Source organism: Felis catus, chromosome C2 (assembly GCF_018350175.1).
Source record: "Felis catus isolate Fca126 chromosome C2, F.catus_Fca126_mat1.0, whole genome shotgun sequence".
Lineage (NCBI taxonomy): Eukaryota > Metazoa > Chordata > Mammalia > Carnivora > Felidae > Felis > Felis catus.
This window is the reverse complement of record NC_058376.1, coordinates 87,779,934-88,068,291: the sequence shown is the minus strand read 5'-3', so window position 1 is coordinate 88,068,291 and position 288,358 is coordinate 87,779,934. Positions and strand designations below refer to the sequence as shown.

The window sequence follows — 288,358 nt, the reverse complement described above, 5'->3', positions numbered from 1 at the left end:
AATACTAATTAAAAATGCATTAGGAGATGGTTTGTATTCAACAGTTCCGCTAATATTCTTGTTGTTTTTGAAACCCATTGAGTCAGAAAATCAATGCCATGGAGTCTACTTCTCTGCCATTGCCTCATACACCGTATAGACCCACTGGTGCAGATGGGAACCACACTGGTAGGAGAGAGGTGAGCCAGGAGAAGGAGAGAAGTCATTATCTAAAGGCCAAATGCCACTATTAGCATTGCAAGCAAATTCAAGATGCATACAAGCATGGCAATATCCCATCCCTTATTATTCACTTTGACTTTTGTGAATTGAGAGCAGGCAGTGGAACTGGAGTAAGACTGATAACCCTGCCAAGTGAGAATCCCCTGCTTTCTACCATCCTGCAGACACTGCTCATTCCCAACCTCTCTCTTGCTGTGAAACCCTTTCTCTTTCTGAGAGCCAGTTCCAATCACAACTGTCCCTAAGGTAGGATTTCTTACTCTGAAACTCACAAAGAAGCTTCCGGAAATCTGTGAACTTCCTGAACCGAAAATATATGTGCATGTTTCTGGAGAGAGGACACAGAGTTTGCAACAGATCTTTAAAGACGTCCATGATCCCAAAAAACATCAACAATAATAAATGTTTGCTTCAGTATCACTCAAGGTACCCACTCCTCCAGACTATTCCCCCTAATCATTTTCTTTCAAGGCACCTATCACACTTTATAATTAATATCTGCACAATTATGTGACTTTTATCTTGCGTTAGACTGTAAGCTCCAGAAGAATACGAAACATGTCTGCCTTCATCATTTTATCAGAACCTGGAACATTGTATACAACTTACAATATTTGCTGTGTGAATGGAAAATGAATGGATAATACGTGAATTAATGAGTATCCCAAACACTACTTTCCATAAAGCCTCCTACAACTAAACTTACATATTCCTCTTAATTTTCTGAAATTCCTAATTCTCAAGCACTTACAGAGCAACGCCAGTCATTTGGGCACTAGTTTTTGTTACCTGGTTATTTCACCTAAATAATTCTCGTGTACTCAACTGGCCAAAGAGCTCTTGGGGGCAGGGATGGCTCCCATTTCACTGGACTCATCACTGAGCAAATATTATGAAAGAATCAGTGCCATCTAATACCCCATAGCAAATCAGCCACCTTTAGTTCAATCTGTTCCACACTAACTTACAAAAATTAATAAAGTGTTAAATATGTGATCTGCTTCCCAGATTAATCATCACCTCCCTGACAGCCTGGAGTTTTCCTTCCACCCCAGAACAAAAAGGGTGGTGCTGGATCCTTGGCAGATTCAATCAGCTTTATGGCTGACCATGACATGGAGCCCAGGGTTAGGCAGGCAGAGCCTGAAAAAAAATATGTAAATGGGAAAAATGTTAAGACTAGTCTGAGTTTTCTTATCTCTTTTGCTTTCCAACAACTTGCAAATCCCCCACTATAGAGAGGGATCATCAAACTAATCACCCCTGGGCAACCTGAACTGGCATCCATTAGGGCTCCTTTCCCTACTCTTATAGCTGTACTTTGACGAGTTACTTTATATCACTTCATCCCAACAATGTTTTCTTCTCAGAAACATTCAATATTAACTACATTAACATTCAATATGGGTTGGTCCATATCTTTTTCATTTACTTCCCAACTGCTGTTCACCTTTAGGACAAGCCCATACACTCAATCAGGCATTTGGTCTGGCTGACAGGTAAATTTTGGACAAGTTAGGAAGAGGAGGACCAAGATGGATGGCTGTATCTGGATGCCCAGAAGCTCAGGCAATGGGCATATTTCATAACTCAATCAACAAAGACCTGAAGGCAGCATTTGTCCTGTATCATTATTTACGACCAAGAATGCAGGAGAAAAATGCATTAGCTTATGAACCAGAAGAGATCCTGTTTAATATCCTGGAAAGAAGCAGTATTATAGCAACTATAAAATTTGTATTGTTCTTGTGCCTTTGGATGCACCATGCTTTCAGAGTTAGAACATGGCAATGGTACAATTCCTTTGGGGAGGTCATGAAATTAAGCTGCATGTCTTTATATATATATAACCACAACTGTATCTAGAAAAGCAAATAACAGCACACATCTCCAGGTAGAACAGTGTGCTTTGCCACAAAACTGCCCTAGTGTTAACTTGTTGTGTCAGCTTGCTAGGGCTACCATAACAAAATACCACAGACCAGGTGACTCAAACAAAGGAAATTTATTTTCTCACAGGTCTGGAGATCTGTAACTAGGAGACCAAGATCAAGGGGCCAGCAGATTTGGTTTGGTGAGGCCTCTCTTCCAGGGCTGCAGATGGCCACCTTCCTCACAGGGTCACCCCTTAGTCTGTATGTTGTTAGTGTTCTAATCTCCTCTTCTTTAAGGACACCATTCTATTGGATTAGGGCCATGTTACTTTAATTACCTTCTTAAAGGTCTTATATCCAAATAGTCACATTCTAAGGCACTGGGGTTCAAACTTCAACATATGAGTTTGGGGGACTCATAGTTCAAAACACTCCAGTTCTCTGGACTAACACTATCTCCTTTTAATCAGTCTCTCCACATTTCCAGTATGTTTTCCATCTAAATCATACCATGGTCATAAATCTTTCTTAAACACAGTTCTGATCCTGGAATCCTCCTGCTTAAAAACTAATTCCCAATTGCCTGTGGATTATAAAATGAAGTCCACATTCTAGCTAGCCACACAAAGCTCTTTCTGGTTCCAGGATTATGTGTGTCTCTTCTATTCCCAAACTAATTGAACCCCTCCTTCTTCCCTGTATAGGTCTCTCACTTTACAGACTATAAGCACAAGCTTCCTTCTGCCCACCTCCACTCCCGTTCCAGACACATCTACTTCAACCTTCCCACACCTGCCACCACCCTCCAACACCACTACCATCATTTCAATCTTTCTAAATCCAATTCCTATGCATTTTTAAGAGAATTCTCAAATCATTCTTCCTCTAGTGAATATATCCAATATCTCCAACAGAAAGCAACCTCTTCTTATTCTAAACTCCTCACCAAACTTAAGGAACAATATAATGTAGAAAGAAATATGTTCTCTTTAGAGAAATGATCTAGATTAGTTTCCTGAGGCTACTGTAACAAATTACTACAAATTTGATGACATAAGAAACATAAATTCATTCTGTCACAGTTCTGGAGATCTTAAGTTTAAAAGCAAGGTGTTGGCAGGACCACACGCCCTCTTGAGGCTCCAGGGTATAATTAACTTCCTTCCTCTTCCAACTTCTGGTGGCCACCAACATCCCTTGACTCACAGCCACATCACTCCAATCTCTGCCTCCTCTGTGGCCACGTTACTTCCTCTTCCATCTGTGTCAAGTGCCCCTCTGCCTTTCTCACATAAAGACACATATTGGATTTAGGGCCCACCTGAATAACTGGGGATTATTTCCTCATTTCAAGATTCTTAATTGTATTTGCAAAGACCTTTTTTCCAAATAAAGTAACACCACAGGTTTGGGGAGTTAGGGCATAGACATTTCTTTTGCTGGGAGCATCATTCAAACTACTATGAATTCTCAAGTCTAAGCTATCTTTATATCCCCACAGTGTCTTACATAGTGGGTGTGCAACAAAATTGTGGAATGGATGAATAACAAGTAATGCTAATTCAAGCCTAACCATTCACAAATTATTCACTGAATGAACAGACTGTTAGTCTGAAATAACACAATCAGTGGATGCTTTGGTGTTGCCAAGATAAAGCTTTTAAGCATTCCTGATGTAAAAAAAAAAAAAAAAAGAAAAAGAAAAAGAAAAAAAAAAGCAAAGAAAATAATTGGTGGATTTCGGGTATAAACCTCTCAGCCAGCTAAATTAAGAATTGATACTTTTCACATCCCTTTAAATTCTTTATTTAGAGACTTTTTGCTTTTCAATCAAAGGGAATTTTTCCTATGTTTCCATTAATATTTTTTCTCTTAGTTTCAGTGTTTTAACTCCTGCAGTGTCAGGAGTGCTACAGTGCCTGATGGCATTATTCTTATACTAAATAAAACGAAATGGACTCTTATTAAGTTTTAGTTCCATAGGTGTGTGAAAATCTCTTGCAAAGCATCAGATTTGTATATTTCTGGTAGTAAAGTGTAGATTGCTAGTAAAGTGGTATAAGTGGGAAATGGGCAAAATGACTGAAGAGGAGTGGAAGGTACAGGCTTGCAGTTATGGAATGACTAAGTCATGGGGATGAAAGGTATAGTATAGGGAATATAGTCAGTGGTATTGTAACAGGGTTACATGGTGATAGACGGTAGCTATACTTGTGATGAGTATGACCAGAGTTGTCCAATCGCTATGTTGTTCACCTGACACATTGTGTGTCAACTATGCTTCAGTAAGAATAAAATATCAAATTTAAAAATAAAAAATAAAATATGGTATCCTTTTCCATGAAATAATCATTTATTTTATAGGCAGAGATTGTAAGCATCACATATCGCAGCTTGTGGTAGATGGTTTTTAAAAATACTTTTTTAAATGCCTATTTTTATGCTAACATAGCTACACAGCAAATAGGAAAGGCCTGTTTAAAACAGTACCTTTAGAGTGGTCAGCACTTCATACTCCAAACTGTATTCCTGTGCTGCATTATCTTATTAAACCACATAATAACCCTGAAAGGAAGGTAAAACCCACTTTATTCAAATATCTAATCACTGACAAGATTCTTTTCAGAATGCATTCTTGTAATGATCAATAAAATCCCTTTCACAGAAAACAAATATTCATCAGGACCAATAAGGATAAAGAGCTTTCTCTCTCTCTCTCTCTCTCTCTCTCTCTCTCTCTCTCTCTCTCTCTCTCTCTCTCTTTTTTTCTACGGAGATTGTTAAAATCCAAGGTCTCTCCATTCTGCCTCAAGATAAAAAGACTCACAACCTAGAAAAAAACAATGGAAAGGATGTATCTTTGAAATAATTGAATAATGACTTTTAGAGTTGGAAAGAGTCTTAGAAACTCTGCAGAAACTTAGAAACTCTGCAGACTTAGTTGAGGCTCAAAGGAGTTAAGTGGGACTTGCCCAAAGTCACAGGTTTTCCTGGACAGCCAGAACTGGAACCCAGGTCTCCTGATTCCCAGTCCTGTAAGGATGTGGCAACACTCAGATGTGTTGAGGTACATCACCAGAATGTACGGAACAGATAGTGTGATCCTATAGCCCTTGTGTAGTATGAGAGCTCAGGAAGAGGGAAACCCCAGGGGTGTGCTGGAGGCAACAATAACAATAGCAAGCAAAGCCACTGATTACCACCTCTTCCCAGCTCTGTGCTTGCTGCTGTCACTTTAGTAGTGGGGATGGCCAGGCTGGGAGAATCTACACCATGGATACCAGCAAATGCTACAAATTAGGTCTTTTTTGGAGAGGTAGACGGGTAAGGATAGCCAGTGGTTAAACATTCACCAGTATACCACTGGTGAAGCCCTCTCGCCTTCCTCAGAACAATGTTCCCCTTTGATTTCCCAGACATACCAGAAAGCAGTAAGCCAAAATACTATTTTTAATTCTTTTAAAATTTTTTTTAATGTTTATTTTTGAGAGAGAAAGAGATAGAGTGCAAGCGGGGAAAGGGCAGAGAGAGAAGGAGACACAGAATCTGAAGCAGGCTCCACACTCTGAGCCATCAGCACAGAGCCCAACATGGGGCTTGAACCCATGAACTGTGAGATCGTGATCTGAGCCAAAGTTGGACATTTAACCAACTGAGCCACCAGGCACCCCTATTTTTAATTCTTTAAGATTTGGATATGAAAATAACAAGGGCAGCAACTATTTATGATATACTTACTGCGTGCCAGGCATTATCCTCAGGGGTTTACTTTTTACATGCCTTACCACTCTTTAAACCTGCAAAATGGCTCTTGAAGGTAGCTATGCTTATTATTCCATTTTAAAAATGAGGAATTTAAAGCCCAGAGTAGCTATGTAATATACCCACTTTGGTTGATGATAAATGGAAGAGCCAGAATTGAGAACCAGATCTTCCTCCAAAGCCTCTGTTCTGTCCCCAATATCATGCCACCTCTGAACCTGTCCCTGTAAGCCATATTCTTTGAAATAGTAATGATTAGCTCCTGACTGTCAACTACTACCAGAAGTTGTGCTAGGCCATGCAGAAATACACATAATCATTTTGCAGAGTGTGTGTTATTCCCATCTTGCATGGTGCAGATACCTAAACTGACGATCAGAAAGATGAAATGATTTGCTCTCAGTCAGAAAGCTAGGAAGTGGTGGGGTGGGGTGCACCAGGCCTGCACATCCCAGATTCTTCTCTTCCCAAGCTGCCTTGAGCATCCCTGTAAACAGCCACAAAAGGTGATGACATTTGGGGAATGTGGCTAAGATGCCAGCGCTGTCACCTCTCCCCAAGTGTCACCTTTTGGCTATTGTTTTCCACATCACAGGCAGTTCTGATGCATTTTGGACTCCTACAAGACTGAGGAAGTTAATAACACATGTAATCCAGAGCTGTTGAAATAAAAGAGCTCAACAGATTGACCACTGACCATGACATTTACAACCCAAGGCTCCTAAAAGCCATCACTGTCATTCATAGACCTTTATTTTCACTTGGAATTATCATAAAAGAAACCTTTTTCTCTTACTTATTAGAGAAAGCCTCAGCTCTCAGACCAAGAGTGAGGATGCTTTTTAAATTCTTGGGCCCCCAAATGGCTTTTTAGGTTTGAATTGCATAACCCAGTGGAGTAAAGGCTTCAAACTAGAATAGCAAAATAAACTTTATACTTGTTATCTGTCATTGTTTCCTGCTTTACTCCAAACCTTCTGTTGTTGAAAATATTTTTAAAGTAAAATGAAAGTCACAAACCCACACAAACTATACAAAGTGAAGCCAAAAATGATTGTGATTAGTTTAAAAAAATCCTTCACAATAAACTATGAAAACTGATAGGACCAGTTAGAATGCAAACAAGGCTCTACCAATTTCAAAACCCAATATAAGGCATTAGGTGTCCAATGAAACTCAAATCCACCTCTCTAAACTACTTCAAGCACCTGGATAATTTGCTTGTGTGTATTTAGCTCCACATGGTGCCCCGGTATTGTACTGGTACTAAAAAATTTGCCGTAGTAACTCATCATCTATCTAAGAAGATAAAGCTAACATCTGCAAAACCATCACAGGACAGGCACACATTAAATGGTATAGTCCTGACTGCAAATGCTTCAGTACAGAAAACCAGTGTGTGTGTGTGTGTGGTCGATTTGGCTCGAGTAGACAGGAAATGTTTAGGGGGAAAAAACATGGGCAAGAAAAGGACCTGGGTCTTTCATGGTGAATGTCATTACCCAAATAATGGGGAAGCCATTCCAAGTGGAAGAAAAGGAAAAACCAAAATTCTAGAGATAGGATTGGGCCTACTGTAATCTGGGAACATTTTTCAGATGTTTTTTTCAAGGTGATAAATAAGAGTAAAAAGGGAACGTGAGGCCAATTGGAAGGTCATGCACAGGAGTTTGAGCTTCAAGTGGGAGGCATCTCTGACTTACTCTAAGACTTTATGAAGGAATCATATGATGGAAGTGGTAATATAAGAAAACTCCCCTCTGCCTCTGCCACCCCAGGCTCCACTTGGGGGTCTCTCATTGCTTCACTACCATGAGCCGATCCCAGCTGAGCCAGTTTACAGGTGCTTCAGCAGATAGAACAGCTGTACCCTTGGCCCAATCTATGGAAATTCCATCACATTCTCAGCACTCTGACACTGAATTTTCCAATTTTTCTCTAACCTGCCAAAAGAGGTGGGTATCTGCTGATGACAGTGGGTTCCCATGGGGCCTTCCATCCTTGGGTACCCCCTAGATGTGATGCCTAAAGGCTTCAGTCTGCCTTGACAGCTCCCCTCGGCAGATGTAAGATGATGTTTACCTTACAGATATTTTAGTGTTCAAGGTGCTACAGCTTAATGTGCTTCCCCTTGGGTGAAGACTGCCTGGATTCACCACCTCTGTTCTCCAACCACCCACTGAATCCCTGCCATTGGACTGTTAGTGCCTGTCATATACCTGTACCATGACTATAAGTGTTGTGTCCTTGGAATTGTCCTACCCCATTCAGCTGCATCTCAACTATCATAGATCACTTGAGCTATCAGATCAAGAATTCTAGATCCATCCCACCTGGAATGCCATTTTGTCACCTGGTTAGCCTGGTAAACGTCTATTCATCTCCCCAGTCTCAGTTCAAAAAGCCTTCTCCCACCCCTCCCTTGCTCTGCATGTTCTCTGTCTCTCTCTCAAAATAAATAAATACTAAAAAAAAAAAAAAAGGAGGTAAACTGGGTGACTCAGTTGGTTAAGCATCTGACTTTTGATTTCATCTCAGGTCATGATCTCACTGCTATTAAGATCAGTCCAGTGTAGGACTCTGCACTGACAGTGTGGAGCCTGCCTGGGATTCTCTCTTTCCTTCTCTCTCTGGCCCTGCCCCACTCATTCTCTCCCTCCCTTTCTCTCTCAAAATAAATAAACATTTAAAAAAAATCCTTCTCCTTCTCATTCTCTCCATCTCCTCCTCCCTTTCACTCATGTGCCCTCCAGTATAGACTTCTCCTGTCCTCACTATGCCCCATAATTATTTCCACCATGTCAAGAAAGGTTGGACTGCAAACATGTTATATATCTATCTCCCCCAGACGACTGTGAGCCCCTAGAGGGCAAGGCCATAAGAATCTCTTCCCTGTGGCATTGACACCTCACACACGTAGAGGACAGATGCCTCAGTAGTGGTTCCAGAGTCAAGTCACAGCTCTGTTTTTCTCTCTACCTGCTCTGGGTTAACTGCAACCAGTCACAAGATAGAATAGTTTGGTCCCAGCCTTGTGAAGGAACAAATGAAAAGAGGCATTCTAGGGCAGCAGGGGACCACATTCTACACACTGCACTCTGCTCTACTCTGGTGTCAAGGAGATAACAAATGGCATGAAAGAGTATGTGCTTACTCCTGTATTGTATTTTAATTGTATTATAATTTAATTATCTGCTTCCCTATTAGATTGTAATCTTCATGGGGTTCAGAACCATGTCCTATTCATTTCTGTGTCCCCAGGCCCTCTCAATACCTAAACCTCTGGATGGGTCCTGAGTCATCAATGGCTCCATGCTGAGCACCAGTCTCCACCTCCTGCCATCATTATACACTTACTCCCACATCCCCAGAGAATTAGAGGGAGAAGGATGCAGAGGTTTTGAGGCAGAAAGGGGTAATATAGATTGACTAAAGTGTCAAACCTCCAGAACTGAGACCTCTGTACCCCCCTGAGGCATAAACTCCAGAAATGGCTGACCTCTTAACTATAGTCAGCATCTGGAAACTTACATTTGATTTTAAGAAGAAAACAGCATCTTGGAGAAGAGATCTGCTAACTTCAGAAATCCCAGGTTTCTACTGAGCACTGAGACAGGAGGGTGGCACAAGAGGAGGGGGCAATCTAAGACATTGCCTAACAAAAAAGAATATTTGGCTCATCTCCCAACTTTAAGAACTACGAAACTCTATCAGCCTAAAGAAACATTAGAAGTTTATGATGCAGAAACAAGTAGCTTGTGCGTGATGCATTTCCAACTTCTGGCAAGGCAGCTATTAGAATGGAATGCTCTCCAATGGATGGGACCAGATTAGACTCCATTGCTACCAGCCAAACACGACTCGGAAAATTGGCAATTGCATGCAAATGGGAAGTGATTAGTATTACCTCTGCTGTTAGACTCTTCCCAATGGGAAGGTGACAGAGCATTCATTTGCAATCGACTATTAGAAAAAGCAGACATGTGTCTGGGTTGTCTTTTAAAGATGTTGCTTTGTCTCTGCATCTTTCCCTGAATAGTGTTAAATTATTTATTCATTCATTGATTCAGCAACATTAACTGAGTATCTCCTTGTGCCAAGCAAAGTGCCCAACCTTGCAATTCAAAAATAAATAAGACAACACTTACCCTCAAGGAGTTTATAGACTAGTAGGGGAGAAGGGTGAATAAACAATTAAAATTACAATAATGGAGATATGCTCAGATGCTAGAAAGTTAAAAAAGTGGGGGGTCAGCTAAATAAGACTTTTTGTTTTCTTTGGAAGTGGGAAATAAGGTGTCTGGAAGGGCAGGTTTCTTGGCAGAATCTGTTGTTATGGTGAGTCCTAGGGTTTAAGAGTCAGCCAGGCACAGGGAGGTCAGGGGCACCTGGTACCAAGATGAGGTAGAAGGCCATGCTGTGGGAACTACAGCTCTTCAGACAGGATTGGGGAGCAAAAAAGGCACAGGGCAGCGGGGAGACAGGGATGAGCTGGCTCAATAGTGCAGTTCAGGGCACATCTTAAGAGATCCTGTTAAGATTTCTTTTTTACCTAAAGACAAATAGAGTGTTTGAAGTATTTGCTAATAACTCATTAACAATCTAACCATCTGAGTATGGAATATCTATCAGGGTTATAGTCTATTTTTGTTTGTTTTTGTTGGGGAGAAGGGAAATGGATAGAGAACATTTTAATCCCTTTAATATCAGTGATTTTAATCTCCTAGATATCAGCACTGCAAGAGACCTTAAAGATTGTTTAATTCAATCTTTTTATTTTACAGATGAAGAAACTGATCTCTACAAAGGTTAAATGACTTGCTCAAGGTCACATAAATAATGAAAGCAATAGAAACCACTTCTCTTTAATTTTAAGTCCTTTGAGTATGTGAGAGAAATTTAGGAATGAGCTTGGCTCTCTATGTGCATCACTTCCCAGAAACCTAACCTTTCCCATTAAATCTCAATTTACGAGCTTTCCCTTCCAGTGCTGCCCTTCCTAACGTCTTCTCAGTATTCCAGGATTATAGCCCCTGTTGGGCTGTGAAACACCTTCCTACCTTCCTACCCCCACTCCACCCTGCCAGACCCTTTTGGGTCAAATCCTTGACCACCCAGGCATGGCTCAAAGCTATCAAGATGTGGGGATATCATGGCTTTGTGTACTTCAGTCCTCATTAAATCATTTTGCTGGGTGGGTTTTGTTTTGTTTTGTTCTTTTAGTATTTAGGCAATTGTCTCTGATTTAAACATTCCCTGATTTAAACATTCAGAGACCTCAGAAGATTTCTGAACCATTCCCAGCACTAGCCAGGGATCTTACCCTTTTCCTTAGCCCTCACCTCTTTCAAACTAGAAATTCAGTCTAGCAAAAATGCCAACATCTCTTGATCTGGCGTTCATTTCACAACTTTGGGGACATCCTTACTATTCCTTGTAAAATTTGGTACTATACCATGGTCATCACTAAAAGGGAATTTAGTTTTAGTTTTATAAACTATATTTTAAGGAAGTGAGTCAGATAATGGAAAAATTAGGCCAGGCTGGCTTCCTTTGACAAATCTCATGTCAGAACCATGTTCAATAATAGTCTAGCAGAAACCCTCCTAGAATGATATGAAACTGTCCTTGTTTCCCTCAAGAAAAATCACCAGAACTGTAGCATATACTCACACTCTTAAGACAGCAGCTGTGAAATTGACCATCAAAACCTGACCATTGCCTTCACATTATCCCAGTGAGTGAGGGCTGGAGCAGGCTTAAGAGTTATTCAAGTTTGTACAGCAACTTGGGTTGTTTCTTCAAGTGTTACCTAACACATAGTAATAATCAAAGACTGTTTGTAAAATAAATGAAGAGTAAAAAGGAGACTTGCCAGACTTGAATTCCCCTGACACAGAAGTACACTTATAAGCCTAGCATTGCAAATGTGTTCCTCTGAGACTGTATTTCTGCAAAACCTGTCTCTTGAGATCAGGGCGTAAAGTTGTTGCCCTGAACTTCTTTGCCATATTCACATCAGATGTGGGAGTCAAACACCTGACATGGAAACTTGCCTCCAGTTGCCCTCCAGGAGAAAATGTTTTGCAGAGAGCCCATGGGCTCGTGTTCCTCACCACTGAGACCTCACTCCCTGCTTTCAAAAAATCCTCCAGGGAAAACATTTGCCAGGGATTTGGATTGGTTAATAAAATGGAGTTCCTTAGCTTTTCCCTCAGGCACTATGCTCAAGAAATCAGGTACTGATGAGGCAGTTTCTTTAGAAATGTGACTCCCCAGAATTTTCAGTGAGGAAGTCCTCTCTTGCCTGGAAGATGCTAACCGTTTTTTCCCCACTGGTTTAAGGCTCAGCCAAGATCTAGGCTTCCTACCAAGTTAGAGACAGTCCCAGGTCATCCTAAAATTCAAATAATGCAACTGTGAAGGAGCAACCAGAAAAATATAAGTTAATACAGGGTGGCAATGGATACAGTTTAATACACCATGGAGTACAGATGTGTATGTATGGAGGCTGGCAGTGGGGTGGGGAAAATGTGGAAGGATGAGGCTGAAGCATTAGGCTGTTGCAAGATCACAAAGTGCCTTGAATACCACATAAAAAATTGGGGATTAACTACCTCTGTCTTCAAACCTTCTGTCTACAGTGCCACCAGAGAATCCATAACACTTTATTACTCTCATTGGTCTTTCCCTACTAGACAATAAGCAACACAAAGGCAGAGCCTGTACCCAAGTTGTGTTTTGCTCTCCTGTGCTAACAAAGTAAGCAAGGTAACCATTTCACAAATACTAGCTGATAATCATTACTATTGCCAAAACTCAAAACAATGGTTGTTTTTGAATAAAATCAAGAGTGAATGAATGAAAAACCTGTCCCACCCCATGAGATACTCAGGTTTAAGTGTTTCTCATAGCACTGTACATACTCTATGTAAGTAAACCAGAAAAGGAAGTTTCACTGACCTCAGGATACCTTTGTCACCATAAGTAGTTCACTTCAGTCGTGTAGGACAGACAGCAAAATTTCAGTCAACACCATTTGTTCATTGACTTTTCCAGTACAATTAGATTAAAATGGGAGTTCATGGATTTTGCTGTGCAGCTTGTACTAACCAGCTCCTGGGAGAGTATTAATGAGGCCTATTAATCCTATGGGTCAGTATAAATCTAATGCATACAATATTTTAAATCAAATTTCACTCCATATACTGGTACAGGATTCTCTTCTACCTTGGAAAATAAGAACAGACCTTATAGACTCTCTCCATGCAGGAAATGTTTAATTTCTAACCCAGCCAAAACAGAAATAGCCATGTTCTATGATTTTCCCATATTTGGGATTTTAACTAATAACAAATAATCATAACAATAACATAATAATCACAATCACTTTTGCACATATGTTATGTATTAGAAACTGCTAGGTGCTGTTGAATGAGAATATTATTCCCATTTTCCAGACAGAAAAGCTGAGTCTCAAAAAAGTTCAAGTATTTGTAGAAGACAAGCTAGGAAATGATAGAGCCAGAAGTAAATCCCTTAATCTGTCCAGTCCCACAGCTTGAACTGTTTTTGTTATAGCACTTCCTTTTTTGCACACTTTTATGTTCTTTGTAACAATGGGCTGCATTCAAGTCAACAAATGTGGCCAGTATCTACTATGGGTCAAATTGCAGTGAGAATACAAGGAAATTCACAGGCTCCTGATAGCAAGGATTTGGGTATGACTGAGGAGTGAGTTTGTTTGCGATGATATCAGTATAACATTACATGAGTCATTTGGCTAAATTAAGTTTAAAGGAGAGTTGTAGTTTGACAGAAACAAAGAAACACATGGAATCAGAAAGCAGGTGCTTTCTTCTGTCCTATTTACAATTTACAAAAGATTACGATCTCATCAAAAAGAAAAGTAAACAGGTCTGCCATTAGGTATACAATAAATGGCAACCTGAGAATACGTGTTTCTTGTGACCAGCTCTGATATACTTCCCCTGACAGAGAGACAATAGGAACTGGTTACAGGACTGGGGGAAAGGGGTGAACCTGCGTGCATGCGTGTGACAGAGAATGTATATATGAATGAGGTTGGGGGGCTTCTGTGTGTCTCCAGTATGTCTACATGGTTAACAATAAATAAAAGAGCATGTCATCTATGAAAACCCTATCAGTTGAGGGTTTGAGGAGGTTTTTGTAAGTTAAGAAACCCAACCACAATAAAAATATTTTACATTTGTCCAAAATTTTGCAGTTTTTTAGTATTCCTTCAATTTCCTTACCATTAGAACCCATTACTTCTTACTCATATTTAAATTGTTTTAAGTAATTTAACCCAAAAATATAATTTTTGGAAAGAAATGTAAAATGTGGGCTAAAGAGCTTAGAACAGAAGGTCAAGAAACTTAGATTCAAATTCTTCCCCAGGGTATTGTAGAGTTGGGACCTTGGGCAGTTAGCCTAACCACTCTACCCATAATTGTCCTCCTTTCCAAAATAAGGTTATTGTAAAGTGTAATAGACTCCTGGTTGATTAAATGAAAAGGTAATCAAATAAAACAAACCTATTAGACAACATTTTTCTATCATAAAATACTAAATGACATTAGGGGACTAGGGTTTTTTTTATTTATTATTTAATATGGAAGATTTTAATCATGCCCAGGTTAGAAATAGCTCTCATTCAATAAAAGGATTTAAATGATGCTATAAATCATTCATGAGGATTTCAGCTCGGTTTTCCATATCATTAGAACATTAGCCAAAAAGGCAAAATTAAAATATAAAAATATATCTATTTTACTGGCACTATATATTTCAGAAATTCTTCTCATCTACTACCCGAAAAGAGTAGGGTGGGCTGTAGTTATTTCTAATGAGACTCTTAATGTATTTATTAAATAGTGGTCAGAATTTTGATTTAAATTAAAAAAACATTTTAAATTTTAATTCAATTTCTTTAAAGCAATAGGAAAACTTTTAACTGTATGTTAGCAACTGGATTCCTTAGTTTTTTAAATTCCTTAGTTTTCTAAATGGAAGCTTTGAAAGGGAGATGGTACAGGGTGATATTTAAGGCATATGATTGGAAGGTTATCAATAAAGTCTCAACCATACATCTATCCTCACCCAAATTTTCTCTTCTGTTCTGCTATCTCTTTATTGTCAGGAATTCATTATTTTTCACTAAATATTGTACCCTGCCATAGTCTTTTGCATATTTAAAAATATCTAGGAGGGCCTCACATTAGAGCTCAAGAAGGGGAGTTGGAAAGAACCAACCAGTCGTTCCACGGGGGTGAAAACCTGCATTTAATTAATCACTTGGAAATACTGTCTAAAGTCCCATATTAAGAGGAATGAGGGAGCCAGACTTCGGTCCTGTGGGCACTACAGCCATGCCTGACCCACACTGTCTAGCGCAGATGGTGGACAAGGGAGTGGTGAGGGACAGGTAAAACTGCTTTGCTTAGACTAACAGTGGTTGCCCAATGTCGCTCAACCAATCTAGAAGACAAAGAAATGATAAGCAAAGAATATCCATCTTTCTAAGCTGCAGGTGCACTGTTCTTCTCCCCCTAATGTTTTTATCCACATCACATTTTCATTTCATTTCATCAGACCACTTTTTACTGTGACCATGGGAAAAGGGACACTAAGTAGCAGAAAGAAACGAGGGGGAAACGTACACCTCTGAAAGTTTGGCCAAAATAGTTTTGTCTTGAGTTGGTTGAACCAATCCATTATATTTTATTTCAAAAAAAGACGGCAATGAAACTCTAAGGCAGACATATAAACTACAGATTCCTATAGAATTTCATATCCTGAAACAATGGAGCAGTCTCAGTAAATACAGAGAAGCGTCCTTATGGCATTTCCCATGCAATTGATCTATGTGATTAAGCCAGAGAATAAGTGAGAACTACTGCATACCTCCAATTTGTTGTCAGAGGTGGAACATATGGGAGGGACATGTTATGAGCAAAAGAAGAGGAAGCCCTGTATCTGCGTCTCATAAAAATGGCTTATTATTGATCTACACATAAAGGTTTCCTATCTCACTTCTGTGCGTGATTAGGTGCATTAGCTGATTTTGCAAGATAGACTCCTGTATCTCATTGAGGAGAATCAATTCGCTTGTCCTATTTATTTAACAATAGCAATCCACTTAATCATTTACAGGCCTGACTCAGAGCTTTTATAAGTGGCTCACATTTATTCTGCCTAAGAAAATCAAAAGTCCCCAGTTTCAAACAGTGTTTTATTTGCCTCCCAGAACCATTCCTTAAGACTTGCTAGAAAGAAAAACTGTCCCCTGTGGAGATGTTTGATTCGGATATTATACCAACCCTGAGTAATAAGTGACACAGGAAGAAGACTCCTTTGAAAGCCCTTTAGGGGAGGTGCCCTGTGCTCGGCATGCCCAAGTCACCCCCGGGGAAGTACCTCACTTAACTACATGAAGAAGCCTTTCAAAAGGACACATAGTGGATTGACTGGAAGAAAATAAGTTCTCATATACAATGTCACATACAATCTTTTAGCATTTAAGCATAAGCATAGCAAACGTCGCAACAGCCCCAAATAAAGATCTGTTAACTTGAAATGTTAGGTGAAGAACAAATTACAGATAACATCATATCATAGTTTGGTAAGCTCTGATAGTAAAATATGGACTTGAATCCAGGTTCAGTCACTAATTAGCTGTGTGGGTATAGAGATATGGCTCAACTTCCAGGACACTATTTTTGCCTAGTATCTACCATGTGAAATAGTTATCAGCATAGAAGTAGTCTGTATGTAATGTGTAGCTCACGTAGGTAATGAATGAATGAATGAATGAATGAATGAATGAATGGGCAGTATTGTCATTATGATCGCAGTAGGATTGCCAGTGCTTGTGTCCATTCCTAGAAGATAAGGGAGGGTCTGTATTGGTCTTGATGGGGCAGGACCCCTTTATTCTTTTCTTTTCCAGCTCTGTGCCTCCTTGAGTTGAATGGACGCTGTCTCAGCTTCAATCTGATACTGTTTGTAGTTCAGCCTTTACAGTTAAGCAATGTTTGACTTCAGCTATACAAGTGCATTTCTATTTTCAAAACCTTTATTTATAGGAATCTTCTCAAACAAAATCTAAGTAATGTAAAACAGGTTGAAGTAGAGCTGTTCTGTGGACATCTCCACAACCCCAACTTGCTTTCCTCGGTGTTCTCTAAAACACATGCTAAACCTTTAGCGATATTTGAAGTACGTATTGTGGTTCTCAGCCAAGATGGTAGTAACCTTCAAGGGACATTTGGAACTATGTGTGGGCTATTATGGCTGAAATAGTGGTAGGCAAGGGCACTATTAGAAGTGGGAGGGGAGGGGCACCTGGGTGGCTCAGTCAGTTAAGCGGCTGACTTCTGCTCAGGTCATGATCTCGCGGTTCATGGGTTTGAGCCCCTCATAGGCTCTGTGCTGACAGCTCAGACCTGGACCCTGCTTCAGATTCTGTGTCTCCATCTCTCTCTGCCCCTCCCCTGCTCATGCTCTATCTGTATCTTTCTCAAAAATAAATTTAAAAAATAACGTTAAAAAAAAAAGAAGGGGGAGGGAAACAGAAAAGCCAAACATCTTACAAAGAGAGGGATACTCCCTCACCTCAAAGGACTATCACTTCCCAAATGTCACTAACGCCCCAGTGAAAAGCACAAAGCTCTATCTGTTCCTCTTTCTTCTTGCTGGAGGTAGATGAATCACCCCCGTGATACCTTCCACACAATGTCCTCTGCTGAGCTCTCCTTTAGTGTGAGAACTGTTGCTTTAGCCTGGAACAAAAGTCTACTTCCTAGGTCAAGTTTTACCTGTAGACACTTGCAGCCTCAAAATTGTGACTGCCATAGCAGGGCTGAGCAAAAATCTGAGGCTGAGAGAGATTAGGTCTTTCTCAAGGTTATACATTTAAGACAGAGGACCTACATCTATTGGACTCCAAAGATCACTTTTCGACATTCCAACCAACTGCCTCTCAAGCAAGTGACACAGATCTCCAGGTCATCAACAGATACTTCATGCTAAACACTGTGGAAAATCCAAAATAAAATGAAGGCACAGTCTGTGCTCACAAGCTCACAATCTTGTTAGGGCTATGAGACTACAATTCTGACACCAGTTCTGATGTGTGGGTTTTTTCCCCTCCCACCGAACAATTCTCTGACACTAGGTGGAGGTGTCCTACAATTCAACTCAATTCTGACACTACCTGGACATAGCATCAAATTCTGCAGGTTAAGGGAGTCAGTCTCAGGAGAGGGCCCCCAACACTGACTTCAGACACCCCTTGCAAATCCAGATTGTCACCTGCACTTCTGAATGATGGGCTATAAATTGGAGGTTCCATCTTCTGCCCCAACTCCCTGAGTTTGATTAACTTGTTAGAGTGGCTCACAGAACTCAGACAAACATTTACTTACTACATTACCAGTTTGTTATAAAAGGATAGGACTCAGGCACTGCCAGATGGAAGAGATGCATAGGGCAAGGTGTGGGGAAAGGGGACAGAGCTTCTGTATTCTTTGAGACACCACACTCCCCAAATCTCCACATGTTCACCATCCCAGAAGCTGTCCAATCCTGATCTTTGGAGTTTTTATGGAGGCTTCTTCACACAGACATAACTGATTAAATCATTGGCCATTGGCAATTGAACTCAGTCTTCACACCCCTTTCCATGGGGGTGGGGGAGAGCTGAAATTCCAACCTTCTACTCACGTGATTGGTTTCCCTGGCAACCAGCCCTTAGGGAACCTAGGAGCTTTCCGAAAGTCAAAACAAAAGACCTTGATTCTTTCATCACTTGGAAATTCCAAAGATTTTAGAAGCTCTGTGCCAGAAACAGATAAAAACCAAATATATATGTTTCTTATTATAAATCACAAATTCACAGGGACACAGACCTTGGAAGCACAAATCCCAACCCTGGAAAACTGCTATATGCCTTATGAGTTTAAAGGTTGTAAAGATCAGTCTGAGCAGGAACCATCCTGAAAAAAGATTATACTTTTTCCACTACAAGAGAAGGCTTGGATTAAAGGGCCAGCAAACTTTTTCTGTAAATACCAGACAGTAAATATTTTAGGCTTTTGTTGGCTACACAGTATCTGTGATAACTACTCAGTTCTGTAGAATTAAAGGAATAACCACCATTGCTACATGTAAGAAAAAGGGCATGGCTGTGTTCCAATAAAACTTTATTTACGATAACAGATGGCAGACTGGATTTGATCTGCAGGCTATACTTTGTCAATTCTTGGATTAGACTATAGATTTAATTACCACTTTTTTAGTCTTGGCTTCAAGACCCTTCCAATTGGACTGAAATCTACCTTTTCAATATCTCTGTACTCCTCAATAGGTAAAAGATATTAAGGAAGAAGTTCTACTTGGGTTCCATGCCCTACATAGAGAAAAAGCAGCTTGGCTAGGACAGAGGAGCCTGTTGAAGAGTAAAGAGACTGAAACATAAATTTGAGTCCAATGGCAGAGTGCCTTGAGAGTTAGATTAGGGGATTTATACCTTAACCTATAGGCCATAGGGAACATTCTAGGCATTTAAGCAGGAAAAAGAGATATTTTATAAGATTAGTATTTTTTTGAGATCAAGGTTTTGCTTTAACCTCATAGAGGTCAGTAATACTTACTACATTTGTGACAGACATGGAGCTGCACTACCCAGGTACCCGTCTATAGAAGCACTTGGTGTCCATTTGAGGAGAGTATTCTGCAGCCAGGCATCAACTGTCAGTCCCTCAGGGCCTGCCTTTACTCAGAGAGATGACTTACCGGAAGGAAGTCCTTCCCGGGAAATCCACACCGGATGACTGAGAGAGGCAGCATATCAAGTCCTCTCAGAGAGACATGCTGAAGGGCATTATTTGTTCCACAGCTTGCTGTCTGGTTGTCGGAGGCTTTGTGGGGCCTGCCCAGCGCTGCTTCTTGTACCATTCCCTTGAAGGTATACATTTTGTACCCTTTATGGGTCAAATCGAATACCCTCTAAATTCATGTGTTGAAGCCCTAACCCCTAGTACCTCCAAATGTGACTTTATCTGAAAATAGAATCATTGCTGACATAACTAGATCTGATGGGGTCATACTGAAGGAAGATGGGCTTTAAAGCCCACATGACAGGAGGACGTATACAAGGGAAAAGTTGGACACAGAGACACACACAGGGAGAATGCTACATGAACCTGAAGGCAGAAATTGGGATAATCCTGTCACAAGCCAAGGAATGCCAACATTGCCAGAAAACTGCCAGAAGCTGAGAGAGCAGCCTGGAACAGGTGTTTCCCTCAGCCTCACAGGAACCAGCCCTGCCACACCTGGATCTCAGACTTAGAGTCTCCAGAACTGTGAGACAATACATTTGTATTATTTGAGCCACCCAGTTTGGGGTACTTTGTCATGGCAGGCCTAGGAAACGGATACACACCCCAAACTCCATCTCAGTGTTTACTGCCAGAGAGGCCAACTTGTGACAATATTATTTTAATACAAAAACAACCTGGAAATATTAAACAGAAATGTAGCATGCCCTGAAATAAAGAGTAAAAAAAAAAATCTTAACGAAGGTTTCACATAAACTTTTACATTCATACATCAAGTATAAAAGTTTCCAATTATTTTCATTTATATTATGGAAAGGGTGTGTGTGTGTTAAAACAAATAAAACCAGAGGCCAGAGCAAAAGATGCAGAGTCAAGAATGTGGGAGTATAATTAGCAGCATAGTAACAGTATTTTCCTAAAATGTCAAAAGTATGAGTTAAGCAACATGAAATTGTTGATCATACTGAGTATCTATAGAGAGAAAATAAATGTTCCAGGTAAGAAATTCTGCATTTGTCTACTTATAGATAGAAACCACTGTGTTCCAAATTGTTTAATATATTTAAATTAAAACTTCCTACTAAGTTCATTCTGCTAGAGGCAATAGTGGAAAATACTTTGTTTGTTCGAATACATATTTAGAGAAAACCCAGTGCAACAAACTTTTTTCCCTATAACAAGATGATGTCTTCAAAAGTTTTGTATGTGACCTGTACTTGCACTTCTATTACCTGGCAGGGACAAGATCCTATTACCATGGCTCCAAAGGCCTAAGTTTACCCTATGGTCGCTCAGATCAAGGGCTAACATGGATGAAAAAAGTAAGTAATAGAATGCAGCAAATTAAATATAGCTGTCTGGATTCTATCTCAAGTCCACTTTAGACGAGCATGTGGCCTTGAGTATGTTACTTCCTTTCTGAGTGTCCTTGAAAATTGAAGCTTGAATCAGATAAGCTCCAAATTTAGGTGGTTCTCAGATTCTGAAACAGTGGACAATGGGCAAAAGAAAACCTTGAAAAACGTGTGTACAGGATTGAGGAGAAATGCTTATACTTCTGGAAGCCACACCCCTCCACAGTCCGTCACAAGCACCCACACGCTGGCTTGAGGAGCTCCACCGCCAACATGCACAGAAGGAACTAGACAGCTAATCTTACATCTTGACCTCCCATGATCATGTTCTCTCCTTTGAAGGGAACATAATGGAAAACATTGCTTGTAACAAAATAGATTTGGGCTCCTGTAGTATTTTTTATCATAAACAAGAGGTTCTTTTGAGCAGATAACAAATTCTGTAAGATTTTTTTTTATCCTGGCCGATAAAAGGAAGAGGACAATGTGAATTACAGCTCAATAAAGCTGATTAGAAAAAATAGATGGTAATGCCTACCTAAAAAGGTCACTGTGGCAAGTGACCATGACAGATGTGAAGAATCTGGGCTTCAGAGGTACTCAACAAACCAGCAGCTACTACTATTTCTTCATGATAACATATGTTGATGTGAGCATTTTAGAGTTTTCATTTCTTTCACAAGCATTTGCTTCTTTAATTTTCTCAACAGAATTAATGAGTCTAGGAAGCAAATAATGAAGCTAGGGAGATTTCTAAGAATATCCACAGAGCACATAAAACCATGAAAGTATCTTCTCTTTCCCCCCTCATGCCTCAGCTGATTGGGGAAATAAATGCATCTTCAGTAAACACTTCTGGCAACAGATGATATTGCCAAGCATTGTATTATGCCTCCAAATGTCTGAGTAAGTTAATTATCTTCATGAATATTGGTAATTATTTGAAAAGTGTGCTTCTGAATCTACTTGTAGCATCACCGAAGACTCAATCAGGAGGGCAACAGTCTATCTGCACTCAAAGAGGACCTGAAATGGGTTATCTGCTATATGTGTACCCTAACCTTTCACATGAAAATAAAGTGGTTGGTAGGGAGTGCAAGTTCATGTTAGTGAAGGATTTTGAGGTCTTTTAAAAATCATTGAGTAGTAGACCTGAAAAAAAATTCAGACATATAGTCACTTAGTCCACTCCTCATTGTATTGAAGTAACTAGGGTCAGAGGGATTAAATGATTTACCCAAGGCCACAGCTTTATCGCGATGCAGCTCAGATTAAAATCTACATGGCCTCACTTCCAAAATAGTGTCCTTTCCACATACCACCTTGCTTCCATGTGGCAAAAAAGGAGGAAAAGATATTAATACATACTTCATGTTTTGGCACCACATTAAAATATGGATATAAAATCTTATCATATAACTATGTGTATTTCTTTTCATCCTCACCTTGATGCTAAAGAAAGTGAGCACAAGCCAGAAGCCATACATATGCCCTAAAGAACCCCATGATATCATGTGAAGAATACAGGCTTTGGCTCCAAAAAGATATGGGCTTAATGACAGCTCAGTGTAACTTTGAGCTGGTTCCTCAGCCACTGTGATCCTGTGGTTCAAATGCAGTGGAGATAATACCTATCTTGAAGGCTTAACAAGGGAGCAGAGATTGCACGGATCCTGATCCGTAGCTATCAGGTATAGTAGGTATTCAATAAGTCTCAGTTATTATCATGTTTGAGGCCCAGTCACGGTTCAGCCATTTGGTTCCCTGGTGCCTCCAGAGAGCAACGTAGAGAACACTTAGAGTGTAAGACTGAGAAAAAGTTTGGGCTCAGGTCTAACTCCCACCAGCTGCCATAGTTAAAAGACCTTGGCCTTGCTCTCACCTTGGCTCCTGTCTCCACCAGGCTGTGAGCTACCCTGGGGATACTTTTGTTTCCCCAATGACTTTCCTAGGGGCTTAAAGGAGTTCAAATCAGTCTGTAAGTGATAAAAGGAGAACATACCACAGATGAGTCTAGAGCAAGGGCCACCTGTCTGTCCTGTTACTCTGTTCTGTCCCTGCAAGTCTCCTCAGGGAGGCATTCTCCTAACTACCCTAAAGACCCCTGCTCTGAGGTGTCAGGAATCTTGTCTTCATGTTGCTCTATTTCTGGCATATGCACCCCACACAGAATTCCACAGCCCTCATGTGTCCAATTTCACCTGAAAAAGTCACAATTTCTCAAGAAAACAAAGAAGTTCATGTGCTTAAGCAATAAAAATACCTGGCTTGCTCTCTCATTTCCTCCCCATTTCCAAATCCCAGATTGCATGCTTTGGTGTGATTTGAAAAAGCTGTTCTTAACAACTCCTCCCCCTGCCATCTCTTCATTCAAAATACAGCATAACATTACTAACCAAAAAGACATCTGCCATCTGGTGAAGTCCTATTTTTACTGTCAAGAAAACCAAAATATTAATTACCTTAAAATAGTAACACCTTTCCTTTCCCCACTGATTCTTTTGATCCTCTTTTGTAAACTTCTCCCAAATATTACTGTTTGTCAGAATCTGTGTCTTCACGGTATTAGAAAGTGACGGTCACCCAAATACAAATGGCCATGGATACTCCTGCAATTTAATTGTCACCCATGTGTTTAAATAAAGGCCCAAGACATGTATTGAGAGATTCAGAAAATAAATGGGAAATGCAGTGTCTAGATTCACATAGAATTGGCTTTCAATCTTCAGGGCTGCTATTACCAAGTCAAAACAGTGAAGCTTTCGGCTGTTTTGGGCTCTTCAAGAAATTTGACAATTGACACAGTGAAAACCTTTAAATGTTTCCCATCCTAAGAGGTGAAATGTGTTTTTAAGGATAAGGATTTAAATTCTCCAAAACAGGATGAACCCCACCTGCTAGAAAATGCCATCTTTGAGCTTCTCCATCATCACCATTGCTCATCACCATTTAACATTTACTGCGTATCTCAAATTGTACTAAGAGATTTACGTGTAGTAACTCCTTTAACAGTAACTCTACAAAGGAGATAAAGTCAATCTTACTTCAGAAATGAGGAAACTGAAGCACAGAGCGGCTCATTCCCCGGTTATGAAGCTAGGACGTGGCAGAGCCATAATTCAGATTCAAGTGAGCCTGGTTCCCAAGCTTGAGCTCTAATCCCTACCACAGGCCTCATGAAGGTCTTGATGTCTCTGACTAACAAACTGTAGCTTCTAGACTCTTAAAAATTAAGCTATAAGTTAAAATATCCATAACTCATTTGTTAATAAAAGAAACTAATAAAATCATGAGGCACTGTGGAAATCCTAACATTTTAAAGCAGACATTTAAAACATTTTAAAGCATTTTAAATCCTAACAATTAAATCAGAACATTAATAAACTTGTTGAGATATCTAAGAGTCTAAGGTTTAAAAAAATTAACTAATCTGTGCTTTTGAAACTCACCGCTCGAAGGGGAGTCTTCTCTAACTGTCAGGGGCTGGAGGTTTCCTGCTGCTGATGTTTGCTAACACCCCAGTCAGTCTGCTTAGGAACATGTTGACAACACCGAAGACAGCTGAATGCACTCATGAAAAGATAAATATTAAAAACAGGTGGGAGGAAAGCAGGACGGTTTTTGTTTGTGTGTGTGTGTGTGTGTTTTAACACATACCATGAGGCAAACAAACGATGCGGTCTGTTGTTGCTCTATTTCCGAACCTAAAATGCTGGTGGATGGAGGGGATCGTGTCTTAGAGACCAATATCTTTCAGAGACAGGAACAGATCATTAAAATCCTCAACAGGCATCAAACGCTTCATTCAAATGACAGCAGCAGATCACCTGGAGACAATGCTATAGTAAAGATTTTTTGTTTCCCTCTGATCAAACTTACTATGAGAAAAGAGACTTACAGAATCAAAAAGACACATTTATGTATTACAGCCTTGAAAACCACAAGTGCTGGTGTCACATCGCTCTCCGTTATTAAATAAATATGTGACAGTATGAAAATTTCTTCACTCATTAAACTTTTGGATCATTTCAGCAGAGGAAGCCTCTAGCAGGGTACTGAAGGTGGAATCGTCTCCTTCATGCTGATTCTGTCTCCATCATGGACCCTCAGGAAACTGGTCCGAGCCAAAGAATAGTAAGGCCTAGAGTTGAGCATGAAGTAATCAAGTATCTTAGAGTTGAAAGGGACTCCGTGTAGCTCTTCCTCTGTAGGTAAAGACAGGAAAGCCTCAGCCTAGGTGATACTGGCTAAGACTTCCTCCTTATAGCTCACTGGAAACTCTAAAAAATTCAACTTCAAATATAACTCCCTGTGAATCTGTAGGGTATACACGATAGGGCACGCAAAGTTGGAGAGGCTCCTTCTTCAGGCTAAATATCAGACTTTTTTTTTAAACCTATTTACATAGATTTTGTGCCAATATACTTATCTTCCTTCCTTCGTTTAATCATCCAATAAATATTTATTGAGCAGTCACCATGAGTCGGGGCCCCTTCTAGGTAATGAAAATACGAAGATGAAGAAGATTTTATCCGTAACTTCAAGAAGCTCACATTTTAATTCTATCTGGTGTGATTAATGAGCCTTTAACAAAAAAAGGTACAAGACACAGAAGACGCAAGCACAGAAGACGTAACTCTACCTGGAGGGTCAAAAAGGGCTTAACACAACAGTGAGGACTCAACTGAGGCCTGAAGGGTGAGGAGCAGTTCGGCAGGCAGGCAGACAAAAGGGAATGGAACTGTCCAGGAAGAGAGTGAGCTTGCACAAGTGGCACAATGCACAGCACCCTTACGTGTGGGAAACTTACAGATGCACGAATGCAAGAGATCACACAGGGGCTGAAAACCAGATGTCCTTAAAATATTTTAAGTATTTCTAAACAACTCACAAATGCTTTTTTTAATAAAGTAGATTAAGATGGTTGGGTCTATAGAATTCACCTTTTAGATAACTGCACTGTCTCATATATAAATCATCTCCATGGCTCCCATCAGAAAGAGTAAAGGATTGGGGCGCCTGGGTGGCGCAGTCGGTTAAGCATCCGACTTCAGCCAGGTCACGATCTCGCGGTCCGTGAGTTCGAGCCTGACGCGCTCTGGGCTGATGGCTCGGAGCCTGGAGCCTGTTTCTGATTCTGTGTCTCCCTCTCTCTCTGCCCCTCCCCCATTCATGCTCTGTCTCTCTCTGTCCCAAAAATAAATAAAAATGTTGAAAAAAAAATTTTAAAAGAAAGAGTAAAGGATCTTAATTAACCCATTGCAAACGTAATGAGGGTAAAGTGTCTTAAATATTTACAGGTATTTAATCAGGCACAAACTCCTGAGCCAAGCTGTCCACAGGGCTCCCCAGCCTAGTCACCCAAATGTGGCCTGTCCAGGTGTTTCTGTAAAAGGAGCCACACCTTGGGGTTTCACTCCATGCCACCTTCCTGCCCTGCAGCGCTTGGCTTGCTCTGTAACTGCAGCACTGCATTGCTGACTCACAGGCAATCTGATAACTACCCAGGACCTCTCACTCTCTTCCGGCGTCTTCACACATAGCCCGGTCTTTCCCCGCCATAAACATGGGCACATTTGGGCCCTCCCTCTTCCCGTGTCTATCTCTGCTCCCAGTTAGATACAACTCTATTGTGTCTAAGTTCGTTTGTAAATCACCAAGGTCACTTTGGATTCTGAACCTATCTTTTGTCACAGAAGTAAAACCCAGTTTATACAATCTTGTCATCAGTATATTTAAGTAACTTAATAGTCACTGGAGTATTTACTGAGTCATTGACTGAAATGTGACTTACTCTGGTCCCCATACTTCTTATTGAACATCACTTGTTCTGTCCCTGGACTACCATTTATTTTCAAGAATCATTCTCAGATTGTGCTTCTAGTCAGATGTTAGAAACATACTCAGGAGCTGTACCTCTGTTCTTAGCCATAATTCCATAGAGGTTAACATTATGTTACAAAGGTCAATTTAAAAACATTACTAAGATCAAGGGAAATGACATCTACAGGAAGCAAAACTATCCTCTTGCCTTCAATGAGATTAGGTTTTTCAGATAGCGCTTGATATTACTAAGCAATAACCATAATACTAACTATCATTTGTACAGTGCTTTAGAGTATTAAAACGACTTTCACATAACTGAACTTAAATGGTAACTCTGTGAGGTCCCATTTAATAGAGGAGAGACCAGAAGTTGACAGGCTGTTGTAATTCACAAGAAAGTAAGTGGCAAAACTCAGATTTGAAGGCAGGTATTCCTAGGCTAAATTCTATATCAGCTCTAGGGTTCTGGAGAAATACATTTTATAATAGTTTCCTCTGTTAAAAAGGTTAAAGGTTAGGGCTATAATTTGCCATTTTATCTCACTCATGTTCCCATACTTCTTTTAATTTTCACTAATTGGGCTAATATCCCATCCACAACAGGTACCTATCCTAGTGTCCTAGGATATAAGTCAGCACAATTTTTTAGACAAGAAACATAACCAGAGAACAATCTTTGAAAATAATGCTAGGGTAGGGATATATTAAAGTGATGTTCAGTAGAATGAAATCTTATGATCAGAGTAACATTTGAATCAATGACATGCCAAAGAGTTCAGGGAAAAAATATGTAACATTTTTACAAATCTTTCTTTGGGTCCATCTTTACTCCATTTTTGTTTCTGCCCTTCAGTTGGCTCTGTCTATTCTTTTCCAAAGAACTGGTCTGTATTTTTTTTTATCATGTTCAGTTTTTAGTACATTGGTTATAAAACACCAAAGAATTGTAATTGAAAAATGACAATACGAGAATGAGATGTAAAAAAGATTTTTAAATTTTAAACGAAAAAATTTTAGAAAAGAATTAAGAAATGCTAATATTATAAATCTAGATTTTGATAACTTTGAAATGAATTCTTGGTTTCTCATATTTCTCCCAAAATCAGTTATGATTTGGGGTACAGTCATATAGCAAACCTAATTCAGTTGCCTGATGAAGGTCTTTTTCAAATTTTTAACTTTCCACCTTTTTTTCTGAAGCCAGTTTCTTGTTGGTTCCATCAATATCAAGGGTTCCTGTATGAAAGTTGCTGAGCAATTTTTGCCTAATGGTTCAACTTCCACTTGTCCTACTTTGTTTAGCTCTACAAGGACATTGGCAAATGCCAGACTCTTCTGGATGCTGTAACTCTAGCTTCCAGACATGATGTTCCCAACCATCTTGCCATCACTATTCAAGACCTTGACTCTTCTTCTCAGATTAAAAAAAACAAATTAGCCTCTATTACTTTGATAAGTTATAACTAGTTGGCATAAAAGTTTTTAATATCATAGGCAAAAAAAATGCCTGTCCTAGATGATGAAGAAAGTAGTATAGGGTCCCAATAAAGGTACCAGGTTTTCCAGAAGAGAGGTGAATAATTCAGTCTCTAAGCTGCTTTTGATTACCCCCAAAAAGGAACAGCAGCAATTGCTATGTGAAGGCTTTGGAGAAATTACCAAAACAGGTAGTGATTGTGGGACTCTCAAATAGAAGTAAAATTTGAAGTTTTCTAACTCATTCTAGGCCCTGTCAGAGAGATAGTGTTTAATCGGTAATCCATCCCTCAACAAATGGAAGGTCAGCAGGTCATTTGGAGCTCAGGAAAATGCACAACAGGTGGAGAAGGTGAGGTACCTTCCCAGTAGCCACATGAGTCTCTTTGAAGCCAAGTGAATTTTATGACCTCACATCAAGGAGAGCAAGAGAGTGACATTCCTTTGGAATTATTCTATAAAATTCTTTATAGACAGCCTGATTTGGTCAGATGCCTCCTGCATATATGAATGCAAGGACTCCCATTTAGTCAGAACAAAAAGAGAGTCAGCAACCAATTTTGCAAAGGAATGCTCCAATTATTTATTTGTTCTTAATTTTTTTGTAAACTGCCATATTTCCATCTTTGAAGGATTACTAAAGCCTTGGTTAGGCACAGAAGGCAAATCACTTTGATCATCTCTTTGGGAGTGCTGAATATAGCTTGTGTGACCAATAATTTTTGCTCATGATATTTAAATGTAAAAAATTAATATCATGTGACCTAAATGGGTACATTGAATATGTCAAAATGAGCAGAGGCCACAGCTTTCTTCTTCATATTGCTTCACACTTTATCAAATCCCCTCTTATTTGGTTCTCACAACACTTTATGAGGTGGCCACACTATGTTAGTACCTCCATATTACAGATAGGAAGGCTGAATGTACATGACTCTCCCAAGGAGCTGTAGCTCAAAAACGGGATCCATGACAATGAAACTCAGATTTTCCAACTACAAATCCAGTGCTCTTATATTGAACTAACCTTCTAAAGAAGGACTACTGAAAATTTATTATTAGAATATTCCCTGCCACTGCTTTCCTGCATTCTTTGAGGACTCACCATAGTGGATATAAGGAGTTCAAACTATGGTAGCTGGTCAGTCAGGCTGAGTGTCTTTACTGAGATATATAAACAACTACAATGAAAGGTGGCACATAATAAAATAAGAATATGAGAAGAGGAAACCCTAACTCATTCTGGATGGAGTCAGATGAGACTTCCCTGAGAAAATGGTCCTTGAAATGAATTTTGAAGACAGAGGAGTATGATATTGATTACCATATAATACATTTTACATACTCATAAATTGTATAACTGAGTCTGAATTACATAGATTAAAAATCATGCATAGGGGTGCCTGGGTGGCGCAGTCGGTTAAGCGTCCGACTTCAGCCAGGTCACGATCTCGCGGTCCGGGAGTTCGAGCCCCGTGTCAGGCTCTGGGCTGATGGCTCAGAGCCTGGAGCCTGTTTCCGATTCTGTGTCTCCCTCTCTCTCTGCCCCTCCCCCGTTCATGCTCTGTCTCTCTCTGACCCAAAAATAAATAAACGTTGAAAAAAAAATTTAGAAAAAAAAAATCACGCAAGTTGACTGAAACTAGACAAAAGCAACTAAACCTAAGCTACTAATTGCAAAGCATATTAGCTATTCTTCATTCCCTTTGGAGAAGTAGTATCTGGAGCAGATGCTTTGAGGAGTGGTCAGTCAAACCGTCAACAATCTGATAACTTATGGCCAGACAAATAAAGGGGACGGCAAAGTCATGTTTACAGGAGAACAAGAAAATCCTGCACACCTGGGCCGTGCTAACAGATGGCAGAAGCTAGAACTAAAATAAATAAATAAATAAATAAATAAATAAATAAATAAATAAACAAACAAACAAATAAATAAATAAATAAAACCTACAAGAAGCAGCACTTCTAGCAGCTGTAGAGTCAAGCTCACCAACTGAACTTCCCTGAATCCATTCAGGATTAATTTCCCCTTAGACTGTTTAAGAAATTGAAGTTAAGTACTAAGGTGTATAGGCTACAAAGCAATGGTTGTCCAAATGTTCAAGAAGTCATCAGCCAAGGAAGGCATCTCAGCAGGACACCAGAAAATTTGTATGAAACACCATCTGCAAGGTAAAGACATCTTCTGGGTCACTGAACAGAGCTTCTGTAACATTTCTTCTGCCTCCACACACACCACCCCCCCCCCCCCACAGTCAGCACAAAATGGCCAGAACAAAGGAACAAATAATTTTGCAGATATGGACACAACTGGCAGTTCAGGAAGCAGAACCTAAATAAAATGCATTCACAGCATCATTCACCAACTAGGCATGTGGGTCATAAGACAAAAGAGAAGCCATCTATATACAGAGACACAGGTTATGTCATCATCATGAGTGAGCCTCTCAGCAGGAAGTCACACCCATCACTGTTACCAGGAAGAATAAAAGCAAAAGAAGCTAAGCAACAGAATCCATCATATTCATGGATGAGTTCATCTCTTCATACATGAGTTCAGTTCACTTTTATTGTGTATTTTCTAGGTGTCAAGCACAGTGCTATACACTGGATGCACAAAAGAAAACAGGGCCCCATTTCTTTGCCCACACATTATTTCTCAAGAGCAGTATTAGAGAAATGCATGGGCATTTATGGGATGGTAGGAGCTGGATCTTAAGCATGAGGACTTGCTCAGGTGAAAAATGAGACAAGGATGAGCTGGCACAGAACGCCAAAGAGGACAGCATGGGTGTACTTAATTTTGTATATGCAATCTGTCCAATTCTAAATTTTTTTAATGCTTTTTTTTTTGAGAGACAGAGCATCAACAGGGGATGGTCAGAGAGAGAGAGAGAGAGAGAGAGAGAGAGAGAGAGAGAGAATCCAAAGCAGGCTCCAGGCTCTGAGCTGTCAGCACAGAGCGCAACACAGGGCTGGAACTCACAGAACTCACAAACTGTGAGATCATGACCTGAGCTGAAGTTAGATGCTTAACTGACTGAGCCACCCAGGTGCCCCAACCTGTCCAATTCTTAGAGGGTACTGTCATTCACTTAAAATAAGGTCTCCTAGGCATCACAATCCCAGACTTTAGCCTCTATTACAAAGCTGTAATCATCAAGACAGCATGGTATTGGCACAAAAACAGATGCATAGATCATTGGAATAGAACAGAGACTCCAGAATTGGACCCACAAAAGTATGGCCAATTAATCTTTGACAAAGCAGGAGAGAATATCCAATGGAAAAAAGACAGTCTAACAAATGGTGCTGGGAGAACTGGACAGCAACGTGCAGAAGAATGAAACTAGACCACTTTCTTACACCATTCACAAAAATAAACTCAAAATGGATAAAGGACCTGAATGTGAGACAGGAAACCATCAAAACCCTGGAGGAGAAAGCAGGAAAAAACCTCTCTGATCTCAGCCGCAGCAATTTCTTACTTGACACATCCCTAAAAGCAAAGGAATTAAAAGCAAAAATTAACTATTGGGACCTCATGAATATGAAAAGCTTCTGCACTGCAAAGAAAACAATCAACAAAACTAAAAGGCAACTGATGGAATGGGAAAAGATATTTGCAAATGACATATCGGACAAAGGGCTAGTATCCAAAATATATAAAGAACTCACCAAACTCCACACTCAAAAAACAAATAATCCAGTGAAGAAATGGGCAGAAAACATGAATAGACGCTTCTCTAAAGAAAACATCCAGATGGCCAACAGGCACATGAAAAGATGCTCAACGTCACTTCTCATCAGGGAAATACAAATCAAAACCACACTCAGATATCACCTCACGCCAGTCAGAGTGGCTAAAATCAACAAATCAGGAGACTATAGATGCTGGAGAGGATGTGGAGAAATGGCAACCCTCTTGCACTGTTGGTGGGAATGCAAACTGGTGCAGCCACTCTGGAAAACAGTGTGGAGGTTCCTCAAAAAATTAAAAATAGATCTACCCTATGACCCAACAATAGCACTGCTAGGAATTTACCCAAGGGATATAGGAGTGCGGATGCATACGGGCACTTGTACCCCAATGTTTACAGCAGCACTTTCAACAATAGCCAAAGTATGGAAAGAGCCTAAATGTCCATCAACTGATGAATGGATAAAGAAATTGTGGTTTATATACACAATGGAATACTACTTGGCAATGAGGAAGAATGAAATACGGCCTTTTGTAGCAACGTGGATGGAACTGGAGAGTGTTATGCTAAGTGAAATAAGTCATACAAAGAAAGACAGATATCGGGGCGCCTGGGTGGCGCAGTCGGTTAAGCGTCCGACTTCAGCCAGGTCACAATCTCGCGGTCCGTGAGTTCGAGCCCCGCGTGGGGCTCTGGGCTGATGGCTCAGAGCCTGGAGCCTGTTTCCGATTCTGTGTCTCCCTCTCTCTCTGCCCCTCCCCCGTTCATGCTCTGTCTCTCTCTGTCCCAAAAATAAATAAACGTTGAAAAAAAAAAAAAGAAAGAAAGAAAGACAGATACCATATGCTTTCACTCTTACATGGATCCTGAGAAACTTAACAGAAGACCATGGGTGAGGGGAAGGAAAAAAAAAGTTAGAGAGGGATGGAGCCAAACCATAAAAGACTCTTTTAAAAACTGAGAATAAACTGAGGGTTGATGGGGGGTGGGAGGGAGGGGAAAGTGGGTGATGGGCGTTGAGGAGGGCACCTGTTGGGATGAGCACTGGGTGTTGTATGGAAACAAATTTGATAATAAATATTTTAAAAAAATAATAAGGCTTCCTATTAAAACATTTAAAAGCTCACCTCTAGATTTCCAGTAATTTTTGCTTTATGAATTTACTGATTTACATTTTTTACTTGGTAGGAGAATAAATATAGGTTTATGACAATTATTCCTTCTTTAGAAATTATCATTATAGAATTTTATCATTATCTAATGTTTCCTCTTATCCTGTGTACTGTTTCTAAGTTTAAATATATTGATTTTCATTAATATTGCACCCCCTACTTTCTTTTAGCTTGTATTTGCTTGGTATCTCTTTTTTCAACCCTTTAATTTTCAAGCTTTATCACTTTAATTTTATTTTCCTATACATAAGATATATAGGGGGCACTTGAGTGGCTCAGGCAGATGAACGTCTGACTTTGGCCGAGGTCATGATCTCACAGTTTGTGGGTCAAACCCCTCATTGGACTCTCGGCTGATAGCTCAGAGCCTGGAACCTGCTTCGGATTCTGCGTCTCCCTCTCTTTCTGCCCCTCCCTGCTCTCACTCTGTCTCTTTCTCTCTCAAAATAAATAAAGGTTAAAAAAAAGTAAAAAATAATAGGATAGGATATACAGAATTTGAATTTGTCTTTAATCCGATCTGAAAATTTCAGTCTTTTAAAGGAAAACTTCTATTTACAAATAATAAAATAACCAGTATACTTAAAATTTATGTCTTCCTTTCCACTTTATCTTATTTTATACTGGTGTTTCTCCCTTTGTCCTTTGCCATTTTTTGTTCGTTTAATCAAGCTGTCATGTAGTGTGATGGGTTTTTGTTGTTAATTTGGGAGTTTTACCGCACCATTCCATTCCATCAATGATTATTCTCTCCTCTCCACACTATTTTTAAATACTAAATATTTTTCTCACCAGGACATTCTGTTTCCACAACCAAGATGCTAGGTTACTCATCAACATGGCTCCTTCTCTGTCCCCTGTAATAGGAGATTTAAAATACTTGACTGTCTCCTCTTTTCCTCAAGAAGGAGTCCTTTGGAATGCTTTTTACTTATCCTCTCGCTCTCAATTCCAGGCTTTTATCAGAATTCCTTTTTCAGCATGACCATTCTGCTTCAAGTGTGCTCACAGAGCACTTTCACAGTGCATTGCTGGCCAGCCTTTCCCTAGCCAACTGTGCGGGTATGTTTGTGCAAGTGTGAATGTGTGTATCAGGTGTCACCGCTTACCAGGTCTTCTGCCTCCATTGGTCGTTTGGATCTTTCAGTGAATATTCATTTACGAAACAAAGATCCACAAGAGTACTACAACTTTAGGATGATCATGAGAAAATACTGTCAAGTCCAGCCTGCAACAGATTTCAAATCTTTCTTCTACTCAGGGAAAACACTTTCTTGGTACTTTAAAAAAAAAAATCCCTCTTTTTCAACTTTTCCTTCTTCTGCCCCCGTAACATCTGTTGTTAACTGTTTGATTTGCTCGATTCAAGCCCCCAGGTCTCATATCTTTTTCTGCCTCTGTATTTTTTTTTTCTGTGCCTCGAATATATCTTGCACTTACTTGATCTTCCATCATAATGGTGACCAGCCAAGCGTCTCTAATATCCAGAAAAATAGTTTAGATAGAAAATCATGTATTTAGTGTGCTCTTGCTTGCCTGCCTTCTCTCGCACACTGTATAAATATATTATCATTTATCTCCTCTGGAAGATGTATTTGACTTGGCATTATTCAGTTTGTTTGAAACTATCTTTTTCTAACTACTACATTCTCTTAGGGATTTGTTATTTTCTTTGTTGGCTGATTGGGGCTTACATATGATCCTTGGAGAACCCAAGTAGCGGCACTCCTGGGCATGTGGTCTCTACTCCCATAGGTCTTTGGTATAGAAGTGGGCAGTGAGTGCCTCCTTGGGTACCTGAAAAAAACCTCCTTGCTTTCAGATACCTTGTACTCTCCCAGGCTCAGGGCCAGAATGGAGTCAATATGCATGTTTTGCTGTTTCTTTACTTGGAATATAAAAAAGAAAACATTCCAACAAGGACCTTCCCTAGGAATTCATAGATCCCCTGGGTCATGCCTTCCAGGATATGCTGTTTTCTTGCCCCCACCCCATGACTTCTAGAAGTCAGTTTTCAGTCATTTAAGCATTCCATGGAGTTTTCTCCACAGGACATCCAGCAGAGCTTAAGGCCATACCTGCACAGAACCATTAGCTGATTGGAGAAAGGAATGGAAAAGTGAGCTACATTCACTTACTGGAGTCTTAGAATCTCCTCTTCACCTATACATTTTTGTACTTGGTATTGCTTTTGCTAAGCACATTGCTTACTAAATATGTGCTCACCATATATTTCACCATTAAGTAACTTTCAAATCAACATCACAGAAATTAATATCACTAATAATGAACTATCAAATAAAAATGAATAAGTATTAACATCCAAGTTACTATGAAAATAAAGAGAGTAGAGTTCACCACACACAAAAATAAACTCAAAATGGATTAAAGACTTGAATGTAAAACCTGAAACCATAAGACAACTAGAAAAAAAACATAGATTTAAGCTCCTTGACATTGGTCTTGGCAACCATTTTTTGGATTTGACACCAAAAACAAAAGCAACAAATACAAAAATAAACAAGTGAGACCACATTAAACTAAAAAGCTTTTGCACAGGAAACAAAATTGTCAACAGAATTAAAAGGCAACCTACTTAGTGAGTGAAGATACTTGCAAATCATATATCTGATAAGGGGTTAATATCCAAAATATATAAAGAACTTCTACAACTCAATAACAAAAACAATCCGATTAAAAAAATGGGCAGAGGGTTTGAATAGATATTTTTTTCCAAAAAATACATACAGTTGGCCAACAGGCATGTGAAAAGATGCTGAACATCACTAATCATAAGGGAAATGCAAATCAAAACCACAAGGAAATATCACCTCGTAACTATTAGAATAGCTATTATCAAAAAGATAAGAAGGGGCACCTGGGTGGCTCGGTCAATTAGACATCCAACTTCAGCTCAGGTCATGATCTCATGGTTTGTGGGTTAGAGCCCTGTGTTGGGCTCTGTGCTGATAGCTCAGAGCCTGGAGCCTGCTTTGAATTCTGTGTTTCCTTCTCTCTCTGTCCCTCCCCAGCTCATGCTCTGTCTGTCTGTCTCTCTCTCTCTCAAAAATAAACATTAACAAAAAAAATTTTTTAAGATGATAAGAAATATTAGTGACTATGCAGAAAAAAGGGAACCCTTGTACACTGTTGGTGGGAATGTAAATTGGGACAACCACTATAGAGGTTCCTCAAATGATTAAAAATTGAACCAGCATACAATCTAGCAATTCCACTTCTGGGTATTTTTCAGAAGAAAATCAAAAAAGATACACACACCCCCATGTTCATTGTAGCAGTATTTACAAGAGCCAAGACATGGAAACAACCTAAGTGTCCATCAATGGATGAATAAAGAAGATGTGGTGTATATACACAATGGACTACTACTCAGCTATAAAAAAAAAGGAATGAAATTTTGCCATTTGTGATAACACGGATGGACCTTAAGGGCATTATGTGCTAAGTGAATAAGTCAGACACAGAAAGACAGAAACCATACAATATCACTTATATGTGGAAGCTTTAGGTTCTCACACACATAAGTTAGAATAGCAAATCTGACAGAAACAGATTGACGGTTGCTGGAGGTGGGGGAGTGGGGAGTGTAAAAATGGGTAAACAAGTCAAAAGGTATAAACTCCCAGCTATAAAATAAATAAGTCATAGGTGTGTAATGTACAGCATGGCAACTATAGTTATTAATATTGTATTGTATATTTGAAAGTTGCTAAGAAAGTAGATCTTAAATGTTCTCATCACAAGAAAAAAGTCCATAACTATGTATGAGGGCAGCCATTAACTAGACTTACTGTGATAATCAGTTTGCAATATATACATATATTGAATCACGTTATACACTTAAAACTAATGTAATGACATATATCAATTACAGCTTGATTTTTTTAAGTTAAAAAACAGCAGGGTTAATCTCAGTCTTTTGAAAACATAACTTAGCAGCATTATATTTCCTTTGCTATCTCTTCTTGGTTCAGATATACAAAGCCACCACTTGTGGTCATACAGTTTTCCTACTTTACCATTCTGGGGCTACCATTCATTTCATAAAATCCTAGGTTGTTTCCCTTTTCTTTCTATATATTGGTACAATTTTCTAGTAGGTGATTCACAAATGCCCTGATGAAGGGGTAGTTTTTTTTTTTTTTCTAATTTTAACAAGCAACCATCTGGCCATGTTCATAGTTAACATTTTACCAAATTATCTTCTATCCCATGAGCTTCATCCTCCAAAGGAATGGAAAAGGTAATGTTTTGAACTTAAAGACAACGTCAAGCACTTTGGAATGGCTCGCTTGATTTTTACGATGCAATGCATTTTAGTAAATCTAACCAAAACTTTCTTTTTAGTTGGTGGAATTCTGGAGATTTTTTCCTTTAAAAATTGTATCATTGGTATTTAAATTTCCCTGAAGTGATGACTTCATGGAATGCTTATCCAGTGTTTTCTTGCACAAGAAAAAAAGTCATTTTCCATCTCTGTAATAATAAACCCATATTTTAAACAAATTTTGGGTACAGTCTACACTTTGATTTTGACCGACTGCAGCTTTTCATTACACATTTACTAGACATAGTCGGGTAATGTTATCAGCCTTGTTGCTATCAAGTGCTTTGTGATGCACTTTAGGGATGTCAGTTCTGACACATGTCTCAGTGATTTCAGGTTATTCTGAATTTCCTTCATTATCTTGCATATTTTCTGATATTTCAGGCTCACTTAAAAAGAATATACTGTTTTTAACTATCAGTCAGTGATCCCGGTTGAAAACATAATTTTAGAATTGGTATACTTTTAAAAGATAAATTAGGAATAGCATTAAAACCTCTCTCTTTCGGGGTGCCTGGGTGGCTCAGTCAGTTAAACGTCTGACTTCAGCTCAGTTCATGATCTCTCAGTCCATGAGTTCAAAACCTGTGTTGGGTTCTGTGCTGACCGCTCAGAGACTGGAGCTTGCTTTGGATTCTGTGTCTCCCTCTCTCTCTGCCCCTCCCCTGCTCATGCTCTGTCTCTCTCTGTCTCAAAAATAAATAAAAACAGGGGCGCCTGGGTGGTTCAGTCGGTTAAGCGTCCGACTTCGGCTCAGGTCATGATCTCACGGTCCGTGAGTTCGAGCCCCACGTCGGGCTCTGTGCTGACAGTGCAGAGCCTGGAGCCTGTTTCAGATTCTGTGTCTCCCTCTCTCTCTCTCTCTCTGACCCTCCCCGACTCATGCTCTGTCTCTCTCTGTCTCAAAAATAAGTAAACATTAAAAAAATTTTTTTTAAATAAATAAATAAATAAAAACATTAAAAAAATTTTTTTTAAAAACCTCTCTCTTTCTGTCTACACACACACACACACACACACACACACAATCTGAGTTACTTCACTGGCAGAAATTAAAACATGAACTATGTAAATTTAAATTGAGATTTGGTTGAATGAAATTTTGGCAGGATGTTGATCTGATTTGTGTGGGGGTTATTTTTGTATGTGTGACATCCAAAAACTACCAATTCTTAGAAAGGTGACAAACTCCATTTTCATACAAGCCACAGAGATAGGCCTCTTCTTACTTACCAAGAAGTCATATGCTCACACCCTTCTGCATCAGCATCATCAGTTCTAAGGATATGTTCTCTGTTCATTCTGACGAATGCCTCCAAGAGGACTTTCTTAAACAAAGAAAATTCCAGATTTCCACTGATTTCCATTTCATAAAAATATTCCGTTTGCTAAGCTTATCTAAAACATTCCAGGTTTGATGATGTTGTGAAAGCAATTCTACTTACTCATACATGTGCTAAAAACTTGACAGAACACAAAAATTCGGGACTCCTGCCACCAAAATCTTTAAGAAAATTGATTTTCAGAAAGACACACCAGATTTAAATTGTGGATTTGTGAATACGACAGAATCGCCCGGGCGTAGCAATACCCCCAGGTTTCAAGGGCCACAGTTGGGGAGATTTTGCTCTGAGCAGTAAGAGCAACATGAGCGTAAGCCTTAGAATTTGCAAAATTCATTTTCCCTCTCATATCCCACGATGGGAATACAAACATGTCCATGTCAGGAAACTGAAACCAAAATTCTAACATTAGGAACTCTCGTCCTCCCCTCCTTTCTTTCCCGTCTTTTTATACGGCTCCTGGCTTCCAACCCAGTCCCAAAAGCAAAATGAAAGTGAAATAAACTTCTCTGTGTGAAAGAGAAGAACAAAGCCTCCTCGTCTCACCAGGAGGACTACCCTGCCATGGGGAGGGTATGACGTGGTAGAACCATGAAAACAGTACAACCTTTTAAGAGAACAGCTTAGCAATGCACACCAAGAGCATTTTAAATGTTCACATATCTCAGACAAATGATACAAATATGGAAATCTATCGTAAATACATATAACCAGAGATGTTACAGCAAAATTTATGTGAAAAGGCCTTCAGTAAAGCATTATGCTAAAGAAAAATATTCCAAATAATCTGTGTGTTCAATGACAGGCTTTTTTTTTTTTAAATAAGGGAAGATCCACATGACAAAATACATGCATCCATTAAAAAAGATTTGAAGATTTCAAAGTAACATGGAAAATGTTATAATGTTAAAGAGAAAATTAACATAAAAGTACATATGTAATATAATCTTAGTTTTTAACTACTAATAATGGAAATTGGCAGGGTGTTCAGTGGGTGCATGGACTAAATGAGTGATGGGCATTAAGGAGGGCACTTGTTGGGATGAGCACTGGGTATTAGATGTAAGTGATGAATCACTAAGTTCTATTCTTAAAATCATTGTTACACTATGTTAACTAACTTGGATTTAAGTTAGAAAAAATAATAGAAATTTTCTGTGGATTATAGGATCACAGGAGAATTTGATTTATATTATCTATATGCGTAATTTGCAACCAGGAGCAAATGAGCATATGTCACTTTTTAAATCAGAGTTAAAACTGTATTTTGCATATAAGGAGAAAAAAACGCAACATGCAGTGAAACCACTGTCATAGCCAACCTTGATAAGATACCCTTGCTAAAAGCAACCTCACAAATACATTTCAGTATACAAATGTATTTGTTGACATCCATTTTGCTCATTCTTTGTCTAAGTAAATTATGAAATACTGAAATAGTTAAAACTTTCCTAGAGGTCTAGCATGGAGTAAACACTTAGAAATTCTCCAGTCAACAAAGACGTAATAGATTTATTAAGATTTTCCTATAGTTCTGTACTGCAGGACCTTTTACAATCCATGTTTACACACTAGCTAAAAAGCAAGCATTTTTTTTTTGTCAAGGGTTTCTTCCCCCACCCTAAGAATCTAGCAACATAAAGTGAATTAAAATATACAAATGAATATAAACACTAACATACATGTAAATCTTTGTCCTTTGTACCTAATCTCAGAGTCTTCTTCATATAAAGGATTTTTTTGTTTTGTTTTTGAGGAAGAGGTCTTTTTTTAATGTTTATTTATTTTGAGAGAGAGAGAGAGACCGAGCAAGCAACCACAACTGGGGGAGGAACAGAGAGAGGGTGAGCGAGAGAATCTCATACAGAGCCTGACGTGGGCCTCAAACTCACAAATTGTGAGATCATAACCTGAGCTGAAGTCAAGAGTCAGTCAGACACTTAACCAATTGAGCCACCCAAGCACCCCAAAGACAGAGGTCTTTTAATTAACTTACACTGAAAGCAGCAGGTATTTTATCTAATGCTATGTTACATAGAGAGTACATATTACTGTAGCACATAAGTCGTCATCGTCATCATCATCATCATCATCATCATCACAGCGACTAGCAATCAGCTTCTCATTGACTGCACATAGATCCACCGTGCCCTGAGTGCTACAATGCCATATAGAATACGTTTCCGGTAAGCAGGAAGACTGCAGCTAGGCCCTGGGAAGTTGGAGAATCCAAATGAAATAAAACTCCAACAATTGTCAATGCTCTATTTTATGTTTTATTTTTAAGCTGATTTATGTCCACTACTCTGACAGGTTTCAGAAGGATGGAGACGCGGCCCCAATAAACTGTCTGCCAAATGCAATGGCTCAGCCAAAGAATGATAGCCTCAAAAAGTTGGGTTAAACTAGCTGCTGCCAGTGGTCTTTCATGGGCATCCAAGCAAGGCTCCGGCATCTCTATCTGTGCTTGCTGGTGGGAGGGGGCATGCTAGACAGGAGTTTTCTACTCTTCTGGAAATTCAGATAAATTAATTGATGTGTGTATTATATAATTATCTACCTCCTTTTCCCGTTTCAACTGTAAGCATACAGAATGGTAATTCACTAGAGCCTGCAGAAAGTTCTAACTGCGGACAGGAAGGGGGAGGAGTTTCTGCAGGACCTTCCCTAATGTTTAAGTAGACAGAAACGCAATCAAAGAATCCAAGAAGATGATCCAACTCATTGCCTTACTAGGTGGGTTTGTGCTTCCAGGCCCATAGATCAAAGAGTCCTGTTCAGCTGCTGCCAAGAACATGAAATGATATTCAGTGTCAATTCCGTAATTAGCAGAATTGTGACAATCTATAGTTTACCTTTTAAAAAGGTTTACCCACTGTATCTGAAAAATGGAAAGAGCTGTGATACAAAAAGCAAAAATCCAGGCATGAACATATGCCAGATGAAAAGAAAAAAAAAATACAGCAGGAAACTCTTAGGATTTTAATAGTTAAAAAAATTCTCCTAGTGCTCATATTTCTGAATATTTCTAGGAGAAATATCAGGAACTAGGTATAAATTTTCGTGTAGTAAAAATTACACTGGATTATGAGTGAGAAGACATACATACAGGTTATGTGATCTTGGAAAAACATTTCACCTCCCTCACCTTCAGGCGCTCCAAAAGGAAATGGGACTATTAAAATTGGCCCTGCCTCCCGATAACTTTGTTCTGACGATCGAATATGATGTATGGGAATATATATAAATGTGAAGTTTTCAAAACTTCATTTTACTACTAAATTTTTTTAACCTCTAATCGGAAGGAAAATCTTTATGAAAAGTGATGTAGACCAATGAAAGGCACCTCATTGTGTCCTGGAAATCAGACACTGTGCTTTAAATGTCACATTGTCTTCCACTGTTTTAATTTTTTTCTAGGGCTAAAATTTCACATTTATACTGGAGAATGCCTCTTGCATGGATCTAAACTTGGACTTCAGAGTGAGTCAGCTTCAGCATTCACAGGAATATAACAGGAAGGAAGTGGTTTCTAAAGTAACTTTCCTGTTGTTCCTAGAAAAAATAGTCACAACAGAGGAAAAGCAGTTACTCTATTATTCAGAGCATAAATTATATACTCCGAAATATAATTAGCACTTGTATCTGCAACAGATAGCTACACTTTCTGGTTATGTATCTATCAATTTTTTTTATTTTAATAGTGATGACTCATAATGAAATTATGCATTCATCGTTCCATTCATTAAACTGTTTAACTTACAGGCTGTGCATGTAAACTGCAAATTCTCTGCATATGTGATCACATCACTCTCACCCAGGCTCTGGTTCTCAACCTAATATTTGTTAACATACACAAATTCTTTCCAGAACAAGTTTTTTTTTTTAATGTGCGTTCAGAAAGCAGATGCTGTTGAAAATGTTATCAAGTTACAGATGCACAAGGTACTCTTGCTGAATGTGTTTGGCAATATAGCTCTGAAATATCACTTCAGTTCCTGCTTTCTGCTGCCCCAAACTTCATTCTCCAGGGAACCATCCAAAACAGCAATGCTAAGAATTACTAAATTCAATCCTCAGATCAGCTGTTTCTGAAATGGTAGTACATGCTTTTCAACAAATTCAGCGTAAGTTTTTCTCTTGTTGGAAAAGGTGTGAATTCCAAACACTTTATTATCTGAAACTTCATTAAAGGGGGAGAACGATAAAGCAACAGTTATTGGAGTGGGATCCAGAAAACAAGCAGCAAGAAAGAAATTCTGTCTTACATGATTCAACAGGAGAAAGTCTCTTCCACTTACCCCTCTGTCTTCCCCAGCCCCACCTCCTTCTCTTCCTGCCCTTCCTTTACTCCTCTTCTGTCCCACTCTACCCCCTCCTTCCTGGTCGCCCTCTTTCTTCCTGCTCATGTATAACTAGCACTTATTTTAGCATTCAGTTTACAAAGAGCTTCACTCCTCCCTTGTCACGTCCCATGCCATTGTCACTTCAGTCTTACAACAGACATGTTAGCATCCCATTTTACACAAGACCCCAACCAGGCTAACAGAACCGAGGGTCAAAAATCAGGGCTCCTTATTTCAAAGGCTGGGTCCTCTTCTGAGACTATGCCACCTCTCAAGAAATTCCTTCCTTCCTCCCTCCCTCATAGATCGCTCTCCCTCTTCTTTCCCTCCATTCAGCTCCCTTTCCACATTCCCTGCTCCTCGTCCATTACCTCCACCAAACTGCCTTCCACCCCACCCCACCCCACCCCATACCCTTCTGAGGAGTCCTTTCAGTAACCCCCCTCATCTTCAGAGAGATCAAGTGACCTTTTCTCTGACAGGGACAGAGTCTTCCCAAAGCACCACAAACTATCTCTGTCCCAGACCCGCCCTCTCCTTTCATCCCAGGAACCAAATCTTGTCTATTTGTCTCATGTAGGAGTATCAGCTATTTCCTGAATTAACCACACGTAGGATTTGGAGGGAAATATCCAACGGAGGGAGTTTTGTGACTCTCTCCCCACCGCTGCAAATCATACATGGTGTGGTTAATGGTGTTTAGATTGTCATATACAGTCATTAAATACTTTCCTACATTTGAAAAAGATATTTGGGATATTCAATTTATAATATTACTCTCTCATCATTTTTAAAGAGTATATCATAAATCCTTTCTCCCTGATATAATCCTTCTTCCATTGCAAATTTTTGGATGATATGCTTGCCTATATAAAAATGGGATTTTCATAAAATCCTGAAGAATTGCCTCCCAACAATTTTATTTTGGAAGTTTTGAGCTCTCCCTTCAAAGGTGTCAGTTACTCCAATTACGAACTATGAAGCTGAGGCACTCTAGATGATAATTTTGTATTCCCAGACTCCTTACAACTGTGAAATTTTAATTACTCTGGTAAGAAATAGTTTCTTGTGTATGATCATGAGGCTGGTGAAAGATGTTGGACATGGAATACAAAAAATATATATTTTTTTTCTCTATTTGAAGAACTGCAAATGTGGAAATGAAAAAATAAAATCTTCTCTGCCCCCCCAACATTATGGAAACAGTTATTTACTGAAATTCAACTTAGATTTTGGTTTTGCCTCAGAGAAATCACTACAAGGATGCTCATTCAGAATGAAACATGGCTATGGTTTGTGATACAAGGAGATTTTCCCACTAAATCACGCTTTATTCCTGAGAAGAAATTGTGACCAGTCAGGTAATAACTAAAATTCACATACAATCAAGGCATATTCAAACTGACAACCAGGAATTTGAAAAAAAAAAAAAAGGCAGAAAAAACAAAAAAGTATCTTTTTTTTTTTTTTTTTTTTTTTTATCAGGCATCTAAGCAATTCAGGTATTCGGTTCTTACATATAATCAAATAATGGAAGCTGTGATCATAATAGCATTTCCAGATAACAGAACGACAAGTAATTAAATAATGGTGATTTACAATCACTCCCTTTGTGATTTTGTTTGTTAGTAGTTTTGTGTGTTCATTAATCACTCCTTATTTTCAATTCTATAGACCGACATAGTACATTTCCGTCAGTCCGTATTCCATCTGCCGCCCTTCCTCAGCCCCTCTGCTGGAGCGACCACTCGGTTTCCATAGCAACTACTACATAACTATTGCTCCTGGGATAGCAGGAGGGGAGAAAGAACACCATAAAAAAAGGACAAAATCTGGGTAGTTGAAGCATAACGCATTCTCTGTGTTACTGTGAACTACCAAGAACTTTTTTCTGTTTCCTTATTTGGAAAAGTACTTAGCAACTTTTCCGAGTAGCATTTCCAGCCTCGTCTCTGACCAATGGTAGGAAATCCTCCTTCCATCTTCCATGATCATGACTGCCCAATGTGGATTCCCCCTCCCCCCCACCTTTCCTTCTTTGCACTTTGACAGGAGTGCACACATGTGATTGCTTCAAACTGTAACACAAAGCTCTGCAAATCCGCATGAAATAATGAATGTGCTCATTGATCCATTCAGTCCATTTGATACATCATTTGAGATTTTGCATATATGCATACCCTGACTCCTACCTCAGTAATAATGAGAGCATTTCCCATGGGGACTGATTCTTTCATCTGACTCCAGAGAACATTTATTTTTGTAACTGGGAAGAGCAGGAGTCCCTTGCTGGGAGTGAGGGAATTGTTTGGGGAATCCTAGAGTGTTTTTATCTCAACTTCACTTTCCATGTAAAAATATCATTTGCACAAGGAATTCTTCCTCCTGCGGTTATAGAGGATCTGGAAATCTGATCCAGTAGGCAGGGTGGTGTCCCTCTCGGTCTCCCAAGGAAGTCTGAGTCCTCTCTCCCTTTTTAATATGAGAATTCGAAAGCAGTGGGAAGTGATGTTGGACCTATCACAGCATTGCTAACAGACAGCCTATTACAGTATTTAATAAAAACAGAAACAGCATGCCTATCATAGGCTAATAAATCCTACCTCCTGCACGCTTTAAAAACAGTATGAAGCAGCTTTAACGGAGCTTCTGATAACTAATTTCAAGCATGGCTGTCTAGCGTGCCTGTCACTATTGTCCTCCCAAACTCTTTCAGACATTTTGAGCAGAGAGTATTAAAGCTATGAGTTAGCAAGGGTTGTGACATTAATGGTCCAGAAAAGCTTTAGGCACGAGAGGCAATGATGATTACCCGTGGCTATTTGGAGGACTGCACTGGATCGCTGTCATTAAAAATTAAGCGTGGCTTTTGAGGAAGATGTGACAACTACCGGAGGTAGGATTTGCATGTAAAACAAAGGAATCTGTTGCTGTTTTGGGCTTTTGTTTGCATTGTGCGGTGCGGGTCGTGAATTGCAGCCAGGTGCGGAGTGAGAGCAGGAAGGGGAGAGAGGGGAGTGGGGAACGGATGGGCTTAGAGCAAAACACAGTGGATAGTATTATATTTTATGGCAGAAATGCCTCGAGGACAAACTGGCTCCAGGCTCGTAGCCTGCTGAGTGTGCATTCCACGTTGCTTTTCCCTTGGAGTAGAATGCTTAGAGGTCACGGAAAAAACAGTTTGTTTCTTATCTGTGGTGCCAGCTGGGCTGTTGGTAGGGTTGAGTGAAGACTTTGGTAGGTGGGAGGCATAAAGGTCTAAGAAAAATAAAGAATAGGAAGTGGTCGTTAAGACTGGAAACCTGTTAGATAAATATTTTATTCCCATGGCCAACATGCTTTGATAGCCAGAGTCTAATTTTTAAAAGGGGAAATTGAAAGATTACAACGGATTTCCCTGATAAAGAACTACTTCGGATTTATTATAAAAGAAAATTGGGTACCTTCGTCCATTTTGCATAGGGAAAGGCTGATCCACACTGTTTGTGTTAATGGTTTTTGCTAAAGCAGAGCAAGAGTTTTAGATTAAAAGAAGGGGCTTTTCTCTCTCTCTGTTCCTGCTCCTGCTTTTAGACTACTGCCGGGCTGCAGATGGAAACAGTGATTCGTTAGAGGTTATGGACTTGGCGTTTTACCTTTTTCCTTTCTTCTTCTTCTTCTTTTAATGAATAGCATAAAAGCATAATTCTCCTTGAAAGATGAGAGGGCAGTTGGGTTCCAAAGTCCCGCAGATAACGAGTGGATTTGCAGAGGAACTTACACTGCTTTGTACTTTATTATAGGACTGGTATAGATAGCTCGATCAGAAAAGGACTTGTCAGGAAATCATAGGTTGAGATTTTTAAAGCAAAAATATAATGGTCAGAAAATAATGTTTCACCAACTTGATCTCTGGTGCAAGTTTCAGTATTTGTCATTGCATATGACCCTCAACGTGAAGTGGCAGAAACGTAGTGAGTGAATTTCTCAGTGCTCTTGCGTTATTTCCCTGATGGACTTCACAAACTCCGAAATGTAAAGATGCTGCTTTAGATCTTGAAAAAGCCTATGTTCTGATGCATTGATTTGATTATAATGAATAACAGAGATACATAGAATAGTACATTCATAAAAGAATGTGATATTCTTCTAAAACTTTGCTATTGATGCAGTATTAACTAGGAAAAAAGTGAAAGACAATTATAGTATGCTTGTTTTCAGCTAAATATTGGAGTTAGGACTAAGTAGGGCTTTTCTCTTTTCTAATGCAATTGAGTTTGTACATTTGGGAGCTTCTGTGTATATACTGCCATTCACAAAGTTGAAATCATCGCCCTATAGTGTATGACAATACACTATAGCCTAAAGCATATAGCTTGAAGTTGTGTCTCTTTTTCCTGATGAATATGATTGAACCAGCCAAACTCTCTTGTCTAGTTATGTGACCAAGAGCATCAGTCCATGAAATGACTATATAGAATTTCTGATGCAGTTGATGATTGTGACATAGTTTTCTGCCTCTACGTGGCCAGTGGAATGTGTGACCTTGACCTTGTAAAGTCCCATTCTCTAGCCAATTGTGCTCCCCAGTCAAGAACCCATACATGAAAAGAGAGCTCGCAATACACAAACAGAAACACACACACACACACACACACACACACACACACACATTTTACATACTGCTGTCAGAAGTTTACAACTGAATATTATTTCTATTGTTTTCATTATTTATTTGAAAGAGATTTTCACTGGCTCTGGTCTTAACCAATATCTTCTGAATCTAATCTCATCAAGTATTTATTTTAGTGGTAATCCATGCCATAAAACTTGTCAATAAGAGAAATTATTTTGCTATCATCATGCTCATAACACTTCACTGATTAACTAAAATATCCTTTCAAAATGTTCACAGATATATGGGAAAAGTTCCTATATTAAATCTTGATGGTATATGTATCTAGAACTTCAAAAATATAGGGGAGATATGGAATTTATTTTCTTTGTAAGCTGTAGGGAAAGGCAAACCAAGTAATTTAGTCAAAACAACCTACTTTGTGTCACAAATTCATTTCATTACCTCTTTACATCGATAGATATCAGCCAAAGCATTTATACATATTTTCCCCTTTCAGTTTCTGCTACATCTAGCAATGAAAAAACCACCAATTCTCCAGCTGTCCAGGAAAACAAGTCCGAAATCCACCTTGACGTAAAAAATAGGCAAAGCTTTAGTCAGCCTTGTCTTCTCAGCCCCCATGCATAGCACAACCAATGTATCCGTCACCAAGACACAACTCACCAAGTCCACAATCACCCTTACTGTGTGTCTCTCTCATATACACATACAGCCATCATTTGATTTTATTGGTTGATATTGGACCAGACATTTCTCAACCTAGCACTGTCTTCTCTTTGATCATCTCTCTCCTCTCACCAAAACAGAATGACAAATGAACCTTCCAAGAATAGTTTTACTATTATATCCAATTCAAAGACAGACTATAATAATGTATCTACAATATAGTCCTAATTTATATATATATATATATGTGTGTGTGTGTGTGTGTGTGTGTGTGTGTGTGTGTACGAAAAAACTAGGAAAAAGTATACCAAAATGTTAGAAGTTATCTTGGTGTGTATTATTGGTGCATTATATTCTCTTTATTCATTCGTTTAGAGTTCCTAATTTTTTTTCAAAAAGCAGGTATATTCATAGTCACAAGGAGACTTGTATCATACAGGTTTCTTTATCTCCTTTTATAACCATGTTGCTCATTTTCCCCATTATCATACTTCATGTCATCTACTTTATCTTCACCCCAAATTCTAAAATCGTTTGTCAGTCCAACCAAAACCGAAGAGAAGTGCTATTCCCCTATCAGAGCCCTTTTCTCCTTCAGTTTCTTGGCATGTCATGAAAAACTCAGCATTATCCTTCCCAGTAGACTGACATCTTAGCTCAGATTTACCAGAAAAAGAGTGTGTGTACGTGTGTGTGTGTGTGTGTGTGTGTGTGTGTGCGTGTCTGTGTGTTTGATTTTCCCTACTTTACAGGCAGAGAATTTTCCAATCTCTTTTGCTGGCTCCTAATTATCTTCTAAATCTTTAAAGGTTGGAACACTCCATGGCTCAACTATACATCTCTTCTTTATCTCTACTTACTCCCGAAATGAGTCCAACCTCATGTCAGGACCTTAGAAACTATCCATACACAGGCACGTCACAGATTCTGATCCCTAACCTGGACTTACATATTCAACTATCTATATAACACTTCCACATACATGCCTTATAGGCACCTCACACTCAACATGTTCAAAATCAAATTCTGAATTTCCACACAAAATGCCATCCTCCCATATTTTTTCCCATGTATGTAAATGGAAACTCCATTTTGCCACTTGCTCAGAAGAAACATTTTGGAATCCTCTTCGAATCTTTTCTTCCCTTCACACGTAGCAGAAAATCCCATTGCTTCTACTTTCAAACTGTACCTGGAATGTAATTATTATCCCCACTGCTACTACTCTGGGCAGGTTACCACCAACTCTCAGATTATTGCAATACGTTCACCATTCTTGGCCTTTTGCTTCTGTCTCCCCAGCTCCTATCCACACATTCCATTCTGTATCCAAGACCCGGTTTGTTTCCACATTGAACTTAAACCATAGTATCTTCTGCTCGAAAGTGTCCAACATCTTCCCATCTGACCACAGATAAAAGGCAGATCCTTACAGTGGTTCACAAGCTACGTGTGATCAGCCCTGGGTTCTTCCCTCACTCCCTCTGCTTCCATCCTCCCTTCAGCACTCTTTAGCCACACTGGCCTCCTGACTTTTCCTCAAACCTGCCACATCCTCTCAAACCTCAGAGCCTATGCCCACTGCCTGGAAAACTTTTTCCCTACACAGCTACATGACTCAGACCCTCACTTTCTTCAGGTTTCTGCCAAATGTCTCTTTATCAGAGAAGACTTTCCTGTAGGTCTTTTAAATCATACCCTCTCACAAGCTTCCTATTCCAAGTCCCAGGTTTTTCTCTGCAGCATACCAGATTATCCCCCAACATATTGTATGTTGAGTTTTTATTGTCCGTCTCTCTCCTGCTAGAATGTAAACTCTAGAACAGTGACTTTGTTGTGTTCCCAGATGTATCTATAGCATCGATTGTCATATGAACGAACAAGCTGCTGAATACAGGAACTGAATGTTTGTCCCCATCAAAATCTATCAGTAGCATTAGGCCCCAGGCATAAGCTTGTCAACCTCAGGGTCAAAGCTGTGTCATAACACCCTGTTGCTTTTTCCAAAGAGAAAGATACTGAACACCTTGAGGAAAGTCAAGGAGATTTATCAAGATGCTTTTCTTTCTTCTCTCTACACAGGAGGGAAAAAAAATATCACTGATTCCAATCTATGTCAAAGCAAATAAAAATTCAATTTGCCTGAATTTGATCTTACCTGAAGATGACCTCTTTTTTGAAAAGACATCTTCACAGATCTGTACCTATAACTATGGACATAAACAGGGGTGCCTGGGTAGCTCAGTCGGTTAAGCATCCGACTTCGGCTCAGGTCATGATCTTATGGTCTGTGAGTTCGAGCCCCGTGTTGGGCTCTGTGCTGACAGCTCAGAGCCTGGAGCCTACTTCGGATTCTGTGTCTCCCCACCTCTCAGCCCCTCCCCTGCTCATGCTCTGTCTCTCTCTGTCTCTCAGTAATAAATAATGTTTAAAAAAAGATTTTAACTATGGACATAAACATTATCTATATTTTCTCTGCCCTCTGTTGGTGATAAGAGAGAAGATGAAAAAACCAGGTTAGAAGATACAGGTGGGCTCAATACCCCTCTTTAAGCATACAAGCCCCAGTAGTTTATTTGGCACCAGGAATCAACTAACAATAACTAATGCTGGTACTAGTAACTTACATTCATTTATTGCTCTCAAAACAGCATGGTCAACCTCATGGTATCGTTAACAGTGACTTCCCTAGTATTCATAAAGTACATGTCTTCAAATAATTAAAGTATAATGAAATAATGTTATTGTCCAAATTGGGTGGAAATAATAATGCCCAATATTTCTAGAATGCCTGTAGTCTATAGAGGTAGAGTAATGTGAAAAGGGCACAGCATCTAAGACAAGCATAGGCTGTAGGAACAGATAGGCTTGATCTGGATCTAACCTCCTCCACGTCATGGCTATGTGACTACAGGCAGTTTTTAAAAATTGTACTGAGCCTCAGTTACATCACTGGTACCTCTATGGGTTAGAGATTAAACTTGACCATGTAAGTCAGTGCCTCATGAGAGTACTCTGGTGCAGAGGAGACACTTAAAAAGTAATAGTGTTCTCATTGCTGTTGTCATTTTATCTTCACAGTATGCTTTAATAGTACATATTATCCTTTCCATTGAACAGACAGCAAAACTAAGCTGTAAAGTTAGTCAAATGGCTCAAGGTCAAAGAACTAGTAAGCTATCAAAATTTACTCTTCCTTTAGCCACAGAGATTCTTCATAAACAGAATGTCAGATTAACCTTCTTTAATGTATTTAGTGCCCAAAGACTGCCAGTGATTAGGAGTTTTTTTTAAAGATAGAACCTGAAAAAAAGCTTATTTTCTTTCCTCTGTGAACAATGTGAGTGGCTTCATGTATTCCTTCCCTAAACAAAAAGTAGACTTAAACTCCTGAGAAACAAGTTAAATGAACCCTAATGTGCTCATTAAGAAAACCTTAATCTTTAGACATGCTGCATAATGGAGTGTTGGAACACCAGCTTCACTGTCCTGAATACCTAGGTTTGAATCCCACTTCTGCCCACTGCCAGTTGTCCAAACCTTGCTGAGTCTCCTTTTCTGCAGCAGAAACATAGGTTGAAATAACATGTCATTCCTGGGGTTGTGAAGATTATATGAGGTAATCTATGCATAGCTGTTAGCCCCATGCACGTGCATAGTACAGATTACCTATATTCACTTCAACTATTATCTTAGATGAAACTTTAAACATTATATGTGTGTGTGTATACACACACACACACACACACACACACACACACACACACACACACACACTGACCCTGACCCTGAGAGATTTGGTCTGAAGTATCTCCTTTAAGTCTTATTTCTTAGAATTGCAATGCCTCCGAAGTCATCCCGTAGCTATCATTTGAAAGACACTTGAGCACTAAGGCATCATGTAAAAGCTCAGGGTGTTTGAGCACCTGGCCAGCACCAGAAGCAGAGTTTCCTGAAATGTTTGACATTTGCTCATTTCTGATTAGACCCAAAATGAAAGAGGAAATTCTGGACAAATCAAGAAAATATCTGCTTTTCTGAGATACCAAACCCAATTTTACAGATTCATGTTAAAAGAACTTTATCCAAGTGCCTTCCCTCAGCTTTGTCAGGCTCCATTTTCAATATCTCTCTTCTCCACTCTGTCTGTGACTACATGGGCTTTATTGTTGCTAAACTAACCTGATAAACACAACATTGTATAATAGGACTTCAGTGCAAGACGTGCATGAAATTGGCAATTAGCATCATCAGTTATTCTAGATTTAACATTATTAATTTCTTAATGCAAAGGAATTCGATTTTTTTAATTGCTTAATAAAAATTAGCACCTCCAATTAAACTATTGGAAGGAAGTCTTGAATACCAATCTACTACACAGGCTAAATTTTTCTTTAATCGGTTTTGAACTTCATCTGACATGAAACAACTTCTCCAATTTTAGATTCTTGAAGGTTGGTTTGTAACACTAATGATCAGATTTGTGTATTTGTGTTTCCTTTAATATTCTGTCGTTTCTCAAATTCACCTCTTTAAATGTGACTAGTCCCAACAGTACTCTCTCTCTCCAACAGTGTGGATGTGCCGTTGTCATAAAAATGTCATAGATTTTCAAGCTTTGATTTTTTTGTTTTAACTCTTCACAGGTTATTGTTCCCTTTTGCTCCAAGAATACTCTGTGTATGGTTCTGCCACAACCCTTAGCACACTGTGCTGTGATCTTTCGTTCACTAATCTTCCCCCCTCTTCTCCAATTAGATTGTAAGTCCCTAGAGGTTAAGGACTGGGCTATAGTCACTGCACTATTTCCAGGGCCTGGTAGAGTTCTTGGCAGTAATTAATGCTCTATAAGTAATTTTTTTTAAGTTTATTTATCTATTTATTTATTTTAAGAGAGACAGAGACAGCACAAGTGGGGGAAGGGCAGAGAGAGAGGGAGAGAGAATCCCAAGCAGGCTCCACACTGCCGCTGCCAGTGCAGATCCCAATGTGGGGCTTGAACCCACAAAGCCAGATCATGACCTGAGCTGAAACCAAGAGTTGGACACTCAACCAACTGAGCCACCCAGGCGCCCTGCCCTGTAAATAATTCTTGAATGAATGAATGAATGAATGAATGAATGAATGAATGATGTCTATAGCGTCCAGTTTGACCTAAGATGGGTTAATGACCAAAGGAACAAATAAACAATGCGCCTCAGAAAGAGGGCTGCATGGAACTATTTTATAATAAGAAAGCCCTGGAACCACCTGTGCTTGCTAACGTCTCATTCACTTGCCCTCTCAACTCTTCTCTTCATATTCTCCAGTTTATATCAGATGTTTCTTTGACTGTTTCCCCATCCCTCCTCCTCTCTTATGTCTGCCCACAGCCACTACCCTATCTTTCTAAAGAGTATGGCGGAGCCTTTCATTTGAAGCCAACTTCAAGTCTGACAACCTCAGACAGCAAACACCTAAACCCTCTCCTCCTCAAAGCCAGGGTGACAGATGAGCCTGGGTGAGAATTTCAGCTCAGGGGGAGGGAAAAAAATAAATCAGCTGTCAAAATGTCAAGCGTGCTGACTTCCTAGGAAAGAAAGAGAAGATGCTTATGTGACCAGACAGCAGGGCTTTGGTTTACATTTGCCAGAATTTGTACTAAATAGGGAAAATGTCAAATGAATCCCACATGCAGGTTCCTTGTCACTTTGGTGTTTTCCTGAGTGTTAAATTAAAACTCCAGAATATTCTGGATATGGAAGTTCATTTTCAGTTTTCAACAAATCCACTCAATGAGTAAATCAGAACATTTAGGCAAGTAGTAAAATATGGAACTAATTTTTAAAGTATAATTTTTAGCCCAGATAATTAGGCTACAAACTCCTTGAGAGCAGGTACTACATTTTTATAATTCTTAGGTGAATAGAACTGTATGAAATATATAAGATTTTTTTAAATAACTTTTTGATTGATATACACTCTCCTCTTCACCCTATTCCCTGAGGTAAAGCTGCACTAGAGAAATCAGGTAAATGTCTTATCATTATTTACCAGGCTGCATGACTGGAGATGTAGAGTTCTAGAAACCACACAAATCTTAATTGCACTGAATCCCCTTTGTGCACTGTGGTGCAGACAGGGCTCTTCTGGAAGAGCAAGGAAAAGGGGGCTTGTGAGTTCTGATGTTGCCTGTTTATCCATAGAATCCTATTATTCACAGACATCTGTCATTGGAAATAATTTATAAAACCAATCCACGTAGGATCCTACCAAAGGAGGATTCAATTTGGAATTTTGTCAAAATAAAGCCCTGACTATACTACATGTGTCTGGGGAAATTCCACTGTACATGTGACATAGCTCAGGACATTATAAATAGTGAGTTTGGCTGGACTTTTTAAGTCTTTTTTTAATTATTAATTTTTTCACTGGAAAGCTAATAAAAGTCAAGCATTAGACTCCATCACTGTTATCCACAAAAGTAAAATATCTTTCAAAGTGAAATTCTCAGGAAGTTAAAAAAAAAACAACAACAACAGGTCATTCAAATGCAAATCTAGAATCTTTGTTGCTTCACAAAGATGCAGAGGGTCATTCTGGCTACACAGCACCCAGTACTTTATGAGGTAGAGAGAAGAAGCACATGGTAAATATTGCCCATGAGATAATTCCTGAATGTCTTGAGTTTGGCTTTGTACAAGCATTTGAAAATTTCTGACCATATGAAGTATTTGTAGCCTCATCAAACTGAACTGCAGTTTCCTCAGAGGGATTGTATTCTGTAGTAAATCTGGAGCCACTGATTGTCTCTGGATTTGTTTTTTCATTTCCTGGTATATTCCAAATGAAGAAATTCAGGGAGAAAAACAACAACCTGATACCCAGAAGAAAATAATACCTAACTTTAGAGGCAAAACTCTACCAGGATTGATCCAGTTTCTTTCTCTCTGTGGGGATAACCAATGACTGCTTTAACCTCACTTCCTAGTGGTTCTATTTGATCCTGTGTGGTGCTTGGCAACAGTCATGTGGGGCTTCTGTGTAGACAACTCAAGGTAACTATTTGCTTTAAAAACATAAAAATAGAACAGTACAGGACTCGATTCTCTGTTGGAATGAATAAAAAAAATGTTGAGAGAGAGAGAATGTTCATATCCAAAGTAGAAGGAAGGCTTGGATAATAGGTTACCAAATTTGAAAAAAATCTCTTTGGGTATATAAAAGGTAACAATAGCCTTGGTACAAAGAAAACTGGCCAAAGAATACCTATTACAACCTGCTTCTCAATCTTCTCGGCCTATTTCTCCCCTGACAAGTGGATCTGGTGTCTGCTGAACAGAAACTGAGGAAAACATGGTATAAAAAAAGAAGAGATACGCTCTGTTTTATATGCCTTTACGAAAAGTTGCCTTGCATGTAACTTTGATATCATATGGTGTTTAGTTTATCGAGAAGAAGATTCTTACCCTAGACCAACATACTCAGGTGTCCACATTTAAAAATATATATATCTACTCTCCATTCTGCTAGCCTTTAATTGATCAGTCCTCATTTCATGTCGGCATTGACTCAACAACTCAATTTATTCAACAAGTATTTACTCAATATTCACTATGGACTAGGCACTACGATGGGTATTGGGGTTACAATGTTGAGCCAAATCAGAAATGACCCCATCCCCAACCATGGAGGTTACAGTCCTGAATGAGAAAGATAGTTTTCTAATAGTCACTCAAATAAATGTAAAATTACAAATGTAGTAAGTGCTAAGAGATTGTTTAATTAGAGAGATTAATGTAGTCAAGAATGTCAGGGAAAGCTTCTCTGAAGAAGAAAGGACTAAGATGCTAAATGAGGAAGCAAGGGAGTGAAAACAAGAAAAAGCAAGTGTGAAAACAGCAGGGATTAGAGCAAAAGCTTTCTAAGCAGAGCAAAGAATGTGCAAGGCAGAAGCACGACCCTTTCACTTAGTCAACATTTATCAGGTGCCACGCCTGTGTGCAGGAGAGGGAGGGAATTTCCTGCCCTAATGGAGCTTATGCACCAGTGAAAGGCAATGAATTTTTAAAAATTAATGAAACAAAAAAGGAAGCCTGTTACAGAGAGTAAATGGGGACTGTGCTCCAAGGAAGGGCCAGTGTGGCTGGAGGCAGGAATCAAGCAGCAGGTGGTTAAGATGCGGCAGAAGAGGCAAAAAAAAGAGTCTGGCTAGGTAAGCCCTCACAGGCCACGTGGAGAAGTTTGCTCATTAATGTTAAGAGCAATGGAAAGCCACTCAAAGCATTAAGCGGGAGGCTGAGAAGATATTTGTGCTTTGCAAACATTATCTCTGCCATTGATCTGCTGCAATGTGCTGATCAAAATGGAGATGACCAAGTAGATACAGAGAAGCTAATTTAAAGGCCATTGTAATAATCCAGGTGAGGGTAGTTTAGACCAGGTAGCAGCAAAATGACAGACAAGTGGCCAGAAGGATTCATCCATGTTCAAGAAGTCAGATCAGAGAGTTGGCGATGGGCTAAATCTGAGATGATATGAGTAAAGGAGTAAAGGAGTAAAGGAGGAGGTGTCAAGGACAATTTTAGATTCCTAGTTTGAGTAACCCAATAGATGGGGAGGTTATAAAACCCTGGAACATAACTAGAACTCTCTTGGATCAAAGAACATTCTGAAATTATAGTCTATACTTACTGCCTCCATTTCTTTGCTCCCCATTTTTTTTAAACCACTGGTGTATGAATTCTGACCACACAGCTTTCCTGTGACTGCCCTCTTTACCCTTTATCATCCAATTTGGCTTTTTCACAGACCTCCTGACCCTCAATTATTCTATAGTATTCTAATATATATTTATATATATTACATATATATTTATATACATTACATATATATATAATATATATGTGTAATATATATAAAATCTCTCTCCCTCCCTCCTTAAATAGATAGAGATAGAGATAGAGATATGAGGGAAGGAGAGAGGGAGAGAGAGATTGATTTTCTCTTAAAATCCTCTTTCCTTGATTTTTTAAAAATTTTTTTAATGTTTATTTATTTTTGAAACAGAGAGAGAGCATGAACAGGGGAGGGTCAGAGAGAGAGGGAGACACAGAATCTGAAACAGGCTCCAGGCTCTGAGCTATCAGCACAGAGCCCGACGCGGGGCTCGAACTCACGCACCGTGAGATCATAACCTGAGCCGAAGACGCTTAGCCGACCAAGCCACCCAAGCGCCCCTCTTTCCTTGATTTTAATTATGTTTTCACTTCCTAGGTCCCCTCCCACTTTATAGCTCTTTCCTAGGTTTCCTCTTTGCTGGATCCTCTTTTTCCTTTTCTTATTTTTTGTTATACTTTTTCAGTAATTGAAAATACTGTCTTTACTTTCATCCCAAACTATCTCTCTGGCTGTGACCCTGCTCCCCAACCCAGGTCCTACATTGCCTCTCGCCTGGTAGACCTTTCCCTGTGATGGCTGTCTACACTTCAAAACTCACTTCGCAGAGCTTAACTCACAGTAAGACCTAATGAATCTACTCTGCCTCATATATCTATTCATTGTGCTACTGATGGTCCAGGTTCTAAAGCCAACTATTCTTTGAATCCTTCTCCAACTATAGACTCAGTTGGCCTGAGTCCTATTGATTCTTCCTTCAAAATTCTCTTGTGTATCTTTTTTCCTCCCTATACAAATAAAGCCCCTTTGTTCTCACACCTTGGTTATTATGATAGTTTGGCTAACCAACCTCCTAGCCTTTAGTTTGATTTATTTTTTCAAAGTGCTGTCCTTAAATCACTTCCATAAGAATTACCTGGGGAGCTTTTTAAAAATATCAATTCATGTGGCTACCTGTATTTAATCAGAATATTTCTGGGGAAGGCCTGCAACTTGAACAAACACCCTAAATAGATCTATCATATATAAATTTGGAAGAAAAAAAAATGCTCTAATCTCTTCCCACTTTGTTTTCTTCCTCACAGCCTTTCCTAATGAGTAGTTCCAAAGCCTGACCTTGATCATGGAACTTCCCTAATCACAGCTCTTCAGTGGCTCTCACTCAACCAAGCAAATCAAGTCTCCTAGGACAGGACATCACAGTCTTCCAGTTTTTGATGTCCACATAAAACACCAGCCTAATCTTTACCTCCCCTCTCTCACCCTGTGATAAAAGTGAATTGTACTATTTACCACCCCTCAAACATACCAATCATAACACCCTCATGCCTCTGTCCCTTGGTCCACTGCACTTTGAACACCCAGGAAATGTCTCTCTTCCTTTCCATTTCCACCTGTCAGACTTCTACCTACTCCCCAATGACCCTTTCTTTCAACCCTTTCCATTTTCCTTTCTCTCTTTCCATTCCTTGTCCTCCAAGCTAGAAAGGACCTCTCCAGGCTTTGAGGTCTTCCAGCAGGTTTTACATTTTGCTACTTACTCGTTACACAGTTTTACATCATTTTTCTTTTAATTCTACTTACAAATTTCATGAAGAGAAGAATTAGATTTTATAAAAAGACACACTTCTGGAATAGGAAGAAAGTTGACCTGGGTTCAAGATCCATCTAGTGCACATACTTGGGAAAAATCATTTAACTTCTCTGAGCTTCGTCTCTGTTAAGTGGGATAGTGTGACTTATATTATAGGACTTGGGTCAGTGTAAGTTGAGGTGTCTTGTAAAAAGCTGAGCCATAGGAAATTGCTTATATTCAATTATTTTCACTTGCAAAAATGGAAATTTCATTGTATCTAGAAGTCCTCCTATGTTTTAGTACACTTTCCTTTAAAATATCATTGTAGGTGTACTTAGGTGGCTCAGGCGACTAAACGTCCTACTTCAGGTCACCATCTCAAGGTTTATGAGTTCAAGCCCTGCATCGGGCTCTGTGCTGACAGCTCAGAGTCTGGAGTCTGTTTTGGATTCTGTGTCTCCCTCTTTCTCTGCTCCTCCCCTGCTTGCTCACTCTCTCCCTTTCTCTCTCTCCCTCAAAAATAAATAAACATTAAACATTTTTTTTAATTTTTTTTCAACGTTTTTATATTTATTTTTGGGACAGAGAGAGACAGAGCATGAACGGGCGAGGGGCAGACAGAGAGGGAGACACAGAATCGGAAACAGGCTCCAGGCTCTGAGCCATCAGCCCAGATCCTGACGCGGGGCTCGAACTCACGGACCGTGAGATCGTGACCTGGCTGAAGTCGGACGCTTAACCGACTGCGCCACGCAGGCACCCCTAAACATTTTTTTAATAAAATAACATTGTGTACCACATTGTGCTTTGCATCCACTTAATACATTAGCCCTTTTGCCCAACATATATGTGTATATTTCTATAATATTATATACATATTATATTTTCATTATATTCATATAATTACAATATTAAAGGAAAAAGAGCCCAAAAGGGCACTGCCCCAACACGGAGTTGGCAAACTCTTAACCTACCTCCAGGCTTACTCTTGCCCATTTCTTTTTCAAACCAGGTGAACAAACAGCAATTTTAACAATAAGCTAAAGTAAGCTCTTTCCTAATAAGAGAGTGCTGTTAAATAAAGGTCAGCAGGAAATGTAACAACACTCATTGTCTCTTGTTTATGGTCCTTCTGGGCATCACACAAACTTGCTCAAATTCCTCTCCTGAGCATGACCTTACCTAGAGTTGATTGGACTCACATTATGCTCCCCCTGACTGGGATCTTTTGTCATCAATCAGAACAGCAATGAGATTTTCAAATGCAACTTTTTTTTTAATGTTTATTTTTGAGAGAAAGAGAGTGAGCAGGGGAGGGGCAGAGAGAGAGACACACACACAGAATCTAAAGCAGGCTCCAGGCTCTGTGCTGGCAACACAGAGCCTGACTTGGGGCTCAAACTCACAAGCCATGAGATCATGACCTGAGCTGAAGTCAGAAGCTCAAGTGACTGAGCCACCCAGGTGCTGCTCAAATGCAACTTCTAAACAAAGTATGCACTTTTGGTGTCTTTAGCTATCTTTCTCTACCCTTGCAAGAGTATGGAGAAACCTCTTGACCAATTAACCCTAAGGGAACTCTGAGCTTGAGAAGGTCAGTGTTATATTGGTTATAAATGAACCAGGAAGATGTTGATGTTTTCACATTCCAACTTAGTGTTAACTCTTCAGATTTATCAGCCCAAGGAAAGATTCTTTGTCTAATGCTCCCTTTGTTAAAAAGTAATTTGTCCCACAAGTCATTATGCTAAAGGATGTTCTCAAGGAGATTATAGATTACCCAGGTACTATATCAGGTTCCAGGGGCTAGGAGGAGACAAATGCCATCAGAAAGGTACGCAGTGCTTTGGGTATTTTCATACAGAAAGATTACAAATCAAAGCTGAGAAAAGGACCAAGCTCCAAAAAGAAGCGTCAGTATTAACTGGGTTCCAATCTACCTCTCTCTCTTTTTTTTCTTTTTGACACTTATATGCCAGTTATGTCCCATTGAGCAAGTTAATTAACATCTCTGTGCCTCAGTTTCCTCCTTCATAAAATGAGGCCTTCATACCTGCCATGCAGGGGCAGGTGGCTAGCGCGGTGGAGCAGGAAATAGCCTTTCAAGAAATGGTGCCTGTTGTTATTATTAAGGTGGGGGCCAGGTAATCATGTCAAATGCTACAGAGAATTCAAATAGGCAGAGCTTTGGATTTGTGATTTGCATTTGACTAATTCATTGGTGAAAGGAGAGATCACTTTCCAAAACAAGGTTAAGCATCAAAATTAGGTTCAATATCATTAAAAGACTGAGCAGATGGTGAGGAAACAGGCCATTCTTTAAAAGAATTTTTCCCCAAAAAACAAAGCAAGAGTGAGGGCAGTTGACAAAGAGCCAGTAGGATGTAAGAGTGGTATAGACTCCTTTCTTTTGAGGAGGGCCATGAGGGCCTCTTGATAGCTGGTGAACTAGCATCTTACCTCATTTTGTGCATTACACATGGAATTCACACTCAATTAAGCTGAGTCCCATAACTGTGTGGTGGGCATCCTCATGAAATGGGAGTTTTAAGACAGGGAAACGGAAGCTCAAAGACACTAGATGTCCTGTCCCAAGTCCCACAGCAAGTAATGGCACAGCTAGCCTCTCAGCCAGTGCCTCTGACTCTAGATCCAAGGCCACACTGCCTCACCTAACTACGAGTACATCACCTTTCCTTCTGGAGATTGTTTCACCGAGACATGTACATTTCCAGAGAGGATCTGGGGGCAACAACCATGGAGAAGTAGCTGTTCATTTTTCATATGGTTCCTGTTAACAAGACCTTTACATGATAGGCACTTGACATAATATCTTCTGTAGCTTGTGAACCCCTAGCAAGTTCAAGGTATTATGCTAGGCATTTGATATGCGTTTTCTCATTTTCAGCTCAGAACAGACCCCAGAAATGAGTGTTCCTCTTATTTCCATTTTATACTTGAGAAAACTGAGGCAACACGACTTGCAGTGGCAAAGCTGTGGTTCAAGAGAAAGCCAGACTGACTCCTCAATTTTCAAGCACTGAAGTTGACACCTGCTGGCCATTTGACACATTTTCTGCTCAGGCACCAATCTGCACAGGCCCCAGTTGTACAGGCCCAGACTGTGAGGTCCCAAAAGGGTCATGCCTAGAACCCCAGGAAACAGAGGGAAGCACATGACTCGCACACAAAGGTCTTGCCAGCAGCTGACCAAGGCAATCTGCTTTCCTGTGGATTAACATCTATCTCTGCTCTCTCTCCTTACCCATTAAGTAAACGCCTAACGCACGGTGCTGGCCCTCATCCAGATGCTGAGCAAGGTTTGCAGATAGGATTCTAAATGGTAACTATGGAAGACTGATTTGACAGTGTCCCCCCACATGCTTCCACACTGAGAAGTAGTAAAAGGAAAAGGAGAGCCACGCAAATGAGCACAGTTTGGTAACAGACCTCACATATATTCCTTAACGTAACCTCAAATTGTTTCTCTATTTTTTCTGCAGTCTTATCCTTTGAATAACAAAACCAAAATATGATTCCATTCTTCTGCCGCCGATTTCTAAGATAATTTGCGTTGACACCACATTTCAGATAAAATATAAATTATGTCCCAATTCTCTCTGCATAATACTCTCCACAACCCACTATAGATCAGTGGCATTATAAGCTCTATTTCCTTGCCATCCCATTTTCCCCAAATCGGCCTTGACCTCGTCAATGTAGTACATGGGCTACTTTCCTATATTATCACCTTTCCTCAGTCGAGGTAGAATTTGGATGACAGGTCCTTCCATTTCTAGAAGCTGTTGTTGCTGCTGCTGCTGTTTTGTTGTTGTTTGTAACTATTTTAACTCAAGCAAATATAGTAATTTTCCTGGGGTTTGCTCTCCTTAAATTGTAGATATTCAAAACGCTCTATTACCGGGAAATTATTATAATTTGTATTCGAAAGCAATGACCTAATAAGTTACACGTTTTATGCCTCAGTAGTCTGCTAGATTTGTGAATAAATACCACAGTCAATTCTGACAGCACCTTTAATGGTGTGCAGATTTCTTTCTTCTTTGCTAGGTAGTGCAGTTTGATGTGATCCATATTTCAAAGGCATAATAGGAGCTAAGGGGTTTCTTACTGGTAGTTCTTCAATAAAGATAAGCAGAAAAAAAACTCTCCTATGCCCAAGTGTTCTCTTGGCTGGATCTTTATCACTGTTTGTCAACAAGCTTCCACTAACGTGACATTGAATTAATTCATATTTGCAAAAGCAAATCAATTTTAATAAAAATTTAAAGTGGAATTCAAACTGAAACTTCCACCTGAAACTTGAACTTCTAAATTTCAATTCAGCCAAAGTCAGTTAAGATTTATGACAGATATAGAAAATAGGAGGAAGAAAACAGATTTCCTTTATTATCCTAACCTAAGTGCCATCTGGCACCATGCTAGGAAAAACAAAACAAAAACAAGAAATCTAGTTTGGGGCTACTCTTGGTCCGGATGTGCTTATAGGATTTGATGAAAAAATTCTTCAAGATGAACTAGATACTGGCCAATGCTGACTTTTAGGAATACCTGTCAAAAGCAGAATAAGGAAGCAGAAGCATGGGCAGGCCACTCAGAGACAGAAAGGACAGAGCTCTTGGCTGCCAATAGGAATGTCACCCAGCACTGAGCATTTTCTGATCAGCTTCAGAGATTCTTTTGGTACCAAGAGATTGTTCAAATCAGTTTACCCAAGAGTAAATACTTGAGAGGGAGTAAGGGTAGGTGGAGAAGAAAGAGTAGATAATTGGAAGAAATCGTTGAAAAGGAATATGCCAGAGCCAAACTGTTTTATCAGAAATTATTAAAATTAATAGTGGCTAACAAATTTTGATTACTTATTCATGAGTCAAGCACTGTTCTATGTTATCCCATTGACAAACTTACAAATAGGTTTTATTATCTCTATTTTTCAGATAAAGAAACTGAGGCACAAAGGGGTCAGCAATTTGTCCAAAGTCACACAGTTAGTGTTAAGGCCTTCATTCAACCTCAGATGATCCAGTCCTGATTCCGGAGTCTATACTCTTAATCACCATTGCCAAGAAATTCCAAAGCAATGTGCATTTAAAATAGTAACTTTCAAACCATTAAGGTTGCAGGTAAATTTAAATGAACATCTTTTTAAATTTCTTTTAAATGTTTATTTATTTCTGAGACAGAGAGAGACACAGCATGAGTGGGGGAGGGTCAGAGAGAGGGAGAGACACAGAATCCGAAGCTGGCTCCAGGCTCCAAGCTGTCAGCACAGAGCCCAACGCCGGGCTTGAACCCACAAACCGTGAGATCGTGACCTGGGCCGAAGTCGGTTGCTCAACCAACTGAGCCACCCAGGCGCGCCTAAATGAACTTCTAATAAGAATTCAAACCTGAAATATTTATCAGAACCAGATCTTGAAACTACAATTGGTAACAAAACACCATGCCTTTTCCTCATCTGTTGTTACAGTTACGAAATAGAACTTGAAATCATAATATGATTTGGAGAATATATAAAAATTTATGTTTAAAGAAAAATTTTTTTTCTTATCAAGGTCGCATAGAATTTGTTAGAAAAAAACAATTCCTCAGGGCTCCTGGGTGACTCAGTTGGTTGAACATCCATCCGACTTCAGCTCAGGTCATGATCACATGGATTGAGGGTTTGAACCCTGGGTCGGGCTCTGTACTGACAGCTCGGAGCCTGGAGCCTGCTTCATATTCTGTGTCTCCTTCTCTCTCTACCCCTACCCTACCCTCCCCTCTCTCCCTCTCTCCCTTTCTCTCAAGAATAAACATTAAAAAATTTTTTTAAAAGAAAAGGAAAAAACAATTCCTTCCTTTTCCTCTGATTAAGAAGCGACCCAAATGCAAATCAGTTTAATTCAGTTCTTTTAAACAATCAATTATTGGGCCCCTTTTGAGAGAAGGCACTTAAGCTTTTGCTTCTCCTTAAAAATAAATAACTCAAATTCACACTATTTCCATGAAATAGGTATAATTTACATTCAGAGTCAGTAGCCTAGTAAGATAAAAAGATTAATAAAAAGACTAGAAGACATGTTCATTTGCCCTCAAATTGCTTGCAAACTAATACTGATTACCCCTTAAAAGAAAGTACTGCTCAGTTACCAACAGCATCTGGGGGTTGTATAAAGGACACACATCCCTGCCCTCTGCACGTGACTTTAACATGGATGGGAGTTAGCTAGAGGGGACCTCACAAGGCCATCCAACAAATTCTTTCTCAGCACTTAGCTGATCAGAATATACAACCAAGTCCAAGGTTCTTGTCATTTTAATGGGTGTTTCTTGGATACAGTGCCTTCAGGGAGGAAAGAGAGGAAACGAGTGGTGGACTGACAGACCAGAGGAGCTGGCAGAGCATGGGAGTAACTTCCCACATGCCCACTGAAAGCCCTCCACACTGCCCGCTACTCAGGCTCACTCTACACCTGGGAAATTACAACAACAACGAGAGTCCAAACAAAGAACAAACAGAATGTTTTGCTCTTTTTCAGCAATAAAATAGCTCTTTGCTATCTCTGAGCCTTTCTCTAGCCAAGGCTCTTCTTCTCTGGCCCACCATCTCCCAGCATGTGAACACAGGGTGGGACTTAATCTGAGGGACTCACGTAGTGTGAGGATTCTGAGGTTCTCTATCTAGATTTGACCCCTGTTCTTCCATTACTAGCTGTGTTTCTTTGGCCAAGTCACTTAAGGTTTTCAGTATGTTTCTGCATGTGTCAAATGAATTCCCATAACATTGACCTTGCTTGTTTGTCAGGATTTTGAATGAAATGACATTTATAAAGTATGTGTTGGTATGATGAGTGATCAATCCAAACTAGTCATGGTGATAAAGGATCACCTGCATTCACAAAGCCTCATGCCACATTAAACTTTATGGTGTATAACCATTTCCACTGTATTGTACGTGTGTGTGTGTGTATGTGTTCTTTACTCAGATAAATTGTAAGTCTGTTGTTTTAATATTAACTCCATCCAAAATGATATGGTCTCTGACAATGAGAGGTTATAATTAACTAATGAAAACTTCACACACAGTGATGTATTAAAGAGAATTATGTGCTAAATCTCATACTAGACCCACAAAGTGCTTTGGGACCACCAAGAAAGGAAAGGCTAATTTTGACTAGGAATTTGGGACAGCAAATAGAAGACTGGATATTTGATCTGTGGCTTTAGACAAGAGCTTGGATAAGAATTAGAAGTGATGGGGCGCCTGGGTGGCGCAGTCGGTTAAGCGTCCGACTTCAGCCAGGTCACGATCTCGCGGTCCATGAGTTCGAGCCCCGCGTCGGGCTCTGGGCTGATGGCTCAGAGCCTGGAGCCTGTTTCCGATTCTGTGTCTCCCTCTCTCTCTGCCCCTCCCCCATTCATGCTCTGTCTCTCTCTGTCCCAAAAATAAATAAATGTTGAAAAAAAAAATTAAAAAAAAAAAAAGAATTAGAAGTGAAAAGGAGGAAACAGATGTCTTAAAAATTACAAAGGTAAGAAAGACTCAATTTGGGGATTCATGGGATATGAGGAGTGAATAAGAGAGAAAATTGACAGATAACCAGACTTTTTAAGCCCAGAAAAGTGGGAAGAGAGTGTTGGTTGGAGTTCAGTGGGGGATCACAGAGAAGGAAGGGAATTGGTAGAAGAGAAGGTCAGTTGGAACACATGAGTTCAAAATGGAGGAAAAACATCCAGATAAGAATGTCTCCTTGTGAAATATAAATTGCAACTCAGGAGAGGGATGCAGATTTTAGAGCCATTTTCACAAATGTGATCATTTAAACTTAGGCAATCACTTTGGGGGAAAGAACAAATCAAGAATTTAAAAGCAACTAGGATACAACTGTGAGAAGCAGCTACACTTCAGGGCCACTTTAGAGGTATAATTTTAAAGGAAACTTTGGGGACCTGGGAAAGAAACCAAGAGAATTCAGAATCACAGGAGCCAAGGGAAGACAGAATGTCACAGAGGCAATGATGATCAGGAATGTCAGGCCCTGCAGAGAGCCTGGGGACGGTGAAGACAGAGGGACTATTTTGGCCATTGTGGTGACCTCAAAGAAAGCTATTTCAGGACTGACCCGGAGCAGAACAATTGAGAGGGTGAAGTGGAAGGAAAGAGGATGCAAGGAATCATAGCTTGAGGGACAAGAGAAGGTGTTTTATTAAGATAACAGAAGGCTGAGCACATTTGCAGATTGACCAGAAGGAGCCAGTAAAATGGACTAAAGCTGAAGAATAAACAAAGGCTAATAAGTGTTTCAAAACCTGGGAGCACTGGGTTATCAACCCCTGTTGAATGTTAAACTCAGCTAGGACCCTTGCAATAATACTTAGGCCTAATTCTGATATGCAGAGATTCTGGTTAAATTGTTTTGGGCTAGAAAAGGTATCTGTATTATTTATTAGTTCTTCCAGGTGATTCTAATATGTATCCAGATAGAAAAACCACTGACTCCGAAGAACTGGACATTGGATTAAAGCCACAATAAACGTTGCTTTTGGTTGACAAAAGGCTCTTCTTCCTCTAAAATGGGTTATGGTACTATTGGGGTGGAGGAGTAAGGATTAATTAAGAGCAGTAAGGAAGGATTAATTAAGAGCAGAAACATTTTGAAGAAAGAACTTGGAAGAAATAATGAATGCTTTCAGTCTGAAAAAGTAGAATGTGAGACTTAGAGGAAAGGGTGGGAGTGACATTGCCATGAAAGAAACTTCAAACCCCAAAGAACAATAGGCTTCTACCAGGGATAAATGAGGTAATTGTCCATTTACTGCCTCCTCCTTTCTATCCCTATCGGTGGGCCACTTCCTGACACAAAAAAGGAATTACTCTTTCCTGTTCCTCTTAGGAAAAGGAGAAGAAAAAGAATTTGTAAACAGGAAAGATCTAGAAAAACAGTAAAGTTACAGAGCCTTAAGGAAAACTTGTTTAACCAGGGGTATCAAAAGTGAGAAAAGCTAAGCTGTGGACTCCAATCCCTGTGAAATCTCAGACTTTGCCATGAAGGCATCTTGGAAATCACCTTGCCCAACTCCTCCCATTTAAATGAGTGAATTACAGGGCACCTGGATGGCTCAGGGAGCTAAGAGGCCGACTCTTGACTTTGGCTCAGGTCATCAGGTCATGATCTCACAGTTTGTGAGATCAAGCCCTGTGTAGGGCTCTGCACTAGCAGCACAGGGCCTGCTAAGGATTCACTCTCTCCCTCTCTCTCTGTCCCTCCCCCTCGCTCCCTCCCTCTCTCTCTCAAAATAAATACATTAAAAAAAAAAATGATGAAGGGGTTCCTGGGTGGCTCAGTTGGTTGAGTGTCCAACTTCTGATCAGGTCATGATCTCACAGCTTGTGGGTTCGAGCCCCGCGAAGGTTCTGTGCTGACAGCTCGGAGCCTTGAGCCCACTTAGGATTCTGTGGCTCCCTCTCTCTCTGCCCCTAACTCATTCGCATTCTGTCTCTCTCAAAAATAAATAAACATTAAAAAAATTTTTTTTAAATGATGAATGAATGGAAATTCAGAGGGACCAGACCAAACAGCATATTAGTACCACCAAGGGACCCTGAAACAAAATCCTTTATTCCCACACCAGAGCCTGCTGTTCCTGCGCATTCTGCCTCATGACCTCTGTGGTTGAGGTCTCCAGTGAGGAAAATGGTCACAGCTCTTCTGTGAGGATTAATAAGAAAATCTGTAAATTGTTTTTAGCTTGTTGGGAGAGAAAAAAAAATGTTCAATTTCTACTTTATTGCTATTATTACGTGAACCAGATTGAATTGCTGTGTCTCTTAAGAGTTTCTTACGACTAGTGTGAAGTTTCCCATTTTAACCTAAGCCAATTTTAAACGGCCCATAGAATACAGAGAGAACTGTAATAATTCAATCGCCACACTCAGTACATTGTTTGAAATACAACCGAAGAGGAGGATGGAAACTTGCAAGCCTGAAGCAGGAAGATGGAGCCTGTGAATGTGTAAAAAGACATATCCTAGGTAATGAAGAAGGGGCGGTGTGTGGTGAGAAGGTTAGTGTTCACCTGCACTGCAGGGCCTCAGTACGTGGACCGTGGCCATAACATGTAAGGGCCAGTGTTGTTCATTTATAAAGTGAGAAGACTAAACTCAGTTACCTCTCAAGTCCTTTCCATTTCGGACTGTATTTTAATTGTTGCCATCATCCTCCACAAAAATATCCTGAAATAGTTTAAGACAAATTACATAGAATATCTCATGGATCATAGTTCCAGGGTTGTTGTTGTTTTTTTTTAATTTTTTTAAATTAATTTAATTAAATAAATGTATGTCTCAGCTTCAGAGTTCTTTTGTAAGGCAGAGGAGCACTGGAGTAAATATTCTTCCCTCTCAGCTCTGTGCTTCAGGGGCCTCGTCACCACCTTTGGTTAGTTGCACCAGGCACTAGTCTAGTTGCTATTTACCCTGCACGGCTGAATGCTCTGTTCCCACGTCCCGCACAACCAGGGAGGGCACTGACCAATGAGCACTGTGTCCTGGTACAAACATCCCTGAGCACCTAACTCTTTTCCTCCTTTTCTTGGATCCTACCCCAGTGTGCGGTGTGCTCTTGGGTCATCTCAGGAGCCATCTGGGCCATGTTGGGGAGAACTGAGGGAGCAGAATGCTGACTGAGTGGCATGCACTGTAGGTAAGCTAGAATCTCTCAGAGAACCGTATTTATTTTGCATTCACCCTTTTGCATTAGCAGAGGAATTGGTGATAGTTACTATGTAGAAAGAAGCATTAAAGAGAATGGTATCGGACCGGTTGTGTCAGAAAATAGCTAGAGATGGAAAACTAGACAAGGCAATGCTTCCTGACTCTGGAAAGATTTGTAGGACCAAAAACTCCAGAGTACAGGGAGCTGATAACTTGTGGGAATGCTTCCTTTCATAGGGAAGTAATTTTTCTTCTCTCTTGGACTCAGGATGTTTCTAGATTCTAGTGTATATTTTCTCATATTTTTTACAATGGTGTGGGGTTCATTCACAGTTGCAACTCTAATATAATGGAGTTGTGTGATTTTTCTCAGCCTTTTAAATTTTCAATTATTTTATTACCAGAATTCTCTTCTGTTTGATCAATTTTCTGAAAGAAGCTCCATCTAAACATGCAAACAGAATTGGGGAATAGTTGCAAACATCTGGACAACTCTAGAAAAGTATCTTAACTGATTATTTTAGACAAGTCTTTGATCTTTACTAGTATTAATTATCCAAGAATGTGTTGAGATCTCTAATTTTGCATATGTGCAAATGGTCTCACACAAATATATTTGACAATAGTGTTACTTTACAGGAGATTTTCTTCCTCTGCAAACTAAATCAGAGTAATTTTAGTTATGAGAAAATATATACAAATTCAAACTGACAGCAATTCACGGATCCCTAATATTCCAGTGTGCTCTGGTATTTGTCACCAGCTTTGTAAAATGATTATTAATAGTCTGACTGCAAAGTTGTTTAAGAAACATTTCATTTCAAATTAGGCATAATCTTTTTCTTTCAGATTATACAGATGCATTGTTAAAGCCCTTTCCTCCTTCCCTATATTTGGTTTATTTTCTCTGTTTAAAAAAAAAGGAGAAAAAAATATATAACGAGGAACAAAAGAACTTGGAAAGAAGCAAACAAAAGTTGGCAAGTAATTAGGAAGTTCATTTGACTATCTTAGATCAACAAACAATGCTTTAGGTCTTTCCAAAGCACTTTGTACCATTTGGTTCAAATGCATTCCTCTGAGTGGCTAATTTTTTAGCAACAACAGAGGGTGTTCAAGATAAGGCAGGGTGGCAACACCAGTAACTGACAACCAATTGGGAGGCCTTTGTCTAAGAACCTGCCGTGAACAGGAAACACTGACAGTCAAAGGAAGGGAGACTTCTATCTGGAGGACACTTCTCACAAGAACAAATAATTCAAAATTACATTGAAGATAATGCTCCAGGGAAGTGATTACTATTCCCAACTTTACTCTTAGGATTCTTCCTCAAAAATTTAGATTGCTGTTGTGGGCAAATGGACTACACTGAGCCACACAAACAGAACTCAACCAATCAGTCAACCAGTAGTCAATCAACCAATAAAATCTAAATATTTCAGATCCAAAGCCTAAGTTTCCTTCCCCTAAATGTGTTGAGATACTTGGTTTTTCTAACGTGCTTTGAGCAAAGAGACTTCATTGGCATAAAATAATAAAGATTTTAAACATCAGCTCACTTTTTTTTTTTGTTTTGTTTTGCTTTGTTTTTCAATTTCCCAACCGTGGAGCACTGGTTTTAAGAGCTACCAAAACCCACTCGTAGACTGGTTTACTCCCACTGGAGAATTCTGAAAACCTTTGACTGCCTGAAAGGATACCACCACCTATGGTATCCCTAATAAAGGCCCCGCCACAGTTATCCACAATTCACCAAGGGCAAGGCTGTCCCATGAACTCCTCCATCTTGACTCCACCTGCGTGAGTGATGGCCTTAGCTAACATTTTTGAGCAATATATGTGAGGCATGTGCTAAGTGATTTCGGTCTTGACTCTTAACAGAATCTTGGCAATAACTCTATGAAATAAGTGCTATTGTTATCCCCAGATGAGGACACTGAGAGTTAACTAAGATACCACAGCTAGTAAATAAAAAACCAAGGTGCAAACCCAACACTGCCTGACCTCGAGTCCATGCCTTTATCCATTACACTGTTTCACCTCCTTAGAAAGAACATTATTCTCATGATGTTTCTGGATACCCAGACACCCACAACACAATATTAGTTCTCTGAGGCTAAAAGCCATGTGCAGTATATTGCCTCTGAATTACCACAAAGGCCAAAGATAATGCTAGGGACACAGTAGGTACTTGCAAAATACTTACTGAACTGAATTCACAAATGAAAACTCTTTGTTCTAAAAACTCTGTCTCATTGTGCTATGAAATGGAGTATGAATCCATAAAATTTTAGTTATAAGGATAATGTTATTTGAACAGAACAAGATGGCATTATGAATAATAGATTTCAATCTATTAAGCACAGAGCTACAACCAGTTTAACAGGATAATGTAAGGATTATTATAAGATCTTAAGAGATTACTGTAAGTGGCACATGATCCCCGTTGCTATCAATCAACACAAAACAATGCCGAGAAGCAGGCTTTGTTGTTTATTTGTTTTTACATGGAAGTTGTATGGAGTTGTATGACTGGACTAGTTAGGACAGCCTGGTTCTATTATTGGTTCTGAAACTAAATGATTCTATGCCTCTCGGAGAAGGCTGATCTCTTCAGGACCTAAATCTCCACATGGTTAAAAGCAGGGGAGGATCAGATTAGATGATAGATAAGGTCTCACAACTCTAAAATCCCATCATTCTGTAATATTGCTACATTAGATTCCACTGTTCGTGTAGCTGGAAATGCTCACATTGTAATTTTTACCTTTTGCAAAATGTTTTCAGGAAATCCAAAGACATTTTATGGCAAAACTCAGTATGGAAAGGAATACAGCAGCCTTTTAGCCACAAGCTGGGACGCAGCAACTCGTGTGTGTGTGTGTAAGGGGAGAGGAAATGCAGTGATCCGCTCTGGTGTAGACAAGGTCAAATCTAAAATAGCCCCAAGACTCACTGTACATAGAATTAGTGACTGCTCATGTATAAATACAGAGTTTCTAGTAACATCATATATAGCATATATAGCACAATTTTATATATATAGACGTGCTGGCTTCCATGATCTACCTCCCTGTTAATTAGCTGCATTATGGTAGTTAACTAATGTGACTTTCTGGATCTGGGTTTTTCCACCTGTAAGATGAGAGCACTGGATTGGACATGTTGCCTAGCTCTAAAACAAGTGGTCTTACTGCAGTAGGAAAAAATACATTTGGTTATGAGAGTCACTTGCTGCCTTCTTTGGAAAGTAGTTCCTGATAAGTAGAGGCTCTGATGTCGGCTGGGAAGACAATAGTTGTGAGCACCAAGTTTGGCACAGCTAGCCCAGGACTAAGTTGCTCTGTGTGATTAAGGAAAAAGATTGAGAAGCCCCAGAGAGGGGATTCTGGGAAAGGATGCAGGAAGCAGTCAAGTTAACCACTGGTGCTGAAAGAAGGGATAAGGAAATAGGAGACCCCAAGAGCTGTAAGGCTAAGAGAAGAGACCTGAAGGGGAAGGCTGGGTTTTTAAAACCATCTCTTTCCCCTCTATCTCTAAACTGCCAAGAAAGTATATACTCTTCAATAATGATTTGGTGCAAGTAAATTTTTTATCCTGAAAGTAAAAATGATTAAATCCAGCCTCGGAAGCGGTGTGGAGGAATGGCTGATATATGGGTTAAAAATGCATTTCAAGAAAATTTGTTGTAAGAGATATATCCAAGTTTACAATATTAATAGCACTGTAGGATGAAGGATCCCCTCTACTGTGCTGTGGCCAGATGGCATCTAAGTTCAGTTCTGGATATTGTATTTCAGCAGGGGTCTCAAACTCAGACAACTCTAGGGGCCAAGCTGAGTGAAGCCATAACTAAAACAATAGGTTCTACATAGAAACCTGGAGCTGGAGAACGCATATCCTGTGGAAAGGCGGTCCATTTTCTCTTGCTTTTTCTGTTTTATTGAAAAACAAAATAAATAAAAAAGTGTGCCAAGCAAAACACATCTGTGGGCCAGAACCAGACAGCTTGCAATCTCTGAGAGAGTCATTAACAAATCAGAGGACATTCAGAGGAGAGTGGTCAGGATATAAAATAATTCAAAATCGTGAATTTGGTATGTGAACAAGTGAGTGATCTGGAATTCCTTAATTTGAAAAAGAGTAGGCCCTGGGGAACCTGGTATGTGAAGGCTGGTTTACAGACAAGGGATTAGAAATGTTTTATCTTTCCTTAAGAGCTGGAACCAGAAAAACAGGGGCAGCCATTAAGGATCAAATAAGTTAATATTTATAAAGCGCCCACAACAGTGTCTGCACAGAGTAAGCAATGCAGAAGTGTCTATTATAAAATAAAATGCACTGGGTATTCAGAGCTGTCCAAAGCTTAACTGAGCTTAAATGAGGTGGGTGGCCGGAGGGTGGGCACCTTGTAGGGATGATTGAGGGCCAGAACACTGACAGACAGAAAATCCACTGAGACTTGAAGACTATCAGTATCCAGGTCTGGATGTTTCTCTAAGGTAAATTGTAAACTTGGATTCAGTTGTATGTGCATGAAATATGAAAGACATTTCTCCTCTACTGGATGGCCATGCATCACATCTCACTTCTCAGACAAATATACAAGCATCAACTGAAGTACAGGGGAGGTATATACAACCATATAAAGTGAAGGAGGTCTCAATGGAAGTGTGGGCGCTCTGGAAGGGAATTGCCAGAATGCCCCCAGAGACCTCCTACAAATATGTGAATGGCTTAGACACAATGAGAGCATCAAAATTTAGCATCTACCAATCTCTCACACCCTCCTTTATGACTTTTTGTCAAACCAAACAGATGTGAGCACTTTCATGTTTGATCACTCAAAATAGAATTCCAGGTCTCAAGACTCTAAATTACATGGAAACAAAGAGGCACAACAAAAGACCGAGGAGACATTTGCAAAATACTTTTAAAATACCGAAATTCTGATTACAATGGGCATCATGTGCGAAGAAGGATAATGACCAGTATAAAGACAATAGTGACCAGACCTCTTAAGTAAGAAGCTCAGCACTGATGTAGGTATGAATACTGGAGTGCTGAGAACACTGGGTATGACCCAGGTGGGAAAATTGGACTTCTTTAATAATTGCTTCATTGTTGCTTTGTGCAAAATGGAGCATTTGGAGAAAATAAAGATTTCTGGAGTATCCACTTTTGGTCAGGCACAGTGCTAGCTACTTTACCTGTGTTATTTTATCTAATTCTCAGGTTAACCTTAACAAAAAGGTAATTTAGTGCCATTTTATACAAAAGAAAAATAGAGTTCAATTTAATAAATTCATTCAGCTCTTATATATACTTTTGAGGGATTATAAATCAATAAAAACTTTTTGAAGAGTAATTCAGCAGAATCTATCAAAATTTTTAAGGAGCAAAATTACTACCTCAGTAATTCCATTTGCAGCCATTTATTCCTCAGAAATGCTTTCACAAGTGTGTAAGGATATTATGTGCAATTGTCTTCATTGTAGTATTATTAGTAATGTTGGACATCTGAGGACACCCAAGTATTTTCTAGTCAAATAACTTAGGATACAACTGTATTCTAGAACATTTTGAATGCAATAAGAACAATGAAAAAGATGACATTAAACTCATTCAGAAGGATATCTTAGAAATAATTTTGAGCGTAAAGATCAAGATACAAAACGTATGTAGCAAAGTCAACTTTTTATTAATAAAAAGTATATAAACCTGTATGTACATAGTGGAAGGTCTGGAATCATATAAACCGAGTGACTGGTAGTCATTACATCTAGAGAAGGAGAATGAGGAGCTAGGGTGGAAGGGACCACTTTCTACTTCCTGCTCTTCTGTATTGTTTCCACTATTTATTTTTTTTATAATCTTTTATGTTTATTTTTGAGAGAGAGAGAGTGTGTGTGAGGCAGGGAAGGGGCAGGGAGAGAGGGAGACAGAAGATCTGAAGCAGGCTCTGTGCCGACAGCAGAGAGCCCAGTGTGGGTCTCGAACTCACGAACTGAGAGATCATGACCTGAGCTGAAGTCAGACGCTTAACCGACTGAGCCACCCAGGCACCCATATTGTTTCAACTATTTTAGACAAATATGTGCTGTTCCATTTTAAAAAAGAGGGAAAGTCATAATGAGCCCAAAGTCACACAAGCAGCAGCTGGCAGTCAGAATTCAGCACAGTGCTTCCTCCAGAATCGACTTCTAAGTTTACAATTTGGGAATTCTCCCTTCTTGAAATGAGTTTACTCTATCTAGGGCGGAAAATGATGCAAAGTAGAATTACCTGGGAGAAAAAGTGAAAAATTTCTAGGGAAAATCAATTCAAGCATGGATGGAGGCCATGGCAGCAACTACAAATGCACTTCCCTGCCAAAGAATACACCCTTCCAGACATGGAGACCTATGCTAAACTGTATTGTGTCACATCAGCTTGTTCTCCCAAGAATGCAGCTCTTTATAGCAGCTCCAACTACTCTATTAAGTTACCCCACCAGACGTGGTCAGGGACACATAGCTCCCACTGATTACACCCCTTCCACATACTCTGTCAACACATTTATATCTCCAAATTTGAACCTTCAGCATCTCCTCTGGCTTTTCTCCGATAGCATCATGCTGAAAATCAGGGTTCTAGTAAATCGCATCTCTACAGCATAAATTCCAGTATTAGAAATACAGTATTTAGAAATACAGAAATTTTTAGAAATACAGTATTTCTATTCTAGAAATACAGTATTTAACCACACTGTTGATTATAGATACTAATAAGATACAGATTTCTGAAACAAGGCAACCAGGACTGAGTAGAACATGAATATAAACACCCAAAAATATTTCCAAAGTTCCAAGGATACCAAGAGTGGACAAATAAAGTGGTAGTGAATGATCTCTTTAGAGCAGGGTGGGCTCCTACTAACAGGAAAATATCATGAGAATCACTCCATCATGAGAGTCACTCTTAGCTACTTGTCGATGTAGGTTCAAATACAGATGTAAGTCACTTCTGGAAAGTTCAATGGTCACAGCATTCAAGCAGGCAGCATCTAGATACACCACACAAATACACACGCATGCTTGTACACACAAACCTACTTGGCAATTTTAGCTCAGAGAAAATCCATAGAGAATAACATATAAGTCACTTAAAAATATGTATCCAGGGGGACCTGAGTGGCTCAGTCGGTTAAGCACCCTACTTGGGCTCAGGTCCTGATCTCCCAGCTTGATGAGTCTGAGCCCCGCATCAGGTTCTGTGCTGACAGCTCAGAGCCTGGGGCCTACTTAGGATTCTGTGTCCCCATCTCTCTCTGCCCCTGCCCCTCTCACACTCTCTCTCTCTATGTCTCAAAAATAAACAAACATTTAAAATGTGTTTTTAAATGTATCCAAACCCAAATGAAAACAAACAGGTCGGCCCAGCTGGCTAATACATCCTGTCTCCTCCCAGAAAAACACTGTCTCTCTGTTTTCTATTTTGAACCCAATGTCAGAGAGGAACAAAGTGTTGAATAATTAAGAAAAAAAAATCAGACAAACATCAAAACCCATGCCCTTGCCTTATATTTAGATAAGAGTATACAAATTGAGAAAGCTTCATATGAATGTTCCTCAGGTGAGACGATTTCAGCAAAATCATTTTATTATAGATGCATTTACAATGCAAACTGCAGATGTCATCAAGCAGACTTGTACTTTAAGAGGTGTACTCATATTCTACAGATTAACCACCTAATGGCTCCACAGGAAAAATTATACCAAAACACATTGGTGTTTGCATAATTGAGAAGCATTCATTTAAAGATAAACTTCATGCCTCTTGTAGCTCTAGGTACTGAGGATGCATAATAACACATAATCACATGAATTAATAAGATTACTTCAAACCTTTCAGCACTTAACAGAAGTAGTTAAGTCATTTTCCAACCAACACATCATGACTATATTGAAAATCTCCTTGGCATGTCACCATTCTGGGTTTTCTCATTCCCATCTTTACCCTTGCCAATATTTGACCAGAGGTAGAAAGGTCAATGTAAATAATCAGAGCTTCTGAGTGTGCATTTTTGTGAATATATATGTCTAAGTAGCTCACTTAAGCAAGGTACCGTTTACCCATTAGTCAATATTATCTGTTTGAAATTTACCTAAGACCTAGAAAATAAGTGGGAAAAGTCCTGAGCAACCAAAAGAAATGTCTACAAGTGAGGATAAAGTAGACCATATATGTAATACATCTAGTGGCTTATAGAAGGTATTTGATAAATGATCACCCTATTATCACCATTATCATCATTATTGCCTCCACATGGATACAGAGGGCCTGGGATCAGTTATCCTAGAAAGTGATTTAAAGCAGCTAAGAAGCAATCATCTGAAATAGAGGACAGACACATTTTGCCTCTGCCAGGCCTACTTAAAATAGTAAAAGAGAGTTAGCATTCTGACAATAAGGGAGAAAATTATAAATGTCAGACATAAATCAAAAGAAAGAACAGCATGAGGCCATTTGCACCAGGACAGATAGTATAGAGTATCTGAAGCCAGGGAGATCATCATTACATCTTTGCAAAGCACACCTTTGATGTTCTTAATCATGACATTGTGAATAAGAATAGCAGCCATGGAGTCAGATCTGAGTTCAAATTCCAGCTTGGCCTCCTTGTGGTTTTGTGATCTTGGTCAAGTTACTTAACCATTCTGATCCTCAGTCTACTCCTCTCTTACATAAGGAGTGTATCTCTTCCATCATAGGAGTAGTTCTAAAGGAGATGTTAAATATAAATGGCTAACAAAGGGATTGCCACATGGAATCCCTTATTAAAAAAATAATAGCTATATTGTTATTATACTTTGATTTGAAAAAAACACGGAAATATATAGTTAACTTTTAAAGATCCCTTTCAAGCAGTTTAATGTTATAAATCAACTGTGTCACTTAAGGGAATAATTTTCAGTTATCTAAAAAGTGAACATATGGAAAGCCTATATGATGCTGCTATGAATATGAAAACTTGGTTTATAACATAATATATAATCAGACACAGATGAAGGAGAAGATATGTAATCAAAAGGCAGAAAGAATAATGTCTTTTTTTTCCCATTTTATCTGGGTCAAAGTAAGTTCACAAATGTCTCAGACTTAAAAAGCTGTTGAAAAATTATTGAAACTGGACCAATCACTACACTTCTGTAAGTGTAACTATGCTAGCTTGCAAGTATATTTCTGCTGTTTCTTCCATGACATTTCTCTGTTTATTCATTTGAAATCACAGACAAAATGTGAATCCCTCCAAATACACTCTTATAAATGCCAGTGAGACCTTGAGCATCCACAATGGCTGACAGAAAAGCTCCTCTTTGAAAGAGTACAAAACCTTCTGATGACATTCATGCTATGACCATGGGCATATTCAATCAGTTTAGTAGTCTTAAGAGACTTAAGAGAAATGGTAAAAAGGAGAAAAGTATGGAATAACCAGTACCTCTCCAGCTTGAAAGACACTCAAAAAATCCCTATTGAACTAGTAAATATGTGAATCCTAACTGGAATGCACAGAGAAATCTTTATGATAGATAAAATTAGGACCTGATTCAAAAGAATGGAGTCTGTTATTCAGAACTCACAGTTCAAACACATCCAAGCAAGTATAAAATGTATTGGCTCATATAAGTAAAAATGTCAGAGGTTGACTACTTTTGGCATAGCTAGATCTGCTCAAAAATGTCCTCTATTAATTTCTTGGCTTTTCTTTCAGATTGGCTGCATCTTCTAGAAATTTCTCTCCATGTGTTAAGAATAGATAGCCACCAGCAGCTTCTGATTTACATAGACTTTGCCCTCAGAAGATTTCAAACATCCAAATAATTACCCAGAAATAGGTTCCAAGTGATTCTGCTTAGATTTGACTAGCCCTGCACTGATCATGGCATTCTGATTTGCCACCTTGGTTCATGTGACCACATCAGGATGGGGTGTGGGGGGGGGGGGAGGTGGGGGCTGTGACTGATGGCCCTACCAGAAACATATGATGAGAGAAAGGGGCAATCTCCAAAAGAAAGATGAAGGAAAGCTAAAGTAATAGATGCCAACTAGAGTCCCTTACTGTAAATTATTTTAATATCCTCTGTTGGTTCCTTCCTTGAGCCTCAATAATATTATAGTCAGTGGTAGAGCACCTGAGTGGTTCAGTCAGTTAAGCATCCAATTCAGCTCAAGTCACGATCTCGTGGTCCATGAGTTTGAGCTCAGGCTCTTGGCTGACAGCACAGCCTGAAGCCTGCTTCAGATTCTGCGTCTCCCTCTCTCTCTGCCCCTCCCCCACTTGCTCTTTTGCTCTCTCTCTCTCACTCTCTCAAAAATAAATAAACATAAAAAAAATTTAATATTATAGTCAGTGGTTTACATGCCCCAGACCTTATTAGGATTTCAGCTTTCTCAGGGTAGAGGATATGTTTTCCTCATAATATGGTACACTGAACATTGTGAGTACTCATTAAAGGGATAACTTATACACAATTGTATAGTGTAAATAATTATATAATTGTATATTTGTATACATTTAAACTGTAAACTGTCAAGAATTATATAAGTATTTAGAGCAGGAGACTTGTCTTTGACCTGATATAGTTAAAAACATCATGGGACACCTGGGTCAGTTAAGCATCCGACTTCAGCTCAGGTCATGATCTCAGTCTATGAGTTCGAGCCCCGCATTGGGCTCTGTGCTCAGAGCCTGGAGCCTGCTTTGGATTCTGTGTCTCTCTCTCCCTCTGCCACTCCCCTGCTCACACTCTGTCTGTCTCTCTGTCTCTCTCTCAAAAATAAATAAACATTAAAAACAAAATTTTTATACAAATAAATAAAAATAAAAACATCAGAACTTCTATCTTAAAATTCAGTAATTTTAGGAGAGGATGCAGGACTGCTTCTGGCAATGGCTTCTGCACCTATGCTTCCTTCAACTTGTATCTTTTTATTGCATGGCATTTTTCCTTATTCACACAATAAAGGGGCTGAAGATAAAACAAAATATCATGTTATTACCTGGAACTATACCTCCTATAGTACCCATTGTAATATTGTTTCCCCTTCCTGACATTGAACAAGATACCCGAAATGTAGCCACATCTGTTTTCCTTTTTGGTAGTTATCACATCTACGCTGGTTTGCATTGGTTCCTTCTCCAGTTGATGATGTTTCCTTTAATACTCAGAGTGAAGTGGTTTGTGGCCCCTCAATTTATTTTCAGCCCTTTATAAGTCATTACCATCTTGAAAGTTCAGTCTCTCACCAATTTTTGTAAAATTACATTCCTAAGATTCTCTCAAGGTTTTCTGGTTTTCATGTATTTAAAATTATGGTAGGAAGACAAACTATAACCCTCCAAGGGAAGACCATGTTTTAATCATCATTTTTTAATCACACACACACATACACACACACACACACACACACACACACACACACACACACACACGTTCCTAAAAGTGCATTTGTATTTAGTCTTAGAAAGGAAAAAGTGAGTGGAGAAAATGTGAAAATATTTCAGTAAAGATAAGACTGGAAAGTCAAGTTTCATTAAAATGAACATGGCTGCAATACAAGTTCACTATAATTAAAATATTTCCAAGTTCTCTCTGGACACTGACCAATAGCAATGATGCCTTTTTGCTCTTGCTAAAATAAAAGTTTCTTTTGTTAACAACTCAGAATAACAAAGGCTTTATCCCTCAGTTCCTAATTGTCACTAGCTATTGTGGAGGAGAAAAAAAAGCCTGAAAACGTGATTCTGGAGCAGAAAGTAAGGGAAAGAGGAGCAGAATACACCAGCTAATACAGCAGAAGCCTCCTCGCAAAGAAGTAACAGTCAAGAGAAATATAAAATGCATCGGTTTTCTTGTTTACAAAAAGAGAAAGAAATAAGTAATAGAATCCAGGGACTCTGACAAGAAGAAAAGGAGCTTTGACCAAAAAGATATGCTATCTTACGTTACAAGTTACACAAAAGTTTTACTTATATTACCTCAGACAGTGTAACTATTCAAGAAAGTTATGAAGTAGATATTATATTATCACTTTGCAGATTAGAAAATTGAAATTCAGACTTTAAGTGTTTTTCCCAAAAGAGAAAGACAGCCATCTTCTGATTTCAACATTTTGTACCCTTTCCATAACATCATTTCTGCCTCTGTTGCTTCAATAAATTAATCATATGCTTTAAAAATACTGAAGCCCTGGGGCGCCTGGGTGGCGCAGTCGGTTGAGCGTCTGACTTCAGCCAGGTCACGATCTCGCGGTCCGTGAGTTCGAGCCCCGCGTCGGGCTCTGGGCTGACGGCTCAGGGCCTGGAGCCTGTTTCCGATTCTGTGTCTCCCTCTCTCTCTGCCCCTCCCCCGTTCATGCTCTGTCTCTCTCTGTCCCACAAATAAATAAATGTTGAAAAAAAAATTAAAAAAAAAATACTGAAGCCCTGTATGCCCTTTGAATAAAATCTCTAACTTATTACACTTTCATTTTTCTACTTTTTAGTTGTCCCACATATATATGTCTAAGTTATAGTTTTACTTCTCAATAATTTTTGCTATAGCTCCTCTTTTAACTGGAACAATCTAAAATGTAGAGGACATCTAATAAGTTATATATTGAGGATTAGATGAGATATAAATTATGGTTATGCAATAAAATAACCCCAATCTTTTCATATGATAGGCATTTAGCACTATCATATAAGAACTGGAAAAAGTGTGCTATGCGGTGAAATGTGTCAGCATTGCCTACAATCAGATAATATAGATCTAACACAACTTTATCATCAATTTGCTGCATGGATGAGAAAGGCAGAAGGAAAATCTGTGTAAATATTCAAACATGAAAGGCCTCATGAGTTTGCCTCCTAATTATAAAGGAAAGAAAGATCGACTTAAAATATTCAATAGATAACTCCATTCAAGTTCACCAAACTAGTGAGAAAATGGCCTCAAAACACGAGTTCCATTACTTCAATTATCTTTATGATACAGGCTATTCTGAACCTTTACTAAATTCAGTACATTGGACAGCATCTTGGTTTAAAAAAAAAAAAAAAAAAAATAGAGAGCCATCTACTGGCCAGGAACTTGAGTGATCTTGGTACAGTAGTAGATGGAATTTTAAATCTTCAGATTCTAAGATGAAGAGGAAAAAGAAAATTCTTTGTGATCCTTTAGCTGAGGACAATTTTTTTCACCATAGTGGGGTCTCTCTGGATACTCATTCCAGTTTCCTCAAACAAAACAGCCAGTTCCCACAATCCTGAGCAAAGTTAACTGACAGAGCTCAACCATGCCTCTTTACTTGGGCTCTAATCAGGTGTATATTATCCTGCCACAGTGATTATTTTGTGGACAAAGAGAGCATAAAAAATAGCCAAGCTGTTGAGTTTTCCAGAGTTGCAGATGCTTTGAAGTTCTGCTGGAAATGCTTTGAAGTTCCAATTCTAATGTTGCTAATCTATCTTCCCAAACAACCTCTAATAATATGTTAAATAAATATTTGGTAGTTGAATATTTGTAAGTGAGTTGAACTATGTGGATATGTGAACCTACAATTTCCCTATGGATATAATTTATAGCCTAATTGAGCCTAAATGAACAAGTAATACGATTCCACCCAAAATTCTCTTTCCTCTGTACTAACCTATTATTCCTTAAAATTTTTAATTAAAAATAAACCATGTGTACTGACCCAACCACCCTTCCTTAGTATATATTCCACGTGGCTAGTCCTAGAATATGTCCTATTTGCTTGGAGAAATTGTCATTGTGTAACACTCATAACAGTAACATTTCCAATTCAAGCACCATCATTCATAAAAATCAATTCTTACATTTGTATTACAGAGTGAAAACCAGAACAGAGAGAGGTAAGCCTGGAGATAGATAGTTTCTGGAGAGATATCTATAAGCATTTTGAAGAAAGTTTTTCTAATAATGATTTATGATCTCTTGCTTTGGTATCCCTCAGGATTCCTTGTTTTGAAAATATGTACAAATTAGGGGCGCCTGGGTGGCGCAGTCGGTTAAGTGTCCGACTTCAGCCAGGTCACGATCTCGCGGTCCGTGAGTTCGAGCCCCGCGTCAGGCTCTGGACTGATGGCTCAGAGCCTGGAGCCTGTTTCCGATTCTGTGTCTCCCTCTCTCTCTGCCCCTCCCCCGTTCATGCTCTGTCTCTCTCTGTCCCAAAAATAAATAAACGTTGAAAAAAAAATTAAAAAAAAAAAGAAAATATGTACAAATTAAATACTTTTGTACTTACAATATTATCTCAACAGATTCTTTTTTTTATTTAAAAAAATAAAAAACACAGATTCTTTATTTATTCTTGGGAGAGAGACAGAGCATGAGCGAGGGAGGGGCAGAGAGAGAGCAGGACACAGAATCCAAAGCAGGCTCCAGGCTCTGAGCTGTCAGCACAGAGCCCAACGCAGGGCTTGAACCCACAAGCAGTGAGATCATGACCTGAGCTGAAGTCAGACACTCAATCAACTGAGCCACCCAGGCTCCCCATCAACAGATGCTGACAGTGACTTTATAAGATAGTCAAGGCAGGAATTTCTTACCCCATTTTAAGGATGAACAAAGTGAGGATCAGAGAAGTCAATTAACTTTTCAAAGTCATACGGCTAATGTGTGTTAGAACTGGGTCTCAGGCTCAGTTCCTCTGACCACTATTCCTCATGTACCTATGGACGCACATATTGAAAACACCTCTTCTGTGAAGGTAGATAATCTGCTTGCCTCTCTTTTCCCTTTTGTTCATGTGCTCTACCATGCATCTTTATTTTCTTCTGAAATAAGGAATAAAATAGGCAGCTAGAGAGGTAGGCATTAATGTGCTTTCTGGAATGGTATTTAACCATGTGCTTAAACTTGTTTTAGCCAATACTTTCTGAACTTTAAAACTGCATGTGAATAATAATAGCAATTGATAGCAAAATATTATTTCACTTGCAATTGCTGTTTTCAAATGCTCTGACGTTTATCAACTTGAGAAATTATTTCACTAGCCCAGCCTTACTCCCCCAACCAATTATATTTTACATAAACTCCAGCCTTGCTATTACATTCTTTTTTGTAAATTTTTTAATGTTTATTTATTTTTGAGAGTGAGATAGGGACAGAGCATGAATGGGAGCGGGAGGAGGGGGGCAGAGACAGAGGGAGACACAGAATCCAAAGCAGGTTCCAGGCTCTGAACTGTCAGCACAGAGCCCAATATTGGGCTCAAACCCACAAACCATAAGATCATGCCTGAGCTGAAGTCAGATGCTTAACCAACTGAGCCACCCAGGTGCCCCCTATTACATTCTTAACCCCTCTCTACTATTGCTCCCTACTACCCCCACAATAAACGATAAGTTTCTCAGAATGACTTTATAAGCCATTCATTAGCTAAGTTTCCTTCCCTCTCCAAACTCCTTCCCCAACACTCTCCTTTCTCTTTCCAGGTAATTGAACAACTGTGCAGTTACCCAGTATAGCCCGTATCATTGTACATTATCATGCCTTTGCCTATAATGTCCCTTCTTTCTAAAAGGTCTTATATGCCTTTTCTATCTGAAACTTAGTTCAAGCATGTGTCCATAAAATTCCTTGAGCAATCCTCCCACTCCTTTACAAAAGCAGGGTTGATAATGCTTTTTTCCCCCTTCCTTCCTTCCTTCTCTCTCTCTCTCTCTCTCTCTCTCTCTCTCTCTCTCTCTCTCTCTCTCTTTCTCTTTTGTGCATATCTCAATTATAGAAAACTATTAAGTTCTACTTTGGCACCTACCATAGGATTATATAGTCGGTTGTTTGTGTGTCTTCTTCCACGTTTTATCTTATTGCTCCTGTTCCTAGCACAGTACATAGAAAGATACAGCAGGTGCTCAGTAAGTGTTTAGTGAATGATTAAAGAATATGTAAATACCCATTTAACAGAGTAGCTAAGGAAACAGATATTCACCGATTTTTTTTTCAAGGGCAGAACCATCCAAACACCTTATCTTATCTTGTCCTTCCTATATCCTATTTTAACTAATATTCATGTAAAAGTACTAAGGATATCAAACATAGGACCTCAGCATATAATAATATAGTTGTTTAGAACATTGTACCTAGTAAGAACAGAAGGGGAGATTTATTTATCTTATGCAAAATTCTGGTGCTATCATTATTGCCCTTGAGCAAAAATTGTAATCTTGTGCATTTTTGTTGTTGGTTTGCTTTTATTCCCCCCTCTTCAGTTCTGAATATTTAAAAATAAAATAGGATGAAACCAAAGGGAAATCCTAGGATTTTTGAGACAAATGTGGATCCCATGGATGATAACCTTATTCACCCCAGACTCAGTCCTCAGAATACCACTTACATAGTAGGAAAAGCAATCACCAAATCTGAAGAACCTCATGCATAGTCTGAGAAGTTATAATTTTGAAGAATAAAAATCTAGACAAAGGCTTGGATTAACTAAAATAAATTTGTCTGGAACTAAGTTTACTAATTTTATAATATGTGTTCTAAATGTTCTTTTTTGATCATTTATTAAAAAACTGATATGGCAATTCTTATGGGATATTTTCCAGAAATTGTTGTGGACTCTATGGATTATAATACAAATAGAGTCATAAATATAAATATTTGAGAAAATATTTATATATAAATATATTTGAGGAAATAAATATTTAAAATAACTACTCCAAAGTTTATAATTTAAGATCTAAATCATTAGAATACTTAAGTGCAATCAGAGATCATGGAATGGATTTATAGTCAGTTTTAAAAACAGATCAATATTTGAACAAAGATTTTATTTAGCAACAATATTATATGAGGCAGGATACTAAACACTGTGAGGGATGAAATAAACAGGACGTAGTCTCTGCCTTCTAGATGCTTAGTACCTAGTAGCAAAGGTAAAGCATTTACACAAATAAAGACTGTGATGCATGCTGAGAATGAGATCAAAGTGGTAACAAAGTACTGAAGAGAGAAATTTCCCACCTAGAGGAAATCAAGAACCACTTCATGGAGAGGAGTTGCTGTCAGGAAAAAATAGCAAAATACACATTAAAGCACTCCATAAACTGTAAAATCCTGTTCCATCATTAGATGTTTTTTTTTTCTTTTTCCAAGAGCAGAACGGAACATGTTGCACTCTAAATCAGACATCAAGAAGGAAATTTGGATCAAGCACTTTTAGATGTAAAAACAGAGGTCTACTAAGGGCACAGGGACCAAGGAAACACATCATACCCTAGACAAGGAGATGCCATTCAAAGCCGGTCCTCCTGGAGGAAGATCTGGAAGCAGAAGCTTATTTGGAAATCCAGATAGCACTGAGGACCTGATCAGTAGGGCTTGTGCCTTTACACTCCTTGTCTCCATCACTTTAATTTAGCTCTTTACAGGGCTTCTCTAACCACGTGAGCTTTCTTTCTCACTTACATATCTTTTCTCTCTCTGCTTTGTGAGCATTTCCCTTCATCTTCTACTTGTCCGTGTATGTATGTATGTGTGTGTGTGTGTGTGTGTATATATATATATATATATATATAGAGAGAGAGAGAGAGAGAGAGAGAGAGAGAGAGGAGAGAGAGGAGAGAGAGGAGAGAGAGGAGAGAGAGAGAGGAGAGAGAGAGAGGAGAGAGAGAGAGGAGAGAGAGAGGGGAGAGAGAGGAGAGAGAGGAGAGAGAGGAGAGAGAGAGAGGAGAGAGAGAGAGGAGAGAGAGAGAGGAGAGAGAGAGAGGAGAGAGAGAGAGGAGAGAGAGAGAGAGAGAGAGAGAGAGAGAGAGAGGAGAGAGAGGAGAGAGAGGAGAGAGAGAGAGGAGAGAGAGGAGAGAGAGGAGAGAGAGGAGAGAGAGAGGAGAGAGAGAGGAGAGAGAGAGGAGAGAGAGAGAATATGCTTGCATCTTTTCCATACCAGTCCATTCAGATATCCCTGTAGAGCTTAAGAATTGCACCCCACCTTTGAGTCAGGTTCCAACCATTGTCCAATCAGTTTTGGTCAGGGGGAAAGGAATAGGATTCAAAGGTGACTATTTAGTTCTCCTCTTTCATACATTTATTCTTCAATCTCCCATTGTTTTATGTATTTGATACAATGTAAACAATTTAAGTCTCTGTCCTCATGATGCTTTTATTCTAGTTGGATAATAAAAGTAAGAAAATAAGCAAGATGGATTCAGTTGGTGATAAATGCTATGGAAGTATTAAAATGTATAATAAGAATGACCAGGAGTGGGGTGGGTGAAGAGATGCTAATTTGAGCTGGGTGGTTACAGAAGGAGGTGATACCCCATGAGTGGAGGAGTATAGTCAGTGTGGTCAGTAGTGAGTTATATCATAATACCATAAGAAAATTACACCAAGACTGCTAAGTTAATTATACCAGTCCTCCTCCCAACCAAGTTCAAAATTAACTTATCAAGTTTAAAATATATACACTAGCTATTAGGAGCTATGAAGAATCAACTTACAAATATATAGAAGCACAAACCAAGATAATAAAGTGACTACCCAGTGATATATTAGGTTAATCAGGTAGGATTCCTACTCCACAGGATTGTTGATAGGGATGTAAAGTTAGTTTTAGATATAAGGGATAATGGCCTTACTATTATCAAGTAGAGAGAAGGAAAGGACAATGAATCCCAAGCCAGGTAGACATCGATCAATCCCACTTGGTGGAAACTGTGAGTAATCCAAAAATGTTTACAATATATACACATGGTAGTCAATGGAGAGAACATTACCAAGACTAAACTTCACTGGGAAAAAAACTTTATATGCATATATTTATGTTATCCCTGTTAGAAACATTATTTAAAATCAAAAGTGCCTTCACTTTACCATTTATTTAGCCTAAGTGCACTGTAATTTCCACACCAGTATCTCATAAAAATATAATTTGTCAGAAATTTTTCCTCAATTTACAGGTTACATTCTCAGGTCATGCCACCATTTTACATCATCATAAACTCATATAAAAACAGGTAAGTAGCATGACTAAAATATTTTAATTGTTTTTTTATTATAAGCATGATCATGTAATTACCAGATCATGGCTTATCTATCTTTACAAATACCGGTAGAAATTGTTCAATAGGTCACTTTTTTTGACAGATCTTTTCCCACATCCATCACTAATTTCCCCTCACCAGTTAATTTATGTTGAGCTTTCCTCTGCAGAATAATACTTTTTTCTGCATCCATCTTTTAGACCTTTCAGAATAGGACTCTTCATATGAGTTGGTTTATATTTACATTTATAAGAAGTAAACAATAATTTCTCTTGGGAAGCAATGTGATGCAGAGAAAGGACCTGGATTAAATATTTTTTACCATAAATAGTTGAGTGGCTATAAGCAAATTATTTAACTTTTCTGAAGCTCAGCTCCTCAATGGTAAAGTTCATGATTAAAACAGATGCTGTATGTAAACTCTGGAGCACAAAATAAGAACTTAATGAACTTAGTCCTCTTTCAAGGTGGCATAATTTTCTATATGTCCAATTGATTATAGGAGGAAAAAGACATAATGTACTTTGAGTTTGATATAATATTGAAGCTCAGTATGAAGTTCAGAACATGAACAGTCTTAAAGTGCACATTATTTACATGGTGGATAAAATGGCTACCTTAGATATATTAAGACATATTAAAATGCATGTTTCAGAAATAAGAAAGTTACTCTAAAAATTGCTATTATATACTTACAGGTAATTGGCTGTTTAAATATGACCCATTTGCTTTTTATATTTCACAAAATAACATAAGCAATTACATTATATTCTTTGGCTAATTTTATTCTAATCATTAGCTAAACATTTTCTCATCTAAACCAGAATTAAATTATGTAAATATAAAAAAGTAACAATAATGGTAAGTTTCAGTCTCTTTTTGGCTAGGAATTTATCAAAAATATTATTTAATTCAGTAGTTGGAGATGATGTCAGAAATTTGTCCAGTCAGAAATTTGAACTATTATTTTCCAATATGACTGATTCACAAAATATCAAAGCAATAACAATTTGCCTTTTTTTATTTTTTAAAAATTGTTTAAGTTTCTTCATTTTTGAGAGCAAGAGAGCATGAGCAGGAGAGGGGCAGAGAGAGAGAGGCCGACACAGAATCCAAAGCAGGCTCCAGACTCTGAGCCGTCAGCACAGAGCCTGACATGCGGCTCAAACTCACAAACCACAAGATCACCACCCAAGCCAAAGTTGGACGCTTAAGCGACTGAGCCACCCAGGCGCCCCACAGTTTGCCTTTGATCAGATCTCTCACCAGAATGACCTCAAGAGGCTAGAATTTGGAAGCAGAAGATAAATTTCCTTCTTGAGGCTTAAATTTAGCAGCTATGTGATCCTGGAAAGTTACCTAACCTTTCTGAGGCACTCAATCATAAGAGTGGGCATAATGTCTGCTCTCCTCTCTTCAGTGCTATTTTGAGGAACAAATAAGATGATGCACATAAAAGCACTCAGAAAATTCGGAAACACTGAAACACAATGGAAGAACCTGGGCAGAGTCAGTGGCTCCTTTCTTTTTGTTACCATAGCAGACTGTTCACTGCACTCCATAGTATTAAAATGATCTGTTTTCTTGCCTGAAAGTGATACAATAGCAGGAGGAGAGTAGAAACCTGGGGTCTGTGAAGCTCCAGACTAAACTGTCTGCCCCCAGCAGCCAGGAAAACCTGGGTCGAAATGACTTATTTTACCAAAAACAGTGTTATCTTTGTAATGTCCAACTTCTGCAAGGGAACTAACAAAGGAGATGCACACAAAACAAAAGGCAGCTAAGCCAACAGGTTGTCCTAGCTGATGGGGTTAGCACTTCTGCCTTAAGAAGACGATGAAAGGGATAGCTCAGGCTATTAACATCCCAACCAAAAGACAAGTTTAGTGGCTCCAATAGTAGCCCACTGTCCACCATAGAAATCCCTGAACAATAATGAAAAATTGGTCCAAGGCTGGAGTAGTAGAGGATTTTTACATTGCTAGGCCAAGATAAATTGGTGAGGCTTAGTGGTAGACAATGCAGAGTACTTTGCCCCAGGCAATAGTTGTTCTGATGTTACAGGGGAGAGCCTGCTCAATCTCTCACACATTCTCTCTCCCTCCTTCGCTCTCCAAGAACCAAAGTCTGTATTTTTTTTTTAAATCCCTATTTCCTGATTTGGGACCAATGGTCAGATTTCTACTGTATTAATATCAAGTAAGCAGGACCCACTCAAATGTACTCGACAGAAAGACAAATTGATTATTACACCTGCTCTTTTCCACTGTCAAAAGTTGCAATCCTCCCCCTCCAACCTCCTCAAAAAACAAACAGAAACCATCTGAGACAGAGCCATTGTGTATATATTGTATTTGTGTGCACCTATCTACAATGTTCTTACTTCTATTAAGGAATGTTTGTCGGCCAACATTTTCAGATTTAGCAGCAGGAACTCTTCTTGACAGACTAAGAAAGGGTCTGCAGAGGAAAATTCATCATCTGATTAAGGCTTTCAAGCCAATTAAAACTCTCTGGACAGGATCCTCTTTCCTTCACTTAGATTTCAGTGAACAGAAAGTAGATTATCTCTCCAGGCAATTATCAGCTCTGAAAGTGCTTGTGGTTTTAAGATTTTGGCAGAACTTATTGAAAACAGCATCCTCATAATACACTTGTTCAAACACCAATTTCAATGGCTCTTTTGTTCCACATGATGTATGATGAAATTTATAAAGGTCTGTTTTCCCCCCTCAGGGTCATTTTTTTTTTTTTTTCCACAGAGCCAATCTGCATCACTTAAGTCCAAACTATTATATTAGCCATCCTTTTCACTAGACTAGAGAACTTCTTTTTAATTGCCCATAACATGGCCACCATGCATCAAAGGTAGGATCATTATTTTCCACTTATTTTCTCTTCTGGAGACCCAAATTCTTGGAGGAGGTGTTTTTTAGGGATGGGAAGAGGAGAGTGGCTGAGACTGGGAACAGATTCCAGCAGTAGCAGCGTGATCTGGGTCTTTAAATATGCCAAGCCGGGGACACTTCCTACAGTTCTGTATTCAGGGTTCAGTCTGACTTGTTCTCCTTACAGATGTAGGGTAGACTGACTGGGACTTGATCCAGACACTCAGGCATCTGATGGAAGCTGCCTGAATAATTTTGCATTTTTAGTATTAAAGCAATAGGATACTAGTTTTCTGGGGTGCTGTAGTCTCGCTTAAAACATGTATAAACTGCTTTATTAGCGATTATAGCACTATTGGGAGAGAAAACAAAAGTGATCGTTTATATGATAATGTGAGCTGATAATTTAGGAATGATTCATTCTCATAAATGCTCCAACACTTTCATGTACGTTTATTACTTAGTGTGTATGGTGGAACAGAATATCTATCCAGAAAGTAAAACCTTTTATACAACCATCTTTAATTGATTTTTTTTCTCTATATGGGAGAGCAGTATATAAAACTTCTTCAGATTTTAGGGTCTAAGGACTGCCACAGCTCCCCTTCTCACTGTTTCTCTGCTGTGTGCCCTCTGCCTCATTCAGACTAAGGCAGCTGGCATAGGCACATTCATGGACCAAGAGGGGTTTGGGGAAGGGAACTCAAGTTTGGAATGGGGGATTTGACTAGATGGAACTAAGTTTCCTCCAACCCAGGCTTTCTCCTGCCCAGAGGGGTAGAAATAATTTCCAACTGCAAATACCAGCAAAGATCCAAATTAAAAGAGAATTTTATGATATGCCAATGGACGGGGCTGGGACAGGGGGAAGAAGTAATTGTGGTAACAGGTCAAACAGATTGAGGATGGACTATTTTAGCCAACATTTTATTTCATCTTTAAAAAAATCTGGGTTTTTAAAAATCAATTTCTGATTGATTACAACCTTTCTCAGAAGATGAGAAAGGGGTAGGGGGCGGGGGCTTTTTTAGAAGCACATGAAAAGAAAGATGAAAAACTACTGTCTACTAATGAAAGAAATAAGACTGATACAGGGTAAAACTGTGTAGTGAAAAACCTACCGTATTTTTTTTTTCAGATAGATCCATAGCCAAACACAAATATATTTTCTCTAAACATTTTTCTATTTAACGTTTTTCTAGTAGCCCAAATAATATATGACATGTCCTCTGTGTTACTTTCACAAAAGGTAACCATTGCCAACATGTTGAGTATGGTTCTTTTTGCATTTACATGTATTTTGTGTCATAGTTTTATTTATTTATTTTTTTGCAGTCAAATATGCCAATCTTTTCCCTTATGGTTTCCAGCTTTGATGTCAAAATTAAAATATTATTCCTTTATACCTTTTCTAGGACAACATAGTTTTTTTTATGTTTAGAGTATTAATCAATCTAGAATTTGTTTCGGATGATGTCAGAGGAATATTCTTTGTCTTTTTCTCCAAACAGGTCTAATAGTCTCCTCTCCCTTTCCTGATTTACAACGCCACATTTGTCATATAAGCATAGTAGATGGTATGGAGGACATAATTTGCACCCTCTTCTACTCCATGGGTCTATTTTTCTGTTCCTCTACTATTATCATCTGGGTGTTAACTTCTTCAGTTTTTGTACCACACTTTTCTACTAGGGAAAATCTTCATTTAACCATTTTTAATAAATAACCTCTAATAAATTTTCTAATAGCAATGGATTATCCCAGGCTAAGCTAAGGCCTGGGAAATGCTGGGAAATACAGAATGGAAGACAGAATCCTGGAATCCAAGGATCTTTCTTTCTCAAAAAACAGAATTCTGTGGGTTGACTAGATTCTCCAATGATCCTTTCTGTCTGAGGGTCCAGGTGACTCTGTCACTAGGACATGGCAAGGAACAGAACTCCTGCAGAAGCCAAGGAATGTAGTCTTCACCAGATTCAGTCCCTGCCTTTCAGGAGCTCATAGTCTAGCAAAAAAAAAAAAAAGGCACATAGATAGAAGAGGGTCTCGTTCTAACAAGGAGCTGAAGGAGAGGTTAAAATCCCTGCCACCATCACCTGAGGTAAAAGCAGAAGTTTCCTATCAGTGAATAATTCATTTCACTAATGGAAGAGAGAAAGGACTTCCAGGAAGCTGCTCAGGGAGGTGACAGACAGTAACTAAACCGACCCTAGGAGTGTGTTAGCCGACCCCAGATGAAAGCATCTTTGTTCACTGCTCACCACACATTCCTCTACGGAAGCAACTTGGTCTTTGTAGAAAGGAGACTTCTGTTAAAATAATGCCATTTATTAAATGTTTATTAGGTACCAGATACATACACACATACATGTGTGTACACATAACAATTTTTCATTTTTTAATTTACATGTCATATAGTTTACACATGATTTATATGTGCATATCTTCGTTTATTCCTGACGAGCAGCCTAGAAGGCAGCTATTATGATTTTCATTTCACGTTTGAAGACGCGGAGGCTGAGCTGCCCCCAACATCATCGCACTACTTCTAGGCCCCTAAGCAATTACCGCACTACTCTCAGCCTCAGGATCCTCATGGAGAAAACATGAGGGTCTATCCAAAGGACTCCAGTGAGTAATTTATGAGATAACGGCGATAAAACATGCAGCGTAGGGTCTGGCACCTAGAAAGTGCTCAACAACTAATAACTGTTCAGGTCACACAACTAAGTGGCCAAACAGACCTATGCAAATAAAGTGATTCCCCTCAGGCTCTAAACACTAAATATGCATTAGGTTGTTTTGTTCTGTTCTCTAACCATTTTCTATAGCCTTAGAAAAAAAAAAAAAAAGGCCCTTTATAAAAATAAAGGCAAGTTTATCTAAAAAGAAAATGATCCGGGTTGGTTAAGCGTCTGACTTCAGCTCAGGTCATGATCTTGCTCTTCGTGGTTCGAAAACCTTGCTTTTCGCAGGTTCGGGCCCCACCTCAGGCTCTGTGCTTACAGCTCAGAGCCTGGAGCCTACTTAGGATTCTGTGTCTCCTTCTCTCTCTGTCCTTCCCCCACTCGTGCTCTGTTTCTCTCTGTCTCTTAAATAAACATTAATTTTTTAAAAAAAAATTAAAATTAAAAAAATGAGAAGAAAATGATTTAAAATATAAGTTTTTTATAAACACATGTAATAGGTTTTTACTCCAACACTGCAACTGCTCAGCTTTCACCATCCAAGCCCTCCAGTCAGGTCAACAGCAGATTTCCAGACCCCAGATTTCTGATAGAAGCACTAAAAACCATTCAACTTTGCCAGCACACTTGGTTCTGCCTGAGCCCACATTCAAACATTGAAGCCTGTGTCAATCTAACTGGATGCCCCCTCCACAGCCCCCAGAAATCCCCCGCCCACAGACCCCACATCACACCCTGGGAACTCAGCCCATGGCCTTCATTCAGCGATCCCCATCAGGACCATTCACATCTGAAAAAGGACTGTGTGAGGCCTCCTGGAAAGGCAGGGACCCCTTCAATTCAGTTTTATAACCTGGGCCTGGAGTGGCCATTCCATAAATTATCCTGGTTAATTGGAGTGGCAGGGTGAGGTAAAAGCCTGGTCTCAGGCCATTCCCTAAAGCAAGACGCCCGAAGAAAGTCCTAACACATTAAGTTGTTCATTAGGAGCTACAATCTTTTGAATGATCTTTTTATCTAAATCTACAAAGAGGTGCAATCAAGTCAGATCTGCTTCCATGTCAATAATATACTAAAAGCGACTGTCAGACTGGCACCCCGCAAGTGTGACAATGAGAGAGGAGGGTTGGCTTGAGATTAAAATGCCATCCTCTTAGATTCAAACCTTGGGAGTGTTTAACCAAAAAGTACACATCACCTTTCTCATTGTTCCCTCTCTTTCCTACTTCCCTCTCTTGTTTGGTGCTAGAAGGTCATAGAGACAAAGGGGCAGTTGAGAGGAAAGGGGGTGAAGGGATATTTTCAAGAAGATTGGGTGGGACAATTTTACCTGTCCATTTGCTCCATTTGTTTTTTTCTCCTCTTCACAAACACTATTACATTTAAAAACTAAGCATCAGTTTGGTTGACATTGAATTTGGGAAAGGAAGGAGCTTTCAAATTTTTGCATTTTTCAAAAATGGAAACTTTTTTTTTTGTACTTATGATTTTGTTTTCTGTCATACCATACCATATAATATAATTGCATTGAATTACGGCGGGGGGGGGGGCAGAATTAAGGAAGAAAGTCACCCATTGTCCCACTATTCAGAACTAATAATAGCTGACCATTTACTGAGAATTTTCTATGTGCCAGACACTTCACCAAGAGCTTTATATGTTACCTTGTTTAAGCCTCACAACAACACTACAGAATAGGCACTATTATTATCTCCTATCTATAGTTGAAATTAAGGCACAGAGTAATTGAGTTGTTTGCCAGAGTCACACAGCTTACAATTGGTTAAAACAGTTTGCAGAGTCTGATTCCAATGCTTCAACCACCTTACTTTCATCTAATACTTTAATCACTTTTTAAAATAAAATTGTTCCTTGAACAACTCAGGAGTTAGGGGTACCAACCCCCTTGGCCCCATGCAGTTGAAAATCCACATATAAATTTGGATTCCCTAAAAATTTAACTACTAATAGCCTACTGTTGATCAGAAGCCTCACCACTAACATAAGCAATTAACACATACTTTGCATGTCATATGTATATATACAGTATTCTCACAATAAAGCTAAAGAAAATGTTAAGAAAATCATAAGAGAAAATACATTTACAGTAATGTACTGTTTTTATTTTAAAAAAATAAAATAAAAGCTATGTAGAACTGGACCTGTGCAATGCAAACCCATGTTGTTCAAAGGTCAACTGTAGAGTTAACATCATACTACACTTATAGTTTTGGAACAGAACTAGTGCACTCTTTTTCCCCTGAACAGGCAAATTTCCTAGTCTCTAATTGAAGGGGAAAAAAGGCAAGTCTACTAACTTTATTTCAATGTGTTGGGTGATGTTGCATGAGCACTGAAAAACAGCCTAAGATTAGTGACTGACAGCAAATTGCTATGGGATTTTGTAGAGGTAACTTATAAAACATGGTACATTCTAGAATGGAGAAGAAGCTAATGTCTCACAACCCCCCTCTGAGGGGTCTTTATTTAAAGTAATTCCCATCCTCTCACAGTTAGTCCCACACACCTGAGAACTGCTAGAGGAAAACTCTCAGACTTCCCCACATACCATCAATATGCAATGCTAAAATCAATAAAAATTCATTTGAGGGGTCAACAGAGGTACGGATCTGCCTAAAGGAAGAGCTGACTGTGATGTTTCACAACCTTGTCTTCAAATTGCAAGGATCACCAGGTTTTTACTGTTTTTCCCTTTTCCAGAGTTCATTCTTGTTGTAGAACCATAAACTCTACCCAGGGAGCTTCAGGGTATGCATAAATGATGAGCTTATGGCTTCTCAACCACAGACCTTCTTAGGGGGAGGGAACACTCCTATCTTCCTTGTTTTAGCCCAGTTCCCTAAAGAAACCCAGGGAAGAAAGCAGCACTTAGCACTTCTTAGGAGCACAAACAGACTGGGTGAGTTGTTAAAATCTGGCTCCACCCCTTCCTGCTATGGGCAAATCCCTAACCTTGGTCCCTCACTGCTCTCAAAAAAAGAAGGCATGGACTCAAATAGTGCTTTTCTTTTGAGGCCCCAGGGCTCTGATGTAGGATATCCAGTCCGACAGCCAGCAGCTTGGGAAGATCAGGCCAGCCTTTCCCTGCACCCTGGCTTCATTCAGAATGGCTCTGCCTTTATCTTTTTATATCTGGGGGTTCTATATAAAACTTTGTTTGAAAAAAAAAAGTCTGTAGCTACAATTTTTTTTTGGCGGGGGGGGGGGGGTCACCAAATTAGATGATTCCTAAAGTCTGTTTCAGTTCTATGCAATTTTTCTGTAATAACCCGGTTCGAGTTTGTGTATTTCATGTGAACCCAAAAGACTACATCTTTCTCATGTCTGTAGTATACATTGTTTTCCACAGGCTTTTGGTGGGGGGGGGGGGGCATGGGGCTTATTGCTTTTACCGGCAATATTCATGGAGGGTCTGAATTATCTCAATCACACCCGCACCTATAGATCGTGTTCAAGTTACACATTGGCGATCTTCCACTCAGTCCTCATACAAGCATTTCCAAAGTCATAGTTTGACCACATTATTTCAGACTCTGGAAAACCAAGAGTCCTAGGTGGCACACAAAGTTCATACTGCCCAGCCTCTGCCTCCCCCAAAGAAGGAATCACATCTAGTTCCCGAAGACACAGGTTCATTGAGGACATGGACATTATTCAGTGTTTATCTTAGACTCTTTTAAGGAATGACACATATTTGAAATACATCAAAATTAGGAGAGCTTGATACTGAAATTGCTGGAAAGGGACAGCTAGATTTGCAATTATCACGTTATGTTGGCATCAGCCACAAAGAGCCCTGTGATGGTCTATGTGCATTTTCCATAACAATAGATGTTAGTAGAGATTTTTTTTAAAGCAGTATCGATCAGTCTAGAATCTGGGTAATATCATAATCCTAGATGGTGTATATGTCTGTGCCTACATGTTTTGTTTAAGTCACTTTCAAACTGTAGTACATAGACCAGCTCTACCAGCATCATGGCAGGGAGGTATTTTTGAAAAGCAAAGATTTCTATTGAATCAGAATCTTACAAGAAGGGCCTATATTGTTAGCATGTTCTCCAGGCCTTCTAGTGCATACAAAGTTCCTTTTATTTTGTGTGTGTGACTCCTTTGCTATAATATGGCCTCAGAAAACCTCATTCCTGTGTTCCAAATCATTGTCCACCGCAGTTATGAGGTTTGGCAAGTCTCCTTGCCACTCATTTTCTGTTTTCCTTTTAAATGACATATGGACAACAGGGTGTCTGGGGTGGGGGTGGGAGTGTTGTAGATGATCTCTAAGGTCTCTGCCAACTCAAACGTGCTATTCCTGATGCTATTTGAGTTAACTTAAGCTTAAAGGCCAGAGCAGTTTATTACCTTAGGTACTTTTCAGTTAGAGCTAATATCCATTAAATGGCACATATTCAACCTGGAAAAACAGAAACTTTTAAAATATTTATGTACATATTTATGATGTGTGAGATGGCAAATGATACATCTGGGAACAAGTACCAGAAATGAAAAAAGTGTCTGATAAAATAAGCAAACCAATAAAAAGTCATATATCACCTGACTCAGTTCCTCCTAGAGGGGCAATTGAATGAGATTTGTCTCGAAATCCATAATTAAATATACTATAGAGTCTAGCCAGAGAACACAGTTTCAAAAAAACATGACTTGGTCCTTTATGAGTCTGCTTTTTTGTTGAATTAAGTTAAGGTCCCTAAACTGATTTCCAAGTAGTTTTTTGAGTCATTGATCTGAATTTTTTGCATTAATATCTACTCTGAAAACCAATTGATGACAAACTTCTATTGATTTTTAGACAAGGCTTATTATTATTATTTTTTTAACCCGTGGTTATTTAATGTCTATAGTGTGTCAAGTTCTACTTCCTGAAATACTCTTGATCATCTTGTACCTACCATAGATTGGGCCTTTAACATCCCTTGTCTGGGGACACGTGGGTGGCTCAGTTGGTTAAGCATCCTACTTCAGCTCAGGTCAAGATCTCATGGTACATGAATTCGAGCCCTGTGTCAGGCTCTGTGCTGACAGCTCAGAGCCTGTATCTTGCTTCATTCAGATCTGTGTCTCCCTCTCTCTCTGCCCCTCCCCTGGTGCACTGTCTCTCAAAAATAAATATTTTTAAAAAATTTTTACTAAAAAAGAAAAATTCCTTATCCGGGCCATTGCCATATACTCCCCACAGGTGCCCACTTTCAGTACATCTTTCACTCTAAATTCCTACAATACAACTCTTATTATATCACTCTTCTGCCTAAAACTCTTTATGGGCTACCATTACCTATTGGGAAAAAGTCTAACCTCTTGGGTTGCATACCAAACCACTGATTACCTGGCTAAGCCTATATCTTCATATAGGCTCACCCCCAGGGGCACTGAAATTCCAATAATACTAAGTTCTTTGAGGACCAAGACTTTGAAGTTGCTGTTCTCTCCTGGGATGCCCTTCCCCCTCCTTCCTTATGTACCCAACATGCATGAAATGTTTGATCAATAGCAGAGAGGCCACTGAGGCAAGAGCAAAGTGAACAAGGAAAAACATATTAGGAGATAGGGTGGGAGGCAGAAAATAGAGCACATCATGTAGGACCCTACATTCAAATTAGATGGAATGTAGTGGAAAGATCATAGCAAAGGAGTAGCATGATGTATTTTGTACTTCAACATAGAGTTCACTTTGGCTGCTATGGTGAGAATGGTCTGTGGAAGCAGGAAAGCATGAGAAGAACAGAAGCCGGGAGATTAATTAGGAAGAAATTATCTGAGCAAGAAATTAGTTTGGAAACAATGGAGACAGTGGAAAGTAGCCAGAGTCTGAATATATTTGGAAACCAGAGCCAATAGGACTTGCTGATGAATTCATGTAGAGTGTGACAAAAGATAAAATCAAGGAAGACCTCCAAGCATGAAATCAGAGAAACTGGAAAAATGGAGTAGCCATTTATTGAGATATAGCAAAAGGAGTACATTTGCAGGGGATGGTAGCAGTCTTAGAGATGTTGACTGTGAGATGGCTATTAGACACACAAGTGGGGATGTATTGTAGGAGGTGGGATATAGGAGTCTAGACTTCAAGGAAGAGGGTGCATCTAGAGAAATTAATATGTAAGTTGTCAATTGTAGGCATTATTTATAAGTGAGTATAGATATAAAAGAGGAATGTTGGGGTGCCTGGGTGGCTCTGTTGGTTGAGCATCTGACTTCGGCTCAGGTCATGATCTCACATTTCGCGAGTTCAAGCCCCACACTGGGCTCTGTTCTCACACCTCAGAGCCTGGAGCCTGCTTTGGATTCTGTCTCCCTCTATCTGTGCCACCCCCCACCCCCCACCTCGTTCACGCTCTCTCTCTCAGAAATAAAAAAAACATTAAAAAAAATAAAAGAGGAATGTTAACACATAAAAACACTTTAAAAAGTGAGATGCAGGGCACCTGGGTGGCTCAGTCAGTTAAGTGTCCAATTTTTTATTTTGGCTTAGGTCATGATCTCATAGTCGTGAGATCAAGCTCCGAGTTAGGCTTTGCCCTGAACATGGAGCCTGCTTAAGATTCTCTCTCCTTCCCCCTCTGCCTCTCTAATAAATTTTTTTAATTGTTAAAGTGAGATGAATGGATAATTAATTATACTGAGTGAGATACCAACTTGCAGAGTAAAGTAAATAATACAAAAGTCTCATATCAGTATCATTCAAGAGATTTCATTTATTTTTTTCTCTTATGGAAAAATTGTTGGAGATTCTCATTTCCAAGACATAGAAGTAGTGGAATTATTTATTAGACTATTCATTATAGGTATGGTGAACACAATTATCTGTTTGAATATGGAATTACTGAGTCTTTTAATTCTATACCTTAGTGGTCATATGTTTGCAAAAAAGAAACAAAGATCAATGCATCTATATGATGAGGTGTTGAGTTTTAGATGGGTATCACACCCAAAAGACATGTTTGGGCACATTAAAAACTTCTCGTATCCTTACATGATGGTTTATAGTTCATAATCTGTATCAGTTTTTACAGTTTACAGTTATAAGTGTTATCATACATTATCTCTGTTTGAATCTGAACCTCATAAATCCATATAACTAGGCAGGTGGGAATTATTATCCTCTTTTTAAATTTGAAGAAACTAGGGCCAAAGAGGTAAAGTCATTTACTTGAGTTGAAAAATGGGTCAACCTGGTAATCCAACAAGTACCCACACCACTCTGTAGGTCACCTCCCTGAGGAGCCTGAGGTCTGCCCCAGATTTAACTGCAGGCCAATAAAACTTTCACAGGATGAAAAGCAGGGGTCCTTTTCCATCTCATTGTGAAGACTAAACATAAATGGTCCTTACTGGATACCATCCAGCAGGTCAGCAACACTATGTATGTCTCAGATCTGGGTTAAATAATCTCCAGAACCACCCTCAGGCATGGAAACTTGGGCCTTCCAAAACAGCACCATGGGAGAGAAAAATGTGCCTGAAAATGTGTCTGGACCCACCTTCCACTAAACTACCTCACCCTCTGGTCAAACCTTGCCACTTTTTTGCTTGGATTTGTACCCTCAGATGTTGAGGCATACATTTGCTTCCCACTCAGATTTGACATTGCTCCATTATTAGCCTCCCATCTTGGACACCTTCCCTTTATGAACTAAGTTTCTGAGTCCTACCCACACACTTGCCTGCATCCAGTTGCAGATTATCCATTTTAATAACCTCTCCTCAACAACAGTGCAGAATAAGAACAAAGCGCATTGATTTTACACTTGCTACACACTTGGCCTTTCCCCATGTTAACTAAACTATACAATAATTCTAACCAGAAAGACACTTTCTATTTTACAAATGAGGAAACAAACTCAGAATTACATGACCAAACTCCAATGGTCACACAGCTGAAAATAACTGGAAGAATTGAGATAGGAACTCAAGTCTGTATTACTCCAAAGTCCAAGCTCTTTTCTTAATTCTGCACCACCACCTCCCCTCATCATGACGCTGTCCCACTCTCCAGGAGAAAACATCAACGCAAATTAAATTATGGTCTGTTTTTTCCTTCTTGATGAGGTTAATTGCTTCTCATTTCTCCCTTACAAGATCCCTGAAAATATTACATGCTCTTCTCCCATCCTCTTTCCTCTTGCCCCCCTGCCACCACCACCCTGGAGATTGTCAAAACCATGTTAGAACTACTGAAGTCCAGGAATGAATCAGATACCTTCAACAACAGCCAGATTGAAAAGAACTTCTATGTGTCTAAAAGACAAAAGATCCAATTTCGTATCAGGCTCCAAATCTGTTTCTCAAACAGCTCCCATAAATCTGCACCAAAATCAAAAGATTTGATTTATAAGAGAACCTCTTCCAGTTAACACATCTACTCCATTGTTTGCTTCAGATCAAGGTTTCTATGTGGCTTATGGCTAGAGAGAAGAGGGTCAGTGGAGTTTCCAACCTGAGGCTTAGGCTTCTCAGGTGTGCCTGCCAGTATTTTCTACACAGTGCCAGACATCCTGTGGACACTTGGCACTCATAAAGGAACAGGGTTAGTCACACAGTCTCAGGCTACCTGCCCTAAACAGGCACCATGGGGAAGAGTTTAGGTCACAAGCTGACGTTCTTATGCCTGTTGCCTATAATGGATTTTTATCACATCATAAAGGAGCTCCTTGGCCAGTTGGAAATCATTGCCTTGCTGAATCAATTATGACTGCAGAGCACTTTGGAATGTTATGTGGATTGTGGTGTTAATAGGTACAAAGATATACAAGGTGAAGCTCAATAACCATTTCATTAGTGTCTAGTTTAAAGTTTGTTTCCAATATCATCACTATGACAGAGAAAATGACCCATAGGACACAGTACTGGAAAAAGTAAAGCTCACTTGTAAGTGTTCTGGCATCTAAAAGCCACTTGCCTCTCCTCAGCTTCATTCCTCATGAACTGTGCTCAACACTGAGTTTGCACAGCCAGACCCACAGAATAATCAAAGGAAAAATTTCGATTGGGATAAAATTGGAATGCAAAGCATGAAAGTGGGGACAAAGTCACATTGTCATTTCCATTACTAACATAGTGATACAACAAACACAGCATTCACCATGAATTGCATAAGACTCCTGAAGCAGAAATCTTGGAGGTACTCGAGTACCACCATGTCAGTAATTTCGCATAAATAATTTTGACTGATGTGCCATCCACGCTTCATTTTCCAGACTGCCATGGGGAGTGTTTTTCATGGTTATGGGCAAGGTATTTTGACACTGACTTTCATCTTTCCCCCTCTGACCAAGATTTACTAGTAAAAAACTGACCCTTTTAATAATCTCCTTGACCACAATTCCCTGTTTTGTGTTGGCTCTGCAATATTTCCAATTTTAAATTCTGGGGACAGAAGAAAAGATATGGAAAGTAAATCATGAAGCCTTAACAAGAAATCAGATTTTTAAACTTTTGGAAGGTGGATAGTTTGATAAGGAATCTAGAAAAACTAGAAACTAGAAAACTATAAGGATAGTTTGACAAGGAATCTAGAAAAGTACAGAATAACAGATGAGGTGTAAGTTTCTCGTTGGAGTCTAACACCAGCCCCAAAAATCTCTACGGAGTACACAATCTTGAACTCACATTACCTGACCTTTTAGCTCCACTGTCTCCATCTGAACCCCGGAAACTGCTCCAGGCAGAAGAGGGTCTGGTGGGATGAGCTTTGGATTCATAGAGGACTCTGGGTTTGAGCCAAGAGATAACTACACAGCAACACTTTTCTGAGATGCAAAATATAGATAATGATAAGTCTGTAAAGCACTACAGAATTTGAGCTTGTATATAAAGGTAAAGTGAACAGGCTTTTTAGAAATCTGTTAGATGTTCTACTTATTCATTTGTTCATTCATTCATTCATTCATTCTGGTAAGGAAACTTATCCAAGGGATACACATCAACAATAAGCCGAACATTTAGCAAGGGGGAGATCAAAAGAAAAAGCTTTAGTTGCAGTAGAGTTCATTCATTGATCAGTTGAGAGACAGAGGAAAGGGTAGAGGAAGGAAGAAACCAACATGAAATTAGTGATACTTGAGCTGTGTTTTACAAGGTGGAACACCAATCTGTCAGGGATAGAATGGAAAAGGCCAGAGTCACAGGGAGCAGCCCGAGAAGGAAGAAGGGATTAGAGTGTGCATGTGCCCAGGGAACCTCATGTGATCCAAGATGTGCAGGGCTATGTTGAAGTTAAGCATAATTGGGGAAAGATAAGATTCTCAGAATCTTGTCAGGCAATGTTAAGGAGTGTATCCACTTTCTTCTAAGTCAGTTGTTCTAAATTCTGGTTGCACATCACACTTGAGGAGCTTCTAAAATATACTCAGATCCATCCTAAGAGATTCAATTTATTTGGTTTGGGGAAGGTCCTGAAGTGGCATTTTTCAATGATATCCAGGTACAGCTGGGGCTGAGCACAACACTAGAGGGATGAAGTTATGCCAAGAATGTTTAAGCAGAGAAATGTCAAGGTCACTTCTGTGTTTTAGAAAGATAAGTCTAGCAGATGTGTGGAGAATTGGAGAGAGGTGGAAACTAGGTAAAAACTAACAGTCTGTTGGAGCAGTAGTGTTCAAACTGTGGTTCACCAAAATTCTAGGGTTTATGGAGTTTTTGCAAAGGTTATAAAACAGTTGCTTTCAATTTTTTAAAAAAACATTTCTTTAATTACTGTTAAAAGAATAATTGACAAAAACTCCAACGTGACATAAATCAAATTTAAACACAACAATGGGTGAAATTATGTTTCAAATTTAATTCTGTATCCTCCTGAGATCTTTAATTAGTGAATAGCCTGGAATTATAAGGCAAGTTGTTTTAAAAGGTGGGTAGGGAGAGTCACCAGGTGATAGTATTTTTTTAATATCATACAATCAAAACAGAACATACATTGAATGTTAAGAATGAATGGCCACCCAAGACCCCAGAGTTCAAGTATCTGTGTTTCTCAAACTCATTCTCGTACATTGACTTTTTTTCTTATGCATTTACTTTTTGAAAAATTGTGGCAAAATACACATACAATGAAAATTACCATCTTAACCTTTTTTAAATGTACAGTCCAGTAGTGTTAAGTATATTCTCATTGTTTGCAACCAATCTCAGAACTTTTTCATTTTGCAGTTGAAACTCCATTCCCGTTAAACAGTAACTTCCTATTACCTGCTACCCCCAGCTCCTAGTTGCCCCCATTCTTTCTGTTTCCGTGAATTTGACTACTATAGATACTTCATGTAAGTAGTATCATACAGTATTTCTTCTTCTTGTGACTAGCTTATTTCACTTAACATAATGTCCTATCCATATTGTAGCATGTGTTAGAATTTCCTTCCTTTTTGAGGATGAATAATAATCCTTTCTAGGTCATTCCACGTGTTGTTTATCCATTCATCTATTGACGAACATTTGTCTGGCTTCCACCTCTTGGCTACTATGAATAGGGCTGCAGTCAACCAGGGTGCACAAATCTCTCTTCAGGACCCTGCTCTCAATTCTTTGGGATATATGCTCTGAAGTAGGATTGCTGGATCATATGGTATTTCTATTTTTAATTTTTTGAGGAATACATTGACTTTTAGTAAGTGAAATCTCCACACCCTTATAAAAAGCAACTTTGTCTATTTTATAAAATAGAGTTCTGCATAAGAATTTATTTAGAGAAGTTAATTGGGGAGGAATCTGTTGCTAGAGAGAGAGAGAGAGACAGAGAGAGCAGACCACAGGGCAGAAATGCCAGGAATAGAGAGGCAGTAGCAGGAAAAGAAAAGAAAGGTCAAGTAGGTGATTGTGTCAAGGTCTCTGGGTCTCCCTACCCCCTGCTACTCTTTAGTGATTGTGGCCCTGTTGGAGTCGGTGGGGGAAGGTTGGAGTTGGTGCGAGAAGGTTCTGGGTTGTGTTAAAGTAACACAAAACTCCTTGGATAGCATAAACTTTGGGTCAATGAATGTCCCTGTCCACAGCTGACTCAGAAGGAAAGCTGCTATAAGGATTACAGGAAAGTGAAAAACTGCATTATTTTCCTAGCCGTTTCTCAGTAGGCCCTCATTTTAAGTCACAGAGTAAAGAAAATATACAGAAAGTGTCCTCATTCTATTTTGCCTGGGGGCCTTGTCTCCTCCTCCGTTATTCTAAAATTGATAGCACCACCAGTAAATTCTGCACTGTGCTTTGAAAAGCAAGTTGCCTAAATTTTACACATCAGTAGAGAAGCTTCCTATCAGAAGAAGTGGAGAAGTAATAGTGGCACTCTCAAGCAATTAGTTGGGGCCAGATAAGAACAAAGGTAACAAAGGGAAAGCTATTATGCAAATATCTGGTCAGTAATTGCCTGCCCACCTTGAGTAGTCTTGGCAAAGAATGGAGAAGAGAGTGGCTGACTTGAAGGGTTTCTGCCAGACTGAATTATTAGATGTCTCTATAATTAATAACAGGATTCTGCATACTTTTTCCTCAAGAGGCTTACTGACTGTTTTGATGTGGTTGGAGGGAGGAGGATGTAAGAAGGATGGATTGAGGATAACACCCTGTTCACCAGCTCAGATGCCTTGGCTGATATGGCAGAGGCCTGGAACACAGGGTAAAGTGCAGGTTTGGGGAGTCTGAAGAGATGGGCAATCTGGAGTAGGTACAACCTGTAACTATAGTGCAGAATGAAGCCACAGAGATCCAGGGTTCAAACCAGAATCATTTGTCCAAAAATCTTTTTTGTGGATCACCGACTATGCACTTGGAACGATCCTGGTTGCTAAGAGAGCTTTAGCGAATGGAACAAACATGGTGCAAATCCTCAGGGAGTTTCTAGAAGATGTGCCAGGCAAGTGACCAGCAATTATGGTAAAAAGGACAATGAAAAATAGATGTTGCCACAGAGTGCCATGGGACATTTAGGCCAAGCCCCTGATAGAATTCTGGTGGAAGTGGTATCTAAGTAGAGCCTGAGAGGTTAGGAGGATTCGGCCAAGTAAAGAGGAGGAGTGGGTTTCAGGAAGAGGAAGCACCATATACAAAGGCCCTGTGGCAGGAGAGAGGCTGACATAGTGGGTAAGTAGCTCAAGTAGGATAATCATGAAGTGAATCAGGCCATGAGGTTGGTGAAGTTCTCACACTTCAGTGAGCACCATAGCCACCTGGAGGGCTTATTAAAGCACAGACAGCTGGACCCACCCCCAGAGTTTCTGATGTTTTAGCTCTGGAGAATCTGCAGCTCAAACAAGCTCCCCGGTGATGCTGTTGCAGCTGGTCTGGGGGAACCACATTCTGAGAACTAGTAATACATAAAATACAGTGGAATTGGCAATTGGCACATCGCCCTAGAAAGTGGCTCTTATGGTAAGAAATGATTGCAGCCTGGACCAGTGGTAGGCGTGGTGATAGGCAGGTATGGAAACTGTAGAATTGACAGTTCTGTGACTAACTGCTTATCAAGGGCAACGAGCTGTTGAGAACATGGAGCGGGAGGATCATGTACTTCCTGAGCCAGGGGAAAAAGAGGAGCAGATCTGGGGCAGAAAAAGGCATTTGGGTCTTGAGGGTGTTGCTTATGAGTTACATAAGTAGAAGTAATAACGGAATAGATGTTGTAGCAAAGGTTTGTAAAGTTGGTGGTCAAATATAGGTTGTTCAAGAGCTAAAAGGAATAGCAAAATAGGCTGGAGACACAGGCTAAGGTCCTTGGAAGGTATAGCATAAGCACAGAGACAGAGACTGAAGCTGTAAACATGGCCCAGAGAGAGCATGTAGATAAAAAGAGAATCCCAAGAACAAAATGCTGAAAGAAATTAAAATGATAATCTGAGGTATGAGCACAAAGAAAGCAAAAAAAAAAAAAAAAAAAGTCCAAAATGTTCAGAAAAAGGCAACCAGAACTGCTCAAGAAATGCACCAAATACAGAGCATTTCCAGGAGGGAGTGATCTACAAATGCAGAGAGGGCAAACAAGAGAGGGTCACCACATCCACTGGCTTTAGAAACAAGGAAGCGTGGTGACCTTGGAGAGGGCGCTTTAGGTGAATGATGAGAGAAGGAACTGGAGGCAGTGCTGGCATGATGGCGTGTTCCGTGCGGTGGTGATCCTATTGTAGATTGGAAATTCTACTGCAGGTTTAAGCACCTTAATTCTATGTACAGAGACCTTTAAAAATGTCATGCCTAGGACAAAACAAATTCAGAGGCTGGCAAATGAAACTGACATCATACATATATTGGTCTGAAAGGAAAGAGTGCTTGCAGCATAGTTCAAAGCCCGAGAACCAGAGTTCTCACACCGAGGAAACCCAGAGCCATCCCAAGGTGACCATGGCAAGCCTTTTTCTGGAGAAGCCCATCAGGCTAACCCAACAACTACAGCTTGGCACAATTCTCTCCCTCGAGGGCATCTTGTTTCTGGCTCTTTTCCTCTCACCATATCCTTAGCATGCCCTCCTCCCTGCCATCCCTGCCCAATAGTCTCCCCCTTCTGGGACCAGCCAATGGGAGTGCTGTTCCTTGCTAAGCATAAGCGCCACCATAGAAAATTAAACCATCAGGTGGACAAGCAGCTAGAGGGGAGTGTGAGAGTAGCATGGAGACGAGACAGATGAAGTCAGATATGATCGAGAGAAATTATGAAATTCATTCCCAAATACAGAAGACTATGCCACAGACAGGCTAACTGAAATAATATCCAACACAGAAGCAGGCTGAGGAGAGGCCATTAAACCTGAGGAGACACAGCGTAAACCAGAAACATGCATCTTTTATGGTGTATGGCCAGCACTTTGGAGTGTCTGAAATCCATATTCCCTTCTCTTCATGACCCAAGCTTACCCTATTGTTTTAGTTCAAAAACTAGAGTAGGATTTGTAATGTTTTATGGATATTTTAGCAAACTAAAATGTAAATGCAATGTATCAGTTTGGGCTGAGGAGATATGATTTTCAAACTCAGAGCAATCCAGAAAATCTCTTTTTAACCAATACCAGTTAGCATTCATTCCCTTTACTCAATCATTCCTTTGATTTGTTAGTGACTAATGATATTTATTTTGAAGTCACTTGCCTTCTATGAAAAAGCCCAAAATCTACCCTGTTGTGTCTAACCATTTAATCTATCAATTTCCGAGTATGTAAAATTACTCGATTTGATCAGATGCTGTCTAAGGTGCTGCCTTGTCTAAGAATGCTGGAAACAGGGCATGCAATACTGAGAACTCTACAAGAATAGCTTATGACCAGCAGAATCCTAGGGTGATGAAAGCTTAGACATCAACCTCAAACTGTTTACTTATCTATAAAAAGAGGCCCTAAAGATTTAATACCTTGCCCACTGTCAAGTAGCTTTCTGGGACCAGATCCAGAGTCAGATTTAAGACCAATACTGTTTCCACTTTATCATCTTCCTCTATAGCATATGTATCTTCACCTTAAAGCCATGAACAACACGAAGTATTGAACACAGAAACTCAAGGGTGAGTCAGGTGTGAGGAAAGGGACAATATAATGGCAAATGGGATACATCTCCTAGAAGAAAGATCTTTGAATTCTAAAGAATATGAAATGCATGGTCCACTGAGGGGAAGTGGTTAAGATAAATGAAATCAAAAGACAGGAAGGATCACACATTGGGTATGTTACTGCCTGCTTAAACCCAATGTTTTTGTTTTTTAAATGCCTTTGAACCTCTTCAAACCTTTGGTTACAAGAGCCTGCTAGATACTTGTGCTTAAAGTGTCTAAACTTCAGGACTAAAATTAGAGCTGTGCATTTCTCATTCTCAGCAATGGAGGTATTTTATTACAGTTGAGAATTTATATATGGGATCACCAAGGCAGAGAATAAAGTAAATGTCATTATCACTTCAGTTCAGATCAGTCCTTCAGAGTTCATGCAGAAAATGTGTGTGTTCACAGGTTTCAGCTTTGCTAATTGATTTATCAGCAAATGCTGAAGACAAAGAAATCATTCATAATTTCTGAGGGCAAACTAGTGAATATCTAACATGAGAAATTTCCTTCTGTGCTCTGGTTAAACTTGTTAAAACAGTTCTTTAAAACCATATTTTCTTTAAAAGCTTTAATGAAAGGGCCAATCAATGTGCATGGGACCCATTTTCCTACTCGCTTGCAGGAATGATATTTCTGTGGTAGCTCTATGGTTCTCCTTCAAATAAAATTTTAATATGGATATGGTAGGAGACCCAGGGAATATAAAGGGAGTAGGAGAGCTTAAAAATATAGGTCCATATTATGAATCACTTGAAACAAACATGAAAATACATATTGCAGAGAAATAAAATTATAGATAGTCATGGGATATAGAGGCTCAGAGGGAGGTAAGAGCAAAATAGAGAAGATAAGAAAATTAAATTCAAGCTTCTAAAGGAAAACAACAAACAGCATAAATTCTTTGGGAAAAAAAAAAAACTGGACTTCCAGGAGATTTTTAATCCAGGAAAGTGAACAACGATGTATAAGAGTTTACAGTTTCACTCGCAGGCTGATAAATGTCATTTGACCTGTCAGGACCTTGTGTACAAGTTGAAATGCTCAACTGACCTGTTATTATGTTGTTAAAACAGCTCTAAAATATATGTAGGGTTGGTTTTATAATTCCCATTTCACAAATGGAAAAATCAAAGAAGAGAGTAAGCTTTCAGGATATACCTACAAATTCATACCAAACCACATGTGAAAATGGAAAATGGGACCTAGATATCATATCTTCCAACTCATTCCTTCTTCCCTAGACCAGTATAGAATGGATAACCAGCAAAATAATTCCATTTTATTCCCTAGAGAGATTTTGGGACTAGACAGACCCCCATCCATCTCACTGAGGAAATGTGGTATAGGGCAAGGGAGGAAACAGGTTTTATTTTTTCTGTTTGTTTAGATACTGGCTTTCTTTAAGGTTATTTTACTGTATGTGTGTTATTTGTTTCTACATTACCTTTAGGATATAACAATCATCCAAATTTCTATGATGCAGAATTAGCTATTACTAGGACATCAGAATTTTTGCTTCTAATTGTGTTAGTTTTAAAAATCATTTTGTTATTCTAAAGAAATGTGATCACTATTTTTTAAAAAGTTAAATGCTTTCAAAAAATACAAGGGTGCAAGTTTTAAAGTAACCAAAGAGAAAACTGATTACCAAGAAGAAATTATCCTTGACATTAAGAAATCATCCTTGATGTTTTTATAAGAAATGTTGCTATACATTTCAATGTATACCAACAGAAAAAATGGTACATAGGTTTTAATAAAATTACAATCATTTTATAGGTAGTATTTTTAAAAGTAAATTTAGTTTTATTTCCTAGAGTTAATATGTAATCAAAAGCATAAAAAACTTTTAAACAATAGCAAATTATGTTCCACTAGTTCAAATTCTTACTTTTCCACATTTAAAAAGAAATAACCCCAAACTCAAGTTGTATACATTAAATACAAGTAACTTTTTGGACTTCTGGGTGGCTCAGTTGGTTAAGTATCCAACACTTGATTTCAGATCAGGTCATGATCTCATGGTTCGTGGGTTCAAGCCTCATGTCGGGCTCTGTGCTGACAGCATGGATCCTGCTTGGCATTCTCTCTCTCCCTCTCTCTCTCTGCCCCTTCCCCACTCTCCCTCTCAAACAAACATTTAAAAATAAATACAACTTTTTACATGTCAAACATGCCTCAATAAAGTGGTTTTTAAAAATTAGCAAAAATAATATGATTTTTTTCACTTTGTGGGGCTTTCTTGCTAGCCATCATCATCATCATAAATATTTCTGTTATTTCAGGCTCACCATGTTTCAGATACCATGCTAAAGTTCTCTTTACATGAATTACGTTACTTTATCCTTACAACCTATCTGACCACAGCTGTGCACTGAGCCATCCTCCCAAATTCTTTTCTAACCTTACCTAGTTTCAAAAAAAAGGACAGACCAAGTACATAACTACCAAGACAGGCCTAAGGAGCCTCATTGTTGCATTCAGGGGACAAGCATGGAGAGTTTTGACACTTTCTGTCACTCTGTTCATGCCTCTTTCTCACTTATGACTCACAAGGGAGAAACAGGGAGGTTAAGAGAAGATAAGCTTTCTGACTGACAAACAAGAACATATTTTTGTAAAATTAAAGTTACTAAAATAAAAATCAGAAAAAAACATGGGAAAAATCTGAATGTCCTTGCCATTTTCCAATCGTCCTACTTCTTTTTACAGCCTTTCCCTTGCATATTTTGCTCTCTTCTAAATTTCATCACAGAGAGAAGAGAGGTAAAGAGAATTTAAAATGAAATTTAAATCGGGATGTCTCCTAAAGGAAAGGAAGTTCCTTTGACTGTGAGTGTACTAAGTGGCAAGCCCTCACACGCATATTATCTCCTTTAGGCCTATGGCAAGATGAGAAAAATTTTCCCACTGTTTGCATGAGAAGTTGGGGCAAGGGAAGATAAAAGACCTGTCCAGGAGCACACAGCCAATGATGGAGCTGGCATTAAAACCTAGATCTGTTAGGTCTTAAAGTCTATGTCCTAGAAGGATTTCTCTACTCAGAGGAGGAAGCAATAGTCATCATTAATTCTCTCAGCTAATACTTATTGTGCAGCTACCTCATATTAGACACAGTTTAGGTTCTGAGGATACAGGGTAGAGCATTCCATGGCCTCTGGCTTCAAAGAGTTTGCAGTCTAGTTAGGAAGGGAAGCAAGGTTTGAGGGCCTCATACACTATCCTCCACCCACTACAGAGATTACAGAATACTTAAGGTATGGAACTGCTCCTTTCCCCTAAGGATAAAAGGGGGGAATCATATGGATATTGAAATGCAGAGAACACAAGTGTCCTCAAGCAGCCTGCTCAGTTGTGGCCAAGGGACTAGAAAACTAAAAAGCATTCAAAGTACAGAACATGTAACTTGGTAGAAGATGGCTGCCAAGTGGAATTTCCAAAGATTTCCAGACTCTAAACACCAAGAGGACAGGATTACTCTTGGACTTGCACTCAAGTTGGGAGTAACAAGATGAGTTAAGACCACCTCTAGGACATTTTATTCTGAAGTTTTTTTAGAGCATCAAACAACTAGGCCCAAAGGTATTTTTGCTTGCAACAATTAGGCTAGAAAGGCCTGAGGTCTAGCGTCTACAATTATATATGGAAATAAGGGCCATAGAAAACAGAAGCCAATTTAATTGGCTATCCTTTTCAAACCCAACTTTTACTAAAACTTCCAAGCTCCTTCCTTGACCCAACAAATTGCTAAAAATGCAAATGTGCATTTTCTGCATTTTACTGAGTCTAAGGATCTTTTTCTTGGGGTGTGGGGGAATGGAAGCCTTTTGTTTTTCATACAAAGAACTATGATTTCCTTCAGGGGCAGAGAGAAGACCCTTTATGGGAACACTCCCTCCCTCTATCCATACTACACACTCTTTTCCTCAGATGAGAGCAGATGAATCATGGGAAAATTTTCTAGCAAAATAAAAGGAACAATCAGCATTTATTGAGCATCCACCATGTCCTAGGCACTGTTGAGAGAGCTTTAATGTATGTCTCAGTTAATCTTTACTATGACCCTAGGAAACAGGCATTCTTCATTTTTCAAATTTGTTTATTTTAAGAAAGCAAGTGCTAGCAGGAGAGGGGCAGAGAGAGAGAGAGAGAGAGAGAGAGAGAGAGAGAGAGAGAGAGAGAGAATCCCAAGCAGGCTCCACACTGTCAGTGCAGAGCCCAATATGGGGCTCAGTCCCCCAAACCATGAGATCAGAACCTGAGGGGCAAGAGTCAGACAGACGCCTAAACGACTGAGCCACCCAGGCATCCCAGGCATTCTTCTTATGGATAAATAAACTGAAGTTCCCAGCAGGGAATGGTTACATGTATTATGTAGTATATTCCTACATGGGAATATTATGCAGCCTTTAAAATAACATTTTGAAAGAATTTTTATGGAAAGGATAGTATACTGAAAAGTATATAGGAATTAAGTTCTCAAGCTGTACAAAAAATATGGCAAAATCTAATAATAGTTAGACTGCGTGATGGTATTAGGGATGACTTTTGTACTTTTCTACATGCAGGTTTTTAAATTTAAAAAAAATGAATTTTTATTTCACTGAGTATTTTTAGAGGAAAAATTACATCCAGGAAACACAACCAAAAAACCACGGTGTCTCAAAGACAAGGACATAACTTCTGGCTGGCACAATATAAGATGGTTTCATGGGAAAGAGAACATTTGTTACAGTCCTAAAATATAGATAGGACTTAACACAGGTCAGGACAGGAAACAAAGGGGCAAGAGAGATACATTCCAGGCAGGGAAGAGGAGGGCAAGGTTGCTAAGAGTTTGGGGCATGTGAAAGGTAGTTGTGAGAGAAAAGACCCAAAACAGGTGGATGCCACTGCATGCTTGGTGAAAGAATCTGGGGCAGGCAATGACAAATATGACAGGCAATGGCAAATGTTTGCAGGGGTTTTGGTAGGGCAATGCCATGATCAAATAAATGCTTGAAGACCTTCAACTGCCTCGTATATACACTCACTAAATGGGAGGTGCAAGAGAGTACACACAGGAAGAATACTTACAAAGTCATCAAAATAATTTAGGCATGAGATACTAGGTCTCAGATTAGCATGATGGCAGGGGGAATGACAAGGGAGGAACAGATGGAGAAGCTCTCCCTCCCACCTCTCCAGGCTAACTTCTACCCCTGGTTCTCTTGCTCCAACTGACCACCTCTCTGTTCCTGGAAGTCACTGACAGCCTTCTTGCCCAGGGTCCTTACACAGCAGCTCCCTCCACCCTTCTCCTTCTAACACTTTTGTTCTGAGACTTTGGTTCTCAGCTTGAATATTTCTTCCAGGAGTACTGGCCTACCAGCCCCCTCTGCCAGTCAAGACGAGGCCTTCCTGTTTTACACCTTGCAGCACCCTGCTTTTTTTTTCCATTGCAGTTATCAGAGTTAATGGCTAAAAGCTAACATTTATTGTGTATTTGTGATGTCAGTTACTGTGTTAATTCCTTTACAAGTATTATCTTCAAAATAACCCCATGAAGAAGGTATTAGTGTTCTTCACTATTTTCTGACAAAGGAACTGAAGATCAGAGAAGTAGTTAACTACGGAATTTGGAAGTGACTGCTCTCACCCACCAGATGTACCAGCTCATGTATGGGGGATAGCTTGAAATAGTGATTGTTACCATCAACACAGAATTTAGAGCTGAGAGCCTGACTGAGTAAGTTCTTTTCTTGGCTATACCACTTACTATCTGGGAGACCCTAGAACAAGTTGTTTACTCTCTTGACTTCAATTTCCTCATCTGTAAAATGGGATGACATTATTGCCTCTCTCCTAAAATTGTTAGGAGGATTAAATAAGTTAAAGGCTTAAAACAAGACTGGCACATAGTAAGTTTCGTATATCTGGAAATTATTATTAGTTGTGTGATAATTTCTTTAAAATGTGCCTCCTCATCTATTCTGTAGAGCAGAATCTGCCCATAAGAATAAGAGGTTGTGCTTATTGCTATATTGCCTCATGCCTAGCATAGCACCCAGACACAGTGAGCATTTGGTAAATATTTGAATGAATGAACAAATGAAAGGTTGAGATAAGACAGTGTACCACCTAACACCACCCCATGTGCAGAGTATTTTAAAACTTATGCATATTTCACTACTTTGTTTAATTCCAACCACAAACTCAAAGGCAGAGAAGGAACTGTTACTCCCATTTTACCTTTAAGAATGTTGAATCTCAGGAAGCTCTTTGCTCAAGTTCATATAGCTAATAAAGGCTAGAGCCAAAAGAAGAACCTAGCCCCCTGACTGCATGAGGCCATGGAGTGCCTTAAAGACAACCCAAACGAGAATCATCATGCACAAGGTTAAACCAAACACCATGGATGACGCTTTCCTGGGTTGACCCAGGTCTGAACCCTGGCCTTGCCGTGACTCCTAATAACCTCTCCAACTGCTGCCTCAGCTTTGCTCTGTATCATCCTCTGAGGTACTTGCTGCTCCCTCCTTTTCCAAGCACCCATTATTGACTTCACTGCTCGCCTCAAATCTGAGTACAGCATCACAGACCAAGCCTGCCCCCAAGAGTGCTTTCATTGTCTCATAACAAGGTAGAGAGTTCTTTCTTTCTTGGCTGGATAGGAGAAGAAATAAATTAATGAATTAAGTAATGAATTAATGAGTTATAAGCCTGGTTAACTGGGAGAATGGTGGCCATGTTAACACAAACAGTCAACTTAAGAGGAACATAGAATCAGTTCAGCATAGACATGTCAAGTTTGGAATACCAGTAAGGACTCTAAGTGAACAATGGATAGCTAACAACTGGAAGTGGGACTAGCACTCAGGTGAGATGTCAAGATAGAACTGTAGGAATCATCTGTGCCAAAGGAATGGTTGAAGACAAAGAACCCAAATCCTTCACAATATCATTTAGTGCAGACCTTTTCAAACCATGTTCCATGGTGTCCTGGTATTCCTTAGAGGAAATAAGAGACCATCTATCTGCCTGGGCTTGGGGCCTCAGGGCTTGCTTCAAACAGCATAGAATCACATTTATCTGACTCCTATTGACTTTCAGAGTCAGTATGGGAAGAAGGGAAGGAAGGAAAGAAGGAAATTTGTAGCTAAAAGAAAAGTTTGAAACACTGATTTAGTATGTATTCTCTCTCCCCATTCTACATTCTACTACCAAGGCATCTAATAGCATCTATGTCCTCACACAGATAGATACATAGCAGGGAAATTGTTAACTTGAATTTTAGTTCTGATAGTGAAGAAACCCTTAGTACAAGAACTCTAACTGAATAATATTCAGTGACTCATGTGTGATTTAGAAAATATTGTGATGTTCTAACCTGGTTCCAGTCTAATGAATCAGTTATAGGTTCAAACCAGTCCACTGGGGTATAATAAAAAAAAATTGTTTCATCCATCTCTCAGTTCAGTTGAAAATAAAGGTAATAATATTTGGATTTAAGATTCAGAAAGTGTATATAATTTATTTCAGGTTTTCTTTCATAGTTTCAATCTATACCCACCTCTGTTTTGAAAAAAAAAAAATGCCCTATAGATGACTACCAATCAATAACAGTGGACTGTATTCAAGACTTCCACTTAAAAAGTGACATATCAGGGGCGCCTGGGTGGCACAGTCGGTTAAGCGTCCGACTTCAGCCAGGTCACGATCTCCCGGTCCGTGAGTTCGAGCCCCGCGTCAGGCTCTGGGCTGATGGCTCAGAGCCTGGAGCCTGTTTCCGATTCTGTGTCTCCCTCTCTCTCTGCCCCTCCCCCGTTCATGCTCTGTCTCTCTCTGTCCCAAAAATAAATAAACGTTGGAAAAAAAAAAAGTGACATATCAGATGGGGCATCTGTGTGACTTAGTCAGTTAAGCCTCCGACTTCAGCTCAGGTCATGATCTTATGGTTCCTGAGTGCGAACCCCATGTCAGGCTCTGTGCTGACAGCTCAGAAACTGGAACCTGCCTCGGATTCTGTGCCTCCTTCTCTCTCTGCCCCTCCCCCTCTCGCACTCTGTCTCGCTCTCTCTCTTAAAAATAAACATTAAAAAAAATCTTAATGACCTGTCAGAGCCATCCATGATGTTGTGGGATAAACCCCAGCTAGCCCTTTCCTTGAGTGTTGGGTAAGACATGGGTCTAATTTCACAAGGGAGAACACCTGCCCAGAAGCTCTCCTGAGACAAGGTCTTACATCGCACGGATGAAAAATTACATCAGACACAGATGCCCACTTTAGAGCTTCAGGTTTCACGTGGGTGAGTACCTACTTGTTATTTCTGTCTAGGCCCAATTCCCAGAGATGTTAGCTCACCCAAGGCCCCTCCTCCACAGGAGACTTAAACCATGCAAGGGCAAATTTAAACTGCTTTCCTTTAATCAAGTCTCAGAGGGGGGGAAAAAAACTTTCCAATGTATCTATTTCTCCTTACCCTTGATTGGTTGACACCAAATCCATGAACAGCTCAGTGTTTTTAAAAATGTTTCTCATTATTGCCTTGGATTTTTGAAAACACATAAATTCATTTTCGCAGCTGTAAAATGTCTGCACTAAAACATCTGACTAAAGAAAATAGCTGAATTCCACTGTGGAAAATGTGTAATGTTGCCTGGGATCAATTTCTCCATTTTAAACATATTCATTGAGACAATACATCATTTGTTCAGTGTGATCCATTTGACCTCTATGTTAGTAATTTGCATAATACCTTGAATTTGGGGGCTTTCAGAAGAATTCAAGTAGCTTTCCATTTTCTAACCTATACTAATAGTTCTATCAGGAATATAGAGAACAGACATTGCCACAAAGGAGGTAGTGCATCACGGGGCCTCGAGCAGTGTGCAGCAGGGGAGAAAAGGTGGGAGCTGGAATCAGACAGCCTTAGGTTCAAACCTCAGCTCTTTACCAACTTAGTTGGTAAACTTGGGCAAGTCCCTTAGTTTTTCTGAACCTTCTTTCTCCTCTGCAAAATGGACCATCATGAGGATTAAAAAAGGTACTGTGCCTATCAACCTGGCACATTACATGTTCAATACACATTTGTTTACTTTTCTATCCTTCTTAGATAAATCAGGGGTCATCTGTTCATGTGCCTTGAAATGTATTAACTGCAAACAGTAAAACCTTGACATGACATATCCTACAAGGTGAGACTTTAGTTTACCCAAGGATCCCACAAAGGAAGTAGAAAACTTCTATTCCTGGCAATATTCGCTCTATACAAGATCTTGCAAAAACAGCAACAACAACAAAGGAAACCTGAAATCAGAGAGTCTTGAATGTTAACACCAGTTCCTCCAATGGCTAAACGTCAACCTGAACAAGTTATTCAACCTGAACAAGTTATTTAACCTTCGCGAGCACTTGTCCCTCATTTATAGAGTGAAAATGGTAATGAAATCTCCCACAAAGGATTGTGGAAAGGATTAAATCATGTAAGTGTCTGGCACATGGTAAGCATTCAACAAGTGATCATTATTACTGTCCCTACATTACCTCACACTAGTCAAAGATAAAACCCAGGATTAGAAAAGCAATCTATAAATGCTTAGGTCTCCTTTTTAAATTAAGTACGATTAATATCATCTTATTGATTGCCTCACTGTGGTTTAGAGCTCCAGTTAGCCAGGTTATTTACAAACTTTGATATTTGTTTCATTTTCTATTAAAAGCCTAAGCTTCTGAAGTGACCAGCAAGAAAAGTTGAAATTCTCATCTTTTGGTTACCAGATAATGTTTTCCCTTAAATGTATAACTACAAAGAAAATACCATCATCAATTTATGCTATGTCAAATCATCAATTTTGTCTTTGAAACTAGTTTGAGGTTTGATTGTGTGGCTTTGCCTATCTGTTTAGGGAATTATAATAGAAAGTCCTGGGAGGATATTTTTATGTCTAACCAGGACTTCATCACTCAAGTGATACAGAAACCCAAAACCCCAGTCCTATTTTTAAAGGAACTTACCACATTTGTTCTCCTAAGAGTATCAGAAAAATGTTATCTCATTTTGACTTATTTCACTTTTATGATAACATTTGCCAGGAAACAACTTTTCCCCCAAATGTTCAGACACCTCCTCAACTTTGTCCCTGAAAACCTTTGTTAACTTTCTTTCATCAGGGTGACCATTTGACTTACAGTCACAGGTGGAAAAGAACAGACCCGCAGCTGCTGATTATGCTCCCCTATCTCCACCTGTATTTCATGAGCCATTTCAACCCTGATTATGCTAATCTGATAACATTGTATTTGAATAAGCTGTTGCTTCTCAAAGACTACGAATGATATTATGGGGATAGTACCCAGTGCAATCAAATATTCTGCTCTTGTATTTCTGTCACTGATTTTCGAAAGAAAAGCCAAGAATATAAATTTTGACAGAGGAAGAAAAATGAAACCTGAACATCCAGAGGACAGCTGTAATTGTGTGGAAGCAGCTAGTGTGAACCTTCTGGCCAATGTCCATGAGTGTAAACTAACCATTTAGCTAGTTTTAATTAAGAAAACAGCTTAAGCCCAAATTAACTACATAAGATCTTCCTCCATATTTTTAATGCTTTCAAAATACATTCAAACTCATACTTCTAATGTGAGTGATTTTAGAGCTTAGCTATTATGTGTCTTACATGGAACTCTCGCTGGCACTGTCCCCACCCTTTCTCAACACCCTTCCTCCCTCAAATTCTCCTCTCTTGGATTCTGTGCTTAATGCCAAAAGAACACAAGAAGTCAAGAGCCCTTGGCTTTCCTTGTTAATACTAGACTCTATTCCCACCTCATCTTGTAAACAAATATTTCTTGAAAAGGAAACCTATCCACAAAAAAAATGCTAATTCTGGTTTCTGTCAGTTAAAGTGCATTTATCATTTAGCTTTCTATAACACAGAACACAAATCAGAATAGATGTGGTCAAATGCTGGAGAAAGTACGTTAGTCATCATTGCTAAGATTAGAGAATGAGATTTGTGGGTTGTGATCTAGCAATATTCTCAGGGAATTACAGTTTAAAACCATAGAGAAAATGAGGAGTTTTTATAAGTGCCCAGTTCAGGGTATGGTTCAAATAAATCAAAGCATCATTATTGGGAGATATAATAGACTTTACCAGGGAAGGCAACTTTCTAACTTTTGTGTTAAGGAACATGATATAGTCTCCTGAGATTTGGGGAAGGGAAAATCATAATAGAGAAAGGGAGGTGCTCAAATGCCTAAGTCTTTTGAACAATTTTAGTTGGGTTACCCTGGACGGAATACTTTCAACTATATGTATTTTTTAACCATTATATTTCTATCTAAGAAAACACTCCCAGTTTTAAATTGCTCATAGTCCAAAAGTAATAACTATTTTCACTATAAGATCTGTCTACTTAAATACCTTCTCTTAAACCTTTTTTCAATAACACATTATTAGCTGAAGTAAATTTAATTAGTTGCATTTAACATATGTGAAGAATATTTTCACTCAGATCACTCCTTATCTCTTTTAAATGACTTCTAATTATCTACATCATAACCCCAACTTTCTTACTCCAAGCCCAGTTAGCTTTCCAAACTTTGACTCTTTGACTGCCTTCCTGTATTTTTGGTACCAGCCATATTGAGTTACTCACTGTTCTCTAGAGATGGTCCTAAATTTTCCTACATTTATACATCTGTTCACACTACTTTCTCCCTCTGGATTTATCATAAATAGGTTCTGTGGTATAGAATAAGCAAGGGTGAACTGAAAGCAATTCTGTAGGAAAAATTTCCATGGGCAGAATGGCTAATTGCTCCTGAAAGGGAGGGTGGTGAAACACAAATACTGTATCAAAATTCTGAGAGTCTGCATCAAATTCAAGAGGAAAGTGCCAGGCCTATCTGTAAGGTTTGATTTGATTGAAGTGAGTAGGGGAGTTTGGGGAGCATAAGAAACATTGAAGTCACACTGGGACTCTCTGTCAAGAATCAGAGAAGTGCAGAACCATATAAACAGGGTCCTTCTCTGAGGAATAAGGCTACTAATAGTCTGAGATCACAGTCATCTTTATACATTGCTATGTAACATTTATTGAGTAACTGCTACATGAACAGCTTTGTGATAGACACTGATACACAAATATCAATAAGACAAACTCCTTGACCTCAAAGAAATATGGAATGAACACAAATAATTCAAGAAGTAAATGAAAAGCCAAGAACTGTGAGGTTGATCTCTTGCAAACAGCCAATGGAATTCCAAATTGCATCTCCTCATTAAATTTGGGCCCATTTAGAGTAAGGCAAAATGCTCTACATATCTCTGTACTCTACAAGGGCAGTTCTGCATTATAAGCCAGTGTACAATAACCAGCATATGTGCATAATGGTTCTGAGAAATCTAGAAAGAGAAGATAACATTTATACAATACCTCCAGTGTTACTTGGCATTACCAACAGATTCACATTTACAGTTAGGCCAAGTACAGTTCTGAATCTCCAGTGCTAAGAGAAGAGCTCACCCTATCCCAGTATCCACCATATTGCTTCTCGCCTGCTCTTATAACCATGTATGAATGACCACAATGTCCACTTCCCTGAAATTGCTTTTAAGAGACTACCTGCTACCATTGAACCATCTGTGCTCATGTTAAGACCATGACAACAAGGTGGTGTCAACAGATGGTTTGGGTGGGCTTTAGTTCCCTGACAATTTCCAGCAAAATTCTTCTGGAACCCACTGCCAACTAAACCTACAATCTAAATTAAAATGTATGTTTTAACATAAAATCAATTTCAAAAGAAGTGTCCTAGCACTCCAAACAAGATTGCTATCCCCAATCTCCCCTGCAAAGCCACTGTTAATTCCAAGATCATGGACTACTGAGTTACACTGATTCCAGTCACAGAAAGAACAACCTTTTTCAAATTCTTGGCTACACTTTGTCACCTGCACCCCAATCAGGCTTAGGCTGGGTGTAGAATATCACAAAATCTTTTTTTAGTTCCATTATTTATTTTGAGAGAGAGAAAGAGCAGGGAAGGAGCAGAGAGACAGGGAGAGGGAGAATCCCAAGCAGGCCACACAGTCAATGCAGAGCCCAACATAGGGCTTGATTCATGAATTGTGAGATCATGACCTGAGCCCATTACCAAGAGTTGGACAATTAACCGACCGAGTCATCCAGGTGCCTCTCACAAATTCTTTCTTAAAAATAGTTGTGCCTGGGGCGCCTGGGTGGCGCAGTCGGTTGAGCGTCCGACTTCAGCCAGGTCACGATCTCGCGGTCCGGGAGTTCGAGCCCCGCGTCAGGCTCTGGGCTGATGGCTCAGAGCCTGGAGCCTGTTTCCCATTCTGTGTCTCCCTCTCTCTCTGCCCCTCCCCCGTTCATGCTCTGTCTCTCTCTGTCCCAAAAATAAATAAAAGTTGAAAAAAAAAATTTAAAAAAAAAAAAAAAACAAAAAACAAAAAAAAAAAAAATAGTTGTGCCCACTTTGGGGTCCTGATAACTATGCTATGAGCTCCAGATATTAGTTTGAGCTAAATTCAAGCAAGTGACGGTTAACACAGATATTATGTCATTTCCTCCATTCTTTTCCTTTCCGTAACTCTACCTTCCCAGATACAAACAGAAGCTATTATATGTATCAGTAGATGCAAATTGATGTTGTAGATGGGGGCCTGAACTTCGATCTGCCAAGGAATATATTCCATAGCATTAATGGTCTGTGCTCTTATAAGGTCAGAAATGCTACAATAGTTCTTAGAAAAAATTTCCATGAAAGCCTAACAAGCTCTAGTGTTTTAAGAAGCAAATTACAATTACTTGAAAAAGTAAATTCTTTTTTGGTAATGCTGGATGTGAGGCATTATTTGAAAGCAAAGAAATGAACCAAAAAACTCAATAAGACTACACAGCATCTCTAAGACAGGGGAAGTATTTCCATTGTCTCCTAATAGAAGCTTAACTCTCAAAAGGATTCAGATAACTGAACTTGAAGAAAAGCTGAGACTATTTCTACTCTTCTTAACATGATCCTTGGAGGTGAAAATTACTTCTCACTCACAACCCAACCCTCTTGGCCATCTTCCCACTTGAGCTTCACTTCTCTCTGTGACTGATAAACGTCTCAGTACCTTCTGAGATTTCTGGTAAAGATGTCATTCACAGTGATGCTTCCTGCCTCACCTGGGCCAAAAAGAGACTGACAAGTTATTAATGTTGTCAATCACAGCTACACTGAGAAAATGGGCTAGAGGACCCGAGTTTCTTAGCCAAAGGAGCCTGTATGCATTTTATCCCTTGACCCACAACAAGACAACAAAATACGCAGCTGTCTCTGCCTGTCCAGCTGGCATTCCTTGATTCCCTTTTGCTGCCCATGTTTAGGAACAAATAACACATGGTGGACACTGGATGGATGGATGAATGGCCCTTCTGACTGGAGTCAGGGTATTTAAAGAATGAGAAAGGGAAACTCAAACCTCAGCTATGAAACTTCAGCTATGCTATCTGTTGCATTTCAAATTAAAGGGTTTGGTGAGAAAAGGTGGGACCAAAGCTACAGACTAAAATTCGACTTAGGGATTTCAGCTTCTCTTGCCACTCCCTTGGTGAACTAATTTGGATTTTACTAAGAGTTTGTTGTTTTAATGTAATTTTCAATCCATGCAAGCACACCCAATGTAATATATCTAGATACTGACTCTCCTATGGAGAAAAGAGCAATTCTAGACACTGTGTCATGTTCATGCATGGTTTCCAGCTTTGCCTGGGAAATGTTTTCCTTTAAAATAAAAAATATGGCCTATTTGGTTTGCATTCACCACAACAGGTTGACAGTGCAACAGGTTTGGGAGCAATTTAATTGAAATCATAAATTATTCTGCATCACCTGGGAGGCAAGACTTCCTCATTCTGATGCTTTTGTTTCCTTTGGAAACAAAACAGCATGATGCCTCAGGAAATGTACACACCTCAAAACAGAGGCTGAAAACATAGGACCCTGCTCTGACTCCTGGGTGTGTCCCTCTGCCTTTATGTCCATATTAAACAAGAACGTTGTAGCACCAAGAGTGCCTAGATCAAGGGGAAAGGCTGCACACAGAGTAGCTCTTAAACCCTTGGGAGCCAACTAAGACCCATAGTTTGGTCCAATGCTGCAAAACCCACTGGTAGTCTCCCTAAGAGGCAAAATGAACAGCTGCCATCTTTCTGACATGAAGTCCTAGGGAGAAATGTTGAGAAAGGCAGAAGAGGGGCAATTGAGATTAAATTTACAGGATGCCTGAGGCTCTGCAAACCTCTGTTTCATTGGTCTCATCAGGCTGGTGTGAAATCAGAGATGGAGGCAGTGGAAGACACAGTGGCACAAGCCTGAGCCCAATGGAGAGGACCATCTTCCCCTCTCCTGCCCCCCTGTGAAATGGATTGAGGCTTTTGGACTATGGGGATCAAAGGGAATGGACCTGTTTTGGTGTGCGATTGGTCAGCTTTGGGACATAGCAGAAGACAGCAGTCTAGATATGGTAGTGGTCTTCTGCAGTGGAAAGCCTGGAAGAAAGCCAGCAGTACCCAGAGGACAAAGACTTGATTGGGCAAGTGCTCAGCAGCCTGGGAGATGGGCCAAAATACCTGCTTAAGGAAGGTACTTTGCCAGTGTGCTTGAACAGAGGAGAGCTAAGAGCCAGCACAATTTGGATACAAAATACTGATTTTTCTTCTCCCTACCAATGGGCTGGTGAAGACTGGAGACAAACAGGTTACTAAGACAAGTCTCCAATAGACACGGGATTCTGGTTTTCTTTCATTAAAATCTCCCTTACACAGGTGCATATACAAAAACATATACAGATGGTACCCAACTACATTAGTTCAGCTTACATTTTTTTTTTTTTACTTTATGATGGTGCAAAAGCAGCATGCATTCAGTAGAAACCTCACTTTGAATGTTTATCTTTTCCCAGGTTAGCAGTATACAGTATGATATTCTCCCACAATGCTGGGTTGTGGCAGCAAGCTGCAGTTCCCAGTCAGCCCCACAATCAGAAGGATAAACAATCGGTACAGTTACAATCACTCTGTACCCATACAGACATTCAGTTTTTCACTTTCAGTACAGTATTCAGTACATTACAGGAGATTTTCGACACTTTATTGTAAAATAGGCTTTGTGCTAGACACCTTACCCAACTGTAGGCTAATGTAAGTGTTCTGAGCATGTTTAAGGTAGGCTAGGAAAAGCTATGGTGTTTGCTACATTGGGTGCATTAAGTGCATTTTGGACTTACAATATTTTCAACTTATGATGGGTTTATCAGGACATAACAGCACTGTTAGTAAAAGGAGATCTGCGTGCATGCTCACACACACACACACACACACTCACCTTCCTCACAATGAGCTCAGTTTTTATGCCACACAGAGGGAAAGGCGAAAGACAGCTTTAGATATAGCTATAGTGGAATAGCTTTGAGGAGCACTATTTCACAGATTTCCATAAATTAATACAGGTATCATTTGGCAACTCGCAATATTTTCCACACCAGGTTCTCATCGCTCATGACAGCTCTTCCCAGTCTTCCATGTCAAATTCCTTCTTCAACCAGGCTGTGAGATCAAGTTAGAGAGCTGGGAAAACTTTACATCTAAATACACATTCTATATCTCTTTCACACACCAGTCATTCGCCCAGAGTCCATATGACCACACTTAAAACATTTATATTTTGGCATGAAATTTTCTTTCAGTTTATAATCATTATAAATATCACTGAATGATAAATAACAAATTATTATAATTATAAAACTCAATACTTCAATTATTATTATTATTCATTACCTAATTCATGGTCTAGCACCACAAATAATTGTTACTGCTAGAGTTTGATAATTTTGTTGGCATCATTGTTAATGAAATACAAAAAGGATATTCCACCTGCACACCTCATAGAGTTTATATAATTTTTTTTTTACCAAGCTAATTTTGGACGTAAGATTTGGACTTTACGTCCAAAATTAGATATAATTAGTTAATAGTTTGAGTATTTGATGAGGTTGGGATCTGTGACTCAGGTATGACAACAAGGATCTTATTTCTTCTCAGTTTTCCAGCCCCAACCCAGGGATTCACCACAAATTACTTCCCACACAAAACATCCCTTTTATTTCAATGAATTATGTTTTCCAGAAATATCATTCATAAATGCAAACCAAGGGACTGGTGTCCTAATTGTGAGAATACGGTGTGTTGGGGACTTTAAAAAACATATAAGAAAAAGTGCACTCCCTCAGCCTCTTGCTACCTTGAAGTTCCAGTGTTCTGTTTATCTTCATGTAGAATAAATATGCACAATTAGCTTTGTAAGTTGAGCAAGCCAGCTGGAGCCTCCTTTCAAGAATCATCTTTCTCCAACAGCAGGATCTCTTCTGAGAATTGCTGTTTCTTTTCCTGGGGTCAGGAGTTGCTTGTGATGTAGGGGTGGGCAGAGGTATCTTATGATACAGGGCAGCTTTGGAGAGGGGTATCACATGAAGCAGAACTCCACTGGCAGAGGGGGGGTGAGCAGATCTCTCATCAGTGTCTAATAACCTTCAGAGACTACTTAATTACATTGATCTTCAGTCTCCTCATCTTCACAGTGAAATTATAGAATGAGAAAACTTCTGAAGTCTCACACTGATTTTAATACTATATGGGTTGGTAAATGTAAATGATCTAGCATATGTAAAATGAAGGTCACACACAGAGAGATGGTTTATGAAGAAACCACTAGCAAAGCCACAGAGGGAAGCTGGGGACACTAGTCACTCACAAGGATGACAGAAGAAATCCAAGGATCATAATGACCCTTGCACACAGTGTTTGTTTTCCATTTCTGATATTCTATTTTCCATTCCCCCCTTTCTAAAATATTACTAGACATTCTACTTGGAGGTGCTATAATGTGAACTTCATCCTTGTTATGCCCCCCAGTGACTTCAGTATTTCTGTCAATGCCACGTATCCTACTGTTTCTATCAAGGGTTCCCAGCATTCTCTTACCCACATAGCCTTGAAATGTATCAGACTTCTCTCAGTCCCTGGAAACTCATCCAAATATGGCTCAATGCTGCCAGGTCTACTCCCACAATTTACTGCAGATATGTCCTTTTCACAGTGAGCACCTTATTTCAGACCTCCTTGTGGATTTCCACAATACCTAATTCACCTCCTCACCTCTTCTCTCTCTTGCAGTCCAGGCTATAATTGGCCACCAGAGTTATTTCCCAAAGGGCAGGTCAGAGCCTATTATTCTTAAACATATTCAACTGTACCTTTTACCTAGAGAATTCAAATTCTCTAGACTGCTTTTGATTCCCACAACTCGATTTCAACCAAACTTTGTTTCCTTCTAATCTCTTTCACATACACTAACTTACTGAACTCCGTCATCCTTCCTTTATATTTTCCCTGCTTTTATTCCCTTCTAGATCACCTTCACTATTATCTCTGAGTGTCTAAATGTACTCTTGGGTCAAGGCACCAATCAAACACTACCTTTTCTCTAAAGCTTTTCCACATCTACCTGCCAGAAGCAACCGTTTCTACCTCCCAACACCTACAGCATTGAATCTACACTTCTTATTGCACTTCTCACTTTTTATGTTAAAATATTTTTTAAAGAAAACTCTTGACAAGATTGTAAACTCCTTGTATAAATAATGTAGTACCTTGAATATGTTATGGCCCCAACTCATATATAGATTTAAGGTATTGAATGTCTCACCAGAGGAGACAGATATGAATAAATTATATTTTATCCAGGAAGTATATCAGAAAGAACATATAGATTAGAGGAGAAGTTTAGATAGGCTGTTCTGGTTTATGCTAACAGATTGTGGTGAAACTCCTTCCACACAAACCTCCTAAAATACCACTAGTCAGTCATTTATTTATGGACTTTCTAAGATTCAAGTTGCTGGTCAGATATTTTTTTATGTCTATGAATCCAAGTAACACATTGAAATATATTTTGCTGTTTTCAACAGAAGCAAGGTCATGTTGGAATAATTCTAGGTGACATGTATTGATCCTTTATTATGTACCATGTAATATGTTAAAAGCTCATAATTATCTCAATTCACACAGTACTCTGATACAATCATAGGATTTTCACTATTTTTCAGATGGTGACATTGAGGTATAGATATGTGAAATAAATTGTCCAAGATTAAATAACTAATAGAAATCCCAGAAAATGAGCCAAAGTAACCTGGCACTGGAATCTACCCACTTAACCATTATATTATGCCACCACTAGAAGAGAAGAAAGAATATTAGCCTTGGAGTTAAGTGTCTAACTCTGCCTTTGCTATTGTTATTAGTTGTGTGATCTTGAAAAAATTACTTATTCTTAGACTCCCTTAACTATCTATAAAATGGCTAAAATACCACCTACCTGGCAGAGTTCTTAATAAATAAAGTAATACCTCTGTAACTCAATTCTAGGCTCCTTACCCTCACGAGTAACTCTCCCCTTTGGGAAAAAGAGCTCCTTTTCAGCCTGACCCTAAGTTGTCCATTCTCCTGCTGCATGTTCCTTCCTATATTTCTACTCTCTGTGAGTCCACATCACACTAAGGCCTTCTGGAACATTAAAAAAAAAAGAGACCCACTAGAGCACATTTACATCTATATCTACCATTTCATTCTATAGATCAGAAGGACCTTTGAGGTTAAAAGTTTTCTCTATTGCACAGAACATTCTTCTATTACTTCCATATGGAATGAAGGATGCAATCAGTGAGCAGCGTGAGGATGTATGAACATCACGGCTAAGAGTGGGAGAGATTTCCTCTTGCAGTTATATATGTAAGTGTCTAGTATAATGCCTGACATAGAACAAGTGCTCAATAAATACAAGTTGGCTTCTCTTGCCCAGGAAGAAAAGTCCTTCACTCCTATGGACTTTATATATCACCGCTTACTACAACCCAATGAAATGAGTACCAGATGTAACTTCTGTTGATAAGTCTTAAAACCTTGAAAAGTTTCCTCTTTTTGTTTATATATGCTCTAAAATTCACTTGGGTTAAATATTTACTATTACAACAAAAAATAATCTCTGACTCACAGAGCCAAAGTTCTCATTTTTTTAAATAAAGACCAACATATACGGGGTGCCTGGGTGGCTTGGTCAGTTAAGTGCCCAACTCTTGATATCAGCTCAGGTCATGATCTCATGGTTCATGAGTTCAAGCCCTGCATCAGGTTCTGCACTGACAGCATGGAGCCTGCTCAGAATTCTGTCTCCCTCTCTCTGCCCCTTCCCCTCTCCCACCCTCTCTCTAAAATAAACTAAAAAAATAAAAATAAAGACCAACATATCAATTTTTCTTACATGAAGTGTGCTCTAACTAATGTAGCTAAAAACTCAGCACCAAACCCAAGGTCACCTAGGTTTGCTCCTAAGCCCTCTTCTAGAAGTTTTATAATTTTGTCTTTGCATTAGGTCTAGGATCCATTTTGAGTTTAATTTTTGTGAAAGATATAAAATCTGTGTCCAGGTTTGTTTGCATATGGATGTCCAATTAGTCCAACACCATTTGTTGTTAAGACTACCTTTTCTCCATTGCATATTCTTTTCTCCTTTGTCAAAGATCAGTTGACTATATTTGTTTAGACCCATTTCTGGCTCCAATTCTGTTCTATTCTCTGTATTCTATCTATGCTATGTATCTATCTATATATCTGTTCTATGTTCTGATCTATGAATATATTATTTCACCAATACCACACTGTCCTGATTAACTTTATAGTCAGTCTTAAAGTCAGGTAGTATAAATCCTTTTCTTCAGTATTATGTTATTGATTCTAGGCTTTCTGCCTTCCCAGATAAACTTCAGAATCGTTTTATCAATATCTACAAAGTAGCTTTCTGGGATTTTAACTTGGATGGTGTTAAATCTATAGATCAGTTTGGGAAGAATTGACATCTTAACAATATTGAGTCTTCTAATCCATGAACATGGAATATCTACTTGTTTTTTTTTTTAATTTATTTCATCAGAGTTTGTAGTTTTCTACATATAGATCCTGTACATATTTTGTTAGATTTATACTTAAGTATTTCTTGGCGGGAGTGGGGTGGGGTGAGGGTGGGGGTGGGTACCATTTTAAATAGTACTATTTTTCTTTAATTTTAAATTCTATTTATTTATTGCTGGTATATAAGAAAGCAATTGACTTTTGTATATTAATTTTGTGTCTTGTAACCTTGTTATAAACACTCGTTACAGGAGACCTTTTGTCAATTCCTTGGCATTTTCTTCACAGACAATCATATTACCTGTGAGCAAAGACAGTTTTATTTCTTCTTTCCCAAACTGTATACCTTTTTTTTGTTCTATTGCAGTAATTAAGATTTTCAGTATGATATTGAGTAGAAGTGATGAGAGAAAATGCTTGCCCTATTCCTGATATTAGAGGAAAGCATCCAGCTTCTAACCATTAAGTATGATGTTAACTGTGGGTTTTATATGCATATTCTTCATCAAGTTGATGAAGATCAACTATTCCTAGTTTGTTGAGTTTTTATCATAAGTGAAAAGATTTCATTTTTAAAAACTCAAGTTTTGCTTTAACTTTTATTTTTCATCACTGTATATTTCCAAATTGTGCTTATTTATCCATTTTATTTTTATATGCTTGGTTTTTAAAATGGTATAATTAAGCCATCTGGAGATTTGTAGAAAATTTACTGAACAGCTAGGATCTTGCTCCCAGGTAAAATAAATTACCGCAATCATCTGTAATATCATACAGCAGTTTATTCTAAGTACCTCTAAGATTTGTTTGAGGAAAAACAATTAAGATAGAGCTTCTTCTGGTTTGGGGTTTTTTTTGTTTTTTTTGTTTTTTGTTTTTTTACAAACATGACTTTCAGCAAGTGAATGCTGTAGGAATACATACTTGGGATACTTTGACATTGAGATTTTGAGAGACAAATGATGAATGTAGTCTGTAAGTAAAAAAAAAAAAGCAAAGATTTCTTGTGTTCTAAAAAAGGGTTTGCTTATTGATGAGCAACATCAGTCTGATACAATGGATGTTGAATGAGTATCAGAGTTCTACCCAGGTTCATTCATTAAGTGGTTTTTCAGTCTTAGGCAAATCACCTGACACTTACATAGTTTTGTAGTCTCATTTGTCAAGTGCAATGACAATAATAGTGTCACCACCACTGTGTGCTCCCCACACACCTCACAGTATTTATTCAGGAACAAGTAAGAATATGGAAAACTATCTTTTATAATTTTCAAGCACAATAGAAATGGAAAACATTATTATTATTGGAAGTTTAAGTTAGGAGGGAAAAGTTCTGACATTCATCAGATTTTTACACTTAAACCCCATCAATGCACTTTCGTTTTCTGTGATTTCAAGTTTTAATTGACCTTCACTGCCAGGTAAAAAATCACATGAGGTTATCAAGCCACCAAAGGCTTAATTCACACATAGCACCAATTTCAAATCTGGCCTAATCATACCACATACAAATAAAGTTTCTTTATCAGTCTTATATAATCCAGTTCATCAGTCAAATGAAGTGACTGGTCATCTAGAGGGACTCATGGTGAATTTGAACCAGTAGGTCAGAATATTTGACTCTTCTAAATGCTATAGAAATAACCAACTTCAGCTTTCTACATTCACACAAAATATTTGACAAAGTTATCTGCAGAGTCAATTATTTCACATAGCTCATGCTGGATGGACTCCAACCATGTGCCAGATGGCATGCAGGAAATATAGAGATAAAAAATAAAGGTTTGGGGGTGCCTGGGTGGTTCAGTCAGTTAAGCATCTGACTCTTGGTTTCATCTCAGGTCATGATCTCACAGCTTGTGAGTTCGAGCCCCATGTCAGGCTCTGCGCTGACAGCACAGAGCCTGCTTGTGATTCTTTCTCCTTCTCTCTGCACCTCCCCTGCACACACACTCTCTCTCTCTCTCACTCTCTAATAAATAAATAAACATAAAAAAATAAAGGTCCCTGTGGTACATACACACCATATAATACAACTCAGGATAAAAAGGAAAAAAAAAACTACTATAAATAACCTAGATGAACCTCAATTATGCTGAGTGGGGGGAAAATGCCAATCTTCAAAGGATACTACTACATTATTTTGTGTAACATTCATAAAATAATTATAGAGATGGAAAATGGACTAGTGGTTGCCAGGGTTAGAGATAGGAGTAGACAGAAGTGACTATAAAAAGGTAACCTGAGAAAGTCTTGTGATGATGGATAGTGTAGTTGAATGTCTTGATTGGAGGAGTGGTGGTGGAGCCTTACATGTTTAAGGCTAAACATGTAATAAAGATGTACAGCACGATATAAACATATACAAGTGCATGTATAACTGATGACATCTGAATAAGTTCTAGTGATTATACCAATGTCAACTTCATTTTTTATACTGTATTATAGTTGTATAAAATGCTAACATTAGAAGAGACTAGGTGAAGGGTGCACAGTATTTCCCTGTACATTGATTTGCAACTTCCTATGAATCTATAATTATTTCAAAATGTAAAGTTTACAAAAGACAAGGTTTCCACAGAACGTACAACACCAAGAATGAACCATAATGTCAACTATGGACTTTGAATAATGACAGTGTGTCAATCTAAGTTCAGCAATTCTAATAAATGTACCATTCTGGTGGGAGATATTGATAATGGGGGGTAGGTGTGCATGTGTGGCAGTAGGAGATGTATGAAAAACTCTGCACCTTTCCCTCAGTTTTTCTGTGAAGCTAAAACTGCTCTTAAAAGTCTTAATTTTAAAAAATCAGAAAAATTAATGATATATGAAAATCATATGAAATTTAAACAGTAGTGTACATAATAATAAAGTTATTGGCACACAGACAAGTTCCCTGCCCTCCAAAGAGCTAAAACTCTGATCTCTTTAACCTCTCCAGTCTGTAGGAACCAATAGGTTCAGATCACAGAAATGCCTCAAATTTCAGTCCTTCTAGCCTAACCCTCTTGGGTCTTGCCCTATTATTTCTGGGAGCCTTCAGCAACTCCTCACATGTGATGCCTCCTTTCTCCTCAAACTGCATTGCTCACCAAGTCACCACTGCCCAATTCTCAGAGCTGTCTTTTTCAAATATTATCATCCCTGAAGAGCTCAGACTTTGTTCATGAAGGTACTAGAGGGATAGGCAACTGTTTTTTCCACAGCTCTTTGCCCTCTACACTTTTAGACATCTAAACAATAGCCTTCTCACAGACCAATGTCCCTCGGGACAAATGAGCATGTGAAATAGAACCTCAAGGGTCCACCCAGTCCTACCACCTCACCAAATGTGCCTGGTTGTCAGGAGTCCTTTAGGGTCTGACAGGAACGATAATGCCCAAGTCAAAAATAAAGTACTTAAGCAGAGTATCCAATCAGGGAAGGTGTCCAAGAAGGTAGTATTTGACTGAGACTTTAAGGTAAAGGAGAAACTCTCCAGATTGAAAGCCGGCAAGGTAGAATTCCTGGCAAAGGGAACCTCTGGACAAAGAAAGAGAAGTGGTTTATTACTGGAGTGTTGATTTGGGGGGGGGGGTGTTGGAGAGGAGGATTAAAACCCAGCCTGGCTGATTTCTGAGGCCCATGTTTCCTGTGGTACCATATGACTGAGGGGTGTGCTCAGACACAGCTACGTGAAAACCACCATACTCTGTCACACCTAGAATGTACACCCCTCCTGACACACCTAGAACTCAGCCTATCTGGCATGGCAAGTTATTCTCAGCACTGGAGCAACAACGAGATAACTGGGACCAAGAAGGTGCTGCTTCTGCCCCAGAATACTCACAGGCTGTCCCTAAGCTAAAATTACATGTGTATGCATCAACTTCTTCTCTTGGCTTTAGGTCAGTTTCTGCTGCAGACCCATCCTGCCTTCCTTTTGCATCCTATCCCAAACGGGAAGGCAGAGTAGCAGGCAACCATAGTGCTGTAGAAATACTAGACTTGGAACCAAAGTTCTGTATCCCTTACAGGCTATGTGCATTGAGCAAGTTCATTTTATTGAGTGTTAGTTTGCCCATGTGTAAAAGGGGGATAAGAATCTACCACATAAATCTCTTGTCAAGTTAAATGGAGAATTATATTGGAACATGCCTCTCACAGATCTTTGCCCCTAATAGATAAGCTCTTGGTTTTGTAATTTTCTTTTTTCTAATGGTAGTTCCCCTCTTGTTCAGGATCCAAGATTCTCTTGTGTTCTCTCACTGCCATTCATATTTGGAATTCTCCTAAAGCAAACCCCCTGAAACAACAATTCTAGTACCAGTCATTTCTTCACAAGGGGGAAGAAACACCTATAGGAGAAAGGGAATTAAAGACCAGAAATTAAGAGCTCCAGCAATGAAGGGACAACATCAAACCAACTACCTCTTCAGGTCACTGATGAGGAATCACACCAAGAAAGCCCTAAAGGCCAGTGTAGAAGGACACTTCAGGGGAAGCAGGATTTTTTTTTTATCCAGTCACTGGTTAGGAGGGCTCTTGGTGGAGCACAATATCACTTCTTAGTGGAACTCCTGTCCTGCTGGGCAGACCTGAGAAAACTTGTAGCCAAGATATATGGTTACTTCTGGCAGGCATTTGAGCATTGCTCACAGAGATGGGGAGGGAAGAAATAAGGCCAAGCACCAAGAATGAAAGCATCTGGAAACAGGTGTGTGTCAATAGGACCAATAAGCCTTTGTGTCTGTATTTACCTTTCAACAGAAGGAAAAGTATTAGATATTGAACAACTTTAAGAGAATTTCTGGCACTACTTGAGTGCAGAGACAGGTGTTTTATGGGGTCCTCCTGGAACCACAAAAGGAGGACACTTATTTATTCCAGGTAGAAGGCAGGCTCTCCATTTGTGGCATCCATCTGCATGCATTTCTCTGAATCCAAAGCTATCATCACTTTCAAAACAGTTTCTGATATAAACACAAGAAAATGTGGTGTGTATCACAAAAGGTGACCGCATCTAGAGGAGCAAGCCTGAGAACATTTGTTTCCTAAAGGCATCCATCTCCCTGACTAGATGATAGTCCTGGGAAGGCAGTTTCAAGATCACAGGGAAATCAAACAGCTGTAGGGCAGAGCCCACGGCACATTACCACCTGTTCTGGGCCATAGACTCCATTAAGGCTCTGGAAACAGACAGACAAGGATCTGGCAATGGCTCACTATCTGTGACACAGGTTGTAATTATAATCAGGCATGTTAATTTGTTTCCTCCAAATTATAAAGCTTGGTTTAACTCCTGGCTTCATTTTGGCCCAGACTTAGCATAATTTAGCTATGCAGGCCAGAAGAAAGTAGGCTAACTCTCCCAGGGGCAAATGGCATCTGTTCGTCTGACTTAGAGATGGATACAAAGGTAATAGTTGCAAGGCAGTGGGTGTTGATGCTGTAGCCCAGGGAAGACAGGACATTCCCTGGAAAGAAGTCAGGATCTACTATTATGAGCACCTCTGATGCCATTCCTTTAAGCCAGCAGATCTGAGAATTAGTCAGATAGAACTACAGAAGGGACAGTGGTAGAGGGCTCTCTGGCATCAATCTCCAAAACCACAATTCTAGATAGTAAGTTAACAGTGTATCATGCTGTTAATGAACTTGGTCTGGCCACGGTGACAAAGTTCATTAGAGAACATTTATCTTCCACTCAAGAAGGAGAAAAATGACTTCGATTAAAACTATGCCAGCACCACAGATATGTTATCTTTATTAAAAAGGCATTTTTCAGCAGTAGAATTTATTACATGTTCACCTAATTAATCTGGATCCACCTCTCCATATGTATTATTGTTGGATAAATGCAAGTAAGCTCTAAGGAAAACAAATACAATCTTACAGCTATACTTTAATTCTAAGTAGATATAATAAAGAACTATAAAGTATGTTTACATTTCAGTTCTTCCAGATCAATTCATAATCTATCCAAGATCAGCATTAAGGCCTGGCATGCCTTTTGGGTAATCGTTCTGAGTTGCATGTATAATGAGGTAGGTGGAAGAATAATCCAAAGGGAGAATATTCCTCTTGGGCTGCTGAAGTTTGTTACGGGTGTGCTTTTCCCATGTTTCCCCTTTTATATTCTAGAAATACACTCAAGGTAAAATTTGGAGACCAAAATGTATGGGGCGGGGGAGAGAAAGAACATAGCTACTTTCTATCACGATCTGGTCATGTCCTGTAATTAAGAGACCTCTGGAATCAAAACAATCTGAGTTAAAAATCCTAGTGCCATCACTTATAAACATGGAAAAGTTATTTAAACTCTCTGAGCCCAAGTTTTGTAATCTACAAAACACAAGTGAAAAAGCCTACTTCAGAATGCTTTGAGAATTGAGAATATGTGCTACTTACTAACACATAGTAAGTGCTTAAAAACTGTTAAGTAGGCTTCACTTCATGTTGTTTCTGATAAACAACTCAGTTTCATTTTATCAAACATCTCTCATGGGCAAGTCATAATGTTTTAGGGTCTGGGGATACGGAAATGAATAACAGTGACATTATCTGACTTCCGTAAAATAGGGAAGAGAGTCATTAAATAAATCCTGACTAATAATTCATGAAGAAGATTGTTATTTTCAGCCAAATGATAAAAGACATAGTGATTTATTATTTTCAAACAGGAGGATCAGTAATGCCCCAATATGTAAAAATAATTCATTTCATTTATAGTATATTTTCCTTTTCTTCCTTTTTTATTTTGATTTCAGGTGCACAAATTGAATTAATACTATTTCTCAGCTCATGACAGACTCTCACCATGAGTTCATGCAAGGCTCTATTTTTTCACCTCTCTTATCAACACCCCCACCCCCCTCCTCACCATAGGCACAGACTCCACTATTGATTATGTGTCCATTCACCCTGCTTCCACCCATCCACTTAGAGATATATGTATTCTTGAAATGTATAAAGTGTTCATATGTAATATACATATGTAATATACATAAAAAGTATTAGGTTATAAATAAGTTGTTTCTCTGTCCTCTTAACACTGTTCTTAAATGAAGTCTTCCTGTTTTCATGTAGATCCTAGTGCTCTTAGTATTCCCTGGTATGTATAAATCACCTTTATCTGTTCTCCTAGCATTGGGCACCTAACTGCTTTACATCCTGCTGCTATAAGCAGTTTGACAATCATCACACATGTATCTTTATGAATCTGTTAAAGAGTAGTTTGGTAAATATACATACCGAGGCATCAAGTTTTTGCATACTTATGGTCACTGACATTTTTGTACCATTTTTCGATTCCATATCTTTGCCAAGGCATGGTATTATTTGATGTGCTAACATTTCTCATCTGATGGGTATAAAGTGGCATTTAGTTGTTTCAACTTGCATTTCTCTAAGTAAATGATATTGTGATATAGTTCATATCTCAGTATGATTTTATTAGGTTAATACCTCAGTTCATGGCACATAGGTATCTCGTGTTCTAAATTGTCCATTTTTCTATTAGGTTTCCGCTATTTCTTATTGATTTGTAATTACATGGTTTAGATATTAATGTTCTTTGTTTTACACAAATAACTTCTCTTGGTTTGTCATTTTTCACAGTTTTAACTATGCTCTCCTTCATTGAATACAATCTGTGTTTTGTTGTCATTAAACCCTTCACCCTTGCTTTTTATGTTTTAAGCTCTTCTGGTCTTGTTCAAGAAATTCTTTCAATCTAAAAGTTACAGATATTCTCAAACATACGCTTCTATTTTTCTTTTTACTCTTATTCAGAACTGATTTCAATTACGGACATTTTACATATGATATCAGATAGGGTTCAACTCCCTCCCCCCATATGATGAATCAATTCTCCCAACATCATCTATAGAGTAATTGATCTTTTCTCTGGTTTGTGAAGCTATTTATAACATACAACTGAGACCTTGTTAATACGTTTTAAGTGTTTAAATTTAATAGTGTCATGTGTCTAATATTGGGTAAGAAAATCCCCCTCTTTCCTTTTTTAAAAATTAGCTTAGCTATTTCTGGACCTTTAGTTCTCCAGATACTATTTAGAGTCAACTTGTATACTCAATTAAAATACCAGGAAACCTGACATCAGTAGATGAGAGATTAGTGACACCTTCACAAAAACATCCCATCTACAAACATAGTGCTATCACTCCATTTATTCAGATCTCTTTTATAAGATTTTCTATCTTATCCATAGTGGCTCTATGCATTCTTTGTGAGAGTAGTTTCTATGTAGATGATTTATATTCATAGCCCTTTGATAATGCTACATTTTCTCTACTTTTCTATTTGATTTTTGCTAACAAAACATACTAAATTATCCTTAGACCCAGTAAATTTACTAACCATTCTTATTAGTTTTTATAGTTTATTTGCAGGTGCTTTTCCATTTTTTATGTAAATGATGTCATTTTCAAATAACAACAGTCCTCTCTTCCTCTCCAATCCTGACTCCTCTTACACTCTTCTTAGTGCACAGCCAGAATACCTTTGTTCTGTATTGAGCGCTAGCAGAGATGGTGGCCATCCTTATCTTGTGCCTGAAGGCATATCCATTAACTATGATGTTGGTCATAATCTTTTGGCATGTAATTTTTTATAAAATTAGTAAATCTTGGTTCTCTAAAAGGTTTTTAGGTATCATTAATTTTTCACCATTCATTAACCTATTAACTTACATTACTAAATTGTTCATGTCAACTCATCTTTATATTTCTAGAATTAAACCATGGTTATGATTTTTTAAAACACAATGTTGGGTTTGGCTAATATTTCATCCCCAGTTTTTACATCAATGATAGTCAAATTGGCCTATAATTTTTGTGTGTGTGCTATGCATAGGTCTTGGGTCTCAGTAATACTAGCCTCATGAAATGTGTTCGACAATTTTCCCTTTTTCTATTTACTAAAATAAAAACTATCTATTTCTTATATAAGTTTGGTTCTCATCTGTGAGACGGGTTGAACCTGGAGGCTGTAGGTTATAGAACTAACCAATTCTTTTTTAAGCCAATTTTAACATTTTATTCATTTCTAGAAATGTATCCATTTTATTTCATTCAAATTTACTAGCATGCAATGATTTACTATATTCTTTTTATTTTTTACTATTTTTCTCCTTTCATTCCAGACTTCAAGTATTCTCATCCTTTAAGTAGTCCTGCCATAAGTTGGTTTCTCTTATTTGTCTCTTCAAAGAAGCAGCTTTCATTTTATTTATGCACACTTAAAAAATACTTCAAGCTGAGAGACAACAAAAGCATCTAATGTCAACACGTGAGGGACACTGCTAAAATAGTTGTAGGAAAATGCATAGTTTTGAATATATTTATCATAAAACAAGAAGAACCAAAAACTTAAACTGAATATTCAACTCAAAGGAGCAATGGAGCAAACCCCCCAAAATAAAAGAAAATAATGAGATTAATGGCAAAAATAAATGAGATAGAGGAAAACAAGAAGTAGCTAAAATTGGCAATTTTTTAAAAGTGCTTTTAGATATATATATGACTTTAAGCTGTAGACCAAAAAAAAAAAGTTGTTTGCTTTCATTGTTTTGTTTTTACAATGTTGAGAATTTGGTGAGGAAAATCACAGAGGCAACCTGTTTCAATCAGCAAAAGGTGAAGTAGAGCTTTATTACCGTACTTATTGAAAGATGTTGTGCCGTACTCATTGCGAGAGTAGCTCTATATTCAACCCAATGGGTTCAGTGTTTGACTCTGCCACTTTGCCGTGCAATGGCACTCAGGCTCTCGAAACCTGCTTTCTCATTTGCAAGTGGGGAGCATAATGGTTTCTACCTCAGAAAGTGGTCATAAGAACTAAATGGATAAAATAAAGTCTATCATGTGCTTAACATAATGTTCAGTAAATGTTAGCTCTTGGTGTATGGGTCTTAGTAAACTGTATTATATTTACATACCCCTTTCCATGGAAGAGAAAATCTTGGACAAACGAAGAAAGCATGCTCGAGTATTAATTTTAATTCTCCCATAAATGTGATAGCGCTGTGTAAATAAGATACCCAAATCCAGACTGGAAGTGGTATGATGTGGCTTCGGAGCACGAGTGAGAAATTCAGTGGCAAAGATCTGGTGCAGAATGATCTCTGGGTTTCACGCACACGGAAGTAGACAGTGGAATGGGGAAGAATATATCACAGCCCTAGCCTGGGTGGAGTGCTGAGAAATTGAAAGAGAAAGCTTTTTAGAGTGACTGTGAAAGAACTATACACCTGACCAGGGCAGCAAAGCCCCTCCCTTGTTGATTTTCCCTGGAGCTTTTTCAGCCTCTTCTATTCTATACAGAATTCTCAGGAAAACACAAAATAAGACAGAGAGAAAATGCGGGAAGTGAGACAGCCCCCCAGAAGCAGTGACAGTACTGTTGTTTACTGTTGTTTACTGTTTACTCTGGAGCAGGCTTTCCAGAGACGCAGGGAGGATATGAGTCCCTGGACTCCAGGCGTGCCAGGTATAGATGCCCTGCTGGGCCCTCAGTCCTGGGAGCCAACTTCCAAGGAAGCTGCCTTGGTCCTTTGAGGCTTTCCCCAGAGCCCCAGGCTGCAAAGTTATTTTTGTAAAGTGTGAGAGCTTCCTGAATTTCACAACCTGCCATCAGAATTCACGTTCCTCCAGGGGAAAACAGGAGGTCTGCATCCCAGCAGCTGTCGGCCCCCTTTAACAGGGGATGGAAGGGTAATGAAACCAAGGGGGACTGGTAGGTTCTCATAAAGGAGGCCCACAAAAGTACGCTGTTACCATTTTGAAACCGGCGGCAGTGGTCTCCTATCCAGACATGCAAACGTGATAAAAGCAGGCTGACATGTAAACATGACCTAGAATGTTCCAACTAAGACCTCAATTATATTACATTAATATAAATTAGGGATCCATGTTTAATTTCTTCTGAGAGATCTTCACAGTCTACTAAATGCAAATGGAACTCTATTTCTGACAACTAAACTCCAGCAGGAATAAAAGCCAGGAGTTTCCAGAAGTGATTCTCTAGGAACCGTCAAGTTCTTTTCTTTAGTAGGTTAATAAGCATTAATGCTATTGAATGCGGAAATGAAATGATACTGCTATAAAGTGGAAATTACCACCTGAGAATTCATCTTGAATAATGGCATTATAGCATATGTCAGGAATGTGTTCATCAGTCTAACAGAAAAGGTGACAGGGTGTTCTGGCACCCATCTCAAGGAATGCTGTACTCGCCTCAGCCCATATTCAAAGTCTCATGTGTGAGCTTTAAATAGCATATATCAAAATGATTAAAACGTGCCTTCCTTGGAGTGAAGGAGACAAGCAGCGTGCTCAGCTGAAGACATTTTAAAAGGAGCTCGGTAAAACCCAAATGCAGAGGCGAGCCTCTGAGGCTGCACTGGTTTCATACCTACTGCATGCTGGCCTCTGCTGTTTGCCTGCTAACTGCTCTCTGTCTCTCGGTTGTCACTCCATCTCTGCAAAATGCAAAACTAAGGCTCAAAGGGTAGAAGCAACTTGTCCAAGGCGACAGAGCCAGGGCCTGGCAGAGGCACTTACCATTCTAGAGCCCTCCGGCTATGCTGCCCCAAAAGGGGCCCACACCACAAGGGACAAGGCCCCAGAATTCATTTGTGTGGGTTTGTGGAGGTCAGCCCTCATTGCTCTGCATCTTTGGAAGATGTGAGGGTTTGTCTTCAGTTGCAAGTTCTTAGTCACTCCAGCTTTGATTCCAGGTCTCTTGCTTTCAGCCTAGGGCTTAGACTTTGGAGGTGGACTGACCTGGAAACAAACCCCACCCCTGCCCCATGTGACTTGGATCAAGCTAGATCATCTCTCTAAGCCTTGGGTTTTCACCTGTGAAATAGGGATAGTCACCTACTCCACAGGAGTCCATTTTCAAATGGGGTAACACATAGCAAACTTTCCATCAATGAGTAAGGGCTGCTGTCATAGCTGTGGCCTGTCATCAGCGAGGTTGCTCACTTCATAATTAACATATTGTTCCATCCTCTCCCAAGTTCTTGACTTTGCCCTGGCCCCATTTTAACATTAATCCCATCTTGGAACTGGCATTTTAGAACCCCATCATTCATGGAAAGAGTCTAGGAAAGAGAAATAAGCAAAGCAAGAGAAGAGGGAATAGAAGGAAAGACAGCCACCATTGGCTCCAAAACTTAAAGCCTTGTCAAAAAGATGCCATAGTCCTAGCCCACTTCTCAAACTTCTCAAGTGCACACTTTAAGAAACAGGTTTTCCTCATGCTACCAAAGTGCTGGTGCAGTAAGCTGCTAGTCTGCTCATCCCTGAGGAATTTCAAAGACGTCCATTCATGAATAACAAATAGACCTACATTATCACATCAAGGTAAAGTTACTTCATTATAGCCTCTCTTTCTTCTGACACCCAACTGGAAAACCTACCTTACCAAATACTCCAAGAACATTTTTCTAGCCTCTGTGCCAATCCCTTTCTTCCATTGTTTTCTCTTTCTTCTGAACATCTGTGTCACATTCTCTAGCAGTGGTTTAAAAGCTGAATCTCTTCACGGACTACTTGATGTGAGGTTGGTTGCCTCCCAGTCTAGATGGAATGCGTGCCAGACAATGGGAAACCAAAGGCCAGAGGGCCATTCCTTCTGCCTCTGTCCCTTCACCCCAAGCCTCCTGTAACCAGCGCTATACCATACACATAGCATATTACTCAGCAAATGCTGCCCAAAATAATAAGCTTAAAGGACTGCTCAGACAACTATACCAAAGCTTCGCATATGCCCAGAACGTTATCTTCCTGAATTAAGACACCTTCACTAAGTCCGGCTGGCATGCACAGTACTGAGTGAGTAGGAGTCACATGCCGGGCAGACAGCTCTCACCCCATCAGACTATGTGAACGCCAAGTTACTTCATTAGGCAAATGCCTGAGCTTGGGCCTTGACAGAAATCCCATAGTGAAGTGAAGCAGCACTCAAAAGACACTCATTTCCTTCCAGCCCCTCCTGCTAAAGGATCTTTGCGAGGCAATAGACTAAGGATGTTTTTACCATTTCAAATAGCAAAGTCAGTTCATGCGTGAAGCACTCACTCTGGAATTCTGTGCATGTTTCCAGAATGGAGGCCAGATCTGATGTGACAACTGCCAGGTGAAAATCACAGAAGCATAATATTATGCAATTTGATTTCAAGGCAGAATGTTCTAAATCCTCAGGTTGCCAGCCAAACAAAACATCTGTGAATAACAAACCCTCATTTAGACATGGGTCCCTCACCTTTAAATATTTAAATGAATGTTAAAGCTCTCAACATGTTTCTGAAAACTATAGTTCTTAAAAGTTCAAATTTCTCCAAATAACAATGTTAGTCAAGTAAATTTCATACAGCCTTAAAATGCTAGAGCTCAGATATCCACAAAATATTATTTGGTGAAATTCTCTCTGTTTACAGTAAAGAAATTGAGACTTAGAGGGACACATGGCTTGTCAAAGCTTACCACATCAGCTAATATCAGAGCTAAATGTGGCCTCAGAGTTGGTCAATACTATGCTCCACAGCTCAGTTTATCGGTCCACTCAGATCCATTGTGCATACCACATGGGCTTTGTGAACAAGCAAATCAATCTCTCTTGAAATGAGTAATTCCTATTTCATAGGGAAGTTATTTTAATTAAACACGACATGTGTATGTAGAAATGGTCCATCATAATACTTTATAAATGGTAGCCATTGCTAGGATCATTATCATTACTATTATTACTATCCAACCTGCTGCCCTCTAAGCTTCACATAATTTCCCATCAGATTAGTCAGGCTCACTGTGTTTTTAAGAATCCCCTTCTGAGCAGTGAACAAAGCCTAGAACTGATGTTCCCACGATTAGCTAGGGTTCCAACAAGTTTAGGATAAGCCCCTGAGCACTAATCTCTTTATCAAGTCTTTACCAAGTTACCTTCCCCTCTAGCCTATGAAAGCCTCATGGCCAAGTAGAAAGAGTATTTGGTTTTGAATCGGACAGTTCTGGGTCTTAATGTAGCTCTGTCACTTATTATGTGGTTGACCTTGGATTACTTAATTTTTCTGATCTTTAGTTTTCTCCTTAAGGGAGTAGCATCTACATTGCAGAGAATGTACAGAAGATTAAATCATGTAGTGACATCACCAAGATGGCAAAATAGGTCATTCCTGACTTCTCTTCCCCTTATAAGAACAACTAATAGCTATTCAAGAACAACACACCCCTGAGAGAATCCTAGAAAATGAGACTGAAGCAAGCTACACACACATCCCACAAAGATCAAGACAGACTGCATTAGAAGGGTGAGAGAAGTGGCTATACATTGACCACACTGTCCCTCCATCAGGCCAGCACAGCACCAGAAGAGGTGTCCCTTGAGCCTCCAGCTCTTCTAGTGAGAAAAAGAGAACCCACGGGAGGCGAACATTTCCCAAGCATTAGGGTCTTTATTGGGGAGCCCCTATTTTGATCTTGCACTACTGGGATTGCAGAGGAAGCTGCGAGACTCAACCACTGGGAATCACTGTGAGGGAAGTGGGGAGGGGCTTGCAACAGCTAGTACAGGGATCTTGCCAGAGCAAGTACAAACCTGCAGAGCCCAAGTGGTGATCCAGCAGCTTTGCTCATCTGAAGAACCAAATGGCAACTAGGGAAACTATCAGGGTACAGATCTAATTCATATCCTCAAATGGGGAGTTTTGGTGGCCCTAGAGCCCAGTTTGCCCATGCCCAGGTAAGGAGCAGAGTCACAGCCTCACTTGCCATGAAGAGTACCTTCCAGCCTCATCTGACCAGGAGAACTGGCAACAACTTCTGGAAGTTGTGTGCCTCAGCAACACAAGCCAAGAAGTGGATAGGCAGAGTTGATCACCCCACAGCAAAGCCAATTCTGGGTGTGGAGAATTCCAGTGTTATGCACAAGCAGAGGGATTAATTCATAGCCAAGGAGGAGGGTAGCTCCTACTCCCACCCCCCAGAATTGTAGCCAGTTTGGGAAAGAGAGTAGCCTAGAGCAGCCCCTCCCCTTTCTGCCCAGGCCTGGGAACTGAGGCATAGCCACAACTGCTGTGTAAAGTGTCTTCTGACCCCATCTGACCAGAAAAGGTGGTGACAAGTCCTGGAAACTGTGTGGCCCAGCAGTACTCAAACTTAGAGAAGGGCAGCAGAGCCATTAGCTTGCAGAGCAAAGCCAGTGGCTCTGTTTGGCCATAGAACTTGGAGTACAGGTCAGCATGAGTTGAGAAAACAAAAAAGCTTTATTGGCTTTAGATTGCTTCTCCCACTATGCCCAGGCAGAGAACCTAATTCATAGACCTACTCATTGCTGAATATAGCCCTTAGCCTGTCTGATTGGGGAACCTAACCAGAGCATACAAGAAACTGTACAACTCGCCCAACAGCAATGCTTACAATGGCACTTAACACAGCTCATGGCTTCCCCCATCTACAGAGCAAAACCAATGGCTTCACCTGACCAGGATATTCAGTATACACTCTGGCCCAACTTGGGCCCCCAAACAATAAGCTGTATAGGCGGCCCTGGATCTCCTCCTGCTACCCTGCCAGGGTAAGAGGCCAATTTATAGCCCCACCTACTACTAAATACAGTACTCTGTCACAACCATCTAGTAAGACTAACCAGAAAATCCAGGTAACTGTGAAACCCATCCTACAGCCTCACTTGGGTAGGGAAGCAAGCCAGCAGTCCTATCCCAATGTTCTCATACCCATCCTCCATTCCTGTCCTCAGAGCTCAAATAGTTCCCTTGCCCAAATATAGAGATCATAATAGCAGGTCTCACCCACCCAAAGACATTACCAGCAGACACACCCTGAATGGCATAAACCCTATCATGGTAATTGTTTCACAATATATGTCAATCAAACCATCATGCTCTATGCCTTAAACTTTTACAGTGATGTAGGTCAGTTGTTTCTCAATAAGACTGGGGTAAAAAAAGAAAATAATGTGTGCAAAATTCTTAGTACACCAACTGACAATGGTAGGCACTCAATAAAACCACCATTGTTTCCCTATCCCTGTGAGAAGACTTGATCTTGGGTTCTAAACTATTACCATCACCACTTGAGTGCTGACATGATGCCCAGCTCAGTTGTCTGAGAACAAGCTCTCACCAGGGCCCTTTCCCAAAAAGGACTGCATGGAAGCTGGAAACAGCTACCCACTTGACTCTGAGCATCACAAAAGCTTAGAAATTCTGCAGCGAGCCTCTCATGGCTGACAAGACTTTCTCTCATCCTGGCCAATGCCATAGGAACAGCGCGTCTTAGTTTGTTTGGGCCACTGTAACAACAGAAAGTTATTTCTCACAGTTCTGGAAGTTGGAAGTCTGAGATCAGGGTGCCACAACATGGTCAGGTGAGGATCCTTTTCCAGGGTTCAGACTTCTTGTTTTGTCCTCAACATAGTAAAAGCAACTAGGGAGCACTCTGGAGCCTCTTTTATAAGGGCACTAATTCCTAATCACCCCCCAAATGCCCCAACCTCTCAATAATATCACTTTAGGGGTTAAGTTTCAACATAAGAATTTGGGAGGACACATAGACCATAACACAGTTATTACCTATTCTAATGGAGGTTAAATGTTAAATATCTTTTATATATAATCACGAATTCTCTAATAGAACCCATGGACTGGTTTGATGAGTCTTATTTTACAGCTGAGCAAACTGAGGCACAGAGAAGTTAAAATGACTTCCTCAAGGTCAAAGAGGTAATCACTGGCAAGGCCAAGACTCCAAAGCCTGTTTGGAGTCTTATATGTCACCCAACCCTGTTGCATCTTATACACAATGCCTCACAATCATAGATCAAATCAAACCCACACCCAGCATCTGAGGACCCGGTGAGACCCATTACAATATTGTGTTTCCTCAGACAGATCCTTCCATCTCCCTCAGTGGCATTCCATTGTCCCCTCAAAGTGTTATGAACTTACAGTGCTTTATATCAAGGATTGATGGTCTTTTTCTGTAAAGTGCCAGACACTAAATGTTTTAGGCTTTGTGGGCCACACAACCTCTGTTGCAACCACTTTGCTTTCACAATGTAGTGTACAAACAGGCATAAACAATACATGGACAAGTGAGCATGGCTGTGTTCCAGCAAAACTTCATTTACAAGAACAAGCAACTGCTGGATTTGGCCTATGGGCCATAATTTGCCAACCCCTGCTCTCCATGCTTGCTGCTCAAAGTATGGTCATAGACCGTAAACACCAGCATCATCTGGGAGCTTGTTGCAAAAGCAGAATTTTGGATCTCACCCCAAATCTACTGAATCAGAGTGTGACTTTTCAGATGATCCCCAGGTGATTCATGTAGGCATTAAAGTGTGCAACTCATTGAATACATCTTATCTTCAACTCATTGAATACATCCTATAGTCCAAGCACTATTCCAGGCACAAAGCATACTTGGTCTATAATGTTCACAACGTGGCAAGATGGCTGATATCATCCCATTTTGCAGACCAAGAAACAGAAGTTCAGAGAAATTAAATAAGTCAAGAAGATAACAGCACTGAGATTTAGCTCAGAATTTTAAAAATCTATTATTGATATTCATCTCAGAAATGGTATGATCAAGGCCACATGGTATTTCAGAGACACTAACTCTGAATTATAATATTTTTTTCATCATTATAAACACAGGTTCTTATTCTAAAGGATTTAAAGTATTGCCTAGTCATAGAAATAAATTTTCACTCTCCTATAAAATCATAAAAATACAATACCCCTCACATACTGTCCTTTACTCAACTTTACCTAACATCATAAACTCTGCAGAGGGCCATATTATTACTCAGATGGTATTTTTATATTTATTCCTTTTTAAATTCCTCTTCAAATTTTTTCTTAAAAATTTGAGGTAACTTATAAACACATAAAATATAAGATAAAAAATGAAATAAACAATGATATAGATTATTGAGGGCTATAAAATCTGCCCAAGGATGAGGACCATATACAAAATGTATATCAGAGTCTTATACCTTTTCTGTGGCATCTTACTCCAAAAGTGAAACCAGTGCTTTATTATCTGTTACATAATACAGAGAGGCCAAACTTGGGAAACGCTTGCTTATCAAGCATATCATTTAATTTCTATTTGTTCACATATGAAAAGTAGATAATATCTCAGAAGTGGTATCAAATAAGAAATATGAAAACATTATATCTCATGCCCAACATTAGTGAAATAAAATTATAATATTTCAATCACTAATACTGATATGAAATATAATATTGTCATAATAACCAACATTTGTTGATAATTTGGTGTACTAAGACGTCTGCATTAACTATCTCATTTGATCTACACAACAACCCTAAGTTACTAAAACTAACCCCATTTAGAAATGATAAAAGGGGTCTAAGAGAAGTTAGGTTAACAAAATACAAAATAAAGACAGATTACTTTTCATTCCTTAAGTTATTCATATTATTAGAAAGATTGATTTTATATAATTTCTCTCTAGGGACCTAACTGATACTTAAAGTGGCATCAGTGCATAAAAAGATAACACCATTACCTCACTGTGCATCACACAGGACTTTTAGAGTGGAAGAGCATTTGGGCTTTCCCTGTGGGCATCTGGGAATGCTAGTTATGGGAGAAGAGGGTCAACATCAGAAGACCACTCTGGAGACAGTATATGGAGAGCTTTATAAGCCATACTAAGGAGTTAGGGAACTTTAATGTATGACATGATCAGATTGACATTTTAGGAAGATCTCTCAGGCCACAGAGAGAGGGTGGATTAAAGGAGCAGAAGATGAGTAAAGAGACCAACTGAGAGGCTTTTGCACTACTCTGGGTGAAACGCTGTAAACGTTCAAGTACAAGGGATAGGAGGGATAGGAGGGATAAAGTCAAACAACCTGGCCATTCATTCTTGTTTGCTACAGGATGGTTTTTTTCCTCTCGTCAAGAATGCCTGAATAACAGAATCATGGTAGTGGGGGGCATGGAAGTAGGATATAATGATTGGTCTATTTGTTCTGTAACTATCAGGGATCCTTTGCACCCAGAGGATTGAGAAAGGCTTCCCAAACCCTGAGATTTATTTCCTTTACTGCCCCTAATATAAACCTCCCACAGATAAAAGAAAACAGAAAGAAAGAAATTGCATTGTCATGTAAACAATAGTGGCTTCCTTCTTGGAAAAAATAATGGAAGAAAATTAATGTAGCATTAGATTAAGCTCTATTAGTATAATTATACAATGGCTGTCCTAAAGAGATATGTCATGCAGACAATCTTTATTGTCACAGAAAACAGTCTATACAAAAGAACAAAGGAGATTATTTTAATAAAACATTTTTCCCTAAGCAAGAAATGTGCTTCATGTATCATATATGAGAAAGGATAGCTGTTTGATATAAAATGGAACTGTGACCTTGCTGTAAGAGTGTTCATTACTTAATGCCACTGAAAATAAATTAATGGACTCCCAAAAGGTATGAAATGCATTCTGCTTTGTGGCATTTGTTTGCTTACAGAGAAGTTTAAGAGGGATCTTCTCATGTGATTATTTAAACAAATTACTTCAAGGAATTCTCAGCCACCTTTGAGGTTTTGCCAAAGGACATTTCTCATAAAAAGAATTCATCTACTAGGGAAGTGATACAAGTGAAGTTCATGTGTGTCACTCACGAATTCAATAATTTGTGCTTTCAAATACAGCTATAGCTATTTTTTTTTCTAATCAAATTCAACATTTTTTAAAAGCTGAGTTGTGAGTTGACAACCCAGCAAATGAATGGCTTCCTTTTAAAGTTTTGATTTGTACTCCAAGTCTGAACTCCATATGTGACAGTAAAGCTCTTTATCATATAGTCTCCGTATCTTGCTTCTGGCCTTTCAAAATCACATACCTTATAGCTCCTTATCTTTACAAGCTACTTTATGGTTTATAAATTGCTTTTACATCTCATTAAGATGTTTTCAATGACCTTGAGGTTAGATAGAAAAAATATTGGTATTATCATTAGGCACAGGAGCAATTTTAGTTTCAGAGTATCTAAGTGACTTGCTTAATAACAAAAACATATCTGATTGCTAGCAATAGAACAGCAAACAAAACAGGCAAAGTTCTTGCCCTCAGAGAGTTTGTCTTCTAGAGAACATTTGTCAATATATGAATGAATATTTAATCTAATGTCAAGACAATAATGATGAGGCTGAAATCACACAAGTCATCTTTCTCAGATCTAAGCCTTTCTTAGCATCTTTCCATCAGTATAAGTCCAATTGAATAGCTGTCCTAGGACATTATTCCCCATTAAGCCTTTCAAGTAGGAGTCCAGCTAATCCTAATGGCCCATGGAGCAGCCATGTACATCTCTACAATTTAGCCCTACTTGTCTATTCAATGTAGATGTTCATGTGTCATTGGGGAGCTGCAGACCAGGGAAGTAGATGTCAGTGTTCCAGAAAGGTTACTTAAAAATGTGGTTTGTGGACTCAAGAGAATGGCAATTACCAGGCACAAGCATGGTTCACTGAGAACAAGTCAGGCAAATCAGATCAACGTTACTGGCATCTGCAACAAGGTCATAAAAGGGGTAAGTGAAGATGATGCTCGAGACATAGTATGTCTACGTTTTAAGAGCTACCTCAAGTCCTTTTTTAGGAATCAGGTGGTGATAAACCCATCAATAAAAATTTCATGAAGAACATTAGTGAAATAAACATGTAAACAAAACATCTTTGTGAAGAAACATGGCCTGGCATGGCAATCTAGTTAGGTGGATTTCAAGTTAGCTAAATAAACCTACCTAAACATCATGGCCCATTGTTCAATTCACAGGAGGGAGGCACAAGGGAAGGCCTCAATCCTTGATCATGGTCAGGATTTTCCACAATTATTTAAATGAGAAGGTCAATAAAATCCTAATAAAATTCACACATGAAAAAAAGTCTGAGAGGAAAAGCTCATGTACATGTTGGAGGGCCACCATCAGAAGCTTATTTCACTTCTAAGTGGAGGCTATAAGTCAGTTCCAAAACCTGTACCGAATGCCCACCGTAACTAAGCCACTGAAGAATGCTGAGGGTATCATCCCTGCCCTCCAGGCATTCCTGTGAGGAGACACTGAGGTCCCCATTATCATCCTCTCATGAGCTGACCTGTATCCCCCCAAAAAATCATATGAAGTTCTAACCCCCAGTACCTCAGAATGTGACTGCTTTTAGAGACAAGATCATTCATGAGATAATTAAGTTAAAATAGGTTATTAGGATAGGTCCTAACCCAAGCTGACTGGTGTCCTTATAATAAGGGAAATTAACACACAGATGCACACAGAGGGAAGACCATGTGAAGATAAGGGAGAAGATGGCCATCTACAGGCCAAAGAGAGAGGCCTCAGAAAAAAACCAACCCTGCTGCATCTTGACTTCTGACTTCTAACCTCCAAAACTGTGAGAAAATTTCTGATATGTAAGCCACCCAGTCTGTGGTACTTTGTTATGGAAGCTCTAGCAAATTAATATAAACCTCTGTCAGAACCTCTACTATCCCAGGTCTCTGGTCCCCAAAGCCCCACTCGAGTATCAACCTTCCTGCCCAAAGTTCCCTTCCTTTCCCACTCCCAGGGTTGCTGCTCCCCCAGGCTGATAGAGCAGCAGCCTCCAGGGCAATAATTATTGTGTAAACTATTGAGGAAGAGGGTCCTCTTTTGCCATTGAGAGCTTTCAAGGAAGGAAAGAATGTATATATTCATATAAAAATAACATTATACATGGATCAGTCATGCTGAGTTAAATAGGACATAAATAGTTAAACTGACATAAATATCCAGAACATAACCCATTCATAAGACACAAATCTTCCCTTTGAATTTGCCAACTCAGGTGTCTATTCATTCACTGAATGTTTATTTACTGACCCCTTGCTCTGCACCAAGCCCTCTGCTAAGTCCTTTTCACATTTATCACTTCATAGAATGAAGTGTAGGGGCATATCAAGAGGAGATGGGGGCCTGGGGACAAGCAGAGCCTCCCAGGAAAATGGAAAGTTGTTGTTGAGGGAGTCAAAGGCACAGAAGGGTCCACAGTGTCTTCAAAGAAAGGACAGCAGCTTGCCATGGCTAGAGTAAAATATGTATTGAACACTGGAGCAGGAGAGGAGGTAAAGAGATATATAGCAGTGGAGTGTAAGACCTGTTTCTGCCACACTAAGGAGTTTTGGACCTCATGCTGTACATAATGGAGAACTGACAGATGTTTTTTAAGGAAACAAGACCTGTGACTATCTTTAAAATTCTAACCCTGGCAGAAACAAGGTTAGATGGAAGTGGGAAAGGAGAAGTGTCAGGGGGCTGAGTTCAGAAGTTCTTTAAAGACCTGAAATAATGAATCTCATTACTCATGAGGTCCTGAAGTTATGAATCTTCACAATCCAATAGTATTGCTCCAGTGTGTGTGTCTGAATCACAATTCCAACATACAGGTGTGTGAACACTGCATATTTAAAAGCTGGCCCAAATTTAATTCTGTTCACCAGTACTAAAAATAAAGCTACTATTACTATGTCTTCCACTCTTCAATAGCAAGTTATTAGAATATTAAATGGTTTACATATTACCAGGGTAAAAAAAATGCTTAAGATTTCATAAAATACCACATTTCCATTACCAAATCACAGGAGCAGAGGTTCATTTTTCCCTTAGTAGTGAAGCTCTCCTCTCCAGGTCCAATTCATAAAAAGACATTTACATAGCTTAGTGGGGTTTTTCTCTCTTGCTTCTGCTTTTTATGAGAAGAGAGAAGAAATAGGAAAGAAATCCAAATCAAATAGAAAATTAAAGCCAAGTCAAAAATAAAATAAAAATCCCCAATGACTGGGGTAGTGAGTAGGGTGGGTGGTGTGATAGGAAAAAAAAGGAAACCACAAGGACTTGTAGGAAATATCTCTTTCAAATATAAATGAAGATGGATAGACACGTGACCCACAGGGGACTACAGACCACTTCCTACTTTATAAATAGCAGCTGCCACTTTGTGCTGCATTCCTAAAATAGCCTGCTCGTCACTAAACAGAGGAGAGGAGAGAGGGAGGGTTAAGTGTGGAGGTTGTGAAGGTAATAAGTAGGAATGTTGAAACAGGAATCCTGTGAAGGCTGAGGGATGTCATGGGCACCTGTAGTGACCAGCGGGAGTGGACCTTAGTCATAGAGACAATACTGTAATTCAACTACTATTGCTTGAGCCCTTACTGTGTACAACATGGTGTGCTAAATTCTACAGGATTCAAAGAATGAGAAGCAATTCCTGCCTTCCAGGGACTTCTCATTTAAGAGGCATGACTAGGCAGGAACAGCAACACTTGAAATACCAGGCAGGATAGGATATCCGTCATGAGATATAAACCACTAGGTTCTGGGAGTCAGAGGGACAAAGGAAACACTTGAAGGATTTGGAAAACCATCATGGGAAAAATCATGTTTGAGTCCCTCCTATTTAAAGGATGAATAGGATTTTAAGAGGTAGGAACGATGAGGGCATGTGCAGTAAATGGATGCTGTGTCCCAAATGGAGGGCAAGGAGGCAACAAAGCACAGAGATAAGGCAAAGAGAGCACATATGGATACTGCTGAGAGAAGTTTTATTTTTTGATTTTTTTTATTCTTCTAGACTTTCTGAGCTTTCCCACTGGAAAGTTAAGGACATAAAATGGGTATTACTCTATCCTCACTCACCTGGAGCCAAAAACATCACCACTACCAATACATACTTACTCGGCAAAGAAAAAGAAAATTCATCACCAAGAGAGTCTCAAAGCAGCCTTTAAACCATTCCCTGCTCCAGTAATCCTCAAGGGCAGGGTAATTCTCTGTTGGTGGAGAGAAGTTCTGTCCTATGCATTATAGGATGTCTAGCAACATCTCTGGGCTCTACCCACCAGATAAAGAGAATGGGGACTAAAGAAGCAAGGATGTTAAATAAAAGAAAATTTTAAGGTAGAAGACATCTTAGAAGCAGAACAACAACAACAACTAACAATTTAATGCTACATGCTAGTGTTCTAAGGGCTTTATTATTTTTATGTTAGGTAGATTCAAAATTAGCTGAATAAATCTACCCAAAGATCATGGCCCACTGATGGGCCATGGGAGGGCTACACAACAGAAGACCTCAGTCCTTATAAACTAGGTACAACTATTATCCCCATTTTACCGGTGATAAAACTAAAGATCAAAGTCCTATAGTTCTTAAGTTTTGAATCCGAGATTTGAACCAGGTCATCTGATTCCCAGTCAAAAAGCATAACCACTCTGCTGTATTGCTTCTAGTCTAAGGGCAGCTAATTTGCTAATCTGCTAAGAAGGAGGGGAAGCTTGAGGAGGTGATAGGACTTTCCCAAAGTCACCTGCCTATTGGGTAACTTCTCTGTGGTTAAAATCTAGGTCTTGTGGCTCACTCTTCAGATGTTTTTCTGCCTAGGGATGGATGCAAAGGAACCAGTTCCTCCTCCTGGGACAACTGTATGTAAAAGCAAGTAACAGGTGACAATGGAATTGCCTCTGGAATAAAAAGCAGTTTCAGATTCAATGTGATACTAGCATTAAAAGATTGGACCCCTGAAAGTCACCTGCCCACCACATACCCCCTCTCTCACACACACCTGTAAATACACAGGCTACACACACACACACACACACACACACACACACACACACACACACACGAAATAGAGCACTTGGCCAATGTCATCTTGAACCTGTAGAAACCTAAAGAGAGTGTAAAAATGTCTGTGTTGGTTTCTAAAAATTTCTGGCCTGTTGAATGAAAATTTTCTTAGGATTCAAGTTTCCAATCCAGAGTAATTCTACTAAAATTCTAACTTCAAATACAAGAAGAGACACTTTTCAGTCGCTTTGAGGGCTGACATAAGATGTTTTGGCTCTCTCTTAATTGTGCAACCTTGTGGCATTTAGAAAGAGAGAGGGTCCGAATACTCTACCGCTGCCCAACCTCTAGAGAGGCGGTCTGCCCACACATGACAGGTGCTCCCATCTGCTAGACAGAGAAAATGAGCAGTCTAGACTCATTATCGCATCCCCCAGTGTCTCAGAGCAGGAAGATCTGAGCTTAGGGAGAAAATACAGAATACAGACAGAAGGTGAAATTGATGATCCACAGCACAGTTTTCTGGTCAATCAAAAGGATGGGGGGTGCCTAATGAGGGACAGAAAAAAAGGCTATGCTAGCATGACAAAATATGCATTTTAGCTACTTCACCTTGCTCTGGGTCTGTCCTTGTTTCCCCGAAAACAAAAAGTATGAGAACGTTTCTTTAAGTGTGCCTTTGTGAAATAGGAGTTTTCATGCTTATATATGAGCATTTATCATATTTGTGTGCTCTAGTTTAGTCAACATGTGATTCAATAATGTAATCACTGACAACACAGAAGCAGGAACTGGCAACACCACTCAGTTCATTGAGTAGTTATGGAAACAAAGACCGTGCATTTCCCGGGTTGTATGTACAGAGAGGTGTACACCTTTGCTAAAAGAGCTCATGAAGTCTGCTCTATTAATAAAAAATACAATTATTCGTTCATCAATTTCTCCCTCAGTATGTTATCGGATCACTGGACAACATTCAGCTTGCTCCCCATACCGTTTTTCTCTGAAGGACTGTAGCCCAGGGTGGCTGATGTGAAAGTATACCACTCTGGAAACAACCCAGTCAAACATGAAGTTTTATTGCCTTCATGCATCAGTCACCAAGCGCATTCTATGTGCCAGGACTATACTGAGCACTTTACACGTAAAGTGCCATCTCATCAACTCCTTACCATATTGCCATAAGGGGGTGTTATTGTTGTCTCCATTTTATAGATGAGGAAATGGGCTTAAGTGTCTTTTCCAGGAGTATGTGGTTAATAAAATTAGAACCCAGTTGTGTCAGACTTCAGAATTCGTGTTCTTAGCCACCATATACTACATATAACAAATACATATTGTACACCCAATTGAGCCACTATGCCAGCCTGCAAGGCTACTATGTGTAGTAATATCATCTTGGTCCTTAAAGAGTTTACAGTTGGGTTAGGAAAACCAATACATAAAAGAATGACTGCAATGTAACTGCTAGCCTAGAGGAACATAAAGACTCCTTATGGAAATGCAGAGCAGAGACACCAAATATGCACAAGGGTCTGTGCTAACATTGGTTTCATGAGTTCATATACCTATAGTGAAGTGCCTTTGTGAACAACATAAGATTTGTGCATGCTGAGGAAGATAACAGTGTATCTTAAATATTTTCAATATCATTAGCAAGATTTGGGAAATTCTTTAAATTCTTAGCAACTTTAATATTCATGTTGAGTCTTCACTTTCAGTTTCTGAAACTCCCCCACTCCCATGATATGGTCCTTCATCCTATCTCAGCCACTCATTCCTAGGGTCACACCTCCAGGCTTGTCCTTCCCCAAACCTGCAACATGTCCATAATCTAAATTTAAAGCATCCAACCCTCTGACCACCACCTCCCATCTCCCCAGCTCATTTCCTCTTGTATCTTGCCAAAAACCATTGATGATGGTTTGATACAGATGCCAAGATCTCCAATTCACTGATCATACTACCCTTTCATTGTCTCTTGCCTCCATGTCCTTATTTCACGTGACTTCTCTCTTACCAGCTTGAAGTCCATCACCAATTTTCTTTATCATTCTTTCGCCTGCATCCTCAATTACCCATTTCCATTACTACGTTATTTCATCACACTTGGCAAAACCTCAACCCTGATTTAACCCTGATTAATTCAACTTTCTACTTACTCTTCACTTCTACTCATGCAGTTGAAAATAGCTGAATACAAACATACAACAGAAGATGGCCTCACTTTTTAATTATGACCATAAACTTCAAGTGGCATTAGGGCAAGCATGTCTTCTCAGTCTATGCCCAAGTGTAATATTCTTTCATTTGTTTTTTAATTTGAGAGAGAGATCACGCAGGTATGTGCACACATGTGTGGGAAGGGCAGAGAGAGAGAGAAAATCTTAAGCAGGCTCCACACTCAGCGCAGAGCCCAAGATAGGACTCTATCCCATGACTGTGGGATCATGACATGAACCAAAATCAAGAGTAGGAGGCTCAACCAATTTAGCCTCCCAGCCACAAGTGTAATATTCTTCTACCCCATTTTATTATTTATCAACTCTCTCCCCCTACTGCTGCATCTTCACTCTCAGCTGATGATCTTACTTCTTACTTACTAAAAACAAAACAAAACAAACAAAAACAGAAGCAACCATGAGAGAACTCCTTCAAGCTCCCACCATCATACTTCCCCATCTCCTAGCACCTGTACTCCTAAGTCCTGCCTTCCCTTCTCTTGCTACATATGAGCTGTTTAGGCTTCTATGAAAGGCCAACCTCCACCCGTGGGCACTAGATTCCATGCCCAACCAGGACAGTGCTCCAACACTGCACCCTTAAGTTTTCTTCTCCATGGAACCTATACCACTTAAAGTCAGGCTACTCTTCTCCAACCCTTCAAGAACATTTCTTTGATTCCACTTCCCTATAGGAACCGCCTCATTTTCCTACTTTCCTTCAATTAAAGTTCCTCTCAAAGTTTGTCTGTACTCACTCTCTCCAATTATTTTCTTTCCTTTCTCTCTTAAATTCACTTCATTTAGACTTTGCCCAAATAATTCCACCAATTCTTCCTTCATCTGTTTGTTAGATCAAAGTATCAACTCTCAGGCCTCACCTTACTTGCATCTCAGAAGTATTTCATAGCTAATTTCATACTTCACACCTTCTTTCTTTGCTTTCTTAAAACCACCATTCTCTAATTTCCTCTTTGCCCCAGGGACCACTCCTTCCCAGTCTCCTTGGTCTATTCCACATCTCTACTACCACTCCTTTGCTCTTCTTCCATCCATTCCCTGGATGACTTAACCTAATATCACATCTTTCACATCTCACACATATCTGATGTGTATCTTCAACTTAACATTTTAAAACAAATGCCTGATTTTCTCCAAACCTATTTCATCCCCTTCTCAATCAATGCTAACTTCTCAGTTGCTCAAGCCAAAAGTCTAGGAGACATTCTTGACCTTTTGCTGAGTTCCTGCATCTAACCCATCAGTAAATCTGGTTGACCTTACCTTCAAAAATGAGCCAGAATCTGACACCATCACTTCTACCACACTAATCCAAACTGCCTGCATCTCTCACCTCAGTTATTGCAAGGCTCCGTGTTTCTGCCTTCCCTCCCTGCATTACAGTCTACTCCCAACAAGACAGTGACCCTGTTAAAAGGCAAGTCAGCTCATGACACTCCTTTTCTCAAAACCCACCTCTCCCAGAGTAGAATCCCAAGTCCCTACATGGCCTCCCAGGTCCTTCACAAGCTGTCTGCCACAGCCTGAACTCATCTACTGCTCTCTCCTTTCTCAATCCAGTACATTCACCATGGTTTCTTTGCTATTCCTGGAACAGAGTGGCAGGCTCTGGCCTCACGGCCCTTCTCACCTGATGCTCTCCTTACCAAGAATGCCCTCCTCCCAGAATTCCACATGGCTCAACTATTCTTGGAAAGACTCTAGCCCCTCACAATTGTGATTGCAGGTCCTAAATTTTCCTCCTTTCCTACCTACTATGTGCCTTGAACCATTATCTTTCAATAATACACAACTTATGTATTTATTTTACTAATAATTATAATAGAAGGCAATCTCCACAAGGGCAGAGAATTTTTTATTGTTTTGAATCCTCAGCAGAACAGGTCAGCATGTGGTAGGTATTCAGCAAATATTTCTTAAATGTTGAATGAAGGACAAAATAATTTTAAAATATGATTTTGATGTATTTTTAATTCATTAATCATGTCCTATTATAAAAGCTATTAGTACTTAAAAGCCTAATGAGCCTTTTAATAAGCATTGGTAAAAAGCCTGATGTATTTAAATTACTGATTAGTAAACACTAGCCAGACTTCTAGAACCTGCTGAGGTTTAAAATAATGGATTTTATTCTTCTAAGTTGAATCAAATTAGGAACCAACTACCATGTTTCTGAGGGCACTCCAAGGAGATCAAGGTGAAGTTAAGTTTAGAAGTATGAACTGCCAATTTCCCACAGGGATTGATTTCTGTAGATGTCAGAACTTCTGCCACACCTGCTTGGGGTAGACTCAGGACAAAGCCTGAGCAAGGGCAAATGTGGGTAAGTAAAGACTGCAAGTTGGTATCTGAGCACTTTTTCCTTAGGTTTTTTTTTTTTTTTAAGTGTTTGCTTTAGTAAGTAGAAGTAATCTTTGATAGGTGCTCACACATTTTCTTGGAAAAGCTTATCTAAAAGTGGAATGGTCTGCTGTAGACCACTTCTGGAAACAAGAGAATAGACTCAGTTTAGGCACACCACGAACAATAGAGGCCAGGGTATAGAGAGTCCACAGCACCATTACAAAATGAAGAGTGATACTGAAAATTTCAGATCCAGTAGGTGGAGGAGGGTCTTGCCTCCTGTCAGGCAGGTAGGAGCATGCTAGTTCTCAGAGGTTTCTCTGTGTGGAATAACAATAATCATAATATTGACCATTTATGGACCACATATTGTGTGTCAGGTCTATTAGGTTCTTTACGTGAATCATCTCACAGATGCTCAAAACACATATATTATCCCCATTCTAAACATAAGAACACTGAGACTCAGAAAGGATCATCAGCTGCCTAAATTCACCCAACTGGTAGGTGATAGGATCAGTATGCAAACTCAAGTCTCTTTGATCCCAGACCCATGTTAATGCTCCTATACTAGGCTTCAGCAGAGGTTTAGAAAAAGTGCTCAGGCCTGGAAAGGGAGGTTAGGGTAAGCAGGCCAGCATCATGCTAGGGCTCAGTCCCCAGTAGGGAACTGGAAGCCTCTCAGGGCACAAGTCCAGCCCAACAGCTTGGACACACTGACATGAGTGACAAGAACTAGCCCAGTGGGCACACAGGACAAGGGCTTTACACCAGGCTTCGGGCTGCAGTCCAATTTTTGGCAGACAAATGTAGATAGACCGTGGAGACAGATGCACAGAGAGGTAAGGTTAGGGCTGAGGCTGATAGCAGGCTACCTCATGGGTTTCCTTTCTCCCTATCATCCTCCTCATCCACCCATTTTTCTCCTCCAACCTCTACTGTTCTCTCCAAGCTCACCCTTTTGTCTCTTCAAAATGAGGGTCCTGGCATATTGTTCTTGGTTCTACCACCCCCTCCCTCCTGAGACCTCTCAGCTTCCCCTGATCACATCAAGTATCCTACCCCAAGTTTTTCATTAGCACCCAGGTAACAATAACCTATAGAGAGGCAAAACATAACCCATTTGAGGGTAAAGTAATCTCTCACAGCAAATGTCCTTCAGGCAGTCTGTGAGGTCTGACACAGCTCCTAGGTAGCAGAGTCAAAATGCTTATGCTTTAATCAATTTTCTCATGGTTTGTCTGACCCTCTTATTCCTGACCTTTCCATGCCAGGGAAAGATAATATCTCCCATTTGTTTAGCGTGTTACAAAAACACTTCCAGCTGCATTATCTCACTGAATTTTTCCAAGAGTGCTGGAGGTGTTTTCCCTCAGGTCAGATGTAGAAATAGAGATTCAGAGAAGGTGAGTAGCTTAGTGTGGGCCACAGAGCTTTTCAGCATCAGGCAGCAGTCAGAGCCCAGATCCAACTGCCCCCTTCACTACAGCCAAAAGAGAATGACTCAACCTGCCAGAGATGAGTAGGCTTCTTTAGCCTAATTTTCATTTCCTCATGATAGGACCTTTGCTCCCATTAATAGACATAAAATCAAATTAAACAAAACCATTGCCAGAACTTAAGAGTAGGAAATCAAACTCTCTTGTGCTGACATCAATTCCTAGAGGGCTTCCTGGCTCAGGGATTCTTCCCCATCCTCCATTTATTTGTAGTTTTATAAATGGTAGCACGTTTCCTGTGGATAAACACTGGAAGCCGTTAAGAAGAACATTTACGTGGAGGACAACTTTAGACTTTGAACAATCAAAGAAATCAGAAGAATGGGGACAGTGGGATAGACAAGAGACAAGGAATGGGAAGGGGCTCTCACACAGAAACCCTGGCCCTGTAGGAAGTTAGGCCATGACTTCACCTGTTCTCTTCATGGGCAGCCTCTGTGTGGGACCAGATGAAGCACTACAGCCCCTCTCCCCTCCGGTGCCCATGGCCCCATGTGTTTGCTCTTCCCACCAGCAGCTCTGTGCTTCACTTCCCAGCCTTTTTCTTACAATCCTGGCCTATAGTCTATACACCATGTAGAGAGAACCAGGGTTTATAAGAAGTTAGCCAAAAAGGCCTAAGAAAGAGGAAGAAGGTAGAAGAGAAGAAAACCTAGCAATACTACTCAAGAAAACCCAAACAGACTTTGTTTTGTTTATCTTCACAAAATGTGGCAGCCTAATAGGAATGACTGAGTAAAACAGGATTGCTTTGGGAAACATTTTGTGTAGGCTGAGCACCTCATTTTTGACATATACCTGACCACACAGAGCCAGCAATACATGAAGACTCTGAAGACTGCCCCACCAGGGATTCTTCTGACTGCCTATGTCAGAAGGAGAAAAGGAAGATATGCTAATTCTTTTTGTATTCTATGTATCAGGCACTTGAGGGATTGAGGAAGGGGAGACAGACATGTCCTGGAATAATGTGGAGACATACAATGTCCTGTTGCCACAGGATTCCCTCAATTACTGGCATGACTATGACTTTCTCGTCACCTTACAGGACTCAATTTAAATGGGACCTGGAGACCTTTCCTGACACCCTTCCTTTTTCTCTATTAATCACAGCACTGTTTACGCCTGTCTTAACACTTAATAATCTGTAATTGTTTTGTTCACTCATCAATTTATTTGTCTGTTGGCTGGCTCCCCCAAAAGACAGAAGCTACATTAGCATGTCTACTTTCATTACTATGGTGGGATATTATCGAGTAAGGGCTCAATTGTTATTAATACTCGTTCATTCCACTGATATCTCTGTCATAGCACCTGATTTTCAGTAGATAATCCATAAATCCAACTGTTCTCAGAGCCTACAGTCCATCTGAATGTAAGGACACATGAAAATACATGATTCTACACAAGGCAGTATGAGAAACATGATTTAGATACATGCCCCGCCTCACGCTGCCCCCCCCCCCAAAAAAGGAAAAAGCTGGTGAAGACTATGTTCAAGGATGTCTTGGGACTGGCAGGAGAGACCATACCACATTTCAGGATCTCTGGAAACAGGGGAGTTTTACCTAAGTTCATACCCATCTACTCTGTCCCCTTTGACCTCTAGGGTTGACAGTTAAAATAAAGAGGACTAAAAATCAGAACAAATGGTCTGACAAGTACCTACAAAGACATAGATTTGAAAACTCCCTGCTGCAATGAATCCTGCGCTATGACCTCACCATTCCAGAGCTCCTACCATTTTATTGTGATGTATATTTTCCTCATTTCTTTCCAACAAGGAATGGAGGCAGGGCAGTTTAAAATGTCCCTATTCACAAGATGCTCTGTCCTTAGAAATGTCATCTAAAGACATTATTCAGGGCTTTTCCCTCAAGTGGTTGGAAGAGAGCACAGAGTATGACCTTGGCATGAGACCATAGGAAAAGATGGACTGCAAGACCCCAAAGAGCTCTGAAGCATATCCATGCACACAAACCAGCAACTGATTGTTGGTCTCTCCCACTCCCACTTTTTTCTAAAGGAGACTGCACATATCCCCTAATCCCAATAAAGTCGAGGCAAAGCCTGTGGGAGAGAGATAAGGTTAGAGGGAGCTGGAGATGGAAGAAGGGTTGTGCCTTTTCTTTTAATCTAGCTCTACCAGTGCCTGCCTAGTGAGGCCCCAGAGGTCTCTTTAAGGCCTGTCTGTCTAGAAGCACACTTATTCCAAGATTGCCCATGTCCTCCAGCTGTGTTGACAGCTTCTACACCTACTAGCCGGGCTGTCTGGAGGCTGGCTGTCACTCACTTTGGCTGTTCTTTATCCAAATATTTTTTCCCTTATTTTTGAAGAGTTTCTGTTTTATCACTTGGGGGAATCTAAAAGGCAGGAAAACAGAAACACAACTAAAATATTTAATATTAAATTTTACTGAAAAAGTATTAGAATCCAATTCTAATACCAGGAATTTCTAGTTTCTCTTGACTCTTGAAGCTACTGGGATTATGTCTCTGACATCTCCCCCTAGGGCTCTCTATTGGCACTTATATATACCCAATCAAAGTGTCCAGAAAGGACCTACACTCTCCTCAACCAACTACCTCGCCAGGGTCTTGCCTCTAATTCTCACCCCTATTCTCTCAGCAAAAAGTGTCCCAGTAAAGAAAAATTAACAGACTTGGAGTCTGAAAACTTTGTTAGACTATCTCTTCAGAAGGGGCCCCACATGCCTTCAACAGATACCCCCAAAGAACACCTGAAGTATCTGAAGTGTGTGTGTTAAAAGGTTTTCAGACTACTTGTGTGATCCTGCAGGATAGGATCAAGAAAATCAGTAGAAGCTCCAGGAATCAGACTGAGACTCTTCTAATAGTCCAAGCTCCCAGCTGCCTCACAAGACAATACTTGTCCCAAAGAGCTTGCCTGAGCAGGGTTCCTGAGCCTCAATGCCTACTGCAATCTCTAGAAGTTTTTAAAATATGCATACCTGGGCCCTACTCCAAATACAAAAGGATCAGACTCTGGGAATTGGAGGCAAGAGCACAGAACCTTGTGTGAGAGAACCTAGACTTAAGGCCATCCTCTCAAACCTACTAGACTTGCTGAATCTGAGCTTTGGTTTTCCCATTAGTAAAACGGGGCTAACAATACCAACTTTACAGAGTTGCTGTGAGAAGTAAAAATTAATTATATATGCTTAATAAATGTTACTTTTTAAAATAGCTCACAGAGTCCATGGAATTCACACTCAGGAGCTACTGGGAATGAGTCAGAAGGCTAAAAACATCTGTAGATTTAACAAGGGTCCCCAAGAAATAGTGGTCCTATAGCTGTCTAACCCAGTAATAGCTAATAAATGGATTTTCAAATATAGGACAATTCATAATGTATATGAATATGGATATTGGTTCTTACTCATTTGGATTTTGGTCCTGTTAACAGCCATGAAAATATAATGTTATGCCAACTTTCTAGATAACAAAACTGACCATTAAAAGGGTTAAGTAATTTACATAAGGTCACACTAATAGTTACCCAAAAACATAGGGTGAGAACCAACTTACACCTCCTACATCCTAGACAGGTACCATTATTTGCACTTACCCTGAGGTTTGTTACCAGTCAATGGTTTCAGAGGCTTATTTCTTGCCTTCCCATGTAAACAAGACTACAGACTGTATTTTATTGTTCTGTTTGCCTCTCATCCAGCTAGGCAGAGTCTTACAGTGGGAACCCAATTCATGTATGTTATTGCAATTAATTCATGTAATGGATTTTATAGAGAGCAACACTTTTTCCATCATCATAACCTCCAAGTTGGGACTTGGAACTTTACTTCTCCTCCCTTTACATCTCCAAGGCTCGTGATTCTAGTAGAAATAAATTGCAGGCCACAAATGTGAGCCATATATATAACTCTAAGTTTTATTAGTGGCCAAATTAAAGTGAAGAAAAAAGAAATAGCTAAAATTAATTTTTATTTTATTTAATGTATCTAAAATGTTGTCATTTTAACATGTTACCATGTGAAAATTATTAGTGAAATATTGACAATCTGTTTTAAGTATTAAAATTAAGTATTATTAAATTAAGTATTTTAATTTAAGTATTAATAGTTACTTAGTAATTAAGTAACTTAAGTATTAAAATTAAGTAAAATTAAGAATTAAAATTCTGGTGTGTACTTTACACTTACAGTGTATCTTAATTCAGACTAGCCATATTTCAAGTACTTAATGGCCATATGTGACTAGTAACTATCATGGAACCACACAGCCTGTATCGGTTTAAGCTTCACCCACCAACTGCTTCTCTTTGCTAATGACCCCAATTTTATGGGCTTATCAAACATTTATCAAAAATACTCATCTACCATATTCTCCCATTCTTACCTAAAGAAATATACAAATCCTTCATTCATCTGGAAGGCTCTTGCTCCTTCTATACTTGTTTAGAACCTTGAATGCTGGACTGCTCCTCTAAGGACATTGTCTCTGCCTGATTCCACGTGGGTAGGAAGTCACAGACCATTGAAGAGAGGTCTAGTGATTAACAGGCAGAGGGATCTTGGTGAAGAGCAAGGATTACGGCATGAGGTAAGCCTGGGTTTACCTTCATGCCTAGGCTCTGCCATTAACTACCCTTGACATACGGGAGGGCAGGTGGGGCTAAAATCAGTAGCTATCAGGATTTTAAAAGCTCATTCAACAGACCACAATTAGCAATAACGATACTCTAGTTTAACCCGAGAAATCCATACTTGAAAATGCTTCTTTTAGTGGCTCTTTCATACACCCCATGGGGTGATCATTTTCTTGTGACATTGAGGCATAGGATTAGCACCACAATATTAGCCTGTGAGTGTTAGTACCATCAAAAGGCAGTCAGAGATCAAGGCAGCTATTGCTCATCCTTGCCAAACCAGTCAGCCACATCAACACTGGCTCCATTTTTAAATGAAGAAATTAATATTTAATACTTCAGTAACCTCATTTTTACAGAACATCATCACACTGCCTTGCAGAGCTATTAGCATGCCAGTGGGATATTTTTGTCATAGAGTTATCAACTCCAAACCTAGGCAATTTTTATGTCCTTTCTATGAAGTTCATCAGTAGTATCCCCATAGTATGCCAAGTGCTGCCTCCTTTAAACGGTATCAGTCTGAAGGAACAAGCAGTGATAGGTAGAAACTGAAAGAAGAAAATTGAATTAAGCATTTAATAGTCCAGTCAATATTTTCTGAGTAAATTATCCTTTACCCTTTTAAATTACAAATAAGTGCCACTCAAGTTGCAAATTCTGGTTAAAGTGAACCCTCCCCCAAGCTTCGTGAAAAAAAAACACTGACTACCAAAACCGCATGTTCTTGACAAGTTATTATGATATATGGCTTAAGACACCATTCTTAAAACCCATAACCCTAATAGGTTCTTCCATAACCCATTCCCATTTCATTATGTTAGAGAAAGAAATCTTGCTACTCCCACACTTTGCAAATATGAAACTATCACTTTTTAGTAATACCTTTTTATATATGTCCCTAGGTTCATATTTGTATATGGTATACAACTTTTAATTTGTTCATTTTTAATTGAAAGAACTTTCCCAAAACACAAAGAGAAAAGGCTAGTTACCAAGGAGATCCCCTGATGAATCAGAGTGATAGCTAAACATACTATATCTGCTTAGTTCAGAAAACCTTCTGTTTAAAAGAGGAACAAATCATATCCCAAGCTATTCTGGATTGTGAATATCTACTGGCAAGAAGTACAGACAGCTTTTATTATTTTTTTTAAATGACAGAAGCAAATTAGCAAGTGCCTCTTATAGGAAATCTGAACAGATTTAGATAGATGGGGAACATCTCTTGAGCATGCTTGATTTAGGAAAACAAATACCATCCAAGGACAAAGTAGCCCAGTGGAGGAGACTAACAATAACACAAAGAGCTCTGCATTTCCATCCAGGAATCTGCACAAGGATGCTCTTGGAAATAGGAACTAAGGAAATCTCTACATCTTTGACTGCAGCAGTGAGATTTTCCAAAATCATGGCAGTGCCACTAAAAAAGGGTTGACTCCTGATTTACCGCTCATGACGACAGTGAACTGCATGGATAATTGGGAAAGTCAGATCAGATTTCTTGGTTCATGGCTTGACAAAAGGAAGATTAATGTTCACATCCAAAAGTTTCTTCATTGGTTCTCATCATATTTTTGTAATAAGCCTCAGTCTGTGAGTCTGGAGTTTCTACTTGGCCGTACAATGGGAACCCAGTAGCTATTACTAAAGGAAGACTTCTGCAAAAAGAACATGAAAGGCAAGGCACATATCCAGTGGAATGCTCAATGCTGTTTGTGGAAATTAGAATAATGCCCAGGAATCATGTGAGTAAAACAATTATAGGAGGAGATATAAATAGCATTGCAGGTCAGGGAGGAAGTTTCAAAAACTGTAGAAGTGACTAGGAGTTTGTAACCTAAAGTCTGATTCAGAATCTCAATTTTTACTATTCAATTTATTTATTACTTTTTACTTTTATGACTATTTCTGTTCCTGAGCAACCACAGAACATTAGGACAATGGTATAGTTTTGAAATTTTTAGTATGTATGTTATTCTTGCCATCTCTAAAAATCTAAATGAAGATAAAGGGAAAAAATCCAAAAATCCCTGTAAAAAGATTTTGAATAAATTACCTATTTTTAAATAGGCTTTCTTCCTAAAGGTAAAACTACAGATGAATGTAATTGGAAGGAAAAATACCTTTGCCTGACACAATTGAAGTCTTACTGAGAACTTTGGGTCTACTGTTACTAAGGAAACTATCAATTAAAGTTTGGAGAATATTCCTAAACTTATTAATGAAATATGAGGGGAGAAAAGAGATGAGGTTTAGGGTGAGAAAAATTGGGAATCAAGAATTAAGTGGGCTACAAACTCTCTCTTTTGCTTTTGACATTTCAGATAAGAATTCTCAGAGCTTAGCAGTTTTGAAATGATAAAGAAACTAATGAGATTCTGCTCAAGTGAAAGATATTTTATAGGACAATAATTTGAGGGTTAGTCTTATGACATAAATCTTGCTACGTCATCTCCAGAATAAAGCTGGTGGCAGCCGTTGTAGCCTGAATTTTTAAAATTCAAGCATATGATCCTATTTTTCAGACAACTTTATAACATTTGTCATCAAATCTTATTGATCTGTATCTATCACCTCAGACTTCAAATTGAGAACACACTAAATAACTTACCTTAATGAAAAGAAATAAGGAATTTATAGTGAGGACACACAGAAATAAAAGTCTTGGAGCACAAAAACAAGAAACTGAGGCTGAAAACTCCCTAACAATGTTTTTTCATTCATAACTGGTTACATTATACCTAAGAGTACCGGTCTCCGCAGTAATGCAGTTGTCCTATCCGCAATTCCAGGGATAATAAAAGGAGAATCCAAAAATAATAATAAATTACCTAAATGTGGAATTTGGAATTTTTTTTTCAACTACTGAACTTCCAACTCAAATTTCATGTCTATGTAAATTTGTTTGTTTATATTTGCATATTCTTTGATAAGGGAAAAAGGAAGTTGGCAAATATGAAACAATAGAGTATACTTAAGTATAGTGAATTCCCTTTATATTCCCATCAAAAAATGTGAATACCAATGTCTATCAGCTTTTGCTATCAGTGCATATTCCTGTTTGAACAAATGTTTACATGTCTTTCACCTATTAAAAAAATACTCTATAAGTATTAAAAATACATGAAACAGAGAAAAAGAACTTTAAACTTCTCATTTTGGACTTAAGCTAAACAAAAGTCTTCAGAGCATTATTACATATCACAAAATTTTAAATGAAGGAACATTCACAAAATCCTAATATAAAAAAAATACTAAGTACTGCATATTATAATCTAAATTTCTGTTGTTCTAGTAAATCTGTGACATTCTCTCCTATAAAAGGGTAGTAAAAAATTCAGATTGACCTGATAGTGGCAAGTATCTTGGTAATTACAGATTCTTAAGATTATTTTTCTCCCATTTTATTGTGCTTGGAGTAGTGTTCAAAAGAGGAGATATTTCACCAGGAATAACATACAGAACTTATATAACACTTTAGAAGTCACAGGACACAGTCATCTAAATGATCTCATTTGATACCCAAATACTCTGAGAAATGCTTTACCTCTTCCTTTGTCTAAAGAAATCTAGATTGAAGGCATGGTTAGGTGTCTATCCAAGGTCTTAAGGTTAGTTGAGTAGTGGGATCAGGACTTGAACTTGAGTCTTCTCCAGTCATATTCTTGCCACCACTCCATAATACCTCTATTGAAAAGATGAATTATTTCTAAATATTACTATGGAAACCTCACCAAAGGGAAAGGGGATATCAGGGGCCCCAGCAGCAGTTATGTGTAGCTGGATTTCATAAAGAAAACTCACGTGTTGACAGAGGTTGGAAATATTCAAGCACTTTCATTCTCTGTTGCTTTCTTTATAGCCTGTTGCACTTGCCATTTAAGTATTAAACTTAGCCAAACTGAGTTTCCTTGAATGGAAATGGAAATCTGTAACATTCAGTGTTATGATTATATTCCCCTTTTTAAATACTATAGCAAAGTTTCTAATCATTAATCAAACCATGTTGCTAGTGCAAAAAACAAACTCCCAAAATAAACAACTTTGGAAGAAAGATCAGATATGCTAAAATACTTTAAAGAAGGCCAAACAAGTACCAAGAGACAATGGGCTGCTGATTTGGGGGAGAAAGCTCTAAAAATAATAGGTAATTCTGCATCTAGATATATAAAAGCATCTCTGAAGGAGGGGGAAGAGAGAAAAAGGAGAGAGAAAGAAGAAAAAGAAGAGGAAAAAGAAAATGGGGAGAACAGCAGAAAGAATAAGTGAGGAGGAAGAAGAAAGAGGAAGTAGGGAGGAATTGTCATAATGGCTGTAGATTTCTGTGTTCCAACAATGCACTCTCCTTTTTACTTACCAATATGGGAAAATTAGCTTTCAGTTATCCAAATTATACACTATGCAAAATTTTAAGAACATATCATTGACATAAAATAGGATTTCCCATTAGAAAAAAATGTGGTCATATTCAATACTGAGGATAATTCACCCACAGGAAGATCCTCATGTGGTAGACTCAAGACTGGAATGAAGCTTAAGGGTCACAGCTTCAACCAATTTAAGGGCAGCATATGGAATTTCTGAAACATACCCAAAAAAAGGTGGAAGTGATTCAGGGATCTATATCTATTAAAGCCTTTGAGTTTGCAAAGTACTTGCATGTGCATAACCTCATTCAATCTTCGTAATTCTGCGCAGGCATAATTATATTAATTTTACAGTGGAAAAACTAAAGCCCAAAGAGTTCATACTAATCACTTATGGCTGCAAGACTAGCTTAAAAAAAAACAAAAACAAGAAAACAGGTCTTCTGGTACACAATTCAGTACTTCCATCAACTAAAGAATCCCATTTCACCGTCTAAAACATTTATCAGATTTAAAATTCTAGTTTGTGCCTAACCCCTTAAGAAGTAGGCAAATATGGGGCGCCTGGGTGGCACAGTCAGTTAAGCGTCCGACTTCAGCCAGGTCACGATCTCGCGGTCCGTGAGTTCGAGCCCCACGTCGGGCTCTGGGCTGATGGCTCAGAGCCTGGAGCCTGTTTCCGATTCTGTGTCTCCCTCTCTCTCTGCCCCTCCCCCGTTCATGCTCTGTCTCTCTCTGTCCCAAAAATAAATAAACGTTGAAAAAAAATTAAAAAAAAAAAAGAAGTAGGCAAATATTTTAGAAAGTGTATGGACAAACTTTCTTCCAGTTTACCATCCCCTGACTAGGATGGTTTGTTAAAGTACCTGAGCCCTGAAACTTCGATTCTTGAAAGGACTTTTCAGACCATACAGTGCTAGCCCAATGCCCTTCTTTCTCTAAAAAGGAATCATGGGTCCAAAGATGTGAAGAAATTTTCTGTCAATACACGGCTATTTCCTTCAAGAACATAATTATTCTCCAATTTCTTCCATTTCTAATGTAACAGATTTTAAAAGAGACCAGAGGAGGCACTTCCAGCCAACAGCACTAAAACAAAAGGAACGAGAGCTCATCTCTTTTCCCAACTCATCTTCAATCACGTCCTCCTGAGGAGTAATGTTTAAAAAGGAATGCAAGAAATTGCCTGTGTTTTTATTTATTTTTTTAATGTTTATTTATTTTTGAGACAGAGAGAGACAGAGCATGAACAGGGGAGGGGCAGAGAGAGAGGGAGATATAGAATCTGAAACAGGCTCCAGGCTCTGAGCTGTCAGCACAGAGCACGACACAGGGCTCGAACTCATGGACCGTGAGATCATGACCTGAGCCAAAGTCAGACGCTTAACTGACTGAACCACCCAGGCGCCCCTGCTTGTGTTTTTAAAATACTCTTCAAATAGAGCCCTAAAGTCTTAGAGTGTCTGGCTATGTGAGTGTGAAACTGAGGCCCACTGAGCCATAGTATAAGAGCCAAAGGTCCTCCTCTTCTAGGATTTTACTGTAACAGCCAATCTAAACTCAATTAATGCTGCTTACATTCTAAGGTGGATTTTTTCCAAAGCAAAAACAGATCTAGTCTGATGATTTTCTTTAAAATTCTTTCTTTAAAATTCTATATAACGACTAGTGCTGAAAATGGTGAAACAAGGGATAGGAACCTAGTCTGAGCCCATCACTGTCAAATCTCTATTCACGGAAGCCAATGGAGTTAGGGTACACAGACCACACACGCCTTCCTTACTGCAGGTGTCTAATCCCAGGGCCTGATATAAAGTGGGTACTTAATACATTTTTCCTTTACTCTTAAGTATCTTCAACCTAATGGGATCCTCAACTTTACCAGCTTTTTAAAAATATACTCTATAGATATACAGATAGTCATTCCTGCTCTATTTGCAGACTAAAGGAAATCTAGACAAAGAAAGGGATGAAGGTTACTTAATTATACATATAGTCTTATTCCTTTAAAGTTTTAGGATGGCTGAGAGGACTATGAAAAGGATGATTAAAATTAACAGAAAACAAAGAAGGAGAAAAAAGGAGGGAAACAAAAAAGGGACAGAGGACCAGAAAATAAAGAGGACAGTGAAGTCTGACCAATAATATTGATAAGCATTTACTAAGAGACTCCTAGTTTGCTAGGTACTGAATCCTTGATATTTTCATGTTTTTAACAGATATCCATACTCTCATTTTGTAGAGGAGGAAGCTGGAATGGAGCATAGGTCATAGATCTGGAAGGTTTTTGAAGTCGTGGTTTGTTTACATGCTTTCCACCATTCCATTATTCCTAAAGCTTTCAGAAAGCAAAGAGGATGTGGCTGGGGAGGAAAAAAGAAAAAAGAACAGGGAGATATTTAGCTCTCCATTTGTGTCCTTTTGGCTTCTAGATGGTCATTTTAGTGAGGTGGTCATGTAGAGACCCCAGTAAGTCCCTTTCAGATGCCCAGAAAAAAAAAAAAAGCAGTAGCTATTCAAGTCCATTATTCAGATTGAAAGTTACAAAGAATATAAATGTTTTAATCATGGGGAAAAACACTTATTCTTTAATTAATGGTACTCAGTTAATGTTGGACCAAAAGTTGTGGGGAGGAAAATACACACACACACACACACGAGCTCATTTATGAGCCATGAAAACTTTGAGAGTCACGCAAATGTATAAATGCTCTCCATACGTTTTGTTCCTGTGAACATGTATCTGCTTCCATGAATGTAGATCTTGGCTCTTCCATGTGGATCACTGCTGGCTATAGGCCCAAACTCTTTCTAAATACTGAATAATTCAAAGGACTTAATCTGTGAGTAATTTCAAGCATTTATTATAAGATGTTAAGATGAGAAATTGGGTGGTTTGAATGATGGTATAAATCAACACAATTCCCAGGGTTTTAAAAGCCCAAGGATATTCAGGAGGCAAGTCTAAGGTGTATTTCTTAAGCAATAAACGAAATGCCTTTTTTTTTCATAGACCAATGAATGTCATGCCCTGGAGAAGAGAAGCCTCTCAATTTATAATGCTGGAATTGAGAAATACAGCTTTAGTAGTTGATGAAGTGCTTTTATGTTCAGATAATTTTATTTAAAATCTTCATCCTCCATGGAAAACAATTAAATTTCAAGTACCATGGTAAAAAAAAAATGGCATTTCCTGTATTTTTTATACAAATTACACTTTCATATAATCATCTCAGATGGTTCCAAACAGTGGTGGCAGTCCCCAAGGAGAAAGGTCACCTAATAAGAGATCTCTTCCCTGGTTTATGTCATTTGTAAAATGTTTTAGGCATCACCCAAAGGTGGGGTTCAGTTAACTTAATTAAATTTATAATTCTGTATCCTAGACTCACTAGTCATATTTCAAGTGCTCAATTTGAGCCTTTTGTGTCTAGTGGCCCCATAATCGATCAGTGCATGGTTATAGAACATTTCCATCATTGCAGGAAAAAAAAAATTCTCCTGGACAGAACAACTCTAAACAAATATTCTCCCTTTCATAGAGGCAAAACATTTATTTAAAAATACCTTGTCAGGGGCGCCTGGGTGGCGCAGTCGGTTAAGCGTCCGACTTCAGCCAGGTCACGATCTCGCGGTCTGTGAGTTCGAGCCCCGCCTCGGGCTCTGGGCTGATGGCTCGGAGCCTGGAGCCTGTTTCCGATTCTGTGTCTCCCTCTCTCTCTGCCCCTCCCCCGTTCATGCTCTGTCTCTCTGTCCCAAAAATAAATAAACGTTGAAAAAAAAAAATTTTAAAAATACCTTGTCAGACGAGAGAAACAAGTAATCACTTTTCCTCTTCTCTTGCAATGTAACAACATGAGATACAAAAGGTTAACCGGCTTTCTCAAATTCATACCAGTTAATGTGAGGATCAAGACTCAACTCTGCCTCTCTTGCACGTGCTCAGTACCAGCCCATTCACAGGGTCTTTTCATTTAAGGCTAAGAATAAAGAGCATATTTGAGTGGCCACAGTGTTTTCCAATCATCATCAATTCCTAACTTCTAGAAAATGCAACTTCTGTGAGTCTCCAGCCTCTTCAGTTTCTGTTCTCCCCTCTCTGGGTACTGACCACCCTTTCGCCTTTTTCAAATTCAAACCCAAGTTACCATAAACCCTCCTTTGGCCACTTTTCCTAAGTCCTCTAAACCAAAACCCAGGCCCTTTCCCATAAATCTATGGTCCCAGGTCCCAGAGAACCCCATGCTCCCAGCCTCAGCCCTCAAGCTGGGATCCCAATCCAACCATTTCTGAGGAAAATGTACTGACTATATCCCTATATCCCTATACAGGGATATCAGGCAGCTTGACCTGATTTGAGCAGAAACCTAGCCTGAGTTTCTGACCTTCCTCCCGTGGTATCCATGTGGGAATGTGGACACACTCCCCGGTAATCACTGCTGAGTCACAGGCCTGTGACAGCCAGGCTGTCACTGTACAGCAGCACTTGGGCAGGTGGGAGATCTTAATCAGCCATTAGTAGAGACCTATCAAAAATCAAGCCTGGTTCGCCTCACAAGCCATCCCATTGGTGGGACTGGCCTAGCTGAGAACCCATATGAGATACTATGAATTGTGGATACATATTTCATTGCCTACATTGAAGTAATATAAATGGGAGTAGGTTTTATTTTTGTAAATGTAAAATTACAGGAATGTTAAAATTAGAGTTTAATCACACAGGAAAGAAGGTCTGAAAATGAGTTCCAGATACACACACCCACATAACATACACACACACTCAGAAGGGTTGATGTTTGTATTTGGGGAAAGACCAAAAACAAAACAAAACAAAAACTTTTTAGAGTTGTCTATAATAGTCTTATTTTTCTAACTTTTTAAAATTATTCATGCCTATGCTTTTGAACAGTTATTTAGATGTAGCATATCTAAAATAATTATTGTTAAAAGCAAACACCAAACTTAGAGTCAAAGCCATCTCTGCCAGGAAATAGAATGCCAAGTATCCTATAATCAAAGTTAAAAGGAATAAAATCCCATCCTCTTCTTCCAAAAAAGTTTGCATAGAAAAGTAAACCCAGAAGCAGAAGGAGAAAAGTACCAACATGGAAGACACATTTGGTTTAGTACTACCACTAGGTACTGCTTCCCCTACCCCCAGTCAGACTACAGGAGACACCTTCAAGTGTTTAGGGGTAGGGGAAAACCTTGGCCCATCCGATCTCGTGACCAGCTGTTGGAGGTTTGATGTGAACATCCACTCCAAGACCCACACTGGTTAACATCTATATTTCATGCCCCCCCCATCCTTGCCTTTGGTATCCATAGCCATAGACAGGAGGCGTTTGCCTAGCTCTCAAATCACCAGCTGCTTGATCTTCAGCAAAAAACCTTTAGAGTACTAGAGATTCAATAAAACAAGTTAAACTTTTGATCAGTATAATTATCTGTAGCAAGATCATGATAATTCCAAGCTCATAGCATTTTTTAGTAATGAAATGAGATAATATACACAAAGACCTTCCCCAAACAGCCCTTGACGTTCGTTTTGTGGTTATACACCGTGCTTTGTATGTGTAAGGCCACATTAGCCACCCTCACTGACCTATCCCTTTCAGTGTATAGAAACAACCACACTTCAAAGGTCTACACTATTTCCAAATGAGTGCAGAGAAACTTTGACTAGACACATAGCTCTAGTCTGGTCTCCCCTGTCTTGTTAACCTCACAGCCTTCCACTCCCAATCCAGGCCAGAGCTACTGTACCATCAGGGACTTCAAGAAAGGAGAAAGTTGTTTTTCTCTGGCTGTGGTCACTATGGCAGGCCTAGATTTCTTCTTGTGATCAACAAGAACAGGTCTCTCTGCAGCCCCACCCCCACCCAGCTCTAATGCCTAATTTGCTCTCCTACCTCCCTGACCCCAGTCCTCCACAGGTTCACACTGCAGTCCACTCCAAAGCCCTGTGTCCCCAGGGTGACTCTGGGTTCCTCCCCACCAGGGGCCTCACAGCTAGCTTATTTAACATTTCAACACAAAACACAGCCACTGGAGTGCCACAGAGCAACCAGACCTCATTTTTTTTTCTATTTGCAAGTAGAAATGTAAGGAGAAAGGCCTGAGGGAGAATGTGAGTGGCCAGTAGCATTGATTTCCAGGGTCTAGTTTCAAGGTCTCTGGTAGACAGTGATAGCCTGTGGCTGAGTTGCAGGGAGCAGAGGCATCTGGCACTTACTAATCGTGAGACTCTGGGTAAACAAGGTCAATTTTTGATCATTAGTTTCCTCATCAATGCAAAGGAGAGAAAAGTCCCCTAACTCTTAGGGTTGTTGGGATGATTAAATGAGATACATTAGAAGCCCCCGGCACGGTGCCTGGCACACAGTGTGCTCCAAATAAACGATAGCAGTTACTGTCAGTGTTAGTATTACTGCTAATACTACTACACGGAAGAACAGAGGAATTGCTACTATTGCAGTTACTACTCTGAAATGCTCGTGGCAAGATAGAGATAACAAGGGCAAAAACTTCACGGCTCCTCCCAGATACCTGTGCCAATTTTGCAGTAAATGTCATCACTATCGACACTAGGGTGCACATTAAAATCATCCAAGAGCTTTAAAACAATCCTTATTTAAAATGCCCAGGTTATATGCCCCATACCAATGGTCAGAGTCTCTGGGAGGAGAATGCAGACATCAGTCATTTAAAGGTAGTTCTAATGTGTAGCCAAGTGCGAGAACCATAGTTCCAATAGCTGCCTTAGGAGGGTTTCACCTGGCCTTGGGCTTCTACTGCCTTCTGTTTACACCTCTATTATCATTATCCCCATCTAGTTAATTCCTTATAAGTGTGCTCCGGCAAGTGCCTCTACCCCCACGAGGCTACTTAAGACCATGGACCATGATTTATTCATCTTTGTAACTCCAGTGGCAAAGATACAGAATGATAAAGATGATAGCCAACGTTCATGAAATGCTAACCCTGTGTGCCTGCCATTGGGCTACGCTCTTTACAAATGGTCTCTTGTTCCATTCTCACAACGTGTGGAGTACAATGCTATCATTAGCTTCACTTTATACCTGAGAAAATTGAGGCATTGAGAGGTTAAGAAACTTGCTTGATCAGGTAGTCAGACTCTGGAGCCTATACTCTTTTCCATTAAGTTAGAAACACCTCCGTATCATGGTGTGGACTTAGTGAATTTACCAACAAAAATGAAGGAGCAACAGTATCAACCACAATTTATTGACAGCTCCCTCTGTCCCATGATCTCGGCTGATCCCTTTACCAACTAGATTACATTATATTCTCACTAAAACAAACAAAAAACCTACAAAGCAGGTCCTGTTATTCCCTTTTAGGAGGGGGAAATTGAAACTTGGTAAGAGGTTAACTAATTGCAAATGAGGTCATTCACAGAGCAAGGTAGGGCACAGAACCCAAATGTGTGTGATTTCTGGCTATTACTAAACAATACTGTATTATTTGTTAATCCACCAATGGATGAATGAAAGAATGGATGAAATCAGTGAATGATCTTTTCAAGTCTTTTTCTATTCTTGCCATCTTTATCAACATTCTTGGCAAGCATCCCTGATTTATAAGCAGCTTAACTCTTCTTACAGGTTAAAGGAGGGGGGAGAAAAAAGCAGTGTCCTAGTTCTATTTGGGGGAAATCAACATGAAGGAAAGGAGTCTCTGCAATTCCCCAAGATTTGGTTCCTGAAGCCAGTTTGTTAGTTTGCAAATGGAAGTGCTGTCCCTGCTTTTCACTATGGTGTTTCATGTGTTTAAATTTTAAACGGGAGGCTTGACATCTGCTATGTGTATTGGAAAAACAGGAAGACTGGGAACACTGAACAGAAGATGTACTGGATATTTTCAAATGTTTCTGGTTGCTAGGCAACATACTTCCTGCTTTCCAGGCACCTTAGCTAAGTCACCTGCGCTTCAGCTCTGAAGAGGTCTTGAATTAAACTTGCAGCCATAGGCTGTGACACACAAAGTATTGAAACTGAACCACAGAAGAGGGCATTTGACTTTATACAGGTTTTCCGAGACTTGTCACTAGCAGCTGTCACAGTGCTAGATCAATAGCAAAAGACAAGTTAACACAATGTGTTTTTTTAACTCATTTTTTTAATACAGTAAGACTAACTCAATTAAACATCAGAAAGGGCACTTCTAAAGTAGTCAAAAGCATAAATTATGGATTCTAAATAATAGAATTCTGTTCATTAAGTTCGGTAATTTCATTTTTTTTTAATTTTTTTTTTCAACGTTTATTTATTTTTGGGACAGAGAGAGACAGAGCATGAATGGGGGAGGGGCAGAGAGAGAGGGAGACACAGAATCGGAAACAGGCTCCAGGCTCCGAGCCATCAGCCCAGAGCCCGACGCGGGGCTCGAACTCACGGACCGCGAGATCGTGACCTGGCTGAAGTCGGACGCTTAACCGACTGCGCCACCCAGGCGCCCCTAAGTTCGGTAATTTCAAATGAACAGACAGAATCAAATAGAGATTCTGTTTTAGTGGAAGTTGAGAATTCTTTTTAATTAACACATTGGTTTAATGAAGTTCTGGTACTTGTTTACCAGTCTCCCCAGGATTTTGTTTGTACTGTTCATCTAAGCAATTTCACGTAGCTCTTATTTCATCTCCGATGAGATTCTGGGAGAAAACTACTTCCACCATTTTTACAGATAAAGTAACAGATTATGCAGATAAGATGCTTGTTTAGAATTCATAGTTGGGTCTCAAAGACTTTCAGAGGAGCCCAGGAAAAAAAAAAAAAAAGCAGTTTCTGCCAGCACACTTAAATCCCAGCCTAGCCCTGGAAATGCATACTCCCCCTTTCTGATACTTGAAGCCTGCCCAAACCAGCCACTGGGGCCCCTGTCTATGCCTTGCTCTCAGATCCCCTGCCCTGGAAGGTGCCCCAGGGACCTGAAGTAATATAGTTAGACAAAACTACCATTGAATTACAGGGCACCCTCAGGCTGTAGGAATCAAGGAGGGCCTCAGCTCCAGCTCCTTCTCAGAGCCCCAGATTACAAATTACAATCACTTCAAACGTCTCATTCCTGCCTTTCCCCATCGTCCTTTAACCGCACACATCCAAATTGGAGGAGGCAATGCACCACAGTCTGGGGCTCTGGAGAGAACCTTATCAGGACACAATTCTCAGGTGCCACATTCCAAAACTCAGTAATTCTAGATTCCAGATTTGCATGCCAGCTAGAGGAAAGCAGTTTTGTGTTTCTTCCCTGCTTGTGGGGCTATAACTCTGTGTGTGTGTGTGTGTGTGTGTGTGTGTGTGTGTGTGTGTGTAAGAGAAGCCATTTTGCATATGAAAGGTACTCAAAACATCCAAATTCTTCCTGGTACTAAATAGGGAGCAAAGTTTGGAAAGATTTCCATCTTCCCTAAGGATCTTGTTAATTTTCATATTAAACCATCTTATAGTATCAATATTATAATTCCCTCCAATGCTTCTGATGAGGCCCTGGCCATCACATGCTTCCTCTCTGGCTTCCATTCGTGTATTCAACCCATATTTAATATTTGTTGAATGCCTAGTCTGCACAAAGAACTGGAGACAGAGTGATGAACTGCGTGGACGTTGGCCCTGCCTTTACCAAGATTCCTGTTAAAGAGACATTAATTGAGCACTTACTATATTCTAAGAACCAGGGCTAGTCTCTTTACATCATTAGCTTATTTACAGTTCACTTACCCCTCACAGCTACCACATGAAGTAGATATCACGATAAATCCCTTTTCACACAAGGGAAAAGGGAGTCCATGAGAGGGAAGGAAACAGCACTTGCCAACATGGAATCAAAATTCAAATCCAGGTCTTCCAGAGCACAAACACTTCACCACCATGCCACAGTGCCTCTATTTTAATTGTGCACATTTGCATAGATTTTCACTGTGAAGATTAATGGCCACAATACAAACAAAACCCTTCACATCATTAACCCTTAACCTGGCATTTCATCTGCAAGCATTATTTTTATTCTCATTTTGCAGACAGAACTTAATTCTAAATTCCTGAAACTTCTATCATAGCCAGGTCCCCTCGGTAAGTGCCAGACAGTCTTCCTCTTGCCCAGCCCTGCCTCTCCCCTGAAAACAGATTCCCCTACTATCTTCTAAAAACCAAGAGGCAAGACTTTGTCATTCCTCAAAGGAAAAGGAAGCCTGGTACATGGACATTGGGAGACCTGTTCTCATTCAGAGAAGCCCAGAGGAGGTCCCCATTCCCCAGTCTCTCTAGACTCAGAGTGTATAAAGCCTATCCCTGGGGTCCACCTGTTACAGTGTCCCCCCAAAGTCCTAGAATTGGTTTATAAAATTTTAAGATGCATCAGAATCACCTAGAGGTTAACGTTTATTTATTTTTGAGACAGCGACAGAGTAGGAGCGGGAGAGGGGCAGAGAGAGAGGAAGACACAGAATCCAAAGCAGGCTCCAGGCTCCAAGTTGTCAGCACAGAGCCCCATGCAGGGCTTGAACTCATGAACTGTGAGATCATGACCTGAGCCAAAGCTGGAAGCTTATCCAACTGAGCCACCCAGGTGCCCCAGAGGTTTTTTAAATGCAGATCTACAGGCCTAACCCCTGAAGATTCTATTTTGGTAAACTGGTGGTAAGGGCAGGGCAGGATGCAAGCTTTCCATGAGGCATTCCATGGGCTTCTTGTGCAAGTTGTTGGAAGACCATAGAATAGGGCCCCGCTGCAAGATTAGCTTCACTTGGTGCTGCAAGGAATCTCTCAGTCAATAAAGCCCTTTCTTCCAGAGAGCCCGGGGTTCAACCCAAAATGCTAGAGAAGACTGAATCCTCAAAAAAGGTTGAAAGTTCCACTTAAAATTAAGAATAGGCCCAGTATCACTTCCACTATCCTCTCCGGCCAGAAGAAATAAAGTTAACTTTTTTTTTAGTGTTTGCCATTTACTGAACCTTTTCTAAGTGCCAGGCTTGATTTAACAGAGAAAGCACTGGTTTTGGAATAAAAGGACCTCTTTCAAAACCATGTTATGCTTCCTTTAAGCCAATTGTTCGACTTCCCTGTCGAAACCTCTGATTTCACATTTGGAAAGTGGAAAATGTAAAATGCAGCGTAGTTACCAGGTCACTAAGATCAATTTCCTGGTCTATGGTGACATGCAATGAATGTTGGTTCCCTTGCTTCCACCCTCTCTCCATCAGACAAGGTGTTTGCTGCGGTCACTGTGACTAGGAAGTATTCAAATAGTCTGTATGTCCCACCTTGAGGTTTGAGTGTAATTCTTCTATTGTGCCACTAAGTTTTAAAATGTTCCAGGGCGCCTGAGTGGCTCAGTCGGTTAAGCGTCCAACTTTGGCTCAGGTCATGATCTCACGGTTCATGGGTTCAAGCCCGCATCTGGCTCTGTGCTGACAGCTCAGAGCCAGGAGCCTACTTCAGATTCTGTATCTCCCTCTCTCTGCCCCTTCCCCATTCTCTCTCTCTCTCTCTCTCTCTCTCTCTCTCTCTCTCTCTCTCTCTCTCTCTCTCTCTCAAAAATAAACACTAAAAAAAAAAATTAAAAATTAAATGTTCCTACCATAGCATCCTTATTTAAACCAGGAGATTAATAGTGTATCTGCTATCTCCAGGTCACTCTTCCCCAATAGAAAATAATAAGATTAGCATATTTATGAGGGGGGGTGGCTACCACCCAGAAGCTGTAATCTGTAGATGTGTATAATGGGTGGAACTTGGGACTGATTAAAAATTCACCTGTTATTTTGGAAACCTATCCCAAAAGACTGTCTGAGTATTAATTAATAGCGTGTACAGTCTGCTAGAAGGAGGCTGTGTTTGGGTGTTATATTGACTCAACAAATATTTATTAAATGTTACTCCGGTGCCAGCCACTGATCTGGGTGCTGAAGACATTATGTTGAAAGACAGAGACTTTGCTTTAATGGCATTTTAACCTACTGAGATAATGCAACTAACAAAAATGGACATTTATAAGATGTGTGCTATATGTGAGGCCCTGCAATAATAATTGTTCTATATGCATGTTATTTTGTTAAGACTCTCATCAGCATTAGCTGCTTTCAGTATGTCCATTTTACAGAAGGGAATCTAAAGCACAGACAGGTTAAGTAACTTGCTCAAGGTCACACAGATGATAAATATCAGAGCCAGGATTCAGATTCACACGTGGTAAATATCAGAGGCAAAGATTGCTGCCTTAACCAGTGGGCAAACTGCTTCTTTAATCTGGAGTTTTAAGTGGTATTTTATATTATTCAGAGAAATTTTATATTCTAGGCACTTTAACACATCTATGAATTGGAAATAGCAAGTGGTAAAAAAAAAATCACCATGTTTGAAATTAAAACCAAACAGAAGGGTAAAGCAGCTGTAAACCAGGAGGAAATAGACACAAGAACTCATTTTTTACATTTTTTGTCTTCAGTATTCCTTTTACTATATATGCATATATTCCATTGGAAAAAAGAGGGAAGAGGTTGTTCAAATATGAACTCAGTACAAAAATAAAAAATAAATGAAAAGTGCAAATATGAACTCAGCCCATTGATCTTAGACAATGCTTAGTTTCCTCACTGTAAAATCAGGGTAAAATCGTAGCCTTGAGATAATTGTTGTAAGGACACATTGAGATAAAACATATATAGCGAGCAACATGCAATGATTACTCTGTAAATGTTAGAGCTTCTTCATCTTGCAGTTATAAATTTTTATTATTATTCTTTCCTGGTGGACATAGGCAAATACTCAAGAGAAACTGTATCTCATCCCCAGGAAATTTTTGAAGTCAAGTCACTATTCTAAAATTACAATACAAAATCAGCTTGTCTTATGAAGTTGGTCCACATGAATGTTTAAAGAGCATCCAAGATAAGAAAAATAGTATTATAGCTAAAAATGAAGAAAAGGACTTACCTACTCCTGAAGTCACCTACTCTTGGAGCAAAAATAGTCCTTGGAGCTCACTTTAGAGATCTGGTTGAACAAATCCAGAAACCAAACCGCAGACAGGAGTTGCCTTGTACAAAGTCCCACATCCTGTTGGAGGCAAAATACTTGGGACCAGACTCCGGCTGTGCCACACTCCCACCCTTCACCCTGCCTCCTACCCCCCCGACTCTCTACCCCACCCTCAGGAACATGATCTCTGCCGCAGGGAAGGGCTTCCTCAAGGCTCATCAGCAGTGCCCTATAATGCCACCTGAGGAGCCATGCTCTGAGACCACCTCATACAAACCCTAGGATAATTTAAAGGAAGGAGACTTTTTGATGTGTGTTTGTTTGCAAATTGGCCCCTATACACAGAGGGCAAAGAGAGACAAGGAAGAAAGCCACTCCAGATTGGTAGGTGGCAGATTTCACAAGCAAGGGAACTTACAAGACGTATCCTGCACCCACAAACAAGATAAATAGATTGCTACACTCACCCACAGCCCTCTTAAAAGCTTATATAGAGGCCTTAACTGGATTCAGTCATGAATACCATCCACTTGGTCTCAAGAACCCATCATTATCTCTAAGCAGCCTTATTAAAATGGCTCCAGCTGTAGAAATGGTAGGCAAGAACAGGTGCAGGGGAGGAGCCTCAAACTGCCCAGGTGGGCTTGTGGGTCAACTGGAGGTCACATCCTCTCCATGACCTCTTCCAATAGTGTGGTCTAAGATTGGCCATCATTAGAAAAATTTCAGCACCAAAGGGCAAACCTGTATAGAAGTCCCCAAGTAACAGAGACCCCAAAATGCACAAATGTCTGATCACTAACCTTGTAGAAGTATTTGTCTATATTGTCTTATTACAGTCTGCTTTTTTAAAAGAAATATAGAAATTCCCTCTAGATATGAAAACCTTATAATTATTTTTATTTAACTCTCAAGGTCTCCACACGTTTTTGCATTACCCATGAGGAAATGGAAACCTTCAGAAAAATAGCTAGTAGACAGAAAAACGTGGTATTAATTTACAAAAGATTCCTGGTTATGATTAAATTGCACCGTCCTTTCAGTAACACACACATACACACGTGAAAATATGACCTTCCTTCTTCAATTTTCAAATCCAAAATATTTCATTTCAATGTTTATTCAGCAAATATTCCTTCAGAGTTGCTAGTATTTGGTCCTATACTGGACATAACTTACAGTCCTTGCCTGGAGGGGTTCACTGTGGGGAAATACCCTCAAACAGCTATATTACAAGTGCTCCCAAAGACTCTAAAGGATTGGCACAGAGTACTGAGAGCAGGGAAAGGAGCAACTTTCTCTTCCTGAGACAGTGGGGGAAGGTGTCACAGAGGAAGTGACTTTGAACCAGGTCTTGGAAGACCACTGGGAATTTGCTGAGTGATGATGGAGAGGGTACCTGGGACAGAGAGACCAGCATATGTAAGCATGTAGACTCTGGAGAAAGCATGATGTGCTTATGAATGACAAAGAGGAATGGTGAGCAGGAGTGAGTGAGCCATGTTTAGAAAGGTAGGTTACAGTGATAGCAAGGTTCTTTTGGGTCAGGTGAAAGAGTTTGTGCTTGTTAATCTGCAGGTGGACAGTTTCGCTCCAGTGGAGGCTTTGAAGCAGCAGTGACAAGATAAGGGCCATGTTAGTAACACCTAATGTTTGTCAGCCTGAGATACAGCTTTTGCACTTGAGGCTGGGTCCCACTTCTCTTTGAGAGATTGACTGTGGAAAGCACACCTGAACCAGAGTCTTCCATCTAGAAAAAACACATCTTCTGTTTTCTGAAGCTCTTCTTCTCTAATCCTGAAATTCCGTATGTCTGCCCCGGCATTTCTATAGTACTGAAGAGGAAAAAAAAATATTTGACCACTTTTGTTTATTTTGGAGGTAATTACAGAGAGATTTTGAAGGTTCCAGCCTACTTTTTCAGTTGGAGGATTTTAAAAAGAGAGTTTGGGGCTGATTTGAATAATGGCTTGTGTTCCCAAGAGCTTTGTGCTTTGGTAAGCAATGTTGGCTGATTATTGCCTCATGCTTTTCTGAAACTGCTGCCTATCTCCTTTTAGAGCTCTATTCTAGGGGGATTGCAAGAGCCACAGAAGAGAATTTAACTCCTGAATATTCAGTTCACTTGGGGAGAAGAGATATGAAGAGCAGTGGTGCAGTTTTGTGTGTTGGGTTGTTTCAAAAAGTTGCTGGTTATTTGAGGCAAATAGTGAAAGATTCTTTCTATGAATTCAAGTGGAAGTTTTGTGCGAGCCATTTCTCTGAAGTCTACCTTCTCAATATTTTGACATAGGGTCTGCCTCTGTCTTTGAGCTAACATGGTTTTCAGCTAGACTGCGGTATTCATTTCAAGGAGGGACAAGGTAGGACCTGCATCGGGGGCTGTCTTTCTGTTTTCAAAGTCCTATTACAAACCTAGTTTATTTGAAAACCACACCATGCTACTGTGGTTGGATTTATTGCCAAAGGAACTGCCTTTGACTCACTGAGAGATTATTAAACACTCTGTGCACTTGGAATTTTTTAGATGCTATGTTCATTTAACCATTGAAGTTTGGTTTCCCACCCACCTCTAGTTTTAATCACACAATTTAACAAAGGGCCCTTGGCTTAGTGAACTTCCCTTTCATGGTAGGATGACAACTAAACAGAACTGCCCAGGACCCTGAGTAGACAGGGGTTGAATTTTCAGGAAGCAAGTCAGAAGTCTACAGTGGTACCTCAGCCCTGCTTGAGGTTTGGGTAGAGATGCTGAAAATACCTGAACTTTTCCCATGCTGTATGACCGTTCTCTGTCAGTGCCCTCTTCCCGTGAGATGTCTGTCCCTACTGTCAGTTGTTCCCAACTGTTTCCACACATCCCTCTTACCAAGGTATACAATTCAACCACTTCCCAATGGTCTTTCAAATTAACCATGGAGTGTTCATACCCAAGGGAAAGAGTTCTGCAGTTTGATCCACTATACTCCAGCCATGGTCTTGGCTGCTTCTTCTACATGTGATATTTCTGACATTTCTGAATGCCTAGATAATGTACATAAAATCAATAATATCAAATATTTACTGAGCACTTATTACATGTCAGAGACATGCTAAACATCCATATGCTATCTCATTTTTCTCCCTCACGGATAGTCTTATGAGCTAAATACTATTATTCCCCCCATTTTATCAGTGAGAAAACTTAACCTTAGAAAGGTAACTCACTTGTGGTCACAGAGCAGGTAAGGCCCAGAACAGGAATTAGAACTTGCATATCTTAATACCACGGCCCTTAGGAACATCTCAGGGGCAGAGGTTTTCCAACACTGGCACGTTAGTTACTACAGGGGGGCCCAGTGCTCTGTGGATCGGGTCCTATTTGACCCCAAATCAGAGACTGAAGAGCTCCCAGGCACATTCCCCATCCCTCCAGGATTTGGCTCACTTTAGAAGAGGAGTTCATACTCACAGATAATAGTAGAGTCAGTCTTTCTCTTTAGGCATTGCTTTTAAAAACATAAAACCCTACTTTTTTGGAGTAAGTTAAATGATCAGCTTGTCAGGCTCATGTTGGTGTTTCACATTTGGGCAAATTTCAGCAACTTAAAAAAGAAAAAAGATGAGCTATTCAAATTCCAACATGTCTAACCTAAAATACATCTATGTCAACATCAAGATGTGTCCAGATATAAATGGAAAACTGAAGGAAAGAAAAACAGTGTTTCTATTATGTTTGCTATTCTCGTATCTAATATGACTTGGGTTTTTAGACTGGGCACCTGCTCCAAAAGCATAGGCTCCAGACCACTGTATTCAGGAACAATTTACTTTCATGCTGCCTTGTGTCACGTTTCCACCGGTTTCTAAGTTCCTCACGCCTTGCCAGGCCTTCCTACTCATATCTTGCATCCTTTGCCTGATCTGTCTTTCTCAGGCTGTCATTGGTTTTCTTCCTTGGCTATGCTTGCAGGAAGTTTATTCCCAGGCCTTCCAAATATTGACAGAGCCTAGTACAACCTCAGTATAGGAACTTTACCCAAAGTCTAGCCTACAGGGTCCACACTCCCTATGGGTTTGCTTCAGCTGACTCCTCCAGAGAGAATTGGACAGCTGAAGTTAAAAAGCCCCTGCTCACATCAAGCATGGTGACAGTTATCTATGCCTGGGAGTTAAGGTAGCTTCAGGGAGGCATCTCCTCAACTAATACAGTAAAGTAATCCCTTATACTTACGTGGCCCTTTGAGGTTTACAAAGCTGACATTATCAACTTCCGCAGCAAGCATTTACTAAGCACCTGCTGTATGTCAGGCACTCTCCTAGACTAAGGGAGGCAAAGATGAATAAGACAGCCTCAGGACACTGTGGAAAGTATGAGATCTGTCCCTTCTGGAGATAACCGGATCTCCTCCAAGTGGTGATGAGATGAGGTGTAATTCAGGCTATGGACCCCCAAAGACAGGGTGGGTCCCTGAACTACTAGCTCTCATAGCCTTCAACCAAGCCCTGTGAATTTCCCATGAGCATCCTACACCAAGCTGGGCCTACTCAGTTGTCTTCAAATTAGGGCTACTTATGGAGCACAGTGTGTGACATTTTAGCCTAGTTTCTTGCATTTTCAACACTTGCTTTATTCTTTCCCTTATAAGGATCGAGTGTCGACACTCTCCTTTCAGCAGACTGAATCCTGCACAGGGAAGCTGGCACTGCTCCAAGCAGGCCAAAGTCACGGGCTTTCCTCTCACTAGTGTCTTTTCACCACAAGGGAGTTGTAGGACCTTTGAACATTCCAGTGAGCTCTATTTCAAGACCCTTCTCTTCAGGCAGTAGTGATGCCTCGTTGACCGTGATCCCCAGTGAACAGGTAGGGAAGGTCTTGCTTTATGACTCCTAGGTGACAGCCTGTGTGACTCCACTCTGGGCCTCTGAGCCACTTTTGAAGCGATTAACCCTGCTCTCAGAGGGCGGCTGACAGCATTTGGCTTCATTGTATTCCTTCTCAAAGTTTTATTTCTTTTTCTTTTTGATTTTTTTACCTTCCCAAACCTGTTTTCCTCCAGTGGCTTGGGAATGCATATGATTTTCAAGTGGAACAAGTTCATGGTTTTTATGTTTTCTCATGTTCAACATCAAAAACACGATCGTAAACTGGAGAACTGCAGCAGATTTGTCTGCTTCTCCCATCTGGATGTCCAAATAGTTCTTTCCTTCTTTTGTCATACAGTGAATATGACTATTTTTGTGTGTTTGGTATTTGGTTCTATGAATCTTAACACATGTATCGATTCATGTAACCACCACCACAATCAAAATAGGGTTCTCTCAACCTAATGAACCTTTGTACTCAAATCTTTGCCTCACCTCTGGCCTCTGGCAACCACTGTTTTATAGTTTTGTCTTTTACAGAATGACATATAAGTGGAATCATATAGTCTGTCACCTTTTGACTCTGGTTTATTTCAATTCACACAATGCATTAGAGATTTATTCATGTTGTTGTATGCATGGTTGGTTCCTTTTTATTGCTGAGTAGTATTCCATTGTATGGATGTACCACAGTTGTTTATCCATCACTTGAAGGATATTTGGGTAGTTTCCACTTTATGGGAATTATACATAATCTTCTATACACTTTCGCATGTAGGTTTTTGTGTGAACATAAGTTTTCATTTTTCTGGGGTAAGTGGCCTGGAACATAATTACCAGGTCATATATTAAGGAACTGTCATACTGTGGAAGAGTGGCAGTACCATTTTCCTTCTGACCAACAATTTATGAGAGTTACAGTTTTTCCACATCCTGTTAGGCACTGAGTATTAATTGTCAGTGTGTTTCAATTTTAGCTAATTTTTTAGATGTGTAGTGCTCTTGTATTTTAGTTTTAACTCGAATTTCACAAGTGGCTAATGATGTTGAATATTTTTTCACATGCTGATTTTCCATCTTTATATATACTTTGGTTGTGTATCAAGCCATTTTGTCTGTTTTAAAAATTAAGTATTTGGGGCAGTCAGAGGAGCATGTGGCTCTTGGTCTCAAGGTTGTAAGTTTGAGCCCCATGTTGGGTGTAGAGATTACCTAAATAAATAAAACTGTTAAAAAACTTTTTTGATTAAGTTATTTTCTTAATGTTGAATTTTGAAAGTTCTTTATACTATCTGGATACAATTCCTTTGTAAGATAAGTGATTTACAAATATTTTTCCCTAGACTGTAGCATGTATTTTCACCCTTATAACACAGTCTTTGGCAAAGCAAAAATAATGAATTTTGATGAGTTTTGATGAATTTTGGTATCATGTCCAAGAGTTCTTTCCTTAACTCCAGGTAACAAAGATTTATTCCTGTGTTTTTCCAAAAGTTTATTAGTTTAATGCTGTAAGTTCAGGCCTATCATTCATTTCATGTTAATTTTTGTATAAGGTGGTATGAAGTTTAACTGATGTTCTTTTTTTTCTCATATATATGTCTAAGTGTTTCAACACCTTTGTTGAAAAGACTGGCCTTTCTCCACTGAATTGTCTGCACTTTTGTAAAAAAAAAAAATCAGATGACTATATTTGTGTTGATCAATTTCTGGACTCTATTTAGTTCCATGTATCTATGTACCTATCCTTTCATTAATATTACAGTGGATTGACCACTATAGTTTTACAGTAAGTCTCAAAATCAGTAGTATAACTCGTCTGACTTTGTTTCTCATTTTCATAAGTGTTCGGGCTATTCTAATTCCTTTGCCTTTCCATATAACATTTACAAGCAGATTGTCTGTATCTTGAAGATACTCTGCCAGAATTTTAACTGGAATTGCACTAAATCTCTGGATCAATTGGGGGATAATTGATACCATTACCATATTGGGTCTCCTAATTCATAAACTCAGTATGTCTCTCCAGTTATTTCTGTCTTCTTTGATTTCTTTCATCAGTGTTTTGTTGTTTTTAGCATACAGAATAGGTACACACTATTTAGAAGAGAAAAGTAAAGCCTTTGGAGATTTTCCTGATGTTTTCTTGATGTTGGTTTCTAGTTTAATTTTATTATGGTCAAATAATATATTGTGTACTATTTCAATTTCTTCCAATTTTTTAAGGTTTGTTTTGACCTAGAATATGATCTGTCTTGGTGAATTTCCCTTATGCACTTAAAAAAGAACATTTTGTGTGCTGTTGTTGGGTGGAATGTTCTATAAACATCAATTGGATTGAGTTGGTTGATAATACTGTTTAGGTCTTTTATGTCCTTATTGATTTCATGTCTACTATTCCGTGGATTACTGAGAGAAACTTTGAAATTTCTAACTATAATTGCTAATTTGTCTGTTTCTCCTTTTGGTTATGTCAGTTTTTGTCTCATGTATTTTAAACTTTGTGGTTAAGTGTATAACTTTTAGAATTGTTATTTCTTCTTAGTGAATTGACTCTTTTATTATGATGTAATGCACTACTTTTTATCCCTGGTGATTTACTTTGCTCAAAGATCTACATTTTCAGATATTAATATAGTCACCCCAGTTTTTTTTATTAATAGTTTCATGGTGTATCATTTCTTACCCTTTTACTTTTAACCTACCTATATCATTTCTTTGAAGCAAATTTCTTGTAGACCACATATAGTTGGTTCATTTTTTTTTTTAATCCATCTCAACAATCTCTGTATTTTAGTTGGGGGTGTTTATAACATTTGCATTTAATATAATCATGGTGAATTTAGGTCTACTATTTTATTATTTCTTTTCTGTTTGCTTCCTCTATTTCTCATTCCTTGGTTTCCCATTCCCTGACTCCTGTCAAGTTATTTAAACATTTTTAGTGTTTAATTTACCTAATGTGTTTTTTACTATATCTCACTGTTAATTTTTTAGTGGCAAGTCTAGGGATTACAATCTATATAATTCTTTGTAGTCTATAGAAAGAATATTTATCACTTCAAATAGAGTGTGAAAATCTTTCCACCATGTAGATTTCATTATCCTTCTTCTTTATAATAGTTCTATGTATTACATTTGCACTTATTGAAAACCTCAGATGACAATGCTCTTTTACTTTCAAGTATCAAACATATTTAAACTCCAGAGGAAAAGAATAGTCTATCTACTATTTTTGTTGCTGTTTCCTCATTCCTGATGTTCCACGTTTCCTTCAGGTATAATTTCTCATTCATCTGAATAATTTCCTTTTCTGATTCTTTTAGAACAGGTCTATTCTTTTGGTGTTCTTTTGCCTGAAATTTTTTTTATTTCACCTTCATTCCTGAAAGATATTTTCAATGGTTATAGAATTCTGGGTTCACAGGGGTTTTTTTTCTTCAAATATTTCTTGAGCTGTTTTCTGATATACACTGAATGTGAAGAACATTGAGATTTTTTATTTTTATTTTTATGGACCATAGTCTGTTTCATTTTGTCTTCTTATGAAATAGACATTCAAATATATTGTTTGTTTGCACTTCCACATTTGCCCTCAAGTAGGAAAGCTGCTATAGCAAACATACAATGTACACTTAGGATAATATGAGATATTGAGCCAACAAAGCACAAGACTGCAGCCTGTCACTATTTCGAGTAACTGGTTTTTCTCCCACAATTAACTGAAAAGACATATTGTCTCTCATATTACAGATCTAGTTTTCCTTTCACTGATTTTCTAATCCTGTTGTGATTACTCCTTCATCATCGCCCTGGCTAGAGACCACTACTTCATGAGTTAAAACCAAACAATCTTCATTAATAACATCTAGCATCTGCCTCCCTCACTGGGCTGCAGATTAAACAAGAATTAATAGGGGCACCTGGGTGGCTCAGTTGGTTAAGCGTCCAATCTTGATTTTGGCTCAGGTCATGATCTCTCAGTTTATGAGTTTGAACCTCACATAGGGCTCTGTGCTAACAGTGCAGAAGCTGCTTGAGATTCTCCATCCCTCTCTCTCTGTCCCTCCCCTGCTTTCTCTCTCCCTCTCTGTCTCTCTGTCTCTCTCTGTCTCTGTCTCTCTCAAAAATAAAAAAATTTTTGAAACAAGAATTAATAGGCTAATAATAGCAAAACCCTTGAATGTGTAGGTATTTATTGCAGTAATAGGAAATAGCCATATACCTTTTTAAAAGACCAAGAAAAATCAATTCTGGATTTCCCTTGAATCCATGTACCAGCTACTACACATTTTCCCCACAGAAGCTGGGGTTCCCATCTAGCATAGAATCCCTTCCTCGTGTCTCTCTCCTCTCCCCGTTCACCTTGAGAATTTCAGTTTGGCCTTTAGCTCCAAATCAAGTGTCATCGCTTTAGGATGCTTTCCTTCACTTCCTCTTTTTTCATTGTGATAGGCAGAATAGTAGCCCCCCTCCAAAGATGCCTATATTCTAATCCCTGGAACCTGAATATATGTTACCTTACATAAGGTAAAAGCAACTTTGCAGATGTGAATAGATTAATTGAAGTGGAGAGATGAGCCTGAATTATTCAGGTTGGCCTAATCTAATCATATGAGTTCTTCAAAGTAGAGAACCTTTCCTGCCTGTGGTCAGAGGGAGATGTGACCAAGGAAGGAAGGTCAGAGAGCTGCAACATTGCTGAAGTTGAAGATGGAGGAAGGGAGCCATGAGCCAAGAAATGTAGATGACATTTAGAAGCTGGAAAAGACAAGGAAACAGTTTTCCCCTAGAGCCTCCAGAAAGGAAGGCAGCCCTGCTGACACCTTAAACTTGGCTTAATGCCACCTGTGTCAGACTTTAAGCTAGAAACTATAGTACTATAAGATAATAAATTTGTGTTAAGACACCAAGTTAGTGGTAATATGTTATAGCAGCAATAGGGAACTAATACAACCCCCTCCAGTTTGTGTTAAATGCCGCTTCTATAAGCTCTTGTCACACTCCACACATAGTGCTAACAATATGTACGTACCATTTCTCAAAAGCAGTGATACCATTGGCTTACTTGTCTGCTTCTTGCAAAGGACTGTGAGTGTCTTGAAAGCAGGTATAGACGTTTTATGTGAGAATGTGGTTATTGGTGAATTCGTTCATTCATCACACAAAACAGTTATTGAGCCATCACTTCACACCTGGCTCTGGGACAGGCTCTGATAATGACAATGCATATTAACATTGCTCTTTCATTCCAATTGGTCTCCTGCCTGTGATTTTTCATTAGAGAAATGGAATGAGCATCAGGCATAATAAAGATGGGTGACTTCACCCAGACGTGGACCCTGATGGCATTCATATCTTTAGATCCAGCAGTCAAAGGACATTAAAGACATATTTGTATCCACAAAATCTTTCCAGTGAATCAGTGAGGTTATTTTGGGAAATATGATGGGCCAAGGAGAAGGGGGGGAAACCACAGAAAGGAAATGCAATTGCTTATTTTTCACACAAGAGTGTCAGGGAGAAGGCATCAAGCAATGTTACCCATGACACCATCAGATGAATGACTATTTCTAAGCCAAGTTATGAATCATTGTAGCGCTGTCTTTTCAAGAAGCAAAAGAGATGAGAGCGACAGCATGCAATTCTTAGTCCATCATTCGCACCTATCTCATTCTCTTGCAAGCTTACCTAACCTCCTATCCACGAGGCTGAGAATCCAGGGATCAAGTGTCAGTGTGTAAGTGCATATTTAGGCCTGGTTAACTCTTGAAAAGAGAGGCTTGTGTGTTACTCTAGCCTACCACATTATTTCCCAGAAATGTAATGTGGGAGAAACAGATAAGCAAAGAAGTTTTCTACTTGGTGCCAGGTTAGCAAATCTTGCACAAACATTGCAAAAACAAACAAACAAAACCACTTTCTAGTCAGGTTTGTTAACCAAGGGGACACTAGGACATGAGGGAAGGAAAAGAGAAAAAAAGAAAATTCCTTAGTACTGGATTTTTATCGAAACTGACCGAAATGTGGCACAAGAGCAAGTGAGTGAGTCAGGCCAAATATATCATGGTGTCTAGGTCCTATCAGCTTCTCCTAGGCTGTGTTTCATGTACCGTACAATCAGTTTGGTCCCAGCTTGCAGTATTGATTAGGAAGATGGCTGAAATGATTGTCTCTTCCAGAGTCTCTTCCAGCAGAGTCAGCAGCCGTAAGCAGACCAAAATCCAGTCAGGTATTTCATTATTACCCCACCTCTTCTTCTACTGTATTTGTTTGTTTAATCTCCAGTACTACCAATGATCTTAAAATCTCTTATCTCTTTAAGTCTTTCTCTTTTGGATTTCTGCTATCCTGACTTTTATACTTCATGTGGTAAGATTTTCAATTAGCCCAATGCTGGGCTGAAGTCAGCCAGGTCAAAGATTCCTTCAGAAAGTTCTTTTCCTAATAAATAGACGAATAAAACAACCACTCTGCAGAATATTACATTTTTAGATCCCATTTCCAGATATATTTTATACTTTTCTTCATCCCAGAAGGTTTATATATATATATTTCAGCAGTCTGTAGATATTGTTTTTAAATAGTGGTCATTCTTAGACATCTCCTGGAAGATGGTTTGGTTTTTCTGTCTTCAAGACTTTTGCCTTCTTTGCCATGTGTCAATCATAGAAGGCTAAATTATGCTACAAGTAAAACAAAAACACAACAAAATCCCAGTGGCTTAAAACAGCAAGGGTTTATTCCTCACTCGTGCTACATGTCCTTTGCCTATTGACAGGGGTGGGGGTGGGGGATCTCATTGTAGTCACTGGGAGGGGGGCACCCAGACTAACAAAGTAGCCGCCATCTTGCCATCTCAGTAGAAAAGAATCTTCTAGGGGCGCCTGGGTGGCGCAGTCGGTTAAGCGTCCGACTTCAGCCAGGTCGCGATCTCGCAGTCCGTGAGTTCGAGCCCCGCGTCGGGCTCTGGGCTGATGGCTCAGAGCCTGGAGCCTGTTTCCGATTCTGTGTCTCCCTCTCTCTCTGCCCTTCCCCCGTTCATGCTCTGTCTCTCTCTGTCCCCAAAATAAATAAATAAACGTTGAAAAAAAAAATTAAAAAAAAAAAGAAAATCTTCTAGACAGTCTCAAACTGACAAATATGTAAATGCTCTAACCCAGTGTGATATACATCACTTCTATTCACAACTTGTTGGCTCCAAACAACCACAAGGAAATGAGGAAGTACAATCCAACCATTTTTAGTAAGTTAGAGATTTAAAATATTTGACAACACTGATGACGGTCATGTGCTACTGTAAAAATTTGTGTTTTGATGTGTCATTTGATCCACAATATCAAGTTGTATACCTTGCCCATTGTACAGGTGCTTATTATTATAATAACCTACTAGATATTTTAGGTAATTGCATGTAATAAACCAGAATACATCTATATGTTTCAGTTTTTCATATTTTAGCTGCTTCTCTCCCTGTCTCCATTGTCACTACCATCCCTTCAACACACACACACACACACACACACACACACACACACACACACACACACACCTCTTCTCCCACCCACACGGCTCATCTAGTCCTGAAGGACTCCAAGAGCTTCCAAACCGATCTTATTTCCACCCTTGCCCTCCAAAGGCCATTTCCTCACATAGCATCCAGATTGTTTCTTTTCAAAAGGAAAATCAAATCAAGGTTTCTCCTACTTAGGACCTTCCAATTTCTTCCCATGTAACAATAAAATACAAACTCTTCACCATGTCCTATAAAGATCTTCACCCTGCCTACCTCTTCAACCTCACCTGGCACCACTTCTCCTTACCCACTCTGTTCTACCCACATTTGTCTTCTTTTTGATCTTCAAATAAGCCAAGCTAATGCATGCATCAGAACCTTTGTGTAACCCTTTCCTCTGCCTGGAACACTCTTTCCCCGATTCTTCACATGGCTGGCATCTTTGTCATTCAGTCTTATATTAATGCACCGTCTAGAGAGACTATCCCTGATCACACAATCTAAAATAGTACCCCCTCCAATGATTCAATGTTATTTATTCATTTAACACATATTTAAGTGTCAACTATGCATCAGAGACTGTTTTAGATACTTAAATATACTAACAAAAGAAATAGATATGCCTGCTTCAGGAAGTGGAGACATATATAACAAATATATTAAATAAGTAAGTTATATATTTTATTAAATGGAAGGAGGAATGGAAGGGAGGACAGAAGGAAGGAAGAGAAAGAAAACAGAGCAAAATAGATACCTACTTGAATAGGTTCCTACTGGCCAAAAATGGTACAATATTGAGCACTACTGTGTTTAAATCCTGCCACTTCTATATGATTTGCACTTCAGGATAATTGAAGTTGATGATAAAACTTTGAGGGGAAGTTTTTCTCTATAATCAGGGGCACTTGGGTGGCTCAGTTGGTTAAGTGTCCCACTTCAGCTCAGGTCATGATCTTATGGTCTACGAGTTTGAGCCCTGCGTGAGGCTCTGTGCTGACAGCTCAGAGCCTGGAGCCTACTTCAGATTCTGTGTGTGTGTGTGTGTGTCTCTCTCTCCTCTTCCCTCAGCTCATGCTCTCTCTCTCAAAAATAAATAAACATAAAATATACCTATATGTATATATATATATGGACATATATGTGTATATGTGTGTGTGTATATATATGTATATATATGTATAAATATGTATATGTATGTGTGTGTGTGTATATATATATATATATATATATATACTTTTTATATTTTCTTTTTAAGTATTTCTTTTTAAGTATTTTTTTTCTTTTTAAGTATTTCAGCTAGAAGAGCCTGGGTGGCTCAGTCAGTTAAGCATCCAGCTCTTGGTTTAAGCTCAGGTCATGATCTCACGGTTTCGTGGGTTCAAACCCTGCCTAGAACTCTGTGCTGGCAGCTCAGAACCTGCTTGGGATTCTCTCTTCCCCCACTTGGGCTGTCTCTGTCTCTTTCAAAATAAATTACTTTTAAAAAAGTATTTTAGCTGATCAACAAAACAGGAATGATACAATTAGTGCATCACCATTATCCAAAATTTTGGTCTGGATAATTCTTTGTTCTGGGAGACTGTCCTGTGCATTGTGCAGTATTTAGCAGCATCCCTGGCTCTACCCTCCAGCTGCTGGTAATTGTCTCTAGACATTGCCAAATATTCTCTGGGAGGAAAAATCGCTTAAGAACCACTGATCTAAGAAATGAGCATCAATAGCTGTTTACATGACAAAATAAGAGACAGGGATTATGTGCTCTCTGATGGAAATACAGAACACAACCCATAAAATAATCTCTCCAAAAAAGAAAAACAAACAAAACCTGAAACTGAATAAGCCTCCACATCTAACCATCAATATGCAGAAAGTACAGGGCACAAAAGACCATATTAAACAATACCAGAAGGACAATCAGCAAAATCCAGACCATCAGAAAAAAAATCTGTTCTTCATGACAGGATTGCAAGATAAAAAGAAAAAGAAAAAGTGAGGGAAGTAGAGAAGTAACTACAGATTAAAAGAGACAGCAAAAATTGGGGAAATGCAACAATAACTGGATTTTTGGTGATACTAAGTAATTGTTAAAATTTTGGTGAAATAATAATACTGTGATATGTTTTTAAAAGAAACTCCTTTTGTTAGAGGTAAATATTGAAACATAATCTTTATTATTTGCAAATTCCATATTTGCAATTTCTCCTACACGCTACAATTTATTTGGAACACCAAAATCAATACTCATAATGTTGTTGCAGTCACTCATGCACATGCACAGAGTGGCAAAATATTTGAGTCACCTGGCACATAAGCTTTCAACTGAAGTCAAACAAGGAAATGGTCTACTTTCTTGTTTCAGCTTTTGTAACTATAAACAAGTGTCCTTTTCATGGTCTATTTAGTGCCACACATTTTTCACATTTTTGTACTTTTTGTGAGTGATTTTGCAGTTTAAAATGGCCCCCCAAGTATAGTGCTGAAGTCCTGTGTAGTATTCCTAAACACAAGAAGGCTGTGATGTACCATATGGAGAAAATACATGTGTCAGATAAACCTCCTTTAGGCATCAGTTATAGTGCTGTGGGCCATGAGTTCAATGTAAATGAATCAATAACACATATTAAATAAGGTGTCTTTAAATGGAAACACACATAAAAAAAGTTATGCACTGACCGCTTGACAAAAATGTAACCAGATGCTCATAGAATCCTAACCCTCTATTTCCCTTAGAAGCAATGGTTCTCTATTTGCTAATTCAGTGTTTGTAACAACTTTAGGGAACATAACAACAAAAACCAATGAGAATTGACTATATAACAAATGTAATTATATGATTTTCAGACTTCTACACTTTAATAATCTTCTAGTAGACACTTTATGTGTCCTTAAACACCCACCTAATCCATGTACAACTATATCATATGCGCATTTATAAATGTATATATAGTGGCTAAAATAAAATTATGAATAATAAAAAAATAACAATTGACTGTATAACAAATGAAATTATATGGTTTTGGATTTGCTTCAAAATAATCTGGGATAAGGAGTAGTGAGTGAGGGTAGATGAAACAAGATTGGCCATAGTGTATCATTGTTGAAATCAGGTGATAATATTTGGGGCTTCATTATACTCCATTTCTGTATATGTTTGAAATTTTCTATAACAGAAAGTTATAAAAATAGAGCTAGAGTAAACTAGAGATTTGAGGAGGCATGCATCAGTTTACAATTTCAATTAGGAGGTCAGGATAAGTCTTCCTGAGAAGATGACATTTTAGAAACAGATGACAACACTGGCCAGAAAGCAATTTAACCAGAAGGAACAGTCAGTGCAAAGGCCCTGAAGCAAAGTGTACCTAATATATTCAAGGCACTGAAAAGGAAACCAGTGTGGCTAGGGTACAGTGAGCAAGAGGAGATAATGTCAAAGAGGTAATGGGAAGCCAAATCACATTGGGCCTATTAGTCCTCATAAGGGCTTTGACTTCTATTCTGGATTATACAGGTAGTCACTGGAGGGTTTTGAGAAGAGGGATGAAGTGATCTGACTTCAATTTTAAGTGATCATCTAGCTTCTGTCGAGTATAGACTTTAGTGTAAGGAATCTGGAATGCAAGCAAAGATACCCAGAACACTATGACAATCCAAGTAAGAAAACATGGTGGCTGGGGCCAGGAGTGGTAGCAGTAGAGATAGTAATAAGTAGATGATTCTCAATATATTTTGAAAGTAGAGCTAGGAGGATGTCCTGACCAGTTGAGTGTGGGATATGAGATAAATAAAGGATCAAGATTTTAGACCCCAGAAACTACAATGAAGGAGTTTTTAATAACTCATATGGGGAAGAAAATATTTGCAAAATACTGGGGTATCTACCATTAGAGATGATCCAATTTTGACCAATAAAATGTTTATGAGTACAAATAAAACTGCTCCACATCTGACACATTTCACACACCCCTTTTACTACTCACAATGTACCTGAGGCTCAGAGGGGCCAAAGGGCTTGTCTTGGGACACAAGACTAGTGAATAACAGAGCTTGGCTGCAAACCCAACATCTCTCTGGACACTAAACAAATGCCTTTTCCAAAAATAGCACAGTAACTTGAAAATCAGTATTTTAAGTATGGCAAAGAATATAACTTTCAATTAATAAAAACAGTTAAATAGAAATATTCATTTCCTGCCACATAAGAAAACTCAATGTTCCTTAAAAGATAGCTAATCTAAAAGAATCAACCATTTAAAATGCCCAGGCCACGGTGAATGTTGGCTTTGTATCTTAAAAGGGGCTGTTTCTAAATTCTGCACTTACTTGCTAGATTGAGACTCCCTCATTCACGCCTACTTGGGCTTTCTTGTCTTTCTCATCAAAGAACAGCCTGTACTCTCCTTTCGGGACCTTGCCATTCTGCAGCTAAAGACGAATGTCTAAGACCAAGCCCCACGAGCGGTAGAAGCATCTGACCCAACACCAGAGGCTCATTCACCTCTGCCCACGCAGTAACGAGTTTGATGGATGGCTTTGGATGACATTCATAATGTGCACCAGCTTTCAGAAAAAGGGCTTCTAAAGGAGCCTCTTGGATATATAGACTCTGCAAGTTCCAGGTGGACATCAGGAATATTGTCAAGAATAAGTTGGAAAGTCAGGGAGACAAATAATACTAACAAAGTATTTTTTAAAAAAGAAACTAACCAAGAATATTTAATCTTTTAAATTAATTGGATTACTAGTGCCAAACAATGGTCTATGATGCATGAATGACACTGCCCAGGTAATTTTAAAAAAGACTGTAAAATAATCATAGAAATGCTGTCTACCAGCTTCATTAAAGAACGGTAGAAGCTGACATAAGACCAGAACCCAGGTTATTCCCTTCCCACACTGTAACCAAACATTATTACAGTGGCATTATGGCAAACTTTAGCTACATCTCTTCCCCAAAATCAAGCTGCTAAAGGATCTGAGTATACATCTTACAATTTAAGGAACTAAAAACAGTTTTTCTTTGCACTTTAATGAACTACAGCCCGAAAGATTTGTTTAGGTCTCAAATTTCCTCCTCACTACTTTCTGGAAAATGTTCCTACAGTCACTATAGTACATTGTCAGTGGGGACAAAAATGAGACAAATGAATAACAAATTTAAAACATATCTATGATATAAAACATTTACTCAACAATCATTTGCTGCATAATCCCATGTGCCCAGCAATTTCTGGACACCTAGAAAAGAAATGTGAATGTGACATGGTCCCTGCTTTCAAGAAGCTTTCAAAGTAGTGATGGTAAAAACAACAACCACAAATTATAGTTTAATATGAAAAAAATATATAGACTTATGCCTAATGGTTTAAGGGGGCTGCACATAAGATGTGAGTTGAGGGTAATATCAGGAAAGACAGCTCAGACATGACAGAATTACTCAGAATTAAATTAAAATTCTTCTAAGTGGATCCCCACTGCCATGACTTTTGCCAATGAAACCCAAGATACCCACTTTGAAGAGAGCTGTGCAATAGGAAATAACCACATTTGCTGACAGTATTGCTATTTAGTAAAACTCAGCTAGGTGCCAGTAAATGTTTATCTACTGAATGGCCACAAACTAGGAACAATACCTTCCCACCCAGAGATCAGAAGACACTGGTGTTTCTGTCGGTGAGTAAAAGTTGGCATGTTTGCCCATTGACAAACCATTGATATCAATTCTTTAGTGTTAATCTCACCTTCACCACAACTGCTCCTCCCACCCCTTAACTCAATGAATGGCACCACCACCACCCAGGACAGAAGCCTAGGGGTAATCCTGACACTCTGCCTCTACTCCCATGCTAAGTCTGCTCTCTAACTTCACTCCCCCTTTGGTCTCATTCATCAGCCCCTCCAGCATTGTAAAAATCCACATTCACTATCGGCCCTGCTCCATCAATCTATTCTACTATAAAATATCAGCAACATGGGAGTTTTCAAAATTTAAATCTGATCCTGCTGCTCCCTTGCTTAACTGTTACTAATTCTCCATTGCCTTCAGAATACTGTCCAGGATTCATGGCCCCAAAGTCCCATGTGGTCTGGCAGCTTCAGGTTGTACCACCCTCCCCTTCATTATTTGCACTCTAACCCATTAGTATTCTCCAAGAAGCCAAACTTCCTCCTGCCTCAGGGCCTTTTCACATCCCCTTTCCTCTGCTTAGAACTCTCCTACCTAAACCCCAGCCTCACTTTAAACCTCAAGTCAAATTTTACTTCCTAAGAAAATCTTTCTCTGGGTCTCCATAGTAAATCTTCCCCATTACTCCCTCACCCCCACACCCCTCCATTGTGCCCCTCTTACCACTCTCAATCTTTACCCTTCACTGGGACATAAATATCTCTAAGGGCAGGGACTATCTGTATTGTCCACTTCTAATTCCATACTCTGTGAATATTTGACTATGTCTGTTTCCCCTCCTCACCAGACTGTAAGAGTCATGAAATCAGGCACCATATCTAACCCATGGAATGCCTACAATAAATATTTACTGAGCCACTCTATCTCTCAACACACAGAGAGTAATGAAAGTACATGCCAAGGTTATATATTTCAATTTTTATAAAAATATATAATTTCAAGTTATCAGTTGATATGTAATTAGGAAAAGGTCATAAGATACATGGTGTGTACAGGGGGAAAGGGGGCTCCAGAGTAGAGAAATGTCCTCAGGTAACAGAAAAAGAATGTGTGCATTCATGCATGCGGTGGCAAGGGGGGTGTGCTATGGGCTATGTGACTTTAGGCTATGCTGCTTAACCTCTAAATCAGCTTCTTTATCTTTAACACTAGAAATAAAAACACTTTTCTGTCCACCTCAAGTGATATGTTGAAGGAGAGACTTCTATGTCCAAGGAAAGGAGCTCTATAAAAGTAACAGACTGTTATTGGATAGCCATGGAAATAATATCTTATTTCCACTGTTTAAATGTTTCAATGAATTTGCCTCTGGGGGACAACTCCAGATTTTTTTTCCTTGCAGAGCTAAATAAATTGTCTAGTTGGACAGTCTAGGTCTGACCAAATTTTCCAGTGAATTACCAAGGCTGGCAGAAGCTCTCCGTAGGGCAGATGCCACTTCACAGGACATTACCTTTTCCTTGCATTCAAGAGTGATTGGTGAGTATAGTTTCTAAAGGTGGAGAAGCTAAATCTTCCTGACCTCCAAACTGATGCATCCTTTGGAAAGCAGTGTGCTATTGAAACAAAGTCAAGAGGAATAAGATGCCCTTAAAAAATAGGGGGGAGGGGGGGGTGTCACAAATTCAAATGCTTACAGGGGCAGGCAGATAACTTAAAGGTGATAGGCAGTTGAAGTGAGTAGACAGACACCATAGCATACTAGAGATGAGGGGAACACATAAAATGTTGTCCCATCCCCAAAAAAGGGCATATTACTATTAATTATCCTAGGGAAATAGGTATAAGCCAGGCTATCCCAGGCAAACCAGGACATATGGTCACCCAGACTAGGAAGTATGACTTGTTGGCTCCAGTTAATGTAGAACACCAACCTACCATTGACAGGTCTTCCCACTTTTCAGGAGAATCAAAAGATTGGGGCTTTTTATATAAACTTATCTTATTTTAAATACTGGAAACTACTTTTAACACTGAGTATACCACACAAAACACATATTTAGGCAGCCAGCTTATGACCTCTGTCTTTAAGGATTTTCTTCATCATTACTCACCATCATCACTATCAGTAGAATTATTGTTCTCCAAGAGACATGTCTGTATCACCTTCCACTGTACAGAAAGAATCTTTTGTGAATATATTAATGAGCATACATATGCTAACCACCCACCATCTGTGCAACAGATGTGCTCAGATGTATTACCTCATTTAAACTGCCCAACATCATGAGGTAGGGATTCTTATTATTCTCCACTTTACAGGGGAAAAATCAGAGGCTCAATGTAACAAAATGATTTAACTTCCCTAACAGTAGACCAGGGATGCAAAGTCATCAATTTCTTACAAGTAACAAGTTCAAAAGAACTTAAAAGGGTACAAAACAGAAGACAAGGACAGAGAGCAGCATTAAAGTCGAAAAGAAAGGAATGAGAGAAATAATCTTGACTGTCTGATATATCTTAAGGTCTCGGTTTTTGCCGAATGAATGAACATGCTTGTGAATTTGCATTCAAGGCATTGGAATCTGCTTCACGAAAGAGAATGTATTTGGAGTTAGACACACCTGTACTTGAACATCATCTTCACTGTATACCAGAATATGAATTTTAGTAGTTATTTAACCTTTCTGACCTCAATACCTTCCCTAAAACTCGACATAATGTCTACTTACAGGGCTGTTTTAAGAAATAATTGGAGCAGCATGCATGAAACAACTAGCACATAATAAAAACTCAATGAGGGTCACCTGGGTGGCTCAGTCAGTTAAGCATCCATCTCTTGATTTCAGCTCTGGTCATGATCTCAGCGTTGTGAGATCAAGTCCCACGTCAGGCTCGGCACTGGGTGTGCTCTCTCTCTCCCTCTGGCCCTCTGCCCTACTTGTGCTCTTGCTTTCAAAAACAAATAAAATGAAAACACTTAATGAATGCTTACTTCTTCTCCCAGCCCTCTTGGGAGGAAGAGGAGACAATCCTTGTTTTTCTTTTCCCATTGATTGTATTTGCTTTCTATAAGGGCCTCTTAACCCTCATCAAATCTGTCTCTATCCATTCTTCTTGCTTTATTTTCCCCTCCTTAACTGACTCTGGTTTGCCCCTAAGAATAGGGCTTTCTTTCCTGTTTCTCCCACAAAGGCTCTTCCCTCTACAATGCTTTGTCTCTGGGCTGGGGTTGAAAAGAGAAGGTGTTGATATGCTCTGGGCTTGCTGTTTTTAAGACAAGGATCTACACCCTCCATTCAACTATGAGAACGTAAGACCTTCAAGAGCCAGCCTCCTGTTTTTGGTCAGACCTCCAGCCTAGCTTGGGGTCAGGCTGACAGCAGACCATCAGTACATACTTGATGAGTGAATCAACTTGCTTTACAGATGATTTAAATCTCTCTTTTATAAATCCAACTCCACATCTAACCAAGGCTCATAGGCTAGATTTAGAGTTGTCCAGTGATTATAGAGAAATTCAACATTACTGGGTAATTAACAAGCACCTGTCCAGCACTAAAGATTATTATGTGAAAAAATAAACCTAAGTTTTAACAAATTCATCTTTCTTAAATATTGTAGATGCACTGATTTATAGATATAATGGGCTGGTAAGAAGAGTCTAACCAACTGTTAATATCCATCATAAAAATACATTTCACTGAGGAATCATCGCATTGAAAGTCATAGAACACCTTATAAAGGCAATTTCACTGTCAGTATATATTTCATGGGGTACAGCCATTAAAATTACTCTGCAGTAAATGATTAGGGAAATTAGGTACATTCATTTAGGAGATTCAAATGCTACTCACATTCATAAAACCTCCAATGGGATAGCACACTCTTCCAACAAGTCAGGGGCCTTTATCAGATGGGTTCTGCACCTGCACACCCAGGTCTCAGCTATAGTAAAATTTCTCTGATCTGACACTCACTCTGTGCTTGTGGAATCATGACCATGGCAAAACAAATAACTCCAATGACATTGGATGCTCCTCAAAATTTACTCTTGTCTGACCCCTACTGCATCATTACTCAACTCATAGGAATAATGATCATTCTTTGGTCAAGGTGAAAACAAAAGCAAATTTTTAAATTTTCTGAGATTGGGGCAGAGATACCAATAAAGGCCCATTAAGGCAGGTCTGTCAGCAGCATAATTAACATCTTAGTTGAAACCTGAGGCTCTTCTCTCTGCCTCCCCACACAGCAACAAGGCATTCATGGAAAGCCCTTGTGGAGGCAGCAAATCACGGTATAACGGAGGAAATGTCAAAAAATGCCCTAAGTGATACAGGAAGACAAACATACCTGTAGTACCAAGCATATGGCTGGGGATGGGGGAGTCCCTGAACGGGTTTTGAGTCAATCGCCTCACACACTTTGCAATATTGTTTCAGTATGGCTATGGGGCACCATCTCCCATCACTGTGCTCTGGCATATGCTGGCCAAGAAGTAGCCAACGCCTGTCCTGCCAAGCGGGCACTGGGCAGTTGAGGCAAAGGCACCGAGCCTTGTCCAGGCATGTCTCTCAGGCCTGTGTGGGGTTCAGGGCAGGGTAAACCAAGTGAGTTTTGGGGTGATACCTTGAGGAAATACTAGGGCTAAGCCTGGTTGGCAAAGTGAGTGAGATTCCTAGGGGGAAAGCAAAAGAGAAGACAAGCCTTGAGATAGGACCACTGTTTGCTCCATAGCAGTACAACAAAGCATGCAGAAAGGGGCCCAGGGGCCCTGTGGCCATAATCGGGCACAATGTTCTCCCTGCTCAGCACATGCCCTCTCCCCAAAGTTTCAGCCCCTATTAAGAAGTTATAGTTATAAGTGTCTAAATATGTTAAAATAATAAATCAACTCCAGAAATGAAAAACATATATTGGCTAAGTTTCTTTCAAGACAAAACCAAAAAAAAAAAAAATTATGATGGTAATCTGTCACAGCCATATCAGAGATCAGATTATATTGACCCCCCCACCTCCACCCCAATACCCCCTCCCCATCTCCTCTTTCTAGCTCGATCCTCCAAGGCTCAGAAATTCTCAGAACAGCTGGGCTTTCTCATCTTCTGAATTTTCCCCAAGGAAAAGCAAACATAGACTCTCAAGTGCTAGTACAAATGACGTGAACCCCCAGGCTCCTGCCGTGTTGACAAAATTCTGCAGGCGCAAATGGACTTGTTTGGAAAGAGCACTGCTCACTTTAATTCTTTAATAGTGACATTTTCCAATCTCTGCATCGTGTCAACCACAAAGTTCTTCTGACAGGAGAGTGTTCTGACAGCAAACTGTTTTAGCAGCCATGGGGGGGAAAGGTGGAACACAAACACAAAAGCCTGCACAGGAATACAGCCCAAAAGGTTGACTTTTCATTTACTTCTCTCTCTCGAGCTCATGGCGCTATAAGCTCCAGCATTAAATTTTAAGCATTTAATGCAGGAGGATCAAAGGGAAGCCAGAGAAGTGTTCAGATTCATCGACCACTGGTCTTGCTATGAATTTTCAGCAAGAAAAAGAGGGCCATTGCTTGAAGAGAATGCAACATTAGTCAGAATGTAAAACATCTATTTCTGGGGATTCGTGAAATGATATCATTAACAGATTTTAATTTAGAGTGCATAGACATGTGACCCTCAAGAAGGTCAATATTCAGTAGCGAATGATGTGCTAGGGTGGCAGAAGTTAAATCTTATTTTAACTACTAGCAGAGATGGAAAGAGACTGTGATCTCTGAAATTACTATGGTTAGGATGAAATACACTTAATGTAGCAAGTTAATAACACAGTATTTCACATTAAATGAAGCTATAATGGGCCTTTTATAGTTAGGCATGCCTGATAAATTGTTGACATGATAAATATGGAATAATAACCTGAAATGCCTTTTTGCTCTCTTAGTCCTTCAAATAAAAGAAATCCCAACCACTAGTTTTATGACTATAATACAAATCCTCAATTTTCTAGCAGAACGTCCTTTTCTGTAACTATACAGATTTGTACATGAGAAATTAGTCTTTGAAAGAAAGAGAATAGTGATATCAATCATTAGAAGGAAGTAATTATACTCTACATTTGTTTAATGCATCACAGTTTTTCACTCTGTCATTCAATGAGTATTTCAGGAGCCCCTACTATGTGCTATACTAAATGATAGGTAGATGGTGAAAACCAAAACAAAGCGACCCCTATTTCATCAATCCTAGAGAACGAGACAGACAAAGGGTTGGTACCCACTGGCTCACCTCATCCATTCCTCTTTGTTGCTCACTAGAGCCCTCTCATGAAAGGGGATACTTTCTAGAAGGATACACAAGGATCTCGTGGTACTCCAAAACCAGGAACAAACATGGTAAGGTTTCCTTGGACTTGTAATTGGACCCAGGGCAGCCATAAGTCTCCTCAAGCTGATTTTGCTCTTCTTTAAACCAATTTCCAGCCATCTCTAGGACTCAGCCACGCTTTGCCCTGCTCTGCTTTCCTCTTGTTGGGACATATCAATTACAGAGAGGCAGTAGAAAGTCATGGTCAACAAGCAGACTCTGGAGCCAAAGAACCCAGGTTTGAATGCCAGCCTGCTTCTTCCTAGTTATGTGACCATGAAGACATCAGTAATATTTCCGTGCCTTATTTTCCACATCTTTAACATGGAGATATTAATAGAACCTACCTCACAAAGTTGTTGAAGGATTGACTGACATAAATCAATATACAGCCTGTGGTATGGTGCTTCTCAGTCAATAACAGTTATCACAACACTGACATAGGATGTAGCAAAGTGCCAAGTAGTGTTCTAAGGGTTTTCCATGTATTAATTCATGTAATCTTCACAACAATCCTATGATGAAAGTACTATTATTATCTTAATTTCACTGAAAGGAAACTAGCACCCTAGAGAAGTTAAATAAATTGCTGATAATTATGTAGTGTATGGGAATCCACAAACTCCAAGACCTATAGTCTTAATGACTGTGCTACCATAATAACTGACTCGGTCTTGTCCTTGAATCTGTAAATCTTTTCTTGATCTCAATGTTGCTCGATTGAAGTACCCTTAACTTCCACTCACCATGACCTGTCTTGGCCTCAATTCTATTTCAAATCTCAGCTCATCTTTTCATGACAAATCCCCGCAAAGTTTGCTGGCCCACCTTATGTCATTATCCACCCAGGGTCAGTTTGCTGTGGCTGTAGGCAGTAAGTTTACTTATTTTAAATAGGGCCCAGATAAAAGGGGCTGTAGGCATGGCAGGAAATATGACTGACATGTCTAATGTACTCATTATGCAGGTACAGCAATTGAGGTTTTAAAAAGTCTGATGACTGGGGTGCCTGGGTGGCTCAGTCGGTTAAGCATCCGACTTTGGCTCACATCATGATCTCACAACTTATGAGTTCAAGCCCCACATCAGACAAGATCCTCTGTCTCCCTCCCTCTCTGCCCCACCCCAGCTTGCTAACTCTCGTGCTCTCTCTCAAAAATTAATAAACATTTAAAAAAATAAAATTAAAAATAAAATAAATAAAAAGTCTAATGACTAACCCAAGCTCATTCTGTTAATTGTTACCAGAGGTAGGACTTCGATCTGGGATTTTTGACTTGGAGACTAATGAAACTTTCTTATTTCCTCTGTGATATTTCTGTGTATATGGAGGCCAAAGTCTGCCTGCCATCACTTTATTCAAAAATAACTACTGCCAAAACTATATTCACCAATATCAGGTAAAAAGTAAAGAACTCAAGAATATTTCAGCTATGTCTATACAATGGAGCTTAGTCTATGATAAAAGTACTTTGCTCACCTGATATAATCACTTCTCTCTGGTAAACATTTGCTCTTTTTCCTTCTTGATTCCTATATCAAGATTCCCTGTGTATATATTAAAGAGTGAGAAACACTTCATAGTTCTATCAACACACAGTTCTTACCAGTTCAAACATTACCAGATGCTACTTGGGGAAGGAAAGGGGAGCTGGAGGGCAACAGAGGCTCCTAGAATAATCTGCCAAAATTCAAAGTTTAGGAAAGAAAAATGGTGACTTATGAGTGAGGGTAGAAAATTGGGCATCATAGGGTAAAATCCTTTTTTCTACTGCACAGTAGAAAGTTTTACACTAATTGATTCTCCATTAAGAGATTAGACTTTTGTCTATACCCTTTCTCCCAGGCCCACAGGAAATACTCTGAACTTTATGCTTTTAACAATTTTAGATTAATGTCCACGAGTGGAAACTAGCTATTGAAAATTAAGAATGGAACATTTTATGTGAAGTTACCTTGGAACACAAAACTATTCCTTAGCTATCCTGAGGCCTTGTGTCTTGGTGACACCGGGTCCATTATGTTGAAATATTCTCCTCTGTTAGGAGGGGCAAGACATGTGCTTATATTTAAGAAACTGAAGAAATCTTTCTCTTACTGACAAGTAGTAGTGATTGCAACAAACTAGGATCCCAATTTAACAAACAAATGTTCCCAGTGATCTCAAGGGGAGCAACAACTTTATTAATGACTTTCCTAATGGTTAAATGCTATTTATCAAATTACACACAGAAAAGGGGTAGTCTAATGGAGAAAGCATCACCCCAAAAGTCTGGCAAACCTGAATTCAAATCCTTCAACTATCTTTAATTTAGTTTTGTTTTCTGGGCTTTAGTTTCTTTAACTATAACAATGGGGATGTTAATACCTATCACACAGTTCTCATGAGGAATGCATGTGATATATTAGACTGCCTAGAGAGGAGAAAATAAAGGTTATTTCTTTCCTTCCTTCCCTCCTGAGAAATTCCTTATAAAACAAATTTCCACTAAAACAGTACACTTTGGCATCCATGATCATTACCTGACCTCAAATTGTAACACCTAGCATAGAGATATAAGCGACTTATCCTAAGAGAATTCCTATAATAACAATTCTAATCCAATTTGCTCAGAAGCAGATTACAACTTCCCTTTGAACCTTCCCACTTCTTCAATAAAGTAGTGAGGATGTTTCTAAAAATAATCATCTGCTAGTTTACAGTGAAAATTTCATCTAGATACTGTTCTATACCATCTGGTCATTTTGCACCCAGCACACCCACCTCTAGCTCCTCAGAACAGTTCTGTGGAGGGAGGAGGCTGAAGTCTTTGAAGATTGGGTGCTGGCACTCACTAAGAGTTTTCATCATTTGCATCTAGGAAATGCTTAAAGCCATAAACTTGGGTAATTAACTCACTTGGCATTGCTCAAAGTTCTGAGTGCAGAGAATTAATTAAAGGCAGCATTTCAAGTGCTTGCAATGGGTAAATTGGGGTGAAATTGTGACAGCCGAATTGAACAGATTGGAATATAGATGTGTCGGGGCAGAGGTGTCTGAGAAATGTTTCTAACCTCTGGGAAAGCTGATTAAATTTATCATCTCAGCATTTTGTTCTGCCTTTAATTTGGTGATGACATTCAGAGTAACTATGTAAGACTGTAGACATGGGCTCTTTCCCAAGGGCACCAACATGAAAATCATAGCAGAACTATAGCAGAGATTCCTCTAAATATGACACATTGTACTTGAAGGCCAATGGATCTTGGATAATCTCAGGGAAGTGCCAAATAAATATTGGCTGTTAAACTCTTAAATGTTGCTCAACAAATGTTGATGCAGGGGCACAAAGAGCAGATTAGATGTATTCTTATGAAAAAATAAGTAGGAAGACACAATTTGTACTAAACTGATAGAGAGAGATACATCCATTAACCACTTTTAGAGAGCAGAGATGGAAACTCACTCATTGCTGAGGAAATCACTTAGAAAAGAGGTCAAATAAAATTAAAATAATCCACTCTGCCATTAAGATCTCATAGTCTTAATAGTCAATGACCTTGACAAAAAAAAAAAAAGTGTTTTAGAAAATAAGACATGGAGACTTAGGGATTTTGAGAAGGAGGGGGAAAGGAGATAAAGTTTTGGTACTGTTTTTTTCTGAAGAAGAATGTAAGGTAGCTGATGTAATAATCTCATATAACTACTCTAATCTGTAGCAGCCATCTACAAAAGACCCACTTCTCAATCAACTCACTTTCTAAACATTCTCCTTTTATGAGGGCAATAAAATGGCCAGTCAGCCATTCCAAGCTGAAGGGGAAATCCAACAGCACCTTATTCCAGGGCCTGATACATGAAGCAGTCTCCTCATAAAATTTGTCCCACATCTCCACCCTCATCTAATCCCATCTGGGTTCTAAGAATCTTTGTGGAGGCTTGCCTTGTAATTCAGCATACACTGCCCAGAAGGTCTCAGATAGACTTCCACACCCACACAGATCTTAGAGTCAGGTTTTCCAGTAAGAATCCTGATTCCACACTGTTCTTCAGACTGTGAGAGTTTATGGGTTTCTTGCTTGGCAGAGCTTCATTAGGTAATGAGAGAGGGAGAGATCCTGCAGAGATTAATAGTTATTGATTCCCCAGTGTAACTTCCTCATCAACTCCAGCAGACAAATAATATCCTGCCTCATGTAATGCTCATGTTCTTTTCAATTCTGCCTGCATCCACCACAGCACTGTTCTTTCAATGGATCTAGTTGCTATTTGAGAGAGGAAGAGATCCATCTGCCCCAGGACAGAAAACCATTCCCAGCTATGCTGCCTAGAGCCACAGTGAGTTTTGCATGACTGATGTGGACAACTCATTTAAATAAATAGTTTGTCCTTTTTTGCCTAAGGAGCATGGAGGTCATTTATTCATTCTCCATTCACTGAGTCAACAAATACTTGTTGCCTACTATGCTTCAGGCATGGTAATCTGCAAAAGTGAGGCTTTTTTCTATATTGCAGGAAGACTAAAGCAAGGGGGTACAAAGAGTTTAGAGACAAATAAAAATAATAACAATAATGATAATAAAACTATTCAAAATTAAAAGCATTTACAAGGTACTAGTAAATTGATTATCTGTTCTGGAGCAACTGACATCATGGTAAAAGTGCCTGATGGTACATTGGGGAAGAAGGGAAGATAAATGTTCTTTTGGAGAGTATTCTAGAATTTAACTGCACATGTGTTTCATTATGGAAGACAATCAGTCCTGAGATTGGATGGCTCAGGCCAAATCTCAGTCACATAAAATGACTTGCCAAGGAGTGCAACCATGAAGCTAACCAATCGTTACTTCTTCTGAGCTTCTGCTATATGCTTTGAAGGTGTTATTTCTCAGCCCTCACAGCACTCACTGAAAGTAGGAATCAGAGGTAATAGCTTTCTTTTGATCCCCTATACCTGCATGTTAACTGGCAAAAGCAAATTTAAAGTCAACGAAAGCCCCAAATACAGAAGATAGCTCATATTGTAAACGGTCACTGCCTGCCAAAAACCAACAACCTATATGGGGAGTAGAGCTGTACACATTCAGAAAGCTAAAATTACAGGAAAACTATGCTAGGTGGTACATGGCTTCAAAGATGATGTAATGTTTTCCAAGTTCAAGGATCTTCCAATCTATTGTGGAAAAGGCATATCAACCACCCTGTAACACAAAGAATGTCTGAAGAGAACATAAACTATAAACATAGAGTTGTTAGAAATGGCAATGAATTCTATCTTGGGGTAATTGGGAAATGACATTTGAGCTTGCCTTGAAGAAGATCAAATATTTTAACAGGTGGAAAAGAAAAGAAATTTTTTTTAAAGAAGGTAGGGCATACATCCTTGGGACATGGGAACATATGATCCATTCCAAGAACTGTAAAGAACCCAGTGTGGCTACAACATATTGGGTTACTGTGGAAGTATCATGGGAGATGATATCCAAAAAGCAGGTTGAGACCCAGTAGTGGAGTGCCTTGACCACCATAGTAAGAAGTTTATGGTCTGTCTTAGAGGAAATTAAATGCCATTAATGCCTTTTTGTAAAAAATGTTTTTAATGTTTATTTATTTTTGAGACAGAGTGCAAGCAGGGGAGGGGCAGAGAGAGAGGGAGACAGAGAATCCAAAGCAGGCTCCAGGCTCTGAGCTGTCAGCACAGAGCCCGACACAGGGCTCCAACTCGTGAACCGCAAGATCATGACCTGAGATCAAGTCAGAAGCTTAACTGACTGAGCCACTCAGGCACCCCCATTGATGCCTTTTAACAGGGAGGGATATTAACATTAACAGCAGTCAGAATAGAAGGGAAGGGGATATCTTTAAGAAACACTTAATGGGCAAGACTTAGCCACAAAGTGAAGGAGGGGGAAACTGAGGATGAGGTAGCATTGTCTAGCTTGGGTACTAGAAAGGGTATATTGAGGGCAAAAATAATGTCAGTGAAAAGTCAGTTTGGGGTACAAAAGATCATCTCATACAGAGTCTTTTGGGAAAGAGACTAGTTATGTGCTAAGCCTATAATCAGAAGTCACCCGGAATTGGCCTAAGTGTCATGGCCCCACAGGTAAGGATCAGAAATCAGGGACATTGTTTTTCTAGTTCTCCTACAGCTGAATTTATCTTTTACAGTAAGTTTGCTCAACTCTGGTCAGGTGCTTGCTCCCCATCTGTACTTGAGCTCCACCATCATAAGTAGAATGCTGAGATTTCTTTCCCCCAAAATGCTATATAGGATGTCAGCTATAATCCTGTAGTGATAGTTCTGTCTGGAGTAAAAGCAGTAGTATTGACTTAAACCCATAAAAGTGCTTTACACTCTTTAAAACATTCCAACACTCCTCACTCATTCATTCAACAACCTACCACTGATGTGAAACCAGTGATAATGAGTATGTGCTAGAGAGCTGGGCTGCCTGTGTGAGGCTCTGCCACGCACCCACTATGTGACCTTAGGTTACTTAACTGCTCCGTGCCACTTTCTGATCTCATCTGTAAAATGTTTATAATAATAGTGTTGTGATAATGACTGAATGGGTTAATTCATGTAAAGCATTTGGAAGAACGCTTGGCATTAGTAAGTGTCCAATATGTGGTCATTACTTTGCACAGGGTGTGTTGATGGATGCTTTGAGGTAGTCAAGGGTAATCAAGTATAAAGAGTCAAGCCTCTTTATAGGCAAGAGACTCCATCGTGAAGGAGTTTATAAGTTGCTAGGAGAGAAGCAGATGGAATATAGGTAATCTGCATCATTTGTAAAGTAACTCCTCAAGAACTCAGTTACGTATCTTTGTAGCTGATTCTACTACTCCCCCACCCCCCCCCACCCGATCACCCATAACCACTGAAGTACTCAGAATAGCACCTGGAATAAAGTAGGCACAGCTAATAAATGTTTGCTGATGTATTTATTATGTGTCCAAAGAGAAAAGCTAATAAAGTGCCCATAGAAATCAAAAAGAATGGTTCCCTTTTTGACAGCTACAAAGGAGGCAGCATGTGTGCTATGCTCAGATGAATAAGTGAGATCTGATGTTATGTCCTCACAACAGGCAGGGAACATAGATAGAATGCATTCTATAATCTGCAATTAGTTTACAGATGATACTTTGTTACAACAAAGCATGAAGGTAAAGGGACTTGCCCAAGGTCATATCAACAACATCACGGAGTTAGAAACAAAGTGTGCCCCATCCGTTTGAGACTGCATAGACCTCGAAGCTCAGACCTCTGCAGAGACAGCCTGTTTAGCATGTTTGGCTCTCTTTCCGCATTACAGGCTATAAACAGACTGACTAAAGTTCCTCTACCGTGGCCTCTGAGTAAATGGCCATTGCGTACCCCGGCTTCAGGCATCTGCTATGCAGCCATCACCGGTGATGAAATTCAGGCCCAGCGCAGAGCAGATGGACATTTCCCTATTCTGGCTGGCACACATTAGGCTCCCCCTGCATCCCAGAGATGCTAACGCCAGCAGCAGAGGAAGGGAAGCATGACCGACAGCTCAGAGAGCACCACTGCTGTGGCGGGCAATGTCAGCACCTCCTCCATCTGGGGCGGCAAGGACAGGGGACGTGCCTGGGCACCTGCAAAGCAGGGGCTCCCAATAAATGCTCCATGAAAGAACCTGATGTTTAAAAAATAAAAAGGTTTCAAAATAGACATGACAGATGTCATATTGTGAACTTTCTCATACTTACTTTGCAGTTTAGCCTTATTTTTTTTCTCCATCATATATTAGGGGTGGGAAATACCATCATCTTTTCAGGTTTGGAAACTCTAAAAGTTATAATGTTTGAATTTTTATTTAAAGCTTAATGTGGAATGACATCTGACTTCGGCTCAGGTCATGATCTCGCGGTTTATGAATTTGAGCCCTGCATCGGGCTCTGTGCTGACCTCTCGGAGTCTGGAGCCTGCTTCAGATTCTGTGTCTCCCTGTCTCTGCTCCTCCCCCACTCATGCTCTGTCTCTCTCTTCTCTCAAAAATAAATAAATGTTAAAAAAAAATGTTAAGCTTAACGTGGGATGGGAAAATACCTATTAGTATCTTAGAAATATTTTTTTAGTTGAGATCATTTTAATAACAAAAAGTCATTCTCTGTATGACTTATTTCACTTAGCATAACACTCTCCAGTTCCATCCACGTTGCTACAAAAGGCCATATTTCATTCTTTCTCATTGCCAAGTAGTATTCCATTGTAGTATTCACTCTTATGTGGATCCTGAGAAACTTAACAGAAGACCATGGGGGAGGGGAAGGAAAGAAAAAAAAAAAAAAAGGTTAGAGAGGGAGGGAGCCAAAACATAAGAGACTCTTGAAAACTGAGAACAAACTGAGGGTTGATGGGGGGTGGAAGGGCGGGGGGGGGGGGTGATGGGTATTGAGGAGAGCACCTGTTGGGATGAGCACTGGGTGTTTTATGGAAACCAATTTGACAATAAATTTCATATTAAAAAAAAATAACAAAAAGTCAAAAACCTTAACCCCAGTTGGATCACCACCACCTTTTTGTATCAAGCAAGTAAAACAAAATGTCAATGGTATTGCTGTGCTATTTTTGAATTTGCTCAAACTATTTCAAAAATTTATTCATGTTCAGCTAAAACACAACCTTCTTCCAAGTTTCACCCAACACTGTTGTCAAAGATAGGACTCCTCAAAATTAGCCTCATGCCTAAAGTACCATATTTCAAAATTTAACCACAGTTGATTCTGGGTGGTAATTTTCCTTTCCTCCTTTGCTTTTCTTTGTACCTATCAGCATTTGCTAAATTTTCTTCTATAAGAAAGAAGTAAACTTCAGGAAAAAAGAGAAACAAAGACATTGGCAGAAAAGTATCCAAGAGCTAAGCAACTCCTATAGGGAGCTAGGGCTTTGAAATGGGTACTATGTTGATTTAAATAACAAATAGGATCTCTAAGAAAAATGTTTATAAACAAAACAATTCCTTAGAGATAAGCATCAAGTGGAAAAAGAAGCAAATATTGGCCATGAAAGGAAAGGATCTTTATAAGAAGATACTTAGAGTTTACTTTTTTACTACTTATGCCATTTTCTGATCAACATACCATCCAATAACTTGACTTACTAGCAAGGATGTGTACCAGTTGAAATTCTGGGTTTTAGAGCCTTGACACAAGATATTGGACGATTTCTTTAACCTTAAATTCAGTGCAAATGGGAAGGTGTGAGACCTTCAAGGTGGCATATTTCTAATTACTAAGATGAGATATGGACAGTTTCTCTGGGTCTGCATTAACTCTCAGTCAGAATGAGCTTTAGCTTACTTTTAAAGAAAACCTTCAAGCTTGGACAAAGAAGCTAGGAACGGATCGTGGTGAGTGATACTCTTGATTCCCATCCCTTGCCTCTATAATATCAGTGTTGTAAGACTATTTCCTGTGATGCCTGAATACTACTGTATATTCTGCTCAGGCCTTCATCCGGAATAAGCAATAGAAGTTTAAGGTCAGGTTGTTTAAAACATAGAAGAAATACAATTGTACTCATCTTATGCAATGCCATTTTGCCACAAACTTTTCTTAACAGGTATTATTTACCTGAGTCAACATTTCCTTACAGTCTATCCATATCCTATTAGTCCAGTTTTGATTTTGCAAAACAAAAAATAGCTCTTCATATGGGAAAGAGAGCTGTTGCATGGCAAATACAGCCAATATGGCTTATGATTTTACCTTTTAGTGCCCAATACAGACCACTTGTGTTACTGATCTACTAAAGTAATCTGTGAAAAATAGAATGTGTTACACCAGTATAGCACAATGAACAGTTTCACATCCCTTATGCATATGCATTCATTCAACAAATATTCTCACCTCCTAGGTGATGGGAAACATACCAAGCACTGGAGAAAAGCTATAAAAAATATAAACAAGATTGCTAATGTCATGCATGGACCCACTGGTTGAGAGAGAAACACAGTAAATAAATAAACAAATACACAAAGTAATTTCAGTTGTGAGAAGGATTATAAAGAAAAAAAATTTTTTAATGTAATTTATTTTTGAAAGAGAGAGAGAGAAAGAGAGAGACAGAGCATGAGCAGAGGAGGGAGATACAGAATCTGAAGCAGACTCCAGACTTTGAGCTGTCAGCACAGAGCCCAACATGAGGCTCGAACCAACGAACCATGAGATCATGACCTAAGCTGAAGTCGGACACTTAACCAACTGAGTCACCCAGGCGCCCCATAAAGAAAAAACTTTAATGGTAGAAAGTAATTAGGAAAAAGAAGAAAAGCAAGTGGGACTCTCAGAAAGAGTGGTGATTCAAAGCATCTCTGGAGACATGATCTTGAGCTGTAAACAAAAAGATCAGAAGGATATACAGCAAGCCAAGAGGTAGGAGCAAAGCATTCTAGGAAGACAGAACAGTATGTCCAAAGGCTCCGAGGAGACATCATGTCCAGTGTGGCCGGATGAAGAAGAATAACAGGACATAATAATGTCAGCGAGACTACATAGGGCCCATCAAGAGTTCAAATATCAAGAGCAATGGAAATCCATTAGCAGATTTAGAGCAAGGAAAGGCCCACTCTAATTTCCCCTTTTAAAATACCTCTCTAACTGCTGTAAGGTGTAGACAATAAGGGTAAAAAAGGAAGCAGAGACATCAGAAATGAGGCTACTACTGAGGTGCAGGTAGAAGAAATGTTGATAGCTTAAACCAGGGTTGTAATAGTAGTAACAAAGAAAAGAAAACTGGTTTGAGAGATAAATTAGATTATGGAGTACTCCATACGGAGTATGGAGATTATCTGGATGTGGGAAAGTATGGTGAAGTAAAGAAAGCAATCAAAAGTTATTTTTAAATTTTTGACTTGAGAAACTGGAGTCAGGAATGCAGGAGATAAGTCTGGAGATATAAATTTGGGAATCAGTTAGCTATAGATGGTATTTAAAGCCATGGAACTGGATGAGGCCATCTAAGAAGCATCGATAAAGAAGAGAGTCACTTCAACATTTGGAGAACAGGCAGAGACCAACAAGCCACCCAAGGAGACTGAGAAGAAACAGTTAGAGAGAGAAAAGAAAAACCAAGACAGTGTGGTGTTATGGAATCCACAAGAGAAGAGTTGCTCTGGAAATAAGTAGCCAACTATATTGAATGCTGTTAAGAGTTCAGGTAAATTTAGAGTAAAGACCTGTACGTTGATTCTGGCACCTTAGAAATCATTGCTGACCTTGAAAAGAGGTTTTAGTGAGAGTTGGAGATTCACATCCTAATGGAATATATGAAGACTGAATGGAGAATGAGGAAGAGAAGACAATAGGTATATTCAACTCATTTGAAAAGTTTTGCTGTAGAGATAAGCAGAAAAACAAGGAGGTAATGAATGGGAGGTGCGAGATCGAGGAATTTTTTTTTTCATATGGAATATTCTAGAATCCTGCTAATTAGAGTGATTGTAATCACGAAGCAATAGAAACGAAGAGAGGTGGAGAAAAACGGAAGGAGAGAAAACTTTGCAGAAATAGGAGACAATAGGATCCTGAGTTGAGAATAAAGGGAAAGATCTTGGCTGAGCGCATGGGGTGGGAATCCCATGAGGAAAAACAGGAAAGGTGAGAAAAGATGCCAGCAGATGTGTAGTAGTCACCCCTGCCCCATCCACACAGTATTCTTTCCACAGTTTCAGTCACCCATGGTCCACCATAGTCCAGAGGCAAATGATCCTGCTGACATATAGTCAGAAGGTCAATAGTAGCCTAACCCTATGTCTCAATATCTATGCCATTCACCTCACTTCTTCTCATCACATAGGCATCATCTTACATCATCACAAGAAGAATGCATATAATATAAGAAGATATTTTGAGAGAGAGACCACATTATTTTATTACAGTATTTTGTTACAATTGTTACAATTGTCCTATTTTGTTGATTTTTATTGTTAATCTCTTATTGTCCATAATTTATAAATTAAACTTTATCATAGGCATGTATGTACAGGTATACCTCATTTTATTACACTTCACAATATGCTTTTTTTTTTTTTTTACAAATTGAATGTTTGTGGCAACCCTGCACTGAGAAAATCTATAGGCACTATGTTTCCAACAGCATTTGCTCACTTTGTGTCTCTGTGTCACATTATGGTAACTCTCACAATATTTCAAATGTTTTCATTATTATATTTCTTCTGGTGATCTGTGATCAGGGATTATGACTCACTGAAAGCTCAGATGATGGTTAGCATTTTTCAGCAATAAATTTTTTTGAGTTTATTTATTTATTTTGAGAGAGAGAGAGAGAGAGAGCACAAGCAGGGGAGGGGCAGAGAGAGATAGAATCCCTAAGGGCTCAAACTCACAAACCGTGAAATCATGACCTGAGCTGAAATCAAGAGTCAGACACTTAACCTAGTGAGCTGCTTAGGAGCCCCAGCAATAAAGTATTTTTAAATTTAAGGTATTTACATTTTTTAAAAAACATGATGCTATTGCACACTTAATAGACTACAGTATAGTATAAACATAACTTGTATGTGCATTGGGAAACCAAAATATGACTCATTTTATCGTGATGCTCTCTTTACGTTGGCGGTCTGGAACCAGACTCACGATATCTCCGAGGTATGCCCATAGAGGAAAAATCCTCGTATATCTAGGGTTCAGCACTACCCATGGTTTCAGGTATCTACTGTGGGTCCAGTAATGTATCCCCCCACAAAACTGGGGGGGACTACCACACAGGTCTATGGTAGAAGAGGCAAGGTCATCAGTTAGGGAATTGGAAACTGTGGGATGTTTGACAGGGAAGGTGAACATATGAATTGTTTCAGAGAGAGAGATGGAACTCACTAGAGAACTGTAGGCAATGGCTGAATGCCATTTGAAATTTACAGTCATTATTTAATGTAAAACCAGTAAGTCAGGCTTTGTGATTTTCTTCAGCAAAGTTTGGCTGCCACTGTGCAGGAACAGTGAAGATGGATAGTTATTTTTACCCAAGGTTGGGGTTAGTCCAACAAAAACAATGACAGAAAAGTGAGGCAAAGGAACTAAAGGGAGGGTTATAGTGAAAGACCATGAAATACATTTAGATAATACAGAAGTAAAAAGAGGAGGTGACACGTTGATGGATAATGAGAAGAGGCAGTGGCATTGGGTTGGGGGACCCAATAAGATAAAAAAAAAAATGTACCAGAGAGAATCTTGGAATCAATAAGCTCTGAAACAGGGTTGTTGACCAGGGAGTAGGATGCTCAAAATCAAGATTCCTGAAATGGTGCTTACTGGTGATGATAAAATGTAGGATGAGTCAGTGGCTGAGGTGGAGAGGGAGATTAGATGGTATCTTTTGATCCTCAGCAATTTCTTGTAAAGGAATCAAGCCAAAAACACCACTGTGGGCTGGTGAAACAAATCTTTGATTTGGAAGTAGAAAACAGTGGGTCATGTTATACCTCTGCCATTTTCTAGTGGCATGATGGGTTCAAAAACCCCATAGTGCCTCAGTTTCTTCATCTGAAACACGGGACTCATAGTAACTAAGTCAACACTCACAAAGTTATTGTCACTTTTATTTTTATTAAGTTATTGTCACTTTTCAATAGAGTGACATATACCAAACTCATTTTAAACTAGGAAACCACTATAGAACACAAGTCATGATTAGGTTTATTTTATAGAAAAGGAAACCAAGGCTCAGGGAAATTAAGTGATCAAGGTTAGACAGTAAATAAAGGATCCAGAATTAAATGCCCATTATTTGATTCATAGTCCAGTGTTCTTTCCATCACACTATTTGTCATTTTGCCAAACATAAAATCTAACGCCCAGTTGTTAAAAGCAAATGCTTTTGAATATTTTGATCTTTGTGTAAATACACTCATTATAACAAGAAGCATGAATAAATTATAAACTGAGTTTTCATAAATTGTCACCCAAAAAGTAGATATCCTTAATACCCTACCATTACAACATATTACTTCCTGGGGGAGTCAAGGATTGAAGAATCAGAACAACTAAGAATTTGGGGCATTTTTTTTTTTAGTTATTTAGTGTGTGTGTGTGTGTGTGTGTGTGAGAGAGAGAGAGAGAGAGAGAGAGAGAGAGAGAGAGAGAACACACGCAAGTGGGGGAGGGGCAGAGAGAGAGGGAGAGAGAGAATCTCAAGCAGGCTCTGCACCGACAGCAGGGCTCGATCCCATGAACCATGAGATCATGACCTGAGCCAAAATCGAAAGTCAGACACCCAACTGACTGAGCCACCCAGGAGCCCTTAACGATTCTGAGCACTGTCACCCAATGCAGACTATCATAAGCCTGATGTGAACACAGGGAGCTTGTCTGGGTTTGATTACCCAGAATAATACGCATATATTAAAACTAAACTTTACCCCAAAAAACGAAAAAAAGAACAAAATCTCTCTCCTGGCCCAGAGCATTGTAATAGTCATAGGATAAAATGGAAGCAGAAGCAAGGGGTGTTTAAACAGTTATTTAACTCAGACAACTGAGGGAGTATAAGTAAACTGTAATACTTTGCGTGACCCTATGAAATCCCATCAACGAGAACAATGAACTGAATTTAGAACAGCAAGAAAAAGAAATAGTATCTTTATTGCTCTTCTTTCACGTCTGAAATGAATAACGTAGTACAGGAATCCTGCCAAAATTACAGCGTGAGCACATCCAACTAAAACCCTAGCCTCCTGCTCTCAAACATACTTTGCTAATCAGGTAATGGTGGTTGTGCCCTCTTGTAAAGTAGACACCAAAGAAACAATCATCCCAGAGTGTGAAAGTGGACATGGACTCCTGGAATCCACTCTTTCTTTCCCAAAGGGCACCGTTGTGGCTTTTGCACCGCACACGCATTTTAGTAACTACGTGCTAGAAAAAGAAGCCTGCCATCCGCCGGCTACTCTAGCCATCCCTTAAAAGGTCAGGAGAGAGGAGCCTTGTCGCAGCCTTGCTTTTCTGTTTTATAAAATAAAACCACCTCCCATTTCTTGTTGACTTTTTATCCCACCTTTTTTCATTTTTCTAAAGGGAGCATGAGAGGAGCTAAGAAAAGGATATTTTCTTTAGTAAACATGATTTAGCTCTCCTTCTGCACAACCTGTCACCAATTCTCCTCCTACAATACCCACCTACTTCCTCTTCAGCATGTGCCAGTCAGGCTTCCAGATCAGCTCTGCTAGAATCTGTTTGGCTGTGTGTATGTGTGTGTGTGTGTATATGGGGTTCTGTATCCTTTCTGGTTTTGTACAAGGCAATGCTTCTATTAATCATTGTCGGTTCCCTAATCCCCAGAACCTTTCAAAAATTGCCATTCTAGACGTTCCCCCTGTTTATCATACCCCCAAGCTTATCTCTGCTCCCCTCACATTTACTTAAATGCCCTTTCTGCTACTTCTGCTAAGAAGATGGCAATTGTAAAACACAAACTATCCTATCTTTCCTACTCCAAATATTCTATTCTATGCTCGACCTTCCTGTGTCCGCTTCTCCCTTCTTTATTCTCGATCTAAGACTTGCTTTGGTCTCCAACAAACCATCCCTACCATATATCTACTGCAGTTCTTCCTCTCCACATCTACTTCTGCACATCACCATTCCTCTCTGCCTCTCCAAATTTTATGAAAGCATAAAAATTCCTCTCAAATCTCACCTCTTATATAAAATCTTCCCATACCTCCTCACAAAAGGAGATACCTCCCTCTTCCAGATTCCCAGGAAAAATATATTTTAGGCAAGTGACTTGGCAATTCATTTCATTGCCTTGTGACAACTGCATTGTGATCTTGAATTGTTTTATTTTCATATTTTCTTATTTAATTTTGTTATATTACTTTCATATTTTATTATTTTATTTCTGCCATGCCTCTTCATGTGTTGCAGACAGAAACACAAACCAAACTCTTAAAAAGTGATTATTTGCATAAAACTCTTCAGTAAATGCAAAGGTAGGAACGTTTTGTACAAGGAACCAGTACTTTAAAACATCTCCTTCATCCATCTGCAACCCCTGTGCGTAGAACTAGGGATTAGATGTTAGAACTAGGGATTAGATCACATTATGATAAGGTGCCTTAGTTATGACCACTGTTGCCTCATCTACCTTCACTTCACCTCACCCACAAAATGTCAGTCAAGAGCCACCTGACATGTCCAACCCAACACCTGAAGCTGTATGCAGGTCTGTGCCTCTTTAGCCCTGAGATAGAGTGCTTCGCATCTGCACATACACTCCACATTGGCTCAATCCATTGGACAGGACTTTTGTCCAGACACCTTCTCCTTTGATCTGATTTTGAATCACCAGGGGCTGCTGTGTCCACATTCAATTTGGCTGGCTCTTGCCAGGTCTCTTTTCCCAGGGATGATCTTTCTCCATTATCTACTCCATGCAGGTAGGAATTTAAGTACAGATTTCCCCAGAACAATTCATTCAAAGATTCTTTCCGCAACTCTTTACTTAGCACCTGCTCTCCCCTGGACCTCAAATCTTGATGCCTGGGCCATCTGCCTCCCCAGTGGTGCAGCAGCCTCTCTCCCAAAGCCAGTTTCCCCCAATCCCTGAGTTGTCTTGGTTGAGAGTTTCTTCTGCCTGATCCTACTTCCTCTCCTTTTCCACCCATTTCACGAGACCAACATCATCCACATATCCCAGCCCAGGACACTTGCCACCATTGTTTGCATCTTGCAAATTGCAGCAGCTTCAAGAGTTTTAAAGCCATCAAGTTTTCAAAGCAACTTGAAGACTACATACTGCACTCAAAACAGGGACCTCAAATTGAAAAAGGAATATATAAGTAGATTTTTAAGTATATTCAGTATTTTTGTGTGTTTGTTTTCTGTAATATACATTATTGAAAGTAACACTTGACAAAATGTTCTTGTCTGGCAAGATCTTTGTAGTTCCTGGACCCAATTTCTGTGTGCGTGTGTGTGTGTGTGTGTGTGAGTGGGTGTGTGTGCATGCACGTGCATGTGTGGTGGGGAGGGTAGGAAGTGATTCCTACACAATATCAAGCATTTATCAGACACCAGCAGGATATTCTACAACTCAATTCAATTGTGATACTATCTACCTGGAGACAGCATCAGGTCTTACAAGACTGTTCTCTGCCTCCACCATGCCAGTCACAAGTTCCAAATTGTTACGTGTGCTTTTGACCTACTGGCTACAAATCAGAAGGTCCCCAAACCCCCTCCTCAGGTTCAATTAACTTGTGAGAGTGGCTAAAACACAGAACTCAGAGAAACATTTTCCTTACCAGCATACCTGTTTATTACAAAAGGATATAACTCAGAAACAGCCAGATGGAAGAGATGCATAGGGCGAGGTGTGGGGAAAGGGCTCAGAACTTCCATACCCCCCTTCAGGCACACCACCCTCCCTAAATCTCTGTGTGTGTCCTAACTTCATCCTTTTGGGGTCTTAGGGAGGCTGCATTACATAGGCAGGATTGACTAGATCATTTGGCCATTGGTGATTGATGGAAGCTCCAGCCCCACCCTCCTCCCCAGGGGTTGGGCGTGGGAAAGTTCCAACCCTCTAACCTACAAGGTCCATTTTTCTGGTAACCAGTCCCCAACCAAAGGTGCTTTCCAAAAATTGCCTCATTAACATAACAAAACACATCTTTATTGCTCTCCTTACTTAGGAAATTCCAAGGGTTTTAGGAGCTCTGTGCCAGAAACAGAAGAAGACCAAATATGTATTCCGTATTATAAATCACAGTATCTCACAAGACTAGTCAGAAAACAGAATGAAAAGCACTGCGGGAGGCACGAATTTTAAAAGGTCAAGAGGCACTGCTCTCAGGATCCCTGCCTTGCCACTTCATTTCTCCAGAGGAGCCCTCCCTTTACTGGAGACAATGAGCATCTACTTCTCAGGCTGCAGATCTGCATTTTCCCCTCTTTTATCCCACTGACCTGTGTCGTACTTCCCTCCGCATAAACAAAGAGCCCCATCTCTAGCTCACAGAGCAAATAAAAAACTCAGCCAGACTCATCAATTCTGTGTTTCTAATTTTCACACATTTCTCTTAATTTTGCACAAGTGAAGCCTGAAAGAGAAGGACACCCAGTGATGTACGAACATTGAACAGCAATGTGACAGCAATAGCCAACTTACCCGGAGGCACTGTCTAATGTCCAAAGTAAACCAAACCCCCAAACACCACCCGCTCCGTCCCCCCGAGGAAGAAACAGTTACATTTACAGGATCTGTGAACGTTAACCAGCCCCGCAGGATGATGTTGAAAAGTAGCCTGCCACCTGCAGTGCAAAGACTCCTCCAGTTTTCCAAATGTGCCTTCCTTAATTGACCTCATCGATTTCATTTTTCACCCCCTGTATGTCTGGTCTCTAAATTACCTTGAATTCATTAGAACCGTTTAATTTTTTTTTACCATTACATTCCCATCACAGTAATATATCATGTAAATGCATTTCCAAGTTCTCTGAGAGTAAGAATGCTTGTACTGCTTAATGAAAGTCCATTTTATCATGTCTTATGGTTTATTCGTGCATGACCAGTTCTTACACCAGTCAGGCCGAAATGCTGGGGTGGGATAGAAGTGGGGTCTGACCCACCAGAAGACCCCAATAGATGGTGCCATTTGTACAAGGCATTAGATCCATAATAACTGTGGAGACAGGCAACAAATCCAGCCAGTGGGGTATCCCAAAAGGTTCTCTTCATATGAATTGCAAATCCACAGTTAGCAATGATATTCAGAAGTCCAGGCAGGAAGGCAGAAAGTACAGGAAGACTTGATTTGGTAAAAATGTTGATTCCCTCCAAATTGGTCCAAAATTCAGAGTCATTCCAATCAAAATCAAGATTGTTGAAACAAAATTTGACAAGCTATATCTAAAATTCATCTAGAAGAGTAAATACTAAAGAACAGCCAAGAAGTTTTTGGTAGAAAAAAAAATGATGGACTAGTTCTCTCCTATATTAAAATGCGCCATGAAGTTTATAGTAATCAACACTTTATTGATGCCAGAATAAGGAAATTATATAAATGGACAGGAGTATAATTTAGAAACAGATCCAGGAATTCAGTCTCTGATAAAGTTACCATTTAACAGAAAAACATCTGCTCCAAGTAGGTTTCTATAACTCAGTTGGTGGGTTATACAATTTACTGTCCAAATCAAGACAATTTAACAGTAAAAGAAAGTACCAGTGGGATGCTGGAACAATAGCCAAAAATTGGACTGTCGGATGCTAATCCAGACCTATGGTTATATGTTATAAATAGGGTTGTCCATGCATATTTATGAATAGCTCAGTGTTTCACTCTCAAAGGTTTCCAGTTCGGGCACTAAATTCTATGGTTACCCTGGTAATAGGGTCCTGGTCACCAGGAAGTTATTCACCAACTAAGCTCCAGGCTCTGAGAGAGGCTGTCACAAGAAGAAAGCAGGCCCCACATTCACAGACAGGGTCAGTGGATAATATTTAAGTTATATCTATAGGAATTTGGGGATAGCAATCAAGGCAGAAATCTGGTTTTAATGACTTAGAAACATAAAAGACAGGAGCATCAGGGTTACCTTGATACTGAGTGCCCAAGTCTGATCAAGAGGGACTGCCTCAAGCCAGTACAGCCAGAAGGTAGAGACCAAGGGTAGCATTGTGCAGGGCCAGGAACCAGACAGGGCCTAGCGTGGTTTTCACTTACTTTTATCAATGTGTAAGTGTCACAAAATTTTCAGTGAAGTTGTTGAGATAGAATAACCATTCTTTTTTACCAACATAAAAAAACAAACCATCATAAAAATTGTTCTCAGTATAAAAGCTCCAGAAGGGGGCATCTGAGTGGCTCGGTCAGTTTTTTGTTTTGTTTTGTTTTAACGTTTATTTATTTTTAAGACAGAGAGAGACAGAGCATGAACGGGGGAGGGTCAGAGAGAGGGAGACACAGAATCTGAAACAGGCTCCAGGCTCTGAGCTGTCAGCACAGAGCCCAACGCGAGGCTCAAACTCACGGACCGCGAGTTCATGACCTGAGCCGAAGTCGGACGCTTAACCGACTGAGCCACCCAGTCGCCCCATCCGTCAGTTAAGTATCTGACTTTGGCTCAGGTCATGAGCTCATGGTTCCTGAGTTCCAGCCCCGTATTGGGCTGTCTGCTGTCAGCACAGAGCCCGCTTCGGATCCTCTGTCCCCCTCGCTCTCTGCCCCTCCCCCACTCACACTGTCTCTCTCAAAAATAAACACTTAAAAATAAAATAAAATAAAAGCTCCAGAGGTTAAAACAACACAAAATATGTGAAAGTAGTGCAGAGGGCTGCCAAACACCCCAATGGTGTCCGTACATATTTTATTATCACTGCCTTTATATAAATAGTCATTGCTAGACACTTTACATGCATAATCTTATCTAACCACAGCCACCGCTCCGCAGAGGTTTTTTGTTCACCTCATCTAACAGAGTTGTGTGAGGCTTCCAGGAAAGATACCTCATGCCTTTGCTAAGTGATAAGGGCAGCACCCAGTGCTGTTTGCTGGTACTAGGATTGCTCTTCCAGTGAATGAATAGAAATGCCTATAAACATGGGGTAAGAGCAACAGATACTTACTCTTGGGAAAAACAATTGCACAAAATCTAGTCGGAGATTTGAAGAGCATACATACTCATTAACTGATAATTATCTGTCTGCTTGATCATTTATCTCTGTTCATCTGACAAGAGCAAAGCTGCATATGAACCTTAGAATCACCCTCACCTCCTCTTTTTCTCACACAGCCTACATTCAGCTCTCAGTAAGTCCCGTCAGGCTCTACCTTCACAAGGTATTCAAGACCCCCACTGCTACCACACCACTCCACACATCCCTCCTCTTGGGTCTTGACTATTTCTACAACCTCAAAAACTGACTCCGTGCTTCAACCCTTGCCCTCTGCAGTCTGTTCTCAACAACACCAGGCACAGAGATTCCAGGAAAATCTACGTTGATCATGCCCTTCCAATGCTCAAAGTCCTGCAATGACTCCCCATGTCACCTGAGCAAAAGCCAAGTGCTGGCCTAGCCTCCAGCCCCTTAGAGACCTAGCCGCCTGCCTCTTAACTCTCTAACTCACCTCCTGCCATCCCATCGCCGCCCAAATGCTCAGGCCACACTTGGCCTCCTTGCTGTTCTTCAAAACCAAGAGGCACATGATCACCTCAGCATCTTTACACTTGCTATTCTCCTGCCAGCAGGTGAGATCTCTTACCTCCATACCACTGGCTCAATCCCTTACTGCTTCACCAAAATATGAGTTTATCAGTGAGGCTTCCCTGACTGATGTATATAAATGATCAGGCCCTCCTTATCCTGTGTGACAGCCCCGCAGGCACTCATCACCAATTGACATGATACATGTACTGGCTCATTTATTTTTCGTCTCCTTATCCCCACTCGAATACATTCGGTTAAACTGTATGGAATGGCCATTTGCATAGGTCAAAAATGGCCAAATATCTTCAATTTCATATGGTTTAATTTAGTAGCTTTATGAGGACCGGTTTTACTCCCTACTAAATTTTCCTATGTAGGTAACAATGCCTTGCATAGAATGGTGTTCAATAAATACACGTTGAAAAAGTGATTTGTTTGAAGTGAGTTTTAAGGAACCAGAACATGCAGGGACAGTCAAGGTGTCTTATCTAACTGGTAGCAACCACTCTCCACCTTAGCTCAGTTTGGTCCTCACTTACCATCTCCTGTGCCCATCAGGGACTTAGCCTCACCTGAACACCCCTTGGTGGTTTCTTCAGAACTCAAAGCCAGTGGCACCCATACAACTTGCCTCTATCACTTCAAAGACAGAGGTCGGATGACGTTTTTAGAAGGACAAGGTATCCATTACTTTTCGCTGCTGATTTCCATTACAACCCTTCCATATTCGCAAAGGGAGACCCGGCGTAGGCCAGGGCATCTTATAGTGTCAGGCAGGCCTCCAGAGCAACAAGCCCTGACTGCCCTGATGTGGGAATAGGGAAGAGAGAAAAGGCTGAAGGGCCCTTCTGTCTGCTCCCTCTGCTCAAGGCAGAGAGATTCCTGATATCCAGTCTTAACACTGGCTAAACACATTTTATTTCCTATTCATTATTCTCTGGCAAGTTACTCCTCTTTTACTGCTTTCTTACTAATCAATATGACCTTTATATATTTGCATGGTGATTATTTATTGATAGCAGTATGTGCTTAATAATCTCAGGCCAGCTCGTTCCCCTTTTTTAATCTGAGTCCAGAATAATCAAATAGGTTTTACCCCTTTGTTCAGACACATGTCTTTTTAACAAAACAGGACACTCTTACACTCAGAACGTGATCTTTACAGGGGTACCTCGGTGGCTCAGTTGGTTAAGCATCCGACTTTTGATTTTGGCTCAGGTCATGATCTCACAGTTTGTGAGTTCGAGCCCTGCATGGGGCTCTGTGCTGGCAGAGCAAAGCCTGCTAGGATTCTCTCTCTCTCCCTCTGTCTGACCCTCTGCTGCTTGCAAGTGTGTGTTCTCTCTCCCTCAAAATAAATAAACTTAAGAAAAAATAACATGATTTTACTGGACTGTAGTGAGAATGCCCTCATCTAAGAAAAGACCACATATGCATGTCCATTGCCCCTTCCTCCTCACTCTCCTCATTAACCCATACTCCAGATCAATGTCCCCCTTTGTGGGGGGTGGGCGCCTGGGTGGCTCAGTCAGTTAAATATCCAACTCAGTTTCTTCTCAGGTCATGATCTCACGGTTTTGTGGGTTCAAGCCCTGTGCCCAGCTCTGTGCTGGTAGCATGGAGCCTGCATGGGATCCTCTCTCTTCCTCCTCCTCCTCCCTGCCCCTCCCCCACTCATACTGTCTCTGTCTCTTTCAAAATTAGTAAATAAATTTTTAAAAAAATGTTTTTAAATACTCAAAAAACAATGTCCCCTTTGGGACTCTAGAAATTTAGCAGGCACAGTCTCCTGAAAGTTTATGGTACCTCATCTTCCATTACTGAAATGATTGCCGACCTGCATGAAGTAAGGGGTTCCCCATTTGCCAGTTCTCATTTACAGTCAGAAAGCCATTACATTTTTCATTTCTGCCACAGAGCAAATATTCAGTATGCCCCTATTCAAACATATTAACTTAGGGGTTTTTTTTTTAGGACAGGGTTTTCTGCTTCAGCTACAATCCTAGCCCTCAGGGCTACTCCTTTCTTCAGACTGGATGTTGGAAAGATACAGAGTAAAAGAAATAAAGATGAGTAAGATAAGAAAGAGACCTACAGAGTACTTACTATGTATGTCTTCCACCAAGCAATCTGCTAGCTATAACAGAATACCACAGACTGGGTGGCTTATAAACAACAGAAATTTATTTCTCACAGTTCTGGAGCCTGGGAAGTCCAAGATCAAGGTGCCAGCAGGTTCAATGTCTGGTGAAGATTCACTTCCTTATTCACAAATGGGCAGTCTTTTCACTGTGTTCTCACATGGCAGAAGGTCAAGGAAGCTCCCTGGGGTCTCTTTTATACGGGCAGTGATCCCATTGACGAAGCCTCCACCCTATGAACTAATCATCTCTCAAAGGCCCCACCTCCTAATATCATCATCTTGGGAATTAGGAATTACAAACATTCAGTCCATTACAATAACCAAGGGCCCTGTTTCCTACTCACAGTCTTGAGGAATGCATTAGATCCGATGGGGTTCAGCAAGAGAACACCTGGGGTTCACTGGGTCCTCTGCTCTCATTCATATACCAAGAGAGGTAGGGGTACATGAGGCCAGACCTGTGCCACAGACACTGAAGAAAGCACACACTGAGAAGACCCAGTTCTGGACTGGAAAGGAGACACATGTAATAGGCTTGCCAAGAACTACTTCTAGAAGTACAAGAACTTCCTTTTGTCCATTCAAACTTAGAACAACTTTGTCATCCTTCTCTTCCCTATTGAAAATATATCCAAGAAGAGCAGACAGTAGGGACAATAGCTCAAAATGATCCCAACAGTTTAGATGTCGTACCTAGGGCAGTTTTGAAGGTCAAATGTGTGTTCCTTCTATCTAACTCCTTAGTATTTTCCTTGTCTCTTTGACCTTAATTTTAAATAGAAACTTCTCTGTAAGATAGCAAAAGATTTCAACTTCCAGAGGCTAATAGGCCTCCCAGAATCATCCTCATACAAATGCAGGGACAGAACTGCTTTCTGAATATTCTGTAATATTTGCAGCCGGACTCCAGAAATGCATCAAAGTTCAGAGACACATACTGTTTCATCTTTGACTTTCTGGAGCAAGAATTCATACTCGATTCCCACAAGAATAAGTAGGCTATTAAAAATGGCCAGCAGTTCACCAATCAATATTTGTTGCCAAGTCACCACGTTCACTATTGTGCGTAAGTGTTTGATTTCTTTTAAGAATTCCCATATTTCTGATTATGGCCAAATAAAAGGAATTAATCCTTCACATGCAGTATGCTACCTGATCTAGTATGTTTCTAACAAATATTGGATAAATCGAATGCATCAATGAATGAGAAACTCACAGAAATTGTTTAAAAGATAAAAACAAGGAGAATACATTTTTAAGAGAGGAAACTAAGGAAAAATGACCTAACATTTGTATTCCAGACAAAACAGACTCTTAACTCTTATTTTACTGGGATGTAAACTTCCTGTGTTTTTACACAAAAATATCAGATTCTTACAATAGGAATTCGTTTTCTTGAGAGATAATCACTTACTATCATCAAACATACCACTTATACCAAACGGTCACCCTGTTCAAGTACTTGGGGAACATTTTGAAGTGATGAATATGGTTCTTGTCAAACATTATTCCTTATGTAAATGTAAATTCATTTACAACTGACAAGGCAATAAAGAAAATCAGAAGCATTTTGCTTGAGTTTTGACACAGGAAGGCATCAAGGGCGGCGCAGGGACGTTATCCTCTGGGGCTCCCAAGAACAAGAACAAAAGCCAAACTTCAGCATGTCGTACACAGCAGGACCTTCCGAGTTCCTACACACATCCACCGCCTGCAGCCCTTTCCTGGGTGTTTCACTTGACATTTCCTTTATCCTTCCTGGCCATCCCTGCCCTCCCCCAAACTCCATCCCTCCTGCCCCTGCCCCAGAGCACCCCTCCCTTTACTATATTCCCCACTGTGGTAAATGATGCCACCATCCACACAGTCCTCAAGGAAAACCTGAAAAACCTTCTTAAATCTTCCTCCCATCACCTTTTCCCCCTTGAATCCAATCAGTCACTGAGTTCCGACCTCACACCTTCCAAACACTGCCTGGGTCTCTTCGTTCTTTACCATCTCCACTTCCTTTTGGGTCTTGCTTGGATTATTGCCCTCATCATCATGTAATTCCCTGCTTATCATTTCATCCCGCTCCAATTCATCCTCGATTCTAGCTTCAGAGTAGTGTTTCCAATATGTAAATAGGATCATGTGGCTTGCCCCCATGCTCAAAAATGGGTGATGGATATCAAAATAAAAAATGCACACTATGATTTCATCATACTAAATGCAAAATAGGACTCCATCATCTTCCAGATAAGGACTTCTGCATGGCCTCTGCAAGACAGATGTGGAATTTCAGGATCTGACTACTCTTGATTTAATTCCCTGTCTGTATCAGTCAGTCATAATGGCCAAAAGTGTTAATGTAATCTCAGGATACATACACAGAAGGAGGTAATAGTTTTGCCATTCTCAGCCTAATCAAATGATACTAGAAGTAATATATTCAGAAAAATACAGTTGTACAGGGTTTAAGAGTATAGATTTTGAGTGTAGGCAGCCAGGGTTCATTTTCTTGGTCCTCTTCCTTATCAGCTCCGTGACTTTCAGCAGGCTATTTAAAGTCTCTCTGCTTCTGTTTCCTCATCAGTAAGATAGGAATAATAAGAATACCTATCTTATAAAGGTTCTGTGGCAACTAAATTAATTTTTTAAATATAGCACTATTAAATAATGAATTTTAGTATTGTTCTGCCCATGATACTTTGGGAAAGGCATTACCCAATGGAGTATGGCCTAAGGCGGGAAACAAGAAAAGAAATTGAGATCATGTAATGTGATAAACAGTTAGATAATGTTCAGTTTATAGTGAAGAAGTATTGGCAGGATATTACAGCTGACTGAAACAGCTGGAAAGCAATCCAGACACAGAACCAGGAGCAATATGGTACTCTAGGAAGGCAGATTACAGCTCAAATTATAGAAACATTTTCCAACAAATAGAACTGTCCAAGAATGGGGGGAGGTTGTCTCCAGGGAAAGTAGATTCCTCACCAGTAGCGTTTTTTAATCAATAGCCAAATAACTCCTCCTTTAGAACATTCCAAAGAATTGAAGCATCAGATACAAGGGAAAAGAATGACCTCTAAGGATCTTACGAGTCTCAGATAACAAAGGGCTTAACATATCACTAAGCAGTAAATAGGTGTTTATAGTAATTGAATATTTTTGGTGAATTCCATATCGCATAAATATTTATGTCACTAACACCAGCTTAGGTTGGTGTGTCATCTAGTTTCCCTCAATAAACCTGCTGTCCCTGTGCTGTGTAAACTCTAGGTCTGTAATACACCGCAGCATCTGAAGCAATCTTCCTGGTCCCACAATTCATGAGGGACAAGTCTAGCCAAATGTCCTCAAGTGGCAGCTATCCTTGGCTACTGCAGCTGCATTTCTTTTTGTTTCTTACAGAATTCCGTTCCTTGAAAGAAACAATGACTGTCTTTTCCCTCTACAATTTGTTTGCAGTGTTTATTTTCATTCACTGACATGTTTTGAAAGCAATATGGCAAACATGAGTTTGAGAAGAGCTTTATTTTGGTCTTAGGCATCAGTTTATATAAGGTGAGAATGCTCAGAAAAAAAGAAATGGGTCATCTTTTGACCTTGACATAATTGAAGCTTTGAGATCAATCCATTTAAAAGAGCTACCTGGTGGAGTTCCTTCCATGTGCCAATAATAAATCTATTTTTAAAAATCAGGAAACAAGCTAAAGTATGCTTAATTGCCAACTGATAGCCACACAGTCAATAAGGGGGAAAGGAGAGAGTCACATGCCAATAAAGATGGAAAGCACTTGCTTCCAAGCCTGCCTCAGTTATGTCAGGACCCTCTCCTCACTTGTTCCAGGCTCGCTCCCTGCATCATAGAGCCAAACTTGTCTCAGATCTTGAGAGGATCAGAAGCCACTGTGTCATTCTCCATGATCCTGAACACCTTTCCCTCTTGGAAACACACTAAAGCCAGTCTTTGAATCTGAATATAATTCTTGACATTTGTATTTGTCCTTCAGTCTTGGACCTGCATTTGTCTGCTGGCTCTGGACTAGCCAATTAGAATATTCCTCATTGTAGCCCTAGCACTCTTGACCCAAACTCCTGCCAACAGGTTGCTGGGCTCTACCTTACCACCATCAGCACAAGAGGGGTTTTCCACTGGGATAACGAGACACACTGTACTGTGATCGGTTATGAAGGCCACCACATTAAAGCTGGTGCATAACTGGGAGACTATGCTGCAGCCTGACCTTCAGAAATTGGTAATGCCCATGGAGTAGACTGCATGAGAATGTGTGTCGTGAAGGGGAAAAAATTAAGAATCACTGCTTTAAAGAAGAGCTTCATCTTGGGGCGCCTGAGTGGCTAAGTCAGTTAAACATCTGGCTCTTGATTTCACCTCAGGTCATGATACCACAGTTCATGGGTTCAAACCACACATCAGGCTCTGTGCTGATGGCCTGGATCCTGCTTGGGATTCTCTCTCTCCCTCTCTCTCTACCCCTCCCCTGCTCATGTTCTCTCTCTCTCAAAATAAATAAACTTAAAAAAAATTTACAAAAAGAAGGGCTTCATCTTATAATGATATTTAAGGAGCAAAAGGAAAAGTGCAATGATGTATCCCACTGCACCAAGTATCAACTCCTCTGAGACCTGGTTTTCACAGCTCTTCACACTCTAGCTACACAACATGGACCCTCAACTTCATGAAGTTCCAACCTCCCACCCAATCCCTACATACTATGCTCACATCAGAAAACATATTTGATTGCCCTTCCCAGAACGTCTGTCTAATATTCTTCCTCTTCTTTGCCTATCAACTTCCCCTTCATCTAGGAAGCCTTCCCTAAAGTTCATGTTTATATCACCCTCATTAGAGTATTTAGAGCCTGTGAAATATTTCTTGGGTTTACTTACAGATAATGGAAAGCCATTGATGGATGTTAAACAAGGACATAACCTTACTAAAAGTATGCTTTAGAAAAAATAATTCTAGTGGAAATGGACTGCAATAAAGATTAAAAACAGAAGAGAACATGACTTTTTCCTTTCATAGTCTGTAAATCAGTCTGAACAAAATTCAAATGTTGCAATGGGTAAATATGTTTTTAAGTCTCATTTAATCTACAGGCTCCTTCTCTATTTTATCTTAGCAATTATTTATTAAACGCTCCAGGGTATCTGTTCTCAAAGTCTCAATTTCATTGATTGCGTCCCCACTATATTTTATAACATGTTCTTCAGTCCTCTTTGTTTTCTATAAATTGTTCGTTGGCTCCAGAGAATTGATAAGATTCAAGTTTGGTTATTTTTGTTTTTGTTTTTCACAAGACTAATTCATAACTGATACTCTTTTTTGATGATAACAGTCACTGATGATCAAAGCCTAAGAACTTTAGCTTCTTAAGAGCTGAAAAATGATGATAGTTTAATCTTCCTTAATTAGGTGAAATATTTCTATAAAGACAAACTTTACTTTAGCTATTTGGTTTCCCAGTGCTTTAGTTAATATTGGACACGTAGGATGAGTGATTCTTTCCCTATACTTACCAATTTTCAGTGTAATAAGTTTGTTTCCTAGCATCTTCTAATGGTAACCAGTTGCCTTTTTAAAATAATACTGTGAAATCACAAATTAAACATATTTGTTATATTTCCATTCATGTTAGTTATTATTCTGATTAATAGTCAGTTTGTTCTATCTCTGCACTTTCAAGTCAGCCCCTAAATCCTTTTCAAATGATCCCGATAGTCTTTGATAGATGTCTTGCTACCTGGTATGATTCCTGTTGTATAGATCCTGCCCTCGATCTGGCTTCAGCTAAGGAAACTTCATCCCTTTTAGGGACAATGCTGGCATTTTCACCAGCAATCTTGACCCACTCTGAACTCCTATTATATCCCTGCATCTCACCCCAACCCTATCCCTCTAAGTGACTTGAGAATGAAATGAGGGTCTGGCTGGTCCTCATGAATAGGTTCAGGCTCAAAGACTGCTGAAGGTCAAGAATGTCTGTGACAAAAGTTACTAGGTGATAATGATAAAATAATGGCACTACATTTGAAGTGGCTATTGTGACATAACCACATCAAAATGTCCTGCTGTAAGACAGGTAACCAGTTAGCTATTCGAGGAAACCAGACAGACAGTATGATAGACAGTGGAATCAGACTGACCTGGATTTGAATGCCAGATCTGTCATTTAAAAAGTTGTATGACCTTGGGCAAATTATTTAATCCCGGTAAGCCTCAGCTTCATCATCCATAAAATAGGGTAGTTGTCAATGTGATGCATATAAAATACCAGACTCATGACATGGCAAGTACTCAATAAATGAAAATGACGATTATTTTTTGTGTTTTATTTTTGTCACAAAAATTGATGTAGTGACAGAGGGTAGATTCGAAAATAGTCCAAAACACTAGCCACTGTCCACATGTGCCTACTGAGCACTTCAGATGTGGTTAGCCTGCATTGCTTTGTGTTACAAGTATAAAACAGGCACTCAATCTTAAAGCCTTCATTTTCTTTTTTAAAACAAGGTATAAATTATTCTATTAATAATTTTTATTTTATTACATGTTGATAATATTTGGAGTATATTAGTTTAAATAAAATATATTCTTATAATTAATCTCTACTCTTTTTATTTTTTTATTGTGACTATTAGAAAACTTAAAATTACCTATATGGTTCATATTATACTTTCATTGAATAGTGGTCCTCTAGAGATAGTAAGAAATTATATACAAGAATTTGGAGACTGAGTGGCTGAGGTGTGAGGGACAGGGAAATCACTTCTTTCGTTTATCCCTATATGTTTAACATCTTCTAATATGAAGCAACTTTTAATATATGTTTTTTTTTAATTTTTTTAATGTTTATTTATTTTTGAGGGCGAGATTGAGAACAGAGCATAAGCAGGGGAGGGTCAGAGAGAGACGGAGACACAAAATCTGAAACAGGCTCCAGGCTCCGAGCTGTCAGCACAGAGGCCAATGCAGGGCTCAAACTCACGAGCTGTGAGATCATGACCTGAGCTGAAGCTGGACGCTCAACCAACTGAGCCACCCAGGTGCCCCAAAAAATGCTTCTTAATGGCTTGATGTCCGTTTTTTTGAGACACCAACCATATACACTGGCTGTTTTTCCCTGCTTGAAAAGAGGCAGTTTTTCTGGGTCTTGATAACAGATGTTGGACAAGGTAACGAAATCAGTTCCTTTCAGAGAGAGATTTACATTGATTAGTACCTATCATACTCCAGACACTTAACATGTCTTCTCACTTAATACCAAAACAATTGTTGGAGGTAGATATTACAGCCCCCCTCATTTTTACAGGTCACGAAATTGAGATTCAGAGAGGTTAATTAACTCACCCCATATCACAGAGCAAGGAAGAAATGAAAGTGAGCGGTAAAAGTGATCCTATCTGCCTCCATGCTGCTTCTTTCCAATTTGGGTGGTTATTTAGGGGTAGATGGGTAGGATTCCAATTTCTGACACTCGCTCATCTTCGGTGGTTTCTCTTAGTCTCCTGGATTCTTAGTTCTTAATGTGGAAGCCAAAATCATATATGCTACAAAATGCAGGAGATGCAAGATATTTAAGCAATCTATTCCAAGGTAATTATATTATTTATGTTATAATTATCCTTAGCAATTGAATTATCACATCAGACCTTTTTTAGACAATAATAAAAACATACATTTTAAAAGGAACTGTATCTAACATATATTCTCAAGAGTATTTCACCACAAAATCCAAGCAGTTTGAATGGGGTTTTCTTCAACTTGTGGCCTTCAAAAAGGAATCACTATTTCTGCTGCTGGTTCTTGGTTTTTTTTTTTTTTCTTGTATCTTTAAGTACAGTTCCTTCCACCAAATCAAAGTAGGATTTAGAATTTAAAAAATATTTTCCTTTGCCGACTTAGTGCCTTTGCATCATGAAAAACTACTTTTATAATTAGACCCATTTGCCTTTTACCTGAAGCCTTAAACAGCTTATCTAAGAAAACCTAAAATCTCCAGGACTAATTATTGGCATATGTCCTAGAATATTTCTGGTATCTCTTCTAGCTAGTATTCAATGATTTCTTAGAATTCTGTCTCAAATCCCTTTATCAGAATAATGGTATTAATTTGGCATATTAGGTATATTAGTATATACAGATAAACATTTATTTATATACACATAAATAAATAGCTACATATAAATAAGTAGCTGCCAATAATGTCAGGTTCATTGTTGTAATTAATCCTCACAAAAAAATTTTGAAGATTACATCATATTCCCACTTCACAGATAAGGAAACTGAGACTCAGAGAAGTTAATTAATTTGTATCCAATGTAATATTGATAGCAAAAGGGCAGAAACGGGACATGAACTCAAGTTTACTCTGCTTTCAGAGCTCATAGTTTCTTACCACTATTCCATTTAGCAATTAAAGACAAGGATAAATCAAAGGAATAATCCTGTTGGCAAAAAGAAAGAGATAGGGCACTCAATTTGAGGCTGAGAACAGCAAGTTCAGAATGCTAGTTTCCTCCAGGAGTAGAATTTTACACATATTATCAGTAGTCCGTTCAGAGCACCTACTAGGAGAGACCATGGACTAAATAAAGTCCATTCAGTGATGACCACAGTTGGACCTATGAACTATATTCTCTTGCCCCCAAAATATCTCTCTCACCAATATGCTACAGCATCTAAAGCGTTGACGATCACAGCTCCCTCCTTGGGATAGAGTGGTGATTTAACAATAGAGTTATAAATGAGCTGTGTGGTGAGGCAGCATAGGGAGTGGGAGAAATTAGATAGAAGAGTCTGTTGGAATCCTGACACCCAGACAGGGTTTGTACCCAAGATGTCCCGCTCTACAGAAATGCCAAGGTCCACTGAAATCCTTTTCAAGAGTCATGGGGGGGATTTCATTCTGCCTCCTTATTTGGTGCTTAATTTCTCCTCCCTCTACTTTACTAGATTTCCCATGAGCATTACTGAAGACTTCATTTTTAAAATTAACAGAATGTAATATAGGAAGAAGTTATATCTAACCAAAGCAAAATTATAAAGCCAGGTTGTAGGAATAGACCTTGACTGCAATTTTCCAAAGCAGAACGAAATAAAATTTTTCAGATGAAAGGAAACTTAGACTCATCTCCTTCATTTCTCTCATGTTATATACGAGGAACAGGAGGCCAGGAGGCAAAAGCGGTCTCAAAACCTCAAAAGAGGTTGAGAGAGCATGGGTTTTGGAGTTGGACAGGGTTGGTTCGAAATTCTGAATCATCACTTTATAGATCAATAGTCGATAGCTGTGACTTGAGACAATTTACTTACTTTTCTGAATATCGGCTTCCTCTTCTGGTAAGCAGTGAGAGCTCCCAAACAGATTGCTGTATTTCATGAAACAATGCATATACATGCATTATTTGTATAGGTCTGGAGAAGAACCTCATACCTTTATGTTTATTATTGGCATTTCTAGCTCTTCTCTATTAAAAAAAAAACTCTTATTATAGTTTAGCGTCCTTGATTTTCAACTGAAATAGAAGAATTAAACCATATCCACCAAGAAGAGATGGATGGTTTCAGCATAAATCTGTCATTTGTACCAATCTGAGGCACACGTGAGTTATGAGCAGGTTTTCTCACACCAGCTGTGGATGTGTGATGCCCAATAGAGTGAATGTTTAACAATTAAACTAGTTTTAAATATGTAGCATGGAAGGAATCAAACTGAACATCAGTTGTGATTATCTGCTTGAAAAGCTCATTAAGAAATGAATTATGGAATAGTGGACTAATTAAGCCCATGTAGAAATATGTGTTCCATTTCTGCATAAGACTCTTTTTTTTTTAATGACTCAAACAGAAGGACTTGATATATTCGTATGGCAATTTGGAAAAAAAGATTCTATTTCCTCCAAATGAAAAACACTAACATTTACTGAGTGCCTACTCAATGTCATACATTATTTCAAATTATCTGCATGGTGAATCTTTATGATATCTGTTATTACTCCGATTTTCTTGATGAGGAAAATGAGGCTCAGAGAAGTTTAACAATGTATTTAGGTTACATAATTACTGTGTTGTAGAGCTGGGATTTCAACCTGCAGCTAATTTCAAGGCTTTTTCAACTAAGCCTCGAGACAGTTATTTCTGATAGCTGTTGTGACTGTAGATGTCATGTACAACTTGCTTCATTATATGCACATGCGTAACAATCTTATCTGAAAGAGCCCCATGCACCCCTGTGTGGCCGATCTGGCCCCTCCTCTAGACTGTAAGGTCCATAAGAGGGGGGCCATCCATTTTGTGTTCAGCAATATATCCCCAACACCCAGCTCAGTGCCTGCCACATGCTACGTCTTCAGTATTTGTTAAGTGAAGAACTGAATTCACTAAAAGAATAGCATTGAGTTCCACATCCTTTCACAGATGGCAACATTGAAGATAAAAGGAGTGTTTTGCCTTCATTCATACAACTTCTCGGCCACAGAGTGAAGATTAGAAGCCCAGAGCCTCAGAAATGCTATGCTCAGTGAGCCAAGTCACCAGCAGGCTAACGGACAGGTACATTATTTAAATCGGGCTGTGTCCTCCTGAAGCAGAAGTCAAACACATCCTGATTACATGAGCAGCAGTCCAGTCGGCATATGTGACAGGTCACAAGTGACTCCTGCACCCATCTCCAGCCACAGGAGTCCGAACACTGTCAACCCGGCTGCTGAAAAGCAGTCTGCAAAAAAAATTCACAGAACCCATTTTCTCTTATTTGATTCCTCTCAAAGAGGCCATTAGTGTTCAGCGATACCCTTCTTTACCTCTACAACTGAGCAGCGAACAGAGCCATTCACTCCATCTTTCAGGCATCAGACTGGGGAAGAAAGGTCTTTCACATCCCTGTTAGGAGGTATGGTCACAAGGCTTTTCAGTGGTACTGACTAGTCCCCCAGATGATACTAACATTTAGGGGGCAGAGAGAGGATCAGGCACCCAACAAAGAAACGGAAGGAACAGCTGGAGAGTGAGAAAGAAAAACAAGAGAGCCTTGTCCTGTAAGTCAAGGTTGTAAAGCATCTGAGAAGTAGGAAACGACCAACAATATTAATGTCAAATTCTGTAAGCTGAGCAAGTTAAATAAGATGAGAAGAGACAAGAAACTACCAGATATGCCCACTGGGAAGTCACAGCACCCTTAGAAAGAGCAGTTCTGGTAGAGTGCAAATGTCGATTTGTTATTCCGACTCCTCCATAGACTGCACACTCTCCTTAGGAGCAGATATGATGGCCTGGCACCCACAGCACCCAGTACGGTGCCTGGCACGTACAGGCACTTAACAAACGTCGTCAAATGGATTCATTAAAACAAGACGTCATAGTTTATTTTAGAAAGAAACATCCCAAAGACATTTAAAGCGGCTCTTAAGATGTACCAGTGTTTTCTACATTAAATCACTAGGTCTAAAATTATCACCATACATTTGGCTTCTCCCTCCAAAGGCCCTGAAGCCAAAACAACTCGGTTCCTATGGAGAACATATAATTTGCCGTCTGCAAAGATAGTCTCTCTCAGATTAGAAGCATTCCTAAATTTCTGTGCTTAGAGTGACCTTTCAAGTTGCTGCTGTGATGTCATTAGTGTTACAATTTTACACAAGATTAGGCATGTAATTATGTGTTAAATAGTTCTGCTGGCTCCTGCTTGCTGTTTAATAAAGCAGAGTGCGTTAAGAGTATCCCATATGCGTAGCTCAAGGCCACCGACACCAGAAAACGGCATCCGTCCACTTGTTCTTCCCCTGCCTCATATGCTACTCGTCCTTGCAGCTGTCACCCCGAGGCCTCGGCACTGGTTCCAGTGGAGAAGCCACTGCCCAGAACAGTACTCAGAAATGTTAGTCTCCCGCTGAAGCTTCTAGAGACAGGGCGAGTCTCCATAAAGGATTCAACTTAAATGAAATCAGAACCTGAGAGTTTGCAGCCGTGTGTCTCACCTGGGCTGCACATCAGAATCACCTGAAGCAGCTTTTATACAACATTCCAGTGCAAGGTCCCCACCCCAATGATCCTCACTGGCCAGGCTGGAGACCCAGTGTTTGTTAGACATTTCCTCAGGTGGTTGTAGTGTGTGGCCAGGGTTCAGGGACACTGTCTTTTGCTCTCCCGGCTTAGGATAGGTACCAGAAATTAACAGGAATGAGGAAGTACTTCAGATTTCATGATCTCAGTATCTCAGAAAACTGTTTTTCCTCTATTGAGTGCCACTGACCCATCAGAAAAAAAAAAAAATCAATAGTCTAAATGTGCAAGTACCAAGCAACTTAATTGGATTTTTTTTTTACAAAATGATAAAATCCAGTTCATTTGCTATAAAAATTAATAACAAGGGGAAAAAGAAAGAAACTGATGTTTAGTATGTGCCTCGATCTTACTTTAGGTCCTTAGGCATCTGTTACTCCACTAGTCTTCCAAGCAACCCAGAAAAACAAATGTCACCACTGCCATTTTTCCAGTTGAGGAAACTTAGACGCCGAGGTGTTAAACTGACATGTCCAAGGTCACACGGTTGGTAGCTGGTGATGCCAGGAGGCAAACAGACAAATAGGCCCCATCTGGCTCTCCTTGGACCATGCTGCCTTTCTAAAGAAAACCTTATTGGATGACAATTCAGCAAGCAACAGAAACTTTTGGCCAAGTCAGTGAAAGAGACAGAGGGAGCAGGACAATCAGGAGAAGGAGCAGGAGGAGGTGCGAGTGGGGGAAGGGATGACGACCTGTGCTGAGCTCGGGGTCGGTCAGGAAGGAGCTGCAGCTGCACCCAGCAGCACTGAGCCACAACACGGGAGGCCAGAGTCATACCAACAATTATGCTTTCAAACGGCTACTTGGACGGTCAGGCGGCAAACATAAGCAGCGTGTCATTGTGTGAACTGCATCGTGCCATAAACGTATGGAAGATGCAGCCCTGCCCTGCAAGGGCCTGTGGCCTAGCAGGGGTGGCAGATTTGCATACAAGCAGGAGAGCCATGCCTTGCTCTAACAGAAGTGGAGTACCAAGGATTGGGAGCAGAGCTGAGGGAGCTGCTACCGTGGGTCAGAGAAAGGCTTCCCAGAAGAGGTGACATCTGAGACAGCCCTGGAGACAAAGGAACTCCTTCACCAGGCTGGGAAGTGAGGCAGAGAGAAAGCTCGAACGGAGTCAAGGAGGTAGAAACCCACAAGGTGTGTGTGTGAGCAATGAAGGAGGCCCTTTGTAAGTTCCTGAGACAAGGAAATTGTCACATTCTCACAGACACCCTGTTTTCATTCAAGGCTGAGACTGGGTCTTTTAGGTTGCTGGGTTTTCGACCACATTCATCTGGAGTCACACGAGTCATGGCCCTGCCAGGCTCACTGCAAGTCCTAGGTCATTTCGTGATGGAACTGGATCCAGGCTTCCGCCCGCTGCCCACGGCCCGTGCCACCACTAACACAGGTCTCTGCTCATGCTAGGATTCCAAACTGCAAAATTGTATAAAGTGTTTTTTTCTGTCTCTGTATCACTGTTCTTATCACAATTCAAATGAGATGTTCCTTAGAACGTGAGTGAAGTTGAGGTAATTATTTAAGAGTTCAGGAGGACTGCCTTTGAGCTCAGACAGCCTCCAAATCAACTTCCATTAACATATCCTGGGAGTTTCTTTGAAGCCTGGAAATTTTTTCAACTTCCACAGAACCTTTATACTGTTGCCCTGAAAGCAGCTACTCCTTTTCAGTTTAATTAACAGCAAACCTAACAGGCTTTAAATAACAGTTTGTCTTTATGAAAGGACACTGGACTGGAGAAACCCAATTCCACTCAGTGACCTAACCTGAGGAGTTACTGAGTCCCTTCTAACAAGCTTTACATGGTTAATTAGAATGAATATATCTTTCGTCTCCCACTTTCCATATCTTAAAACGACAGAGCCAGGTACATGCTAGAATAATGACACACAGTCTGAAAGTATCCTAAGCATATTAAAATCACTGTAGCTCTTTGCACTTAGAATGATTTCAAAGCATCCATAATGTGTATGGTGTGTCTATTAAATGCTGGTTAATAACCAGTAACAGGGCAGGAACTCACTAATTTATTGCTTTACCTTAACTCAAAGTGTGCCAGTTTTCTGTCTACTCCACGTCCCTAGTCCTTCCGGAGTGATTGAGCTGAGCAGAAGATTCCACTAGAGTCAGTGCTGAAGTAACTTCCTGGAAGTTTAAGCCAGTCCACATTCTTATGGAGTATTTCATTCAACTTAGATTCAAATCATTCTTATCTCCTGAAGGCTGACTGGCTTTGGTAATGGATTTAATCTCGATGCTATTTGATGTGTTTTACAGATCTTCAAAAAGGAACATAACTAACTTTCAGTATCTCAGATCCGAGTCATTTAAAGACCTAGCAGATTTGGGGGCACCTGGGTGGCTCAGCCAGTTAAGCTTCCGACTTTAGCTCAGGTCATGATCTCATGGTTCTTGAGTTCAAGCCCTGCGTAGGGCTCTCTGCTCACAGAGCAAAGCCCACATTGGATCCTCTGTCTCCCTCTCTCTCTGCCTCTCCCCACCCCCACATGCGTTTTCTCTCTCTCTCTCTCTCTCTCTCTCTCTCTCTCTCTCTCTCTCTCAAAAATAAATAGGGGCAACTAGGTGGCTCAGTCAGTTAAGTGTCTGACTTCAACTCAGGTCATGATCTCACACTTCATGGGTTTGAGATATGAGGGGCTCTGTGCTGATAGCTCAGAGTCTGGAGCCTGCTTCAGATTCTGTGTCTGCCCCTCTCCTGCTCACATTCTGTCTCACTCTGTCTCAACAATAAATAAACATTTAGAAAAACTTTATAAATAAATAAACATTTTTTAAAAAATAGCTATCAGATTCAACTTCTAAGCCTTTCTAAAACTGTTAAGGGCTTCCATTCAGGTGTATCCTTTCTTCATCTATACTGGTTACCAAACCCCTGCTATCTCCATGGTCTCTGTTCCTTCTTGGATGCTGGCCCCAGAGTTGCAGAAGGAAATCTATTCCCAGACCTAGACCCAGAAAGGCAGTACACAATGACTTGCATATGCTTGGATTCCTTCTACCATTTACTGAATCACAAAATGTTGGACCTGAGAGCGATCATAAAGGTTCTCTATTTCAAACTTTCTATGTTACAGATTAAAAACAATCAAGCCCTGGGACTCGTGGGTGGCTCAGTGTGTTAAGCATCCAACTTCAGCTCATGTCATGATCTCACGGTTCATGGGTTTGAGCCCTGCATCAGGCTCTGTGCTGGTGGCTTGGAGTCTGGAGCCTGCTTTGGATTCTGTGTCTCCCTCTCTCTCTGCCCCTTCCCTACTCACACTCTGTCTCTCTCTGTCTCTCAAAAATAAATAAACATTGGGAAAATTTAAAAAAAAAAAAAAAAACAACCAAGTCCTAGCAAAATTAAGTGACTTTCCTAAGGCCACACAGTTATATAGTGACAAAATTGGGCCTCTAACCAACCACTGACTCTAAGTACATGCTCTGAGCCCTTGCTGCTCAGTATTTTCTGAAGACATTCAACAACAGCATCACCTGAGACCGTGTTATTAATGCAAAAACTCAGGCCCTACCCCGGACCCCACCAAATCAGAATCCACATTGTTGTAAAACCCCCAGGTAATTCACAAGCACATTACAGTTTGAGATTCACTGGGCTGAGATCATAATATGTCTTTCTTCAGAGAACATGAGAATTTGAGGCAAGCAGACATTGGTTTTGAAGCATGGCTTCACTTTTTCTAAATCTGAGCAAATATTTCAATCTCCTGGAAGTATCATTTGTAATCTGGAAATAATAGCACCATCCACCTTGCAGTTTTCATTATATAAGCACAAGGTGGATATATGAATATACATCTCAAGATATATGAATAAATAATATATGCAAAGTGCCCGGCATGTAGTAGCTAATATATCATATAATAGCTAATATTTCCAGTCTCATGCCTCCCATTAAAATAGTATTCAACCAAAAACATGAAGTCATAAGTGATTGTACGTCATGAAGGAATCACTTTCCTTCCTTCCTTTGTTCTATTTGCTCAATATTATTTTAACTTTTATGTGATTATGATTTCTATATTTCATATTTCTAAATCCCTAGAAAATGACTATTACACAGAAAACAAATAATAATAGCTAACTGCTTTCAGTGCTATGCTTAGAGATGAAAAAACTTACCCCTAAGCCAAATCCTAACCAAGAGAACACAACATTCGTCTAACATCCAGACTCTTGATCCTATAAACCTAGCCTCTAGGAACCAGAGAGTATCTGCTTCTGCTCCTGCTGCTGTGATTTTCTCAGAGACTCAAACACCACAGAATGCACCCACAGCTTTGGCAACAGCAGAGCATATTTAAAAGATGATGTTTTGGGGCCCCTTGTGACTCAGTCAGTTGAGCCTCCAACTTCAGCTCAGGTCATGATCTCACTGTCTGTGAGTTCGAGCCCTACGTGGGGCTGTCAGCTCAGAGCCTGGAGCCTGCTTCGGATTCTGTGTCTCCCTCTCTCTCTGCTCCTCCCCCACTCGTGTTTTGTCTGTCTCTCTCTCTGTCTCTCAAAAATAAACACTAAAAATTTTTTAAAATAAAAAATAAAAATAAAAGATGATGTTTTGTCATCCAATGTGCACATCTGTCAACATCAAGGAAAAGAGTTCAAATAGGAAAGGAGAAATAGAATTTTAGTATCCAAATCTGAACCAAAATAGAGTGTACCAAAGAGTGTGAAACCATACCAAAATTAGATTTGTGGAGAAGGAATACGATGTTAACATCAATTAACCAGGTTTCCCTACGGCAGTGGCTCGGCTGTGGCTCTCCATCCTAGCAGTGCATTAGAAACAAGGAACCTTTCTAAAAATTGAATGCACATTTCTGAGGAAGGGATATGGTTTTTAAAAGATACCCAATTGATTTTCATATGCAGCCAAGGTTGAGAACCACTGCCCTATAGCAACAGAAACCTGGCCTTATTTAAGAGAGTCGATCTACCGAAGCTATTGTTTGCTACTGATACAGAGTTCCCCACACTCAAGGTAATGGATTTAACTTCCGTGTGTTCCCCTTCTAGGTCTTTTCGCCATTCCTCCAGGACTTCCACTGTAAGGAAAACAGCCCCTGGACCAACATCCTCTAAGATGTTTATATGGACCAGTGGCCGGACCTCTTCATCTTACAGACACGATGAGAAAAGGTAAATTACTGGGGACTCCGGGGGCTTTTCAGAATCATTTAACCCAACTACCCAGACAGAGCGCCAGTAGGAAAGCAAGAGGCAACTGAGCTTCATGTTTGGCAAGTGTTAATGAGGAACGGGCGCTACAATGAGGGAGTAGGGTTTCTGACACTCTGGCCCACCGCCTTGCATTCTCGGTGCTCCCTCCCACTGCATGGCTTTGCAAAGGCTATTCCCTGTCATAGATGCCCTTCATCCATGAACACACATACCTATTCATCACTTAGCTAGCTCCAGCTCTGCTTTCAGAATGTCCATTCAATCAGAGCCTCCCACCATCCTCTTGACCAGCACAGACTTTGTAGTTCACAGTGAATCCCCAGCACCTACCACTGTTCCTGGCACATAGTAAATTCTCAATAAATACTGAACCAAAGTGATGGAAGTTGCCTTTCAAAGACATATGGCAAGGAAGGAAAGCAGAAACTATGAGAGGGTGAAAAGAGGATGGACAAGCCCATGCAGCCCTCAAAGTCCTTAGAAGAAGTAGCATGGGGCAGGGGAGGAGTGGAGGAATGAGAAGAAAGATTGAAAGGCAGAGACAATGTAAATAAGAGACAAAACGACAATTTCACACCTCAGTCTAGCTCTCCCACTTGTGTTTAGGGAGCACATCCATTCATAAAATTCTCTGGCCATTTTTAAATATTTGCTTTCTCTCTGTTTATTTTCTGCCGCTTCTCTCTTTTCCTCGTTGACCTTATACTATTACTTGGGTTTGGTGGAGTTGGAAACCCAACTACCTACACCAGCATATTGCAACTTAAGCAAGGCTCATCTGCCTGCAGAAGCTGACAGAAACCAGACCTGATAAATGGTGCTGGACACAGGAAGGACCTGAAGGAGGTTGACTTGAATGCAGTTTTGAGAGCTGGTACTTTCATTTTTCCTTTTAAAGTCTGTATTACCCTACAGAGGAAATCCTTTGAAAAATTCCAAAAGCAAAATTGTTCTTCGCAGTAACTATATATTACGGCAAAAAACTTGGAAGCGACATTAGTATTCACAACAGAAAACCTGTTAAATAAATCATGAAATGCAATATATCACTTAGCACTTAAAAATACTTTGACATCATATTAACTGAAAAATCAAGTTGAAAAATTGCATACAATCCATGATTGCAGCCACTATATGTGTGTGTGTATCTACACACACACACACACACACACACACACACACAGGAACAAGCCTGGAAGGAAAAACATGTTTTTTACTTCTCCATTTTCTAAATGCTTTGTAATATGTTATACTATCTTAATTTTGGGAAAAATAATGATATGATGTTTAGGTAAAATTACAGCCCAGAGGCAACTAGTGTTTGAACAAAGTCCTAGTGCTCAACACAGCACAAGAAGATGGACTGAAAATTCGCTATTTTGTTCATCTGTAGGTTTCCACGTGCTTTTTCTCAGTGCTTAATCAAGTTATTTTTCATTTGCTTTCAATCCAAGTAAGTGAATCATTTTTCAGCAAGATCTTTACTGTAAGACTAAAACTCAGTGTGTCATTTGAAAATTCCATATTTTGCATATAATCTCGTTTCCTTAAAAAAAAAAAATTCCCTGACAGTGAGAAATGGCAGAGATTGTGCTGCTCTAGAGCAATATTGTGACTTTCAATGGCCAGCCTGTCTGAGATTTTGAAGGCTCCACCAGAGAAGGTGAAGCGTGACTTATTTCACCTCCTATTTATTCTCATCGAATAATTTAATTGTGTATATATATATATATATATATATATATAACACATTTTTACAAAAAGTTTAACACCAGAGAAGAAATTACTATGCACTATATGTTTTATATAAACTGCCCTCTTAATTTATAAGATACAGATGATTGCGCCCATTTTACAGATGAGGAAGCTGAGGCTCAGAGATTTTTTTTTTTAATGTTTTTATTTATTTTTGTGACAGAGAGAGACAGAGCATGAGCAGGGGAGGAGCAGAGAGAGAGGGAGACACAGAGTCAGAAGCAGGCTCCAGGCTCTGAGCTGTCAGCACAGAGCCCGATGTGGGGCTCGAACCCACAGACTGTGAGATCATGACCTGAGCTGAAGTCGGACGCTTAACCGACTGAGCCACCCAGGCGCCCCTCAGAGATTTTTATATAACTTCCAAGGGTCCAACGACTGGCCAGTGATGGAATCAGAATTTGAACTCAAGGTCATATTCTCTCCCCTGCACCCAGAGCTTCCATCGGCTCTTTCCAACATGAGACATTTGGAACAGCAATGAACAGCCAAGCCCGCAGCAGGGGAGACTGTATTAAAACACAGCTGAAAATCGCATATCAAAGGAGACAGTAAACATGTGGATATGATATGTTGGCAATGTTTGTGCAGTTAAAGGGAGCCAATAATTAGCTTCATATTCTACACCATTAAAATTATATGAAACTCTTAAATTACTACTTTCATTTTTTTATTTTCAAGTTATGATTTCAATAACTATAAGATTTAAAATAATTAAACTATTGACTATAAGAAATAATTTTCAGCAAGCTTTATTTATAGGATAAGAATGCCAAGGCCTATGAAATCAATCTGCACGGTTTTAGCCTTGAAAGTCAAAGACAAATGGAAAAACAGCCAATGAACCCAGCAACGGAATCTGCCACTAAGCCAGTATCCTTAGTTTGATGTTGGTTCATTTGTCTGTACCTCTGCCTTGACCACACCTTCCTCTTCACTGCCTAATTCACAAACTCCTGCAGGATAAGACTCTGATTTTAAAACTGATTTGGAACAGCGTCTATTGTGCAGCTTAAGATGCTCTTAGTGGCAGTAATCATGGTGGTAATGAAGGTGATGATGGCTGATAATGAATCTAGATCATTAAGGTCCTCAAGTTAATTACTTGGAAATAAATGAAGTAGGTTGTCTGGCAGCACTGCCCAGCCCTGCTGGCAATGGTTCCACCTCCACTTTTTTATGCTGCAAAGCTGGCCTTTGTGCACCAGGCTCCTGCAGCGATCCCAGGGGCCAGGCAGCCAAAACTCCTCAGCTCCACTCCGTGCGCCCTCTTCGAGAGACCACAGCCAAACTTGTTAGGACACTGGCTTCCCTGGGATTCCTCAAGAGGTGGAACATCAGGAAATAGCTTACAGACAGGCAGAGCAACCAAAGAGAAGGAAATGTCCACCCCAAATCCTGAAACCAAATGTCTTATGGCTCAAGGGAAGTTAAAGTCAATTTTGCATTTTTTTCCCATCTGTTTAAATCAAAGCCAGTCCTTGTTCTGATCATCTGCTCTATGCAAAATACTGGTTTCTATCCTTATCCCCCATTCCACGCACCAGCACTATGAAGGAATACTTTTTCATCTCTGAACAAACTTCTTAGTTAGGTGAGCTTAGTTTAATCCCAAAATTGCAGGCAGCAGAATAAAACAGCATCAACAATAACTAATTCAGAATTTAAAGGAAAGAGAGGTTATCGGCTAAGGACAGTACAGCCAAGCTTTTATCAATATTCTTTGGGTTGTTTTTATTAAATAGTGAACTGATATAAAGGAATATTCATCATGTTAACACACAAAAGATGATGATATATAAGCATCTGAGCACCCTTCATTAAGGTTAAAAAATAAAGCAATCAGAATTTTTGAAGCCCTTGTGGATGCTTCCCTAATAGCACCCTCCTCTCTACCCAGAGATAACCACCATCCTGAATGTTCTGTTTGTCATCCCCTTGCTTTTTCTTCAGGAGTTTATCACATTGGAATCTTTAAACAATATATTGTTTACTTCTGAATGTTTGGAGGCTTTATATCAATGGAATCGTGCCTTATGAATTATTCTGAAACTTTTTTCACCAAACATTATGTTTCTATGATTTATCAGTGCCAATGTGGGTAGCTACATCTCATTTTCTCTGCTGTGTAGTCTGCTCTGATATGAATATACTACCATTTATTCATCCAGTCTATTGCTAATAGACATTTGCATCATTTCTAGTTCTTTTTGTACCAACAATGCTGCTATAATCCCTCTTGTCCATGTCTTCTTGTACACTTTGTACAAATATTTCTTAGGATATGTACCTAATGGGTATATTTAGTTCAAACGTATGTACAGCTTCTACTCTACCAGGTAATGTCATTGCTTTCCACAACAGCCATTGTCATTTCATTGCTCTACAACCTTACATAGGGTTTTCAGACTTTGTTTTTTAAGTTTATTTACTTATTTTGAGAGACAGAGAGAGAGCATAAGCAGGGGAGGGACAGAGAGAGAAGGAGAGAGAGAATCCCAAGCAGGCTTTGCACTGTCAGCACAGAGCCCAAGCTCAATGAATTGCAAGCTCATGACTTGAGCCAAAATCAAGTCTGATGCTTAATTGACTGAACCACCCACATGCCCCAGGTGTTCAGATTTTTAATTTTCACCAATCCAGAGGCCACCACTATGACTTCGATTCCCATTTCTTGGATTACTAATAAGATTGAGCCTGTTTCCTTTGTTCTTTTCTGTGAAGTGCCTGTTAAAATACGAAGTCAAGTTTTCTACTGGATTGTCTTTTTATTGACTTGTAGGAATTCTTTGTAAAAATTTACATTAACCTTTGGCTGTTTATTGTGTGCAAATAGCTTCTCCCAGTTTGTCCTCACCCTGTTTATGATGTCTTCTCATAAATATATGTTCTTATTTTAATGTGTTAGCATTTTTTTTGAACATTTTAAAATCCCTTCCTACTCCAAGTTCAGTTTCCTTAATATTTCGTAGGTGTGCCTTTCACAATTAAGTCTTCAATCATCTGAAGTTGACATTTGTGTTTTGTGAAGTAGACATCCAATTTTTTTTCTTTATGGATAACCAAATGGCCCAGTACCTTTTCTTAGATAGAATATCCTTTTCCCAGTGATCTAAAAGCACACATGTATCATATATCAGGTTTCCACACATGCATGGATATGTTCTTGGATCTCCATTTTGTTTCACTGGTCAACTCTGTCTACCTCAAACAGACACCACCCTTGAGCTTACAAACTTTTGCATTGTAAAAATCTTGGTATCTGACAGGACAAGTTGCCCACCTTGTTCTTTTATAATCAGAAGTGGATTTGCTATCCCTAGATGTTTGTACTTCCATATAAATTTTAGGATCAGCTTGTCAAGTCATACCTACCCCGCTTGAAATTTTTATTGAAGTTCTTGAAATTTTATTGGAATTTTATGAAATCCATTAATTAAATTTATGGCAAATTTGCAACTTTATGTCATCAAGTCTTTCACTGAATATGATTAATCTCTACATTGATTTGTGTTCCTTAATATCTCCCAATAAAACTTCATAGATGCTCCAAAGAGAACTTGCACATAGCTCATTAAATTTATTCCTAAGTATTTTGATTTTTTAATGTTTAAATTATATTTTCAAAAACAAAATGAATAAATGTAAATTATATTTTCTGCTTTTACAGGCATGTGGAAAAGCAAATATATCAACTTTTTTCAACTATACTAATTATCTTTTTTTTTTATACCATTTTATTTATTTTTGAGACAGAGAGAGACAGAGCGTGAATGGGGCAGGGGCAGAGAGAGAGGGGGACGCAGAATCGGAAGCAGGCTCCAGGCTCTGAGCCATCAGCCCAGAGCCCGACGCGAGGCTCGAACTCACGGACCGCGAGATCGTGACCTGAGCCGAAGTCGGACGCTTAACCGACTGAGCCGCCCAGGCGCCCCTCAACTATACTAATTTTCTAATTAATTTTAATAGTTTATCCATGGATTCTTTTGCATTTTCTTCACAATCATATCATTAGTGAATAATACATTTTTGCTTCTTTTTTTTATCAATAAATATACCATTCATTTATTTTTCTTGCCATATTATACAGCCAGTAAACCACAAATAAAACAGATAATAGTGAATATCTTTGCTTTGTTCCTGCTCATGAACATTTCACCATTAAGTATCAGGTTTACTATATTTCCTCTATTTCATCACATTAAGAATGTTTTTATTCCTGGGGCACCTGGGTGGTTCAGTCAGTTGAGCATCCAACTTCAGTTTAGGTCATGATCCTGCAGTTTGTGAGTTCAAGCCCCACACCCTGCTCACTGCTGTCAGCGCAGAGCCTGCTTCGGGTCCTCCATACCTACCCCCCTTGGCCCCTCCCTCACTTGCACTCTCTCAAAAATAAATAAACATTTTAAAAAATATTTTTATTTCTAATTTTGTAAAAGTTTTTAGCATGAATGGATGTTAATTACTATCAAATATGTTTCTCTTCATATAATGGTAACCCTTTAATATGTTTATACATTACATTGATAATCAAATGATGACCAACATCATATTCCTGGGATAACCCCAAATTGAGAATGATGTGTTTTCACTTTTATATATTGCTAGATTTAGTGAGCTAACTTGTTTTTTAAATGTTTGCATTTATGTTTATGAATGAAACTGGTCCATTACTCTCCTCTTTGTGTTGTATGATTTGCTTTTGGCATCAAAATTTGCTAACCTCATAAATAGGTTGGATAGCATTCCATCTTTTTCTATACTCCAGAATGATTTCCATTATGAGGATATTTAAATTTTATGATTCAATTTTTTAATGATTTAGAACTATTCAGATTTTCTAGTTATTTCTGAATCCATCTCAGTAAGTTCTATATTTAAAAGAATTTACTGTATATTTCAGTAAATTATGTATTTCAGAGTTTTCAAATGTCTTGCTATAAAGTTGCTTTAAATATCGTCTATTGGGGCGCCTGGGTGGCGCAGTCGGTTAAGCGTCTGACTTCAGCCAGGTCACGATCTCGCGGTCCGTGAGTTCGAGCCCCGCGTCAGGCTCTGGGCTGATGGCTCGGAGCCTGGAGCCTGCTTCCGATTCTGTGTCTCCCTCTCTCTCTGCCCCTCCCCCGTTCATGCTCTGTCTCTCTCTGTCCCAAAAATAAATAAAAACGTTGAAAAATAAAAATAAATAATAAATATCGTCTATTATCTTTCTAATCCATGTTGTATCTGTATTTATGGTTTTTTAATTCTTAATATTTATTTGGCCCTTCTCTATTTTATTCTTGATCAGTCTTGTCAGAGGTTGTATATTTCATTAGTCTTTTCAAAAAATTAATTTTGAATTCATTGATCCTTTAATATATCTTCTATTATTTATTATTTCCTTCTTGCATTATTCTTTTAATATATTTTCTTAATCTTTTTATAAGTCCCTAAGTTAGATGTCTACCACATTAATTTTTAGGCTCCTTTCTTACCTAATACAAGCATTTAATGTATTGCTTATTTAATGTATGTATTTACATTTAATGTATTTAATGTATGTATTGCTTTAGTCACAACCCATTAGTTGCTCTTTAGTGTTTTGTTATTATTCAGTCCTAAATATGTCCTACTTTATCATGTTTTATTCTATGACCCATGAGTTCTTTGTAACTCTATTTTTATCTCCATGTATAGAGTCATTCTAGTTATTATTTGTTACTTATTTTTACCATTATTGCACTAGTGCCAAATAATGTAGTCAATGTAAAAAGCAGTACTTCTCAAAGACTCTTTAGGTTATCAGGTTACCCTACCTTAGCTGAATGATTCACATAATTTTCTTTCCTTCTATTTTTCACTAATGAGTTTTTAATCAATTCCAATATGCTAATAGATCAGGTAAAAAAATAAAATTAAGTGGCTACAATATGATTAAAAATTAAGAATTAAAAATTAAGATACCACTGGGAAATTGTGTGATCTGGTAAGTTAAAGGCAGGACTAAAAAGAAATAACTCCTACTTTTATCTCCATCATTTTGCTTTCATCCTTTGTCTAATACTCATAAAATAATATTTCAAGACTTCCTGGCAAGTCCTGTGGATTAATAAGTTTACAATAACAGTAGGCTCATGGACAAAACCTCTCTTGTTAATGACTATATTAAATGTGACTACCATTTGTTCCCAAACTCAAAGCACATTTCTCCCAATGGAATGTACTTTAAAAGATTGGAAACAGAATAATTAAATTTATATGTGTACACACACACACACACACACACACACACACACACACACCTATTAGCTCAAGGAAAAGAAAACATGAAGTGTGGAAGTAATAGAAAAAGAGGATATACATATGAAGAAGCACATCTCAAAAACATGGAAGGCTTTGATGGACAAAAGGCAGAAAAATGGCTGGGTTTTTTTGTTTTGTTCTGTTTTCCTTTAAAGTTTATTTCTTTTTTCTTTTTTAATTTAAATTTTAGTGAGTTAACATACAGTGAAATATTGGTTTCAGGAGTAGAATTCAGTGATTCATCACTTACATACAATACCCAGTGCTCATCACAAGTGCCCTTCTTAGTACCCATCACCTGTCTAGCTCACCTCCCACCCACCTCCCTCTGTCCACACATAGTTTGTTCTCTATCATTAAGAGTCTCTTGTGGTTTATTCCCCTCCTTTCTCTCCCCCCCCCTTCCCATATGTTCATCTGTTTTGTTTCTTAAATTCTACATACGAGTGAAATCGTATGGCATTTGGCTTTCTCTGATTGACTTATTTCACTTAGCATAATGCATTCTAGCTTCATCTACCTCAATGACTGTTTTAATCAATGCCACTCCCAGCTCTGCCATATGAGATAACAATTTTTGTGTTCCTGGAACAGAAACATATAGCAACTCTGCTCATTTCAGCTCACCTGACCCTCAGCCATCCACTGCCCCATAGGTTCATCCCCAAAAGGATGTAACAGAAGACTCTTTTCCTTGAAGTCTGGAAATGAGAGCTCTTAGTGTCTCAAAAGTTTGAAGCCTTTCAGGAAGTAATACTAAATTTGTTGGTGGTAGAGTCCAATGGACACTGACAGAAAAAGGAAGACAGGAGCCTGCTCTAGCCATGTTTCCCTAATTTAGTTGGTTTCCATTGGTCATTTAGCTTCCTAATGCTGGCTACCTCACAATCTAAGCACACTGTAGCCATATCTAGCCCACATAAAAGGAATATATTTTGTGACCCTAATAAATCCAAGAGACTGAGCCTACAAAGATGAATGTGGTCTGGCTCTCACTGTTAAGCAGCTCAGTATTCGTTAGACCAGAAAGACATAAATATAAATATTCAGTATGTTAAGTATTATGTACGAGTTTCTTAAGTATCCCCCAAGTAACTTCAGATACACATAATTGTTTACTTTTATTCATATCTTTCCCACACCCGCCAGGCCCCCTCACCTTTCACACATTCCGTACCCTTTGCAGATCTGTCTTCTTGCCCTCTCTGTTCCATCCAGCACCCTCACTGTCTTTTGTTTCTCTGATGAGAAAATCTCATTAAAATCCATGGTGTTACTTGTTCTGGAAACCAATGATGCTCAGATCTAAATTTTCATCTCCTCTGCCACTGCTTTTTTTTTTTTTTTTCCAATTCCTCTTTATCTAACCCCTGAAACACTGGGAGAGTTCCAGAATCAGCCTCTACCTCCAGACTTAAACTTTTCTAAATAATCAACCACACTAACTTGAGTGATCTTCCTAAAGTACAAATGAGATTATATCATTTCATTCTTTAAATTCTTTTAGTGGTTCTTCTGACTTAAGAAGATACACAAGATCCTTTACCTACAGCCCCTGCCTACCTAACCAGCTTGCTGCCTGCCATCCCCCACCCACCAGATCCTAGAATCCAACTATTCTCAACTACTCCTATTCTGTCACATTCTGCTAGATACTCTTCTCTTTCTAAATTGTTTGCTCATCAGAAACTCAGTTCAGTCTGCTATAGGACCCTTAACCATAGCCAATGAAATCAAGTTATGGCCTTCAACTGGCACACTTCTACACCACCTTCATGCTTATAAATCATAGCCTAGTATCATTTATCTACCATCAATCTGCCGAATGCCCAGCTCAAGCAATACCCAACACAGTGATAGCCAATTTGCCTGAAACCATTACTCACCACCCCCCCAAAAATTTGCCAATCATTTCGATGAGTTTCTCAAATTTAGCTACGTACCAAAAACTTAGTATGCTCAATGTAATCCTACATAGTTCTACAGGTTAGCAGACTGCCAATCTGTGCCATATGCTGATTTCTCCTCTTCAATTTTTCCCCCAGCAGAGGGTCCCACCATTTTTACCCAGATGCCTCCCGTTGCAGTAACAGGACCAGAGCAGAGACAAATTAAACATTTTGTAAGATGATGTCATAAGGACAAAATAAAAACTTTTCAAATGAAACTTCAAAAAATCTTCAAAAAGCTGTTAAAATTCCTGTCCAAAATTAACTACCATAACCTTATAAATAGTTAAAAGAAATTTGGTTAATTGATAAAGTTAACAAATCAAAGTAGTCAATATGAAATTTGTCATAAGAATATCAATGATGCTAAAATGTTAGCAAAATGGCAATGACTCTAAAAAGGTTTTGAAAAAATTAATATAAACTGAGATTCTTCCAAATCAAATGCCAATTTTTGTTATATCTATTAGAAGAATATATTCACACACATAGTCAAGAAAGATATATCTATGAATATATTCATAAGAATATATTTATAAAAAGACTCAGTCTCCCTAGGAAGCTTAGCTTTAAAAAAAATCAAAGAGATCTTACAAAAAGAATATATTCACAAGAAGAATTTACTTTTTGATTGAATGTGTTCTTAAAATATCCATAACAAAAAGGTATCCGTATTCATTTACCATACTTAAGATAATACTCCTTTAAAAAGTCTTTGTTAAGTGTGTAAATGTGATAAAGTAGACAAACTATTCATTTAGCAAACTGATCCTTCAGTAGATTGGCTCTTGGTGAATGAGCTGTTCACTAACTGATCCTTTGGCAAATGGCTGCAGCACACTGACTTGCTTTTCTTCTGTATTCCTCTCAAATCAATTTCAGTGGTCTCTTACCCAGCCCCACAGGACATGCCTTACTCACTTTGTATCCCCAGAACTCAGCAACATATTATTTCATCTGATGAGGTCTTAAAAATATTGACAAACAAATGAATTAATAAATAATCTTTACCCTGCCTTAACCTGAATATTTTCTCCTGGCAAGCTAACTATCAGGAGAATCTGAATTTAAATAGGGAAGACTAGGGAGAAAAATCTTACACATTTTACTCTTTATATCCATGTTTGCATATAGATAGTCTTGTAAATAATTTGCTTATGAACTATAGCCTCAGTCCTAATATCAAACTTTAAGAAACTATCCAAATATGGAGTTTGAAATAAAATTATATTGTGCTGACTACTGTTTGGGGGGGGGGGGTGTGAAGGAAGCTTTATTGGATAATTGAAAATCCTTTTTTATGCAAGATATCTAATTATACTTGGATTTGCCTTGTAGATTTATTATGAGACTTTTATTGTACTTGGATTTGCCTTGTACCTTTATTAATAATGCCCATTCACCAAAAAGATTTGGACAGAATGCCCCCTGCACATGTAGTAAAGACTATACATTATCTACTATTTATTCTGTCAACATCTATAAATGTTGACTTATATCCACTATATTGATTCATAGTTTATCCTGAAGCCACGACTGCCTCAACAGAGCTCAAATGTACTGCTTTTCCAGAACACACCAAGGCTAGATCTGCACCAAGCTTAGAAATCCAAATTCCTGGAGCACCTGGATGGCTCAGTTGGTTAAGTATCCAACTCTTCATTTTGGCTTAGGTCATGATCTCATGGTTTGTAGTTTCAAGCCCCACATCAGGCTCTGCACTGACAGTGTGGGGCCTGCTTGGGCTTCTCTCTCTCTCCCTCTCTCTCTGCCCCACCTCCACTAAAGCACTTGCTCTCTCACTCTCTCTCTCAAAATTAAACATTAAAAAAATTTTTTTTTAAGAAATCCAAGTTCCTGCTCTATACCTACTGTTGTTGGACATCGCACATGTTCAAAACTGAATTTGTAGTCCTTCTCCATACTGATTCTTCCTCCCAAGACTGTACTTCATTGAACTGTACTGGCCTTCATTCCCTTATTTCTCCTCTGCCCCCTTTCAGGTAGATTCATAGAGAATAAATGCAAAGAACCAAAGGGAGATGAAATACCAGCTCTGTTAGTGCTGGCACAGTAATTTCCAAAGTACAAGCTTTCCTGGTATGAAGCCAGAAACATAGCACTGAAGACAGCTTGGCATGAAAGAGCCCACCTAACTGACCACTTGGTTTCAGCTATGGATACTGCCCTCCCCCACTGGGGCTTATTACCTGGAGATAGGAAAGTCAAGGCACCCCAGGCCTGAACACAGACAAGTCCAAAAGGATTTTTAAAAAATTGTGCCATACATGAACAATGACATTCAAAGTCACCCAAAAGATAGACCTGACCCATGACTGTCATGCTCTGGTCCATCTCATCAGTCAGATTAGTCACTCCTTGCCTGAGCTCAGGACACTATGCTTGTGGGAGAGTCTGTGATGCACCCTCAGCCTCTCCCTTCTTAGCCAGGGCAGCAAAAGTCCCTTCTTTGGGACCCTGAAGAGTAAGAACAGAAGAATCCCAGTTTTAACACGTTCTACCAATCCCCACTGATCCAAGCCAAGTACTTGGGCCTAAATCTAATCTACATCCTTCCTCTGACTTCCTCATCATCCTCTACATTCTATCAATCATCAAACCCTAAAGTTTTACCTCTACATATTTCTCCATACATCCTTTTCTCTCCATCTATCCTACTTCAATCCTATATCCAGGCCTTATCACCCTTTGCCAACACTACAGTAACAATTTCCTAGTTCTTTCTGATTTGTTTTGTTCTATTTCTAATCTAATCTCCACACTGTAGCCAAAGTGATCATTCTGAAACTCAATTTTGATTATGTCACTCTTTGACTGCTTCCCGTTAACTACAGGATAAAGGCCAAGCTCTTTAGAAGGATTTACAAAACACTTCATGACCTAGTGCCTTTCCAAACTCACCTGCCCCATATCCCCTGTCCCACACTCATGTAATAGTAAAATGCTTGTAGTTTTTGACAGTCGCCTCGCAGTTCCAAATCTTCATCCCTTCCTTCATGTGATTCCTTCTGTTTGAAATACCCTAGAGTCCCTGTCTTATTTGGTTAACTCTGATTCAATCTTGAAGATTCTGCTTAAGACATTACCTCCAGGAAGCCTTCCCTAACCTTAACGCCTATTGCTTCCTGTCCTGCTCCCTCCAGGCTAGAGAACTTACTTCCCTTCTGTACTCACTCTGTGAATCGCTCCATCATTGAATTCACTACCCTTTGTTGATATTTATTTTCATGCCTTTCTTGGGCAGGGGCCATATCCCCAGGAAATAGAGACTTCCAGCACTTGAGATAAATTTGTGGACTTAAACCGAATTCCTTGTTTTTCCAAATTATTCATTCCTTAATTTATCCATGAATTCAATAATAATTTACTGATAAATTTCATGAGTATGTCCCACTCGACTCATCCACTTTCTTTTGGCTGAGTAATATCCTAATTTCCCAAATACCTTTGGTCTATGTGGAAACCAACCATTTTCCATCTTTAGAAATTCCAAAGCATATGAAGATCATTTGTCACCCATTTCCAAACTGTGATTTGTTTTTAAATTACTCATTTGAATCACTTTTATATGCTTCTTGTTCTGGTGACATAACTGACTGATTACACTGCATCTTTCACAGATATGGGCTGACATAAGTGATGTGGAGTGACAGCCTAATCCTCTGGAACCGTCAGACTACTGCTTTCTCTTTGCTGGCTTCCCTCTGCAGGAAATGCAAATTGTAAAGGCAGCCATCAGAATTAAATACATTTTGATAAATAATAGCCTAGTAACATCACATCACTTTTACAACAGGTCTATTTTTTAAGTTTATTTATTTATTTTGAGAGAGAGAGAGAGAGGGAGCACAAGCAGGGGAGGGGCAGAGAGAGAATCCCAAGCAGTTTTGGTGCCAGCACCACAGAGCCTGATGCAGGGCTCAAACTCACAAACTGTGAGATCATGACCTGAGCCAAAATCAAGAGTCAGATGCTTAACCAACTGAGCTGGCCACGTGCTCCTACAACAGGTCTTTGAAGCCACTCAGTTTCTTCCTGCTTACTATTGGCTTTAGCTGCTAATGGGAAAAGATTTTTTTTTAATCAAGTTAATAAAGAGTCAAGTTTAAAGGGCTTTTATATAAATCTTATATTTTCCAAAGGAAATCTCAGGAAACAAATGGAGAAACTTAGAAGGTGGGCGGTGGACAGTCTATGGAAGTCTAAGCACAGCAGCTAGTCTGGGGGCACTAGACTTGGGAACTGGAGAATAATGAAAGATATGAACTCTCAGGGCTTCTGGTGATGATGATAATGAGCAGCCCAGAGTGAGGGAGGGTGGAGGGGAGCCAAGAAGGACAAGACCACAGAAATATGGCTTCTATTTAGCTATGATTCTCCTACTACAATGGGCCCACTCTTTAAGAAAAGATTAAGATTTGTATAAACTACTTCATGAAAAGAACTTTAAATAATAATAAGCTAATTGGTTAATTTCATACTCCAATAACTAAATTAATAAATACTCTACCCTAAAACCTTCTGGAAATATATTAAGCTAATACACGTTTTCACACTTCTACAGAGAATCAAAATATCTAACAACCAGTCCAGAATGAACTAGCCAACCAAAAAGGATGCCACCCATCAATATCAGTAAGGCCATCCTGGAGCACAAACCTAAATAGAAGCCCTGAATATATACACAATTGTACAAGTAACAGGCATCTCTTCCTTGCCCTGCAAAGTTCCATTCTGGATTTCACTCTGGTTTCTTTTCCAAGCAACAAGAATGACTAGTGATAAAAATTTTTAAGGAAAATCTGAAGTTATTCTTGTGTATATTGGCTTTTTTGCCTGAAGCTAAAAAAAAAAAAAAAAAAGCTCTAAGAGTTTCTGTCTCCATTTTCAGCTTTCTATTTGAAAGACCCTAAAGGCCAACAACAATACCCCTATTCCTGTACCCCTGCAATCCAAAACTTGCTTCTCAGAATAGAAACTAAAGGAAGTCCTGAGCTGCTCCTTCCCCAGTCACCTGCATTACCAAATCCTAAACTTCTCACATATCTCTCCAAGCATCCAGCACCCCAGCAATTTCTTCTTTTTTGTCTTCTCTTCCAGATCTCCTTTCAAATCCAGTCTTCTGCTCATAAGCTTTCTACATTATTCATCTCCCTGCCATTCTGTCCTTTAGAAATTCCTTGGAAAATTGTAGCAATTTTAGGATACTTTGATGCACCTGTCAGGGAACTATAGCTTCCCACCCCATTTTCCAGTGGGAGCACTTGTTAAATGCTTCACGTCAGTCATTGTCTTGGATGATTTACTTATGTCATTTCATTTAAACATTACAATGCAGTTAAACATTATTCCCACTATGCAGGAAACTGGGAATCAGAAAGGATGAGGAACTTGCATTGATCACACAGGTAGTCAGCAGGGAAATCAGATTTTGAACACAGGAGCCAGTTTGGTCCAGTCTCATGTCCCGTCTTACTCTCTGTTTCTGCTGTAAAAATTTTTTAAAAATACTAATAAAAGTAGTCAAAGTTATGCAGTCTGGCCCTTGACTGACATTTTTCAAAACTCACTCAAGTGTTTACATCTATGAGAAAAAAGACTGGGTCACTACTCCACATTTTCATACTGCTTATAAATCTCAAGCCAGCAGCGCCCTAAGCTACCCTAAACTTGAGAAAAATGTTAACCAAAATAATTTTTGTCTATTACTACTGAAGGGAAATAAGGTATTAAGTTGATAGATTTCTGAGGTATACTGCCATTTATTTGAATTAATGCTCCATTAGGTATTCAGAGAGTATAAAACGATCAATAACGATCAGCTGGAGGTTAAATGGCAAATCCAAAAGCATTCTTTTAAGAGTTGAAGGAAGTGCTTTCTTTCTTCAGATTTAAGAGGAGGAAAAAGGTGCTTACAACCAGACATGGGCCCCAAGGAAAGAAGGGGGACTTGTTTCTGCTCAAGGTTGGTGCATGTGTGTGTTGGGAGATAGTTGTCACATGGTGGGATCCAATTGCATTCAGGTAGGTTTAGAGGGCTCCTCTAAAAAGGAAGGAAAGCATGGGCAGAAACTTACCCACTCTCTAGGAGTGTGCTGATTAACTGTGAACTTCATGTAAGACTGTATTATTTTCAACCTCAGAAATATTTACCAAAAAATCAGGGACCACGACCTCCTGGACAAAAGGAAAACTGTCACAGCACTGAAAGCAGGAGAGGACCGGGCCATTCTTCTGGGACTGGCCATGATGGTCTGCTCCATCATGATGTACTTTCTGCTGGGAATCACACTCCTGCGCTCATACATGCAGAGGTAATGCCATTGGGTGGTTGGGACACGGTCGTTCGTCTTCTCCTTCTCCTTCCTCTCCCATAGCTTATCAACCCTAAAGTCCTCTTCCTCACCTCCTTTCCCAATAATAACTATTAGCAGTGACTGGCATGTAACATTTTTTAATAATGCTACCGAATAATAATGATGAAAATAGTACTACCTACTATGTGCAGGAACTTCCCTCCCCATACATGACTTGCTTAATGCTCACACGTATGTTATAAAGGCAGTATGATACGAATATGCTCCTTATAAGAATAGCAAAACTGAGGCTCAAGATAAATCTAATTTGTCTGATATCACACAACTCTAGCATATGGCAGAGGTAAGATTCAAACCCCCATCCCACTAATCCCAGAGTCCCTATTCTTGCCTCTTCACACCTCTGTTCTCCACCATCATTCTTTTCCAGCCCACACCCCTCTTCATCACCCCACATATCAGTGGTTCTCAACTGCACATTTAAACTTCCTGAAAAACTTTAAAAAATACTGATGCTCAGTCACCCCTCACCCATCCTCCCAGAAGGTCAGATTTAATGGCATATAGTAGGACCCAGTCACCAACATCTTTCAAAGTTTCCCCAGGCAATCCTAACGTGCTGTCAAGGCTGAGAAATACTGCTATGCATCAACTTTTAACAGTAGCAGATTTTGAACTCCTTTCATTTTAATATTTGCCCTAGGTTTACTGAATAGATAGGGAGGCAATTAAATACTGAGACAGCAAGTGTATTCCCCCTGAGTAAGCCACATGATAAATCCCCACAGCCTCTCTAGCTAACTGTTGTCCATACATTGGACACTTTGAGCACAGGGGAGACCAGCATTGCTGTAACTAATGGGGAAAGTCTCACAGTGGTTTGGCTCAAAGGAATGAAGCCCTTTCAAATGAAAAATTGAGATTTCGATCTGAAAGAGAATCAAAGCATTTTGTGGCATTCATTTATCCACCTAAATTAATACTTTCATTTTAGAAGCAAAGTCTAGCTGAAAGACAGTAATTTGCTAAAATTAAGGCATCATCTTTCCCATTTGTGGCTGCTCTGCTCTGTGTCTCTGATGCCTTCAGCTGTGCTCCTTCTCAATGAAAGCGCTGATGCCTCAGGCCTGAGTGTTCACTGTTTCCAAAACCGCTTTCAGATCTTCACATCTGTGCTTAGAACCATCTAAGACTTTTTTTTCCCCTTTGTATAAGCAAAATCTGACCATCCATATCCTAGGAAAATACAATTTGCCACGCCAGAGGGGGTCAGGGCCAGTAACCTGCCTCCGGCATAAAACTGGACATGAAAAGGGAAGTCAACACATGTCCAGCAAAAGGAAAGGGTATTCATCTGTGAAGAAAATGTGCTGTTTTCTGATCACAATAGTAATCAGCTTATACCCAGAGGCAAAACTTTGATTGCTTGTGTGTCTCTTCTTAATCACAAATGTTACCCTTGATCACAAAATTACATGTATTTTAGAAGGAAAACTGGCCAATGGGCAGCTGGAGGTTTGTTTACTTTTTCTTTTTTGATCTTTCTAATAGAGGTTCCCAGGGCACTGACATGAACCCATTATCTCCATGGAAGGGCCTCTCTTCCACTGTGTTCAAAGGGTGTCAGCGCAGTACCACGGAATAAGCCTGGGCCTTAGAGAAATGCCGGACTGGGTAGAATCGCCATTTCCATCGCTTTACTAGCTGTGTACCCTTGAATGTTTCCTGATTTCTCTGACTCTCAGTAAACTCACCTTAAAAAAATTCAATACCCAACCTATAAAGTTTTGGAAATGTATACAAAACACCAATTAGGGTGAAGACAGATGCTACAAGTGATCGGTTTTGGTACAATGAAAGGGTGGAGTTATCTTTTCTCCCTTATTAGAAAGACCATACAAAGAAATGTATCACTGACCTCGTATCTATCAAGTTAGATGTCAAGTCCGCCCACCCCTCTGCCATCTTCCCTCCGCTTCTCCCTTACACTTCTGCTACCTACAAACTAGGCAGACACTGCAGAGGTGAGGACTGGGGTGTGACGGCTGACAAGATAGGAATGCAGGGTGATTACAGGTGTGATATAAAAGATGCCTTATGCTTACCAGCGAATTTGATAAAAAAGTAAAAATCTAACTTAAATCAAGCATTGGATATTATAGTACATCTGATAGAAGTCACTGGAAGTTTTCAGGTGCCAGGCAGTTCATCCATCTTTATATTGTACTTTGCCTAAAGCTGCTCAATTCAAAGGCATAAGCTCTAACAAATAGATTGTACGATAGATTTGGATTCTTCAGGTTAAGGAGCTAACAGATGATCCCCTCTGATTATGCCTTCCCTGCCCTTAGTGTCTGGGCCTGTGTTTATTCTCCCCTCTCTCTGTAGCGTGTGGACTGAGGAGTCTCAATGCACCTTGGTGAATGCGTCCATCACAGAAACATTTAACTGCTCCTTCAGCTGTGGTCCAGACTGCTGGAAACTCTCTCAGTACCCCTGCCTCCAGGTGTACGTTAACCTGACTTCTTCTGGTGAAAAGCTCCTTCTCTACCACACCGAAGAGACCATGAAAATCAATCAGAAGGTAGGAGCTTGGCGCACACACACACACACACACACACACACACACACTGCATTTCGGTCACCCCCACAGAGCTCCTGCACTCTGCCCTCTGAAGTCCTCCCATGCCGGCATTTCAAAGGAAAATACCACTGGAAAGCGGGCCCTGCCTCATCCATTCACAGAACTATTTGACTCTTGCCTGGGAGACATTTATTTTCTGTGCATGTTGTGGACAGATCATTTCCCCATTTTGTGGTAGTGTGGATTTACCCTTTACTTTCACCTAGGAGAGTAAACATTCTATCATTTCTACACAAATAGACTAGGTCGTTCAAAGCAAACATGCAGCTTAGTCCAAGTGGTACAAGCCAAAACAAAAACAAAAACAAAAACAAAAAAAAACAAAAAAGAGGTATTCGTCATATACCTGAGAGCACTAGGGTAAAACTGCCTTTTGCTTGCCACAGGGACATAACTTAATCCCTTGGAGCTTCAGCTTCCTTTTCTCTAAAAGGAGAAACATAACAATGGCCATCTTGCAAAGTCATTTGGAGAATCAGAGCTGTGTATGTAAAGTGTGGAGCAGACCATGGTGCTTGGCACAGGGGAGACCTTCAATCCATGGTCACGGTGTGTGTGTCTGTGTTTCTCTCCTCATATGCACTAAGTTCAGAGAGGCTGAATTTTCTAGGGCCGATATATTCAACTCCACAAGGCAGATGGACAACAAAAGTGTATTGTGTGAAAGCTGTACAGAACACTTGCATTTCTAAGGTCTGAGATGATGAGTAACGTGTCAGCAGGACCAACCTGCTATTATCAATGTCAAGTTAAATATATTGAGTATAGGATTTATGGTAGCAATTTAGATATGCCAAGACCACCTGATGTCACTCTCCAGTAGGATAACTGGCTCTCATTACTAGGATACAAGCCTCATGAACCGTACTGTTTCTGTAAAAACTTTTATTTCCATCACAATTATCAGCACCTAAATGATACAGGTTATATGTATTGAAAAAAAAAAATGCAGTAGTTTGGAAATTAGACACTAGAACATAGGACCTGGTTTGTGTTATATGGACACAAAGTAAGAAAATCCACCTTGCATTTTGGCCACAATAACTTGAAAGAAGCCTTGCAGATATCTCTGAGGACTGAACATAATGAATATTTCAGAGACCATCGTTTGAAAACGTCTGCTCTGATTTCCTTTCGTTTGTAGCAGCTACAAGTAATACCAATCCTAACCCTGTTCTGCAAATACATAAAGCTTGGCTCTTGCACAAGTGTTTGTTTTTCAAGATCTTCCCTCAAGTCAGATCTTTAAATCAAAACTGACCTGTAATGGCAAATGCCTATAAAACTCTCAGATCTCTGTGGAACTGGAAATTGGCCAAAGTTGAAGAGGCATCAAAAAGTAGGACAAATTTCCCTTTCCTCATTTTGACATTTTATCACTACAGCCCTGTGAATTCATTATTTAGGCTATAAACAGGGAGTGAACCTACCATAGAAAGTCTCAGTTAAAAATTTAGGACCAGTATCTGTCTGTTGTCAGCATGATACTAGGTCATTGTTTGGTTTATTTGCCCCATTACCTTGTTTTTAACCGTGGATTATAACATACAGAAACATGCAAGAAATCAAAGAGTGCAGCTCAAGTATTTATCACAGAGACCACCATGAGGGTAAAGAAATGAAACATTTCCTGCACCACAAAAATACCCCTCACGCACCCTCTCAATAATAGGCTGTCTCTTGCCAAAGATAACAACCATCCTGACAATATGGTAATTACTTTTTAAAATTTTTCTTTGTAGTGTCAGCACCTAAGCCTATATCCTGAAACATTATCTTTTAGTTTTGCCTGGTTTTTAAACCTGATATAAATGGAATTATACAGAATATTTCCCTTTGTGTCTGACTCCTTTCACATAATACTTAGGTTTGTTAGAGCCATTCCACTTGGTGAAGGTTCATTCATTTCCTTTACGGTATCATATCCCACTGTATGACCATGCCACTTTATTTATCCATTCTACTGTTGATGGACATTTTGAGTCCTGTACAGTTTGGGGCTATTACAAATAATTCTGCCATGAATATTCTTGTATATGTCTCTTGGTGCACAAGCATGCACATTTCTGTCAGATATAAACCTGGGGATGAAATATCTAGATCAGAAGGTACACACATCTGAAAGTTTAGTAGATAATATCAAATGGTTTTCCAAAGTGCCTGCCCAGCTACACTCCCACCAACTCTAAAGATATGAGAGTTTTTATTGTTTCAAATCCTTACTGACATCGCTATCATCTGCAATTTTAACTTTAGCTAATGTACTGATATTTCTTTGGGATTCTGATGACTAATATTGTCACGTTCCTTTTCATTTATTTGTTGGCCATTTGGATGTTCTCTTTTGTACAATGTCTGTTGAAGTCCCTTGTCCATTTTTCTATCAGATTATTTCTTCTTCATATTCATTGTAGGAATTCTCTATAACTAGATATGAACCTCTGTTGGTTACATGCATTGTAAATAACTTCTCTCATCCTGTGGCCTTTTCAATTTCTTCATGATGTCTTTGAATGAAAGAGCTTTCTAATTTCAGAATAGGCAAATTTTTTTGTCAGTCTGTTTTTGCTGTTGTGGTGGTTGTTGTTTTCGTGTTTGGGTTCTGGGGAGGTTTTTTTGGTTTGTTTTGTTTTTCTAGTATTTTTTTTGTCCTGTTTAAGAGTCTTTACCTATCCTGAGTTCATGAACTCACTCTCCTAAATTATCTTTGAGAAATGTCATTATTTCTCCTTTCACATTTAGAATACGATCTGCCTGGAATTGATTTTTATGAAAGTGGTTTCTTTCCACTGCCCCCACCCCACACAAACCCCCACCCTCCAGCCACCACCTCCCACCACCACACCTGCCACTCCCCCCACACCCTCACCCCCTGGCTTCCCAAGACTTTATTTAAATTCAAGTTGGTTAGCATAGAGTATAGTATTGGTTTCAGGAGTAGAATTTAGTGATTCATCACTTACATGTAACACCAAGTACTCATCACAAGTGCCCTCCTTAATGCCTATCACCCATTTAGAACCATCCCCCACCCACCTTCCCTCCAGCCTGGTTTCTGGGTTTCTCTTTCTTTCTCATGTGGATAGCCATTTGCCCAAGTCAATTTATGAAAAGACCACATTTTTCTCACTGGATTATTTTATAATCTCATTCCCCCCTTTTTTTCTTGGATGTTATCTTTTGTATTAGTATTCTTTTAGGATTTAGCCTACAGATTACAACTTGTGATCTTGACTAAGGACATTAAAACATCTTAACTCCTACTTACTATCTTCCCAAGGTATATATTATTATTTTATTCTATATATACTTTTTTTTCTTAATGTTTATTTATTTTTGAGAGCGAGACAGAGAGCACAAGCGGGGGAGGAGCAGAGAGAGAGGGAGACACAGAATCCAAAACAGGCTCCAGGCTCTGCGCTGTCAGCACAGAGCCCGACATGGGGCTCGAACTCACAGACCACGAGATCATGACCTGAGCCGAAGTCAGACGCTCAACCGACTGAGCCACCCAGGCGCCCCTTCTATATACACTTTAAATTCATGCAGACATTATTATTGTTTTTGTAGGTGGTAGATATTCATTTAGATGTGTCCTCATGATTCTCTATTTTTATTATCATTCATTCCTTCCTTTATCTCTGTTTTTCCATCTAGGATCATTTTTACACTACATAAAGAATACTCTTTAGTATTTGCTTAGTGCAGTATCTGCTCTAACAAATTATCTCAGCTTTCATTTGTTTGAAAATATTTTTATTTCATTTTTATTCTTGAAGGATACATTCACTGAGCCTAAAATCTGAACTTGGCTGTTATTTTGTTTCTGCACATCAGAAACATTCCATTGTCTTCTGGTAAGCTTTATTACTATTTAGAAATCAACTCTCAGTCTAACTGCTGCTTCTTTGAAGCTAATCTTGGTTTATTTTACAGATCATTTTATTTGGTTTTCTATAGTTTAACTCTTAAGTGGCAGAGAGTGCATTTATTTTTATTTAGCCTGCTTACTGCTTCCCACGGCTTCTTTTGCTGTTCCTTGATGTTTTTCCTCAATTTCAGAAAGTTCTCAGTCAGTATTTCATCAAATATTCTCTACTTTGATTCGCTCCTGTTTCTCCTTTTGGCACTCATACTGGCCATATCTCTCTCTTTTGTAGCTATCCTCTGTTTAATCTCTCAGTGCTTCATCCCCAATACTGACCTATCTTCTAATTTGTAATTCATTCCTCAGCTTTGACAAACCTACTGTTAAACCTACCCACTGGGTTCTTAGTTTCTCGTATTGTATTTTTCATTTGGGGAATATCCATTTGAGTCTGTTTTATCATTTCTAGTTTTATGAAATATCTCATGCTTGTCTTTTAAATCCTTCAACATTAAAAGTAAAATTATAGTTATTTTAAAGTTTATCTTGATGACTTCAATATCCAGAGACACTAATGTGTTATTTTCTTTTCTTCTCTTGTATGTTTTCATGTTTGTCTTGTAATATCTGGTTATTTCTTATCAGGTGTCACATTTGCAAAATTATTTCTAAAAATAATTTGAAGCCTGGGATGATGTCATGATGTCATCTTTTCCAAATAGTATTTCTATTTGTTTCTGCCAGGTTCCTGAATGTATGAGCCATACGTGATCATGTCATTCTGACTTCATAAACTGAGATATACAAGTGTGAATTGAAGTCCCTTTGGAGATATACTTCAGGTTGCCATTATTCCTAGAATGCAGTCCTTTCAAGGTCCCAATACAGTGAATGGGGGTGGGGGGGGTCATTGGGGCCCCTACCTGATAGATCTTCAATGATGGTTCCTGCCCCTACCTCTGCAAGGCTGTCAAAAATTCTGTTCGGCTTTCTAGGCTTTCAGTCCCCTTCTAGAATCAGCACATACTCCCAAGGGAAAGGTGGCACCAAAGGTGGCTCACCCTTCTGGCCCCACAGCTCTTCACACTCTGGACAGCTGCCCTCTGCCTTTAATCAGAAGCATATTTGGGGGGCACCTGAGTTAAGTCAATCAATTAAGCATCCGACTTTGACTCAGGTCATGATGTCGCAATTTGTGAGTTCAAACCCCGCGTAGGGCTCTCTGCTAACAACTCAGAGCCTGGAGCCTGCTTCAGATTCTATGTCTCCCTCTCTTTCTGCCTCTCCCCTGCTCGCACTCTGTCTCTGTCTCTGTCTCTCTCTCAAAAATTAATAAACATTTAGAAAAAACAACAAGTATATATATTGAAAATACAGTTACCTCCACATCAGAAGGTCATTAAACCACAATCTTCATGCAACATGGGGAGTATTCAGGATATTCCTATAGAAAACATAAAAATATTCTCTATGTGGAGCTCTCCTTCCTATTACCCTCCCACAAGCTTACAGTCTGCCCCAGAGTTGCCAAGAAATGGGCATCGTTTTATTGAGATACATAAGGCACCACTGACCATGTTTGATCTGAGAAAACAGGAGGCAAAAGGATATCAGTCAGGCTGTCTGTATCTTTGTAGAAAATATCCAAAAGAATTTTATTTTTAAATTTTCAATATTCTTTTTTTTTTAAGCCTTTAAACCCAGTGCCCAGCCTCTTGTCAATATTACAGTTGGAGCTGCTTAAGCTGATAAGCTGGCATGCTCTTGTAGAGCAATTGGCTGACTGTTCCTGTTTGCTGCAAGTGGGCTCAAGGGCCCCTACCTCTCAAGGCCGCAAGGCCGTCAGAGGAATCACAAACAGTGGCTGACGATTAATTCACTATGGTTGTTAAATTCCTCAATGCTGATCTCCTTTGGAAGTTTAAAACCTATTCTGCCCACCAGGGATTCTCAAAACATGACTCTGTAGTTTGAGAGTGGATTTAAAATGAAATTTGGTATAAAGCAAGAAAACGTATCCATTAAAGGGGTTCTGAACTCAATGCCAATGTGTCTGGGGCGGGAAGAGATGGTGTTTCCCACACCATCAAGTAATCCTCCAAAACCAGCTGAGTGTCCTACAATTCAACTCAAATCTGACACTATCTATCCAGAGATAGCATTAGATTCCTTACATTAAGAGCCTGTTCCAAAAGACTGCCCTCACCTCGAGTTCAGATGCCAGTCACAAGCCCAGGTTGTCAGAGATTCCAGCAACCCCTTCCTTAAGTTCAATTAATTTGCTGGAGTAGCTCACAGATGCAGAGACACATTTTGCTTATTCGATTCCCAGGTTGTTTTAAAATTATAGAACTCAAGAACATCCAGATGCAAGAGACATATAGGGCAAAGTATGGGGAAGGGCACAGAGCTGCTCCAAGCATGCCATTCTCCCCAAGTCGCCATGTGTTCACCAACCCGAAAGCTCTCCTAACCCTGTCCTTTGGGTTTTTATGGAGCATTCATTATCTAGGCATGATTAATTAATCCATCAGCCATTGGCAGTTGATTCACTCTCCAGCCCTTCTCCCAGGAGGTCAGGGGGGTAAGACTGAACATTCTAATACTCTAATCACATAGGTGGTTCTCCTGGAAGCCAGCCCCAATCCGTAAGTGTGGTCCCAAAGTCACCTTATTAATCTAACAAAAGACGCCTTTATAGCTCTTATCACTTAGGAAATTCCAAGGGTTTTAGGAGCTCTGTTCCAGAAACATGAACAAAGAACAAATATTTATTTCTTATTATAAATCGCAATTATCACATCCATTCTTTGGTTATGTGGGATAGTACCATATTATATTATATTTTATGTACAATTGTCATAGGGAAGACAGCTATTATTGATGTAAAAAGTTCTATAAACTAATCAATTATTTGCAACTCCAAACTCACCATTGTCCCTCACTTTGTCACCCATTTTGAAGCCTTTGGGGTTTACAAAATGCAGAGAATATACGTATCTAGACAGGGATTTCTCAACCTCAGCACTATCGATATTTGGGGATGTGGGGGCGCAGGGGATAATTCTTTGTTGTTCTGTGAGGGTGGCTTCTGTCCTGTTCAATGTAAGATACCTGGTCTCTGCCTCCTAGATGTCTAGCATCCTCCCCTCTCCAATTGTGACAACTAAAAATGTCTCCAGACAGTGGCAGAACAAGACTTTATGTAGCTTTGAATTTAGATGCTCTAAGATCCCAAAATCCTAAGCAAAGTTTGGAAGCACTGAAGTCCTCTACATTATATTGGTAGGGTAAGGGTAAAAGGGAAGAAACACGAGTGAAGTTGAAAATCTAGACAGGAAAGAAAAGAATCCGATATTTATCAAATGTCTGCCATATATAGTGTCCCCAGCACTATGCTAAGAACTTTACAAAAATCATCTCATTTAATCCTGACTAAAACCATACTCCTAAAATAACAGTCAAATTTTATCAAGAATTTACAACGTTCCAGGCACTGTATCATATTAAATATTTTACATGAACTCACTTATTTTTTTTTTACGTTTATTTTATTTTTGAGACAGAGAGAGACAGAGCATGAATGGGGGAGGGGCAGAGAGAGAGGGAGACACAGAATCAGAAACAGGCTCCAGGCTCTGAGCTGTCAGCACAGAGCCCGACGCGGGGCTCCAACTCACAGACCACGAGATCATGACCTGAGCCAAAGTCAGACGCTTAACTGACTGAGCCACCCAGGCACCCCTGAACTCACTTATTTAATTACAGCAGCAACCCCACATTTTAGGTACCACTATTATCTCCACTTTTTTCAGTAATGGAACTGAGCTCAGAAAATGAAATAATTTTCCTAAAGTCACACATTCGCTAATTAGGTCTGAATAAAACTCGAAGTCTCTTCATCTCATCCTACTGTTAAAGAGGAAAACAGTAAAGAGAGCATCCCCTTGAGAGGATGAAAAATCTAATTCTATGAAATATTTATCCTCTGATAATACATTTTAGTGCACAGGTGAGAATCCATGCCATTCCATCATATCCCAAGAGCTGCTTAGAATCAAAAGGCCATCGCACACAGAATAGAATTATCTGTGATCCATGGGGAAGGTCAGGGCTGTGTATTCATCACCAGTTTCCAATAGATACTAAACAGATAGACGTGAACCCTGAAAGGGGGCAGAAGACATGCCTGGAAATGTGACGTATGAAATCCCCACTTTAAATTGAAGGATATCTATGAGACTTTTGCTGAAGCTACCTATGGACCAGAGATTCAGAAATGCTTTTATGATTGACAGAGTTTAGTCACTTCTTGCCAAAACTGAATTCTGGGACATCCCAGGGCACCTTTGTGCAGAAATGAAAGAATGTGCCCAAAAGGAGCCTGAACTAAGCATCAAGAAGAAAAGCATGGAGACATAATCTATTCCTTTCCAACTGCTGAGAAAGAAGATCATGTCAAAGGGCAAGGTCAGAGGACGTGTCTGACTTACTCTAATCCTAACTGGATACACTGTGAACTGGGAAGGGGGATGCCTCTGTGGTTTAGCCATCTTGGGTATTGACTAATCTCAAGACTTCAGATGGCTTGTATTTAGTTAGTAGACTTCCTGGGTCCTTTTAGCTTCTTCTCACTTCAAATCAGGCAGAAATGCCGTAACAGCGTGGCAGCTCTGGGAAACACAGGAAAGGAACACTTCTCTCCGGAGGGACCTGTGTCTCGATACTGAAAGGAACATTAGCGCATAGCAGAGTGTGAAAGCTGTTTTCCTTTCCTCTTCCAAACAATTCAAACAGTCCCACTTGCCAAGATCAAGCAGACAGTAGATTTTGTGGGATTTTTTGGGATTTACTTTTTTTTAGAAGCCATGATAAGGAACAAGAAGTCTCAAAAGGGAAAGAAAACAACATCCCGACTGACTCTCTCTCTCATCTCTTTTGTCCATCACTTATATCCAAAAAACTCAAAAGTTTAAAATACACTTGTGGACTGGAGTAACCCAGGGCTTCCAGCAGGTGATCTCTATATTCTCTCAACATGAGGATCCTTTCTTCTTCTCCAGCACAGAACACAAACCCTGGCATGTCACACAGTGGACCAGCTTCATCACCACATGCAGGACATTCGTTGTTTGAGGACACGAGAAACAATTCCATCTGACTCTAGAACGAAGAATATCTATGTTTCACATGAGCAATCTTTATGTTTTTATCTCATGGCCATGGTGGGCTTAGGATGCACTGGCTACTAACAAGTTCTGAGAGCAAATTCATGGTCCCCCCTATGGAGGATATATCTTTACTGAAAACCTCATTAGCTTCATTCCTGGTCCCACTGTTATCACCCCATCCTTGCTTTATAATCTCTTCCTGTTTCTTTCTAATGATCTGCCTTGTATTATTTATGTTTTTTTTTTAATGTTTACTTATTTTTGAGAGAGAGAGAGAGAAAACAAGCAGGAAGGAAAGGATGGGGGGCGGGGGCAGGGCAGAGAAAGGGAGACACAGAATCTGAAGCAGGCTAGGCTCCAGGCTCTGAGCTATCTGCACAGAGAACAATGCAGGGTTCAAACTTATGAATCATGAGATCATAACCTGAGCCAAAGTTGGATGCTCAACTAACTGAGCCACCAAGGTGCCCCTATTATTTATGTTTTTGATGCCTGTGTCTAGCATGCCATCAGGCACATTAGAGACATTCAACATTGATTGGATTTCATTAAACTTCTAACCCCTCTCTGAAATAAAACTCTTCTCTTTTTATAAAAGAACAAATGAAGAACAAACCCTTCCCTTGAGGCGATACAGAGAATTGATAGCCCCTTTCCTACCAATATAAAAAAGAGAGGCTGGCCAGTGAGGTTACTCAGCCAAACCATCCCCTTCCCACTGCCCCCCACTTCTCCCCACACCTTTTATGTTTAGGGTGAAGGCCTGTCACTATTTACTTTATACATGCTTAGCAAAGCATGTCTAAGCAAAGCCCAACAGATAGTTCCTCAAAACTTCTGTCCATCATCAGAATAAAAATAACTCCAGTGATATCAAAGATTCTGGAAGTGAGGTTAATAAAAGCGAATTTTCAGCCACTTTTCAAAGAATTGTAGAAAATATGCAATGCTGGGTCTTCACTGCCATGTAAGGGCCACAAGACAAGTTGTCAGGACCCAGGTTTCTTCAGCTAAGAGAGGAAAGGCCATACCCCTGAGCCAGCTTGATGGTTTTCAATACCAAAGAGAATTTAAGGGATTTGGGAAAGCAATAAGGTTTGTTAACAAAACTCAGGATTGAGAACAGGTATGTGAGACTATGTCTTCCACTGAATGAGCATCTCAGAGGCTTGAAAGTTTTATATATTCATATGTTAAAACACAAAAGAAAGAATGACTCAAGGCCATGGTAAAAAAATTACCATATTTTTACTAGTACTTAAGTGTGTTGTGTGTATAAAAGTATAACTCATATGTTCCTTTATCATATATATCATGCAGAGTCTAAAAGTTAAATCTTTCTTAACCCACCCCTCCCACTAAAAAAAGAAATGATCTAAAATGCTGGGATTTTTATCTTTTCAATCCACACTATATTTTCCAAATAAACATAGATTACTTAGTAAAGTTTCCATTTGCTGAAATGCATTCTGTGTATTTTAAACCAAACACAGAAAATGATCCTCCAAGCATGCGATAAAATCATAAGATCATTAAACCTTCACCCCAAATTCACACCAGCCTCAGGAATGTACACATGGCTAAGTTTGAGCCATAGAGATAGAAACCTAGAATCCTAGTGTAGGATTCAGCATAATATCAACTCTCCTGGGACACAAAAGCAAGGACCATAACATAAAAGCCATTGAACGGCACTCCCCTGTGAAAACCACATAACTAATAATTTTGCCCTCCTTAGAAGTTTCGTAGTTTAGTATGCAGCACTTGGTTGAAGACTTTAGAAGATCATGTGGACAATGTGATATTCCAATAAGAAAGTACATAAATGAAAATGTATTGAGGCTTTAGGCATATTCATCATTTGCTCTTCACACAAAGCCTGCCTGGAAGGCTCTGTTAACCCCTTTGTACAGATAAAGAAGTTGATTCTGAGGAGCCAAGTAAATTGCCTATAGAAACACAGTAACCAGATCTCCTGAACACAGCTTGGGCTCATTATGCTACCGCACGCATTGGTCTTGACAAAAGAAGGATTCATCAATAATAAAAGTAAATGAATGATTGACACCGGCAGAGTCAGTCCAATCTATACAGAACATGCCTTATCTGGCCATTCCAAACGTATATGAGACCCTGATAGTTTGAAACTTTAATAAGGAATAGTAAACCTGTACTAGATCCTTCCTAGACAGTCTCAAAAGTACTTTATATCAGGACGCCTGGGTGGCTCTGTCGGCTAAGCATCTAACTCTTAATTTTGCCTCAGGTCATGGTCTCATAGTTCGTGGGATCAAGCCCTGCATCAGGCTCCGTGCTGACAGCACGGAGTCTGCTTGGGATTCTCTCTCTCCCTCTCCCTGTGCCCCTCCCCTGCTCGTTCTCTCTCTCTCTGTCTCAAAATAAATTTTAAAAAAACTTTTTAATACTTTACATCTCATTATACTTGAAAGAATCTTACCTAGTGACAGAATTATTGTCATTTGACTGACAAATGTTTCTTCAAAAAAAAAATTTTTTAAGCCAGATCAATTCACAAGAGCATAAGAAAAACTCCATTTTAATGGAATGCCAATTTTACTGAGATCATTTCAATAATTTGGTACCATTAACCACTGAAACTACTACTATAAACTGTCTTGGCACAAAAATATACAGAAGCCTGATGCATTTATGATCTAAATTGGCTCTGTTCAAATTCAACTACAAATGGCTTGTCTGTGATGTCTTTAATGCTTTGCTTCAGAAAACATTTTTTAAAGCTATAAAGACATGAGGCAGCTTTGAAGAAGAAAAAAAATAACAAAGGTAGGTATCTCCATCCTGCCTTAAACTCTTTTGATCCCAAAGGCATCCAACTGGTAGAAAATTTGTTTCATGGAGTCATAGGCTAATTTTGTACTAACTTGTAACTCACTGAGAAATTCTGCTTTTTTGGAGCTACTTCCAGACCCTTAATGTTGTTCTAGTGCCAGCTCTCTGCTGTACTCATATTTATGAGTGTACTCACGTTTATTCTTAGCTGATTACACGGGAAGGTGTCAACCAGCCCTGCTATGAGAACATTACTTTAAGCCTGGTTTACGATAAATACCAGCATACTCCATCTCCATTCTTAACTAAGTAAGAATCTTCCTGCTGTTTATAGTCAAAGAATCCAATGATTACAGCACTGTAAACAAAATAAGGGAAAAAGAGTAATCCAAACATACTCCATTAGCGAAACCCATTCCATTTCTTTTATATTTTTTTTCCTGTGAAATCTACAGGTCTAAATTGTTCTGGAATTCCAGAATGTACCTTAAAGGTCAACAATACCCCACCTCATTTTGTGTCTCCACATACAGTTGTGTGAGTTGTGCACTGCACAACCTTTGGGATACCAGTCACACTGTAAAAAGTCATAGAAGTGAATATTTGTAAGCACAACTTGTAAGTTGGTAATAGCAGTAAAATATGTGAGGCTTTTTCATAAAATAAGTGTATTAGGACAATTTTTTGGCAGAAAAATAATAGTGTTCCAAAGAGGGGACACAGCTGTCTAATTTACACCAAAACATTATATAGATTAGCAGTGATCTTGTCACAAACCAATTCAATTCAGAAAAATCAGTTAAATTAATCATTTGATAATGTGTATAACAATAAGGCAGGGATCTTTTTTTCCTGTTGAAAGGCAATTATGATAAAGAGGGGAAAGAGTTAGCTAAGGACTCACACATCTCCCTGGAAAGTGACTTAAATCACTGTTAGGGTGGCCAGTGACACAGGTGGCAAAGAATTGCACAGAGTGAAGCAACAAGCAAGACAAGGGTTTATTTACTCTTCAAGGGAGGAGAGAGGCCAGCCCACGTTTCTGTTAGGCTGGGCCTTTTAAGGGGTTTTGAAGGATGTGAAAGGGTTGCCGCTATGCTCTGGGGAGAGTGTGGGGCAGGGTCAACTCTTGGCCAGTGGAGCAAGCGGGGGCAGGTTTCTCAAGGGGCTCTGACTGGGGCTCATCTGGGATGTGTGTTGTGGTCAGGCTAGAGAAAAATATGTTTTGTAGTCGGGGTCGATTTTCTAAGAATGTAATGCCCTGGGGTCTAGAAAAACAAAGAGTTAGTTAGGGCCTAGTGCAGATCCCTGTGAGTTTTGTCTGTAAGGGTGGCTGGGGTGGGAGAGCGGGAGGGGGTTTGAATAGATTTCTTTCAATCACTTTTTTCCTAACTTTTTAAAAAATCAGTTTTGTCACTGCCCATTGACAGGCCAAGGGAAAAGGGGCACAGAGATTTCATCTCCTTGAAGACTGCTTTTTAAATGAGGAAAAAATGGGGGCGCCTGGGTGGCGCAGTCGGTTAAGCATCCGACTTCAGCCAGGTCACGATCTCGCGGTCCGGGAGTTCGAGCCCCGCGTCAGGCTCTGGGCTGATGGCTCAGAGCCTGGAGCCTGTTTCCGATTCTGTGTCTCCCTCTCTCTCTGCCCCTCCCCCGTTCATGCTCTGTCTCTCTCTATCCCAAAAATAAATAAACGTTGAAAAAAAAAATTTAAAAAAAAAAAAATAAATGAGGAAAAAATGTGTTCCAAAGTATATGCAATAAATAATAAAAACTGAGGAGTTGGGGCAAGGCAGGGAAGAAAAAGAGACACAAAGAAAGCAATCCAAGAATATAAGTATGTAGGAAGAAAGGAGAGACATGTAGAAGAGATACAACAGTAAAGATAAGAGAGGGGAAAAGTTCAAAGGAAATATAGTGTAAATTTTCAGATGAGCGCTGCTTGAAGAATAAACTCATTTGGTTCTGTTTTATTTTTCCCTGGCTTATGGAAAAAGTTGCTTTGTCATGCTATCATGCTCACTGAGCATGAACAATTCATCACGGCTCTTTAACTAGTCAGTTTCTCTACCCTTTCCAGGATTCTTTTTCAGCAACTCACCAGAGGTATAGCTATTTCCTTGGCTACTATAGCAAGGTGACCAAGGTGACTTGGCTGAATAAAGTAAGCCAAGCAAAAAGAGAATAAACTACTTTCCCTGAGAGAACTGGTAGCTTTTGATATTATATGGACAGCCATGGATAGACAAAAGACAGAAATTGACATTCTGATTCCATGGAAAAGTGTGTTCAGTAGGAAATAATTAAAACTCACCATGCTACGGTAAAAAGAATCCATTGGAGTCATCCAATTCTAATCAATAATCAAACTATATATGGGTGAACTATCTAGGTCCATCTGGGTCAGATACCTAAAAACATTGTCTTCATTACTGTGTGAGATCTTAGGGTTTCTGGAGGCACTGGTTTGAATACGAAAAGAAAAACCATCATGATTATTTCACAGCTCATTAAGCTGACCCCTCCCATCCCCTCCTAGAACCAGACATACATAAATACACAAAGCAAGTATCTTCTGGTGACAGTTTATCTCCTTTTCCACAGTGCTCCTATATACCTAAGTGTGGAAAAAATTTTGAAGAATCCATGTCCCTGGTGAATGTTGTCATGGAAAACTTCAGGAAGTATCAACACTTCTCCTGCTATTCCGACCCAGAAGGAAACCAGAAGAGCGTCATCCTCACCAAACTCTACAGTTCCAACGTGCTGTTCCATTCACTGTTCTGGCCAACATGTATGATGGCTGGGGGCGTGGTGATTGTAGCCATGGTGAAACTCACACAGTACCTCTCCCTGCTCTGTGAGAGGATCCAACGGATCAATAGATAAAAGCAAAAGGGATGAGATCATTTTCTTTAAAGCTCAAATACTGTTTTCTTTCATTCTTCACCAAAGAACCTTAAGTTTGTAATGTGCAGTCTGTTATGAGTTCCTTAATATATTCTTATATGTAGAGCAATAATGCAAAAGCTGTTCTATATGCAAACATGATGTCTTTATTATTCAGGAGAAGAAATAACTGTTTTGTGTTGGTTGGTTGTTTTCATTATCTTGTTTTGATGCTGGAACTAGTACTTCCTTCTCTCGTTCCGCCAAAACAGGGCTCAGTTATTCGTTTGCCAAGCTTTGTGGAGGAATGTAGACAATATCAACGCGATAAGGTCTGTGTTCTCAATTGTCAGATCTCTTGAAGACATTTCTGCAATATTTTTCGTCATTCATTGTTTACTAAAGCTGCAGCCAAAAATGTTCTTTCTTTTCTTACTCAAAACTGAGCCCTGTAGCAAGTGAAGGGACCAGATTTCCTAACTAAAGGATGTTAAGCATTTTCCTTATATTTCTACCATATCACTGTAAAGAAGGGAGAAAACCCAGACAGTTATTTCTCTTTTATTATTTTCTATTCATAACTTCAGATTTTTTAACTGATTTCCAAAAATAAGCTGTTTTCATCAACTGATTCTATAATCTCTTCCTGTGATTTAAATAGAAAATGAACAGAGCCCTTTTCCATTTAAGACCCTGCTACTGTGTGAGGAGATAACACTTACAAAGAGTTTCATTACCTGTGAATTGACTGAATGTGGAGTAGGTGCACCACTGCAATCCAGGAAAGTCTATGTCACTAAGTTATTTATGTGAAAATCTTTATTCTATTTCAAGTCAACTGTTAGATGGTAAAATTAAGATCCTACTTGCTGGCCAAGACTGGTAGACTGATTTCAGTGGGTAAATCTACTGTGGCAAATTAACATATTGCAATGTTACTCTTTGGGAATTTATGTTTAACTTAACGAGTATGTAGTCTCTCTTTCTGACAAGTGTTCCCCATTGGGATTTTAAAACTATGTGCACAGAATATTTGTCTCCTCTACATGTTTTATTTTTCTATTTACAATTCTCTTATTTTTTGCTAGATTTTATACACAGAGTAGACTTTTTTCCTAACACACACTTTAAATGAATAACAGCTCTAAAGGAAGACTTTGTTCACAATGCCATTTACTTATTGTGTTGAGGGGGGTGGGGTGGAATGAGGGATTGATTTTAAACAAAAACATTCCATCTTTTATTTAACATCAATATCAAAAGGGAAAGACACACATCTATCTTTCTCATCTATATTTAAGTACCCTTTTGTAATGTAGTATCAAAGTTTTCTACAAATTGGAAAATTTTACAAAACATATTTGTGGAATGAATAGTGAAACTAATCTGATGAAGTGGAAAATATCCTGTAATACTGTAATTCATAGTTTGACTTTCCATAAGCACATAAATCCTTAGGGTATAATCAGGACTTCAAATGTGTAATTAAAATTTAAACAAAAATCCATGACATCAGCAAGATTTGAATACCTCTTGCGTTCTGTTCTAAGCTGACAAGCCCATGGCGGTCCAAAAACCTATGATTCACTACATTTACAGCGTTTAAAGAGATTATAAAGAAAGTCCCTTTGACATCCAAATGCATACAACTTTCAAGCAATATTATGAATATTTGGAAAATATGATGGAAAATTCGACTCTTACTCTAAAAACATAATTCTGAAGATGATAGAAAAATCGTGGAGCTGAAAATTTATCATCTTCAATATTTCTTGAGCTTCCCTTCAAGTAATCCAAAGATGACTTTTATTTTTTTTTTTTTTTCGGACTTGTAATTAAAAATTCCCAACTAATGTTTCAGAGAAGAATGAATAAATCTCAAAATAAAGACACCAAAAAGAAGTTAACTAGTGCCCTCTAAGTTCCAGTAAAACAACGGCCCCTTCAAGTAATTTAAATGTATCCACAATTAAATGCTCATTATTAAAGGAGAATGAACTGGGAATAATAATAATGTCTTAAATGCTTTGCATGGGTTAGCTAATTTAATCTTTATTACAATCCTATTGGAGGGAGCATTATTATTTTCCCATTCTATAGAAGAGAATGTTGAGGCTTAGAGATGTTAAGTAACTTCCCGAAGGTTACACAGATACTCAAATGGCAGAGAGCTGAGAAAATACCCAGCCTGTACCTTCTCCCCCATTTCCATGGCTTTGGAGTATTGTTGATAACACTGAGGAATGCTAAAGTTGGGAAAGGATTATAGGGGTAAAAGGTAAAGAAGACCACTGAGCTGGAAGGCAAAGATGTCTTTCAAGACATGGTGACTAGATGACTTCAGGCTTCTCAATTAGTCTCTTGACTTCTTTAATTATACGATTAGAATGTGTGACCAGCTGATCACTGAGTCCCCTTTTAACATTAACATTTCATCCTAGGTGTATGGAAGGAAGGATGAATACCATTCTCCAACCTTCATAGCACAGAACTGATCCTCAAATAGAACCTACACATATTTGTCCATGGATTAAAAATGGCCTCCCTGATAATATTCCCTATAAGCCACATGTCCCTTCTTTAGGGCCCAAAACTTTATTTACACCTCCCAGAAGCAGAGCTCTGAGTCTCCACATTATTCAACAAAGATGATATCCCTTACAGAATACCTATGCTTCCAAATCACTTTCATTAGCCAATTGGCATATCCCATCTAAAACTTTATTGATTTCAAATTCCCTGAGTTGTAATTATATTAAAACCCAGAAAATGGTAAATATACCAATGATTGCATGCAAATAGCCATAATAAAAAATATGGCTTTCTACAGAAAGCCACTGATGAAGTGCTGACTGATCATAATGATGGTGTAGGCAATCATAAAATACCTCTTATATAGGCCACGTGACATTTAGGGTTCCAGCACATTACTCTTTTCTCATTGCTGTAAATAACCAAAAAAAAGTGATTATGCGTGGCATTTATATAACAAATATTATTTTCAGTATGTCAAGCCATAAACATCACATTTCAGTGGGTAAAACATCTTGACACTGTAATCATTCCATTGACATTAACAGAGAGATCTGTTAGGACAGCAAAATAATATAGGCAATTGATGCAAGTGAGTTAAAACAATAATTTTAAAGCGATGATTTGTCATTCACAAGCACAATTAAATTTCCTCCCCTCCCCTGCCAAAATACCGAAGCAAACAATGCTCCAGCAAGCAAGGGAATTTTTGTCCTGATGAGGAAAAGGAGGTGATTAAAGGTTGGACATTGTTCCTCTTCTTCCCAACTTCTACTTTTTTCCCTTTCTCTATGTAAAACATTCAGTAAGAACAACCTCACAGTTCTGCGGTAACCACTCCAATGTATGTACCATGTGAGAAGTTTGACTCAAGGAACAAAGTTTCAGGACTCTCCTGAAGAACCTGTCAGGGTGATGTGCACAACAGAACTAAGCAGACAACTTTTTAGGTGAATCTGTTCCACCTTTCCATAATGGCAGCAACTGTAAGGAATAATACAAGTATACAACACTGCCTTCTCTCCTAAGAATGAGTTTGTAATTAACCAGAAGGGGTCAAGACAACGTATATGAAAAAGTAGAGAGAGAGAGAGAACAGTTAGGTCTCTAATCCACATCTGTGAGCATAGTATCTACAGAGGGTTCATATGAGGTTGACCTGGGGTATATATGTAAAATGCCTAGCACTGTATATAGCATATAATAGATGCTTACCAAGTGGCAATTATTACTATTAATAGCAAAATGTAGAAGTAGTATTAATAGTTTTAATCATATAACCACTAGTAGTACATAGTCTCTTAGAGCTAGAATAGCTCAAAAATGTCGTTTTGCCCAGAACTCACAGCAATGCCTAAATCCCTTCTACAACATCCTTAGCAGGGATCATCTAGTGATAGGGATAGTTACTACTTGAATCCCGCCAGCAGTGGGATAGCTTACCAATTAATAAGACAATGCTGGAAAGTTTTCCTGATACCAGTTTGAAATCTGCCTCCCTATAATATCTACCCACTAAATTCACACAAAATCAGATCAGTACTCCTGTGTCACTAACTTACCCTATTAGTGCGATTTTATTAAAAAATGGAGGAGGGATTGGGGAAAGAGCAATTTTCATTTGTTTAGAATACAAAACCATGGAAAATCACACATTCAGCCAGGATTATGACATAAATGAAAATTTATAAATGACATCAACTCTAAAAGGTTAATAATATACCTATTAGAACCTACACATTCATAAATGAATTGATGAGCTAGCTTAACCCTCTGATGCCCATGTGAATTTTAATCCTGCACCATCTCTCAAGTAATTTCACTGTCTGAAATTCTACATTATGTTCTTATTCAACTCTGACACCAGACTAAGTTATCTAAGTAACCAGATTGCTTAGGAGCATAGATATGTTCCTAACAAGACACTACTATAATTATGCCATGGATTCGCCTTGGCTAAAGTACCATTCTCCAGTGCAAGGCCAAGGAACTGGAAGGAAATGTCAATCTGTGAACTCCAGCAGTGACTTTATGAATTAACTGCTTCATTTAGGTAGGAAGAAAAGTTGTTCTCTCAATATAATCACCTAATTAGGGCTTCCAGAACTGTTCTTTAGCCAGCTTCTTCCAAAACAAATGTAATCCCCAAGCCCTTGCAAGTTGTAATGTGACTTGTTACCAACATAGTGTGATATCAGGACATGGAGAAGGCTCAAGGTCGTCTACACAATTTCATCCCCTATTAGCACTGTTAGCAGTACCAGAAATTGCTTTGGGTAGAAATCACAACTTCCCTTCATAAAAATATCTCTGTCTCTCCATCTCCCTCTCTCTCTCTCGCTCTCTCTCCCTCCCTCCCTCCCTCTACCTGTATCTCTCTGTTTCTCTCTCTCTCTCTCTCTCTCTCTTTCTCCTAGCTCTTTTTTTTCCGTTGGTTGTGTTCTTAATCTTCATACACCAGCAAAGATGGCCCCATGGTGACAAAATTCCTCATGTCTAAAACTGCAGGAGGAGACTAAGCCAGAACTCCGCTCAGTCCTCCAAACTGCCAGCTCTCTCTGTATCACTTGGCCACTACTGACCCACCCCAGTCACTACGGAGCAGCCCACTGGGTGGGATCAAGTAACTCCCGAAGGAAAATGGACATGTGGAAAGAAGAGAAGAAGGGGTGCCAGGCAAGCAAAAACAACAGATATCCACTACCGGCAACCTGGACCAAGTGCTTCTGCCAACAGAGATTTTGGGTGAAGGAGAAAGAGCACTGCAGACATGAGAAAAACTCATGGGACTGAAAGAGTAAAAAAGAACTAGTACTCAGAATTTACTTTGCAATTTTTCTATCACTCCCCCAGTTATTAATAAAATTTAAAAGAAAAAGAAATTTCTGATTTTCATTCAATGAGAGATGCGGGGATACTTTGGTTTCAGCAAAGGACACAAGGTTCCCTTAGAAACAACTGATAGGGCAAGAAGAGGGAAGATAGGAAACAAATTAACTTAAAAGGGAGAGGATGATACGCCACAGGGAAAGGAGAGTGGGAATTCGAAAATCGAATTAAAAAAACTATTGCTATTCATCCAATACTGAAGAATTTCTCTGTGTGTTTCTTAAGGGCCTTGGATTCTTTGGACTGATAAATACCTATTTGGACTAGCACAGATTCAGTTGTCCCATTTGCTGCTTATTTTGGAATAAATTCATTTAAGGAGCATATGAAGAGAGGAAAGCCTGGGTTCCTTCTACCCATTAACTTTTTCACACATCATCACATTTCAGAAAATGATTCCTTCTTGGACCATACAGTGAGAGATCTTATCACAGAGATAGCAACAAGAAGCATCCACAACCTTACCTACCATCTGCGATGCCATGGTGACCTCAGCATCTACACATCCATATAACACTTTCAACTTAGGTCTGTCCAAACTCATCAGCTTCCTCCAGCTGGACAGTCACCAAAGCTCAGTCCTTTT

General features: G+C 39.4%; 1 protein-coding gene across 2 annotated transcripts; it reads left to right on the top strand.

Moving 5' to 3' along the window:
• The first annotated feature begins 45,713 nt into the window (after positions 1 to 45,713).
• Positions 45,714 to 283,870, top strand: KCNMB2 (potassium calcium-activated channel subfamily M regulatory beta subunit 2). 2 transcript variants are annotated; one of them, XM_045037252.1, is made up of 6 exons: positions 45,714 to 46,189; positions 69,642 to 69,736; positions 248,477 to 248,599; positions 264,795 to 264,965; positions 267,357 to 267,552; positions 282,067 to 283,870. In XM_045037252.1, exons 2-6 carry the CDS (start codon positions 69,726 to 69,728, stop codon positions 282,349 to 282,351), a joined length of 786 nt encoding a protein of 261 aa, XP_044893187.1. In that variant the 5' UTR covers positions 45,714 to 46,189; positions 69,642 to 69,725; the 3' UTR covers positions 282,352 to 283,870. The 2 variants fall into 2 exon arrangements, with proteins under 2 accessions (XP_044893187.1, XP_003991941.1); XM_003991892.5 differs by lacking the exon at positions 69,642 to 69,736 and having other exon boundaries at positions 45,715 to 46,189.
• The last annotated feature ends 4,488 nt before the right edge of the window (positions 283,871 to 288,358 follow it).

Coding starts and splice junctions, on each gene's coding strand:
- KCNMB2 (XM_045037252.1), top strand. Junction 248,600..264,794: donor TACAGACACGATGAGAAAAG/GTAAATTACTGG, acceptor TTTCAACCTCAG/AAATATTTACCAAAAAATCA. Junction 264,966..267,356: donor CTGCGCTCATACATGCAGAG/GTAATGCCATTG, acceptor CTCTCTCTGTAG/CGTGTGGACTGAGGAGTCTC.